This window comes from Globicephala melas, chromosome 15 (genome assembly GCF_963455315.2).
Source record: "Globicephala melas chromosome 15, mGloMel1.2, whole genome shotgun sequence".
NCBI lineage: Eukaryota > Metazoa > Chordata > Mammalia > Artiodactyla > Delphinidae > Globicephala > Globicephala melas.
In genome coordinates this window covers 72,321,203-72,553,762 of record NC_083328.1, presented here as the reverse complement: position 1 = coordinate 72,553,762, position 232,560 = coordinate 72,321,203, and the positions used below count along the sequence as shown (strand labels likewise).

At 46.1% G+C, this 232,560-nt stretch overlaps 5 protein-coding genes and 3 pseudogenes across 11 annotated transcripts; 7 read left to right on the top strand and 1 right to left on the bottom strand.

Moving 5' to 3' along the window:
- The first annotated feature begins 376 nt into the window (after nt 1-376).
- Nucleotides 377-1,780, top strand: LOC115848223 (protein FAM161A pseudogene; annotated as a pseudogene).
- Nucleotides 1,781-38,938: 37,158 nt separating this feature from the next.
- Nucleotides 38,939-54,041, bottom strand: SLC2A10 (solute carrier family 2 member 10). Of its 2 annotated transcripts, XM_030848734.2 has the most exons (5): nt 53,953-54,041; nt 46,749-48,032; nt 46,191-46,313; nt 44,715-44,850; nt 38,939-41,098 (listed from the first exon to the last, which is right to left on the bottom strand). In XM_030848734.2, the coding sequence occupies exons 1-5, from the start codon at nt 53,954-53,956 to the stop codon at nt 41,020-41,022; spliced, it is 1,626 nt and encodes a 541-aa protein (XP_030704594.1). In that variant the 5' UTR covers nt 53,957-54,041; the 3' UTR covers nt 38,939-41,019. The 2 variants fall into 2 exon arrangements, with proteins under 2 accessions (XP_030704594.1, XP_030704590.1); XM_030848730.2 differs by lacking the exon at nt 53,953-54,041 and having other exon boundaries at nt 46,749-48,833.
- Nucleotides 54,042-59,376: 5,335 nt separating this feature from the next.
- On the top strand, nt 59,377-63,032 carry TP53RK (TP53 regulating kinase). The gene is made up of 2 exons (XM_030848826.2): nt 59,377-59,710; nt 61,301-63,032. The coding sequence occupies exons 1-2, from the start codon at nt 59,428-59,430 to the stop codon at nt 61,777-61,779; spliced, it is 762 nt and encodes a 253-aa protein (XP_030704686.1). The 5' UTR covers nt 59,377-59,427; the 3' UTR covers nt 61,780-63,032.
- On the top strand, nt 62,147-155,445 carry SLC13A3 (solute carrier family 13 member 3). Of its 4 annotated transcripts, XM_060284007.1 has the most exons (14): nt 62,245-62,282; nt 70,735-70,830; nt 109,376-109,641; nt 112,317-112,477; nt 120,208-120,274; nt 122,992-123,177; nt 125,387-125,512; nt 130,014-130,109; nt 131,085-131,189; nt 135,530-135,627; nt 140,822-140,934; nt 149,329-149,490; nt 151,998-152,135; nt 153,373-155,445. In XM_060284007.1, exons 3-14 carry the CDS (start codon nt 109,406-109,408, stop codon nt 153,598-153,600), a joined length of 1,716 nt encoding a protein of 571 aa, XP_060139990.1. In that variant the 5' UTR covers nt 62,245-62,282; nt 70,735-70,830; nt 109,376-109,405; the 3' UTR covers nt 153,601-155,445. The 4 variants fall into 4 exon arrangements, with proteins under 4 accessions (XP_060139991.1, XP_060139990.1, XP_060139992.1 ...); XM_060284008.1 differs by lacking the exon at nt 109,376-109,641 and having other exon boundaries at nt 62,147-62,282; XM_060284009.1 differs by lacking the exons at nt 62,245-62,282; nt 70,735-70,830 and adding an exon at nt 80,355-80,513.
- A 5,250-nt stretch (nt 155,446-160,695) lies between these two features.
- OCSTAMP (osteoclast stimulatory transmembrane protein) lies at nt 160,696-166,353 on the top strand. The gene is made up of 3 exons (XM_030848806.2): nt 160,696-160,739; nt 163,434-164,436; nt 165,539-166,353. The coding sequence occupies exons 1-3, from the start codon at nt 160,696-160,698 to the stop codon at nt 165,899-165,901; spliced, it is 1,410 nt and encodes a 469-aa protein (XP_030704666.2). The 3' UTR covers nt 165,902-166,353.
- A 7,686-nt stretch (nt 166,354-174,039) lies between these two features.
- Nucleotides 174,040-183,035, top strand: LOC138842332 (zinc finger protein 334-like; annotated as a pseudogene).
- A 7,633-nt stretch (nt 183,036-190,668) lies between these two features.
- Nucleotides 190,669-206,514, top strand: LOC132593469 (zinc finger protein 248). 3 transcript variants are annotated; one of them, XM_060284745.2, is made up of 6 exons: nt 190,669-190,828; nt 194,748-194,806; nt 196,689-196,745; nt 201,321-201,447; nt 201,702-201,797; nt 204,423-206,514. In XM_060284745.2, the coding sequence occupies exons 1-6, from the start codon at nt 190,816-190,818 to the stop codon at nt 206,195-206,197; spliced, it is 2,127 nt and encodes a 708-aa protein (XP_060140728.1). In that variant the 5' UTR covers nt 190,669-190,815; the 3' UTR covers nt 206,198-206,514. The 3 variants fall into 3 exon arrangements, with proteins under 3 accessions (XP_060140728.1, XP_069899725.1, XP_060140731.1); XM_070043624.1 differs by lacking the exon at nt 196,689-196,745 and having other exon boundaries at nt 204,423-206,513; XM_060284748.1 differs by lacking the exons at nt 190,669-190,828; nt 194,748-194,806 and adding an exon at nt 195,239-196,260 and having other exon boundaries at nt 196,708-196,745; nt 204,423-206,513.
- A 10,145-nt stretch (nt 206,515-216,659) lies between these two features.
- Nucleotides 216,660-218,231, top strand: LOC115848238 (methylsterol monooxygenase 1 pseudogene; annotated as a pseudogene).
- Nucleotides 218,232-232,560: the final 14,329 nt, after the last annotated feature.

Here is a 232,560-nt window from a genome sequence, read left to right as displayed (position 1 = left end):
TGCGGTAGTGACGGTTGCAGCCTCCTGTCCAGGGTTGTTGTGAGGCTTAACTAGGGCTCCGTGTTGTTAAGCTGAATGACTATTCCTGCCTTTGTTGTTGTTGAGCCCTCTCTAGTGGTCATCCTCTGGCAGCGAGGGGATGTGAGGAAGGACAACCAGAGCGCATGAGACATGCTCCCAGCTCTCAGGCCCTTTGTATCAGACACGCGGCATCACAGAGAGACGGTCACCTGCTCCTGACTCTAGGGACGTAGGGTGGGGGAGGGCAGGCATTGGGGCAGTCCAGGAGCGGCGTTGGGGGCGGTCAACTCTCCCAAGGTGCGAGTCTGATCTGATGGGTTATTTAAATATTTTTACATCAAGAAAGTATTAGCTAATGACCTATGCTAAGGAGCTCATCAACAACATGTGGACAAACTTCTCTGTTGAAGATTATACTCAGTTTGAAGATGCCGACTTGCCAGCACTTGAAAAAAAAAAAAAAGAAGCCAAAAGAATGGGTGCCAAAGATTACAGTACCTGAGCCTTTTCAAATGATGATTAGAGAGCAGAAGAAAAGAGAACATGAAATCTAAATCAGATATTGAAATGGCATGCAAACTGCTCAAAAAACAAGAAGAATCAGAGTGTAAGAAAAACTTCCGAGCCAACCCAGTTCCTGCGTTCGTGTTTCTCCCCCTTTATCATGATATAGTCAAGCAAAATGAAGAACGGAGGAGGTGTACGAAGGAGAAAAACGAAGAAGCTCTTTTGGCCTCGCAAAAGCCGTTTAAGTTTATTGCAAGGGAGGAACAGAAGCGAGCAATTTGGGAAAAGCAGCTGAAAGACTTTTTTAAGTCTAAAAAGAAAACAAACCGATTTAAAGCTAGACCTATACCTCGATCTACTTATGGTTCAACTATCAATGGCAAGTTAACAGAAGAAGAGCTCTGTAGAAACATTAGGACGCAGCAGAGAACCCAAGACTTTTTACAGAATTCATCCCCTCTGCCTTGTAGTCCAGCTCGCAGAAGTTATGCTACAAGGAAGCCCAAGTGTCCTGAACAGGCTGAAACGTCCAAGTGTAAACACAACGTTAGGTGCCAGGCTGCTGATTCCGAAGACCGTCCTGAGAGATATCAGAAACATCATTCAGAACAGAAGCGTCCAAAAGCCCTGACAGTCTGTGAACCATCTGACCTTCATGCAGCCTCACGTGCATCCACTAAAAGAGAGAAAATCTTGTCAGATATTGAAGCAGGTGAAGAAAATTTAAAAGAAACATATTGGCCTTATCTGTCTCCAAGGTGCAGGTCACCCGTAAGAAGTACAATTGCAAAGTCTGTGCCTTGTAGCTTCAACCCTCCCATGCCCACGATGTCCTCCAGGGGAAGAGAACAAGCCACAAGAAAGAGTGAAAAGGAAAGGATGAGAGACTACCGATGAGAACTAGAAGAAAGAGAAGAAAAATTTAAAAACAGGCTGCTGCCGTTTGAAAGAGTTGCTCAGAAAAATGCAAGAATGACAGCAGAAAAGCATTATTCTAACACCTTAAAAGCGCTAGGAATATCTGATGTTTGTTTCAGAGAAAGGCCAAAGCAGAAAAATATTTGAGTACTTCAGCAATCAAAAGATGAAAAGTTTCACTGAAGATAAAGAAAGCTTTAATGAAGAAGAAAAAATAGAAGAGAGAGAGAATGGGGAAGAAAATTATCTTGCTGATACCAACAGCCAAGATTCTTACAAGGAAACAGGTGAAGCTGATGAAGAGAGTGGAGAAGAGAACTGTGTTGATGAATAAAACTGAATCAGTCAGCAGGGTCTCCTCTCTGTGCCCCTGCTGTTGTTGGCAGCATCGGGGGTCAGGAGCTGCGCTTGTGGTGTTAAGGACATCTATGGGAATCCGTCTGATATGTGCAGGTCTCTTGAGCAAAGTCCTCATGTAGCCTGAAAAGGCCGAATCCAGCTGATGGGTGATTTGGTCAGTTGGAGTCAGGCTTTGTCTATTCAGTTTTTAAAATCACTACCTATGGTCTGTTTGCAACTTTGATCTTCTTTTTTTTTTTTTTTTTTTGCGGTATGTGGGCCTCTCACTATTGTGGCCTCTCCCGTTGCGGAGCACAGGCTCCAGACACACAGGCTCAGCGGCCATGGCTCACGGGCCCAGCCGCTCCGCGGCATGTGGGATCTTCCCGGACCGGGGCCTGAACCCGCGTCCCCTGCATCAGCAGGCGGACTCTCAACCACTGCACCACCAGGGAAGCCCCCTTACTTCTATTTTTAAAAGTGTTTGAGAATCACAGCTGTCACAAACTGATTAGGTATAAAAATATACATTATTTCATCATTTTGGGTGGAAAAAATTGCTTAGCATTGAGAGCAGAGGGGAGTATTGGCCTTTGGTGAATTGTTTGAAAAAAACGTTCTGGAAAGCATGAATCAATACATATTTTAAAATTGTAAAAAAAAAAAAAAAAAGGAATGTATTAGCACAGTGGTTGTTCAAGAAAGATTGACTGAGCACCTTGTGAGTGCCAGGCCCCGATCTAAGTGCTGGAGACAAAGCAGCGAACAAGACGCAGTCCCTGTGTGGCACGTACAGCCTAGCTCAGAGAGGAGACGTGGAAAAATAAGTGAATACACAGACAATGAAATACACCATCTAATAGCAGGTAGAGAAGTGCTATGAAAAAAAGATGAAACAATTTAAGAGATAGAAGAATGAGATGGGGAAGAGGCAGGCGTTCTACGCAGGACAGGGAAAGCATCGCTGGGGAATGACATCCATTCCCCATTTATGACATTTATTTATCCAAATAAAGCAAGCCAGCCTTGGAGCCGGTTAAGGAAAGGGCTCTCCAGGCGGTGGAACCAGCAGCTGCAAAGGCCTGGAGGCAGGGCGATCCCTGTCCCGTTGGAGGAACGGCAAGCAGACCGAGTGTCGCTGGAGCTCAGTGGGTGATGGGCAGTGTGGCAGGAAATGAGGCCTGGGAGAGAAAGAGTTGGGGCCAGCTCAGGTATTTAAATGGAAGAGTGAGTGAAGAGGTATTTAAATGGTGATTTTGAACAGTAATCTTTAAAATCATTACCAATAGAGCCATTTCTGGGGCCGCCTTTCCAACCCCCAGTATGGTGTCTTCCTTTCTGGGCTCTGATACTTCTCTCTGGCCCCCTCCATCCATAACTAGCCCCCTGCCCCTCACCCCCAGCTCCTTCCACAATTCTCTCTCCCACACTGGCTGGCTTTGGCAGAGACTCAGACCTCCAGCTCAGCCTGGTCAGCAGGAAGTCACCCTCGGCTCTGATTCTGAGTAGAATCCTAACCCCCGGGGCTGGGTATTTCCTTTGGTCGGATGAATAAACTCAAGAGAAGGGGGCTGTAGAGACCACTGAGGGAAGAGATCAACGGGGTCTTGTGAGCAGGGCAGGGTGAAGGAGTCCCCCAAACTTCTCCACCAGAAAGAAACTGGGGTGATAAAGATGCCTCTTTGGGTTCTAAATCCACCATGTCTCTTCCCCCAGGACCTTCCTCCCTCCTTCAGGTCACCGGGACCCCGAGGCCAGGGGACATCTGGAGTCCATTAGAATGGCATCAATCCCACACGGGGATGTTTTGACTGGACCCTTGGATGGATTTCTTGTACATTAACAGTGTTTATTTTCCAATAAAGATTCTGAAGTCAAGATTGCTGCCCTGGCCTCTTCTAAGGGGGGGAGAGGAGCCGGAAAGCCTGCCCTGCTGACCCAAGGGTCCTTGGGTCTTCCAATGAGGATGGTGGAAGCTTCGAGATGGGGTATATCACCTTGTAGGTGGTCAGAACCCAAGACTGAGCCCAACCCTCTCATGATACGTAGTCTCTGTTGTAGCTATTCAGCGGTGCCCCTGCAACACAAACAGTCACAGACAATACAGAAACCAATCAACAGGGCTGTGTGTCGATAAAACTTTATTTGTAAAAACAGAGGGGCCACAGTTTGCTGACCTCTGCCCTGTGGTATCCCTATGCTTCCCAAAAGATCTGGGGAACGGTATGTGATCAATAAGTATTTGTGATCAATAAATATTTGCTGATTTTGATGAATGATTCTTGCTGTTCAGGAGCTGTGAGACCTTGAGCAAGTCACTGCCTCTTTCTGAGTCTCCATTTCCTCATTTGTAGAACAAAGAGGTTGTACCAGGTGAGTTGTGATAGTCTATGAGAGTAAACCCATGGTATTTCTGCATTATTTTCTTATCTTAAAAAAGTGTCGTGTGTGTGCATGTTCTGCAGGGATTTATACATTTTCTTGGTGCCCTTCTTTGATCAACTTCCTATCACTATTTCTTTATCTAAAAGGTCTGGTCATAAATTACTGTGGGCCTCTGACCTTCACAGTTCACAAGGGGACAACTGAGCCACCTTCCTGGCCTCTGGTCTATCTTCCACAGCGATGTATTATCAGGACTTCTAGTCATAAGTGACAAAAACGTAAGTGACTGAAGCATAAAGAAAATTTATTGGCTCATGAAACTAAAAAGGCCATGTATAATATGGCTTCTAGCACATTCCAGCATGAAACTGTGAGGAGTCTGAGATCTCTACATTCAAACCTGGCCTTCCAGACATATTTGTCAAGGTAGGAGGAAAAAAAAAATGCTTAGCTTTGTTTATACCTTTTCCATATTAGGCATGGGGTATGTGGGCCTCCATTTATACTCTTGTCCTGGGGCCCACAGATGAGCTGAAACTGGATGAGCCGGCCCTTGGCCACTGAGGATGGCCCGAGAAAGGCTGCTCATGGCTCTGGCTGGGGGCCGGGCAGCAGGTGGCTTAGCAGCGCTCTCTAAAAAGGGACTCAAAAGAAAGTCTAAGTCTCGGGGTTATTGTGAGAAGCGAGTGAGATAACGTGTACAAGCGGGCTTTGAGAAATCCTATACAACGTCAGGAACTATTATTATTACTGGAAGTGATTAGAGGCGGACGTGGTTTCATCACCCTCCTGAGAGATGCTGCCTGAAACCCAGAGGATTCTGGGAAATGCCTGACCCAAGGTGAACAGAGAAGGGCTGTGTGCAGACGGGAGATAAAGCAATGGGCTTAATGTGGCGGGAAATCTTAGGAGCTCCGTAAATATTTAGCTTGCCAACCAGATGTCAGCAGAGCTCTACCTGTGCTAGAAAGTTCTGGAAAATGCACGCCGAGTGCCCTGGTATCTAGCCTGAACCTGTCAGAAAAGAAAGGGGTCTTCTCTTTGCTGTCCTGCTCCCCATCCCTGGGAAATCATGATCCAGATAAGAGGCTTGGAGCTGTGGGCAGAGGTATGTGGAGAATAGTGCAGACAGAGGAGACAGGACAGATAGAGGTGGAGGAGGGGGGAGGAGAAGAGGAGAGAAGAGGGTGGCCAGAGGGAGCAGAGTGGAGATTCCTAGAACTTTAGAGCTGGAAGGGAGTCCACAGATCCTGCCCAACCCCCCAGGAAGTGGATGCTCAGAGAGGTCAAGCAGCCTGCCCAAGGTCACACAGCTCAGCATTGGCCTCCGAAAAGAAAGTCACCAAGGGAGAGTGGTCTGTGGCTCGTGAGAGATGGGGGTGGTAAGAAGACCGCAAAACTACTCCAAACAGACCCCCAGCCGCAGGGTCAGCCAACCTGGGGGTTGGGGTGGAGTGGTAAGGAACGAGGGCAGGAGCTAACAATTACGAAGCACCTGGTCCGTGCCAACCTCCACGCTGGGCCCTTTTCTTATTGATGGAGCGCTGTCCTTCAATTATTCTTGGTCCACAAACTCAGGTAATTTTTTGCTTTTTTTTATTAAGCAACTTGCCTTTGGTCTCCAGAGAACTGCAGGGAAAGCCAAACTCAGTCCTTCTTGGTGCACCCATCCAAGTCCTGTGCAAATATCCTGTGGTCTGGGATAGCTTGAGTCATGGAAGGCCATTCTTACCCATCCACAGTCCCCTCCTGATGAGGCGTCCTGTTCCCATACGGTCCCTTCGGGATAGGAAGCTCCAACCACTCACGTGAAGGTTAAGGTAAGATTAGGGCCTAAATTCCCCAGGTGGACTTCGCAGCCATCAGCTCTGAGGGGCAGAGGTCAAGGGCACAGACTCTGGAGCCAGGTCACCTGGGTTCAAATCATAGCTCTACCACTTATTAGCTGTGCAAACTTGGCAACTGGCTTAACCTCTCTGTGCCTCTCTATGAAATAGAGATAAAAAGTTATGGTGAGGGCTTCTCTGGTGGCGCAGTGGTTGAGAGTCCGCCTGCCAATGAAAACAAAAAAAAAAGGTTATGGTGAGCAGTGAATGTGAATGAGTGAAACCATTTAAGGTACTTAAGATAAGGCCTGGCATAGAGTATGCACTCAGTAAATGGCAGCTCGTACTAGCAAATGCCCCTTTTCTCTTTCTTTTGCCTTGGCCTCAGAGGACTCTGTTCTCTCTCCTCATCCTCTGGGGTACTTAGCAATGGGCGGTCCCACTGGGCTGATATGGATAAGAATACAGAGCCACTGGGAGGACCTCATGGCATGAGGCACGTGGAGGGTTTAGCATGGCACTCCATTTTCATATTTATTATGATCACCGTTGTGATTCTGGTAACCTCCACAGCGGCACTCAGAAGCACCTGCCCCAGTACAGGAGAAAGTGCACAGCAGAAGTGCAGGGGTAACTGGGTATATGACACTGAATGGCTGGTGCAGAGGAGGTGGAAGAGGGTAGGTAGGGAGGGGTGGGAGGCAGGGAAGCGGGTGGGGGAGGGTCTAACTCTCCTGGCCTCCCAGAGTCCGGCCCTGCCTTTGCCAGCTACTGGCCCTCCCTGAGGCCTTACCTCTTGCCAGACTGGACCCCCCAGCTGGCTTGCCTGGCCCCTGGTATCTCTCTGACCCTCTTCTCTCTACCCTCCCCTTGCACTGCTGCTTCTCACTTGATCAGATTGTCTATGACCTCGGCCAAAGCTCTCGAGTCAAACCAGATTCCAGGATCTGGTGTTATTACACCCATTTGACAGGTCAGGAAACCCAGGCCCACACGAGGGGCCATGATTTGTCCTGGATCCCACAGTGAGGCAGGGGCAGGATGCAGACTCCAGTCTCCCACATCCCAAGCCCACATTGCTTGCCCTTTCTGGCAAGAGAGGCTGCCTGGGTGTTGGGTGAATGCCCAGAGTCTAGACCAGTGGGCCTCACTGATGACATTGCCCTTCAGAGAACATCTGGCAATGTCCGGAGAGGTTTTGGTTGTCACACCTGGGGGACAGGGGCGCCCCTCCCCCTACAAAGAGTTATCCAGCCCCAAATGACTATAATGCCAAAGCTGAGAAACTCTGGTCTAGATTCACATGCAGCTTTGAACCTTGCACCCGTGATTTAACCCCAAGTTCCTCTAATGTAAAATGGTGATAATAACACCACCAAGCTTGTAGAATTTGGGGAGGGTTAAATGACCTAATGCATGTAATGAGCCAAACCTGGTGGTTGGTGGAAAGTGAGTTTACTCTAATAAATGGGGGTGCAGGGGTGGGGATGGAGGAACCGTGCAGCAGTGGGGTTGGCTCCTGACAGCGTCCCGTAAACTAAACTCCAGAACGTGCAAAGGAAGACCGCAATCTCCCAAACCAAACCCAAGGGGCACACTTGTGTCTAATAGAATTTTGAGTTCCTCCCCACCCCCTGCCGTCAGCATTTGAGAATTCGAGTGTTAATTTAAAAGGAGAAACTGCATTACCTGTTCACCACGCAGATCTGAACTTCCATTTTAATTTGCCTTCATTATCTCTCTTTCTTATTAAGAACAGTAAATCTGTTTTGTGTTTTCATTATTCCATTAGCTGGAGGAAGCTCATCAGTAATGTGGGGGAACTGCCAACATAAATAGCACAATTTTCATGCAGGCGAGGCAATAATTGACTTAAATCGCTATTCTGTGGAGGCTGCAGCTCACAATTAGAGAAAGCGGCATGATTTAAAAACGAGTTACAATTGATTGGATTTCAGGGGAAACCAGGTTTGGAATGTGTTAATTGCATTCCGCCTAAACACCAGGTCTAAATGAAGCAGCCAGAGATTTAGGGAAATAACAAAATCTTCTCTAGAAATGGCCCCAAATTGCTTAATAGCATAGAAAAGATCTGATTAAGATAGGAGGCTAATGGCCTGCTGTATTTCGGGGTGACGGGCTGAATTCTTACCTTAGAAACTGCTCCAGAGAAGAAGTAACATACATCAGTCTGTTGTATGGCCTGGCTGAGTTTGGGGAGCAGATATCAGTGGCATCTCCTTCCTGTTAGAACCTAAGTCTGACTATGTGCTACCTCTGCTCAAAGCCCACCAGTGGCTTTCATCTCATTCCAGGAAAAGCTTAGTCCTTACAATGGCATGCCAGAGTCTATGTGATCCGTCCTGTAAACTTGCTGACCTCCTCTCTCACCAGGGTGACCAAGGTCCTTCACTGGCCCCTGCCTATGTCTCTACTCTCATCTTGTCTCTTACTGTTTTTCCTCCCACTCAGCCACCCAGAATTACTGAAAGATCCCTGATGGTCCCATGCTCTGCTGTGCCCCAGAACCTTTGCCTATGTCGTCCCTGCCTCACTTACCTGGTTAATTCCTAAACTGTACGCAGAGCTTACTTGGTTCATGCCCCTCTTCTCCTTAAAGTTCCTAGAAATTCAGAGAAAAAGAATTAGTGGAAAACTTGTTTTATGTGATTAGCTACCCAAGCACCCCCCAGGTTACTGGACCTTTCCTCTCATCCCCTCTACATACAGAAATGGGAACAGACATGTTTATATACAATGATTCTGCTTCCTGGTCACAGCTGATTGGTCCAAAGGTGGCCTTGGATCCAAACTGGACTAATCAGAGTTCTTCCCTGGGAATTTGGAATGTGACCTAAGGATTTGGAATGTGACATAAGGATTTCAATCTCAGCCTGGATGCATTTTTATGTCTTTCTCTTTTGCACCCTCTTTTTCTTTCTTTATCCTTTTGCTTAATTTCCTCTTTATACATAATTTTACATGGGTTAGTGTGCAGTTTTTAGTACAGTGCTTGGTTCCCTTGTTCCTATTTCCTCCCACTTTCACCTGCATCACCCCTGTAACCAAACATGAGATTAACCCAGGTTAACACCTCTTAATGTATCATTTCAAAATACCCTGATTTGTCCTTATATTTTTATCTATGTTTATATTTATGTGATACATGCAAATATATGCAAGTGGTTGGGATTTTTTCCAACTATTCTTTGTTGTACAAAAATGGGATCTGCACACTCTTTTCTGCACCTTGTTCTTTTTCTCTTATTTAAGAATATCTCATAGAAATCTGTCCAGGTCAACTGATGAAGCTCTTCATTCTTGCAAATGGAGGCATGTTGGTCTGGTTTGAGGATACACCGTAAGGAATGGCTATTATTCTCTGAGTAGAAGCAGAGAAAGTGGATCTAAAGACAGAGAACGAAGCAGGGACTCAGAGAGAAACAGCAAGACAGATGCCTTCCGCGTCTGGGCTGGCATAGACCCGACCTGCCACGAGCCTTCAGATCCGGGAGACCCCACAGCTTCTTTATGAGAAAGTGGCCCTGTCTGGGTTTAAGCCAACTCAGTGGGTATCAATTGGTTGTAACAGAGTCTTAACTAATGCAGGTGAATTAGGCCTGATGCTTTATGACTATTTGGGGCTCGTTTGTTCCTTGGGTGGTGAGAGTGGGATTAGCCAACTCCTCAGTTAATGACATGTTATCATAATTGGTCCAGACCAGTCCCAGCCCTTGACTGACTTGTTCATTTCTGTGTCTATTCACTTTTAGTCCATCCTCCACTTTCACCTCCTACCACTGTCAGCTGTCAGCTGTGCTTTTGTCTTTTATTCTGTATTGATTGTGCCTAAACTATGCAAGCATTGCTTTGTGGGTATGAATTTTAAAATTATATATGTGGCATTATGGGATCGACTACTTTCCCTCTTTTCGTTCGTTTTGTTTTTCACCCCAGGCTCAGAACGCTGGATCAGTCATCCTCCTCAGCTCGTCACATTATCATCCTTGGTTATGCAAGGTCCAGGTCTTGTTCTAGAAATCCATTTAGTGCCTCTCATCTCCACCCTTTCCTCCCTTTAGCATGTTTGAATGTACCCTGTTTGTATGCGTGTTTTGGCAAAACATGTGTGATTGCTTCGTGTGCATCTATTTCCAACTTCTGTAAATGGCATTGCAGCGTGATTTTAGACCTCCCTGTGCTGTGTATGCACATCCGGGGCATTGTTTGTAACTGTCTCATCATCTTCCTTGGTGTGTATCTGGCATATTTTCCTTACTGTCAAAGAATAATTCAGAGACATTTAGTTAGTGAGTTGCCTGCTGTTTAATTCTCACATGAGGAAGACTCACATTCGTAGAGGGCTTCAAGGAACAAAGGCAAAAATGGAATTTGTAAGAGAGAGGAAAGAAAACAAACTGCAGGCAGACTGGAAACAGTGATTCTTGTTTATGAGAAAGAATCTCGCAAGAAACAGTGACTCTTGCTCTTGCAGGGGCAGTGAGACATGGATTATTATCTGGCATCTAGTGAAGGGGTTGGTTTGTTTTTCTTTTCTATTTTTTTTTCGCTGTGCCACACGGCATATGGGATCTTAGTTCCCCGACTAGGGATCGAACCCGTGCCCCCTGCAGTGGAAGCATGGAGTCTTAACCACTGGACCGCCAGGGAAGTCCCGAGGTCGGTTTGAAATTGTCATTGAGTTGTCAACTAGAGGAAGCAAAGAGCCATTTTGGCTGCTCATGGATTTTCTGAAAACCTGGAGAGTATGATTGTGGAGCACCTGTGACAGGCTGTCTCTGACCTCGAGCATCTTTCCATCAGCACCTCCGTCCTGTACGGCAGGGCGGCCACCATCCTCCCACAGTCACGGGGGAGGAACACTCAGGTCCCATCTCCTCAAGCCATGCCGACACATATATCCAAACATGTGTGTCCTGTACAAGAACCTCACTGGACTATGCATTCTCAATAGGTGTGATATTTCCCCATGGGGGCAAGAATTGATTCTTGGGGGGGCTGGAAAAATATAACTCTTTTAAAACTCTGTGCTAAAATATACATGGCACAAATTTACCATCTTAACCTTTTTTTTTTTTTTTGCAGTACGCGGGCCTCTCACTGCTGTGGCCTCTCCCGTTGTGGAGCACAGGCTCCGGACGCACAGGCTCAGCGGCCATGGCTCACGGGCGCAGCCGCTCCGTGGCATGTGGGATCTTCCCGGACCGGGGCACGAACCCGCGTCCCCTGCATCGGCAGGCAGACCCTCAACCACTGTGCCACCAGGGAAGCCCCCGTCTTAACCATTTTTAAGCATACAGTTCAGTGGCATTAAGTACATCACATTATTGCCCTACCATCACCACCATCTCCAGAACCCTCTTTATTTGGTAAAACTGAAACTGAATTCCCTGGTGGTCCAGTGGTTAGAACTCCGCACTTCCACTGCAAGGGGGCACGGGTTCGATCCCTGGTTGGGGAACAAAGATCCAGCAAGTTGCACGGCACAGCCAAAAACAACCAACAACCCTGGAACTCTATCCCATTAAACAATAACTCCCCAGCTGCTCCCTGGCACCTACGCTTCTACTTCCTGTCTCTATGAGTTTGACAGCTCTAGGTACCTCCCATAAATGGAATCATACAGCATTTGATTTTTTGTGACTGGTTTATTTCACTTAGCATAATGTCCTCGAGGTTCATCCGTGTTGTAGCCTGTGTCCGAATTCCCTTCCTCTTTAAGGCTGAGTAACATTCCATTGTAGGTCTAGACCACATTTTGTTTATCCATTCATCTGTCAATGGATGCTTAAAAGTCTTAACTCTTTTTATGTATAAAGCACAGCTATACCTACAGCACATAAACTCATATAGTATATATAGTATCCCTGTGGTATTAAAATTTCACGGGGGTGGGCACTTAGGAAAAATGCCCCAAAAGGCTCCTTAGGGAATAATAATGACTATTGACATTTGGACCAGATAATTCTCTGACGTGGATGACTGTCCTATGCATTGTAGGATGTTTAGCAGCGTCCCTGGCCTCTATCCATTAGATGCCAGTAGCAGCCCCCTGCCCACAATTATCAGAGCCAAAAACATCTCCAGACATTGCCACGTGTCCCCTAGGGTACAAGACTGTCCTGGTTGAGGATCCCTGCTCTGGGCTTTCGCCACGGGGCAGATTGCCCTGTCCGAGAGCATGTACACGCTTACGTTCTCGGAGTGCCGCCACGTGGCTCTCCGAGTGACCATCCTGCGGCCAGCAGAGCCGAGCATCGCTGTTGGGGAGAAAGCTTTGCAGAGGAGGCTGGCCAAGGCGTATGGTGGCCCCGAGGCTGGAGGGCAGAAGCCTCATCAAGTTGGGCACAAAAAGCCCGGACTTCTTGGCACAGAGTCCCTGTGGCCTCTGGGTCACCTTTCCCAGCCGTGTGACCAGGGCCGGCCAGGGCCCTCTTCCTGTTCCTGGGTGTCAGGCTCCAGAGTGCGCCTTGAATGGACAAAGCTCAGGTGTTTCCTTCTAACAATACCCGCCACTCCTCACCAGCCACTTTCTCACCCTTTCTGAGCACACCTGCCCTTCCACACCCCCAGGCCTTTGTAAATATACATTCATTCCTTTAACCAACAAGTATTTATTAAGCACCTCTTAGGTGCCAAGTACGGTGCTCAGCTCTGAGATATGATCGTGAATAAGACCGGCCAGCTCCCCACCCCAGCCCCACCCAAGAGATTTCAGAAGCCTGTCGGTGCTCGGAAGGCTGCACCCCATCCAACTTGGGCAGTCAGGGAAGGAATTCTAGAGAAGGGACGTTGAACCTGACATCTCTGGTGTGAGTCCAACCTGCTTCCACACCCTCTGAATAACGGCGACAATTATAACGACAATGGTGTCACCCTTGGTTGACTACTTACCATCTGCTGCCACTTCTTCTTCCACCTTCCAGTGGGTCCCTGCTCGCTGGAGGAGAAGCCAGGGTCCTTGGCGACTTCTAAAGTCGTGCGTCATCTGCCGCTGACCTCGAGTTTCTCCTAACTCATCTTCTAGCACTTTCTTTTCAGTCACTCTGCTCTTTCAAAAAATCACTTGCTGATCTTTCGAACACGTGAAGCATACTTCTGCTGCAGCGTCTCTGCACGTACGTTTCAGGTCGCCCCTTTCCTCACCTCCATCAGGTGAGGTGCTCAATCGTCACCTTCTTGTCATTCTATCCGCCATCATAATCCTTCTTGCCAATTCCTGTCTGGGAGCACTGCTTTCTGCTCAACCCTCTCTATCATATCCCATGTTTTATGTATTTATGTGTGTATCTTGTCTGTTGGTCTCTCCCTGTAGAGATTAGATTCCAGAAGAGCCGGGATTTACGGATCACGTTCCCTGATGTACTCCCAGCATTTGCCACAAAGCCTGGCACCTAGTAAGTGCTCACGAAATGTGTCTAATCGATGAATTGCATGTCCTCTTCACAAAAGCCCTAGGAGTTCAATCAATACTTCTTAAAATTTAACATGCATACAAATCACTTGGAGATCTTGTGAAAACAGAGATTCTGGATCGGTGGGTCTGGGCTGGGGTCCAAGGTCCTGCATTTCTTCAAACTCCCAGGCAGTGCTCTGCTGCTGGTCCTCTGCCACATTGTGAGCATCGAGGACTCAGCTACGATGACCGGCATCTATGCTACAGATGAGTAAAACCAGCTCAGAGAGGTTAATTACATCGCTAAAGGCGCCCAGCTTTGAGAGGTAGGCTGGGTTTGAAGTCTGTCTGACTCCCAGATGTTAATGGATCACCCTATCATACTGCAGACCCCAAGGTGGAAAAGTGTCCCCCAGGTGCTTTCAAAACTGAACTTTCCCTGAACACTGCACATGAGAATATTGTGGGTACCAACTCAGGACCAGCACGGTGAGGCCTGTCACGTGGTGTGACCCCCAGCCTGAACTGGGATACTTTGCTCTCTCTCCATGCTCTCTGTAAGCTCTCACTTGTGCTGGGATTTGGGGTGTGTGTGTGTGTGTGTGTGTTGGGAACCTTCCAGAGAACTCTCTTGGCTTATTGATCATGAAGGGAGCTCTCTGCAGGCCTAACCTTGCACTTGGTTGAGTGTAAGCTGGTAAACTTGATAAGCAAATTGGGGAGGAGGGGGGAACTTGCAGCATCATCTCATCAGAAGGTCAAGGGCCCTGATCTTCTCCCTTTTACTGGTTCCCAGAGCTCCATCGGAAACCCCGGAGAGGAAGGCAAAGGTGACCTCTAGTGCAGAGCCTTCTGATGCTTTCGTGCTGTCTAAACTCAATATCGTAGAGACTTTTCAATGAGACGCTCTCACATTCTCGCTCAGCTCTTACTGCCGGCTGATTCCCGAGGCCGCTGATTCCCAAATCTATCTAGCTTCACCCACGATCAAAGCACAGTCTCTCTCGTTCGGTCAGATCTGTACCACAGCCCGCCTCCTGCCCTGGGACCCACCCCAGCCGCGAACTCCTGGGCCATCACTGCTTTTCCATTCCCTCCAATATCGACGCCAGCCGAGCTCTCCCCCCAAACCCGAGAACAGGATCCTGGTTCTGGTTTCTCTCACGAGCAGGCCCGTGGTTAAAGGCAGGTGAAGTCTGGAAGATTTGAGAGGTCATAAACTCAATGCCTAACGGAGCCAGGCAGGTAATGTAAATAGCAAATGTGGGTTAGGTGGGAGGGTGGTCCTGGGAGAGCTCGGGTCAAGCTTCTAAAAAGGCAGCGGAGGCCAGAGCTCCACGTGAGGGGAAGCCCTGTGTGGCCAGATCTAAACTCCTGTGTGAACACATATTCACAGGAGCTCTCCCGATGTTTAAAGTTTGCAGGGGTCAAGTCAGCAGGCGTGACACCCAAGTTCAACCTACGAGGTCCACCAGTTTGCAGTCTGGGCTTAGAAAGCTGAGGATATGGAAGCTAAGAGAGATCTGTGTCAGTCAGGGTCTGAGGAAGAAATGGGGACATAATTAAAGAGGGTCCTTTGAAGGGAGGTTTCTATTATACAAAGCTGGGCAGGGTGGAGGGAAACCGGAAGGCATAGTGCCCCTGACATAGGGGTTCTCTTGTCACCCAAAGGCCTGGAGACATGAGGGGAAGAGAAGGGACGGGAACCTGGTTGGAGAGCCGTGTGCAGAGGCCACTTCCCAGGGCCATGACCTTGGGTAGGCGGAGGCAGAGTAGAGCTCCTGACCTCACTCTCACGTCTCCCTCCCATCCTGCTAAGCCTCCCTGTTGGCCAAATCCAACCGGATCCCACCCAGCTGTGGGAGCCCATTGGCAGAATCCATGCAGGTGGGCCTCTTGGGCAGAGAGTAGGGTGGACCAAGGTGACGTCATCTTAAGACCCCATGCCATGGTCACACCTGGCAATTACCATAGCCAAGGCCATGCCCTTTGACCAGAGGAATAGAGGCCTCTGTGTCAATGTCACCTCTCAGCATTTCTGTATCATTTAGGCTTGTGTTGCCAGCCTATTCTTGACCTTCAGATGCAGCCCATTCTGTGTCTTCCCAGCTGCCACCTTGGATCCTTTTGACCTGGACTCTGATTTTTAAGGTGCTACAGAAATAGAAATGAGCTTTGATGTCCAACATCCCGAGTTCAAACATTGGCTCTGCTGCTTACCAGCTGTGTGATGCTAAGTGAATCAGCCAGCTTCTCTGAGCCTCAATCTGACTTCTGTAATGATGCTAAGGGAAGAGAAGGAGCCCTTCCTTACTGGTCATTAAAGGCTTAGAGATGATGGTCAGATGGTACTAGTACAGTGCCTGCAACTTCACAGGAACTCAGTCAATTTAGATGCTATTATTTTTAACATTACTATTACTCCTCTTTATTTGCTCCAATGTATATCTTGGTTAATATCATCTCTCTGTGACCTATACTTCCACCTGGCTCCTCCCCAGTGCTCAGGTTGCCTTTCCTTCCAATTCACCCTGGGCTCCTTTCTCCCTGGAATGCCCTCCCAACTAGAGGGCATGGTTCCGAGCTGCAATCTCGAATCCCACTTCTAGGACAAAATCTTCTTTCTTGCAATTACTCACTTAGTCAGATTACTGACATCAATTCTCTCACTTGCAGAAATCTCCCTGATTTTGACCCAAGGAAAGAATCTGAAATCCAGCAAGAGTCTAGTACATGAAGCTGTTCATTTCTGTGTTATTCATCATTCTGAAAAATTAGAAACAACCGCAATGTACAGGCATATGGGATGGGCTGAGCAGGATACAGGATGAGGGCATATCTTGGTGGCAGACTATTTAGCCTTTAGAGGTAATATTCATGAAGAGTTTGTAATAACACAGAAAATGAATACAATATAATGAAGTGAAAAAGCATAATTTGAAATTGGAGTTGTATGTGAGGGAGCTGCATGTGCGCCCATTATATGCAAGTAAAGTCACCTATATTCTCTTAAAAAGGGGTCTCTTTCTGCTTTGCAAATAAGTTCATATGTATCTTATCTTTTTTAGATTCTACATATAAGCAATATCGTATGATATTTGTCTTTCTCTGTCTGACTTACTTCACTTAGTATGATAATCTCTAGGTCCATCCATGTTGCTGCAAATGGCATTATTTCATCCTTTTTTATGGCTGAGTAATATTCCATTGTATAAATACACCACACCTTCTTTATCCATTCATCTGTCAATGGACATTTAGGTTGCTTCCACGTCTTGGCTATTGTAATAGTGCTGCCATCAGCATTGGGGTGCATGTATCAGAAAGAGACTCACAGACATAGAAAACAAACTTTTGGTTACCAAGGGAAAGCGGGGGAGGGATAAACTAGGGGGTTGAGATTAACATATATACACTACTTCATATAAAATAACCAACGAGGACCTACTGTATAGCACAGGGAACTATATGCAATATTCTGTAATAACCTGGAAAGAATATGAAAAAGAGTATATATATACATATACACACACATATAGATAACTGAATCACTGTGTTGTATACCTGAAACTAACACAATACTCTAAATCAACTATACTTCAATAAATAAATAAATAAAAAGGAAAGAGAAAAAACTTATTTAAAGAGTGCAGGCAATTCCTCTAATTTAATGACAATTTGCCATTAACTGAGTGTGGAGTGAGAGGTGAAACTCTGGGGGGACAGCTTTCGGTCCCATTTCTCCTGAGAGCATCTCCCCCTGAATTAGCATCACAGTCTGGCAGCTCAAGATATGTAATTTCCAGGCAACATGCGTTTTAAAAGCAAGCCAGCTACTCCCTGTGTAGACAAAACCATTTGGGAGCAATTTAGCAGGTTTCATGGGCATTTCTGCAGTTTCTCTCCAGAGGCATTTTTCTTGATAACCTAACCCCTGTGTACAGGATGACTCCACTGCAGAAATGAAAACAAAAGCCAATATATACCAAAAAAATTTAAGCAAGTACACCAAAATACTATCAGTGGTTGACTATGAAGGAGAAGTGTGGGTGATTTTTTTCTACCTCCTTCTTTCATTCATTGACAAATATTTACTGAGCATCTACTGAGTGCCAGACCCTATTCCATGCACTGAAAAAAAAGCAGTGCATAAAAAATTGCAAAAATCCTTGATGGGTAGAGACAGTCAACGAACACCTAAGTTAAGTAAAATATAGAGCAGGTTGGGGCTTGGCACGTGCTTGGGAGAACCAAACAGAGCCAGACAGGGGGACAGGAAGTGCTAGGTTTGGGGTGGGGGGTTTGAATTCAGGTAGGGTGATGAGAAGCCTCATTGAGAAGGTGACCGCTGATGGGGAGGAGAGGAGGGAGTGAGGATATTTGGGGAAAGAAGGTTCCAGGTAGAAAGAGCAGCAAGTGCTCACATGTGTAAAAACCTGCCAGGGGCCAGTGGGACTGGAGCAGAGAGCATCAAAGCTCATTTCTTGGACCTTTGCACTTGCAGTTACCTCTGTGTGCGATGCCTTCTCCAACTGCCCTCCTCTGGCTTTCTCCTTCTCAGTCTTGAATTTCAAAAATCAACTGGCTTGCTGCACTTCCTATGTTCTCTCTAATGAGAGTATAGAACTTGTACCATGGAAATAAAAGCCCTTTATTATCTTTACAGGAAGTGAAAAAGAGAGAGGGAGGGAGAGAGGGAGGGAAGACACCTCTTTTCTGGCCCACGGACAGCTGATGGTTTTCTCTTCCTGATCAGTTCTGCATCTGCACAGTGGACCACTTGCCGCGAGACTTGAGCATCCCTTCGAGTCGGCCCTTCCCTGGGTTATCACGTGGTCAGTGTGGGAGATGCCTCCGGGCTCAGGACTGCGGGCTGCACCCCCTCCTTCTCTCAGCCCGTCTCCAGGAGGAGCAGCAGAGACGAATGTGAGCACCTCACACCCTCCAAGGGCACCTGGGGGTGATGCCAGCCCTGGGAAGAAATCACCAATAAAGATCTAAGGCGCTGGGCTTCCCTGGTGGCGTAGTGGTTGAGAGTCCACTTGCCGATGCAGGCGACACGGGTTCGTGCCCCGGTCCGGGAAGATCCCACATGCCGCGGAGCGGCTAGGCCCGTGAGCCATGGCCGCTGAGCCTGCGCATCCGGAGCCTGTGCTCCGCAACGGGAGAGGCCACAGCAGTGAGAGGCCCGCGAACCGCAAAAAAAAAAAAAAAAAAAGATCTAAGGTGCTGATAAAGGAGGGTTAATCCGTAAACTTCACCCGAAGGGAAGAAAAATTGTTTTCAATTACTGGTAGCAGAAAACAAAATAGTGGGAAATCACAAATGACAATCTTTTTAACGCAGCCCTGGGGCCACTTCCAGCTGACCCTGTGCATTATCCTGGCAGGGAAATTTTTTACTCTGCTGCTCCCTCCCGTGTCCTTAATAGCGTAAAATAAAAAGATTTTAGATAAGATTTCATTCTGTGAATCAGTTGGCAAACCACATGAGGCTTCCTGGGGCATTCTGGCCTCAACCTGATGGAAATTATTATTTTTTAAATGAGAAGATCGATACTGAATTGGATCCCATAGCAGAAAGCACGTACAAAGGATTTCATTTCAACTGGAAATCTCTGGCTTCTTCTGTGCTTTGCTTAACCCAGTACCGGCCAGTGTCTCAAGCAAAGGATGGGAAACAAAAGTCAAAATCCTTGTCATCGCTGCACAGCCAGGAAGTTCTGGCCTCTCACTAGTTTTCCACATTGGCCTCTGTTCTGTTCCTTAAACCGAACTAGGGCAACCCTTGGACCTTTGCACTTGCAGTTACCTCTGTGTGCGATGCTTTCACCAATTGCCCTCCTCTGGCTTTCTCCTTCTCAGTCTTGAATTTCAAAAATCTTCAACTTCAAAAATCACTTACTCAGGGAAGCTGGACTTAACCACAACCTTCTCCCATTGTTCACCCTCTCAGGTCCTTCATGATGTATCACCAACCATAATTACATTAAAATGTGTTAAATGTTTCTGCTACTTCTGCAGAGTCGGGGCACATAAATGTATAGCCATCCCTCAGTATCCTGGGTGGGCTGGGAGTGGGGGAGTGTGGATTTGGTTCCAGGACCCGCTGTGGATACCAAAATCCCCAGATGCTCAAGTCCCATAGTGAGCCCTCCAGATTCACGGTTTCGCATCCGCAGATTCAACCAACCTTGGATCCGGTATTAAGTTTGCTATCGGCGGTTGGTTGAATCTGCGAATGCGGAACCGTAGATACCGAGGGCTGACTGTATTAGTTAATTTCAGTCTCCACTTTAGTGGCGGCCGGTTGTTCTAATCAAGAATTTATTCTCCACAGGTGATCCTCTATCAAGGCATCAGAGACCACACTCCAGAGGCAATGACTTTGATCAATACCAGAGACTTTGCTAATTGACACCATGAATGTTAGACGTAAGCGGTCATGGGTGAAAGTCGTGGCTGATGATTAGCAAAGTGGATGTTAGAATGTGTGCTCTTCAGTGACTTCAGTGCTACTCAAGGTAAGCGGATTGGAGAAAATATTTTACAGTAGCTCCCTGAGCTTGTATGAACAGGGTTTAAGAATCCAGGGCTGTGCTGATACAATAGCTACGAGCCACACTGTGACTATTTCAGTTTCATTGCGAACTAACCGAAGTTTAAACAAAATCGAAAATTCAGTTCAGTTCAGTTACACCAGCTGAATTTCAAGTGCTCAGCCATGTGGCTGGGGACTAGTGTATTGGACAGCACAGAATAGAAGATTCCTTTGCTGCAGAGAGTACTATTGGACAGAGTTGATCTAGGGGGTGGTACCCTTTACCATCCTAAGTCTGATCCCTAAATGGCTTTGGTTCTGACCCCCATGGATGTTAGACAAACCTGCTGCTGGAATATTGTTGCCTTTGCCCCCGTGAGCCTTTTGTGCAAAGCATTTTCTGAGCCTCAAAAAGGACAAGGATCCGGCAGTCCATCAAGCTTCCAGACTGGCTTGTACGACTATTTTCTGCTGCCTGTTAATACACAATAATTTGTGTAAACTGGCTGTGGTCTGAGATTTACTTTTATCAAAACCTGGATGCCAGTTGCCAGCTGCTCCATTTATTCTTGTATTCATTCAGTAAAGATTTATTGAACATCTACTATGTGCCAGACACCTTTCTGGGTGTTGGAGACATGGCAGAGAACCATACAGTTAAGTCCTTGCTCTCATGCAGATTACATTTTTGGTACTGCAGGGGTGGTATAGACAACAAGGAAACCTACAAATGAATATCCTCTTGTCAGCTGGCGATAAGCATCTTGAAGACAGGCAGCCTGATGACGTAGGAGCTGGATTGCCAGGGCAGGGGTGGAGAGAGTATTTAGTGGAGCACACAGGACACTATAGCAAAATCGCTGTCCTTGATGCTGGATTTCCTCCACTTAAAAGCTCCCTGCTGTCCCCTGGACTCCCAGGCTCCCAGACATCCACTCTGGAAGGAAAGTGGAAGTTCCTTTCCCCTGAACTCTACCACTAACTTGCTGTTACCTTAGCAAGGTCACTGGCCCTCCTTGGGTCCCCCTGAGTTTCCCAGTCTGTAAATTGAAGGCGTTAGACCTGCTGACTTTCAAACTGTGAGCTGAGACCCATTGAATGAGTCACACGATCAAGTTGGGGGTTGTGACCATCATTTAAAAAAAGGAAATAGAAAATAGCGAGTGTGAATAGCAGAGCATGGAGAAGGATGAGTATAGTTTCCTATAACTTTCGTGTGCCCATGTGCTGGAGCAGGTACTGGGTCACCATGTAAATTTTAGCTCTTGTTGTGGGCCGCCGTCAAAGAATTTGGAAAGTTCTGCACTAGATCACCTCTCCTGGCCTTCTGATTCCAGCAGACTACGAATCCAGCGTTCTTAGCCCAGGGGACCAGAAAATTTAACAACATGCTCACGAGCAGAGTGGAAATTGAATCGGGGAGTGTGTTCTGAGCAGACATCGCCTACACTTTTATGACTCCCAATATGCAAAAATCACATTAAGGCTGCATTTAAAAACCAGGACTATTGCAGGAGGCTCAGTATTTCCTGGGGATCTGTTCCTGCACTTCCACCCACCACGGTCTGAAACTCTGAAATCCCTCTCTTGGGGGTCCAGCCTCTCAGCCTCCCTTCCTCCCATGCTTTCTCTCCAGATGAGTTCTTTCCATTGTCCTCATTCATTCATTCACTCACTCACACACTCATTTATTCGGCCACTGAACTCCTGTTTCTTGAGTGCTGCTACGGGCCACACACCGTTTTAGGTGCTGGCGATTCAGGTGGAGAACAGAACGATGAGATCCCATTCTCGTGGGGTTTATGGTTGGGTTTGGTGGCGGGTGTGGCCGGTGGAGGGTGAGACAGACAATAATCAGGACAGCAAATCAATGACGCCCTTCAGGAGCTATGATAGAAATCAACAAGATGATGGAGGCAAGGGTGACAGGAGGGGAGGGGAGGCCACTTCTGACAGGGTGACCAGGGAAGACCTCCTTAGGGAGATGATATTTGACTTGAGACTTGAATGACCAGACGGAGTCAGGGGAGAGGGACAGTGCAACAGAGAGAGGGGACACAGAGTGCAAAGGCCGTGAAGCAACCCCCACTTCTCCCACCTGGCTCCCTGACTTCCCGGTAGCTTTGTACCGACTTCATCTGCCTTTCTGCCTAGACTAGATCCATGGTGAGTCATTTGAAAGATGGAACTCAATGGCCCTGATCCCTCTCCATCCCACGGCCTTTGGGACTCTTAATATATGTTATCTTGTTAATCCTCTCAATGACCCTGGGAGGCAGCTCTTATTTATCCCCATTTTCCAGATGTAGAAACTGAGGCTCAGAGAAGACATTTGATTTGCCCAAGATTATACAGTTTATATGGTGGTGGAACTGGGGTGGAAGCCAATTCAGCCTGATTTAGAAGCCCATAGAATAGGTTTCAGCTGGAACCTAGTTGCTGGTTGACAAATCCTTAGTCTCCTCTTATTGAACCCCTGTGCCTGTTGGGTTTATCTCCTTTGCCTGTTCTGATCAATTCCTCGTGGTTGCTGGAAGCTCACTGTTGACAAGAAATGGGAAGCTGCCCCTGAGTGCAACATTCATTCACTCAAGAAAGATTGTTAGGCCCCTACTGTGTGCCAGACCCTGTTTTAAGCATTGAGTGTTCCCTGGCAAACAAAACAGTCCTCGTGGAGCTGGCATTCCAACGAAAAGACATAAACAATAAATTAAATTAATAGGGAAATCAAAATCTATGTTAGAAGGTAAGAAATGCAGCAAGCATGGAAAGGGGAATGCTTGTAGTTGTAGATAAAATAGTTAAACCCGATTCTTCCCATGGCCAGCTCCTCCTCAGCCTTTGAATCCCAGCTCAAGGATCACCTCCTCCAGAAAGCCTTCCTTGACTGCCTAACGTTGTCTGCTGCCTTCCCACACCATCTGCCTCCCCCAGTTTTATTTTCTTGCCCTTATCAGACACAATCTATGTATTTGTTTATCACGTGTGCTTACCCTCGTTAGAATGGAGACCCAGTGCCTAAGCTGTGCCTGGCACGTAGTATGCGCACAATAAAAATATGCGGAAGGAAGGGAAGAGCTCTCAGACGAGGAGGAAACAGAGGCTCAGAGAGATGTTGTGATTTGTGTGGTCATACAGCCAATAGGCAGAGGAGCCAACTCAGCTGTGAACTTCAAGCTGTCTCAGTGACTTGAGGACAGAGGCGCTAAGGCGCTCAGCCTGGTCTGGCACACACAGCGTCTCCAAAGTGCATGCTTGGACTCAGCCTAGACCTCGGGAGCCCAGCAGATCCCAGCGCGGGGCTCAGGCTGATGATTCAGCTGCCTGTAATCCCACTTCCCTGCGTCCAGAGAAATGGTTAAGCCCATTTGAGAAGGGCTTAATGGTCCTTGCTAATCAGCAAACCAAGGAGTCGGCCCTCCTGGCCTCAGCACTAGCGGGAGGCCCAGCCAACAGCACAGGGAACCGAGGCATCTCTGCAGACAGACTGGCTGGAGGGCCTGGAACATCACAGATGGCTGGGCTCTGCCCCAGAGCTTAGAGTTCACTGGGGCCCAAGAACTCACCTTGCCAACAGGGGCCCCGGTTGATGCTAAAGCTGCCGTCTCGGGACCTGACTTGGAGCAACACTGGCCTGGAGGATGGATGAATTGAGGCAGGGCCTGTTCCCGAGCACAGGGGAGAGAACCGGGCAGGCTCAGACAAGGCCCGGCCCGGATGCCTCGGCCATTTTGCTGGGTCCCTCCTCTCCCGGCACTTTCTTTTTCTTTACCGTGAACAGTACCAACTGCCCTCCAGGGCTGGGAACCACTCCCTCTGGGGCCACTTGGGTTCCTGCTGATTCAAGGGAGTTTGAGACACATAAGGCTGCTAAGAAGGTCTCGTGGAGGACAAGCATCCTTGGTGGCCCAGCAGAGCCTCGTTCCTCCACGGAGGTGCAGCTTCTAGCAGGCCGCTAGCCTGGAACTGTCTCTGGAGCTGGGCCCTTTCGCAGATGGTCGCCATCCTTGGAAGAAGAAGAGAGGTGGGTCATGGGAGACAGGGTCACATACGGTGGTTAAGTTGATCCTTAAGCCTAAAAGATAGAGTTCAAAGAATCCCGATGCTCACACTTCCTGGTTGTGTGACCTTAGGAAGGTTACTTTATCTCTATGAGCCTCAGTTTCCTCATCTGTAAAGAAAGGCAATAAGAGCTATTTTCTGTGTTAATCATCCTGTTATAATAAGAGCTATTTTCTGTGTTAATCATCCTGTTATAGAGCATCTACTCTGGGGCAGGCAGGGTGCTGGGCACACGGCACTGAGCGAGACAGACAAATATAGCTGCCCTTGAAATCCCACTTTCTAGTGGGAGAGAGGGCAATTTTTAAAAAGAATTAAAGTATAATATTACGATGTAAGGAGGAGAAAAATGCTATGAATGTGGGAAACACTAAAGGACAAACAGCCCATTTTCTTCAAGAGAAAAAAACAAGCACACACAAAAAAGAAGGGGGAACCTGTAGATTAAAAGATTTAAGGGGCAGATTAGCCATTCACAATATTTGTACTTTTTTGAATACTCCTTTGAACAAATAAACTGTAAAACTAATTTAGACTATCAGGAATATTTGAACACTGGATTTTTGGTGACACTACGGAATTATTCGTAATGTTTGAAGTCATGTTGATGGTCTCGAGGTGATATTTTTAAAAATTCTCATTTTGGTGATATTTACAAAATGTTTATGGGTGAAATGACATGATGTCTGTGGTTTGCTTCAAAATCACCCAGTGGGGTAGGTGAGGTGGGCCATCAATGAAGGCAGCTGGACCAGGAGTTGGGGCTCAGAGGTGGGTATGTGGGGTCGATCTTACTGTTCTCTCTACTTTGCTTGGGTTTATAAGAAAATGTTTACAGAGAAAGAAAAGTCCTGCTCTGGATAAAGCTGAGATCTGTCCTCTCCCCTGACCATGGTCGTCTCTTGCTGGGCGTCTGCAGCAGCCTTCTGGCTCGTCTCCTCCTGTCTCCACAAAGCTCCAAGGAAAAAACGTAAAGAGCACGTCACCGCTGTGCGAAGACCCCCAGAGACATCCCCCTGCTCTTAGAATGAAGCCGGGCCTCCCCTCTGCGGTCCCCCGGGGCTCCCCTGGTCTGGCTGCCGCCGGCTCTCTTCTCGCCAACGGGCCTCCAGCCCACTGCCCCTTCCCAGCCCGGTCTCCAAAGGTGCCAGGCGTGTTCCTGGCGGAAGCACTCATCTCACTGCTCCTTCTTCGCCAGCTGACTGCTTGTGGACATCCAGCTCAAGGTCCCATCCTCGGAGACGCCGTCCCCGGACATCACCCTGGTTGTTCCCCTCCCCCTCCCGCACTGCTCCGGATATGAAGGGACCCTGGGTATCGTCTATCTTCCCAGACCTTGGCCTCCATTCCCCCCACTGTGCACAACACAGCCTGGCACACAGTAGGCGCTTAAAACCCGATGGTTGAGTGGACGCCTACATCCACCCCAACGCCGCCACTCAGCGCCTACAGGTGGTGTGGGAGCTTGTTAGTGGAAAAACCTTCTGATATGACCTTAGGTGAAAATCCAGGCCACAGGATCATGCCTCTGGGGTGATTACACCTGTGTTGGAAAACTAACAAAACAAAACAAAAAACGTAAACAGCTTTGCTCGAGAAAAAGACAGAAGAAAGTACTCACTATTGAAATTTTAGCTGCTGCTGGAGGTGGGACTATGGATAGTTTAGATCTCTTTGTTCTTTTTTGTTTTGGCCGCATTTTCTTTAAGGCACGCCTATTTCCTTTATCAGGAAAAAGCTGTTAGTGGAGAGGCAGCAAAGGACCTCTTGCGCCCTCTGCTGCTCATCATTGGATACTGCCGTGCAGCTCGCGGGTTCTGCCCGAAGTGGCGCATTTGGGGGTGCTCCACCGAAGTTCGGAAGCAGGTAGAAGTGGATGAGAAGAGGGATCGTGACAGACTCGGCCATCCCCTGGGAATCTCTCCAAATTCCCTGGTGCCCTCACCGTCTGTGCAAGGTCCCCAGGACTCCACCCCCCACCTCTCACCCCTCCTTCAACCTGAATGAGCCCCTTCCTCCAATCTCCTCCACCTTCCATCCCCTGATGAGTCCAATGGCGGGAGGCACAGGAGGGTAGCAGGATCAGGCTTTCTGGGCTGAAATCTTGACGTGACCCGTCGTTCCTGTGTGTCACTGGACATATTAATTAACCGCTCTGGACCTCAGTCTCATCCATACAATGGGACAGTGATAAGTCAGGGTTTCTTGGCCTCAGCACTATGGACATTCTGGGCCAGATAATTCTCTCTTGCGGGCGCTGTCCTGTGCGCTGGAGGAAGTTTAGCAACATCCCTGGCCTCTACTCACTAGATGCCAGCGGCACCCCACCCCCTAGTCACAGCAACCCAAAGGGGTTCCAGATAGTAACAAATGTCTCCTGGGGCCACAGTTTCCCCTGGTTGAGAACCACTGCACTCTTGGTTTCTATTATTACACCCAACACCTTGCTACAGTTCTCTGCTGGTAGAAGGGGCTCAGAAAATACCAACATGAGTTACTAAAGAATAATTTGGGGATTATCTGCTCTAATAAGAAAAAGAGGGAAGAAAGCATCTAAGACTCCCTCCTCCCTGCCTGTATCCCCACCCACCCCAGCTGGCTGCTGCATGCATGCAAGGTGAGCTCACATTCCTGGTCCCCCAGAGATGTCCCCAGCCTGAGCCGGCCCCAGGCTGCAGAGGTGGGCTGGGCCTCCCAGACCCACTTCGCGCCGGGCCTGTTGTGCTTGGCGCCATCCGCGGGCCTCCACAGCAAGGAGAACGTATTCAATTAACCTAGAAAAACAATAGCAGAAAGGGTCAGAGTTATTGTGAAAAAGGAAAAGTGGTGAAAAGATTCTGGCGAACAGGTCCCCGGTGGGCGTGGGTGGATAAGAGAGGCCAAACAGCTTGACTAAACTGGGAGAGCCCTCAGAGGTGCGGAGGCATTGGTGTCCCCCTCCAGGGGACAGGGACAGCTAGGAAAACAAAGACTTGCTCCATTTCCTGGCCTGTGGGCCTCCCATCTTCGAGTGTGGAGGCAAGAAAAATACAGTGGGATCCAAGTCTCCCTGGGTTCCTCCCAGGCTGGAGCAGAGAAAGCCAGGAGATGGGCTCAGAGAGTGCTCGCAGGGTTGGGGGTCCCGCTAGGGGTCGGGGGAGTGGGATTCTTACCTCCGCAGTTCCTGGGGCGAGATCTTTCTTTTCTCAAAGCCTGGAACCAGAGATTCGAATAGAGGAGCGTTCTCACTGGAGCAGCCTCCTGCTGTGGGTGGAGGGGTGCAGGGACCCTGGCCCCAGGGAGGGTGGCCTCGGATGTTAACAATTAACAATGACTCTCAGGTCCTGAGTGCAGATTAAAGGGCCCGGCGCTGTGCCAAGTGCTTTACAAAATGATCCCATTCAATCCTCAAAACCCCTTGGTGTGATTGCCTCTAGTCATCCATTTATTCATTCGGCAAATATTGGTTGAGCACCTACTGTGTGCTGGGTTCTATGCTTGGAAGTAGAGATACAATAGTGAGAAGAAAACAGATGTAGGGATGCAGAGCACCTGTTTTGTCTCCCACACTGCTGGTGGGAATGCAAAATTGTGCAGCCACTCTGGGAAAAGTCTGATAGTCTCTTATAGCTAAACATACTCTTACCATACAGCCCAGCAATCCCACTCCTGGGAGTTGCACCTGAGAAATGAAAACCTATGTTCTTGCAAAAACCTGTACATGAACATTTGGAACAGCTTATTCATAATCACCCAAAACTGGAAACAACCCAAATGTCCCTCAGCTGGGGAATGGATAAATAAACTGGCATATCCTGACCTTTGGCCAGTCTGCAGCCTTCTGCTCTAGACTAAGAAATAGCTGAGACCAAAAGCAACTCACAATAGGGTGCTCTGAGCTTGTTAGAGATGCAGTTCTTGGGCTCTGCCAAGGAAGCATCTGGCATGTGCCCCACTCGCTTCACACAAGGCTTGTATCCTCACATGTACTTTTGGCTGCAAGTAACGTATCATCTAGAAGAGGTGTGAACTGTATTTTATAGAAAGTGTGCACGTAACAAGTAGTCCTGAATTAGATGGTCCCAAGTTCAGTTAATTCAGCCTCAGTATTGTCAGACAGGAGGATGGGGGCCCCTGCACTCCCCCTGGGCTTTTCCTTGTGGTCACAAGATGGCGGCCACAAATCCAGACATTCTATGTTCAAACGTAGGACAGATGAAGAGAAGGTTCTCAAGGGTCTCTCTCTTATCACACAGGAAAAACCTCTCCCAGAAGCCTCTGTGAGACGTGCACTTACATTTCATTGGCCAGAACCAGGGCATCTTCCCACCTATAAACCAATGGCTGGCAAAAGGGAATGATTTAGATCAATAACAATTGTCCCCCTGGGACTGGGGATAGAGCATCTCTCCCTTCAGCACACTGCCATCTGCTCTGTGCTGGAACAAAGTGGACGTTCGCTCAGCCAGGAAGAAGGGAGAACGACAGTCTGTCTGCTGCAGGTCCCAGCATCAGCGTTTATATGTGATCTTCATATAACGTTATACCCAAGTCACAGAGAAGTACTGCCAGAACTGATCCCAGAAGCGATCATAGAAAATCATCAAACTTGGGTCCCACTATCAGACCACGTGAATTACTGTTTTAAAATAAATCCCATCCTCTCTGTCTCTTCCCACTCCCGTTAGGTTGCTGTGTGTGTACACGCACGTTAGAGGCTTGAGTTTTAAAATCTAACCTTGTAACTTCAATTTTGGTAACTCCATTTCGGACTTTTTTCCTTTTCTTTCTCTTTTTTCTTTCTAATTTTTCACTATAGAGAGAACTAGTTCAGGCTTCTTTTGATCTCTGAGAGTCCCTGCTTGATCCTCTCAACAGCCCTGCAAGGGATTTACTGTCCCCATTGCACAGATGAGAACACTGAGGTCCAGGGGTAGGAAGAGCTCCCGTGTGCAGCTCCAGCTTCGTCTGCTCTCCTCCCCACCACCTACGGAGAATGGACTCTCACCCTGATTTCCATCAGGAAAGCGCTCAGGAAATGAGCCCTTATGTTCCATTGACAAGGCTGGTAGACTGGACCAAGATGGAGTCAAGAATCGCCCTTGTCACTTATAGGAGACCCCCAAGATGTTTTCCCACACCACGCCTGGTGGTCCAGTGGTTAAAGGGGGCGTGGGTTCAATTCCTGGTCGGGGAGCTATGATCCCACGTGCCACGCGGTGTGGCCAAAAAATAAAATAAAATAAAATTTAGAAAAAAATAAAATGGAAAAGCCAAGGGTGTGTGCATATGTGTATGTGTACACATATATTTTTTAAAAAACTTACAGCCTCCAAGGACTGTGGCTACAAAAACACTTCTTTAGTAGATGTCTGGCGCACCCTTGTGTGTCTCTATGGTGTAATAACATTGCAGGGTTTTCAAACAGTACATCTTTAAAAATAGTAACAACAATAATAATGGCTGATGTGCCGAGCAATGTATTAAGAAATTTAAACCCACCATCTCAGTTTTGACATAAAGTTCTTCGTTGGAATAAGTTTTTTTGGAGTAAGTTTTATATGACTATGATAAAAGGAAAAACTTCACACAATACACAAATGTAGACAGTGAAAAGTTATCTGCCTCTCACCCCCATCCTCCATGATGTGAAAAGTGCCCCCTAATGTCGGGCAGGGCACAACCTGCCCAGACTTGCACTGTGGCCCTGATATGGGTCTCTGTGCAAATGTATCTGTGGGATGAATTCTTAGACATAGAATTGCATGTGTATGCAGCTCTTTCCAGAGGCAATTTGCACCATTTTGAATCAGCACTGGCACGAGGTGCAGTGACAGACATTTTTCCTATTATTTCCTGCACTTGATAAACTATTACTGAGCACCTACTGGAGGCAAGGCATTGTGTTAAGTCCCATGAAAGATTCCAGGATGACTTGGACTCACTGAGTGACACGGGCATGATCTGAAGGCTATCCAAGCAGCAGAGAGGCTGCTGCCTACCCTGCCTTGCTGGCCTTGGTCAACTGCCCGGGGATTTCAAAGCCTGTGCCCTCCGGATCCAGAAGCTCATTTCTGAAATGTGATCCAATAAGCAGCCTCACAGAGCAGCCGGTGAAACCTGATGGGAAAGCACATGGGGTCAAGACCCAGCTCTGACATTCCAGTGTGTGACATCAGGCAAGTTTCATGTCCTTACTGACATTTGAATTTTCTTACCAAAAAAATATGGATAATAATACTTACCTTGGGTGAGGGAGGTGTCAGGGAAACCGAAGTCCTTCAGAAATATTTGTTGAATGAATGGACTGATGAGAATCTTGATGTGAGTTTTGCTAAGGAGACATTTAAGATGAGGTATGTCTCAGATTAAATGCTTAATCATTTCTCCTCCTGGAAGACAATTCCTCCTCTTTCTGTATCGGTCACGTCTCTTGACTGCAAGGGAAAGAAAAAATAACGTGAACCGGCTTAAAAGAACAAAAAGAAATTTACCAACTCACATATCTAAAAAGTTCATGGATGGGTCTGACTTCGGACATGAGATGCTCAAAAGATGTCATTAGGAATCTATTTCTCTCATCCTCACTATGCCAAATTCTGTCTTGGCCTCATCCTCAACCAGGCTCTCCTTGCTGGTAGCATGAAGGCAGAAACAGCTCTAGGCTTACCTCCTATTCCCTCAGAAATCCAGTTTAAAAAGAAAAGAAAAAAGTCTCTCTTACAGGATTTAAAAATTATTCCCAGTTTGCAGTATTGTTGGCTCTGATTGGCTTAAGCTTTGGTCACGTCCCCATTTTTCAACCAATCACTGTAGCCAGGAAGGTAGGGGATGGCATGCTCTCATTGGCCAGGCAGGAGATGGAATGGTCCCCAAGGAGATCATCCTCACGAGCCATCTATTGAGGGTGAGTAGAAGTGGACAGTGTCCAAACAACAGATGTCTGCTTCTGCTGCTGTATCCTTCACAAAAAATCTACTGGACTCTCTGCCTTCTTTGAGTGATACCGTCAAAAAGGGACAAGAGAATTAAAAGAAAATGTAGTTCTTTTCTGTATTGGAGTTGAGGCAGGCTGGAGAAAGCCACCAAAGCTTCAAGGCAGAGAGTGAGACGTGGAACCTTAATATCCAGGCAAGTGTTGAAGGGATAAATGAATGCAACGGGGTGTGAGAACGGGATGTGAGAAAGGGTCTCTTTCTGCTTCCAGTTTGGTGGAAGCCACAGAAGCCAAGGGTAAGCCAAGCGCCCACGGGCAGCACGTGTCCTCCCCTCCATCTTTGCAGGAATTGCAGAGGAGGTGGTCAAGACTGGTTTCCAGACCCTTCGCCCAGTCCCTACCCTGAGGAGGATGGAGAAGCTGACAGACAGAGAGGACTGGTTTTGGGGAGACGCTGCTTTGGAGAAAATGCTGTGGCATGTCCTTGCTGCCAGCACCCCAGCTCTGTGGTGGAAAAGAGGATGTACCAGCTCTTCACCCACAGCCAAGCCGGAGAGATGCGGGGGAACTACCTGGGGAGTCTGCTCCCGTCTCCTGGACAAACCAGTGCCAGACCCAGGCCTATAACAGTCTACAGGTTTCAGATGGTGGCCGCTCAGCCTCCGCAGGATGAGGGATTACTGCCACCTGCAACAGGAAGTGGCTCCGGAGTGGATCAAAGGTGTGAATTTCTTCCAGGGGACTGGTTCTGAGCCCCACAGAAGCAGCTGGTAATGGGATCGCTTGGGATTCTCAATGGCAGGCCCACCTGGAAAGGTGAGGGATCCAAGGGGAGGTGACAGACCACGGTGCCAAGGATCTGCGTCTGAGGAAGTGCATTCAGAGATCCCCAGTGGGGGAATGGCCGAGAACCCACGCACGCTCCCCAGTAAGAGAAGGAATCATCTGCAAATGCCCACTGAGTCCAGAAAGCATGATGCCGCGTCCTGACAGCGCCAGCCAAGTAAGGCCTTTCCTGCCTCTTATCTTTTCGGAGTCCAGTGACGGGGGATGGGGAGGTGAAGGAAGAGTCGGGGAGGGGAGAGATGTAATGTGAATGAAATTGGGAATTTTGACATTACTCGACTTTTTTTAGTAAATTTATCTATTTTTGTCTGTGTTGGGTCTTCGTGGCTGCGCGCGGGCTTTCTCTAGTTGCGGCCAGAGCGGGCCACTCTTCGTTGCGGTGCGCGGGCTTCTCATGTGGTGGAGCATGGGTTCTAGGCGCACGGGCTTCAGCAGGTGTGGCGCACGGGCTTAGTTACTCTGCGGCCTGTGAGATCTTCCCGGACCAGGGCTTGAACCTACGTCCCCTGCATTGGCAGGCGGATTCTTAACCACTGCACCACCAGGGAAACCCTGGACATTTTAATTACTGAATTTAGACTGTTGTTACACTTGGAAATGACTAAAAGACATTTCATTGTTCTCATCATATTGTTATTTATCATTATCTAAGAGTGAGCAGAAAAGCTGTGGGATCTGCCCAGGTAAAGAACCCTCCCACTAACAGTGCGCGGTTTAAGTGTGCGGTGGGAGGGGAAATAGAGTTGATGGTTGCACTGCTGACTTCCCCATTTTCAATGTACCTGAACGTGTCCGCCCCACAAGCAAGTTCAAAGAGACAGTGGTGGCAGGTGGGATCATTATATGGAATGAGGCTTCAGATCCGGTGTGAGAAAGGGTGACCCCGGAAGCCTGGAAATCTCAGGTGCTACCATGGGGTCACATTGTAAATGTCCTCAAAATATGAACCCACGGTGGCATTAGAGAAGTTAGTATGGCTATTGGTGCTTTAAATGCCCTTCAGATCTGAAGATATCAGTGAAGGGCAAAGAAGTGTTGATTTGGAGCAAAAATTTGCCAAGAGTTACCTGATCTGGTTCCAACTGTCAAGGATATAGTGAGAACTTATTTTGTGCCCAGCGTTGTGCCAGAAGCATTTCAGGGAGAAGGCAGTGAAAGCTGGCGTCCAAACGCAGTGGCACTGCCAAATTCTCCCACCTCGTGAGTTGACATCTGATTGAGAGATGACCTCAGAACGAGCTTTTTGGATTGTATCTCGGTAACCACCGACCCTGCCTGTCAAACCCAGAGACTTAGGATGGCATCGGACCCCAAATCTGGAAGAACTTAGCAACTTCACGGTGCCAGATCCAGGGAGAAAATATGCACACAGAGAAACCAGAAAAGCATAGGATGATGGGGAGAAAGAAAGAAAATGAAAACACTCTGTTTCCACTGGCAGAAATCAGTCTTTGCCAGGAAAACTGGAATGCTGACTTGGTACGCACATAATTCAATTTTCTACATGTTCAGAAGTAAAGAAAAAGCGAGACATTGGGAGAAATTGCTGATAAAATGTTTAACATTGGCAAAGGCAATATGTACATGAACTCAGCCCCATGTCAAATGCCTGATAATCTAAAAAGGTACATGCCACCACATTGACATACAGTATGATCTCAGTGATGTGAAAATACCTATCAAGATGTCTGTCTCCATTTTTAACTAGCTTGAGCTCTCATCATAGGCAAAAGGTTCGATGAACATATGCCAAAATATTGTTAGTTACTAGCAAGGCATGGGCAGTTTTTATTTTTGATCTCTAGATGTTTCAGTGCTTTGCGATTTTTCTAACGTAAAAAAATTTTTTTAATGATTTTTTTTAACCTAACTAGTCCCTTCATTATTGAAACAAGACACATGTACCCGAACTCACATGAATATACATAAAGCATAAAAGGTTGAAAACAGGGGGATACTCTCCTCTCCCAACACTCCCAAGCCCCACTTCCTTGAGATAACTACTGTTAAATTTTTTTTTCTTTTTTTTTTTTTTCTTTTACGTTGTTACCATGAAATATTTATACCAGGAATGAAAACCTGGATGGGCTGTGTAGCCAACTGCGGGTTCAAAGCCACATCTAAAGAGAATGGCTGCTGTTCTGTGCCACCTGGTGGCTGGACTTCAGAATGCAGGCCCATTGTGGCCAGATCTCTTTCAAGAAAAGGCAGAAGTATGGAGTTATATGTGAAACAACCCAAATTTCAAAAGTTGGCACTATCTCAAAAAATTTAAAAGCAATGTCTGGGCCAAATAGAGTACATGTGAGGACCAATTTTTAGAGCATTGAGGCCTCTGTTTTAAGAAATAAACATAGAGTGCTTTTCTTAAATTATTACCCCTAAACAATGTCTAGTGATGAGAGAGACGAGGAATTTTGTTCATCTGCATTCCCTCTGCTGCACCTTCTTCCTTTCATTTGCTTGTTTTTATTAGTATATTATGGCTTATATTATTATTCTATCAGTGACATTTATGACTTTATATATTATGCTCCATTAAAAAAATTGTATCAACTTTTTACAGCATCTATAATGTAAGGAGAAAAGCATTGTTCTTTAAGTCTCGGTGCTAAGAAACATCCTTTATTCTGTATCTGCAACATTCCAGGCACTTTACATTCACTTGTCCGTTCACTCCTTCATTCATTCAGTCCATTCATTCCTTCAGTAAATATTGAGTGTCTACTTATGTGCTGTTCTAGACACAGGAAATGCAGAGGTAAACAAAACAGGCAAAATGCCTTGCCTTTGTGGAACTTACATTCTTGCAGGGGACATGGATAATAAATTAACAAATAAGCGAGCTACACAGTCTGCTGGAGAGTGACAAGGGCCAAGGGGAAATAAGGAAGCAGGGAAGGGAGAATGCGAAGTGTCAGTGTGTGCGTGTACATGTATGTGTGCATGTGTGTATATGCGTGTGTGCATGTGTGCGTGCACATGTAAGAGTGGAATTTTAGCTGTGGTAGCCAGGGAAGGCCTTCCAGAGAAGACAGCTTTAGAATAACACATGGAAAGGAACTGGGCCGTACAAGTATCTGTTGTGGGCACATTCCTACCACAGGGCACAGGAAGAGCCGAGGACGGGAGTCCGAGTGTACATGTGTTAGAAGTGATTGAGAAAAGATGAGGTCTGAGAGGAAAGGGTGGGCACCCCACAGAGGGCCTGAGAGGTGGTGGTAAGTGCTCCACTGAGTAAGAGGGGGAATCACGGGGAGATCAGATCAGAAGAGTGACGTGGACTGACTTAGGTTTTTCTTTTTAATAAATTTATTTTATTTATTTACTTTTGGCTGTGCGGGTCTTCGTTGTTACGCGCGGGCTTTTCCTAGTTGCGGCGAGCGGGGGCTACCCTTCGTTGTGGTGCGTGGGCTTCTCACTGTGGTGGCTTTTCTTGTTGTGGAACACAGGCTCTAAGTGTGTGGGCTCAGTAGTTGTGGCACGCAGGCTCAGTAGTTGTGGCGCACGGGCTTAGTTGCTCCGCGGCATATGGGATCCTCCCGGACCGGGGCACGAACCCGTGTCCCCTGCATCGGCAGGTGGACTCTCAACCACTGCACCACCAGGGAAGCTCATCACCCATTTTTTAATTGGATTATTTGCTTTCTTGCTATAGAGTTGTTTGAGTTCTTTATATATTTTGGAGATTAACTCCTTATCAGATTTATGGTTTACAAATATTTTCTTCCATTCTGTAGGTTGTCTTTTCAACTTATTGAGTATTTCCTTTGCTGTGAAGAAGGAGCATTTGGAGGGTGAGTATGAGGTTCGAGTTCCTGGGTTCCAAGTGAAACCTGTTTGTCAGGCTCTCTGACCTTTCTGCCTACGTGAAGCAGGTGTGTACATTAATCCAGCATTAGTGTGACTAATCTACAAGACGGTGTTTGCAGGGATTGATTCTAAGGTTGGGATATGGGATCTAGATTGGACAAGAAGGAGAATGAAGCCCATGAGCTTCTTGACGGATTTTGGAAAAGCAAAATCCCTGGGGTCAGGGATCTGCATTTAGAGGTGAAAGATCTCAGTGAGGTCAGAGAATTATTGCCTTGGGGAGCATTCGCGTATTAGGAGAAAAGTTATTACGTGGTGACCAGGAAGTGGGATGTTTGATATAAAATATTAAGGGTGAGTAGTGTTTGAGGTTGACCATGTTCAGGACGGAGCAGGTAAAGTGCAGCAGGAGGCCGCTGGGATGGCAGGTACAGAGCCTGGCAGAGCTGTGCTGATGAGGGGTCATCCAAGCAGATGCGGGAGCTGGAGAGGAGAGGGTCAGTCATCAGCCTTGTAAGCCTTGGTTTCCTAACCTGCAAAGTAGGGGTGGAGATTTCCTTTCCAGGTCTGATGACCCATGACCTCAGGCACAGGCTGTGTTTGGTTTCACATCTCGTCCCATGAAAGGCCAGCCCCTTGGAAGCAGCAGGCAGATGCTAAGTGGGTGTACACAGCCTGCTCCTCTCCTGCAGGAACCCATCCCCCCATCCCTTCACTCCTCCTTGAAGGACACATGTTGTGGGGACCTCGCTGGTGTCTCACTGGTTCCAGGCTGACACTGCCAGCGCTCCTCTCCAGGAGGGTCTGATGTGAGAGTAACTGAGGCCTCCTGTCTCTTTCTTGGTGCTTATGACTTCCTTGATCATCTCACCGTAGCACTGCATTAACCAAAGACTGAGAAGCATATCGCCCATGGCACTGGAAATGACTTTAGATGGTTCACAAACATCATATAAATGTGCTGTATCACATCACTGTTCTTTCAATCCAGACACAATCTTAGGTCGGTGCTACACCTCTCTCACACTTGCTAAGCCCCCTTTTTCACCACAGAGGAGGCCTTAAGTTCAGAGCCCTCAGTAGATGACAGTATTTCGTAAGAATTCAGTGAAACTGGGTTTCTTTCTACTTCTGTTATTGTCATTCATTTATTTTTTGGTACTCACCAACATCACCAACAAAGGGTATTTGACAGCATTAAGTCTGATCGTGTCAGTCCACTGTTCAAAGTTCTGTGGTGGCTTCCTGGTATGCTTAGAAGAAAGTCTGAAATGCTTCTGTTTTCTGGAAGCTTTTCATGACCTGACCCCTGCTGACTTCCCCCTTGTCTTCTGCCATCACTCTACCCTCCACTCGCTCCTCCTTGGCATTCCTCCAAGATGGAATCTCAGTCTTACCTCAGGGCCTTTGCACATGTTGGGCCAGCTGCCCGGGATACTCTTGCCCCTGATCCTTCCATGGCTTCCTCTAGATCATATAGATCTGTGCTCAGGCGCCACCACCTCAAAGGGGTTCTCTCTGATAAGCATCACTAACTGACGCGCATCTCTCTCTCTGTTTTTCTCTCCTTCCTTCCTTCCCCCTCCCCCCTCCCCCCTCCCTCCTTTCCTTCTTTCCTCATTCCCTCCCTCCTTCCCTCCCATCTCTCTCCACCCACCCCATTTCTAGCTCTTGTTTCCAATCTGTCTCCCCCACTAACATGACCGCTCTTCGTCTTGTTCCCTGCTGTGCCCTCAGGGTCTAGAACAGTGTCCAGCACACAGCAGAAGCACAATAAATATGCATTTGAGTGAAAAAATAAATTAATATAGTTTCCTTTTAAAATCCGTCTATTTAAGTTGAAAAGCAAATCACTTTAGAGCGTTCAGTAAGTAGTCTGTGTAGTGCAATGTGAGAAACTACAGGAAGGTGCTAGGTGATGGGCACACACGTGAAACGCTCTGCATGAGAGTAGGATTTGGGAAAGGCTTCCCTGAAGTGATTCAGGGATTATCTGGGAGAAGGAGAGCTACCCAGTCCCCACCCTGCAGATCAACGAACAGATCACATCACTTTTCTGGTTGGTGCTCACAATTTCTGACCACCTAGTAGGTACCCTCAAATTGTAGATTTCTCTGATGCTCTTCCCCTTTCTGAACTGCCCTCACTGTTCTCCCCACCCAGGGCCAGATGCCCCTGGAGGCTGCTGGGGCACTTACTCAGCCATTTTTGAGCACCTGCGATGAGCCCAGCCCTGAACTAGTGATTGACAGGTATCATCTCTGTATAGTGAGTAGTATCATCCCCATTATACAGATGAGCAGTTACTCAAGTCACACACCTAGTTGTCCCAGGGTAATATGTTTGCGATTTCAACCATTTTCCCCTTCATGTCTCTTTCCCTTCATGTTCAGTAACACCCCTCCCACCTATTCAATTCAAGCTGCTTGGCTACTCGGCTACTTGGCTACTTGCTTTGCTCTGATTTAAGCTGGGATCCTCAAAAACCCAGAAGAAAAGAATATCTCACAGGACATCAAGGACGGAGGGACAAACTAAAGGCTGTGATTTAGCCACAGGTGTGTTGAGTTGAGCTTAAAAAATGATTTTTTCAATTAAGAATCAGTTGCCACTATTAAAAAATCAGGAAATTTTACACCAAAGTCTGAATTACTGGATTTTTTTTTTTTTTAATTCAGATGGTCAGGCCACAATGGGCTCACATTCCTTCATGGCAGGCACCAGCTGCACTTGAGTGTCAGTCATCCCTGACAGAGAGGCCTGTGTTCACCTGTTTCCACAGACCTCACTACTTCCTATTGTCTTACCACAGTGGACTTCACTCACCTACATCCCCCACCTGATCTATGAGTTTATGACCCTGAACAAAAAAGAGGAGAAACCACCCTAAGACCAGAAGAGCATTCTCCTAGGCTGATAGGAAAGGAGAACTGAGAAGGTTTGGGGATCCCTGGGTAGAGAATTAGATCTGAAGGGGCCAAAAGGACAGCTGTAAGCAGTGATGGGCTGGTAAATGTTTAATAACTGCTCTCCAGGGAAAAAATGTGTGTGTGTGTGTGTGTGTGTGTAAATTTTACTGGAATAAAGGATATGTTTGTTGCACAAAATTGACAATTTGGGCTTCCCTGGTGGCACAGTGCCTGGGAGTCCGCCTGCCGATGCAGGGGATGCGGGTTTGTGCCCCAGTCCGGGAAGATCCCACATGCCGCGGAGCGGCTGGGCCCGTGAGCCATGGCCACTGAGCCTGCGCGTCCAGAGCCTGTGCTCCACGACAGGAGAGGCCACAACAGTGAGAGGCCCGCGTACTGCAAAAAAAAAAAAAAAAAATTGAAAATTTACAAATAATAATACTTTATTGTAAATACTCTTTATTGTAAATGCCATCTAGCCAATTAATTCTCACAGAAATGTTTTTGTTGATTTTTCTGCCAACCTCTTGATTCCAAAGCCAACTGTCACTGCAATTTAGCCATGATTTAACAAAATTAGACCACGAAGAAATGCTTGACAACAATATGACTCAGCAAAGAAGTTGCTGACGTCACTGACGCATGAATGCAGTTCTGACATGAATGCTAGTTGAAATGTTTGTTCCTGTTAATGAATAAGACAAAAGTAAAACAACAAAGACTTGTGTCCAAACTCCTTCACCAGTGACATGAGTCACCTGTTGGCTGCACTGGATAATAATCCCCTCCATTTTTTGTGCCGTTCACAACGTATCAACTACAGGCAGAACACACTGTTAAGTTTAATTTACATTATTAACATTGTATCCATCACATTCTTAAGACTGGACAATCAACAAAACGACAAGTCAAGCCCTGATCTGTGGTGTTCCCCAGTCCCTGCGGTGCAAATGCACTCCCCGTGGGTCACTGAAGGCAGACCCGGCAAGGGACGGGCAGTGCCCTTACCCCACGTTCCTCATGCGAGACAATAGGTGTAAATTACCTTAAGAGCACAGATGAGAGCAAAATGGAGTAAAATAAGGAAGTGATGAGTTTTTAGTATGTATTGCCTCGGTTTTAATATAATTTATTTAAGTATAAATTTAAATAATTTAATTTTTTAGCAGCTGTGTTTAACAACGAGCTTGCAAAACTCCTGAAAATTTAACAATCAGCTCTCACAAGCCAGCACAAGCCGGCTCCAACACACCACTGGATCTAAGGGAAGTAGCTAGAAATGAGAGACAAGGACTCAGGGGAGGCCAGAGTCCTGTGGGAGAGGAGCTACTTGCTCAGTCTCCGTCTGACTCACCCCTTGGCGGGGGTGGAGGGGGTGGCCCTTTACAACATCCCAAAGGTGGGGACCTGGGTATTGAGGGTGAGCAGAAATCCCGTCCATCCTGACCAGCTGAATGGGACCAAATGAAGACCCTCCTGATGGGAGACAGAGGTTAAATACACCCCTGGGGGCATAGTCATACCCATTCTGTAGATGTGGAAACTGAGGCTTCAGGGAGTTGTTACTTATCCAGGGTCACTAGCTGCCGAGAGGTGGAGGCCACACCGACAACCAGGTTTGTTAGCTTCCGACCCACCTCCTTTCTGCAGAGTCCGCCAGCGCCATCCTGGAAACAGCTCCTGGAGCTCGTGACCTGCACTAGGACGGTCCTTGGATTTTAGTGCACACAACTCTGGAATTCTGTTCACCGTTCCCCTAATTAAAACCTATGTCCCTGAAAGAGATGACTAGCAACTTGAGAGCAGGACCCATGCTGAATATCTGTGGTATTGCCGGCACTTAGAATTCCAGCTCATTGGCATCAGAAGAGATCTTAAGAACCCCCTGGGTCAGAGCTCCCATTGCACATACAGGGAAAGCTGAGATCCCCAGTCCGACAGCAAGAACACCAGCAGCCTCAGGCCTTGAACTCAGGACTAGAGCTCCTACCAACCATCTGAGTTGCTGGTGAATGACAAATATTCCAGGTAAGAGAATCAGAGGGGTTGAACAAAACGAGATCTGAGAGCCAAAAAGCAGGCTTCCCCCTCCCCAGAAAGTCCCAACCAGATGGAAAAAGAGAGCAGAGAATATGGTATCCTCAGCTGGATTTAGGGGTGATTCCAGGAGAGACTTCCTGCCAGGGTGGTACCCTCGAGATCCTTTGTGAAAGCCCATAGAGCAACGAAGTCTCCATAAGATGTTCTCATCATAAGTTCATTACTGCAGAGATGCGCAGAGTCAGTGGGGAAACTGAGGCAGGAAGGCAGAGCCTCAGGAACCCTCAGAGCCTGAGACTCCACCTGAAGACTTCTGAGTTCTCAGATTTTCATCCCTTTTGCCCCAGCAAAACAGACCTCTTCCGGAGCAGGGGTGCCTCTTGAAGGACCAACTAGGACTTATGCTCTGGCACCCAGGCAAGCAGGAAGCTGAAGGCTGTCTGCTAAAGCCATGGTTCCAGCATTTTCCAGATGGACTCCTCAGCAGGCCGCAGAGACCTCAATTCGGCTGTACTGGATGCCAGCCGAGCTCTGCCTGTGGCCAAAGCTCAGGGCGAACCTGGAGAGCAGAGAGTAAGTGGCGTCAGAGGGTGACGGGGCCTGGTGGCCTTCCCCGGGGGGTGATGGGAGTGGACCATACCTGGGATCCCCATCCCATCCCCACCCCACTCCTACCTGACCCTCCCTGCTTCCTGCCTTAATGCGCATTTCCATCTTCTGGACCACCCAGCCGCTCCCCCCCCCACCATCTTCCTGTGTCCACCCACGCCTCCTACAGCCGGTTCTCCTAATCACAGGACTGACCTTTCTAAGCACGAAGACCAACTCCTGTCACTCCTGCTGAGAAGTGACGTCACTCACAGCCTCATGTCCAAGCCCCTCTCTGCAGCTGGCCTCTCCCGTGTCACCGCCCTCCAGTCCCATCTTCCCATTCCACCCCGGCCACATGGGTCTCCTTCTTGCTCTTCAAAACCCCCAGCTTGTTCCCACCTCGGGGCCTTTGCTCTGGCTGTTCCCTCTGCCTAGGACACTCTCTTCCAGCTCTTGGAAAAGATGGCTTTTTCTCATTATTCAGGTCTCAGCTCAATTGCCACCTCTTCGCAGAGGCCTTCGTTGAGCATCCTTTCATTCATTCACTAGAGCTAGAGTCACTGCTGGCCTGTCATGGGCCAAGCACTGTTCTAGGCCCTGGGAATAGACCAGTGAACATAACAGGTACACAAAAATGTCCTTCAATGTCATGAAGAGCTCACGATCAACTTGCGTCATTAACGTACCCATGGTACACTTGGACCCTAGCTGAAGAGATGGAAAGCTCCACACTGCCGCCAAATCCACTGTTCGCCCTCTGACAGTTAACCTGCCTTATTTTCCTCATGATATAAACCCCACTCTCATTTATCTTATTCCTGCATTTGGGTGTTCTGTAATCCATCTCTCCCCTTTGCATTAAAATGTAACTTCCTCCTCATTCCAGAGACACGGTGTCTCTTGGTCACAGGTCTGTCCCGTGAGCCTAGTACAGTGCCTGGCTCCTAGCTGGCACTTGGAAAATATTTGCTGAAAGTGAATGAATGGATTCCTGAGAACGCTCTTTTGGTGATCATATCACCCTGGGAACGGAAAGGTCTCTTCTGAACCCAAGTACCCTGATGTGAAAGGGAAAGGAACATGCTTATGGCACTCAGTGGCCACTGATGGCAAGGGCGTCTGAGCCCCTCGGTTACTGATGTCTCTCTAAAGGAGCAGAGGAAATAGACCGTTAAGCTGCAGGTCCCCATTTCCAACAAGCACATCTGCGGCATGAGGACACGAATAGAAGTAAACCCCACAGCAGCAGACGGTCGCTCCATCCAGCCTCCATCCTCTCGTCTCCTTGGGGATCTAGGTCTCCTCTGTTGCATGTGATCTTCGTAGGACTGTCAATAGAGGCGGCTTGCCCTATCCTGGCCAATTTGGGGGTTAGGGGGGTGGGCACATAAACCAGGCTTAGCCAATCAGACTTTCTCCTGGGGATGTGATTCTTGTAGGGAGCAACACAGCACTGAGAACAGTTGGTGCTGGAAGGAGGGTCCCATTAGTGCTTGCTTGCAAGATCTCTGGAGCTTCCCGTGTCCCCATGCTCCCCACGGGTGAGTTTCTTTCTCTCTCTGTGGCCTGTGATATCAGGGGCCCCCTGAACGGTAAGGGCTGGAGTGATGGCTCACCCAGCCAAAGTTGGCTCCGGACCCAGCCAAAGCCCCTAACTTCCTGTCTTTTCCTGAGGCTGGAGAAGATCCAGCCTGCTTTCCCCAAGGTCTGGCCCAGGCTCCTGAGTCCCCAGGTCCAGCTCAGTGTTCCCCTGAGCTGCAATTCCCTCCTGCCTCACCCTAAAGCTGGCTTCTGCCTGCCTTTCTGCCTCCTTAGCTTCTTATTCCAGAGGAGGGATCTGGAATCTTCTCCCAAGAAAGCTGGTATAGCAGAGATTCCAGGTGGCTCCTAGTATCTGTCCCTCCTTTATGTCTAGTAACAGCACCCTCGATGTTTAGGTGAGCACATGGCACCCAGATTAAAGACCATGTTTTTCAGCCGCCCCTGCAGGTGGATGTGGCCAAGTTCCATCCAAAGGGCTGTAGGTGGAAGTGACGTGTGGATCTTTTAGGTTGTGTGTCCTTCTCTTCCCCTTCCCTCTTTCAGGGAGGTGGTGGCCCCCATGGGCCATGCGGAAAAGTTTATACTGAAGAGAAGGCAGAGCAACAAGAGAGAAGGAGCCTGGGACCCTGGATGACCCCTTGAAGCACAGCTTCAACGCCAGCCCCGGACCCCCTATATTCAGCCTATTCCAAGCAGCCAAATCTGTCTCCTAACTAATATGGCTGGACTGCTGAGGGCCCCGCAGGTGTCATGCAACAAACTGGGAGTGTGCGACTGGCAGAGAACACTCTGGGCGGGGGTGGACCAGGTTTGAAGTTTTACATGGACTCGTTCTGCATCCCTTTGGGGGCCAGGTTGGGGCTTGGCAGGAAGCTGCAGGGAGGCAAGTTCCAACTCACCATTAGAATGATTTACCGTTTTAATTTGTTAGGGCCTCCCAGGAATAGAACGGGCAGTCAGACGCTGGTGACTCCCTTTACGACAACAGGCAACCTGGGGCACTTGCCAAGGATGCTTAGGACTATGGTGGTTTCAGGTCCCTTCTGACACCCCCCCCCCAGTACTCTTTATTTCAACAGCCCGAGGTCCCTGATGCTAAGGTTTTGAACCCCAGTCTAGGACCTACAGACCTTATGTGATCTAGCTCCTACCCACTTGGCCAATCTGATCTTCTCTCCTCCTCCCCTCCCTCCTTGCTCTCTCTGATCCAGCTACCCTGGCTTCCTTGTTGTTCCTTGCATATGCCAGATACACTCCCAACCTCAGAGTCTTTGCACCTGCTGCTCCCTCTACCTGGAAGCCTCGCCCTGCCTCATCTTTATGTGGCTGCCTCCTTCTCATTCACTTAAATGGTACCTACTCAGGGCATCCCTCTCTGACACCCACTCTGATTTAGCCACAACCCTGTGCCCCTCTGTCTCCCTCTCCACCAGCCAGACCCTCTCAATATATTTTGCTCAGTTTCCTTTTCTTCCAGCTACTCATCACTAACTGAAATGCTTTTGTTTCTGCATTCACTGGCTTATTTATTTTCTGTTCCCCTCCCCTACTAGAATGGAAGTTCCGTGAGGACAAGGACCTTCTCCATCTTATTTTCAGACACATTTCCTACGCCCCGAACACTGTGTGGCATATTAACACCCACTGAGTGAGTAGATTATGCTCAGAGTTCTTTGTGTGTGATTCAAAAGGCCGTGATTATAATATTTTGTTTCTCTGAGCTTCCATGACTCTAAGATTCTGTGGTTTTAGGATCTAACTATTCTAACCTCCTATGAGTCCATAACGGCATGATTTTTAAATTCCTATGAGCCGAGCTCAAAGTCAAATAAAACTCTGCTGTAGGAAGACACAAAACAACTCAGGGAAAAGAGTTCATGTTTGAAGACAGGACAAAACTCACTGTATCCAGGCAGTAAGAACACCAGGAAGAGAAGAAAAACACTCTTTTGCAAAGGGAAAGTGTAATGGCTAAAATCCTGAAGCAAAGTGCTCAGGGTTTGATGCCACTCTTCCCCCTAGGCTAGCCCTGGCCCCCTTACCATCTCTTCTGGAATTGCTGGTCTATCTCTGTCAACGACTGGCCTTTTGTTTCAGGGACAAATAAATAGATGAAGCCCAGGCCGAAGACAGCAGTCAGCCCGTAGAGCAGGAAGGTCCAGGACAAGCCAATGGCACCTGGGAAAAACGGGGTGGGAGTGTGGACAGGGCACAGCCTGGGCCAACTCCTCGAACACTGAAAATCAGTTCACCCAAAGCAGATCCTCTAGATGGTAGATTTGCAGTATGCCTAACACGCTGTGAGATAAAAGTATCTTAAAGCAGGAGTAGGACTGGTTGTCCCAGAGGCAGGCAAAGGGCCGGGGCCCAAATCCACCAACATCTTGGCCATACACTAACCAGAGGTGCACCCTTGGCCCCTGAAAATGTGCATGGAGGGAAAATGACATCCACCTCAGCAGCACGACAGCTGCGGGGGCAGCCTTGGCAAAGCTCAGCTCCGAAAAACCATCCTCAGAAACTCCATGAATCGGTTTTTCAATGAATCAAGCATTCGGCCAATTTGGCGTGTGACTGGTTTGCGAGAGAAGGCAGAAGCCTCGGCTCCACCCAGAAGGCTGTGGAGGCAGAAGCACTAATGACGTTTCAGACACCATTCTCACCTCCAACAGCCAGGGCCACACCGCCTCCGAGCAGCCACCCTTCACCAGCTTGACCTCCACTTAATCCTTATTCCAGCAGGGAGAGTGCTGGGCTGGGAGGAGGAAGACTGGGTTCTAGTCTTCTAACTAACTGCCTGGCCAGACTTGGGAAGGATGTATTTCCCAGTCTGTGAGATGGGGATGATAGGGATATGATACAGTTCTAATAAGCCCTCCCTCCATCCCTCCTCCCCTCTCTCCCTCCCTCCCTCCCTCCTCCCCTCTCTCCCTCCCTCCCTCCCTCCTCCCCCTCTCCCTCCCTCTGTCCCTCCTCCCCTCTCTCCCTCCTTCCCTCCCTCCGTCCCTCCTCCCCTCTCTCCCTCCCTCCCTCCCTCCTCCCCTCTCTCCCTCCCTCCCTCCCTCTTTCCCTCCCTTCCTTCCTTCCCTCCTTCCTCTCTCTTTCTCACTCATTCATCCCACATAAAGGGGATGCTTGAAGACTGAGGCACCAGGGAGAAGCTTGGATTCCCAGAGACTGTGTATGGGAGACAGGCATGGTGGGTGGGTTCTTCTGCCAGTATCTCTCACAGTCCCCCAGGGCTCCTCCTTTGAAGAGGAAACACTTGGGTGCAGGAAATGGGAAAACAACTAAACCCTAAGAACTGTGCCTTGGGGCCCTGCAGGGAAGGAGCCCCGCCCACTCTGGCCTCGATGACCCCTGGCCTTGGGTCAGAAGCATCTCAGAGACCCTTCCCTGGTGCTCTGGGGTTTTCTGTGACTTATACCTGGACGATATGGAGGCCCAGGCTCTGTCTGGAGGCAGTTGTTTCTGGATCTTAAAGGAACCGGGCCAAGGGATTAGGTCAGAGGACTCACCAATGAGGTCGAGGAAGGAGAGGCTGATGAAGAGGTTGGCGGCCCAGTTGAAGCTGTTGCAGAAGGCAAAGGCTCGCCCTCGGATCTCCACGGGGTAAACCTCGCTGAGGACAAGCCAGGTCACTAGGACAGGAGAGCAGGGAGGACTCTTAGGCTGCAGCTGGGTCTGCCCAGAAAACTGAGGGGTTTCCCGGGACATCAGACTTTCAGTGTCCTGGGCAAACCGGGATGGTTGGTCACCCTATTCATTAAATTCCTTTCCAGCTAAAACCCTTCCGAGTGAGCTATCCAGGGGCACATTCTGGTTTTATGAGGCCTGAAGCTTAGGGGCCTTTATTTGGGGCCTTTATAAGAAAGAAAATATTACAAACATAACTTAGGCCTCTGCCCTCGGAAGAAGTACCTTCAGAGAAGCAAGGAGCCCTGAAATCTGAGTTCATTGTTCTCGTGGTCAAGCCACCTCTAGACCCTCTGAGACCCTGACGGATTCGGTCCCCAGCCTTCCCGCTAGGAGAGGTAGAAGGCTCCAGAGTTACCTGCAAGAGAACTTCCACTTACCTGGTCCAAAGCTAAAGGAGAAGGCGCTCACAAACAGCATCATGCAGACCAGTGCGGTCCAGTGCAGCAGGGCATGCTCAGGGGCAGGAGAAGGGCGTGCAGCGGGCATGATGCTTAAGGCTGGCAGAGGAAGGGCAGTGGGGTCCCCAGCTCCCGGATGAGGCTTGGGTTTCTCAGAGGTTGACAAGACTGGCCGCCCTGGGCTCTGGTCGGTCATTGGCCGCAGAGGCGGAGCCAAGCCACTGGGCAGGCCAGAGTCTCCAGGGAAGCCTGACAGCCGAGTGGCATTGGGCACGGCCAGGCAACTTGGGCCTGAGTCCATGGGCACAGCAAAGCTGACAAGGCCTATGCCGCTGACCGACAGGGCCATGAGCGCACAGCCAGCGATTAACAGGGCCCTGCGGCCCACTCGGTCCACCAGCCCCATGGCGGTCAGGGTGGCTGCCACCTTCACGGCGCCAAGCCCCACGGAGGCCAGCACAGCCGAGGAGGCCCCACGGAAGCCGACTGAATGGAAGATGGTGGAGGCGTAGCACAGCACGTTGGGCTGCCCTGTTAGCTGCTGGCAAAGCACCAGCCCCAGCCCCACCATGGTCCGGCCTCTCATGTTATCCCTGGTCCTGAAGAGGTCCAGGAAGGAGTATCTTGGCCTCCCCAGGCCCAGCTTCGTGGCCTCGCCTCCCTGGAGGGGGATGAGGTCCCTGTGGGCTGCAGCATCAACTGTACCAGGGGGGAGGAGGAGGAGGCTGAGGGACTGCAGGAGAGCAGGCGCAGTGGCCCAGCCGAACATATGCCTCCAGCCCCAGAGGGCACCGGCCAGCACGTAGTTGAGTGCATAGGAGAGCAGGATGCCCACGGTGATGCCTGCCTCGTAGAGGGACACCAGCACTCCCCGCTGCCGTGGCCCAACCAGCTCTGACACGTAGATACAGCAGGCCATGGAGGAGAGGGAGATGGCAAAGCCAGCCACTGAGCGGCCCAGGACCAGCCAGGCCAGGGAGCTGGCCAGGCTCAGGCTCAGGCTGCCCGCCAACAGCACCAAGTTGCTCCCGAGGATGGCTTGCTTCCTGCCATAGCGGTCGATGAGGAAGCCCCCTACCAGGGAGGCAAGGAGAGCCCCCAGGAGCAGACTGCCCACCAGGAGCTCCTGTTCCGAGCAGCTTAGCCCAAAGTCAAGCTGAAGTGGCAGTAGGGCACCCGATATGACTGCCAGTTCATAGCCAAAGGTCAGGCCGCCCAGCAAAGACACAGAGGCACACAGTGCCAGGAAGAGTGAGGGTCGGCCTGGAAAACAAAAGTAACAGGGACAGAGTCCAGAATGTTTCCTGCCAGAGCGTCCACCCAACCTCCTCTCCCTCTGTCCACCCCTCCATCTCTCCATCTATTCGCTCATCCATTCATGTATCCTTCTACTACATCCATCCATCTATTCATGTATTCATCCATCCATCCATCATCTTTCAACCACTTCTTGCTTTGTCCGTCCATCCTTCCAACTGTCTAATCCATCCATTCACCCATTTATCCACGTACCCACGCATGCATGCATCCACCCATGCGTTCACTCCTTCCTTCATTCCATCCATCCATCTATTTATCCATTTATCCACATACCCACGCATGCATCCATCCATCCATTCATCCACTTCTTCCTTCATCCATTTCTCCCTCCATCCTTCCTTCTGTCCATCTACTTCACCCATTCATCCATCCATCCATCTACCCATCCACTTCTTTCTTCATCCATCCACTCCATTCATTCACCCGTCTATTTACTAATCAATCTATCCACCCAGCCCTTCATCATTCACTCCTCCATCCATCTGTCTACTCCATCCACCACATTTTCATCCATTCATTGGCCCATTTATCTTCCCCTTAATTCACCCAAACATCCATCCATTTTTTGATCCATCTATCCACCCATCTTTGTATTCCATCCCTTATTTACCCAGACACACACCCATCCATTCATGCATCCGTCCAATCATTCCAAAATTTATCTGGCATCTACAACACACCAGGCAGTGTTCTTGGGGCTGGCAATACAATGGTGTTTTCAAAGATCTGACATTCTAGTAGAAAAAGGCAAATGATAAATGAATTAATATATAATATAATTTCAGGTGATGATGGGTGTCGTTTAAAAAAAAAAAAAGGCAGAGAAGGGAATTCCCTGGCAGTCCAGTGTTTAAGACTCCACGCTCCCATTGCAAGGGGCCCGGGTTCGATCCCTGGTCAGGGAACTAGATCCCCCATACATGCTGCAACTAAGAGTTCGCCTGCCACAACTGAGGAGCCCCTGAGCTGCAACTAAGGAGCCCACATGCTACAACTAAGGAGGCGGTGAGCTGCAACTAAAGAGCCCTGGAGCCTCAACTAAGGAGCCCACCTGCCGCAACTAAGGAGCCCGTGTGCTACAACTAAGACCCGTGCAACCAAATAAATAAATATTAAAAAAATAAAACTACTTTCTGTGTATTCTTGGATTAAGTAAATGAAGAAATATATTAAGAATGATGGAAGCCACGTTTAAAAAAAGTAAAATAAAATGTGGCCAATGTGATTAAGGAACTGCGTTTTTAATTTATATTTAATTTTAATTAAGTGTGAAAATAGCCACATGTGGCCAGCAGCTACCATATTGGCAGAGCAGTTAAACGGGTTGCTCTTAATTTTTAATTCACGTACATAAACAAATATTTCTGGAAGCGTCAGGAGTAATCCAGATGTATCTGTCTCACCCATCCCCACCTGGACCTGACAAGAACATTCATAACATTATAGCCAGATTTATGCAGTGTTTGATCTGGACCAGGCACTGCTTTGAGAACTTTTAGTGTAATAGCTCATTTAATTCTCACCACAACTTTATGAGGTGGGCTTTTGTATTATTTATGAATGAGTAAACTGATCATCAGAGACTTGCCTAAGGTCAAGAGTAGTGAGTAGCTGTGTCTAGATTCAAAGCCAGGTGGTCCGGCTCCACAATCCCTGCCCCTAACCACTCCATTATTATACCTTGGCATAATAAGATTTCACCCTGTTCTCTTACTTCTGCCTCGCTCCATCTATGTTAGGCAATTTTTGTGCTGGGGGGAGGAGTTTCATGGGTAGAGGAATCACTCCCCACTTTCTGCTCACCTTTCTCCCCATCACCTCTGCCCCCCAGGGAATAGCCTCCTACCATTCCCTGGCTGGCCTTGCCCTTCCTCTTCATGACCATCAGTAAATACTCTGGGGAGATTATGCTGCCCAGGTCCTGCCCCTTCTTCACCTCCCTCTGCCCCACCTCCCTCGGTTTCTGGAGTTTACTGCCAGAAGGGAAGGTTCTTCCAGGCCATGTGAGGCAATCGAGTGAAAACACAGAATTCTCCTGCCATTTCCTGGGCTCTTCTTGAGGTGAATGGGAACCCAGCCAAAGGGCTCACAGGCAAAGCTGACTGTCCACGGGTTCTGCTGGAAAATGCAGCAGGACAGGTTCAGGTCACAGTGGTAAGAGCAGAACAGCAAAAATAAAAGTGAGATCAAACTGTAATAATAACAAGTGTCATTGATGGAGTATTTCCTCCCCGCAAAGACTTTAGGTGCCTTCTCTCAATTTATCTTCGTAACAACTCTAGGTGGTACTGCTACAATTATCCCCATTTGACAGATGGGAAAACGAAGGCTCAGGGTGTTCTCACAGCTGGGAAGCAACAGGATCAGAACTCAGACGCTGACCCATCTGATTCCCAAACCCATGCACTTAAGAGCTTTGCTGGATTGACTTCAAGCAAGAAGGGCCGATCAGAGATAGGTGGGGTGTGAGAGAGAGCAGGGGCGTAGGGGGCAGATGTGGAGGGGAAATAAAGTTCTCAGGAAAATCCCAAGTCACAAAGCATGGTGAAGTGCTACTGACCCATGGAGCTGTGAAGGACAGCCTCAGATGAGTCAGGGCCGCTAGAAAGATGGGGGAAGAGGATTCTCTTCCTTAAGCTTTCCAAAGCTCCCACCACGTGCTCCATTAAGTCCTAACTCCTTAGCATGACCTCCCAGGCCCTTCACGAGCTGGTGGCCCCAGCCCAACTCCTTGGTCACCTCTCCTCCCCACCCCTGTCCCCACCTCTCCAACACACCCTGCAAACACTGGTTCCCTGCACACACCGTAGATTTTCATGCCGCTCTGCCTCCGCATGTGCCTCCTCTCCCTCTCCTGCTCCACCCGTGTTTCCCAAATGCCCACTCATCCTCATCCCGGGGGGCCTCTGATAATACACGTCTGTTATTTGGCATGAGTCTCGCCGGCTCTGTGGGGAGCTGCCCTTCCCTGTCCCGTCTTCAACTCTGCCTCCGGATCGGGGGTAGAGATGACCTCCCTACTCCACCCCCACCATCCAGCTCCAGAGGTGTGTCCATGACCCAGATCTGATCAGCCAGCAGGTTCCCCGGCCTTGGACAGTGGTGAACGTCACGTGGCTGAACCTGAGCCAGTGAGAGCCAGTCCAGTCCAGGGTGTTTGCTTACTTGGGGTACTGAGCTGGTAGTTTACCTGCCTAGAGCAGGTGGGGGCCATCTCCCCTTGGGAGGGATTCCTGACAACCCTGCCTGAGCCCCTAGATCCAACCATGCCTGAAGCTGTGGACTTTTCAGTGACCAATAAATAACACCCCACCTTTTTTTTTTTTTTTTGGTTAAGCTACTTTGAGGGAATCTCTAATTCCTGTACGTCTTCCTCAACTTTCCAAGTCATATTTTTCACTTCCAACCAACTCTGCTCTCTCCTGCATTTGCTCACACCAAGTAATTGAATAAGTGATGTTTACCTTATTGAACTGAGCAGGATGGGGACGGAGACTTACTGTCTCTGTGCCTCCAGGGCTCCAGCCCCACCCTGACACCCAAGATGGGCTCAATAAAGCTTCTACTGAGTGAACAAATGACTGAGTCAGGGTCCAGGGCGGTATCTCCACGTCCCATTCCAGGACTGTGTCAGATACATTTGAACTTAATCTACTGCTCTAGAGCAGCTGGAGGAATCCTACGATAGCCCAAGTCAGACCACATCATTCTGCTCAGAGCCCTCCAAGGCTCCCACTTCACCCTGAAAAAAAGCCAATGTCCTGAGAGTGGCCTTCAAGGCCCTGTAGGACCTGCCTCCCTTCACTGGGCTCCAGCCACACCAGCCTCCTTCCGGTTCCGCCTCACTCCAAGCCTGTCTCATCTCAAGGCTTTTTATCAGGTGTCACCTCTGCCGGGAAAGCCCTTTCCCTCCATCTCAGAGGCCCCAATCCCCCTTCCCTCTGGTCTCTGCTCAAACGTTGCCTTCTTATGAGAACTTCCCCGGCCCTCTACTTAGAACTGCAAACTCCCGTGGCACCCAGCACTTCGTATTCCCTTCCCTACTTGTTTTTCTCCGTGGTACTTTTCATCATCTGAAATAACTATATGTTTTACATATTATTGGGCTCCCCAAGCAGAATGTCAGCCCCAAAGGAGCAGGAATTGTTTGTTTGTTCTCAGTTGTCTCCTGATGCTGGGGACAGTTCCTGGCATACAGTAGGCACTCAGTAAGTACTGGTTGAGTAAACAGATGACTGAATGAATGAATGAACTCAGGACACAGGGAATCCAGAGAGAAAGGATCTTGGCTTTTGAGCATCCTGGGGTGGGGGGGCCGTAGGGTCCAGAGCCTGGAAGGGAAGTAAATCCTGGCCTCCAAATTAGAGTGGCCTAGCCTGGATTTCGGAACCACTCTTCCTTTCTATGGGTTGTCTGTCTAAATATAGTATATGAAGCTGTCCCACACTGGAGGAAACCCCTCAGTTCTCGAAGCCTCTCACTGTGGCAGGCAGAGCTGCCCAGGGAGAGAATGAAGGGGCAGGCGAAGCGGAAAGAACCCAGGTTTTGGGTGCCCATATCACCAGCTGCAAGTCCCAGGGCACCCTCAGTTGGTGACACTAGAGCAGCATTTCAACCAGAGTCACAATGTATTGGGTCCCTCCCCCACCAGAGACCTGCCATGTCTACCCCTGAAACTCCAGGGAAACACCAGGTTTGAAACTGAACCGTGCAAATATGCTCACCCAGAAGGCTGGCTTCCAAATGTCCCAGCAACAGGTGATACTTACAGAGCAGCCACTATAGCCAACCTCACATCCTTTTCCAGAAGCCATACCTGTGTCAGCTGCCTTCATTCCTACAGCAACCCTGTAACACAGGCACTGGTACCATTCCCATTTTACAGATGAGGCAACTGAGTCACAGAGAGGTAAAGATGTTTGCCTATGGTTGTGACAGAGCACAGAGTGACAGAGCAGGCTCTGAACTCGGGCAGTCTGACTCCAGAATCCCAATGTTTCGTGTGATAAAAAAATAAAAGCTCATGTTAACTGACCATTTACCGTGGGCAAGTGGTATATGAAGTAATTAAGTTCATATTCTCATGTCATTCACATGGCTTCCCTGTGATAGGGTGTTTTATGGGGACCGTTTTGTAGATGAGGAAACTGAAGGTCAGAGAGCTTAACTACACTGTCCCAGGTCACGATGCACCTGGGAAGTGGGGGAAGGAGGGCTGGTACCCTGGTCTTTCTGACCCCAAAATCTATACACAGGGCCACTGAGTCCCCGAGCCCTAAACCAATGTCTGCCACGTAGTAGGTGGATGAATATTGACCCTTTGATGCTTCCGAATCCAGAGAGAAAAACAGAAACCTTAGTCCCCTGGAGCAACAAAGAAATTCCCTCCCCGCCTCCCCCCACCCCATCTCCCCTCTACTGAGTATCTGGAGAGTAGAGGTTTTGTCTGTTTTGTGTAGGCCAGCATCCCCGGGCCTAGAACGGTGCCTGGTGGGAAGCGCTCCGCGAGTGGATGAATAAATTTGCTCCCTTCGGAGCCTCCACTTCTTCATCTGCAGAATAGGAACAATTTCACTGGCCTGTTGGACGCTGTAAGGCTTAAAGCGGTCAGGAAAGGGTCTGGCCCCGAGTAAGCGCCCAGTATCAAGTAAGGAGCCCTCTCAGGTCACTTTTTTTCTGGGCAGAAAGGAGCATGGAAGGAAGTGGGCCCACGTCCCTTCCCAGCCACCAGCCAAGGCCTGCTGTCCCGGCTGCCACCCGAGTGGGCTGTATCTGGTCGGGGAGCTGCAGCTCAGGGCAAAGAGTGCGCGCGCAGGGATGGGGTCGCCGGCCTTCCCTGCCTGCAGCGCCGATCGCGACTTACCCATGCTGAGCAGGACTCCGAGGCGAGCTGGGGGCTCTGGGGACCCTGGCGCGCATCCCCCGGCCGAGTCCCCGCCTCCGCCGCCAAACTTTCCGGCCCGCCTCCAGCCTCCGTCCCTCCCTCCCCGCCTGCCCGCCGGCAGCGCAGCTGCCACGTCGGCCAGCCCTGGGCCCCTCTGCCTGGAGGCGGGACAGAGGTGCGCCCTGGACGTCCCCAGTCTGGCCCGGCCTGGCTGGCACCCCACCCACCGTCATCCCCACTGTGGGGAGGACCCCACAAGTTGTCTTTCCCTGTCCTCCCCGCGGGAAGGAGACTTCCCAATCACTGTGGTCCTCTAGTCCGGCCTCAGACTAGGCCACTAGTCTGGCCTCTTCAGCCAGCATGTGTACACACACACACTCATGCATCTACACTGACTCACACATACCCACTTCAGCCACTCACTCTCCCACATTCATCTTCCATTCACTGGACACTTAGGTTTGGACACGTCCCACCTGCGCTCAGGCAGGGTCCTAGGCCTGGAGGATGGGCTGGGAGAACCAGACAGATAATTAAGTTTGTTCCTCTGGAATTTACTTTCTGGTGGAGGAAGAAGAAAGATAAATAACCAAAGGAACCAGAGAAATACCAGCTAGTAGTGACAAAGGCCAAGCAGAGAATTAAGCTAGGATGCTGGGTTAGGCAAGCGCAGTGGCTGCTTTCGCTGGGGGTGGGCTTGGGAGGGGATCTCTGGGAAGGCTGCTCTGGGGAGGGGATATCTGAGCTGAGACCTCAGGCTCCAGACAGAAGGGAGAACAAAGGCAAAGGCCCTGCAGGAAGGAGCTTGGGGAGCATAAAAACAGAAATGAAGCCATAGTGTCTGGAGCACAGGGGTTGACAGGGAGGGTGGAGGGAGATGGGGCCCGAGGCAGGGGTTGGCAAAGCACAGACCATTTAAGTCCTTGGGAGGCCAGGGTTAGGATGGGATTTTATTCTAACTGACACAGAAATAATTGGGGAGTTCTAGCAGGTTATAGGGAGTAAGGGTGGAAACAGGGGACCACTTGGGAGGCTACTGCAAGGTGAGAGGTGAAGTTGATTTGGACTAAGGTGATAGCAGTGGGGCTGGAGAAAAGTTGGCAGATAGCAGATAGACTTGATAAGGGCTGACAGACTGAGAGAGGAGCAGTCTGGGGTGGGAAAGGAGATGTGAAGTTCTGTTTGGGCTGTGTGATGTTTAAGATGCTCATTAGGCATCCAAGTGGAAATAGATGAGCAGTTCCACGTAAGAGCCTGGAGTCCTGGAAAGGAACCAGGCTGGGGACACGCCCACTAATTCTCACCATCAGGCAAAAGCACAAATGCAGGCTCAGCACTCAGATGGTCAGAGGCTTCTCCGGCTTCTCACTGCGTGTTCACACGTAAACATGTGTGTTCACATGTAAACACTTTTGTTCACATGCGTCAGTAGCCACACCCTCACCCAGCAGGAATCGGGTGCCACTGACACAGACAAGCATCTCGGCAAAGAAGACAGCATCGACATGACCTTCCGAGCCAAGGGACCCGTGTACAGTTCTGAAAATAGTAATAGCTGGGGCAGTTGGAAAATATGGCTCCAAAATTCTTTGTTCCTTCCCTTGAAATCCGGGTGTGCTTGTAACTGCTTTGGCCGGTAGGTTGCACAGAGTGGCATCGTGTGATTTCTGAGGCTGGGTCACTGTGACACTGGACACAGACCTGGAGCTCTGAGCCTCTGAGAAGTCTGACTACTCTGAGCCTACCATGCTGTGAAGAAGCCCAAGGCACACAGAGAGGCCACGTGTGGATCCTCCTGTGATGGTCCTAGCCTTTGAGTCTTCCCAGCATGTGCTCCAGAGCCAGCCTTCAATGATTCTGGCTCCCAACCCTCAAGTCTGTCCAGCTAGGCCCCAGACGTGGTGGAGCAGAGACAAGCCATCCCTGTTGTTCCCAGTCTGGATTTCTGACCCACAGATTCCATGATTATAATAAAATGGTCGTTTTGAATTTGAAGTTTTGGAGTGAATTGTTATGCAGCAACGATAACCAGAAACAAGAGTTTAAACTATTGAGGGATAATTGATTTAAGCATCTTACGTGTATTTACAACTGCCTAATGAGTAGGGATTATTAAAATGTAGCCCCATTTTACGAGTGAGGCAAAGGGAAGTGAAGTAACTTGCTTGCATAATAAACAAATAAATAAAAGCAATAGGGCTGGGACTTCCCTGGAGGTCCAGTGGTTAAGACTTTGCCTTCCAGTGCAGAGGGTGAGGGTTTGATCCCTGGTCGGGGAGCTAAGATCCCACATGCCTTGTGGCCAAAAACCCAAAACATAAAACAGAAGCAATACAGTAACAAATTCAATAAAGACTTGAAAAATGGTCCACATCAAAAATAATCTTAAAAAAGAAATCAATAGTGCTTAAGGACACACACTAGCATACATCTGATCCGGAAGTCAAACTTATGGGGAAAACTGGGCTCTTATCCATCACACTCTACTGCCTTTCTGGCATGGAGAAGAGCCCAAGGAGGCCCCTTGGCCATTGCCATGTGACAATTCCTCCTTCATATGAGTATCTGGAATTGTCACCAGGAGACCTGGTACAGAAAGGCCTGGGCTGTTCCATTCCTGAGATAACCTATAGAAATCATATGATGAAAAAGGGCATGAAGTCGTTGATCTTTGATTTCTATGGCTTGCATTAAGTCAGGAAGATGTTTGCATGCCTGCTGTCAGGTTCTATCTCTCCTAGAGAATAGAGAATCCCTCTTCACTGGTTGTCCCAAATGAGAAAGGAAAAGTTCTAATTGGGCATTTTGGTAGGCATCTTCAAAAATGGCTTCCCTTGAGGGTAGGCAGGACCTAGTGACCCACTTCTAACAAATAGAATACAGAAAAAATGATGATTGTTATTCTAGAGATCAGGTTATAAAAGCGATTTCCATCTTGCTCACCCTCTCCTGATCTCTTCTTACTCACTCAGTCTGATGAAGCCACCTGTGTGCTGTGAGCTGCCCAGTGGAGAGTCCCACGTGGCAAGAATTGAGGGTGGCCTCCAAGCAATAGCCAGGAAGGAACTAAGGCCCTCATATTAACAGTCTGTGAGGAACTAAATCCTGCCACTAATCAAATAGTCATACAAACAAATAAAAAGGCAATGCAAAAGAGGAGAGATTCACAGGGGCACCAGGAATTTTCAAGGTTGTTTTTTTCCCTCCTATGAGAAGTCAGGGAGGGCTTCCCTGAGGAAGTGGCATTTGAGCTGAGAATGGAAGGATGCCTAGATTGGTCTAGGCAACAAAGAGAGGGAAGAGCACTTCTGACATGGGAAATAGCAGGTGCAAAGACCCCATGGCAGGAGGGAGCCTAGCAAGAATGAGACTGAGAGAAAGCAAACGTGTGCCCTGGGACTTGCAGAGGGGAGTTTGGTGGGAGATGAGTCTGAAAGAGGGACATAGGGCCTCATGCACGACCTCATGGATCTTTATCTGAAGCACAACAAGGAACCACTGAAAGGTTTTAAATAGGCTTCCTACCACAGAAGCCAGAACCAGTCTGACCATAGCAAGCCTGGGACTTGTAAATATGTTTGCACAGTGGATTTTCCAAGGAGGGTGTTGGAGGTCGGAAGGAACGAAAAGTACCCACCAAACTGAGAAGGTTTCTGGAGAATAAAAAACGAGGTAGGCAGCTGCATATAATCAATAGATCAGTTTATTATAGGGTAACTTACAGGGTAGGAACTGATGGACAGCAATCCACCCAGTGCATCTGCAGCTGCACTCTGAGCCTTCAAGGGGCCATTGGGACAACTTTATAGCTAACCTAGGGTATGGGGGCACATGCTTGGAAACAGGAAGTGTATTCCTAAGTCAAGATTTATGAATGGGTAACTAGTTCTGTAGGTACTAGGAGTACGTCAGCAAAGGTCTTCATCATTGTTTGGAGGCTAACGGAGCATAGAGGCCACCTGGACTTAAAGATCATTAAACAACATTTATTAACTACAAAGCCCTTGATGACAGAGAAAAGATTTACTATGCAGAACAGGCATAGGTAGGGTCAGTGGAAGGACAGCAGGAACTGTACGGACTCAAGATGGCATCAGTTATGCTAACAGCCATACAGAGGGGTTCAGACAGATTTGGTAACCGTGGAGATGATCATGTGGACACTAACAATTATGATAATGAAACTACAAACCTGGGAAACTGGGCACTATAAATAGAATTGTTTCTGGGTGAGCTTTAAATATGCTGGCTGATGAAAGGTGCTGGAAACCACATTATGTCAACACAAAGGGTCTGATGATGGAAAAGGTGACCTACCCTGTGCATGAATGAACGCAGGGACTGTGGAGCTGAGGGTTGGTGTCAGTCGTAGCAACCCTCAGACCCAAGGGCCTTTCTTCAATATTTCAAACAGGGTCTCAGTGATGGGGGAAGGAAAATGCACACGTGAAGTGTATGCAATCCACCAGGTACCCTCATGAGCAATATCTTATTTAATTTTAATAAGCTATTGCTAAAGTAAAACTAATTATCTTCTTTCTAAAGATGATGGATCTGAAACTCAGAGAAATAATGTTTGTTGCTGCATCACACAGTGTGACAGGCACTTGAGGCTGCCTCCACTATGTGTGAGAGTGAACACATATACATTAAAAAAAAAAAATCTGGGAAGAAACGTTATACAATAGTTGACGGGAGGGGCGCGGATTGATGACAGGGATAGGGGTTCTTCAATTTTTCTTGTGGACAAAACTGTGTATTGTAAGAATTTGTTATAGCCTGTATTAGGTTTGCAAATAAAATAAACAGTAAAAGTTTATTTGCTAATCACTCCCAGCTCGGCTTGGGTTCTGTCTCCTTTGAAAAACTCCGCAGCCTGATTATCCCCACCACCCTCTCTGACTCTCAATTACTATTATTATTTTTCTGTAAGATGGGCTTTCATCATTTAACTTTATTCCTCCTGAATGCACTCAATAAACACTAGTGTAAGCTGTTATTGGGGGGCAATTCAGGAGCCCAGGGACGAGGAGTTCCAAGAAGAGAACTCCTGGGGGTGCAGCTTTCCGGGATCCATAAAGACTCCTGAGGAGAGCAGATTCCGAAAAAGTTTTTCCTCGAGAAGCACCGAAGCTTTCCGAAAATAGCCGAAGAGCTGGGATGCAGGGGCCAACAAAGCCGACCGCGAGAGTCACCAAGGGCTTCCGGAAAGAGCCGAGGAGTGGAAAGAGCGGTTTACCGAGAGTTTACGGAGATAGCCGAAGAGCAGGGAGGCGGGGCCACTAGGCTTCGAAAAGAGCCGAAAGGTTGGGAGGAGGAACCAGTTCCACAAGGCGGAAGTGTCGGCGTTCGAGTGGCCGAAGAGCTCCGAGGATTTCCGGAGCTAGCCGAAGAAGCTCCGACAGTTTCCGGAGAGGGCCGAGGGTCTCCAAGCGGCTATGCCGAGGCGCAAACATGGCGGAGGTAGGTCGTGTTGACAGTGAGCTGAACGAGGGGCTGGCGCCCGCGGCCGAAGCACTGGTAGCGGCCCGGGAGCGGAGCAGACGCTTCTTAAGCGGCCTAGAGCTGGTGAAGCAGGGCGCCGAGGCGCGCGTGTTCCGCGGCCGCTTCCAGGGCCGCGCGGCCGTGGTGAAGTACCGCTTCCCCAAGGGCTACCGACACCCGGCGCTGGAGGCGCGGCTCGGCCGGCGACGGACGGTGCAGGAGGCCCGGGCGCTGCTCCGCTGTCGCCGCGCAGGTGAGGCGGCCCGGCTTGGGGGCGTGGGGGACGCGGGTAAGGGGCTCCCCTGCGCTGCGGGCCGCGATTTGCCTCAGTTTCTCTGTTTGTACCTTCTGCATGGCTTTCCGTTAAGAAATGTGATCCTTTTATCCTTCTTTTCGTTCATTAACTCTTCAGAAGCCGCTTGGCCTTGCAGCGACTAGCATTTGTCCCGGAGCCATTGGCGCCTGGTTCAGTTCTGGCTCTGCCACTCTTGCTCAGCGTTGCGCATGTCATTTAACTGCCCTGAACCTCGGTTTCCCCATTTGTACCGTCTCAATTTTCGATCGTTATCTTTTTTTCCTTTTAAGAAGCAGACGTAATTACAGGTACTTGCCCAGGAGCCAGGCTCTCTGGGTTCAAATACTCCGCTGCTTCATATATAGCCTTTCAGCAAAGTTATATAACCTCAGCCTCAGTTTCCTCACATGTAAAGGGAAGTCATTGTAGCTATATCCATCTCATAGGGATGTTGTGGCCATTAGACGAGATGTGTATGCCATGTATTATGTTTGAACATAGGACTGACTTGTGGCGCTCAGTAAACATTAGATTTCATTCAACTGTTTATTTTTTCATTAAAACATCATTGCACCATGACCGTAAACCTTGTCCTCAGATGAGAAACGTAGGCTCAGAGGAGTAACTTGCCCAAGCGACCCAGCCAGGCTCTCAGCCCATATCCCTCTGACCCAGAAACACTGGCTTTTCACTTTTACACTTCCTACCTTTGTTTCTGTCATTGGTATTTTTTAGGTGTCTGCTGTACTCCAAGACACTGTTAGGTGCAGGGAGATCTGGAGGAAATTCAGTAGCGGACAAGCAGATGCACCTCTGCCCTTGATCATATTTAACGACATTATTCACGTGTTCATATTTTCTATTTTCACCCTCTCCAAGATCTAAGTTCTGTTAAGCAGGGATCATGCCTGCTTTGTTTTCTGCTGTATCCCAACAGATTTGTCTCCAGTATCTAGAAGTGTCTTGAGGGTGATTGACATTCAATGAAGATTCATTGAATCTTCAAATTCAGAGAAGTCATTGAATTATTGGAAGTATTGATCGCATGTTATAGAAGCAGAAATGGCAGCTTAGAGAAATTAATGTGACTTTAAAGTTATACGGCTAATAAGGAAGGGAGCAGGGATTTAAACTTGTCCTTCCTCTCTATAAAGATGAATCTCTAAGCCGGCACATGGCTTGGCCTCCTGCTGGTGTCCTTGTCAGGTAGAAACGGCTCTGACTGGGCTGTGCTTACCCTTCTGGCTCTTTATTTTGTATTGTATTTTAGCGAATAAGTATGACAAATGAAGTCCAATCATAAAGGGTGGAAGGGAGGAGGGAGCTTTGGCTCTGCTCACCTTAGCTATGGGGTGGTCTTAGCACAGTCCTGCAGGGGAAACTTCCAGAGAAGTTAAGCTCTACCATTCTGCAGCATTCCTAAATCTTTTTCCCGAAATACGCAGATACACACTGTAAAAAACTGGCTCAGTCTTTGAAAATTAAGCTTACTATTTAAAAAAAAAAAAGAAGTATCTAATTCAATGACCCCTTATGTCTTGGTTGCAGGAATATGTGCCCCGGTTGTCTTTTTTGTGGACCATGCTTCCAACTGCTTATTCATGGAAGAAATTGAAGGCTCAGTGACTGTTCGAGATTATATCGAATCCACCATGGAGACTGAAAAATCTCCCCAAAGTCTCTTTGGCTTAGCCAAGGCAATCGGACAGGTTTTGGCTCGAATGCACGATGAAGACGTCATTCATGGTGATCTCACCACGTCCAACATGCTCCTGAAACCTCCCCTGGAACAGCTGAACATCGTGCTCATAGACTTTGGGCTGAGTTTCATTTCAGCACTTCCGGAAGATAAGGGAGTTGACCTGTACGTGCTAGAGAAAGCCTTCCTTAGTACCCATCCCAACACCGAGACTGTGTTTGAAGCCTTTCTGAAGAGCTACTCCGCTGCCTCCAAAAAGGCCAGGCCAGTGCTTAAAAAATTAGATGAGGTGCGCCTGAGAGGGAGAAAGAGGTCCATGGTGGGGTAGAAGAATTCTGTGACGACCACAGACGGTTAAGCTGTTCACAGTAACTTTGAAGGAATGCTCTGAATATGAGATTCGACCTAAATAAAGGTGGTGGGATATTTTTAGGTGCCGTCTGTGATCATGCTTCTTAGGCATTGTCATCTGCGGTTGACTGTTCTCAAGAGCTTACTCTGTACATAAGACATGTCTGGCAGAACTGGGCATTCAGAATAAATCTCAGGCTTTCTCTGCAATTGTGCCGTGTACACCTCAGATCAAGGGCATGGCGTTACAAAACAGTGAACCACATACTGAGAACCTTATTCTGTTTTCAGTCCTGGTGAGGCAAGGACAGTCTCAGTTGGTGACAGTATGTCTTTATCAGCCCTCTAACCCAGCCTTTTTTGTTGTTGTGTTCATGACAGACTCCTCTTTGAAACCAGTACAGTGGGTTACAACCAGCATTTTAAGAAAGAAATGGAATCAGAGATTAGAAAATATCAGAGCACATTACATGTAGTATTGTAAGTATTGTTTTATGAAACTTGTTTGAAATGTGTATATAGACAATGGTATGTACTAGGTTTTGATGTAAAATACAGTTCTTTTTGAGGGTCATGGTAAAAAAAAATGATGAAAAATGCCGCTTAACTCCAATTTCTCCTTTTTAAAAAAAGCAGGCTCATAGCTTTCAGGCAACTGAAATTTATGTATTTCTGTACAAGACTTTTTTTTTTTTTTTTTTTGCGGTACGCGGGCCTCTCACTGTTGCGGCCTCTCCCATTGCGGAGCACAGGCTCCGGATGCGCAGGCTCAGTGGCCACGGCTCATGGGCCCAGCCACTCCGTGGCATGTGGGATCTTCCCAGACCGGGCTCAAACCCGTGTCCCCTGCATCAGCAGGTGGACTCTTAACCACTACGCCACCAGGGAAGCCCCTGTACAAGACTTTTTATTTTTGTTGCTCTGTGTTTTTATGGCTGTCTTCTAATTAAGAAGTGATTGGTATAAATTTCCTTTTAATTTCTATAGGTAAAAAAGCCGGTTTATATCAAAGACAGTAAGTAGATTGAGCAAAGATAGTGAAGTAGCTTGGAAATGACTGAAGTTTGATAAAACCTGGTTTAAGAGAAGGTGCAGGAAAACTGTATTAAGATGCAAAGTACCGCGAATTAGCTCACACTTATCCTTGCCCAGTTTCTTCCCCCAAAGAATTTGTGTGTGTGTTGGGAGGGAGGTGGGTATAATAAAACACTTTCTTCCTGTAAGCTCTAACTAGCAAGTCAATATTTTGAGTGTGGGCACTGTACTGGGTACCAGGTGCAATGATGAGCAAGATGGACAAGCATGTTCTCATGGAGTGAACATTCTGGAGCAACTTGGACTGTGTCAGTTTTGTTCACCACAGTTATCACTCTGCACACGGCAGATGCCCAGGAATGAAAGAAAACTTCCCTTTCTGGGTAGTGGTGACTGGTTGAGAGAACTGACATCATTGTTTGGTTACTACACGTCAGGCATTGAATCTAAAACAACGCTAAATTAGGTATTGTCACCATTCGATAGAGAAACGGGCTCAGAAGGGGGGGAGCTTGTCCAAGATGTCACAGGTAGCAAGGAGTACTTTTCCCTGGCTCCAAAGCCCGTATGCTCTCCACTGATCCTTTAGGAAATGAGATGCATTTCAATATATGACACATATTATTATAATATGTGTTGGCATTATGTTACACTATTTTCAAATAATTCCAAGGCCACAGGAGCTGGCCATAATTTTTTTCAATGAATATTCTCAACGTGGCTGAGGGCTTATTCCCCAGTTTCCTCATATACTGTACAGCTAATATGGCTAATCTCTACCTCGTGGGGAGAATGGTTGAGCCACGCGTGCAGCTGTTAAGTCAGCGGATACCTAGCGCTCGCTGTGTGCCAGGCACTGGAGATACAGAGGGGACACGAATGTCTCTGGAAACAAACTGAGTCCCTAAGACAATTTCAGACAGTGATGAGGGCTGTAAAGCAGCGGCCCCCAACCTTTCTGCCGCCAGGGACCGGTTTCGTGGAAGACAGTTTTACCCGGGGGTTGGGGATGCTGGTTGAGGCGGTCCTGCCAGCGATGGGGAGGAATGGGGGGTAGCAGATGAAGCTTCGCTCGCTCGCCCGCCGCTTACCTCCTGCTGTGTGGCCCGGTTCCTAGCAGGCTACGGACCGGTACTTGGTCCTGATCCGAGGCCCGGGGGTCGGGGACCCCTGCTGTAAAGGATGCTGAGATTCTGAGTGACCTCGAGTGGAGGGAGAGGGAGGAGTGGTCAGGGAAAGCCTCGATGAGGTGACCTTGGGAGTAAGACGTGACGGAGAACCAGGAGATGGGGTGTGGGACTCCAGGTACCGAGTTGGTGAAGGAGGAGCATCCCTGAGGGACAGCAAGGCTGGTGGGGCTGGTTTGCCACCAAGCAAGGAGGAGGAGCAGGAAGTGAGATCGGAGAGGTGGGTAAGTGCTGGGTCACGCAGGGCCGAGTAACAAGGCTGGGTTTTTATTCTTAATGCAGCTCAGGAGGTTTTAAACCAGGAACATCTGATGTACATTGTGAAAGGATGACATTGGTAGAAAAAAAAAAACTGCAAGGGGCCAGAGTGGAGGCAAGAAAACAGTGAGAAGGTTAGCCTGTGATGAGGATAGACCAGGTGGAGGTGTCGGCAAGCATGCCGCAAGCCATGTGGCGGTCACCGGGGTATGTGACACGGTGGCCAGCGGCTGTGGGAGTGGCGGCAGCAGCAGCAGGGAAGCAAAAATGACCTCTGCAGGCATTAAGAGGGAGAGGGAGACGCCGGAGGCTGGAGACACTTCACACGTGTTCCCAGCAGGAGTATTTCCTGTCTTCATACTCAGCCTGTGGCCAGGGCAGGGAAATAAGGATTAACAAGCCTTCCTAGGGGAGCAGTGGATTCTTCTCCTAGTTCAGTGTCTCACAGAGGGCTAAGGAACCCTCTGCAATCCCAGATCCCTCAAAGTCCACAGGGGACAGACAGCCTGTGCTTTGCACCGATGAGCCAATGGCACCAGCAGCAGCATGTGAATTCCCACCGGTTATAACAAGGGTTATAACGGATGAGGAAACACTCTTAGCAGTGAGAAGTAGGACGTCCTAGGGTCACAATAAGTGACAGAGCTGGCATTCAAGCCCACATTTTTAACAACAGTTTATTGAGCAGTCACTAAGTTCTTTGTGTGCATTAACCCATCTTACAGAGGAGACAACTGAGGCACGGAGAAATTCAGTCTTGCCCAAGGTAACACTGCTAATGAATGGCAGAGCCAGGGAAATGTGATGTGGCATAGATGTGTCCAACACTGAAAAGGACACAGGCCCACATCTCCTGGGAAATTGTGGCCAGTCCACTGGCCACAGAATGCAGTTACCCAAGCCTGGCCTACTGAGTGCCCCGTATAGGCGTGCTCTTATTAAATGATCTGAGCTGGCCGAGAGGAGATGGGACCACCTGCGCTCATGAGGCACGTGGGCTGTAATCTCTGCCATAACTGAGGACGTTAGCCTGAATCCTGATCCTGGTTCCAATACAATCTTATTTACAAAAACAGGCAGCTGGTTTGTGGGCCACACTTTGATGTTTTAAAATATTACATTAACATATTGGTCTCAGTTAACTGAGTTTTAGGGGCCCCCTTAAGTTTGTGCCCTAGGCAGGTGCTTCTCTTGCCTTGCCAGAGCCCTGACCCTGCCATCACCAACTGACAGAGCCCCTGACAGTGAGTGCCCACGTCCTTACAAGGGCCTGCCCCAACCCTCTTTCTGGAACTGGGTATCTCCTCTTTTGTCTTGAATTCAGGGCCCTGCAACTCCAAAGGACTGAATTCCCCTTTCCCCGAACCCGGTGGAGTGGCTCTCCTTCGCCACCAGAGGTCGCAAGTTACCGTCATTCTCTGTGCAAAGAAGTCAAAAAGAAACTTCCCTCCCCTTCCATCCTCTTTCACTTCCTTCTCTCCTCCCCTCCTCTTCCTCCTCTGTCCTCCTCCCCTCTGCCTCCCTTGTTCTCTTTCCTCTCCTTCCCTCTCCTCTTGCTGTCTCCCTCCCTCCCTCCCTCCCTCTCTCCCTCTCTCCCTTGAACTTGTTCATTTATTCACTCAACACCTTAGCTGAGTGTCCAGATGTGGTGGGCACCATGCTTATCACTCAGGATCCTGGTGAGCAAGACAGACCACACGTGGGGACGTCTAGTTCCCTCCTGCCTTGATTTTGTCATGCGTTCTCTCACTCACTTGCTCACTCACTAGGCATTTAGCAAGCGTGTTGGCTGTGTCCAGCTCAGTGCCAGATCCCGAAGAAGCTACAGTGACGAGGAAGTCCCCCTACCACCATCCCAGTGCCGCTGCAATCAATGGTTTCCCCACTGCTCCCTGTCCCCCCCCCGCCCTGCCCCACTTCTGCCCTGGACCCCCCTGCATCCTTCCTCAGCAGCCAGAGACACCCTTGTAAAGCCAGAGGATGCCACTTCCCTCTTCAGAAGTGTGACGGCTTCCATCCCATGTCTCCTTGCTCACCAGCTGCATGGCTTGGGACCCCCTCACTGTACCTCTGAGCCACAGTGTCCTCATCTGTAAAATGGACTAACAGTGGTGTCTACCTCGTGGAGCTGCTGTGAGCACTCTGCTGGGTCGGAATTCCCAGGAAGCACACTCAGCGATGCAGTTTAGCATGTAGGATGTTTATTAAGGTGTCAGCCTCCAGAGAAGGGAAGGGAGAGAAGGAAGCAAGGGAGAGCGGGGGCAGAAGTGGGGCTGAGAGGCAGACCCAACAACAGCCTCAGCCAGCTTCCCCGCCGGGTGAAGGGGGGTGTCTGCAGCTACAGTGGCCCTGCAGAGATGTCCCAAGTTGGGCAGAGATGGCCAGGCCTTCATAATCTCACATCACCCAGACATGAGCGGGCCACCCCTGGAAGGGTGTGGGCTTGGATGAGGCCACTCTGCTTGTGACTCGATTCCTGAAGGGGAGACAGATGAAGGCTGCCTGCTGACTACATCTGCATCTGGGGCAAGCGGTCCTTCCTTGTAGAGGAACTGGGTCTCACATCAACGCCCCCATAAGCATTAATGAAATAATGTACGTAGAGCCCTACTGCAGTGCTTGGCACATGGCAACAATTAGCTGTTGTTGTTATTATTATATAATTTACATTGCTACTATTTTTAGAGACCAACAAACAGGCAATTATAATACAGCATCATTTGCTTCACTTTATAAGCCAAGAATACACAGGTGCACATTGCCTGGCCCCAACCCTAATCTATCTGAATCAAAAGGTCTCAGGCTGGGCTGAGAATTTTCATTTCTAACAAGTTCCCAGGTGATGCTGAGGCTGCTGTTCTGAGACCACTGCCCTAAGGGAAATCAAGGTGTTTCACGGGAAGATCAGGAAATGGATGCTGGTAGGGCAGAAAGAATAGTTCTTTGCTCTACCCCTTTTACAGAAGAGGAAGCTGAGGCTCACAGATGCTAAGCACCTTGCCTAGAGTCATCAGCCTGTATGGTAGAGACTGTGCTAGACATTGTCTGTTGCCTACTAAAAGCCAGCCCCCTTGTTGCTTTTGGACAGAGCCTGGATTTGTCCAGGTATTTATTAGGTGCAGATGACTTTATCTCAGAGAAGCCCAGATTGGTCCCTGATATAGGGGTGGGCATGTGACCTTTTTCTGGCCAGTAAGATACAAGAGAAACTTGCAAAGTTTGCTTTTGGGGAAGATTTTGCTTCTTACAGAAGGTGAGAGAATTCCAATCCAAGAGCATGGGATATCTTTCTGACCCCCTCTTCTCACTTTGGGCCAGCCACACGGTTCTTCCAATAGGCAGTCATGCTCCCATCTCAGGGCCATTGTACTTGCTGTTCCCTTTGCCTGTCACACTGTTCCTCACACATCCTCACATGGCTACCGCCTTCACTTCCTTCAATTCTCTGTCAAACACCACTTTGTCTTCCATGAGCACCCTGTATAGAAGCTAACACCCCCAGCCTCAGCCCTCCCCATCACCTCCCCAGCTTTGTCTCCATCCCATTCACAAGCACCTACTACCATTTATATTCACTTGCTCATTTGCTTCTTGTATGCTCTGGGGGGCAGAGGGTCCTGTTTGCTGCACTGTCTCAGCCCTTGTTTCTCTATTGGTGCCTGGAAGGTAGTGGGTGCTCAGTAAACATTTACTGAATTGAGTTGGATTCCCTTATACAAGCCCAGCCTGCTTGTTGGAAAAAAAACCAAGGAGCTACGTGAGCCTTCCTCCCCTATGCCAAACACACACACACACACACACACACACACACACACACACACACACACACACACACACACACACACACACACACACACACACACTACCCACAGTCTTCCCTGCTGGAGGCAAAGCAGAGTAGGGTCCTGGCCTGCAGCTTGGAACAAAAAACAGTCAGAAGCCTGGGGGTTTGGTGCCGATCAAAGGCCTCCTGATGTTTGTAAACCTTTGCTCTCTGCCCGGGATAGAGGGGGTTAGGGGATGGCCCAGAATCCAGAGTTAGTTGTAGCTCCAGGCCAGGGGAGTCCGGGCCCTGCCCCTTTCCCCGTAGAGAGGGAAGGCCCTGAGAGGTCAAGTTGCTTGACTCCCTCCCTCCAGGGTATCTCAAGGGGTGACTTATCCCCTCCCCAGCCTCAGCCCACCTGCTGAGACTTGCTTCAAAGCCAGTATTGCTCTTGGAGCCGTAGAGGCCTTGACCAAGATGTCACGCTGAAAGATGCTGACCGTGGTACGGGGCTCAGTGAAGGGAGTGGGGGAGGCACTGAGAGTCCCTTCCGTGCAGGTGAAGTGGAAACTGGTGCCCATACTCTCCCCTCAGGCCCTCTCCCCTCTCCCTGCTTTATGTTCCTTCATAGCACTAAGCACCGTGTGATGTGCTATATATGTCACTCATGCATCTCGTTACAGAGCTGCCAAAATAAAACCTCTATGAGAGCAGAGGCTTTTGCTTCATTCGATCACTGCCAGAGCCCCAGCGCCCAGAAAGATGCCTGGTACATAGTATGGGCTCAATTCATATTTGTTGAACGAATGATATGCATGATTCTGGTCGATGTTCATAGTAATAAAATACACTTTATTTAAAGCATGTTCAACTATTCAATAGTTGATTGAACCCCTGCTATGTCCCAGGCACTGGGACTGTAGCACAGTACAATCTGGACTCCTTATTCTCATGGGGCTTCATCTAGGAGGGAATAATTTCAAATGGTGAGTCATGCTGTGAAGGAACAACTGAGGGGATTTTATACAGAGGGAGTGTTGTAGAGTTGAGGAAGGCTACGTTTCATTAAATTAGGTAGTCACGGAGGCCCTTCTGAGGAGGTGACATCTGAATTGAGACCTGAGTGAGGAGAAGGAACCAGCCACTATGAAGGGATGGTGGGGAAGGAGTGGGGAGGAGAGATCCAGGCAGAGGGAGCAGTCAGTGCAAGAACTTGGCATGTTCAAGGAGCAGGAAGAAGGTCACAAAGAGGGTGGCACCCAGTGGTTGAGGGGAAGGCAGGTGGGACATGGTGTTGAAGTATTAGGCAGGATTCAGTCATTCATGTAAGTGACCAGCACAGTGCTTGGCACATAGCAAGCCCCTTAGTAACTGAGCTGATGTGTATAATTAGTGTGCGTGTACACACACACACACACACACACACACACTTTACAGAGGTTGTAATTTGCATATTAAAAAGGGGGGTAGTGGGCTTCCCTGGTGGCGCAGTGGTTGAGAGTCCACCTGCCGATGCAGGGGACATGGGTTCATGCCCTGGTCCGGGAAGATCCCACATGCCGCGGAGCAGCTGGGCCCGTGAGCCATGGCCGCTGAGCCTGTGCGTCCGGAGCCCGTGCTCCGCAACGGGAGAGGCCACAACAGTGAGAGGCCTGCGTACCATCTGTCCAATGGGCATACCAATGGGAATGAAAATAAATGGTAGTCAAACCATCCTCTGACTGTGGAAGTTCTTTAAGAATTCCCTCCCCTGACACACACAAAAGATAAAACACACCAAAAAAAGGAAAAGAAAGAATTCCCTCCCACACTCTACTTTCTTTTCAGTGGAAAGGGGGGAAGAAACAAAGGCAGGGAGCTAATTAGTGGGTCCAGCCTTGGAGCCCCCTTGTCCCCTGTAGAGTTCTAAGTCATCCAGCTAGAGGCCTCATGTCTGCACTCTCCTTCCTATAAGAAGCTCTTCTCCAGGTGAGAAAAGTAATAGTGGTGGTAACATTTACCTATTGCTGTGTGACAAACTGCTCCAAAACATAATGGCATAAAACAACCATTTATTGTGTTTGCAGATTATGTGGGTCAGAACTTTGGACAGGGCAACCCAGGGGTGTCGTGTTTTTTTTTTTTTTTAACCGAGGAATGTCTTTGATCTACCACATCTGGGGCCTTAGTTGAAAGGCAAAGGGCTGGAATTATCTGAAGGCTCGTTCACTCATATGCCAGTTAGTTATTGCTAGTGGCTTCTTGGGTTTCTCTCCATGTGGTTTTACTGCCTGGTTTAGTTTGAACTCCAGATATGACAGCTGGGTTTCAAGGGCGAGAGTCTCAAAGAGTGCGGGAACCAGGCAGAAGCTGTACCCACTTTATGGCTCAACCTTGGAAATCACATCGCATCCATTCTGCCATGTTCTGTTGGTTGGTGCATCACAAGCCCCCACCCACTTTCCAGAGGTGGGGACATAGACCCCCAACTCTCAGTGCAAAGTGTTAATCACATTGTAAGAGGAGCATATGGGATGCACACATAGGATGGAAGATATATATTGGTGCTGTCCTTGGAAAATCTGCCACAAGCAGAATAACAATGGCCAATTGTTGCACACTTACTGTATGCAAGTGCTGTGCTCTACGCTCGCCTGTTAATCCTCCCAACCTCCCTATGAGTTACATACAATTTTTGTTCTCATTTCAGATAAGGAAACTGAGGCCCAATGGGTTGCATAACAAGCAAGTGGCAGCCAGAATTTGAGTGTTGCTTCATGCAGTGCGGTGTGACAGGCTCAATAAGGTAATGAAAATGGATTATGATAAGGATTAAATAAATTAATACATGTAAAGTGCTGCAAAGAGTGCCTCACACATAGTTAAGTGCAGTATATGTGCTTGCTATTATTAATGCTATCATTATTATTATTACTACATTTGAGTCACCAGATTGAAACCTCTGCTCTAATAGAAGATATTTGTACTCTGAATCTCTCAGCTGGTTCCAGAAACAGGGAGCCAGTCCAGGGGCGCTGGGTGCAATATACCCTGGTCCCAGTTGCCTCCGGGCTTTGGGGAATGGACTTGAGTTTCTATGATGTCAGCTGGTCCAAATCCCCAGGACTCGTTTTTCCGGTTTGGAGCACCCCATCCTCCCACACCCAGGCCTCACATGTCCAAAGTGCTCTCTGCAGGGCCTCGCTGACCATCCCAGGCTGTCTGACACTAACCTGGCTAGAACCTTTGATGAAGCCGACTATTGGGCTGGCTCAAGGTCAGGTCTCCAACTTGAAAGGACATGGGAGAGGGTTTCATCACAGCCTGCAAAGGGTCCATTGGGAAATAACTTGCCCTAGGGGTTTACGGGAATCATGGCAGCATGACCTGGATAGGAAGTGAGCACTGCATCTCTTCCAGGGCCTTTCTCTTGCCATCTCTTGGTTTCCCAAATTTCAGATCTTTGCATCCAATTTTTGGAATTTTGCCATAACCATGCACTTCCCATACTAAGAGTTACTTAGTGTTTTTCTTTGAGTTGCTTCACATGGTAAACTTCAATAGATTTAACTTAAAATGAGGATTGTTTTAAAATCATGGGCTTTAGTTTAAAAGAAAGAAAGAAAGAAAGAAATCACTTGTCCTAAGTCAAAAGTAATTAGAAGAATGAATAAAATAAAAAGAAACCAGTGCTGTCCAGTCGCAGCAAGATGTCAAAGTCTCTGGCCTTGAAATCTTCTTTGGCTGTTACAAAGAGAGTTACCAAGTGATGAGATATTAAAGGGACACTAACACCCAGCCGAGACCCTCTCCGTGGTGTAATGAAGAGTTAAGGAAAATTGACACAGGGAATAACTTTCACTCTGTGGGATTAAATGTTATTTAAATACCGTCTAGTACAACATAAAATGATCTGTGTTTCCTTACGGGTCTGCCTCTCAGGTGTTGAGAAACATTCCACCATCTAATTCGGTCTCAATGACAGCTCCTTTCTGTCCCTCCCTCAGAGATCTGAAGACATGTCCACAGAAAAACCTGCACACAAATGTTCATAGCAGCGTTACCATAATAGCCCCAAAGTGGAAACAACTCAAATATCCATCAAGTGACACATGGATAAATAAAATGTGGTATATTTATACAATGGAACATTATTTGGCCATAAAAATGAGAGAAGTACTTACACATGCTACAGTGTGGGTGAACCTTGAACAAAATCATGCTAAGTGAAAGAAGCCAGACACAAAGGACCACGTATTGTATGATTCCATTTATACAAAATGTCCAGAATAGGCAAATCTAGAGAGACAGAAAGTAGATCAGTGGTTATCTAGGGCTTTGGAGGTTGGGGGGAGATTGGGCGTTGGTTGAGACTGTTAATGGGTGTGGGGTTTCTTTCTAGGATGATGAAAGATTTCTATAATCGATTATAGTAATGGCTGCACAACTTTGTGAGTATACTAAAAACTCTGGACCTCTTGGCTTTAAATGGATGAATTGTATGCTATGTCAGTTATATCTAAGTAAATCTGTTACTAACATAATGAAAGCAGCATCTGTCACTCTGCTTAAATCCCTGCAGTGGCTGCCCTTGTCATTCAGGGTAAAATGCAGAATCCTTACTCAGCCTTTCAAGATCCTGTGTCTTCTAGTCGCTGGCTGCCCTTCTGATCACACCTCTGTACCCAGTTCCTTGATGACTCTAAGCCAGGTCTTGCTTGCTCTTGCCTCAGAGCCATTGCACTTGACTTTTCGTTCCTCTTGGAATGCTTCCTTCACATACTCAGAGGGTCCACTCGCCCACTTTCCTTGGGTCTCTGCTTAGCTTAAGGCTCTTAGTCACCTAGTCATCCAGGGCTTCCCTGACCACCTTATCTGAAATGGTACCCCCGCCCCCCATCACAAGCCATCTCCCTCTCCTGCCTCATTTTCCTCCGTAGCACTTGTCATCTTCTCATCTTTATGCCATAATACATTTTACTCATTTGTTTATCATTTGTCTCCTCCAACTCCATCCCCCGCCAACTAAATGAAAGTTCCAGGTAGGCAGAGATTTTAAATTTTTGGTCTTATTCATGATTGTATTCATAGCCTGGTATATAGTTGCTATGCAGTCAATATTTATTGAATAAAAGGAATAATGAAAGGTATGTATGATTAGCCCCAAGTTGACTGGTGCGGAAAACCAAGTCTGGTGTTTAAATAGTCATTTAGTAAACATTGACAGAGCACCTACCACAGACCACGCCCAGGCCCTGGAGATATTAAGTGGCAAAATTTTGGTAGAACTCAGGAGGGCCATGAGAACCGGACTGAAGTCTCTAGATATGAAGTTGTAGAAGCCAACTCAGATTTTGCATCAGGGAAATGATTCCACCAGAATCTGACAAAAGATGGATTAGCTTTTAGGGGTGTGGGGAGTTGGAAAGCAGTGGAGTTGTTCCAAAAGTGGCTCTCAACCCCAGCTGCACATTAGAATCTGCTGGGGGCTCTTAAAAATCCTGATGTTCAGACCACATCCCAGACAATTAAATCAGACTCTCTAAGGGCAGTGCCTGGGCGTCAGCATTTTTAAAGCTTCCCAGGTGATTCCAAGTGCAGCCAGGGTTGAGAACCACTGTGTTAGATGGTTAGAGGAGTGTTGATGACCCTTGTTATCTGATGGTACTGAGTATTAGGAAACAGCTTCTTGAGTGCATACGCTCAAATTGTTGACAACTCTCAAATTTTTGAGGGGATGAGGTGTTATTTTACTTTAATGTTCACCGTAAAAGTCATATTTCTCGTATCTAATAAACACATCTAATGAAACATATCTAATAAAACATATACTCTGAGTCATTACTATGTCGTGGTTAGGCATGGGGACTCTGGAGCTAGACTACTGGGATTTGAATCCTCCTTAATAGCTGTGTGTCCTTGGATAAGCTACTCAAGCTCTCTGTACCTCAGTTTCCTCCTCTGCAAAATGGGAATATATTAGCATCTACTGCATAAGGTCATTTTTGTGTTCAGTGAGTTAAATCATATAAAGCTCTTAGAACAGGGCCTGGCACAGAGTAAGTACTCAGTGAATGTTGGCTGTTATTATTCATTAATAAGTAAGGTATGAAGACAACATTCCTTGAGCATTTGACATAGATCACTAATTTGATTAAATTCTCTTGAACAGTATAAACTGCAATTATACATTTTAGTAAATCTGATTCTTTTGAATGGTTCAAGCATATTAAACAGTAGACCAGGGACTTCCTTGGTGGTACAGGGGAATGCAGGGGACGTGTGTTCAATCCCTGGTAGGGGAACTAAGATCCCACGTGCCGCGGGGCAACTAAGCCCGCGTGCCACAACTATTGAGCTCATGTGCCTCAACTATTGAGCTCATGTGCCTCAACTATTGAGCTCACATGCCTCAATGAGAGAGCCCGAGTGCCGCAAACTACAGAGCTCATGCGCCCTGGAGCCCGCGTGCCACAACTAGAGAGAGAAAACCCGCATGCCACAACTAGAGAGAAGTCCGCGCACTGCAACTAGAGAGAAGCCCGAGCAGACCGTGAGCCATGACGCAAAGATCCCGCGTGCCTCAACAAAGATCCCGTGTGCTGCGACTAAGACCCGACACAGCCAAAAAAAAAATAAGGAAAATAAATAAATTAAATAAATAAATATATATATATAAAAACTAGTAGACCAAGTATATACAGATTCATTGTGGATGAAACTCATGCATACTCTTACACCAAGACAGGTTACAACAGTGCTGACCCCATGGAATTTAGTTTATTTCTTATTCATATTTTTAGAAAATCATAGTTTTAAAAAATTTATAGATAGAACTATAGAAATTACATAATCTGAACACCAGAGAGAAAATAGACTGAAAAAATGAACAGAGCCTCAAGAATCTGTGGGATTATAACAAATGGTCTAACATTTGTGTCATTGGAGTTCTGAAAAGAGAGGAAAAAGAGGAAGGAGCATAAAAGTATTCAAAGAAATAATGGCTGAAAACTTCTCAAATTTGGCAAAAGAATAAATGTACGGACTCAAGAGGCTGAATTAACTCCAAACAAGATAACTAAAAGAAACTACACCAAGGCATATAGTCAAACTTCTGAAAACTAAAGACAAAGAAAAACACCTTGCAAGCAGTGAGAGAGAAATGACATCTTACCTCTAAAGGAAAAGCAATTCAAATTACAGTGAATTTCTCACCAAAATTCATGAAGTCCAGAAAAAAGTGGCATAACGTTTGTCAAGTGCTGAAAGAAGAAACTGTCAACTCAGAATCCTATATCCAGTGAAAATATCCTTTAGGAACAAAGGGGAAGTCAAGACCTTCTCAGATGAAGAAAACCTAAGAGAGTTTGTTGCCATTGGACCTACTCTAAAAGAATGACTAAAGGAAGTTCTCTAAACCAAAAGGAAATGATAAAGGAATATTTGAATATCAGGAAGGAAGAAAGAACATAGCAAGCAAAAATATAGGTAACTGCAATAAACTGTTTTCCTCTTGGGTTTTCTAAATTATGTTTAATGGTTGAGGCCAAAATTATGACATTGTCTGATGTGGTTCTAAATGTATAAGGAGGAAATACAAGATAATAATACTATAACAGGTAAAGTAAAGGGACATAAAGGGAGATAAGGTATCTATACTTTACTGAAATTGGTACCAGTAGACTGTGCTGAGTTATGTACATACAATGTAGTAACTAGGATAAGCACTAAAAAAATCCATACTAATAAATGCACTCAAAATCACTATGTAAAAATCAAAATGGAATTCTAAAAAATGTTCAAGTAATCCACAGGAAAGCAGGAAAAATAAAACAGAGAAATAAGAGAGATAGAGAATAGATAGAGAACATATAGAAAACAGAATGGCAGATTTAAGCCCTAATATATCAACAATTATGTTAAATGTAAATGGTCTAAAAACACTAATTAAAAGACAGAGCCTAGCAGAGTGGAGTTTTTAAAAGCATGACCCAACTGTATGCTGTCTGTAAGAAACTCACTTCAAATATAGGGCTTCCCTGGTGGCGCAGTGGTTGAGAGTCTGCCTGCTGATGCAGGGGACACAGGTTCGTGCACTGGTCAGGGAAGATCCCACATGCCACGGAGCGGCTGGGCCCGTGAGCCATGGCCGCTGAGCCTGTGCGTCCAGAGCCTGTGCTCTGCAACAGGAGAGGCCACAACAGTGAGAGGCCCGCGTACCACAAAAAAAAAAAAAATGATATATGCATATTGAAAGTAAAAGGATAAAAAAATATATATGGTAAACGGTAGTCAAAAGAAATCATAAGTGTCTATATTAATATCAAAGAAGGTAGACTTCAGAACAAAGAAAGTTCCCAGAGACATAGAGGGACATTATATAATAATGAAGGAGTCAATACACTAAAAAATTTAGCAATCTTAAATGTGTATATGCCAAGCAACAGAGCTACAAAATATGTGAAGCAAAAACTGATAGAACTGAAAAGAGAAATAGACAAATCTACATTTATAGAGACTTCAACACCCTTGACTCAATAATTGATAGAATAAGTAAATAGAGAATCAGCAAGGCTATAGAAGAACTTGACAATACCATCAAACAACAGAATCTAGTTGACGTTTATAGAACAGTCCCCCCAGCAACAGCAAAATACACATTCTTTCAAGTGACTATAGAACATATAGAAAGATAGTTATGCTGGACTGTAATACAAACCTCAAGAAAGTTAAAAGAATTGAAATTATACAAGGTTATGGTTCTTTGACCATAGTGGAATCAAATTAAAAATCAATAACAGAAAGATCATAGGAAAATCTCCAAACACTTAGAAACTAAACACCTCACTTCTAAATAATCCACGGGTCAAAGAAGACATCTCAAGGGGAAATAAAAAATACATTGAACTGAATGATAATTAAAATACACCACATAAGATTTGTGAGACACAGCTAAACCAGTGCAGAGAGGGGGAATTTTTATCATTAAATGTATACATTTGAAAAGGTGAAAAAGGTCTCAAATCAATAATCTAAGCTCCCACTTCAATGTCCTAGAAAAAGAAGAGTAGAAAAAAAGAAAAAAGAAAGAGAAGCATGGAAAAAAGAAAGATAGGCCTAGAAATCAATGAAATTGAAAACAGAAAAACAACCTCCAAGCATTGGTTCTTTGAAAAGAGGATTAAATTTAAAAATCTCTAGTAAGACTGACAAAAAGAGAGAGAAAAGATGCAAGTTACCAAATGAATGAATCAGGAATGGATGAATGAATCAAGGATATCACTATAGAACCTGCAGACATCAAAAGTGAGTACTAGAAACTCTACATGCAAACATTTAACAATTCAGATGAAACAGACCAACTCCTCAGAAAATAAAAACTACCACAATGTACTCAATATGAAGTAGATAATTCAAATAGCCCTATAACTATTAAGAAAATTAAATATAAAATTTTGCAAAAAATAAAAAAATCTATAGGCCTAGATGGTTTCACTGGGAAATAATACCAAACACCTAAACAAGAATTAACACCAATTCCATGCAGTCTCTTCCAGAAAATAGAAGAGAAGGGAACAATTCCCAATTCATTTATGAGGCTGGTATTATCCAGATACCAAAACCAGACAAAGGCAATAAAAAAAGAAAAACTACAGACAATATCCCTCATGATTATAGATGTAAAAATCTTTAATAAAATATTAGCAAATAGAATTCAACAAAATATAAAAATAATTATACATCATGATCAAGTGGCATATTCCCCAGGGATACAAAGCTGGTTCACTACTTGAATACCAATCACTGTAATCCATCATATTAATAGGCTAAAGAAGAAAAATAATTTGATCATATTAATTGATGCCCCCTCCCAAAACATTTGATAAAATTCAACACTCATCCATGATAAGAACTCTCAGAAAAATAAAAATAGATGGGAACTTTCTCAATTTGAAAAGGAGCATTTACAAAACACCTACAGCTAACATTATAGTTAATAGTGAAAGACTGAATGCTTTCTCCCTGAGATTGTGAATCATGTAAGAATGTCCTTTCTCAAACTCTTATTCAACCATAGTGCCTGAAGTTCTAGCCAGTGCAGTAAGGCAAGAAAAGTAAATACAAGACATACAGATCTGAAAGGAAGAAATAAACCAGTTCTTATTTGTAGATGACATGATTGTCTATATAGAAGTCTGAAGGATTTGAGAAAAAAAAAAACCTCCCAGAACTAATTAATGAATTGAGCAAGATTTTAGGATATAAGATAAACATACAAAATTCAATTTTATTTCTATATATTAGCAGTGAATATATGGATCCTGAAAAAAATAGAATACCATTTACATTGCTCAAAAATGTAGTACTTATGTGCAAATCTAACAAAACATGTATAGGACTTTTAGGCTGAAAATTATAAAATGCTGATCAAAGAAATCAAAGAAGATCTAAATAAATGGAGAGACATACCACGTTCATGGATTAGAAGAGCCAACAGAGTAAAGATGTCAATTATCTCCAAATCGATATGCAGGTTTAATTTTTGTAGATATAGATAATATTCTAAGAATTTACATAGAAATGCAAAGAAACCAGAATATCTGAATCAATTTTGAAAAAGAAGGATAAAGTGGGAGGAATCACTGTCCCTATTTTCAGGACTTATTATACAGTTACAGTCATTAAGACAGTGTGGTATTGGTAGAGGGATAGACAATTAGATCAATGGAACAGAATAGGGAAACCAGAAACAGATCCACCAAATATGCCCAATTGATTTTTGACAGAAGTGCAAAAGCAATTCAATGGAATAAAGATAACTTCTTAAACAAGTGAAGCTGCAGCAATTGGTAGGCAAATTGATAGGCAAAAAAAAAGAACCTCAATCTAAGCCTCATACCTGATATAAAAATTAACTCATGGACTTAAATATAAACATAAAACTATAAACTATCAAACTTCTAGAAAAAAATGTGAGAAAAATCTTCAGGATCTAGGGCTGTGCAAAGACTTTGACACCAAAAGCGTGATCCAAAAAAGGGAAAATTTGATAAATTTGACTCCACCAAAATTACAAATGTTTGCTCTTTGAAAAGTCTGTTAAGAGGATGAAAAGCCAAGCTATAGACTGGGAGAAAATTTTTGCAGACAACGTATTTGTCAAAGGACTGGTATCTAGACTGTATAAAGTACTCTCAAAACTCAACAGCAGAAAAAACGGTCCACTGAGAAAATGGGCAAACAACAGGAGGAAATAATTTCCCCCAAAGAGGATATACAGATGGCAAAGAAGCACGTGAAAAGATGTTAAACATCATTAGCCGTTAAGAAAATGCAGATTAAAACCACAGTGAGGGCTTCCCTGGTGGCACAGTGGTTGGGAGTCCACCTGCGGATGCAGGGGACGTGGGTTCATGCCCCAGTCCGGGAGGATCCTGCATGCCGCGGAGCGGCTGGGCCCGTGGGTCATGGCCGCTGGGCCTGCGCGTCCAGAGCCTGTGCTCCGCAGCGGGAGAGGCCACAACAGTGAGAGGCCCGAGCACCGCAAAAAAACCAAAACCAAAAACAAAAAACCACAGTGAGATACCTCTACACCCCTATCAGAATGGCTAAAATAAAAAATACCACCCCAGTGCTGGCAAGGACGTGGGGAAACTGGCTCACTCATACGTGGCTAACAGAAACGTAAAACAGTGCTAACACTGGAAAATTGCATGGCGGTTTCTTCAAAAACCAAGGGTGCAACTACCATACAATCCAGGATTGTACTCCTGTGCATTTATCCAAGAGGAACAAAAAGACTCCTCGGGGCTCCAACCCACAGATGACTGACCCACCGTGGGAGAAAATAAGAAAAACGATCTCAACAGCAATAGCTGCTAAGAGACCTCTTGTCTAGCAGAGACCATCACTGGCATCGCCCCCACTGTGTGGTTGAGAAAACTGAGGCTCAGAGGCAGTTGTCAAGGCCACGCAGCTAGTATGTGGCAGAGCCAGTACCTGAACCCCTTATTACTAGTAAGTGATTTAATCTTCCAGTTGTTATGGCCCTTTTCACGGGAGAGTAAGGAAGGGTTCGGCCAGTTGCCCCAGGCCACATAGCTGGAAAGTCAGGAGGTTTAAACCGGAGGCTACTCTGCCTTCTGGGCTGGAGTCCTGTTCCTTAGTTCTAGGGTCGAACTTTTCCTAACTTTCCCGGGTCTCTTTCGCCCAGTCCCAGGGGAGCAGGCACCACCCTTTTCCTCCGGGAGGCGCAGGGAGAGGGCGGGCCCCCAAGCGCAGTCCCCTCCCCAAACCCTCCCCCAGGCTATAAGCCGGAGCCGGGGGGCCAGGCGCGGGCAGTCCCGGACTGGCCCGCTCCGCGGGGCGATCGCGCAGATGGCGGCGCTGGCGACAGTGGCTAAGAAGGTGTGGAGCGCGCGGCGGCTGCTGGTGCTGCTGTTCACGCCGCTCGCGCTGCTGCCGGTGGTCTTCGCCCTCCCGCCCAAGGTAACGCCTCCTTTGCCTGTGGGCCCCCCGTTCCGCGCCCTGGGCGGCCGTGCAACAGGCAGGACTCTCTCCTCCCGAGCCTCTGAGGCGGAACACCGCTGAGGTCCCAGTCTAGACAGATTTCACCAGACCCCCTCGACCGTCCCCCCTTTACCCTGCCTTGGCCTGCTGTGAACACCTCTTGCCGCAGTTCCCCTTTTCTAGCTGCTCCTTGGAGCCTGGGTCCCACCTAGCCTTCTGGATCTTCTCACTTCTACAGGCATGATTTCTTTTTATTGAGCTCTAACTATGTGCTTGGCGCTGTGTTGCACATTTCACTTGATAATCACAAGGAACACTTGATGAATGCCAAGCTGTGTAACCTGGGGCAAGTCATTTAACCTCTCTGAACTTCAGTTTACTCATTTGTAAACATAGGGGAAACGATAGTGCCAATCCACTTGGTTGTGGTGAATATTAAATGAGGCAAGCTATGTAAATCTCTTAGAACTGAGCCTGATACACAGTCAGTGCCTAAGAACGCACAGGCTGGTCTTATTTCCACGCACCTCATATGATGGGGACGGCCAAGATTTAGTAAACGCTTGCCGGGAGCAAGGTGCAGTGCTAAAATTTGCTTTATGTGCATCATCTTATTTAATCCAGACTGAAAGTGCCCCTCAGAGGGGGAGGATCATTTGCCCCATTTTCCAGAGGAGAAAACTGAGGCTCGGAGAGAAGTGACTTGCTTACAGTCACACAGCAAACAGCTGAGTGGGATTCAATCCCTGGCTTATCAGAATCCAGAACATGACCTGTTTCTAGACTCTCAAAGAAAGTAATCCCTAGAAGATCAAAGGCTGCAGACTGAGGCCAGGAGTGTCATGATAAAAGTCACCACCAATGGGAGCTGGAAGGAGATGGTACTGCAGGTCCCTGTTGGGTCCCTCACCTCTGCTCAGCCCATTTGCAGCATCGTGGGAGGGCACTAGGCTCATTAGACAAGGCTTCTACCTCCAGGAAGTTGTTTCACTATCCCTCAATGAGATAGTAAATGTTCATAAAAGTAAAAGTAAAGAGAGTGTGTAACTTAGTGGCGGATTACCCAGCACCACCAGCAGAGACCAGGGGAGCTGGGAGAGGTGTTCAGAGAGGGATGCCTGGAGGAAGGAGCCCTCCTTGGGCCCAGGGGGTGAGGAAGTGATACGAAGGAGATGGTGTCAGGAGATCCAGGGCAAGTTCTTTGGTGTGGAATTATCCAAGCAATTAGACTTTCTTGACATGCAAGAGAAAAACAATAAATCCTGGTGTAAGGATTAGGTTGCTTATTCAAAAACTAGCCCACCCCAGACCACTCGCTGACTTCAGGACCTTGGACCAATCTCCTTTCTTCTTCGGGTCTCCCTTTCTTTGTCTATAAAATGGAGCGATCTCCATGCTAGCTTCTGAGATTTGACGCGAGGGGCTGAGTAAGGAAGTTGCCTCGCTGTGTGAAGCATCACCCGTGGAAGGCTGGATGGGTCTGGGAGGTCCCAGGCGGAGCTCTGGGGAAGAAGTGATGAAACACAGAGTCTCTCTCCTCAGCAGGGGGTTCTGAAAGCTTCTCTCCGCTCTGCCCTCTAGCAAGATTTGTGAACCCAGGGGCAGGTCCAAGTGTTACGGGGCCTGAAGCATGTACTATTTAAGGGGCTCTCTTTAAGAAAAAGCATACAGATTTACAGATACAAAATTCAGTACAGGGTTTGGGAGTGGCTCTGAAGCTTAAACTTCATTAGCTTCACAGAGAATCCACTTCCATATGGTCCCCAGTGTGCACAGGTAACAGCGAGTGCCTGACCCTCTGCGATGGTGGTGAGCATAATAAATAAAGTGTTTCACTGACTGCTTCGCTCTTCTCATGTGCCAGGCTCCATGCTAAGAGCTTCTCAGGCCTTGTCCTATATAATGTCCACATAATCGGGGAGGCAGCTGCTGTTAGCACCCCTATAGTACAGGTGAGGAAATGGAAGCTCAGCAGGGTTAGGTGACTTGCCCAAGGCCACACAGCCAGTACAAAGCCAGAATGCAGTGTCTGTACTTCTAACAGCTGCATTTTATACTCTTTCTTTCGTTATAATTGACTAAGAACCTCTCCTGTTTCCCTACAGATCCCTGGTGGGTACTCTTGGTGTGGCCCTAGATGTCACTACCTTTTAAAGTGGCTGATAAGCCAGGGCCTCCTCCCAGGAGGCAGGTCTGACTTCTTGGGAGATCTTATTAGCCTCCCTCAAAATCTCTGTCGGCACACTCAAAGCCCCCTCCTCCGTGTAATATGCATGTATTTATCATATTATATTATTATTCTATCCTTGGATATTAATAACTGACATGTCTCTTAATGTACAGTGTGAATAAAAGCATCCTTAGAGAATAATGAACAGAGAAAATCACTGTTTTTATTGATCTGTGACATACATTTAAAGCAAACAGAGTGGGTGTGCTCTGCACACATAGTTTCAAGACAATTCCCGTAATCGTAACCAGTTTTAATCCCGTGATAACCTCCCCAAACAAAGGCTGGCAGTCTAAAAAAACATTGCGCTTTCTGTGCAAATGAAGCTTCAAGGCAAGTGTCCTCCGTGTCTACCCCACCCCCAACATCAGCGTGCTGCTTCTAAGCCGCTCTCACCTGGAAGCTCTGGAGCCACCAATGCCGGGCATAGGGTACACCTGGGTTCCCAAAAACTTTTGCAAAATTGTAGGTATCGGGAAAGAAGTTTGAGATCCTTGGCACTGATCATTTGCCCCTTGCTGGGTTCTGTTTTTCCAGCTTCATAAGGTCTACAGGCCATTGCTGCTCTGATGTTCTAGAAGTCTGTGTGATCGAAAGGGTTGGTTCTCGTACACCTGTCCCCTGGCGACTGGTGAGGGAGGCTGCAGGGAGGCTGGGGTTAATCTGAAGGGTAGAGCCAAGGGGTGGGGATGGCAGGGGATGGGAACAATTCTTACATTATGTCCTCCTGGCTTGGAACCCTGTCAGCAGGGGTGAAAAGGAGTGGGATGCCCTTCTGGAATGCAGTGGCTGCAATTCCAGGGCCACTGGGGATCATGGCTCTTGCCACAAAGAGTGCCAGAGACTAAGGAAGTCAGGACACTGCCGGAGGGACCACCTCAGAGTTTTCCAGGAATGGGCATCTTGGGAGGTGGATATTAGAGGACTGGCCTTGGGCAGCTGGAGGGGATGGATGAGACTATTAAATCAGGCTTGCAAATCTGCACCAGTCCCTTGTGTTTGCAGAGAAATCTTGCCTCCTTTCTCTTCCTACACCCACTGAAAGCAAATTTAGCTGGACTGACCATCTGGCCAAGATGAGTTCTTACAGTGGGTACTCACAGGTGACTCTTTCTAAGGATGCTTTGAGGAGGAGGAGTTTGGGGGAGGGGGTGCTCTGGGCAGGACTGCTGCAGAGTGTTCTACAGGCTGTGCACTGCACAAGGAGACCTGAGGAGGCAAAATGAGACTGAACCAACCTGCACTCCACATGCTGAGCTGTGTACTCTGGTGCAGTGCTGGGTCCACCTGAGGAAGAGCCCCTTTTCCCAGTTTGCACAAAGTCTGGCTAGCAGCACACTTGTTCTGGGGCGGTAGTACATCTGTGAAGTCAGAGGCCCACTTTTTTTTGCATATGCTTAATTCTTGGGTGGGGGAAATTCAGGTGGGTGGCCAGGAAAATGGTTATTTCATTCCCAGTTTTGAGTCTTTGGAATCAGAACTGGATTCTCATTCCACATCATTGCTCAGTGACCTTGGGCAAGTCATTTGGCTTCTCTGGGCCTCAGTTTCTTCATTGATACCATGCCCATAACATCACCTTCCTCCCTGGTTATTATTTGGGCCCAATGAAATCGTATATTATACTTGCACCATAACTTCTTACTCTTTTATTCAACACTCAAGATATTTTTAACTCTCCTATTTTGCAGATGAGGAAACGAGACTCAAGTAAGATGATCAAAATAGCATGGGCCTTGGAGCTGGGAAGACCTGGGTTTGGGTCTTGGTTCTGAAACTGTGAGTCAGGGAGCTTGGGTTGGAGATTTCACATTTCTGACCCTCGGTTTCCTCACTTGTGAAGTGGGGAGAACTCACGTGCTTCCCATAGGGCTACTATGGGACTTAATTAAGAGAAGATACAGAAATTGTCCAGTGCCGTGTCAAACGTGGTGGGAGTTTATAATACTAATAATTGATAAAAATTTTTTCTATTTGCCCCACACTGTTTTACATGCCTTTCACATTTTAGTTCATTTACTCTTCACATCAGCCTTAAGAAGTGGGAATAATGATTATCCCCATTTTTACAGATGAGGAAAGTGAGGCCCAGAGAAGGAAGGAAGTTGCCTGAAGCCTCACAGTGAGCTGTGAGCGGCAGGGCGGGGATGAGTGCCTCCATCTCCCTCTTCTTGTCCAGTGATTTCCCCCATCTCAGGCTCCCAGTCATCACTGTTTTATTCTACCGACATTTCAATTAATCTCTGAAGCCTAACTTCTAGATTAGGGATGCGGGGAAGCAGAGGTCAAGCTCCCTTATTTCCGTTCAGATTATAGTAAGCCCTCAAGAAGGGATAGGAACAGCTAATATTTATTGATCACTTACTAGAAGCTCAGGCCCCCTCTCTCCCTCTGCACCAGCCACACTGGCCTTCTTGGTGTTCCTTAAATATCCCAAGATTGCTCTCATCCCAGGGCCTTTGCACTTACTGTTCCCTCTGTCTGAACTGCTCTTCCCCCCAGGTGTCTGCAAGCCTTTCTCCCTCACTTCATTCATCTTAGTTCAGAGATGAACCTCCTCAAAGGCCTTCCCTGGCCACCCTGTCTAACATAGAATACAAAAAATCCTTTACACTTTCTTCTCTGCCTTATCTTACTTCATGGTCTTCATCACTATCTGCCAATATATTATGTATTTAAGGAACGGACAAGTCAGAGTAAGCAGACTTAGGACTGGCTAGTTCAAATAATTTCAGTGGGCTTTGGGACATAGAGACTGTCCCTAGTTGTTTGGTCGCTGGCCCTGGATGATTACAGCAGGCGAATTGTGGCCTGGAGTGAGAGAGCCCAATAAAGGAGGTGGTTGGGGGTGTGGGCTCTGGATTGGCTGGTTTACATTTGAAAAACTGATGCACAGGTGAGTTGTTTATTATCTCTAGGAATTAGCTAGCCCTGGGAGAGGCAGACACTCCAGGTATAGCAAGGTCCCAAGATGCCAGAGCATCAAATTCAGAAACTTGCAGACGTGGTTGTTACGATCTCCCATACTCCTCTTCTCTCACTATGGTCCAACCTCATAGGCCTTCTTTTGGTTCTTTAAACCTGCCAAGCTTGTTGCTGCCTCACGGCCTTTGCACTTGCTGTTCTCTGCCTGGGATGCTCTTGCCCCTGATCTTCCACAGCTGGATCTGTCTGGTCATTTGGGTCTTAGCTCCAAAGGCACCTCCTTGGAGGAGGTGCCTTTTCTCAAGAACACTTACTCTCCTTTTCTCAAGAACACTTACTCTCCTCACCGCACCTTTTCTCAAGAACACTTACTCTCCTCACCGTACAAAGCACTCTCTTAAACAGCTTCCTATTTTTTTTCTTTCATGGCATTCATCCCAATCTGAAGTGTTCATCATCTGTTCACTGTCTGCCTCCACCACTAGGCTGTTAGTGATGTAAGGGCAAGACCCGTGTCTGTCTTGTTCCCTGCAGCATCCCCAGTGCCTAGGACAGTGTCTCACACATAGTAGGTACTCGGTAAACAAGTGAATGAATGAATTTGCATTTGAGCTCAGGTATCTCTGATTTAGAAGACATGCACTTTCTAAAACCCCAGACTGCTACTCATTTGTGGAAGGTTTGAGCTGGAATCGGTGTTTCCAGCCCTTTCGTTTTTCAGTTGGGAAGACTGAGGCCCAGAGGGCACATGGAGGGACTTTCCCAGCCCCTCCCAGCCAGGTGGTCCCAGAACCCTCATCTGTTCCCCATCCATGCTCTCCTGCCAGGTTTCACCCGTTGCCCACACAGACCCCTTGGCCTCGGAAACGCTCCTCTGAGGTCCAGCCAACTTTCCACTTTCCCGGAGCTCCTGCCAGGTGTGTAAACAGGCCAGTGCGATTCCTGGTGATGCGGCGGGGAGCAAGATTGTGTTTCCTGACCTAACTCGGCAGGACAATGCCCTCTGGACTGATGAGCAGGATTTCAGACACCCTCAGACCTTGAAGACACAAAGTCAGCATCCTAGCTAGGCTGGACCTGGCCAGGGCCTGGAACAAGTGACACACGTGTGCCCAAACTGCTCTCTCCAGCGGAGATGCACTAGGGATGAGAGAGATACACAAGGCCACGCCATCTCTGGCAAGCCTCCATTTCCTCATCTCAAAAATGGGCATAATGAAACCCACCTGCTTGGAAGACTTGACAGTGCCTGACATAGTAGGTACTTGATAAAGAATTGCAGCTCTTTCTATTATCTGCAAAATAGGGGTACCAGGCTCTCAGCTCTATGTACTTGTCCCTGAAATTCATAGGGGGAGGGGCAGCCAATGGGAAGGAGCCTGTGCTGGGTCGGGGCCGGAGGAAGGCAGGAGGACTGATACACAGGACAGAACAGTGATCCCCAGTCCGATGAAGACATTGGAAAAGGTCTGGTGAGGCCAGCATGCCCCTCCTGGCCAGCCCAGTGGTCCCCCTGTCCAGTTCCTTTTGCTCTACTCTCCTGTGGGGTCCTCTCTCAGTCTGGGCTGAGAGAGGGATTTGATTTCAGCTGTATTAAGCTCTCTTACAGGAATGTGCTGGTCCCTGGGAGGCTCAGGAAGTGAATTCAAGTTTGTTGATGTCCTGGGCCACATGCCTTATTCATACTCTCTCCTCTGTCCCCCAAGAGGCCTCCAAGAGCCATAGTCAACACCTCTCTAGCACTTATGAAGTGCCAGGCACGGTTCAAAGCACTCAAGATATGCCTGCTAGCCGTTTATGCTCGCCCTGGCTCTGGCTTAGGTGCTGCTGTTATCCACGTTCATAGATGAGGAAACCGGGTCACAGAACGGTTCAGTCACTTGCCCAAGCTCCCACGTTTTGGATGTGGCAGAGCTGGGATTCCGACTCTGGCATTCAAGCCCCAGAGTCTGTGCTTTTAGTTGCTGTGTGACGCAAGGGTGATGGACCCATTTTACAAATGAGAAGGCTGAGGCTCAGAGAGGTGAAGTCACCTGCCACCTCACGGCCATTGAATGAGTAGTGAGGCTGCCAGTCGAGCCTACGCCTGCCTTGTTGAAAGCCCACACTCCTTCATGGTTCAGTGGAGGCAACGGGGAAAGGAGTGATTGTGCTGGGTGCGGTGGGGGACATTAAGAAAGGCTTCCCAGAGGAGAGACCTGTCACTCTGACACTGGGGCGGGAGTTTGGAGGTCTCAGAGGGACCTGAAGATAGGAACTAATGTGGCTGGTCAAACATGATAGGTAGGAGCTTGGATTCAAATCCTGGCTTTTTAATATGCTGTGTGACCTTGGGCCAGTTACTTAACTTCTCTGTGCTCAGTGTCCTCATCTGTGAATGGGTATGATAATAATTAATGATGCTTGTAAAGGGCTCAACAGATGTTGCCTGCCTTCATGCATAAATCACTGCCTGTGTCCTGGGCTCTGGGAAATCCTTTAAATCAGGGTTCTTAAGCATTTTGCTCCCCAGGAGACATTTGGCAGTGCCTGGAGACATTTTTGATGGTCTCAGCTGGAAGGAGCTGCTACCGGCATCTAGGGATGCTGCTAAACATCCTACAGTACACAGGATGGTCCCCACAACAAAGAATTCTCGGGCCGCAAATGTTAGTGGTGCTGAGGTTGAGAACCTCTGCCTTCAATGCGTTAGTTCGTTTCATCCCCCAGCAGGCTGTGAGGCAGGCACAGTCAAGTCCAGTTTTCTGTCAGGGACACTGTGTCCCAGAGAGGGGAAGTGCTTGCCTGTGGACACACAGCCTGGCCACAGAAGGCCTCCCAGGGTGGAGGGGATTTGGAAATGGAGGGTGTTCCAGGCAAGACAAAACACCCCCTGGCCCTCCAGCCCCGTTCCGGGCTCTGCTGCATGGAGCTGACCCGTTCCCTCTGCCCTCTGGGCTGTCAGCGGGCGGGAACAGCCTCCTTTCCCTTGGTTGGGAGAAATAACAAGAGAGGCCCTTGTTTGCTGCCACCCACAGCCCGGATTGTCCCCTCGATTTCACATGCCGCTTGCACCTTACTCTCATGACAATCCACTTCGCTGGCTGGCTTGGGAGGCCTGGAGAGTGGGAAAAGGAAGGGAAAGTCTTCCTGCTCCTTTTAGCCATTTCCTGCCCCTGTCTGGAGCCCCCTTGGATTTCTCTGGAAAGGGCTGGGACTCAGCAAAACTTCTCCTGGTACTTGAGCAGGGCGTTTTACAGCACAGAGTCCAAAAAACAGAAGTGTAGGCAGTTTCCTGAGACATGAGTCCTGGGAACGTGGTCTGCTGTGCCGACATCTGGGACTAGAATGTGGGGTCTCCAGGCCTGGGGGAGCTGGCAGAGGCCTGATGCAGGGCCCTGCCCACGACCCAGCTCCCACCTCTTGTTGGGGAAACTGAGGCTGTCCTGAGAGGCTCTTCCTACCTCCACTAAACTGGCCATCTACCTGGGAGGCCTGGCTTCCTTTCCTGCTCCTGATCTTCTATGGGATCTGGACCTCCTTCAGACCTTGGCTTTCCTCCTCTGGACAAGGGGTCTGCCCAGAATCACTGGGCTGGTTTGTCCCCCAGAATCACTTTCTGAGGGGGAGGGGGCAAGATCATGAGAGTATGAACTCTAGCACCAGATTTCCTGGACTCCAGGACAACCACTGCGCCACCAGGGAAGCCCTCCCTTGCCATTCTTATTCTTGCCCTGAAGCCCAGAGCCCCAAAGGCCTAAGAAGTGAGGGATTGTGGGCAGTGGAGGGTCATTGTCAAGAACGGCTTGGAAACTCCACAGGTCAGGCCTTAACAGCAGGGGTCAGCTTTCCCATCCCCCACTGCATCAGCTCCCAGGATGTCTGGGGCAGGGCCAGCTGGACCAGAGTGGAGGTGGGATGATGGTAAACGGTAGAGAATTGAAAATGTCGTGGGCAGGGAAGACCTCAGGGCCCAGGAGAAGTTAGGCTAAGTGGTGGGCACACAGGATGCAGCCTCAGATGATCCAGGCTGGATCCCTGCCAAGAACTTGCTCTGTGGGGGGAAGCAAGACACTTCCCTTGCCAGCCTCAGTTTCCTCATCTGTCTCATGCACCCGCTTGCCTCATGGGGCTGTGGGGAGGAGCCAGGGAAACCAAGCACTTTGTACACAGTGAAGTACCCTGCAAATAGTAAAGTACAATTAGGGATCCTGCCCATCTTGTTCACTAATATACCCCTAGCACTAGGCAAACAGGGTGCTTAATAAGTATGCCCAGAATGAATACGGAATCAAAACAATATTTCTTTAGTGTTTCCTGTGTGCCAGACACTGTCCATAAGTGATTATTACATTGAGTTTAAAAGTATTAATTGAGCACCTGCTACATGCCAGCTACTATTCTAGAGGAACATGGCAATGAACCAAATAGTCACAAATCCTTATACTTAAGGAGCTGACATTTTAGAGGGGTAAACATTAAAAACAAACAAACAAAAGCAAGCAGATAAGTAAGATCTATAGTATGTCAGATGTTGATAAGTGCTGTGGAGAGTAAAATCAGAGAAGGCAGGGAGCCTGGAATGGGGCTAAGTGCAATTTTAGAGTCGGGAAGATTTCGAGAAGGGAACATTTGAACAAATACCTGAGGGAGATGACATTGGAGCAAAGACTTGAAGGAGGTGAAGGAAGGAGCCCTGAGTGCATATAGAGGAAGAGCATTCCAGGTGAGGGGACAGCAAGTCAAAGGTCCTGAGGTGGGAGCATGGAGAGTGTTCAAGAAATATCAAATGGTCTTCCTGGGTCCTCGTGACAGCCCTTCCAGGAGACTGACCCCTGAACCCCTGAACATAGGGAAGCTAAGTTGAAGATCTTAGATGGGATTTAAAGGCAGATCCCACCATAATGCCTTCAGGCTGGATTTTACTTCAAGCAGAGAAAGGCTTCCTTCCCACACCAGGCCTCCAAAGGTGTGGGACAGGCTGTCAGGAGTGGCGAGAGGTGGAGAAGCCCTGAGCGGGCTTTAAGCACACCCGCCACCCATGTTGGGAACTGAAGGGCCCTTTGCATAGATGGGGAGACTGAGGCCCACAGAGAAGAAGAAGCTGCCCTCCAAGGTCACACAGTCAGTTGGCCTCTTTTTCAGAAGAACATGTTCTGTCCTCCTCTGGCAGAGCCAGGCCGCTGGGGACTCCAGGGTCCCATGCAGCTGCCACCCTGCCCCCAGCTGCCTGTCTGGCTCATGAATGATTAGCGAGGCCTGGGCAGCAGTGGGGTGTGAGCTGCTCCAGGAACGCTTTTAATGAATGGCTCGAAGAACTTTACCTTGTGACAACACCTGCTAGTAAGTCCAGGGGTCTAACACAGTCCGTTCCAGAGGAAAGGGTAGGAGGATAGAGTGGCTGCCTCAGAGGTCTCCGGGGACAAGTCACCCCCTCCACTTTCTCCTCTTTCCCCCATTGAGTCTTGAGCCCAGATAGACACAGGTGGCTCCTAACTGCTTTCTCAGAAGAGAGGGTAGGAGGGAGCCCTGCCTGGAAATCAGAGACTAGACCTCTGCGCTGTCTCATCTATTTCCCTCTGGGTCACCCTGGGCTAGTTTCAGTCTTAACCCTCCATGCCTGTCTCCTCCTCCAGAAGGTGGGCACTAAGATCAGCCGGGCTTATCCTCAAGACTGAACAGATCCAGAGAGGATGGGAAAGGGCCTGTAAAGTGCTTTGCTGTGGAATATCTGTCCTTCCATTTCCAGAAACTACCAGAGTGTGGGAGGAGCAAAAGTCACAATAAGTGTAAAAGGCTTAGCTCAGCACCTGTACCTGGTGAGTCTCAGTAAATGCTGGCTGTTACCATCACTACTGTTACTCTCCTCGCTGAGCCCAGGACCAGGGCCCAGGGGATCAGGACCACGGCCCTGAGCTCGGACCACTATGCGGAAATCACGGCTTCATCCTTTGCTAGAGATGCACACGTGGATGAAGAAGTTGCTGGACCTCTGTGTGCCTCCAGTTTCTCATTTCTAAACAGGTTGTGAGACGAGCAGGTGAGCTAGCGCAGGCGAGGCTTGGCGCCTGGTCATAGTAAGCCCTCAATGAACGGTGGCTTTACTATTCTCACCTGTCATTCACACTGAGGCAGTGTGAACTTGGGCCAGTCACTCAAGCTCTCTGAGCCAAACGGAACAGCGGTCGTAGCTGCCTCGTGGGGCTGTGGGTAGAGTTGAATGAGGGAATCCACGCACCGTGCCTGGCACATAGTAAGTGCTCAGTGTGGGCAGCCGTCCTGAATAACAGTGCTGCTGTCTGAGCCCATGAGGGACAGCTGCTCGGGAGACCGCGGAGAGAGCTGCTGCCAGCGTTGCGGGGCTTCCAAAGAACGGCCACATCCATCCATGCTCTCTTTGATCTCCTTCCCAGCTCTCTCAGGATGGCGTAATAAGCATCCTGGTTTACGGATGAGGACGCAGAGGCTCAAAAAGGCCACCGGTCCTTCCAAAGCTTGAAGCTTGTAGGTGGTAGACCAGGATTTGCACCGGCAACTCTGTGACTCCTAGTGGCCGTGCACCCAGAGCCTCAGCTGGCCTTACTTAACTCCCTTTTTGCAAGTGGAGGCTCATGCCTCAGTGCCTCTTGGCCTCAGCGGAGAGGGTTTCTCCTGGGTTGTCTCGTCTTGCTGGGTCCTTTGCCTGGGCCTGCTGTGTGTGCTCCAAACTCCTTTCCTTTTGGGGTCAATATCTACCTAGCATCATTGCCTTCATCCCCACATGGCAGACTGGAAGTGCTTTAGGGATCACTGAGATGAAACTCCTGATATGAAGAGGGCAAGAAATGTGCAAAAGTAACAGATTCCATCAGTAGGAGGTAACATTTTATATATATTCCTTACTCTACCAGCACTCTGCTCGCAGCACTCAACCTACATTCACTTTATTTAATCCCCATAGCAATAACTCTATGAGGTTGAAATTCTTATCATCATTATCATCATCCCCATTTTACAGATGAGAAAACTGAGGCACAGAGTTAAGTCACTTTTCTAGGAAGCGGTAGAGGCAGGATTCAAGCCCAGGCACCCTGGCACTGAAAGCCAAGCTCGTGACTCAGGCTCCTCTGCTTCTTGGCATCAGGTCCTGATTTCAGCCCCCGTCTCCTAGCTCCCTGTCCACTGCTCTTTCTGCTGATCCCAACAGCTCCAGCTTCTCGGGAACTGGTCATCTTCCAGGTGCTGTACCACTGTGACTCTGAGATGCCATCGTTCCTGGATTATCTGTGAGCAAACAGCTCCGAGCCTGCCCAAGGCCACTCACACCAGTCATGGATGCCTGAGCCACCGTGTTTCAAGCCCTGAGTGGCCCCAGGGGTTTTGACCACTGTGTAGGCCCAGCCTTGGGCTGGGGGTGATGAGGGGATACTGAGAGGTTTAAGGCATGGCTTTGGCCTTTCTAGAGTTCAATGTTCAGGGCTTCCCACAGCCCTGGCCCTGGACACTCCTGGGGAATGGGCCTCTAGTGGGCAGCAGGAGGGCACCACTGTGGGCAGCTGGCCCTGGTCCTGCTCCCTGAAGGGCCTGGCATGGAGCCTCCAGTGCCTGCTGAGAGCCTGGTCACAGCCCAGTGCCTTGACAAAACCTCAACCCAGCAGGGAGATGGGGCACAGGAGGGAAGGTGGTGGTGGATGCAGTTTCCGGACAGCTCCTGCCCTGGGCTCAGAGAACACACCATTTCTCTTTCTTTCTTTTCCTGAGTGAGGGGGGCAGACTTAGGGGCAATGGGGGAAGGTTGCCGTGTGTCTGCCTGGAAATCATTCCCCAGCTCAAAAGTTAACCGCCTGACACGGCACTTTCTTCTTTCTCCCCTGCCACCTCTGCGTGTTTTGCCTGCAGACTTTAATCCCCGTGGTTATGGATTGGCTGAGCCTGAGAAGCTGGGATTTCTTTGGTGGGGGGATTATAAAGCTTCCTGTAAGAAATGTCTGGATTGGGTTGGCATGAATCAGGCTGGTCAGGGACTAAGGGGACCCCTGGCCCAATTCTTGCTCCCAACCAGGGTCAGGACTAGGGAGGGCCAGGCGAGGCACCCTGGGAACAAAGTTTAAGGAGGGACTCACTGTCAGGGTCATGCACCTGCCTTACCCTGGTCCCAGCCCAGCTCCCAGCTCCTGCTGTCTGATAAACCTCAGGGCGCAATGGTCTTTCCATGAAACAAGATAAAACAAGTCCTTACTTCCGACTTGCTGTGTGACCTCAGGCAAGCCACTTTCCTTCTCTGGGCAGTCATTGTATTAGGGGTTAAATTAGACCAGGGTTTCTCAGCCTCAGCACTGGTGACATTGATCCTTCTGGGAACAAATGATTTTCTGTTGTGGGGCACTGTAGGATGTTTAGTAGCATCCCTTGCCTCTACCCACTAGATGCCACTAGCATCATCCCCTCCAATCACCCAAAAATGTCCCTTTGTCTCCTGGAGGTCAAAATCATCCCTATTGAGAACCACTAGATTAAGTAATCTCAGGTTCATTCTGGCTCTGATATTTTAGGATTTATTTAAAGATTTAAGAACAATGTATTTGAAGCTCAGCATTTAAGGAATTAAACTTGTATTATTAAGAATAAAGTAACATTAATATATGATTTTTAATAATTATTACAACGTAACAATAGGTCATATTTGTTGAGCATTCCCACGTGTCCATCACTGGGTCAGTGGTTATGTTATATGAAATAAATCACTCTACGAGGTAAGTACTATTATTATGTGCCTACAGCACACAGGGAGACTGAGGGTGAGGGCAGTTAAATAACTAGGTCACACAGCTAGAGTGTGGAAGGATTGAGTTTATAGCTCAGGATTGTCTGATTCCAAAGCCCATACTGTTTCTACAGTGCATGTTTATTGAAGGAAGATTAGAAAATACAGATAAATAAAAGGAAATATAGTACATTCTGATGACAAAATCATTAGGTGGAAGGCACTTCTGGTTTAAGTTGCTGGAGTCCAGACTTTTCTATTCCATTCACCTTTCTGAAGCAGTCTGAAAACAGCAACAAAAAGCAACAAATGGAGAAGAAAATGCCATCTCTGATGAAAGAAGGGCAGACCACAATCCCACCCTTGGTTTGTGAAGACGAGCCGACAATGGTGGTGGGATTTGGACCAAATTGCAGGAGGGAACCAAGAGCTTCTGCAGCCCCTGGGCAGGAGGCAGAATTCTCCAGAAGTATTTTTCAACTTTATGAGCCCTTCCTAATCCCAGCAAAGCCTGAAGCATGCACACGGGAAGGGAGAGTCGCTGAAATGCATGTGACAGTTCAGAGTTCAGATGAACTGGATGAAGAGGCTCGAAGACCATTGGTAAGAAGCAGGATGTTAAAGTGGCAGGTGAGAGAAGGATGGATAACGATCAACCATATGGTTGTGAGGGTTCTAATTTTCTCTCTCAGTAAGTCGAAGAGACTTACTCAAGGAGATACTGAAGAACTGTGACATTCTTGGGTCTTTACACTTAATCTCCACACTAAGTCTATTGCTTAGAGTAGAGATATATTTCAGGGCAGTGGTGGTGAGAAAGGGTTCTGAGATAATCCACAGGGCTACTGCATAGACACCTGCTGCCCCAGCTTCCTCCTAGCCCCTCTCCCCACACTTTCTTTTAACAAAGAACTGTGATAAGTAGCCAGCATGGGACCTACAAAAAGACTGTGTGAGAAATAAGAAGAAAGGGAACATCAAATGAATAGTAGACAAAGAATAAATACTGGAAGAGTTGTGTAATGAAGAGAAACTACTGAACAGACATTTCTCTGTGAAATACACAAAAAATTAAAGAAATGATGGCTTTCCTAAAATAAATCTCAAGATGAGAAATAAAAGGGTCAAAGAAGGGCTTCCCCGGTGGCACAGTGGTTGAGAGTCCGCCTGCCGATGCAGGGGCATGGGTTCGTGCCCCGGTCCAGGAAGATCCCACATGCCGCGGAGCGGCTAGGCCCGTGAGCCATGGCCGCTGAGCCTGCGTGTCCGGAGCCTGTGCTCCGCGACGGGAGAGGTCACAACAGTGAGAGGCCCTCATACCGCAAAAAAAAAAAAGGGTCAAAGAAGAGATAATAAAAAGTAGACGGAGATGAAAAAAGCAGTCTTCTGGAAGTGGAGGGAGGAGAAAAGTGAAGCCACTCTATTATAAAAGCTCTTTTAGAAACAGCAAAATGGAAAATATTAAAAACATAATCAAGGACATGTTACACAGGCTAAAGAAGATTGAACAAAATGAAGTGGGAAAGAAAGAGTAAGAAAGGATGAAAGAAAAATGATCAATGGGGGGACAAAGGAAATCCAACTTCTGCATAATTGGTATTGCTGAAGAAGAAAGAAAAAGAAATCAAACAAGTAAAACAGAAAACAATATTGGAATCTTTAATAGTAGAAAACGTCTCTGAAACCAAACAAACTTAAAACATATGCAAATTTTCTGTCTCCTAGAAAAAACTTATACTCATCGACACTGAGCTATATCATGGTAACATGAATGAACTTGAGGATTCAACCAAAAAATCTTATGGCTATCCAGGCAAAAATATGATGAGCTGTAAGAGGGAAGAAATCAGGCTGGCCTCAAATTTCTGCACAGTGAAATATCTCCTAATTCTCAGAAAAAGAAAGCAAAACCCCAGAATTTTACAGATATATTAACTGTGTATTCAGGGAACATCTACTTTAAAAAAATACATATTTATTGTTGAAATTTGGAAAAGCAGAGCATATAATGAACACATTTATTCATAATCTCACTCCTAAAATAGTCTGCCTTTCAAGTACATATTTCAAAATGCTTTCACGTGCATTCATTCTCATGGGATCCTCTGTGACGTAGACATCGCAAAATTATTATTTCCAATTTGCAGATGAATGAACTCAGTGACTTGACACAAGAATTCAGTGGCCAAACCACTACACCCAGACTTCCTGGCCCTCAGTCCCAAATTCTCTAGAGTAGCTCTGTCCAACAGAACTTTCTGTGGTGATGGGGATGTTCTAGATCTGCTCCATTGAGAAAGGTAGACACTAGTCTCACATAGCTGTGGGACACTTGAAATGTGACTCGTGTGACCGAGAAACTGGAATTCTAAATATCATTTAACTTGAATTAATTCAAACTTACATAGCCACAGGTGGCCCGAAGCTACTATATTTGGACAGCCCAGCTCTAGAGATTTCCTTGGCATTCTTTTCCCTTCTGAAAAAGAAAGCTGACCACTTTCCATTTCAGCCATCTCCCAAGCACATCCACATCAAGTTCTTCCAAATCCTGGCCTCTGGGATCAATCAGCCTTCATAGTGAGGACAAGCCTTCTGGCTTCTGGCCCCTGTCTTCTTGGGCTGCAGTCTCCTTCGGGCTTGTCCACCCCTGGAGGTTTTAGCTGAGTCACTCCAGCTTCTGCCGGCAGAGGGGACAGGCTGGGGATGTGAGAGATGTTTCACCTGGAGCCACGACTCCGTCTACCCTGGGCCACCTCAGCGAGATTCCCCTTCCTGAAGCTGAGCCTCTGGACAGAACAAAGTGGCAGACTGCTGACTCTTGAGATGACCCAGAAAGTGAGCCTGCAAGATCAGACACTTTCCCCCACCTCTGGACTCCAGAAGTTAAAATTCAAAGGAACAGGGTCTCGGGATCATGTGACTCTAGCCTTCTACCCTCCTTCTACCCTAATCTGCCTTTGAAGGATCAAAGGAAGATTCCATTCTGCAGACACGCAGACTGACTCTCCCTGTGTCCATGTGGCTGCTCTGAGTTCACCAAACAGGGGGCCCAGAGGTGGAGGTGGGTCAGACGTGCTGTGCACTGGAGTAAAATCATGGATTCACTGGACCCCACTCCCTGATCCACTATTTGGACCGGGAGCCATGAGATCTTCTCTTGTGCTCTGTGTGGTCCTGAAGAGATCACTCCTCCTGTGACCTCAGTTTCTGTACCTGTAAAATGGGGATTTTAAGACGGAGCAGGGATTTTTCACAGAGCATCCTGATTCCTAGTAATCTGTGAACAACTTGACATTAGATTCCAAGTTGTGTATGTGTGAGCCCTTTTCTGGGATTTTCCACTAATTAAAACCACTTAGATGAGAGGTCATAAAGTGGTGACCATGGGTCTGATGCATTTTGCAGATGTGTTTTTTGGCCCACACTTTCCTTTTAATAGGCAAATCATTTAAAATGGTGAGATTTCAAATAAAAGCACAATTTCAAGCTTCTCTTGGAAAAACAGGAGCTCTGGCATCATGGGCCCCACGTTTCCCCATGGCAACAGTCAGGAGCTGAGCAGCAGTTGCTGTTTCCAAGGGGCCTATGTTCCCCACTTCACCACAGTCCCCACTCCTCCCTATTGCACCCACGACACTAAAGCCCAATGCCAGCTGTAATTTATCATTAAACTTGGGCATTTTTTTCCCTGCTAAAAGGATGGTTTTCTGTACCCACAACACTGTCAGAATTGCAAATCAGACTTGAGAAAACAAGGTGATATTTCTTATGCCAGCCCACTTCGTTCATGAAATTGTCCCTTGCATTTGAGTTTGTGATGCCTGATTTAGAGTACTTAATCATTCATTTACCAAATGTCCATCGAGGCCCTGAAGATAGAGGTGAACAAACACAGACAAGGGCCCTGTTTGTGTGGAGCTTACAGTCTGGTGGGAAGAGAGCCAATGATAAGTGAACAAACAAGAAATACTTCGGCCATTGGTAAGTGCTTGACAAGAAGGCTGGATGGTGGAGATCAGACCACAGACAATAGCGTGGTCTGTGAAGAGGAGACCTTTGAGATGAGGCCAAACAACAAGAAGGAGTGAGCTGGGCAGAGATCAAGGGGCCAGAGATCAAGGAGTGAGGGCCAGGCGGGCCAGGCAGAGGAGACAGCAGGTGCAAAGACCTGGAGGTGGGAACGGGCTTGGCCCGCTGGATCTCTGAGAGCCCACCGCTTACTGTCCACAGGCCAGCTCTCTGGTCCCTGCCTCCATGCCTCCTGGGAGACTTCTGCTCTCCGGAAGCCAGTTTTTGTCCCTGAGGCCCGCCGGGGTGGAGGGGTGGGGGTGAGGGGCAGTAGTACTTATTAATTCCTCACCAGATGTCTGGCATCCAGATGGCAGTTCTGAATCCAGTTTGCCCACAGGAAGCTCAGCTGGGGCAGGGAAGCTATTTGGGGTCACCTCGGCCCTGCTGCAATCCCTAACCAGCAAGGTAATGAAACACTCTTGACCCACTCACTGCCCAAGCCCCGTGTGGGCCAAGAATCGACTTCCCAGCTCTTGCCATTTCCCTCACATCACCTCCCTGGCTGACACATGCTGTATCTGGAATCATTCCTCCACAAAGGATTGATGTTGACATCCCGGCAAGAGCACCCAGAGAGCGAGGAGGGAACAGGAGGGAGCGAGAGAAACAGAGAGAGAAAAGAGGGGAAAGAGGGAAAGGGAGAATGCATGCCTGGGACTCAAGGCCTTTGAAAGGCAACACTTGCAGCCAGAATTTACCAGCACTTCTCCCCCTCCCCCCCATTCTATAATGTGCAGAATTAATACATTGCACTAAAGAACTGGCAGGATGTCACCCCTGAAGCAGAAGTCCTTGAATATTTACAGCAGCTTTATTCATAATAATGCCAAAATGGAAACACTCCACTTTCCACCAGCAAGAAGATGTACAAAGAAAGAGTGGTATATTTACAGGATGAACTACTATGCAGTAGTAAAAAAGAATTAACTGCTGATACATGCAACTTCATGGATGAATCCACAGGCATTATACTGAGCAGAAAATACAAAAGTACATCATTTCATTTAAGTAAAGTCCAAGAACAGGAGAAACCAATCTCTAGCAATGGAAAGCACAGCAGTGTTTTGGAGGAGGTGTGAGGATTGACCTGAAAGGGGCTAAGGGGAACTTTCTGGGGGATGGAAATATTCTATACCTTTTTTTTAAACTATAGTTGATTTACAATGTTCTGTTAGTTTCTGGTGTACAGCAAAGTGATTCAGTTATACATATATACATATATATATTCTTTCTCAGGTTCTTTTCCATTATAGTTTATTATAAGATATTGAATATAGTTCCCTGGGCTATGCAGTAGGTCCTCTATTTTATATATGGTAAGTTGTATCTGCTAATCCCAAACTGCTAATTTATCCCCACAACCTTTCTCCTTTGATAAGTTTGTTTTCTATGTCTGTGAGTCTGTTTCTGTTTTGTAACTAAGTTCATTTGTATCATTTTTTTAGATTCCACATATAAGTGATATCATATATTTGTCTTTCTCTATCTGACTTACTTCGTATAGTATAATAATCTGTACATCCATTCATGTTGCTGCATATGGCATTATTTCATTCTTTTTTGTGGCTGAGTAATATTCCTTTGTATGTGTATTTCTTTATTGGAAATGTTCTATGTCTTGATTGGGATGGTGGTTGTGTGGGTACATACATTTGTTGAAATGCAAACTGTACACTTACAATGGACACATTTTATTGTACGTAAACTATAGCTCATAAAGCTAATTTTTTTTAAAGTCATGTTTATTTTTCTCTCCAGCTATTGCTCTAAAATGTATTCAGTAGGGGACATTCTTCCCCTATAATCTGGACTAAAACTCCTGCAGACCATGACCTTCCCCATCACTCTTGAGAAGTAATTAAAATCCTCCAGTTACTTGAATATACAAACATGATCTCTATTCCGCAAGTCAATGTTCAGTTCCAGGCAAGGATCGAAATGTGGAACTTGGTTCAAAGAAGTCTTTTTCCCTCCCCTACCTGGGTGCTCCACGGGCTGGGAGCCACTGAGAGAGAGATCCTTCTCTCCCGGACTCCCCCTTAAGTTTTTCCTCTTCCTCGTGTTCTAGAGCGAGGTCTCTGACATCCAGTGTGAGAGAAGCCAGAAGGGCAGGAGGCGCCTGGGGAGCAAGTGAGTGCTTGCTGGCTCCTCTGTTCAGCTGGCTTCCCCCACTGGGGGCCTGGTACGTCCTCTGACACATTGTCTTGCGAGCATCGCAGGAGGTGGGGGAGTAGAGCGTCCCCACTCCAGAAACACTTTCCTTGTGGGATACATTTTATCTGATAGGCTGTGCCCTTCCAGTGCCTGGTTTTCCATTGGTTTGCTGTGTATGAAAACCAATGGGGTTTGGGGGGGTCCTAGATAGAAGCAGACTTCTTAGGATTTAAAGTGGCCCTGGTGACCCACCTCTGGTCCTCAAGGGACACTCGGAATTTTCCTCCTCACATCTTTGGAGTATTTGTCCAGCTAGGGTTGCCAGATAAAATACAGGGTGCCCAGTTCACTTTGAGTTTCAGATGAACAGTGAATATTTTTTTTAGTATAAGTATGTCCCAAATGTTACATGGGTTATACTTATGCTAAAAAATTCATTCATTGCTGTTCATCCAGATGCTGATTGGACATTTGGAAGTAACCTGCTTAACTTCTCCCCACCTCCTACTTCTGTACTGACGTAATGCTAAGTGGAGGCCCGGGAACCTGCCTGTTTTATCCAGTAGGCTGCCCTTGTGACCTTGGCCAGGTTACTTAATCACTCTGTGTATTAGTTTCCTTATCTGTTAAATGGAGATAATCACGGGACCTACTTCATAAGGCTGTTGTGACAATCACAACTAAACTGAGATAACGCAGGGACAGTAGTTGGAATGGTGTCCGGCACATAGTACATTCTCAGTAAATGTTGGGTCTTAGTAGTCTTATTGTGGTTGTGGTTGCTATCCTATGAAGAGAGGGAGGACTATAGCTTCCAGTTAGATTATTTTCTAGAGAAAAGGAGCCAAAATGGAAAGAAGGATGAGGCTCCTGGATGGGAGAATTGGGAGGGGACATGCTGATTATTAAAAGCATGCCCTTTGGAGGCAGTGGGGGCCCAGACGAGAGGCGATGGAGGGATGTAGATGGCAAGGCCAGGCTTGAGAGGGTTTCTTTTGGTCTAGGAATGCGAGAGATTCCAGGGACGCTAGAGAGTTAGAGGCTGCAGGAATGTGGCAAGGGCACCCATGGATCATGCGGAGATGCAGAGTGGTACGGAGTGCAAACTCTGTAGTCAGATCGCCTTGGGTTCAAATCCTGGCTCTGCCTCAGCATCCTCGGGCAGGTTACCTGACTTACCCTCTTTGCCTCAGTTGTCCCATCGCTAAAATGGAGACAATAATATCTGCCTCCAAGCGTGGCTGTGGAACGGAATGAGTTAATGCATGTAAATTACTAGGAAAAGAACCTGGCCAGTTGTAAGCACTTGTTCATTAACTCTCATTATACTCGGAGCCCTTTAAATGTTTAGGGGAAGAGAGTTTAAAGATTAGAATTTCTGTTTAGATATGCAGTTCATGAGCAGCAACACTACCCTGGGACCGAATTACCTGGGTCATAGCTTTACATGCATGACTAAATCGATGTCATTTATAATCTCCTCTGAAAAATAATAGGACCTCTCATTAAATGAATTAATACATGTAAAATACCTGGAACTTAATAAGTACTCAAAACACGTTGGTGGTTTTGGTTGTCATTGTTATCATAATTATTCTCCTACATGGTGATGTGAGGCAGGATAGAAAAGGCAGCTCTGAACAGAGCTTCTTAGGGTTCGGATTTACCAGGTGGCTTTTCATGCCACTGACCGCGACCATTATAATATTCTCTTTTCTTTTCTTTTCTTTTCATGCCCTTGTAAGGATAACTCAGGTAGCAGGGTTACCGTGGCCTCACAAAATGAATTGGGAAATGCTCCTCTTTTCTCTGTTCTCTGGAAGGGTTTGTGTAAGATGGGTATTACTTAGTCCTTAAATGTTTAGTAGAATTACCATGGAGGTCAGCAGGGCTTAGAGGGGTTTTTTTGTTGTTGTTTTTTTGAGGGGAGTTTTTAAATGATTGATTCTCTTTAATAGACAATGAAATATTCAGTTTTTCTTTTTCTGATAGTTGAATAAGTTATATTTTTCAAGAAGTTTGTCTGTTTCCTCTGAGTTATCAAATTTATTGGTATAAAGTAGTCCATACTATCCATTTAGTATCCTTTCAAAGCTGGAAGATTAGATTGGTTCATGAGGGCGGGGTGGGGGGGCCCATGATGGAATTATAGCCCTTATAAGAAGAGAGCTTGTCTCTGCATGCCTGGCACCAAGGAAGGACCACGTGGGGACATAAGGAAAAGACAGCCACCTGTAAGCCAGGAAGAGAGCTCTCCGCACAACCCAAATCTGCTGACACCTGGATCTTAGATCCTCCAGTCTCCAGAACTGTGAGAAATAAATGTCTGCCGTTGAAGCCACCCAGTCTCTGGTATTTGCTTGTAGCAACCTGAGCTGATTAAGACAGACATATATTCTTCAAACTGTCAGGTGGTGCATAAAACAGGATAGTTGTGTCTTCCAAAGCCAGCAGCAAGTTTCCAACTTTGACAGCAAATAATTGTATATGTTTAAACAATGGATGCATTATGGAGCATGATACCACACATGGGTTGAAGAATGTCGAGTTTGCACCAGAATGTGACCCAGATTCCTTGGGGGCTTTGCATGGATGTTCTTCTGCCTGGAGGCCCACAGAGTGACTGGAGCCCATGTACTGGCTCACGAGACCTAATGGTTACATTTTCATGAATTTTGCTAGCTAGTTGTTAAACATAGATACTATTTAAAATGAAATTTTATTAATTGGGGTTTAAAAATTATATCAAAACAAAGGTAATAGATAGTCAAAACTCATCACTTCCTAATTGTTTTACTATTATCTGTGGCCTTGAGGTTATTTACATCTACTGTTATTTACATCTACATGTGCGGAGGAAGTACTGTGGAGTGTTGTGATACAGTCCATCTCTTTCCAACACGGTGCTCAGTGATGTAACTTGGTGGCTTGAAATCAGCCACGTGGGCATATTTACACCATAGAAATCAGTAAACACTACAAATCGGGGCTTAGCTCATTGTTTGGTTGCTTGTCTAGACTTAAGAAGGTAATGGGAAAAGTTAGTAATACAGATCACACTTAAAATGTGTTGTCTATAGCTGTAATATTGTGACTAGCACAAAAAATGGGGAACTATTCTTCTGGTATTTGAAAACCATCATTTGATTCAGTAAAGAAGACACACCATTGGTGAGCAAGTGGCGTCCTGACATGTTCCTTCATTGTGTCTGTTTTGTCTTAATTAATGTAAATTAAAACATAACCGACATTCATAGGGGAACTAAACTCAGTGGTCAATGACATGAGTGGCTTCTTAGCTGAACTGAATAATAATCAAGAACTTTTACACACACACACAAACATATACACCCACAGTTTTTTCAGAGAGCCAGTTGTTAAACATTTACCAGCACACCACTTGAGGGATATTTGGTGGGTAGAGTCTGATAAGGTCATTTGAGTTTGAGGAGAACTAGCCATGGAGAATGGTCCTATGATTGGCACTGTCAGATCTCCTGGTAAAAGTGCCATGACTATGTCTCAGTCATTTTCGTAGTCTCAACTCCCAGTCTGGTGCTCAGCACGTGGTCAGGAATAATGTTTGCTGAATGGATGATAGTGAACATGTTGTGAGCACTGTCTGAGTTGCAGAAGCACGTATTAGTTATTCAATAAATATTTTGGGTTCCTACTATGTGCCAGGCACTGTTCTTGGCTTCAGGGACACAATCCCTGCCCTCCTAGAGCTTACATTCTAGTGGAAGAGAAAACCAGTAAAGTACAAACTCTGCTTTCAGGTTAATTTTATGTCACCTTGACTAGGCTAAGAGATGCCTAGTTAGTTGGTGAAACATTATTTCTTAGTGTATCTGTGAGGATGTCTCTGGAAGAGATTGCGTTTAAATCAGTAGACTGAGACCTGCCCTCACCAATGTGTTGGGCATCATCCAATCAGCTGAGGACTTGAATAGAACAGAAGGGTGGAGGGAGGGCAAATTCCCTTCTGGTCTATCTGAGCCATCCATCTTCTCCTGCCCTCGGACATCGGTGCTTCCGGTTCTTGGGCTTTTGGACTCAGATTGGAACCTACACCAGCAGTCCCCTGCTTCTCAGGGCTTTGACCCTGGACTGAATTACACCACCAGCTCTCCTGGTTCTCCTGCTCGCAGATGGAAAATCATGAGACTTCCTGGCCTCCATAACTGTGGGAGCCAAATCCTATCACAAATCTCCTCTTACATGTATCTAGATATGTCCTATCCATTCTCTTTCTCTGGGGGACACTGACTAATACAGGTGGCAGCAATTGGTTATATGAAGAAAAATGAAGCAGGATAAGGGGATGGAGACAAGTGGTATCACGCTTCTGCCACACAAGGAGCCAGGACATGGCCTTCTACTTAAAACCTGGCTCCATCTCTAGGAAGCTGTGTGTCTTCAGAGTAGTCACTTGACCTCTCTGAGCTATGAAAACTGTCTCTAGCTGATGTTCGGGTCCATTTGTGGACTCACAGGTTCCAAGCCCTAAGAAGACCTTGTTGGCCACATTTGCTTTTTTGTGGCCTGAACCTTTGGATCCATTGGCTTCCAGGGTGGTCCCTGAAACTCCCCTGGCAGAACGTGGGCATTCCAGAAGCTTCTGTAAATGGGGTGCTGTTTATTGTGCTGCCACTTTCCTGCATCTTTGTTTGCTGTACTAGGAGTACCTGGGTTGGGTCTGCCCCTTTGTTTGCCTCTGTGGAACCCTGGAACGATGCCTTTTGGCTCCAAGCACCCATTGAGACAAAGAGGTCCTTTTCTATAACAGATGCAGCGCAGGATCTCAGCTGCCTGGGAAACCCCAGTTTGAGGTTCTAGAAACATGCCTGACACCTATCTGTTGCCTCTCTGGTCTCAGTGTTCATATCCATAAAGCAGGGGGCTTGGCGATGGTCTGACCGTCCTCCATTGAATTCCTGGATCAGGGAGGTATTAGGTTTGCCAGGGTAGGTGGGAGGGAGGGAGTGAACAGGGGGCCCAGTAGGGAGCTCCTCATCCCACTTCTCCCAGAAAAACTCCTTTTAACTAAATTTTACTCTCAAGGTTTGTCTGTTTCATATTGTGATTCAATATACAATTTTGCTTGGACAAAGGGCTGGAAGTTATAAATACTTATAAATCTGTGATTATCTAAGATCTCTCATCCCTGATATGTAGGAATCTGCCTGGTATAGGAACCAAAAAGATGTTAGGAAATCAAAACTTAGGCAATTTTTAGTCGTGGTATTTGATTCCATATTATTGCTTTTGCTTTTGATCTTTAAAATGTGTGTCCAATAGTCTGACCTCTTAAAATATTCGTTTCAAGCGGTTTTGATTTGTTTTACAATTATTCTTCCCTGACCCCAACAACTCAAAACTGTGAGAACTAATAAATGAAGTCAGCAAAGTAGCAGGCTACAAAGTCAACACACAAAAATCAGTTGCATTTCTATACAATCTAAAAAGGAAATTAAGAAAATAATTCATTTACAATAGCATCAAAAAGGATAAGATACTTAGGAATTAACCAAGGAGGTGAAAGACATGTACAATGAAAACTACAAAACATGGCTGAAAGAAATGAAAGACATAAATACAGATCTTCCTCAACTTGCAATGGGGTTATATCCCAATAAACACATTGTAAATTAAAAATATCGTAAGTCAAAAATGCATTTGATACACCTAACCTACTCAACATCATAGTTTAGCCTAGCCTACCTTAAATGTGCTCACTTACATTAGCCTACAGTTGGGCAAAAATCATCTAACACAAAGCCTATTTTATAATAAAGTGTTGAATATCTCATGTAATTTATTGAATGCTGTACTGAAAGTGAAGAGCGGAATGGTTGCCTGGGTGCAGAATGCTTATAAGTACATCGGTTGTTTACCCTCATGATGGTGTGGTTGGCTGGGAGCTGGGGCTCGCTGCCACTGCCCAGCATCAGGAGAGAGGATCAGACTGCATATTGCTAGCCTGGAAAAAGATCAAACTTCAAAATTCTACTGAATGCATATCACTTTTGCACCATCATAAAGTTTAAAAAATTGTTAAGTTGAACCATCAGAAATAGGGGACTGACTGTAAGTGGAAACATATCTTGTGTTCATGGGTTGGACAACTTAATATTGTTAAGATATCAATACTACCCAAAGTGATCTAAAGAGTCAGTGCAATCCCTATCAAAACCCCAGTGGTTTTTTGTGTGGAAATAGAAAACCCATCCTACAATTCATGTGGAATCTCAAGGGACCCCAAATAGCCAAAACAATCTTGAAAAACAACAAAGCTGGAAGACTCAGAAGTTTTCCTGATTTCAAAACTTACTACAAAGCTGCAGTAATCAGAACAGTGTGGTACTGGCAAAAAGACAGATATAAACCAATGGAACAGAATAGAAAGCCCAGAAATAAACCCTCACGTGTATGGTCAAATGATTTTTGGAGAGGGTCCCAAGACCATTCAATGGGGAAAGGACAATCTTTTCACCAAATTGTGCTGGGAAAACTGGATATTCATACGCAAAAGAATGAAGTTAGACCTTTATCTAACATCGCATACAAAAATGAACTCAAAATGTGCTCATGATCTAAACATAAGACCTAAAACTATAAAAATCTAAGAAGAAAACATAAGACAAAAACTTCAGGACATTGGATTTGGCAATGATTTCTTGGATATGACACCAAAGGCACAGGCAACAAAAGAAAAAATAGACAAATGGGAAAAGAGGATTTGTTTTACAAAAATTCCCACTGCAAGAGACTTTTTGTAGGTCTGTAAATTGCATGAGAGAATGTAAACACTGGTACAAAAGCTAAGGCACTTGGGAAATGGAAATTCTCCTATGTTGGGCTTGTTAAGCAGAGTCTCAGGATGTGTTTTCAAGGTTTGGAAATGGATGTAGGTGTGTCTTACAGTCTTCCCTCTCTCAGTAAGGGACAACCTCATTCTTCCATTGAGGCCAACGACTAGAATTACCCTGGGCTTCTCTCTTTGCCTTACACATCATAACAGATCCTTGGCAAAGCTATCTTAGAAATAGATCCAGAATTTGACGACTTCTCATTACCTCCACTGCTCCCATCAGACCCTAGCTGCCAGTATCTGTTGCTTGGATTATTGCCAAAGCCATCTCATTGGTCTCCCTGGACCATTGGACCTTGCCCCTTTAGATGGATTAACTAATTGTAGTGTCTGCACATAGTTTGATGCCTGTCCTGTGTAGCTGAGGATATGTTCTATTAGGATGGTGCTTGTTAGGATGGAATTCAGTTCAGTGTGCTGTGGACCCTGAATAAAGTCAACAAAACCTACTATGAGTAAGAAGTAAGAAGAATAAATGGCACCAGACAGCACCAAATCCAAGAAATAGTCTGTCCATGCAAGATCATTGCCTTGAGAGAATATAAGAAAGCAAGGTCAGGGCAGTAGGCAGTTTTATTTAAATAGTGACTATGGGAATAATAAGACACTATTTGTTATGGATCCTGTGGGACACTGATGTATCAGAAGATGTTACCATTACTGCGCTCTTGTTTCATCAGCAGGTGAATAGTTTCACAAGTTTTGACAAATGTACAAACCCATGCAACCACCACCCCAATCGAGGTCTAGAACATTTCTGTCACCCCAGTAGTTTCCTTTGTGCTTCTTTGCAGCTCCCCCCGCCCCCGCAAAACACAAACATCCCAACCCCAGCCTTGGCAACCACAGATCCGTTTTGTTTTGAATCTTTGAAATTGCATTGTCAACCTGAATGCATAGATTCTAGCATTCAGCTGATAGCAGCTGTGGGGTACTTGGTTAAGAGAGCTGGCTCTGGAGGTAGACTGTCTTGTTTGCACAACCATTGCCTCGCTACTGACCTCCTGGAATCTCAGTTTCCCAATCCACCAAATGGTCATAATAATTATACGTACTTCACTGGGATTTTGTGATGAATAAACAATAGCAGGTACCTACTAGCCCAATAAATATCAGTAATTATTATTACTATTTATAGTGTGGGTACCAAGTGTTGGATGTTGTGCTAAATGCCACGTATGGATGCGGCAGTTGCTACTGGTGCTCTGTCCACATCCCTGTTGGCGGTTACCGTTCTGCACATGCCAATAGCTTCTTGCAGAACCCTGGATGCTCTGCATGAACTTGTTAATTTGGCTGCTGCACAGGGCAGGTCGAAGTGCTGGAGAGTTAACGCTCCCATGAGCAGCCCTCCACCAGTGATGAGCAAGAGCTGGCAGATAAATAGCAGCTTCCTTGCCTCCCAGGGGGACTGCTCTGAGGCACGATCTCCACTGTCTTCTAGGGTCCCCATCAAGATTGAGCCCCAGCTGCCCTCCGTAGTAACCTTCTTGTTAATACACTGTCTTGGCGTCCTTCTCTGTTTCACTTCCTCACCGCCCTTCCAGAACTTACTGAGATTCCCTGTCGAGCAAACTACTTTTCCCTCTCATGCTCATCTCAGGGTCTACTTCTTAGACAATGGGGTATTTCATTTTATCGTCAAACTATAAAATGGACAGATATAGCTTCCCCATTTTATAGTTGAGCAAAATGAGGCTCAGATAGGTGACACCACCGGCTCAAAGTCTGAGCCTTGGGCACTTACCCTCTCCACTGCCTCCCCGAGGAATGGGCCCTGATGGGCCCTGCTCCAGGACCTCTTCTCCCTCTGCCACCCAAAGCTCTGCTGACCCTCCTGGGCCTGCATCTCCCCCCTGCAGGAAGGTCGCTGCCTGTTCGTCATCCTGCTCATGGCGGTGTACTGGTGCACAGAGGCCCTGCCCCTCTCGGTGACGGCCTTGCTGCCCATCATCCTCTTCCCCTTCTTGGGCATCCTGCCCTCCAACAAGGTCTGCGCCCAGTACTTCCTGGACACCAACTTCCTCTTCCTCAGCGGTCTGATCATGGCCAGCGCCATCGAGGAGTGGAACCTGCACCGGAGAATTGCCCTCAAGGTCCTGATGCTCACTGGGGTCCAGCCGGCCAGGTAAGGCCAGGTAATGGGTCCAGCCCAGAGGTGGCGAGGCAGAGGGACCACATCTCTCGGAGCCTAAACCCACTCTTCCTGCTCTGGTCATCCAGGGCAACAAACTCATCATGTCCCACCATCCACTTGTTTATTCATTTCTCAAATATTTAGTGAGTGCCAGACACAGTGCTAGGCCCTTGGGCAGTTCTCGAAAGTATGTAAGAATCACATGGGAATCAGTTGAAATGCTGATTCCCAGACCTCACCCCCAGGGATTCCTGTCCAGTAGTTCTAGAGGGGGCCATATTAGCAGTTTGACTCACTACTTGGGGCTGAATCCCACCTTTCCTGCTCTGGGAGGTGACTTAGGCTCTCTTTGCCTGTAAAATGATGATACAGTAGCTTGGACCTGCACAGTAAATGCTGGCTGTTATCATCCTGGTTTTCTATTTACCAGCCAAGGTGACATGGTGGGTGTGGAGTGGATGGAAAGATGGCCTTGGAGAGGCAGGGAGGTAGGGTCCATTCCTAAGGGCCTTGGGCCCCCTAGCTAGGATTCCAACTTTTATTTTAAGATGATTGAATGGCCTTTAAAATAAGGTCATTGTTGTTCTTTTAATCTTTTTTTTTTGCAATTTGTTGAATCTTAAGGATTCCTTCCCAGTAATGTTTTTAAATTCATAAAGCACAACACATAGGATTTAAAACAACAACCACAACAATTACAGCAAAATGCACTTATCCAAACAATTTTTTAAAACCACACAAATTTGTGATAGAATACTATATGTACTTCTTATTAACACAATAAATGATGAGATCTAGCAACAGCCTCATAACTGTAGTTTTGAGGCAGTTCTGAGTGTCAATGATATTCCAAGATGTCTCAACTATTATAATGTGATATGGAAGTGTCTGTGATCTTTACTGGTAACCAACAACCCTTCTAACAGAGAAAAAAATTTTTTAATTAATTAATTTATTTATTTTTGGCTGCATTGGATCTTCGTTGCTGCACGCGGGCTTTCTCTAGTTGTGGCGAGCGGGGGCTACTCTTCGTTGTGGTGTGCGGGCTTCTCACTGTGGTGGCTTCTCTTGTTGTGGAGCACAGGCTCTAGGCGCGCGGGCTTCAGTAGTTGTGGCATGCGGGCTCAGTAGTTGTGGCTCATGGGCTCTAGAGTACAGGCTCAGTAGTTGTGGCTCACGGGCTTAGTTGCTCCTCAACATGTGGGATCTTCCTGGACCAGGGCTCAAACCCGTGTCCCCTGCATTGGCAGGTGGATTCTTAACCACTGCACCACCAGGGAAGTCCTCCCCTTCTAATAATACTGAACTTTTTTGCCTATGTTTATCACTGAAGGAAATATTTAATTTCTATTAGATGTTAGTAAAATAGAGGTATATTTTCCCCTATCATGTTCATTCTGAATTATATCTATGGCCCCCCTGGTTATCAATCTCTGCTTTAAAGAATTCTAAGCTGGGGAGTGACATGACCAGATTTGCATTTTTTAAAAAATTCCTCTTGGCTGCCATGAGGGGATCAGATGAAGGTGAGAAGACGGATGCAGCCCAGGTAAGAGACTGTTCTGGGGATCCAGACGAGAGATGGTGCCACCTTGGACTAGGGTGGTGGCAGTGGAGATGGGCTGAATGGATAGGTTTGAGAGCTCTTTTTGTGGTGGGGATGGGGGTGGCGATGAGGGAGAAGGAGGTTCTGAATAACTCATGGTTTTCTAGCGTTTGCTCTGGGCCAGGCATTCTGCTAGGCTCTGTAGCTGTTTCCTCATGGAGGAACTGTCAGTCCTATGGGAGAGATTCCATCTATAGAACTGATCCCAACACAGAACAGAATTTAATACCTAAGGGACACATGGTGCAATATGAGCCCACATGAGAGATATAGGGTGACTTCTTGGAGGAGGTTACATTTGGCCTTGAAGAATGGATGAGGCTGCTGTCAAACATGTTTTAAAGTTACAACAATGAAAACGGTATGACACTAGCTCAGAAATAGATTTTTAAAACACAGAATAAATAATCTGGAAGAAATTGAAATCCGTGGGAAAGGGAAGGATTCAAGAAGTGGTGGGTGTTGGAATAATTTGTGTATTCTTTAGGAAAAAATTCTACTTAGATCCGACTTTGTTCTATACAACTAAATAAATTCCAGGTGGATTAAGAGTTCAATGTAAAGAAAAGCAAATCACTAAACTTAGATTCCTGTTGGTGGGAGGGACCAAGCAATGGCAGGCAGGCAGGACATCAAGGCGTGTTTGGGAGCTGGCGAGAAACTCAGCAGAGCCTGAGCAGGGGTGCCTGGGAGGAGTGGGAAGGGAAGGGGGAGAGAGGAGGCTGGGAAGGCCACTTAGGGTGAAACAGTGGAGAGTCTTGGTGCCAAACCAAGACACCTTTATTCTGCAACGGGAGCTATCCAGGATTTGTGGGCAAAGGAGAGAAAATGTCAGGGTTGGTGTGTCTTTAGAACTAATTTACCTTGGGCACCTGAGGTCAGTTCACTTACATACACTGAGTCAGTTTCCTTAGATCTAGAATAAGCGTGGTGAATGGATTTGGTTCCCACTTGGTCACTAGCTTGTCCTCTCTGGGCCTTAACTTTCCATGTGTAAACAAGTGGGATACAAAGCAGAGGCCCCAGTTCTAGATCGGCCTCTGACTCCCTCTGTTCCCAGGCTCATCCTAGGGATGATGGTGACCACGTCCTTTCTGTCCATGTGGCTGAGCAACACGGCCTCCACTGCCATGATGCTGCCCATCGCCAGCGCCATCCTGAAGAGTCTCTTTGGCCAGGAGGTTCGTAAAGACCTCAGCTGGGAGAGTGAAGAGAAAGCAGGTGAGTCTGTGGGAAGGGACTGGGAGGAACTCCACCAAGGTGGAAGAGTGAGAGTGGGGACATCCAGAGGGTGTTGGGGAAGGCCAAGGGAATGCACTTATTGAGCACCTACTACGTGCCAAGTTTAATAATAGTAACTGAGAATTCACTAAGTCAAACCATGGTACCTTTTTTAAAAATTTACATTTATTGAGCATTTACTGTGTACTAAGCAATGAGTTAAACACTTTACATACATTAACTCCTTGGCCTCTCAAAACAGCCTCATGAAGTAGGTACTATGCAACTTGAAACAATGATGAGATTTATTTCAATGAGATTGGCAAAAATAAGAAAGCTGGATAGTGCCCAGTGTTGGCAGGAATGGGAGCCATTGGAACTCTGTGCGCTGCTAGACAGTGTGGACAGTCAGCCTTTCTTAAGGGCATTCTACTATTTGATCAAATTAAGAGTGCGTATACCCTGGAACCCAGAAGTTTGGCCCTGAATGCAAGTGCTAAAGGCATTCTGACACGGGTTCATGAGGAGACACATGTGACCATGTTTAGTGCAGCATTCCCTGTGGTATGCTGGTTAGGGTTCAGGTTTGGGTTAGGTTTAGGGTTGTGGTATGGCCACCATCGCCAGTAAAGGAGGAGATTGAGTGTGGTGGGTGCACGTCACCGAGCACTATGCTGCTTTTAGGAACAAAGAATTAGAGGGACATATAGTTATAGAAATAAATCTCATAAAACCTAGTTGTGATTGGAAAAGCCAGAAGGAGATATAGAACACAATATCGTTATGTAAATTAAAAACACTCACAAAAGACAAAACGTTTGCAAGAACATAAACAAAGGAAAAGCTACACATTAAACGCATCCCAGTGGTTGCTCTGGGAAGGATGGGATTGGGAAATGGGGATAAAAGGGACCAAATTAATAAATAAAACAAAAAGAGTGGCCTTGTGCAACACATAGTGAGAATGTGCCATGAAATGAGGGATTGGATTCACTTAAATCTCTGAAACTGTGTTCTAAAGAAAACAAAACACAAGTAGCTGCCATGTTTTTAAGTGACTAAATGAGAGCTCAGAGAGGGGAACTGACTTCTCCAGGTCACACAGCGAGCAAATGGTAGAGCCCAACTTTGCACCCAGGCAGTCTGGCTGCAGAGCCCACTCTCTTCCGCATGAAATCAGCTGCATCAGTGAGAATTCTTTTGGCTGCAGGTAAAAGGATGCCTGTCTGCCAGTGACTTAAAGAACAAGGGTTTATTTTCCTCAAATGTCAAAAAGTCAGAGAAGGGCAGTTCCAGGGTCATTTCAGAGGCACAAGGATGTCAGGGCTGTTCACTGGTATCTCTGTGATTCCCTTGGTCTTTCCCTAGTGGTTGCAAAATGGCTGCCACATCCTGAGTCTTGGGGCTGCCAGCTGCCCCCACTTTACCTACTTTATACCCTGAGCTTCCAAGTAACAATCACCGATGTTAGTACTGAGTACTTACTTTTATGCAAGGTCTCATCTAAGGGCCTTACATCTGAATGACATGGAGCTAGCTTTGACCTCATTTAGAGCAATGGAAATGGAGGAAGAAATTTAAAAAGTGGTTAAAGTAGTCCCCAAGGTCACATAATTCCAAAACAGCAGCTCTGGTGTTTTGAATCCAGGTTGGTTGACTTTAGCGCCTGTACTCTTAACCTCTGTTGTTCTGCCTCCCATAGAAGATGTTTTTTCTAAGAGTTTAGTGGCAAAAAAAAAAAGAAAAAAAGGTATGAAAGCCAGTTCCCTCATTATATGAATAAGATGAAAAACCTGAGACTCGAGAAGGGGAAGGGACTTGCCCAAGGTCACACACAGCGTCATGCGAAATCCAGAGTCTTTCCCCTTATGCTGCAGGATGTCAGGAGGCAGGAGACCCTGGGAGGCTGGGGCAGACCTCTGCTTTCATAGGCGGCGGGATCAGAGATCGGGGATTAGTTAATGATCAGCCCCAAGACCTAAAACGGGTAATTCCAGTGCAAAGACAGATGTTCTCTTTCATCCAGTTTCTGTGCTCTGCCCTGGTGGCAAGAGGTAAGGACAGGAGTGGAGGGAGTGGAGACTCTGTTTATGGGCCAGGATAGGGGCGAGGAGGCTCCTGGAGGCTTTCCTGGAGGCTTTAAGTCCCTGAGGGACACCCAGAGCAACAACTATAAGGATGATGTGAGCTACCATTTCCTGAAGACCCACCCTATGCCAGACACTGTGCTAAACTTTTCATACCCATTAGCTGATTTAATCTTCATAACAGTACTATGAAGTAGATGACACCCATATTACAGACGAAGAGACTGAGGGTCAGAGAGGCAAAATGCTTTGCCCAAAGCAACATGGTGAGTTAGTTGCTGAGCTTTGTCTGAATCTGGAATCTGTGCTTACAAGCCAGAACAAGATAGAGCCTGGGGCAGGACGGGGCTCGCTGGACAACACCCTAGGGATCCTCAGCCTTGGAGGGCAGCCCTGCTGCTTCTCTTCAGTTCTTTTACACACTCTGCTCCTTGCACTGCCTGGGGGACCAGGGCCACATGGGTGGTGGCTTCTCCTTCTACATGCATGTTCTCATTAGATCCTCCACTTCAGCCCTTCAAGGGTGGCCCTGGCATCATGCCTATTTTACAGAGGAGGAAACTGATGCACAGAGTGGTGAAGTATTTGCCCAAAGTCCCTCAGCCAGTAAGGGGCCCATTTGGCTTTTGAATCTAAACTCTTCCACTCTCCCCCCTCCTTTTTTCTGCCCAGAGAAGGCTAGGCTGCCACCCGTGCCTTTCCTTTAGGAATGCCCAAGACGCTCTCATTCCAGAAGCAGTCTTGTCAGCTGAGTTAAGCATTGTCCTCCTCTTGCCTCTTCATTCATGAGGCTGCGAGAGGGGGCCTCTTCCTGAGGCTCTTCTCTCATCTATAAAATGAGGACAAAACCACCCATTTCGTACATATCGTTGTCAGGCTCACATGAGAAATGAGAGCCTGGCACATAGACATGGTTAATACGTGGCAGTGATACTATTGCTATTATATAAAAACCAGTATAAGAGTTCCAGGAATTGGAAAGAGTGGGTAATAAGACCCTACAGCTTGATTCAGGTTGAAGTTTCCTATGACTGCTAGTTGAGAAGGATTTATTACCCGTCTCCTCCGTGGACTCCAGGTTCCATGGGAGCTTGTGTCGGTCTTTCTCATTGCTGTGAACTATAGTATTGTTCACCTAGAACACTGTTTGGCACGTAGTAGATAATCAATAAGTGTGTGAAATAAATAAATAAATAAACAAACCAGTTACTGAACTGTTCTATGCCTGTTTCCTCATATATAAAATGGGGATATTAATCCTTACCACCCAGGTAGTTGTGGGCACTAAGTAAATTAATGGATGTAAAACTGCCTATCCTGGGGACCTTTGACTTCCCCTGGGGTGCTATTTACCTAATCTGATACAAGAACTCTTTCCTGAGAGCCTTCTGTGTGCCAAACTTCAAGAACATTTCAGTCATACCAGGGAGGTTCAATTAGAGTTAGCTGTTCCAGGTCAGAGCCAGGTGGGTGCCTTTGGAGGTGGGGTGAGATTCAAGGGGTGGGGAATCAGTAGTCCTGGGAACAAGCCGACTCTGCCATTTACCCAGTGGGTCATCTTTATCCCACGCTTCCCCCGTGTCTCTGGGCCTCAGTTTCCCGAGGTGTAAAGAGGAAGGTAATAACCCCTGCCCAGCTCTCCCAGTCTGTTCTGAGGCTGCCGTAAGATGACAAATGTGAAAGTTCTCAGCTCCCCCACCCGATATAAACTCAGGGATTGTTATTATTTGAATAAGATCTTACGTAAACACCGAGCTCCTAACCAGCCTGCGATTTCTGGACCCAGGGAAGTCAGAACCTTTGGAGACTTTGGCCTGTTTTCGTGTGGTCACTTGGGTCAGTGTGGTCACAGGAGATACAGGGATGACCCGGGATAAATGGTTAAGAGTAGCTGAGCTGCTAGGGGCTGAGTAGCACCTTGGTTTTCCAAGTTTTTTTCAACTTCATCTTCATTGGTTTTATCATCATCATTAGAAAAAAATAATGCTTGGTATCAAATTTTTTCACATTACTAATTTGCATAAAGAAAAAGTGAAACTCCTTCCTAATTTTAATTACTACAGATAATTACTGTTCATAGCCATGTGCGTATGAATAGCTTCCTCTGCCTCGTCTATAGCATGTACAGTTTTGTATCAGGGCTCTCCAACTCCGATGCTGGCAGCAACCAGCTTCCATGGCTGAGGACTGTGGCAAACTGGGGAGCACTCACCCCCTCCAAGGTCATGGGCAGCCACTGGAGGCTTCAGTTCCCCATCTCTAACTTCAGGGGAGCCTTCTCAACCCTGCCTGCCCCAAAGAATGACCTACAGAGCTTTTAAAAATACTGAGTCCCCAGAGCCTCTAAACCAGAACCTCCAGGGTGGGACCTGGGCATTCTCAGCAAATTCTAATGTTCATCCAGGGCTGAGGAAGGTGGCCTATTGTTATACCCGAGATGCTGGTGAGCTCTGTGGACATCTGATGCTCCGTGACAGTCATTCCCAACCCGGGTGAGAAGGGTACAGAGAGAGCTAGAGATGGGTGGGGGGTAGGGAGTCACTGGGTTAGGGTTCTTCCTGTCTGGCCATCCCCTGGGGAGCGACTTTGCCCACCAGCATCAGTGTCCTATTAACAGTCCTTCACTTCCTGCTTCAGTGCCCCGGCCTCCGGCCCCGTGCATTGCATGTGGACGTGTGTTCCCATCACGGGAGCCCTGAAGCCCTTGTCCCCACGGCCCAGGGTGAGCTGATCTGAATTTAGCCTTCCGACCCCTGCTGGTGGGTCAGCCTCAGGCACAGTAAAAATGGCCCAGTCAGCCACCATGGAATGCTGCTCCCTCGTGGGACCAGCAGGAAAAGAACAGCCCAGAATGGAGAAGGGAAGGGACTTCCCCAAGCCCCCTGGTGAGACAGAGAAAGAACTGAAGCTGGAGTCTAGACCCTTCCACCCAGTCCACGTGGCCAAAGCCCCCCAGGAATACATCTGTAGTTAAACAGGTTGAGTTTGTTATCGTTGCTGCAGTGAGGGAGAACACACACCACGGGCGACTACAGTCAACTCAGAGGGTGCTAGAAAGCACCTCTCATAGGATTTGGGCTTTGGTTGGGTCATTTTGGATGGGGATGGGGGCTAAGAAAGTAGGGTTTGCTCTAGATTGGGTGCTGTCAGAGACTGGTGACGATTCTGTGATTAGGCAAGAAGTAACCATTTATTTAGCAAGAGAATTGGAAGCTTGATATTTTGTGGGTGGCAAGTGGCTTTGCACTTAAACGAGATTATGAGGTGTCCTTGCTCTGGCTCATTTTATCAGTCTCAGAGTGACTTTGTCTGAAGTCGGTGATGTGTGAGATTGTTTAGGTCCAACAAGAGAACGATGTGTCTTTCGTATCTGGGTCAGACAAGTTCCAGACTTCAGGGACCACTCTTTTATTCTTTCTTGGTAGTAACCCACATTTTCTAAATCCCCACTAGTGCTCAGATTCCTGTTAAATTTTTAAAATCAGGGGCTGGCAAACTTGGGCCCACTAAATCTAGCCTGCTGCCTGTTTTTCATGCAGCCTGTGAGCTAAGCATAGTTTTAATGTTTTTAAATGGTTGGATAAATCCAAAGAAGAAGAAGATTTTGTGACATGTGAAGATTATATGAAATTCGGTTTCAGTATCCAAAAATAAATGTTTAGTCACACTAGTCATTTCTGTATTGTCTACGGCTGCTTTCATGATATCATGGCAGATTTGAGTGGTTACAACAGAGATCATATGGCTTTTCATATTTACTACTGGCCTTTTACAGAATAAGTTTGCTAATCCCTGCTTTAAATGACGTTTTAGTTGTTCAGGTTGCTATGACAAAAATACCAGAGACTGGTATTTATTTCTCCCAGTTCTAGAGTCTGCAAAGTACAAGATCAAGGCGTCAGCAGATCCGGTGTCTGTTGAGGGCCTTTTTCTGGTTTGTAGACAGCCATCTTCTCACTGTGTCCTCACATGGGGAAAAGGCAAGGGAGCTCTGTGGGGTCTCTTTTATAAGGGCACTAATCCCATTCATGAGGGCTCCTCCCTTATGACCTAATCACCTCTCCAAAACTCCACCTGTTAATACCATCACATTAGGGATTAGGTTTCAACATATGAATTTTGGGGGTGATGAAAACATTCTGTCTCTAGCAAATAAGTCAACTCTAATCCTCTTGATAACCCTAGGGGAATTATTACTTCCATTTTATGAATTAAAGATGTTCAAGGAGATCAAGGGATTTATCTAAGCCAGAGTTTCTTAACTTTGGCACTATTTGACATTTTAGGTAGGATAATTCTTTCTTGTGGGGGCTGACTTACGTCCTGTAAGATGTTTAGCAGCATCCCTGACCTCTGACTACTAGATACCAGTAGCACCCCAACTCCCCCCATCCCAGTTGCAACAACCAAAAATGTCTCTAGACATTGTCCAATATCCCCTGGAGGCCGAATCGACCCCAGGTGGGAACCACACTGATCTAAGGTCGCAGAGCCAGTGATGGAGCTAGGACTTGAACCCTGAACCCATGTGTTCAGCTACCAGTCACACTTCCAATGCCCTGGGATGGATTCTTTTGCGCTTGGTGATGGTTTCAGCTGCCGAAACTTTTAATCCCTTCAGTTGTCTCCACGACACTCCAAGGCTCCTCCGGGGAGACTGGCCTATCAAGCAAGGGCTTCTTTAAAAACGAAGTCAGATCCTGTCCTGACTCTCCTCTGCTCAAACACTCCCCTGGCTCCACTCCCATCTGGCTCAGAGGAGAAGCTAAAGTCCTTACTGTGAGCCCCAAGACCTCTGTGTGATCCACACCACTTCCTGCCGCCTCACTCCTGCCACTTCTCCCACCTCTCCTCCTCCTTCATGCCCCTCCAGCCCCACTGATCTCCTTCCTGCTTCCCAACACACCAGACACACTCTCACTTCAGGCCTTTGCACTTGCTGTTCCTGTTGCCCCCACCCCTCTTCCCACAACTCTTCAGATGATTGGCTCCTTTTTATCCTGAGGTCTCAGCTCAAGTGCCATCAGCTCATATGTCTGCTCTGTTGACCTGATCACAATAGTCCCCCTGCTCCTCCTCCCCACGCTGCAGTCACTTTCCATCACATTGCCCAGTTTCATCTCCTCTGTCACTTTCATCACAACTGGAAGTTTTCTTTATTTGGTTATTGTCTGTCTCCCTTTCTAGAATATAACTTTCATGGGAGCAAGGACACTGTCCTGTATTATTCACTGTGTACCCCAAGCTCATAGTCAATAGTACACAGTAGGTGCTCAATAAATGCTTTTTGAAGGTATGGCAGACTGGGGTCACCCATCCCATTGCTGACCCATTACCACTCAGAGCTAGTCTTTCCCAAACATCCCTTTGACAATGACAGCTCAGGTTAGCCTAGGCTTGAGTTATGGGTTGTCAAGCAGCCTTGCAGTGAACTCCCTGCCCACGGGCCTGAAGACCTCTCCAAAAAGGGATGGGTGGGACAGGAGGATGGAATTTTGAGTATCTTTTTTTTTTTTTTTTTTTGGATCCAATGACTAGTATAGGTCAGGACCTGAGGAAGCACTCTGATTGACTGCACAAGAATGGGACACTCCTGTCCCATTTACTACATCACACTAAAGACATCGTGTTCTTTCCTCCTAGCTGCTGTGCGGAAAAACGGCCTGCATACTGTGCCCACGGAGATGCAATTTATTGCCGGCACAGAAGAGTGAGTTCCTGGTGAAATTCACAGAGGAGCCAGTGCTTGATCCAAGGAGATGATGAACAAGAATTCAACGCTCCAAGCAATCCTCCGCCTACCCCCCAGTTTTTCTCCAAATGACCTAATGCCCGAGTTTCCACCATTTATAGCTTTGGCTCCAGGCTCCTTGAAAAAAGCAAATGTGGGAAGGGCAGGGGAGCACATTAAATCCCTAAAGGTCTTCTGAGGTGCAGGGTCTAGAAGGAGGGACCAGAAGAACAGGAGGCACAAGCCACACGACAGTCGTGGAGGAGAGGGTGTACCAGGCCAAGCGGCTCCAAAGACAAAAATATCCTGAGACACCCTTTGCACTTGTGTGACTTGAGAAGTATCTTGACACTGACAGCACATTTAGTCTTTGGTGTCTTTTGTATATGGCAGTGTGGATAAGATCTGGGTGCTTAGAACCAGGCAGACCTGGCTTTGAAGCCTGGCTTTGCCGCTTACCGGCTCTGTGATTTGGACAAGTCACTTAACCTCTCTGAACCTCAGTTAGTTTCATTTACCAACTGGACATGATATCAGAACCCACCTTATAGGGCTGTTTTGATATTAAATGAGAACATGTAGCTAAAGCAGGTTTCTGGGCCTTCCATGTACGGATGGTAATGCTTGTTGTTAATGGCATTGTTATCTCGATTTAATGATGATGAAACAAACAGCAGGAAGTAAAGTGACTTGCTCAAGGCATTGCTGGGCATCGGTCAGGTCTGTTTCATTCATTCAACAAATTTTATAGAGAGCTTACGATGAGCCAGGTACTGTCAGGGATACAGCAACAAACAGAAAAAAAAACCCTGCCCTTGCGGAGAAACAAATACACAGTAAAATCCATAGTGTGTCAGAAGGTTGGTGAGTGCTATGCAGGAGAACAAAGCAGGAAAGCAGGCTAGGGATGGGGTTGGGGTAAAGGGCACTTTACCCCAACTTTTTAAATGTGTGGTCAGGGAAGGCCTCACTGAGGAAGTCATTCTTGAGCAAACGGCTGTGGGAGGTGAAGGATCTGTGGGAACAGGGTTCTCAGCAGAAGGACCAGCAGGTGCAAAAGTCCTGAGAGTTCAAAGCAGCCAGGAAGCCAGTGTGGCTGGACCTGGGGGTCAGAGAGATTGCTTGTGTGGCAGGATGATAATGGTAGGGGGCAGAGCATGTGGGACCTCATCGGCCATTGAGGTAGCTTTGACTTTGAATGAGATGGGAGCTGGTGGAGGGTTCTAGCAGAGGAGGGACCTGATTTTACCTGAGTTTATCTTATCCCATGGCCTGCGCTCCTTCCTGGCACCTTGTTTGGGGGCTTTGAGTCCAGCTTTGAGATATGGGTTCTATAGTTGGCCCAGCTACTCACTACCATGCAACCTGGGAACCACCTGCCCATGCAGAGCTTGTACTGAGTCTTTTGGAAAAGAGCTGATCCCCACTTTCTGGAACTCCGTGTCCACTGGATGCAGTCCCCAGCCCCACTCCGGGCCTCCGTTTCCCATCCAAACGAGGGAGGGAGTGAACGAGACGAGCGTGAGGGCCCTTCCCCTCTCTCATTCTCCTGTGAGGCTCAGTCTGGTTGGGGCCCCAGGTCTGAGGGAGGCCACAGATTCCTGACCAGGCCTCTCACCCTGAAAAGTCAGGCCAAGGCATCTGTCTCCAGCTGCTTCCAGCCGTTGTCTTCCTTTCAGACCCAGATCACATCCCCACTGCCCTCTGGGGAAGGGGCCCCTCATGTTAGTAATTAAGGCCTGAAGATATTTGAACTATCTTTCATTCTTTAAAAGAAATTGATTTGTTACGCAGGGACAATTCTTAGTTTTATTCGCTTATAAACATTTTATAATTGCACAAGTAAAAAGAAAAAAAACTCTTAAACAAAAAGAAAAATGTGCTCAGTATCTCACTCCCGAAGATAGATTAGAACAGTTAAGTAAATACGATTCTAGACTGTTTCTTGATCTCTCTATATATACATAAGTGCATTTCTGTATTTAAAAAAATTGATCACGCTACATATGCCACTTTATAACGCATCATCTCACTTAATGGAGTGCAGTGGACATCTTTTCACCTCAATAAATTTGTGTCAACATCATTATCTTTTAACCATATAATTAACAATTCTTAATTTTATTTTTTCCCCAAACTCCTCAACTATACCAGGAAAATAACCCAGATAGTACAAATAAAAACTAAACGAGGGAAAAAATCCATAATTCCGTCCCCAAGAAAGGCACCAAAACAACTTTGTGTATACCATTCTAGACTTTTATTAATATTCATATATTCATGAAATATGTACATATTTTTAAAATAAAAAACTAAGTAGTGCTGTTTCCTACCTTTTCACTTTATATAATGGACATCTTCCATTTTAATAAACACCCATCTACATCACCATTTTTAATAGCTGCGTTGGTATTCCATCCAGAAAGAGGATCATCTTTTTTAGCCAATCCCTTTTTGATGGATGTTTAGGTTGTTTTCCATTTAAATTATATTTAATACCAATTATTACTTTAGGACAACTTCTTAGAGTAGAACACTTAAGCTGAAGGGTTGCACATTTTTAGAGGTTTTTGGAGCCTGTGCCAATTGCCTTCTGGAAAGTTCACTTAGCTCTCCCGTCCTGGGCAGTGTGTTTCCCCATAAGGCCAGGAATTCTGAGTGTCTTCTGAATGGCTTCTCTTTGGATTTGTTTAAAGCAAAGACTGTCCTGAGGAGGCGGAGGCTCCAACGGATCTGCAGGCTAACTCTAAGAAGGAGGAGGAATATCGCAGGAACATCTGGAAGGGCTTCCTCATCTCCATCCCCTACTCGGCCAGCATCGGGGGCACCGCCACCCTCACGGGCACGGCCCCCAACCTCATCCTGCTTGGCCAGCTCAAGAGGTAAAAGCCAGCGCCCCACCCACTCCCCAGCACTGGGGTTTCTTTTCCTTCTATTCTTCTCCTCCTCCTTCATCCAACATTCAGGGGTGCCTGTTGAATGTCTTCTATTGGCCAGGCTCCGGGGACCCAGCGATGCACAAACCCCAGCAAAGTCCTTACTCTGGGGCACTTCCATTCTGGTGGGAGAGACAAGCAATACAGGAAAAAGCGAAGGAATATATAATATGTTGGTGTGACAAGTTATGAAATAAAGCAGGATAATGGAGTAGAGGTGACAGGAGTGATGCTGTTTTATGTAGGTTGGTCATGGTTGTGTGATCTCTCTGATATGGTGACATTTGAGCAGAGACCTAGAAGTGAGGGGATGAACTCTGTGGACACAGGAGGGAAGAGCAACCCAGACAGAGGCAATAGCTTGTACAAAGGTGGGACTGTCCTGGGGAACAGCACAAAGCCCAGCCAGGCTGGGGTTCAGAAGGGGATAAGGTAAGAAGAGGCCAGACTAAGGCAACAACTGTAAGGACGCGGCTCTTCCTAAAAGTGAGATGGGGAGTCAGAGGAGAGCTGAGAGCCGAGGGGTGACACGATATGACATCTCCTTCTAAAACCAACCCCAGTGGGAGGTGTTGGTGTGTGGCTGTGATGTGCCGTGAGAAGCTTTGCAACCAGCCACACGGGCCAGCAGTGGAGCGGATTCTGCCAAGAAGTGAAATCTCCCCATCGCTGAAACTGTTCGAGCAGAGGCTGGGTGGCCGTCTGTCAGGGCATGAGAATCAGAGAAGGATTCGACAAGGTGGCTTGTCGTTGATTCCATTATTCCAAACCTCTTAGTCTGAAGATTTAAAAACTCCTTAGAATCCTTCAAGATTCTAAGTATTTTCAGATTCCAGGATTCTGAGAGGTGGGGTTTCTAAGATTTCATTGCAGTGGAGATGCATTTAATCTATGATTGTAAGTATTTGACAAACAAACAGCAACAAAACTATTTGATATTCAACATGGCCACACGTGCTGGCCAGCTTCTTTATCTGGTATTCAACCAAAGAATCAAGGACTTACTGGGATGATGGAGGGAAAGCTGGTTCGGTTGGTCTTCCTGAGAGCGGGCTTGGTGTACATAAATCAGTACTATACTTGCGGGTAGTCAAAGTTATTTTCATGAGAAAACTTAAGTACGCCCATGTCTTACCTCATGAACCAATTTTAAAACCTTAACCCTGCACCATATTCTCAGGTTCTCAAATCCTTTGATTTTAAGAGTATGATGAAAAACAGTGATTCTCAGCCATGGGTGCATTTAGAGTCTCCAGGGAAGGTGAAAAAAATATGCTTGGATCTCAGTTGCAGAGATCCTGATTCAGGAGGTAGCAGTATTTCCCCAATTGATTTCAGCCCACTGCAAACCTTCGGTGTCTTTTCGTCTCCATTCTTTGAGCAAGACTTGGCTGTGAGACTGGAAAACCAGAAGCCGAGATGGCCCTGCTTCAGATGTAGGGACGATCCGGGCTGACCCTTTAGTCTCCTCCCTTAGCAGGAAGTGCCGGCAAAGGGGCAGTTGACTGGGAGGACAAAGCAGAGTCTTGGGTATTAGTTCTTGCTGGAGCACATCCCCAGGGCTGGACAGGAGAGACGTGGACTCTGGGGGCCTCAGGGGCTGGTCCTGAGTTGGGGGTTGGGGAGAATGGGAGGGCATTTGCTATCAGAGGGTTTTTAGGCTGCCTGTCTGCTCTGATGTGAGCAAGCCTTTGTTCCGACTTGAAAAGAAATTAGGGGGAAAATGCTGGAGCTGTAAGTAAAAGTATCAAACATGAAGGATTTTGAGTAAAGTGCACGCAAACTACATGCAGATCATATACAACATTTAATTGCACAAGCTAGGACCTCCTGGTCAGGAAGGAGGGTATTTGAAAGGAATATGGGGTTAATATGGGGTTCTGAATCCCCATCGGGGAACCTGGGGAGACAGGGAAATGGCTGCCCTGAATGTTCTCCTTGGCCTTTGCTCCCCAAATACATTTTATGAGTTTATTCTGATCATGCACGATATAGACACATTATAGAACACTCAGAAAATACAGAAAAAAATTTGAACGATGTTCAATCCCACTGTTAATATTTAGCATACTTCCTTTAGTTTTCGTCTGTAAGTATATGTGCATCCACTGGCGTGGCTGACCTCGGCGGGCTCTCACCTCCCTCTTTTCTCCAGTTTCTTCCCACAGTGCGACGTGGTGAATTTCGGCTCCTGGTTCGTCTTCGCCTTCCCTCTTATGCTGATGTTCCTGTTGGTGGGCTGGCTCTGGATCTCCTTCCTGTATGGAGGGATAACCCTGAGGTACCCTGGTGTTTCACCTGAGCTTTGCGGCGGGATGAACCGTGCTCAGTAGCGAGTGGCCGTCCTAAGTCGTTACAGTTTCATGTCAGATGTGGCGCCTGTAGTCCTCCTCGCCTCCCAGGGATGTGGGGATTACAGGTGCTGTGGGAACTCGCCTGCTAAGCCCAGGCCCTCAGTGAATGTCGCTCACCATCAATAATTACTAACAGTGTTGTTACTTAAGTAAGGTACACACTCATATCAGAGGAGCAGGTGTGTAGCGTTTCCCATTTCACAGGACCTCAGTACAGGAGAGAGTCTGGGGGGTCATGAGGACAAGGTATCAAATAACATTGACTCAGACAGTGAGAAAAATATTCCTTTATCGACTCATGTAGAATCGATCTGCTTATGCTGGGGAGAAAGTCTCAGTAGGGTGAGGAAAAACTTTAACTCTCTAACCTTTCCAAATTAGCCTTTTAAAAAAGAAAGAACAAGCCTCAGGCCCAGAGACTAAAGGCAGCAGTGGTATCTAGCCATTTTGCTTTGCTTTCATGTCTTTATTTTTGTGAGTACTCTTTTTTTTTTTTTTTTTTTTTGCGGTACACGGGCCTCTCACTGTTGTGGCCTCTCCCGTTGCGGAGCACAGGCTCCAGACACGCAGGCTCAGCGGCCATGGCTCACGGGCCCAGCCGCTCCGCGGCATGAGGGATCTTCCTGGACCGGGGCACGAACCCGTGTCCCCCGCATCGGCAGTCGGACTCTCAACCACTGCGCCACCAGGGAAGCCCTGTGGGTACTTTCTATGTATGACAAGTGATTCTTGTTTTCTACGTATGGGAGCGATAGAAAGTTTTCCATTTAAATACATTTCTCTAATTAAAATGCTGAGTCTAGTTGGAGGAAAATGTTAAGGAAACACGAGCCCCGTGGTGTGTGGCTATACGAACGTTTGTGAAAGTAGGTTATGAATGCCTGGAGTTTGGGGAATACTAAAATAGGAGCTGCAGCTCAGGGCTGGGGTAGCAGGCATGTCATAAAGTCATTCTCTGATTCAGTCCCGTCACCTCTCTGGGCCTTAATTTTTCTCATCTGTACAATGGGACCAGTAAGAGCTACTCTGGATCAAAGAGATGTGAAAACACCTTGAGAATAGAAAGGCTCTGATCGTGGTGTTCCTTGATCCCTCAGAGCAGAAACTCAGGGTTCAAAGCCCAGCTTAGCCTAGAGAAGCAAGCCCAGACATTGGACTCAGATAAACCAGAGTTCACATCATGGTTCTGCATGACCTTGAGCAACTCTGTCACCTCCCTGAGCCTTTGGTTCTTTAATTTCTTCACTTGTAGATGGGGGATAATAACGAGCTACGCCTAAAATAAAGTCTAAATGAGGGAGAGTGCGAAAACTGCCCAGTGCTGAGCCTGAAACAGAGCCCCTTTCTCCTGTCTGCCTGTTCCTTGGACATCGCAATACTTGGTCTCGGAGGAGGCTGTGATGAAGGAAATGCAGGTGGAGGGAAGCCCAGTGAGAGAGGTGTTTCTGGGTGGGTAGCAGGAAAGGTTCCGGCTAATCCCATGACACCAGCTTCCTTCAGCAAGTATCCACCGAGCATCTGCTACATGCCTGACGCTGTCACACAGGTGCTGAGGATGCAGCCCCTGGGCAAGACTGAGGCACTCCTGCCCTTGGGGAGCTTGCAGTCTAGGTCGGGGGAGACAGACAGTGAACAACTAATCAAAGCAGAAATACCGGTCATGGTTAGTGCTGGGAGGGAAATGGATGGTGAGATCTGATGGTGCGCGCTAGAGGGCTCTCACCTTACTGGGAGGGCAGGAGAGCTTCCTTGGGCAAGTGCGTTTGGAGCAGGAATAGGAAGAGTGAATAGATTAACTCAGTAAAGGGGAGAAGGAGATAGGGGTGACGAAGAGCACTCCGGGCAGATAGAGCAATGAGTGCAAAGGCCCCCAGGCCAGAGGTAGCAAGGGGTCTTCTGCAAATGAAAAAAGGTTAAAGGGACTGAGTTCAGGGTGTGAGGGAGATTTGTGGGCGATGAGGCAAAATGATCAACTGGGCATGATTTTACCTCCCCCCACCTCACCCCAACCCAGGGACTTTTGGCAACGTCTGGAGACATTTTGCTTGTCACAGCCAAGGAAGTACTCCTGGGGTCCGTGGGGTAGAGGCCAGAGGTGCTGCGAAACATTCTACAACATACAAGTCAACCCCCTACACCTCACAACAAAGAATGATCCTGCCCCAATATTGTCAAGAGCTCCAAGACTGAGAAACCCTGGGTTAGATCACTGAGGGCCTTGTGGGACATGGATCTTCACAAAAAAGAACCGTTGTGAGTTTTTTAGAAAGCATTTATTTTTTTAATTTGGATAAGCAACACATACACACGGTTCAAAAATCAAAAACAGTACAAAGAGGTATGCAGTGAGAATTCTTCCCAACTATGCCTTCGATTACCCAGTCACCCAATACATCCCTCCCAAACAGGTATCCACTTTTATTGGTTTCTCGGGTAATCTTCCAGAGTTTCCATAAGCAAATACAAGCAGATACTATATATTTTCTGGTGACTGGTCTCCCTGACAGATACCATTTTGTATAGTAACAGGTATTTTTGTAAGGTAGATTTCCATAGGAGGGAGTTCTTTTTTTTTTTTTTAATTTATTTATTTATTTATTTTTGGCTGCATTGGGTCTTTGTTGCTGAGCGCGGGCTTTCCTCTAGTTGCGTCGACCAGGGGCCACTCTTCGTTGCGGTGCGCGGGCTTCTCATTGGGGTGGCTTCTCTTGTTGCGGAGCACGGGCTCTAGGTGTGTGAGCTTCAGTAGTTGTGGCACGCGGGTTCAGTAGTTGTGGCTCACGGGCTCTAGAGCGCAGGCTCAGTAGTTGTGGCGCACAGGCTTAGCTGCTCCGCGGCTTGTGGGATCTTCCCGGACCAAGGCTCAAACCCGTGTCCCCTGCATTGGCAGGCGGATTCTCAACCACTGCGCCACCAGGGAAGCCCCATAGGAGGGATTTCTGGCTCAGAGAATAAACACTTTATTTTAATAGATATTGTCCAGTCGTTCTCCATAGGAATTGCACTAATTTGTTCCCCCATTTACAATGTATGAGAGTGTCTGTTTCCATGCAGCAAAGTGGATTTTTGCCAATCTGATAAGAGAAAAATAATTTGCGTTTATTTTAGAAGCAATTTTGAGAAACTTTTCATATTGAGGAGCAATATGAAAACTTTTCATATATTCATGGGAGACCCTGGTATTTCCTTTCCTGTGAATTGTTAAACTGTGTGTTTATATCTTTTGTACATTTAAAAAATTGATTGTTGGTCTTGGTTTTATTGATTTCGAGTACTCTTTCTATATTGAAAGATTAGTGCTTATTTTGAGTATGAGTTGCAAATATTTTTTCCTGATTTTTTACTTTGATTATAGTGCTTTCTTCCATGCAGAAATTTTTAGAAACATTTTATGTAGATGAATTTATCAATCTTTTCTTATGTGTCTTCTGAATTTTCAATTACAGTTAGAAAGGTCTTTCCATTATAGGAGTTATAAAAGAATAATCCCATGTTTTCTTCTAGTATTTTAATATTTTTTATGTTTAAATTTTTTATCTATTTGGAGCTTATCCTTAGGGTGCAGTGTAAGGATCCAACCTTGGGGTACAGGTTTGGATCCAACTTTTTTCTTTTGTTCCAGATGGCCATCCAGTTGTCCTGATACCATTTACTGACACACAAACGTTTTTAATTTTAATGAAGTCAATTTATCTATTTTTGGTTGCTTGTGCTTTTCGTATCACGTCTAAGAAATATTTGCCTAATCTGAAGCCATGAAAATTTACCCTTATGTTTTCTTCGAAAAAATGCTACAGGTCTAGCTCTTCTTCTATTTAGGTCTTTGATCCATTTTGAGTTAAATTTTGTATGTGGTATGAGATAGGAGTCCATGCTCATCTTTTTGCATATGGCTATCCAGTTGTCTTAACACCATTTGTTGAAAGACTATTCTTTCCCCATTGAATGGTGTTGGTACCCTTATCAAAAATCAATTGACCGTAGAAATGTGGGTTTATTTCTGGACTCTCAGTTCGATTCCATTGATCTGTATGTCTAACATCAATGACTGAATAGGTCATCTTTTCTACACCAAGCTGGGATACCAACTTTATCATAGATTGAATCCCCATTTATGGTTTTGTCTATTTCTGGACTTTCTATTTTATTTCCTTGGTTTATCTGTTTATTCATGAGTCTGTTTGACCCCCTAAAGGATTTTAAGCCTGGGAGCCATATGATCAGTTTCACATTTTTAGAAGACTATCCAGGCTATAGGTGGGCAGAACAGATTTTAGAAAGGGAACATAGAGGCAGGCCGACCACTCAGCAGGCTGTTGCAGAGTCTCCAAAGCAGAGATAGTGAGACCTGGCCAGATGGTGGTGGGGTAGATGAGACGCCAGTTAGACTGCAGTGGCCACTCCTAACCTCCCCACTTTCTGTTTCAGGGGCTGGAGGAAGAAGAAATCTGAGATCAGAAGTGATGCAGAAAGTAGGGCTCGAGCCATGATTCAGGAGGAATTCCAGAACCTGGGGCCCATCAAGTACGTGGCACAGGGGTTCTCAGGGTGGGGAGAGAGCCAGGTACTAGACTTTCAAGACAGCTACCTCTTGACTTAATCCCTGACCCCCTTGGAGACTGAGTCCCAAGGGGATTTCAGGACCAACGGCCTGGGAGCCTAGAGATGGAGGGTAGGGAGATGACTTACACAGTCAGCTCTTGCCCTGTCGCTGGGGTAGATACCCTGAGGACCAGTAAGCCTCTCAGGTTGAACTTGGAGGGGGAACCTGTCACCTTTCCGCCTAATGCACACTTTCCTTCCTGGTTCATGGAATACCGGATGCTGCCTTGGGTGGCTTCCAGAAGCTTGTTTCGCTCATATTTCTAACGTAGTGAAAATAACTAAGAGTTAGCAGGCCTTCACACAAGGTCTGACTCTGCCACTAATTTTTTGTGTAGCCTTGGGCAAGGCACTAACCCTCTCTGGGCCCTGCTCCCTGATCTGTGAAATGGGCACATTGGGTAGATATTTGCTGCAACATTTAGGGATTCTCTCTTTCTTCCTCTGTCTACCGCTCTCTCCATGTCTGTCCCTCTCTGTGTCTGTCCCCCTCTGTATGTATGACTGTTCCTCTCTCTTTGCCTACCTCTCTGTTTCTGTCAGTTTCCTTTCTCTCTGCTTTTCCGACTCTGTCTCTGTTTCACTTCTTTCTCTCTCTGGATTGTCCCTAGGACTATGGGAAATTCCCAGCGGGAGTGATATGAATGGTTTGTGGGGAGGGGTGCCTGATGCTCAGGAAGGATCCTAGGGCAGCATGGGAGCCCCAGGAAAGGAATCACTTACACCTGGGACACCACTCCCCTCACTCTCGGGACCACCTGGGGAGTGAACTACTTCCAGCTTTCAGAGGTAGGGCCTGGCCCAGTCACACCCAGTGGGCCCCTGCCTGAGGGCTTCCTGTGCTGTGGTCCAGCCACAGCCCACAGTCACAATGGTGTCTGCATCTCTGTGCCACAGGTTTGCCGAACAGGCCGTGTTCATCCTTTTCTGCATATTCGCCATCCTCCTCTTCTCCCGGGACCCGAAGTTCATCCCTGGCTGGGCCAGCCTCTTCACCCCTGGGTGAGACTCTGGGGACCCATGGGATGGAGTCCAACAGGGAAGACTCGGGGCTGGGCCGCCGGAGCTGAGGAGGCAGTGTAGCTGGGGAGAACTGGGCTAGGTTTCCACCTCTCTTCCCATGTAATTATTAACAGTCCTTCTTTTGCCCTCAAAAGAGTTTAGGTTTGGATGATAAAACATTTAGTGTCTCCTGTGTTAAGAGCTTTGCCTTTGGAATCAGACAGAACTGGGTTCGAATGCCAGCTCCGCCACTTACAAACTGTGCAACCCTGAACACGTCATTCATTCATTCATTCACTCAAACAACTTTTATCGAGCACCTATGTTTTGTTAAACATTATGCCAGCAGCTGGGGACAGAGATAAAAACAAATAGACAACAAAATAACTGCAAATTGTAATGAGTGCTGTGAAAGAAGGAGTGAGAGGGTTATACTCTCAAAGAATGGACTGGGGGGCATTGACTTTGGATAGGTTCTGGAAAGAACCAAAGTTTAGGAAGAGTAAAAATTAGAGACACACTGGGAATATCTACTAAAAGCCTGAGGTGGAAATCAACATTTGAAGAACTGAAAGAAGCCCAGTGTAACCAGAGCCTGGTGGGAGGGAGGAAAATTGGCAGACATGTGACTGGAAGGGCAGGTGAGGACCAGACCATGAAGGGTCTTGTTGGATATGCTAAGAGTTTTGGTCTTGTTTTTTTTTTTTTAATGGGAGATCAGTAGCAAGCTATTGGAGGGTTTTAAGGTACTTAATCTCTCTCTGCCTCAGCGTTCTCATCTGTAAAATGGTATTGTAAATAGTCCAATTCTCATTGAATTGTTCTAAGGAGCAGTGAGTTAATACATGTCAAGTGATTAGACTGGCACCTAGAAAGAGCTCAATCACATGTTAGCTGTATTTATTAGGGAATGGATAGTGGGGGCAAAATATAGGTAGGGAGAACAGTTAGGAGCTATAGCACCACCTAGATGACCCCAGCGGTCGTCAAACCAAGGCTCATGGACCAAATCTTGTCCACCGCTTGTTTTTGAATTTTTTTTAACGTTTTTAAGTGGCTAGGGGAAACATTTTGTGGCACATGAACATTATATGAAATTCAAATTTCAGTATCTACAAATAAAGTTTTATTGGAACACAGCCACACCTATTCATTTACGTATTGTCTGTGGCTGTTTTCATATGGTGTGCCCTTTATAGGAGATGTTTACTGAACCCTGGTTGAGGATGAAAGCTTCGATGGCTTGAATGAAAGTGGGGGCAATGGAGATGGAGCAGACAAGATATATTTCAAAGTTGGAAATGATAGGACTTGCTACTGGGTGGGATTTGGGGGCATGAGGGAAAAGAGTACCTGCATAGGTGGGTAGTTGGAGAATAACATTTCTTTAGGGGGTTGGGGGCGGCTTATCAACAATTCCATTTTGCAGTTGTTTTAGACGTGTCAAGTCTAGAATGCCTTTCAAATACTGCAAAGGGTAGTTGGATGCGCAAGCCTGAAGCTCAGAGGAGTCAGGTTGAAGATATAAATCCGGGGGTCACCATATAAATTTCCAATTTAAATCCCTAGGAATTGATGGGCTCAGCCAGGGAAAGCATATAGGAGCGTAGAGAAGACTCTGAGGAACCCCAACGTTTAGGAGCTGGGTAGAGAAAGATCCCATTAGAGAAAATGGAGAAGAAGCAGTCCGCGAGGTAGGGGGAAAACACTGGAGCAACGGACTAGCGCAGGTCAAGAGAGGGCAGTGTTTAAGGAAAGAGTGAGTGGGCAAATGTGTCAAATTCTGGTGTGAGTTAGAACACGATTAGATGGAAGATACGTCCTCTGGATTTGGTGAGCTCTGATGATTTTGATCGGCAGCATCCAATAGAGATGTTATGTGAACCACAAATGTGATTTTAAATTTTTTAGTAGTCACATAAAAAAGTAAAAAAAACCCAAACAGATGAAATTAATTTGAATAATGTATTTTATTTAACACTATATCATTTCAATATGTAATCCATATAATAAATTATTGTTGAGCTATTTTACATCATTTTTTCCACACTAAATCTTCAAAATCTGATGTGTGCTTTACACTTGCCACATTTAGTCTTGTCACATTTCAAGTGTCCAATAGACACATGCGGCTCATGGTGACCATACTGGATAGAGCAGCCCTACACACTTCACCCTCTGAGCCTCACACTCCCCCCACCCCTGGTAAAATGGGGGATACACGTTCCAATTTCATGAGGGTTCTTAAGAGGAAGAAACAATATAATATCATGGAGCCAAAAGAAGTGGCTCTTATTACCATTCTTTTATTTTTCCAAAATGTAGGTACTTTGGGTTTTTTTTCAAATGAAATCTGGTGTTATAAACATTCCAACAATAGTGAAAGTCACTTAGAACCTCAGTCTGCAGTTCTGATGTATGTCTTTTTTCTGACTTAAAAAATGCCTGTCTGGGAACTGTTCTACATCGTGATCGCATTGGTGGTTATAGGACCGTATACATTAGTCAAAACTCATTGAACTATATCCTTAAAATGAGTGCATTTTATGGCATGTTAATTATACCTCGATACAACTAATTTTAAAACACATGCAAACTCACTAAAAAGAAGCCTAGCAAACACAAGAATTTTTTAAACAGAAATGTGATTACAGTAAACATAGTATTTGTTGTTTTTTTTAACTTTTTATTGTATATTGGAGTAGAGTTGATTAACAATGTTGTGATAGTTTCAGGTGTACAGCAAAGTGATTCAGTTATACATATACATGAAACATAGTATTTGTGATCCGCTTTTTTCTTTGTTGTTTAGTTACAAAATTATGCTCATTATAAAAAACTCAAACAATGCTAAATTGAAAAAGTAAAAGTTAGTTTTCCTTCATTCCCCAGAGATTATCACAATTAACAGTTTGGTGTATAACATTTCAGATACACACACACAACCCATATTAATATATACACACATACATATATGTTTACATATAACAAAAAATTGGAAAATACAATAATACGATCATAGACAACCTGCTATTTCTGACCCACTTCATTCTTTTTAAACAGTGCATTGTAGTCTATAGAATGGGCGCATCTTAATTTAACCAATTAAATCCTTTTTGGATCGTGTCCAATACTGCAGATAAAAACTTGCTTTTTTTTTTAATTTACAAGGTAACTTGGTTGTATTTCCATGTCAAATGTAACAATTGATAATATCTTCTATCCTTTTTTTGAACAGCTGAGGGGTATTTCATTATATATATTGTAATACACAGTGTATTTAAACATGCCCCTACTAAAAATCCTCCATTTTTTTCTAATCTTATCAATAAGGAACATCCCGGTACATAATCTGTGTACAAGAGCCCAATTATTTCCTGAGGATAAATTCCTAGAGGTACAGCGCTGGATTAAGGGGTATTCACATGTAAAGTTTTGAAATGTATTGCCAGCATGTGTTTCTCAACATCCTCATTAGATATTATCACCCTCTTCACGTTTTGCCTGTCTGTTAGCATGTGTTTTGATCTGTATTTCTCTATTACAGTGATATTGACCATCTTTTCCAGTTTCTTGGCTGTTTGAATACTTAGTCCCAAATATGTGGGCTGAAAGCCCTTTTGTTGGCACTTGGCTCTGTGCCTCATTGAACTTGGAGCCAGATATATCTGAGTTCAAGGCCATCTCCTCTACAGACTATGGTCTGGCCCTGAGCAAGTTGCTATTGCTCTTTGAGCCTCAGATTCCTCATCTGAAATGGAAGATGCCTGCCCTCAAGGGCTGTTTCTGAGACTTCTGTGGGCATAACGTCTCCATAGGACATGTTGTGGATCCTTGGAAGGTGGTAGTGAGGTTTTGAGGGGCTATGAGGTGGGCTCCATCTGAGCTCTGCTGGTGTGAATGGGCTGCCTCTCCATGTACTAAGCTGCCCAGCCCAGGAGGAATGCAAGCAGGAGCTGAACAAATACATACAGGACTGTTACAGGAGCCCCGGTTATGGTGACGCATGGGGGTACCAGAGACCCCAACCTTCTGTGGCTCTCAGATTCTCCCCTCTTTGATCAAGTCCCTCTTCCTAGGGTCCTTGAAGTGGGAGGATAAACATTTGTTTGGCTCAAGCAGAGTCTAAATGCCCCAGGGAGCAGTGGATAAAGAGCTTCTGCATCTGTGGGTGGTTGCATCCCTGCTGATTGCAGTGCAGAACAGAATCCGGTGGCCGCCGACAGTGTTCCCTTCACGGTGGGCCTAATTCCCTTCGACAGATCCTCATTTGCAAATCTGCCAAACCTTGGCCTGCTGAGATGCCCAGGGTCACATGCTCTGGGGCCTTGTCATTGTAGGTTTATTTCTGATGCTGTCACTGGCGTGTCCATTGTCACCGTCTTGTTCTTCTTCCCGTCCCAAAAGCCATCTCTCAAGTGGTGGTTTGACTTTAAAGGTAAGGTGGGCAAGGCTGGGGTGTCCGTGGCCTGGAGCGTGGTAATCAGTGGCCTGAAGGTGGACTGACAGCCCTATTGTACCAATCACGTGGTGCTGCTTCTTCCCTTGCCCTGTCTGAGCATTTACCACGTCTGGGTACTCAGTGCTGCCAGAGGTGACAGTCCAGGGCAGGGATTAGCAATTATAGGCCATGGGCCAAATCCAGCTGGCTGGCTGTGCTTATACCGCCTGTGAGCTAAGAATAATGGCTTTCACATTCTTAAAATGGTTGAAAAGAATCAAAAGAAAAATATTTCATGACTCGTGTGAACGTGGCATGCAATTCAAATTTGTGTCCACAAACAAAATGTTTTTAATTTCTTCAATAAGAGGTTTGCAGACATCTATTAATATTTTCTTTAGTCATATAAGTACCTATACAGTAGCCTCGACTTTGCCCAGAAAAACTCTGGGCCCAAAGCAGGAGTTGCAAGTCAGTTGCCTAAGGGCCCGGAGATGAAAACCTCAAGCTGGGTTTAAATGGATAGCAAGTGGTGGGGGAACTGAGGCAAAACTGGCTATAGGCATTCAAATTCAGCCTCAGGGAATCACTGAGCCCTCCACACCAACCTGCCTGTAGGCTGGCCTTCAGGTCACCAATCTGTGACCCCACCGGAATTCCAGCCGGTGTCTGCAGAAGAAGGTGCCAACGCCTGCCACCTGTGACAGAGGCTGTGACTGGCCCATCTCCATCTGGGGTAGTGGGATGAGCTCTGGACCAGGAGTCAGGAACTAGGAGGTCATAATCCAACTATCTTCTATTGTTGGAAAACAATAGCGTATTACACAGGACAGCTCCGGTTTCCAGGAGGAGTGGGGTTTTGTGTGTGTGCAGTGCGGCGTACAGACCAGTAGGGAGCCGATTTCCCAGGGGCGCACAGACTGTAGCAGAGCTGGACCTCGAGGAGGCTTAGGCTGTGGCCCCTGAGGCTCTGCCACTGAACGGGATTCAGTTTTTCTCTTCCTCTCTGCTTCTCTGTCTGTGGCCAGCGAGCTTTCCTCACCATCCACTCTCGGTATCATTTCTTGGTCTGTTCAGAGTTTCTACTGCTTCTGAGTTGTGGCATCTCGGTGGCTTTTTCTTCATCCGAGTTCCCGCTTCATTGTAACTGCTGTTCCCTTGTGGGGTAGTGCCCTTTCCCTCACAGTACCTAATCCCACTGCTCCGGCTACTTCCTGCCTCCTGTTTCTGTCTCTCGAAGCATGGAGTCCCACACACCTTCTGCTTCCTCGTAGCAGCTACTCTCTTAAAGGCTTTGCTCCGTCTCCGGGTGTGTCTGCTCCCTCCAGCCACTGCCCCCTCACAGTACCTTTTTCCTCACACGTTCTGCTTCCTCGGAACTCAGCCCGCTCACGGCCTCCATATCACCCGGCCCTCTCTCTCTGTCCGCTCTCGCATCTTCAGTTATCACTTCTCTTCACCGAGTTGTCTCTCTACTTCCTACTGATGCTTCTGAGTCAGAAACTGCTTGGTCCAGCTTGTTCTTATAAAAGCAGATCTCTTCCTACTGTGTCACCTCGTGGCCTCATAGTTTCCTGGCCAGCCTGTGGCCTGGCTGCTCTAGATCAGGTGCCCAGCCATGGTTCTGTCACCTGTGGGTGGGCTCATAAGGCCCAGAGCTTCATCTCAGCTGGGACTGTGGGGAGGGCACTATGGCGTACATGTGCGGAATCCCAGCTCTGTTACGAATTTGCTGGGTGACCTTGAGAAAGTTCCTATACCCTCTGGGCCTTGCTTTCCCAGTTAGGAAGTGAGTGGGGCCCTTAGTCACTTTTCACCCCTGGCTTTAGCAGTTCTCTAGGACATGTCCAAACGCAAACGCCACATAACATTTTTGTGTGCCGCTGATTGGATGCAGGAGAATGTGTTTGGTGAAACTTGGCCCTCCCTGTCCATCTCTCCTTTCACATTTTTGAAACAGAGGACAGTTTCTGTATTACAAGGAAAACAGCAGCAGAGGATGATGGTAATTGGCAAGACCTTCAGTGTCAGAGCCTGGTGGGATCTGTGGAAAACAGCCAAGCCAACGTCCAAATAAAGGGAGCAGCTGTTACTCAGTCTCCCTGACTGTCCCCGTGTAGGAAGCACGACTAGTTTTGCCAGATTTGCTGATTTTTTAAGAGAAGCAAAGAATCTGGAATTTATGAAATCTCCCTGATTTTAAACTTTGGCAGCTAACACTGGAAAACGAATACTATGTGGGCCCATCCAGTAGTGTTAAAACACATCTCTAGGTTGGATCCGGCCCATGGAGTGTAGCATCCTGCCTCAGCTGAGGATTCTTTAAACTGGAGTTTTCAGTGTTGCCCAGTGGGTGGGGAGAGGGAATTCCACCCACACTGCCCATCCTTCGGCAACCAGTGGGCCCGTGCAGACTTGGCCGAAATGATGCTTTCTAGTACTCAACACCCATGTCTTACAGGCAGCCTTAGAGAGTGGTCAGTCAGTTTCCATGGAGAGAAAGTGACTTGATCAAGGTCACACAGCTAGTTAAAAAGAGACAGGAGGTGGAACCCAGACATCCAAGCCAACCTTGATTTTCTTATCTTACCCACTGTCTTCCATTCTTCTATGGATCTGAGTTGCACTTGCAACTCCCTTTATGGTCACTCAGCAAGTATTGATGCCCTGCCTACTATGTGCCAGGCACTGTGCTTGTGGTTGACGATGATGATGATGACGACGATGTTGATGATGGTGATGACGATGTTGATGATGATGACGATGTTGTTGATGATGACAACGATGTTGATGATGATGACGATGTTGATGATGATGATGACGATGTTGTTGATGATGACGATGTTGATGATGATGACGATGTTGTTGATGATGACGACAATGTTGATGATGATGACGATGTTGTTGATGATGATGATGACGATGTTGTTGATGATGATGACAATGATGTGGATGGTGATGTGGACGGTGAGGAGGAGGAAGAGGAGGTGGAGGGTGTCGTTGAGGAGGAGGAAGATGGCCACCATGTGGATGATGACAGCTTCCATTTCCTCTTTGCCCCAAAAGCTCTTCCTCCAGATATCTCCAGAGAAGCCTTCTCTGACTACACCATCTATTAAAAGCACCCCTCCTTTGTCACTCTGTCCCTTTCCTGTATTTTCTTTTTCTTCATAGCACATACAGTGTCCCAACATTATACATTTATTGATTTATCACCTGCCTCACTTATTGGAATATAAGTTTTCCAGTGGGCGGGGTTTTCTCTGTTTTCACCACTCCCATATCCGCAGTGTCTAGAAGAGTGCTTGACACATGGTAGGTCCCCAATATACACTTGTTAAATAAATGACCGAGGACGTGCTCTGGGCCACATCCTGGGCTGAGCCCTTTGCATACATGGGCCCGTGTCATCTTCCCAGCTGGTCTCTGAGAAGGTACTGCTGCTCCCTTTCGCAGATAAGGACACTGAGCCTCAGAGAGGCAGAGCCACTAGCCCAAGTCATATAGCCGAACGGCAGAGCCAGGATTGAATTCTTTCTAGTTCAACCTCAAAGCCTGTGCCTTCAGCTCCTGCTCTAGAAGGCAGCTGGCATAACGTGGAAGTGAGAAATTTAGACAGTTAGAGGCTGCACGTATGAGAAATAGTGGCAAGGGCATGGTTGGATGGGAAAATAATAAAGGCAATAACAGCTAACGTTAATTGCAGTGAGCAGTCTTATAAGCACTCACCACTTAACTCACTTCACCTGCATTATATTAAACTCATCTCAGGGCCTTCTGCCTCCCCTGTCCGGCCCTGAAAAGTGAGTCACTTTACTTTTTCAGACCTTGGCTGTCTCTTTAATGAAATGCTATTTTATTGCCTGAAGGCAGAGGGCTGGGCCTCCTGACATCTCCAGCTGCCTCTTCTAGTTCTGGGCTTAAATCATACATTGTGTTTGGCCCAAGAATCCCCTGGCGGTGTGTGACGTCAGAACCGCCTAGGTACACCCAAGGGCTGCAAATTATCTAGGGGAGGGCCTTTATTAAGTAGCTTTGATTGTCTTTATTATCCAATTATTAACTTTTGTTTTAGAAAACCACGGTGTACAATTTTGAAAAACACTGAAAAGGGGAAACAAAATATCAATGGGTACTAAACCAGGAACTGTCCTGACAGAGGGCGAACTGCTGTGAATGGGCCAGACCCATCCTCCTCCAGAGAGGCCGCTGGCAGCCCGCGGTGAAGAGTGCCAGTTCAGGAGTGCTTATTCGGCACCAGGCACTGGGCTGTGTGAGTTGAATATATTATTCGACAAGTACTTATGGAGTGACTTCCAGGTGTCAGTCAGGGACACTGGGATACGGCTGCAAACTCACCAGAAACGTCCCTCCACTCACAGCTCCCTCGTTGCTTCATCAGTGCCCACGAGAACCCCCAGGTACGATTATTGTGTCGGGTACTGGCTGAGGATATGGGGGCTTAGAGGCAAGGTCACGTTTCAAGGGCACACAGGGAGCCAGGGTCCAGGAGGATGCTCTCAATGCAGGGATGACAAACTATAGCCCGTGGGCCAAATCGGGCTGCCACCCACTCTGTCAATAGAATTTCATGGAAACACTGCCGCACCCACGTGTCCGTTTTGTCTGTGGCGCTTTCATGCTACCGTGGCAGCCTTGCTGCAACAAGGCCTGCAAAGCCTAAATTAGTCACTCTCCAACTCGCTACGGAAGACATTTGCCGACCCCTTGTTCTAACTCCTGCAGACGTGGCTGCTTCTGAAGAAATACAAATCATCCTGTACTCCCGTGGACCAAACATTCCCTTGGTTTCTATTCTCCTGCATTTCCTTCCTCTTTTTTCCCTCCCTGTACACCTTCAGTTACAAAGAGGGCCTTTTCTCTTGTAAATGAGAGTGAAAATAGTACTTACCCAGAGGGGCTTGTCACGAGATTTAAAGGACGTTCTGCGTGTGGACTGCCCAGTTCCAGAAGATTCTCAAGCTGCATTCTGAGTAGAGCAGACGCCCCAAATCAGATGCTGGAGCCAGATTGTGGCTTCCTGGAGACCCCTGAGTGTCCCCACCAAGATGGGGCTGCTGGGGCCGGTATCTCCTCCTCCGGCTGACTGTCCTGAATGTGTGTTGGGTCCCCTCCCTGCCCGGAGGGGAAGGGTGTCCCCTCCCAGGCTAAGTGTCTTCTCTCTGCCCAGCTCCCAACACAGAGACAGAGCCCTTGTTGACGTGGAAGAAGGCTCAGGACACGGTGCCCTGGAACATCATCCTTCTCCTGGGAGGGGGCTTCGCCATGGCCAAAGGCTGTGAGGTAAGAGCAGCAGGCAGGCTGCAGCCTGGGGAGGTGAGTGCCGGTCCCGGGGCAGCCGCAGGTGCAAGAGCAGAGGCAGCAGACTACACGGGCCCCGCGGGCACCACAGATTCCCCATCTGCCACATGAGGGTCATCGTAGTTGACACCTCACAGCTCCCTGCTGTGCCTGGCGCTGCCCAGAAAGAGAGAGAAAAGGTACGATGTAGAATCTCAAGGAGCTTGCAATGAGCATTACACTAGTACTACTACTAATATGACTAGAGGGTCCTGTGGGCACAGAGGAGTCACACCCTAGCAGGCTCACCCTGTACCAGGCACTGTCCAACGTGCTTTACACATATCTCATTTAAACTTCCCAGCAAGCCTATGAGATAGATGCCATCGTTATCCTCATTCTATAGATTAGGAAACTGAGGCACAGGGAGGTAAAGTAACTTGCCTGAAGCCACACAGCTATGTACTCAGGATAAGAATCCAGGTAGTTTGGCTCTAGAGCCTATGCTCTTGACCGCTATGTTAGGTGTTGTGAATATTAATTACTTGGTGTTACTATTAATGTTATTCTAGCGGGCTCTGTGAGCACAGGGGCAGAGCCGGGACTAGACTGAGGGGAGTGAGGCACTGACAGAGCAGAATTTCCGGAGGCACGCAGTCTCAGCACAGCCAGCCCTGCTCAGAGGAAGTGCAGCTTCAGTGTCCAACATGTGTCATAACATATTATCTCATTGAATCCTCACACTGGCTCTCAGGGTTGGGGAATATTTATTTATTTTTATTTTTGGCCGTGTTGGGTCTTCGTTGCTGCACGCAGGCTTTCTCTAGTTGCAGCGAGCGGGGGCTACTCTTTGTTGCGGTGCGCAGGCTTCTCATCGCGGTGGCTTCTCTTGTTGTGGAGCACGGGATCTAGGTGCGTGGGCTCAGTAGTTGTGGCTCATGGGCTCTAGAGCGCAGGCTCAGTAGTTGTGGCACACAGGCTTAGTTGCTCTGCAGCATGTGGGATCTTCCCGGACCAGGGCTCGAACCCATGTCCCCTGCACTGGCAGGCGGATTCTTAACCACTGCGCCACCAGGGAAGTCCCGGGAATATTTTTATACCCATTTTCCAGGTAGAAAAACCGAGGCCTGGAAAAATGAAGCAGTTCTCTTAAGGTCATACAGTTGCCCTCTGCTTAAGGGGTGGGGTTCGAACTCCAGTCCATCTGATTTCAGAGTCCAGCCTCCTAACGGCTCTGTCTTGAGAACTTCCCAAGTGCCAGGCACCTCAGGAAGCACTTTGCAAATACTGACTCTGTTAATCTTCAAAGACACAGTTGAAGTAGATACTGTTGCTGTCCTCATTTCCAAGATGAGGAAATGGAGGCAACTCGAGGCTAAACAAGTTGCTTACTTTTGTGCAGCCAGAAGGCAGAGCTGGGATTTGAACCCACAGCTCATGAAGCTGGGCCCCACCCCACCCCCCTAAATTTCTCCATGTAAGCCGAGGTATGAGAGGCCACAGCCAGTTAAGGGTCAAATGGGAAATTAAGGTAAAGGAAACCTGAAATGACTTCTCAAATTGCTTACTTTTTAAAATTCGGTTTTGTGTTTGCACGGCAGAAATAGAGACACAGATGTAGAGGACAAACGTATGGCCACCAAGGGGGTAAAGTGGGGTGGGAGGGTGAGAGTGGTGGGATGAATTGGGAGATTGGGATTGACATATATACACTAATATGTATAAAATAGATAACTAATAAGAACCTGCTGTATAAAATAAATTCAAAAAAAAAGGAAAATTCAGTTTTTTTAAAAATTTATTTTATTGAAATAAAGTTGATTTACAATGCTGTGTTAGTTTCTGCTGTACAGCAAATTGATTGTTTTATATATATATACACATTCATTTTCAAATTCTTTCCATTATGGTTTATTACTGGATATTGAATATAGTTCCTTATGCTATACAGTAGGACCTTGTTGTTTATCCATTCTCTATATAATAATTTGCATCTTCTAATCCTAACCTCCCAATCCATCCTTCCACCACCCCTCTCCCCCTTGGCAACAAGTCTGTTCTCTATGTCTGTGAGTCTGTTTCTGTTTTGTAAATAAGTTCCTTGTGTGTCATATTTTAGATTCCAAATATAAGTGATACCATACGATATTTGTCTTTCTCTTTCTGACTTCCTTCACTTAGCATGATAATCTCTAGGTCCATCCATGTTGCTGCAAATGGCATTATAAAATTCAGTTTTAATTATCAGTTTCAAATAGTGTTACGGAAACCCAGGCTTGGGATCTGAGTACTTGGATTCAAATCCGAGCTATCCTACTCCTTGCTGGGGCCCTTTAGGCAAGTTCCTTAACTCCTCTGGGCACCAGTTTTCTCAGCTATGAATGGGCTTGAAGTTCTTACTCTATGGGGTTGTTGGGAGTAATTAAAGAAGAGAGTAAATGAAGGGATACACCGCTAATAGGAGCCAAGAGCTCCCTGTGTGTTCTCTCGAAACACTCACTCCATGGTGATTGCGGGTTCAGCTTCCAGGAGGCTGACTCTGAGGCGGGGATTAGTGAGCAGGCATTAGGCTGTGCCCTGTGAAAGGGAGGGAAGGAAGCAGGAGAGGTGGGGAGACTCCGCCCCAGGAGTGGTATAACCTCGGGCAGGACAACTTCCGGTCTGAGCCGGTCCTTCAGGGGCTGACAGTGAAGGCCGTCTGCTGCCTGCACTCCCTGCGCTGGGACAAAAGGCCTTCAGAGCCCCGAGAGCGGAACCATCACGCTATGGACCCCACACCAAGGCCACACTGAAGGGGGACCGGGGGGCACATCCAGCTTCTCTACATAGCTACTCTTTTATGTGAAATGTGTTTTTATTTTGTTCATTTTTTTCAATAAATGACACATACAAAGGTACAGACTTCAAAAGGAACAAAAAGATGGATGAACAAAAGTACTGTTTTTGTCTCCATTTTAGGAATCCTGAGGACCAGAGAGGTTAAGTGACTCATGCTAGGGAACACAGCTCATAGGTAACAGAGCTGGGCTTTGAACTTGCATCTGTCTGACTCTTCTCACTATTCTCACTATTGCCTCCTACTGGGGATGTATCAGGGAAGGCTTCTGGGAGGAAGTGGCATGTTAGCCATGGCCTTGAGGAGGCCATGCAATGCAATGGTAGAAAGCATGGGTGGTGGACCCAGACCATCTGGGTTGGAGTCAATCTTTCACCTCTGAGCTGTGTGCCTCCATTTCCTAAATCTGTAAAATGGGCATAATAATGGTGCCCATCTCATAGAGTTGTTACACTTATTAAGTGAATTAATACATGTGGAGAACTTAGAACATAGCCAGACATGGTTGTTTATTATGATTAGATATTATGGAAAAGGGGAGGTTCTTGCCCTGAGCAACTCGGTGGAAATGATGCCATTTATCGAGATGATATGAACCTCGCCTCACGCTGAGCCTGACCTGCACCCCAAAGGCTTCTCCAAGCTCAGGGAGTGGTGGACAAAGACTGGCTCTCAGTGGGCCTGGCTGCAGGACCGCTGAGCATGCCGGGAGGCCAGTCTGGCTCCTGGCCCAGCCTTGGGCAGCTGGCCGCGGTTTCTATTCCAAAAGGACTTTGTGTGACAGCTGCTCCCTCCCCCAACCCCTGCTCGTACCATCCCCCCCACAGGCGGCCTGCTGCAGGAGGGACCAGAGTGCTCAGGGCATGTCCTGCTTCCTAGCCCTGCCCAGTGCCCTCGCCAGGTCACAGCCAGGCCTCCTGGGGCTTAGAGGCCTTTGCACTGGGACTGGACTCCCACCTGCTGGTTCTGAAGGGCTGGAAGCAGATCCCAGTGCTTGCTCTGAGCTTGACCACTTGATGTCCTCACTGCAGGTTTCTCCTGCTGCAAAACTGCCCATATAATTAGACTCTAGTCTGATGGCTTGACTTGGCCTACACACGACAGCCCCTGCCTACCTTCCTGATGTCAGCTCTTACCTCTATCCCCTCGTGGGCTCCCCTCCAGTCCCATTGGCCCCTTAAAGTTCCTCAACCACACGACTCATTTGCACCCCAGGACCTTTGCATCTGCTTTCTCTCTGCCAAATGCTCTTGCCTGAGATCTCTGTGTCCTTACCCTCAGGTCTCGGCTCCAAGGTCACGTCCTCAGAGAGACCATCCCTGACCACCCTGTCTAAAGCAGCATCCGCCCTTCACAGTCACTCTCCCTCTTATCACCCCACTTATTTCCTTTACACCATACCTACCCCCAAGTTATCCTGTTCATTTGTTTGTTTATTGGCATCTCTGTTACTAGAATGTAAGCTCCACAAGGACAGGGACCATACCTGTCTTATCCCTTGCTGTTCTAAGCATCTAGAAAAGTCCTAGTACATAACATGACCGTGTAATAAATATTTGTTGGACAAGACCTACAATATGGGCTGTTTTGAGGACTGATGACATGATGGATGGCAAGTACCTAGCAGAGGGCTGACACAGACCAGGTGTTAAAACCAGCAGCCTATGTCAACCTCACCACTTTCCTTGTTATTATAATTTTACTGTCTCATAAAAAAAGGTCTTATTCTGACACCTTCACTTATATCTCTTTTAATCTCTACCCACAATAAACTTATCTACAAATATATTCAGTGATACAAGCTTGGTATTAAATCAGAGTGGAACAGACCCTATAGGCAAGTAGAAACGTGTATTCTCCTGAATCCCTCATTTCCTGCTGGAGAGTTATCTTATTATTATTGTTGTTGCTGTTGTTGTTATTTTATTGACAAGGTAGACTGATGAAGTAAGAGCCAGATCCTGGGCTCAAAATTCCAAACTTAATTGACTTATCTGGGCAAATCACAACCTCTTTGTGCCTCAGTTTCTTCAACCATAAAATACAGATAATTATACTACTTACTTCATGGAGTTGTTTCGAAGATTAATAAGTTAACGTTAACAAAATACTTAGAAGAGTGCCCAGCACAGAGTGAGCACTATATTAAGTGTTTGTTAAGTTAAATAAATAATAATAAGCTCTATTCAGTACTTACTGTATAGAGGAATCGTTTCTACCTGTACTCATTTAAGCCTCACCACAACCCCTTGAAGAAATCAAGGAACAGAGATGTTCATTAATTTGCCCAATGCCACACAGCTTGTAAGTATTACAGTGGTTTGAATGTTCACACACGTGCGTAAAGTCTTCCTCCTTTCCTTTAATCAAATTGACTGGCTCTCTCTACCTAAGAATTCTTATACAGAGTTTTACACACACAGCTGAGCCTATTGTGTTTTATGAGGATTTTAAAGAGATTTTCAAGGGTTTTCTATTGAGATTTCAACTTTTTAAAAAAGAATTATTTATTATTTATTTATGGCTGCGTTGGGTCTTCATGGCTGCGTTGGGTCTTCATTGCTGTGCGCGGGCTTTCTCTAGTCGCAGCGAGCGGGGGCTACTACTCTTCGTTGCGGTGCGCGGGCTTCTCATTGCGGTGGCTTCCCTTGTTGCAGAGCCGGGCTCTAGGCGCACGGGCTCAGTAGTCGTGGCTCACAGGCTCTAGATCGCAGGCTCAGTAGTTGTGGCTGGCGGCTCTAGAGCGCATGCTCAGTAGTTGTGGCACACGGACTTAAGTTGCTCCGCGGCATGTGGGATCTTCCCGGACCAGTGATCGAACCCGTGTCCCCTGCATTGGCAGGCGGATTCTTATCCACTGCGCCACCAGGGAAATCCCAGAGATTTTAACTTTAAACATTCCACTTGTACCATAACACCCTCCTGTAAGATCTGACCCTACTATATGTCAGAGAGATCAGGGAGAGAGGACCTCCTGGAACTGGGAAAGGAGGAGGAAGAGGGGGCAGCTCAGCCTCTCCCTCCCATCCTGCGATGTGGCCTCAGGTACCTCTTGGCAACTGTGGGGGCTATAAGGAGCACAGTTTGACAACCACAGCCTGGGGCAATTTCTGAGTGTTCCGCCACCTCTGACATCTCGTGACTTGATGCCACTAATGGCAGCTGGCATGTTTTGGGCACTTGCCCGGTGCCCAAGCACTTTTCTAAGTGCTTTACAGATTAGCTCCTTTTATCCCAACAATAACCCTCTGGGACAGGGACTGGTACATCTCAGTTTACAGAAAAGGAAGTGAGGCACAGAGAGGTTAAGTTACTTGCCCAGGATGACACAGCTAGAATGGATTAAGGTGGGGGGACAAACTTAATCTGATTCCAGAGCCCTTGTCCTCACCCCCTGGGCATGCTGCCTCTGACCTTGCCTGTTGTTGGTCCTGGAGTCCCTGGGAAAACCATGTGGCTGTGTGTTTCCAAGGAAACAGAGCTTCTGATTCGAAGGGAATGGGAAAGGGCAGGTGAAGCCCGTTCGAGTCCCCTTGAGAGCAGCTGGGGGGGGTCTCCTCTCTCTGGAAGCTGCCAGGCCTCCCTCCGGCTACGGAAGCTGAGCCAGGGCCCTGAGTGGCTGCTGGGACGCTGGCTGGAAGCCTGGCACCCAGAGGCCCGGCTACAGGGAAGCTCTTGGCTTCTCATTCATCCAATTCATTAATATTCCCTCTCTCCAGCCGCTCTCCATTTAATTGCACACACGCTGTCGGTCTCTTTGCCAGAGCTGTGGCCTCTGGGAAAAACTAGTGGACCCATTTTTCCCTGCAGTGTTCCCTGGGCCAGAGGAGGGGCTGGGGCTCGACTCTGCCATATACTATAATTTCTAAGCTATCAAACAGTGCAGATATGAAAGAAGCACCTTAATTTTATAAGGTCTCTTCTAGGGAAAACTAGCATGTATTATTCATTCCTTGAAGGTAACTTTTAAGTCATATCGTAGCGACAGATGTATTATTTTATTTATGTAAAAACAGAATACTGCATTCTAGAATCCACTATGAAAGCTTAATTTCTGGAATAAGCAGCAAATTTTCTATTAAATACAAAAGAGCATAAATTGTCTCCGATAAACCGGAGTTTGTTGGTACCAAAAGATACTGCGTAGACATACAAGTGTATGTCTACCATAAAAGGGCTATGGTAGACATACACTTGATTCTAAATGTTAGGGGTCTAATCCAACTCTGCCCTTGATCAGCTCCTAAGCCTACAGCTTTGTTATCTTTGTTAAGAAAACGACCTACAGGCAGCGCCCTTGCAGCTTTAATGAGATATTACTGCATGGCACCACCAGGGGGCAGCATCGAGCACAATTTTACATCAGTTTTTCCTCTTTGGGGTTTTAATGAAGGTGCATTGGATTCCGGGTTGTTAAGGATACATTTGAAGTGGTGAGGACAGAGGTGGGGGAGAGTATCATTATTAAATACTCGTAAGTACAGTAATGCCTGGAGAACTCAGCAGAGAGAGAGCTCGGAGGTAATTCTGCAGCGTTGGTGGCAGGTGTAGTCTGGAGCCAGGGAGGAGACAATCGAACTTGTCTTTTTTCTGTCCTGGAGGGCAGTGGTCCGCTCTGGGCACTGCCCTTCATTAAGAGGTGCAGTGACAGTCTGGTGTATCCAGTGGAGGGTGCCCAGTGACAAGGAACTTTGCAGGAGAATGTTAGTTTACTGACGTACGTGGCCCTGAGTGCAAAATACATCTTAGTCACTTTTTGGGGACCTAGAGCAAATCACAGAAACTTTGCCAAGTTAGGGTTCCTTCTCTGTAACACAGGGAGGAATGCTTACCTTGCTGGATGGTTGGGAAGAGTCAGGGAGGTAATGCAGGCAGGTGCCTGACACCCTGTAAAGCCTCAATGATGGTGATTCTTATGATAAGGAATAATGTGTTAATAATGTTAGTGTTTGTGGTACCATCATTGTAATACTCATTATAAATATCCTTATTATTGATAATCCTATTCATTGTGTTGTATTTGATATATATCTGACACGTTTCCTATTATATATGATATATATAATATCTTGTATATATTATATATTTGGTATGTATTAATACATAAAATTATAAAATTAATATTGAATATTTTGTATAAATGTGTTAATATTTTTGTAATTAGCAACCATCACTGGAGGAATGAGAAGATTTAGCATGCAGGGTCCAGTTCCCCTCTCCCACTCAAGTTTAGGGGGTCCCACAACCAAATGGATTATTCGGAGAACCAGATGGATTATTTGAGGATCCAGGGGTTTGGGCCCTGGGCCTGTAGAGTATGGAGTACAGAGCAGCTCAGGAAGCAGAGAAGCTGGCTGAAGTCCAGGCTGGAATATGTGACCTTGAGCAGGTGACTTACCCTCTCTGAACCTCAGTCAACCCGTATATGAAAGGGTGTAATTGCCATCGCTGTGGCCAACCCTAACCCTCCCGCCTTGGCCCAGGCTCGGCGGTGGGGGGGGGGGGCAGCTGTTGGAGGGCGGGGGGGGTGAAGAGGTGTCCTTGCTTCCTCCCCTCTGCAGGAGTCGGGGCTATCCGCATGGATTGGTGGGCAGCTGCACCCCCTGGAGAAGGTGCCACCAGCGCTGGCCGTGCTGCTCATCACTGTGGTTGTCGCCTTCTTCACAGAGTTTGCCAGCAACACGGCCACTATCATCATCTTTCTGCCTGTCCTGGCGGAGCTGGTGAGGGTCCATATAGGGTCCTGGGGCGAGAGGGAAACACCTCTCCCCAACACACGTTCAGAAATCTCTTTCTCGCTCCTGGGAACTCCACCAGGAGCCACAGCTGGTCATTGCTCTCGTCCAAAATGCATGATAGCGTCAGAACCATGATATATATTTTTTAAAACAATACTGTTTTTTTCTTTAAGAACTGCATAAACAGAGTAAATATTTTCCAAATGCACCAAATTCCCTCCTGTGGGAAATTCCCTCCTGTGGGAAAAGTAACCCTTGGTGACATGGAGAGTTTTCTAGGAAAATAGGAATTGCCAAATATGGATGAAGAAGAAGTAGAAAATCTGAGTGGACAGATAACCTTAGGAGAAATTCTAATGGTAGGCAAAGCTCTAGCCTCCCTCTAAAGCAGGGTTTCTCAGCACTATTGACATTTTGGGCCAGAGAATTCTGTTATGTGAAGCCGTCCTGTGAATTGTAGGACGTTTAGCAGCATCCCTGTTCTCTACGTACTGGATACCAAAGGCATCCCCCCTAAATTGTGACAATCCAGAATGTCTCTAGACATTGCCACATGTCTCCTGGGGAGGCAAAATTATCCCCGGTTGAGAATCACTGCTCTACAGATCACTAGCCCCAGAGGGATGTCTGAGGTGAGAGCTAGCAAACCTTCAAGGAACAGATAGTCCCCACTTACTCCCAGTGTTCCAGAGCACAGAAAGATCGAGAAAGCTGTGCAATCAAGGTACAAGGTTAGCAAAACCCTGACACCAAAAACAGAAGGAGAGCAAAGGAAAAGAAAGTTATAACTCAATGTCGCATGTAAACAAGGATGCGAGTAACAAAATGGATCCAAGGTCATATGAATTCTACTAGAAATTTCAAAACTGATTAACAGACACTATCAGTATAGTTTTATATTTAAGTAGACTAAAGAAGACCAAACCATATGATTATCTCGATATAGACCAAAGTGATCAGATTAAATCGATGTTGCAAGTATATGCTTTGTATGCAAACAGTGATGTGCCAGGCACACTCTCTGAATCACTTTTTGCTTTTTATTTGTTTATTTATGCATCAATTTATAATGGATATCACACTGTATTAGCACACACAGATACACTTTACTCTTTCTCAATGACTAGAGAATATTCCATTATGAATCCATAGTTGCTGATTTTATTTAAGCCATCTTCTACTGATGAACACAGAGGTTGTTTCCAGCCTCTATTTCCCAGCAATGCTGCCTTGGCCTCTCCTTGTCTGAGCACCTTTTTATACGTAGATACATCTAGATCTCCAGAACTGAGATCCCTGGGTGAAAGAGCACGTGCATTTACAATTTTGTAAGAGATGGACAAATTGCCCTCCCAAGTGTGGGCGTGCCATTTCCACCCCCACCAGCAGTGTGGGGTAGGGGTCCCCGTAGCCCTGCTAAGTGTGATTGGATTTAATCACACCCTTCCCCAGGATCTGATGGATCGGGCAATTGAGAGAGATGGGGGTGCTCTGGGAGGGAGGAGGGAGAGCAGACCCAGTCAGGTCTGCAGGGGCAGCTTTTGCTGAAGAAGATACTAGTGAATGATTTATTCTTCTAAACGTTGCTTATCATCAAAATCAAAACATTTTACATGCAAGGGGGTGATCTTAGTGCTTTTTGAGAAAATGTATATGCTTTGGTTCACAAAAATTCCCTAGAGGGGCCAAAAAATCCTTACCTTAAAATAAAATGCTGGCGAAGTGATCACCATGAGTTACAGGTGGACGTGTCATTCGGGGGAGGTGCTGAACCGGTGGTCTGCTAACTGAGGCCAACCCCCAGACACCTTTGATCCACACGGTCTTAGAAATCTGGAAATGAGTGCCGACGGTGCTACCGTGAGCTCTCTTTATCTCTGAAATCCAGTGAGGCCCCAACAAAAGGTACCCAGAGGCCAGCTGTTTGGATCGTTAGGCTGAGAGAAGGACCAGGCAGGGGACTTGAGGTTTTTTAGAGCCGTGATTCTCCAGATGTGGTCTCTGGACCAGAAGCATCAGCATCACCTGGGGGCTCGTTAGAAATGCAAATTCTTGGGGCCCCCTCTGCCCTAGACCTGCTGACCCAGCAACTCTGCAAGAGGTGGTGCGAGCGCTCTGGGGTTTAACAAGCCCTCCAGGTGATTCTGATACGCACTCCAGTTGGAAGAGGGAGTGTTCTAGAATAGTCTCCCCAGCCCATCCTCCCCGATGAACCTGCATGTGCTTGGAATGTCGCTAACCTAGGAATGTTCTCTCCATATCTCCCTCGGTCTGGTTCTCTTCTTGTCTGTCTGTCTCTATGTCTGCCTGTGTGTCCGTTCTGGCCGCATTTCTCTCTGTGTGTCTTTAAATCCATCTTCCCGTTTGTTTCTCTCGTTCTCTCTCACTCGCCAATCTCTCTCCATGCATCTCTGTGTCTCCACCTGTCTCCATCTCCCGTGTGGCTTCTCTGTGTTTCTCGGCCTCGGTCTGTCCCGCCCCCGCTGGCCCAGGCCATCCGTCTGAGGGTGCACCCCCTGTATCTGATGATCCCCGGCACAGTCGGCTGCTCCTATGCCTTCATGCTTCCAGTCTCGACGCCCCCCAACTCAATCGCCTTCGCCTCTGGACACTTGCTGGTCAAAGACATGGTGAGTCTGGGCACTTTCTAGCAGAGGTCCAGGGAGGTGGGTGGACACCAGGGGTGGGCAAGGCAGCAAGGCAGGAAGGACCTGTGCTTCCCCCAACATCCCGCAATTTCTGAATAGGTCCTTCCGAGTGGGACCAGAAATATACCTTTTAGCAAACACTCTGAGATGATTCTTATGCTTAGTCAACTTCAGGAAGCGCTGCCTCGGCGACTACTTTCCAAAGTTTGCTTCAGAGACTAGGGGCTTCGCCTCTCTCTGGGCAGTGCCCTGTCTTCTGACTTGTTTGGCCAAGCGCTCTGTGCCCGGTGGCGGCGTCTCTAGGAGAGGAGGAGTGGACCACACCTGGGACTTAGGGCCGGGCCTCGGTGCCCAGCCTGCTGGAGAGGAGACAGAGGCCGAGGGTCGTGGCAGTGGCGGGGGACCTCCAGCTTTCAGCAGGGCCCCCCGCCAAGGCTCCCCTGCTGAACTGGCTCCTGCCCCCTCCTCCACCTGCTTCCTGCTGCCCTTCCCCCTCCACTGGCTGCCTGGGGTGTCTGCACCGTGGGTGCTCAGGGACCTAAGCTTCGGGGTCCTAAGCTGGTGCAACTGAAATGGGGGAATCTGCTTAACCAGTCCTCAACCCACGCAGGCTCTCCAGGCACAGAGTTCCCCCAGGACAGATGGAGACAGTGAGAGGCAGAAAGAGATCACAGAGCAAAGAGACAGCAGGGACCCAGGCAGACAGACGTTCATCCACTGTGGGTTCATTCACTGCACAGCTATTTGCTGAGCACATTCCATGTTCTGGGCAGGGGGCTGAGCAGTGTAGGGGAGACACAGGCTTGCCTCTAAGGAGGTTGCCTTCTATGGGGGAGACAGTAAATGAAAAGCAGAGGGTATGTTTACTGATCAAAGCAGATTATTTTTAGGTTGTGTGATCCTGGGTGAGCCCAATTCTCTGAGCCTCATTTTCCTCTTCTGTAAAATGGGAATAATGATGATGATGATAACAGCCCTCACAGGGTTGCTTTCAGGGTAAATTACATAGCTCTGTGACAACTGCATGGCACAGTGCCTGGCACCTAGAAACCACTCAGTGAATGGGGACATTTTCAGCTCCTTGAGGGTCAGCCTAAGGCGTGTAAAGACGGAAGGGTCTTGGGTATCGGCCAACCTGGGTTTGTGTCTGGCCCCATCACTTCCCAGCTGTGCAGTCTTGGGTGAAGGGCTTTCTGACTCTGAGCCTGGGCTTTTCCAGCTGTATAATGGGCCTCGAGCAGACCCCCCCTCACCCTGGGCTCCATTGCAGGCGCGGACGGGACTCCTGATGAACGTGATGGGCGTCCTGCTGCTCAGCTTGGCCATGAATACTTGGGCACAGACCATCTTCCAGCTGGGCACCTTCCCGGACTGGGCCAACATCCACCTAAGCAATGTCACAGCACTGCCATCCACCTTGGCCAATGACACATTTCAGACCCTCTGAGTCCCCCTCAGGTACTCTCTTCGGGCTGGGCTCTCATCTGCTGCCAGGACCCTACAGGATGATCAAGCAATTCTTCTCTGTGATCCAGTACGCAGCAAGCGAGGGTGCGTTCCAGTGGTCCACTTGGGTCCACAGTCTCGTTTTCTAGGATACCTTCTCCTCTGTCATGCAGTTCAGGGTGCAGCTACCTCCCAGATCTGCTGCCTGAGCAACAAGCTCCTTTATCTCTGAGCTGTTCTGTGGTTAGGATGCAAGAAAGCCCAATTTCAGCAACAAGAAGCAAATCTGGAATGGCGTTTGTCTTGAATAGGTAGGGTGGGAAGCACAGCTAGCATCCCTCACTGACTACACGAGTTACCATCTGGAGAGACCATCTTGCCTTTAGAGATCACCTTCCTTCAAGAGACTCTGGGGCTGCTGTGTCCCAGTCCAGCTGTTCCAGCAGTTCACAGCTGGTGTGCGCTCTGCTTGGTGGGGGCCAATTCTCTGCCAGTTATTCAAATATCACCCCTGCTGATACCCAGCAGCCAGGGGTATTTTCAATCCCTGGATACAGGGGGAGGGACAGATGACATCCTGAGGACATGGAGATCGTGCAAAGCCTCCTTGCTGCTTCTCCGGGCTCCCGAGCGCACAAGAGGAGTTCTAGACCTTTCTACCCAAGCTTATTAGGATTTTCCTGTTCAGTCTGATTCAGTGTGGCCACAGTTCCAGGGTCAGGCCAAGTCTGGGCCATGCCCTCTCACAGGTGACCCATGGCCCCTCCAGCCAGGCCCCTTCCGCACGTGGCCCACAGGGGCCTTCGTGACTGCAGGCTTCTTCCTCTTCCAGGAGCTGGTCTTTACCTCCCTGCCCCGACCCGAAGCGGTAAGCATGTTTGATTAGCAAAGGCCACATTTTCAGGGGTGAGAGAAAAGTCAAAAGATAAATTGGGGCCTTGTAAGAGGTCAAATGTCTCAGGCAGGGAAACACCATAATCCTCTTCTACAGACGAGGACAACTTAAGACTTCCCCTGAGCCAGTGGCTGGTGGGGCCTGTCCTAGAGGATCTGATCCCTCCTTGCTTCAAGTAGGAACATCTCGAAAAGGCACCGGCTGAGGGGCCCAGAAAGCTCACCTCCCCGACTTCCTATGCCTCTGAGGGATGAGGTTCCCCAAGCAGCTCGGGCTGGGAAGCAGCACCCAGGGACTGAACTTGTTCTTGAAACAGCACAAGTGAGTCATGGATATTCCCCTGGGAGCAGTGGGGAGGAGGGAGAATGGGCTCCCTTTCCTTCCCGTGGGGTTACTTCAATATTTAGGCACAGTTACAGCCCTATTGGATGGGGCAGTGGAGAAATTCATTCACAGAGAAACCCAAGGGGCTTATAACCGGATGAATGGTGATTTCAAATACTTCTGATTGAAAATTCTATAAAATAAAGAATGTTAATCAACCCTGGGCCTGGAGATTATTTGCCTTTGTGGCCATAAAAGAGCTTCAAAGCCCTAAGTTCTGGAACTGGGGGTTTCACAGAATTGACCTCCCTGACCTCACTTCCTTACTGCTCTCCCCTCTCCACTCTACTCCAGCCACATACTCAAACTCTCCTGCCTCTGGGCCTTTGCACATGCTGTTTCCGTTACCTAGAACACTTTGCTCCCAAATATATGCTTGTTTCTCACTTTATTCAGGTCTCTGCTCAAATGTCACCTCCCCAGAGAAGCTTCCCTGACCATCAAGTCTAAAATATCACCCTCATTACTTTTTATCCCCTTATCCTGCTATATTTTTCTCCTTAATATTTAGTCAGGACACTGTATTATTTACTTTCTTGTTTATTAACTTTCTCTCCCTCTAGAAAATAAACCTATGAGAATACAAACTTTATTTTGTTCAGTGTTGTAACTCCAGTTCCTAGAACAGTTTCTGGCACATAGTAGATGCTTAGTAAACATTTGATAAGTAAATCTATACTAGAATTTATGAGAAAGCAAACTCACTCTTCAATCTGGGGTCTGTTTGGCTCATTTCTTTATTCACTCATTCTTCCATTTATTCATTCAACAGTATTTATTTAGAATCTGTTACGTGCTAGTCCACTGTCCCCAGCCACATGGAAATTAGCCCTGGAGACAGGCAGTAGGCAGGTAAACAAATAGGTAAAGTGACTCTGGGTCATAACGTGGGCTAAGAAGAAAATGAAACTGGCCAATGTGAGAAACCTATGGCTATGTTAGCTATAAAGGCTGTGTTAGCCAGGGTGGTCAGGGAGGACTTCTCTGAGGAGGCAGCCCTGGGCTGAGACCAGTAGGAGTCAGCCATGTGCTCAAGGTGGTGTGGGAGGAAAGGAGATGGCAGGGGTGGTACAGAGTCATTAGAAGTTTACCAAGGACTCATCTGGAATACACAAGGAATACCCAGAAGCCAGAAGAGACAAAAACAAAACACTTACCTGAGGCTGCATAACAAATCACCCCAAAGTTCAGGGCCTTAAAACACAACACATTTCTGTACTTGGTCAGAGTTCTGCAGGCCTGGTTTTGTCTCTGCTGTACATGGTGTGGCTGGGGCCACTCAGCTGGGGGTTTAGCTGGCGCTGGAAAGTCCATGGTGGCTGTGGACCCTCCAGGGTCACGTGGCTCCTCCAGGAGTCCAGCCTGGACCTCTGTACGTGGCAGTGGGCTTCTCAGAAGGCAAAAGCAGAAGCTACAAGTCCCCTTAAGGCGTGGGCTTGGGAGTCCAAGAACGAATGTCAATTCTGCCACATTGTATTGGTCACATCACGTCACAGGGTTAGCCTGGTTCAAGGGGAGGGAAATAACTCCGCTCCTTAATGGGAGGAGTGCCATCCACATACAGGGCAGAAGATGGCTAGCCACCAACTTTGGAAGCCTTCCACCATAACACCCAAGAGAAAACGGGGTGAAAGTTACGAATATGCCGTCCTGAAAAGAGATATGTGAGTGGCCAGCGGGTTTATAAAGAGATGCTCAGACCACTTGTAATCAGGTAGGTGCAAGTTAGGCCACGGTTCGACAACATGCCAATCAGACTGACGAAAACTAGAAAAGTGGACAGTGAGTGATGGTGAAATGCGAGGACACAGAAACCCTTGTTTTCTGTTGGCGAGACAACTACTACCGTCAGCCTGGGAAGCAACTTGGTAGTAATTGGGGATTCATTGTCTGCGTTCCTATGGCCCATCCTGTTCTTGGGCTTATATCCCAGCAAAACTATCCCATGGGTCCCTAAGGAGACAATGTAGGAGGATATTCATGCCACAGTTGTCTGAGGTACCAAGGAGCTGGAGGCCACCAAGGTGACCATCACTGGGGAAGAGGGGCATTTAAATAAAACATGGAGGAAGCACACCGTGGAAACATGGCCACAAGCAGACGCGATGAAATGTGGAGTGATAGCATGGACACGGACAGACTCCGGCACAAACGTCAAAGAGAAGCGCAGGATCATGTGGGCAGAGGAATGGAAGCTGTGAGGGTAAATGGGGGGAAAAGGTGAGTAAAACTCACTCCTCGTTGAGCGAGGAGTTCAGTAAACCGCATTGGACAGCCAGCTCCACCCATAACATCTGTATGACCTTAAGCAGGCCCTTTACTGTTTGGACTTTGGTTTCCGCATCTGAGAGATGAGGGTCTAGTTACAAGGTGTGGGCAGGTGGTCACTTATGGAAACCACAAGAGAAAGCATAGACCCTGGTGGTGAGAGGAAGGGCTAGTCATGGAGAAGCACCTCTCAGCCCGGGGTCTGCAGGACAGCTGCTAACCTGGAGCTGGCAACTTTAGTCCAGGGACACATCCAGCCCTTGATGACTTCACAGGGAAGTAGCTGCCCTGGGTCTTCCTCCCCTCTCTCTCTCTCAGCTCTCCTGCAGGGGCTCCCCAATGGGGAAACACAGCTGTGTTGATGAGGATTCTCCAGAGAAACAGAACCAACAAGATGTGTACGTATGGAAAGAGTTGCAGTTCGAGCCCAAAGGCAGCCTGCTAGCAGAATTCCCTCTTGCTCAGGCGAAGTTGGCCTTTTGTTCTTTTCAGGCCTTCAACTGATTAAACGAGGCCCACCACGTTATGGAGAGCAATCTGCTTTATTAAAACTCCATTGATTTAAATGTAAATCTCATGTGGAAACACCCTCACAGAAAGATCCAGAATAATGTTTGATCAAATATCTGGATACCATGGCCCAACCAAATTGACACATAAAATTAACCGTCATACCAACAGAAGCCAGAATGTAAGGGAGTCCTTTGATGCAGCCAATCCAGGTCCTCCTTTATCATTTTTTTGTATTAATTACATGTTAAAAGGATAATATTTTGGATGCATTAGGTTGAATAAAATATTAAAATTATTTTCACTTTTTTAATGTGACCACTAGAAACTTAAAAACTTTCTATGTGACTCACATCATTTCTCTAAGAGAGCACTGCCTATCCGATAAGACTCTAGCCACCTCTCCACATTCTGAAGCCAACTGGACGATGGCAACATTCTACCCCCACAAGCTGTAAACTTCAATGACTCTAATATTCTATGGACCTCTGATTGTGATTCTAGAACTGAAGACTTACCACTTCCTCTTCATGTTCTGTCTTATGGCTCTGAATCCTCCACCCAGAATTCCGCTCAGCAAAGCTCATTCTATTTTTGATGATTCAGACACTCCTTCCGGATGTTGTGGGCTTAGGCTCAGGCCAGCCTTATATAGGCAGAAGTGACTGCCTGTATGTGCTGAGAAAAGCCAAAAATATCTTCTGCCCTTTCCCTCCCTATGCTCACATCCTCCCAGATCTTATGCATCCACTAGAGGCCCTGGGGAAATGACCAACATGTTCCTTAACCAATCAGCTCCCTTGTGCCAGTGCAGTAACTAAGCAAATGCCGGTGTTTTCCAGGACTTTTCCCTCCGACCAGCACAATGCCCTGAAGTTTCCTGTGTGATGGGACCCAGGCCACGGGATCTGGTCCAGTGGGCATCATAGAGGCCTGTAAGATCTGGTCTGAGAAGCCTGGGGCTCACTCAGGCCAAACTATCAGTCCAGGTTGGAAAGAGCTGGCCTGAAGCATTTATATATTGTTTACTGGGCACTGAACATACATTATCACATTGAATTCTCAACCCTAAGAAGCACGTACTAGTATTCTCCTCATTATAGCAGAGTACATCCAAGTTCAGAGAGGGACAGTGTCTTTCCCAAGGTCACACAGCACAGCAAGTGGCATAGCTGGCCTTTGAGTGAAGTCTGCCACCTCCACCCCAGGGACCCTGCAGATCAGAGGAACAGCTAGACTGCTCCCTGCATCAGTCCTACTGAGGCCTCTGTCAGAACTTGTAAACTGGTGGCCTTTATGCTGGCTTTGCCCCACAGACCTACCAAGATTGGCCTGCACAAGGGTCTTTCACTTTTTAAAAATACTGGCTTTTGAAACTTGGAGGCGTCTACATAAAATTGGGAATGACTGGCATCTTTGGAAAAACTGGCCACCCTGGTAATGTTGGGCCTCATTTTTGAGGGGCTTCAACCCCTAGCTGGAGCGGAGTGGAAGCTACCCTTTTCGAAGGGCCTCCACATGGCAGTTCACCGCTGTTTCCACCTGGCCCTCTGCTCCTTACCTTAGGTGGCCCCTGCAGGTGCCTGCATTTCCTGCTCTCCGTCTACTCTGTGTGCCCAGTTCTTTGCAGACTTGACAGTGGCCTGGCTTCCTAGAGCGGCTTGTGATCCAGGAAGGGTGTTAAGCCCTCTGAGGACTACAGGTGTCTCATCCAATTGTGTGACTATGAGAATGCCACTTCCCTTATCTGGGCCATGGAACACGCTCCTTCAGGCCTGAGCAAGTGACCCAGGCAATGTCCTTAGAAAGGAAACGACAGGGAGTCTGGAACACCGCCTAACTGTGCCCCCCGCCCCAGTCCATCCTGTAGGGTGGGGGGCTGGGCGCTCAGGAGAGGCCTCCTGGCGGAGGTGGTCCTGCTGGCAGTGATGGGGCACAGAGACACTGGAGTGTAGGGGGGAGGAGGGTCTGCTTTCCAGGAAGGGATTGGCTTTCAGAACAGCCCAGAAGTGTACCTGCAGGGCAGTGACTGCGGCAGAGCCCACAAACAGAGAATTCACATTCACTGAGTGCCTGCTCTTGGCAGTGCCAGACGCATCCCAAGAACCTTGTGAATTCTTCCCTCCCCACCAGTAGGGCCCAGTGGCTGACCAGTAAACTCTGGAGCAAGGATGCTGACTATAAATCGTGGCTCTACCTGTTACTACCTGAGCGGCTGGGTTAAGGGACTTAAGTCTCTGGATCTCAGTTTTCTGAACTAAAGAATGGAAATAACAGTCCTTGCCACAAAGGGTTGTTGGAAAAAAAAGATTCAGTGAACGCCAAGAGAAGCTATGTAGCAGAGTGCCTGATACTTAACAAGGGCTCGATAAATGTTAACTGTTCTTATCCTTACGCTCTTTTAAGAGGAGAAAACTGAGACAGAGAGGCAAGGTCACCTGCCCAAGGTCACACAGCTAGGGAGGGACGGAACTGTGATTGGAAGCCAGGTCCATGTTGGGATAAAGACAGGAAGGGAGCTGAGCGGGAGACCAGAGTCCCTGACGATTGGAAAGTCATAGCAGAGGTCCAATTGTCTCCTGTGGGTTTCCACCCCCTAAGAGTTAGAGATCACGCTCTTCTGGGGGCACATAACTATGCAAGGGGAAGGAACATGAAGCCGAGCTGAGTTCTAGCCCCAGCACTACCGCTAATGAGCTGTATGGCTTCTCTGAGCCTCAGTTTCTTCCTCTGTAAAATGGGACTAATTCTACCTTCCTGCTATCAGGATTAGAGACTTTGCTTGGAAAAGGCCTCTTCTCTCCTCCCACACCTTCCACTGGCTCCTGCCTGCCGGAAGAGGATGAGTCAGCTTGCCCACCCCCCTGGGAGGTGGGCCCAGGCAGGGCGGGACAAGGCCAGCAGAGGTACTTAAATCAGGGCAGAAAAGCAGAAGTGACAGTTCTGGTCACTTTTGGAGGACGGAATTCCCCCCACTTCCTCTCCACTTACCTTCGCTGCCTGAGCCCGCCTGCCCAGATCCACTGCTGTTCAGGGAGCATGAGGGCCCCCCAGGAGATAGCTGAGCATCTCGTCAGGACCGGGTAGGTCTGGGGACTTGGACACTGGGGGCCACAGGCAAGAAAACAGTCAGTGGTCAGGCCTGATGGGTATGAGCTAGGTCTCAGTCTCTGCCATTCCCTGGCTGTGTGACCTTGGGTAAATCCTCACCTCTTTGAGCCTCAGTTTCCCCATCTGCGAAATGGGAGTAATGATAATGTCTACGAGACTGTTGTGAGAATTGAATGAGAAAACGCATGCTCAGGGCTTGCCGTCATGCTCGGCTCAGAGTAAGCTCCCAACGAATGGCAGCAGGTTCCTTAGCATTTACAACATTCAGCACAGACCTTGGCACCCAATACGATTTAGAATTGGTTTTCCATTCCAATGTCATTCGAATTATTAGCTATCACTTTAACAGCGACCATGTTTCAAATATGAATTATACAGTAGAAGGGAGTTTAGTCCCAAATTAAAATGTCAGCGGGACTGGGAAGACCCTAATTCATCACCTCTAACCTCAAGTGGGTCCTCAATGCCGCCCAGCGTGTATATAACTTCCCGAGTTCATTTACTCTCCCACTTTCCTGGCCACCTATGTTATACCTTCTTCTTCGCCTTCAAATTTCCATCATCTCCTCTAGCATCCTCACCATCAGTGCTGATCTGCCTTCCTGCTACCCTGAACAAACAGAAGTAAACATGCTACAGTCCACAAATATTTACGGAGCACCCACTATACATCAGACACTATGCTAGGTCCTTGGTATTTATCAGTGATCAAAAGAGACCAAGTCCCTGCCCTGGTGGAATTGAGGCTCTAGTGACAGGTAATAGCTGACATGGTACTTCCTATGTGCCATGACCCTATGAGGTATCACTTTTATGCACCATTTTACAGATGAGAAAACTGAGGCACGAAGAGGTTAAGAAACTTGACCAAGGTCACACAGATGGTGAGTGATGAAGCAGGGATTTGAACCCAAGCAGTCTGGAGGTCACGCCCTTAACTATTGCTCTGTTCTGTGTATACTGGTTGATACCGATACATTAGTACGCACACCTTACCTGTCCATTCACCATCACCTGTAACCATTTCCTGTGCCTTCCCACCTGCTACTAAGGATGAACAGCCCCTGCTCCTTTCTAAGACCAGCCCCAGGTTTCATGCTCTCAATCTCACCCATGCCACTCACTGAAGAATGTCACACCAGCAAGCCTCCCCTTCATCAATGTCTCCCCTCTTGATTGGATCCCCCATCTGCAAACATGCTCAAGTTCCTCCATCCTAAAGGAACTTGGTTCCGTTTCCCATGTCAACTACTACAACATTTCTCTGCACCTTTACTGCAAAAATGACCTGAAACCGTTGTCTGCACTCGTGCCTCAATTTCTTCTCCATCCAGCCTCCCTTGGGTCCACTCTAGTGAACAAGCCACCCAGCTGCCCTGGTCCAGGTCACCAGTGACTTCCACGTGGCTAAATCCAATGGTCATTGCTCAGCTCTCATCCTTCTTGACCCACCAGCAGCACTTGACACGTTTGCTCACTCCCTTCTTGAAACATTTCATTGACTTGGCTTCCCAAGCTCCACAGTGCCTGGCTTCTTGGTCTCCTGGGCTGGTTCCTCCTCATCTCCCAACCCATGAACCCTGGAGTGCCACTAAGCTCTGTCTTCGGAGCTCTTTCCCTTCCGTCAGCACACGGTCTTAAGGAATCTCATCTACCCCATGACTTTAAATACCGTCTATCAATCCACAACTCCCAGCTTTATATCTCCAGCCTGCTCTCTCCTCTGAGTTCCAGATTGTTTCCAATCACACATTCAGCAACTCGCAGCTCAAATTTCTGACTGCCAGCTGAATTCTTCCTCTCCCCCCTCCCCCCAAACCTGTTTCAACCGCAGATTCCCCATCTCAGGAAACAACACCTCAGTGCTTTCAGCTGCTCAGACACAAAACCTCATTGTCATCCTGAACCCCCCTCTTTCTCTCACACTCACAACCAATCAGTCTGCCAATCGTGTTGGCTCTTCCAGCAAAACGTATCCAGAGCCCAACCTCTTCTTACTATTCCTCTGCTATCACTCTTCCATGGAAGCTCTATGAGGCCAGGAATTCTCCTCTGTTTTATCCATTCCTGTTTCTCCAATGGCTAGCACAGAGTAGTTGCTTAGTAAATATTTGTTGAATGAATAAATAAGAGTACAATAGAGGAGAAAAGTTCCTCAGAGATCAGCTGGTCCACTCTTCCCATCCTCTAAATTATAGAGGAGATACTGAGATCCATAAAGAAGGAGTGTCCAGGGTCACACTGAGCTGACCAAGACTATGAATTCAAGCGAAAAAGCATCTCTCCCCATTTCTCTCTCTCTCATCCTCTCTCTTTCATTTGTGCTTCTCTCTCCATGACTCTTTCATTCCCTTGCACCAGTTGCCCTCACAAGACACAAGCAGCCCAGGTATTCATCCTCTCATCCTCAGGAACTGCATGGAAACTAGTTCTTCCCTGACAACTCAGTGAGAATAATCCTGGGGAAGGCTCTGATTGGCTCAGCTTAGGTCATGTGGGTTTGGGGTGGGTTACTCTGATTGGCCCACCTAGGAGGAGTGCCCACCACTGTGGCTAAAGGGGTGGAGCCTGTTGGCAGTTGATGAGTTTGTAGGGCAGGGGCATTGGGCAGACACACAATGCCCCAACCCTCCTGATAGAGGCTCCCCCTATTTCCTTGTGTGCAGGTGGAGATTCTGGTACCTGGGGCTCCACAAGGCCCTTGCCCTGCTGCAGGCCGCCTGGGTTGTCTTCTCCCAGCCTGTCCCAGCCAGCTGTGGCCAGCTGCTGACCCAGCTCCTCCTGTGCGGTTCCCTGGCCATTGCTGCCGCGGGTCTGACCTACTATGGGCTGGTGTCCCTGCTACTTTATCCTCCAGGGCCCTCGGCCATGGTGGCCACTGTCTGTGGCTTCCTGGCCTTCCTGGGCCTGGGACTGGTGCCCCCCGCCCGCTGTCTGTTTGCACTCAGCGTGCCCACCCTGGGCACGGAGCAGGGCCGCCGCCTGCTCCTATCCTGGAGTACCGCCACCCTGGCCATTGTCGTGGTGCCCAACATCTTGGCCAACATGCACGCAGCTGGGCAGGTGCTGAGGTGTGTCACGGAGGGCTCCCTGGAGAGTCTGCTCAACACCACTCACCAGCTGCACAGAGCCTCCCAGGCTCTGGGCCCTGACGGCCAAGCAGGCAGCCAGGGCCTGACGCTCCAGGCCCAGGGCGATGGCTCCGCCTTCCGGCTCCACGTGTTCAGGGTCACTCAGCAGGTCCTGGAGGACTTCTCCGGCCTGGAGTCCTTGGCCCAGGTGGTGGCACTGGGGACCCAGCGGGCAGTCACAGGGCTCTTTATGCTGGGCCTCCTGGTGGATTCAGCCTGGTACCTCCATCGATACCTGACTGACCTGCAGTTTGATAACATCTATGCTACCTGGCAGCTGGCTCAGCAGCTGGCAGAGATCGGGGCCACGCACCTGGTGGCCTCCCCACCAGCCTGGCTGCTGTGGGCGGCCCGGCCAAGGCTGTCCCAGGGGGAGCTGCTGAGTTGTCTCCTAAGGCTGGGGCTGCTTACCCTGCTCCTGATGGCCACAGCTGTGACAGTGGCCGTGGACCACGTGGCCTTTCTCCTGGCGCAGGCAGCCGTGGGCTGGGCTCAGCAGCTTCCCGCTGTGCCCGTCACGCTCACCATCAAATATGATGTAAGTGCCGTGACAGGAAGGTGGGCACAGAGTCATTTCCTTGAGGGAGAGGATAGGGTTTGTTAAACCCTTGACTCAAAATTGAATTTTACTTGCCTTCGAGTCGTGGTGCTTGGATACGCTGTGGGATCCAGGGGCTTTGGCAGACGAACCATGTAATTCTCACGACAGCCTGAGGCAGTGGGTTCTGTTTTCACCCCTTATCGCAGGTGAAGATACTGATACCCAGAGATATTAAAATAATTTGCCCCCCAAGGCCACTCTTCACACGTCGCAGCATATCCCAGCCTCATTTTTCTCACTTGTACAAACTGGATCAATCCTCCTTACCCTACAAGGTTACTGTGAGTCTTAACATGTGGTAGTCTCTAGAAGTACCTAGGCGGCCCCATACCACATGGGAGATGTTTAATAAATAGTGACTATTATTAATAGCTCACATCTGTAGATAACAGACTGGAGGAAGCCTTGGGAACAGCCCACGGGCCAATCCTGCCAGCTTCCTGTTTTGTATTTTTTTTGCGGTACGCGGGCCTCTCACTGTTCTGGCCTCTCCCGTTGCGGAGTACAGGCTCCGGACGCGCAGGCCCAGCGGCCATGGCTCACGGGCCCAGCCGCTCTGCGGCATGTGGGATCCTCCCGGACCGGGGCACGAACCCATGTCCCCTGCATCGGCAGGCGGACTCTCAACCACTGTGCCACCAGGGAAGCCCAGGTTCCCGTCTTTTAAATGAAGCTGCTCATGGACTCATCCTCATAAAATTGTGCTTACTTGATGGACTAGAACATCTGAAGTTTCGCTACGGGCTCAGAAAAGAGTAAATGCCCTTAAGCATGAATTGGTTTTCTCTAAAGTGTTCCCTGCAAAGAGTAATAACAATATAAATAGCATTTGTATGGTGCTTTTCATTCCGTAAAAAGCCTGTTTCAGATTCCTGATCTCAGTTGACCCTCCTCAAAACGGTCAGATTTTGCACCCATTTTGCAGATGAGGACAGGGAAAGCTGGACCCGTCCAGACCCAAGAGCATCCAGATGTGGTGGGGGGCAGGGAACGGCTGGGGTGTCTCTCTGCTGACCTTGCCTTTTTCTCCTTTCTGAAGGCTGCATACACCATCCTGGGCTTCATCCCTTTCCTCTTCAACCAGCCGCCTCTGGAGAGCCCCTTCCTCTCTGCCCACAACTCCTTCCAGTGGGAGCTGCGCTTCATCGCCCCTGGCTGCCCGCTGCTGCCCCCTCGGCGCCCGCACACAGCCGCCCACCTGGCTGCAGGCGCCCTGCAGCTCGTCGCTTGCTCCACGGTCCTCCTGGAGACCTACGCCCGGCGCCTGAGGCACAGCATCGCTGCCTCCTTCTTCAAGACCCAGGAGGCAAGGAGGGTCCACCACCTTCATGCCCGGCTCCAGCGAAGATATGACAGGCACCGAGGCCAGCAGCTGGCCCCGGGCACTCCATACTGCTCCTGAAACCCGGGCCGGCAGCAAGCACCTAGAACGGCTAGACAGACCTGCTGGATACCTGGAAGGACAGAGAGCAATGGCGCCGAGAGGAAAGCACTTTGGAGTTGCCCAGACCTGAGTGGTGACCTTGGCCCTTCTGCTGCCTCCCCTGTGTGACCTTGGGTAGGTCGCTTCACCTCTCTGAGCCTTGGTTTCTATATCTGCATAAGGACTGCGTAACAACAATCAGTGTGACCTACTTTGCACACGGGAATGTGTTAAGGGCGGAATGAGATACTGGGCAGGAAAGGCCTGGATAAACAGAAAAGGACGACGCAAAGTGAAGACAGGGTTCCTCCGGCCGGTGCCAGGTGTCTGTCCAGGCTTCCGTCTGCATAGGCTGCTGTACCTGGTAGGTGGAGACTTTGCACCCTGACGGTGTCTAAACGCCCCTGGAGCTTATTTCTATGTCTCTGAATCTTCTGAACTTATTTATAGTCATTAAAATTTTCTTGATTTTATAAATAAATGTATTTATTAAATTCTAAATTAGATTGTTATTCCTTTGCTTCAAATTCCTTCAGGGTTTCCCCATCTAGGGTTGCCAGGTTTAGCAAATAAAAATACAGGCCACCTGGTTCAACTTGAATTTCAGATAAACAATGAATACGGGTTTGGTATAAGTATGTCCAGAGGCTACTTATACGAAACCCGTATTTGTTGTTTATCTGAAATTCAAATTGTTGGGTAATCGTATTTTTTGGCAACTCCATCCCTATCGAAGTTACAATAAAATCGCAACTCCATACCCTGTGGGCTTGGTATTCCCTGTTTTTCCCTCCAGGTCGTTCTCTGCCTTTCTCTCACCTGCTCTCTTTCCCAGGAGTCTGACATTTGTGGTTCTATCACCCTGGTTCCCTTGACCTCTGACTCCTGGTTGGGCTCAGCCAATGGGAGGCACCGGCAGGTGATTCAAAGTGGGAAGAGAGAACGAGGTCAGGCTGTTGATCCCTGCGGCCTTCTGGGCATTTATTTGGCAAAGGCCACGTTCCACGCTCTGGGTGACCTCGCTCCCACTGCTACGGTTCCCCCTGCGTTCCAGAGAGGTACAGCTTCCATCTACCAGGTACAGGTCTCTGGGGATGTCGTTATCATTCCCTTAACCAAGTCCCCGCCTCTATGCCTTCATTAAATTCTCTTTAGGGAATTCCCTGGCGGTCCAGTGGTTACGACTCCGTGCTTGCACTGCAGGGGTCACAGGTTCAATCCCTGGTCAGGGAACTAAGATCCTGCATGCTGTGAGACCAAAAGGAAAAAAAAAAACAAAACTCTCTGTAGTTATCCCTTTGAGAGCTCTTTCCTGGGTCACAAAACCTTGACTGAGCCAGCCTCTTCCTCCCTCCCTATGCCCTGGCCGCATGGACTTAAGCTCCTCAGAGGCTGGTTTGCACCTCGGGGCAATGCCTTTGCTATTCCCACATCCCGGAACACTCTTCCTTCAAGTCTCGGCATGGCTGACTTCTTTGCGTCACTTGGGCATTAGCTCAAATGTCACCTCCTCAGAGAAGCCTTCCCTGACTATTCTACCTAAAACTGTCCCATCCCACCTAGTTCTGCTCTATTACAGGAGTCAGCAAGCTCCAATCTGTGGGCCAAATCGGGCCTGTTTCCATGAATAGAGTTTTATTGGACCATTGCCACACCCATTAGTTTAAGGATTGTCTCTGACTTCTTTTGCTCTGATGGGAAATTTGAGTAGTTGAGACGTGGCCTAGAAAATCTGAAATATTTACTATCTGGCTCTTTAAATAAAATGTTTGCTGACCGCTGATCTATCATATTAAGTTGTTTTACCATCTTTATACGTACCCTTATCAATATCCTTCATTCCCTATGCATTTGTATGTTTAGCTGCCTTTTTTTTTTTGTTTATTTGCTGGTGTGTTTCATGTCATCCCCACAAACATGTAAATCCCATGCTATCTGTCTGGTCCTCCACAGTTTTCCTAGCATCTAAAGCAGAACCTGAGCAAGGGCTCAGGAACAATTAGTTGAATGGTCAGATATCTGGAGGTAGAATTGCGCTTTCTCTGGTCTGGGCTCCTTCCTGAAGATTCTGGGCTTGCAGAAGGGAATAGTCAGGCACTGGAAGCAGCCTGCATCAGGCCAAGTTTGTGGCCAAAGGGAAAGATACAAAGCACTAAGCAATACATCCCCTAGGGAGGGTGGGAGGGAGATGCAAGAGGGAGGGGATATGGAGATATGTGTATACGTATGGTTGATTCACTTTATTACACAGCAGAAGCTAACGCACCATTGTAGAGCAATCATACTCCAGTAAAGATGTTGAAAAAAAAAAAAAGGAAAGAAAAGAAATACATCCCCAGACAAGAGTTTCAACTTAAACAGCCAGTACATTTGAGAGAATCACATCAGGCCCCAGGAAGTGCATCAGCTTTGCCTCCTAAGGCCAGCTCCCTCGTACCACACATGTGGTAGACAGAATAATGCCCCCAAAAGCTGTCCATACCCTAATCCCCAGAACCTGTGAATATGCCACCTGACATGACCAAAGGGTTTTTGTGGATGTGATTAAGTCAAGGGTCTTGAGATGGGGAGATTATCCTGGGTTTTCTGGGGTGTGTGGGGAGGCAATATAATCACAATGGTCTTTATAAGAGGGAGGAAGGAAGGTCAGAGTCAAAAGGAGGGAATGTGATGACCAGAACAGAGGTTGGAGTGACGTCATTGTGAGGAAGGGGCCCTGAACCAAGGAATGTGGGCAGCCTGTCCTGAGCTGGCAATGTAGCAGAAAGATGGTCTGTGGATTCTCCGGGGCCAAACTCACGTCCCTCCTCTGCTCCCCTCCAAATTCTGGCTAGAGTGGACTGGGGGACCATGAATCCTGATTAATTATTGTAAAACCCTGAGTTGTTTTTTTTGTTGTTGCTTTCAACAATAGGGATGTAAAAAACAAAATAGGAGTTTACAATCTTTTCATCATTGCCCCTATACTTCTCAAAAAGTAAGCTTTCTTGCTCACTGGGTCAGCTTCTAGGGCTTTCTTCACGTGCAATCTGAGTAAGGGGTAGATAAGGAAGCAAAAAGAAATATGAAACTCTAAGTTGATCTAATTTAGAAAGAACTAATGTGGGCTGAATTGGGTGTCCTATCAGTCAGGGTTTTATTACAGATAAAAGAAATTTCTTTAGATATTTTAAGCCAGGAGATATTTAATACAGGGAATGAGTCCCTACAAACGTTTGGAAGCGCTGGAGGAGGGGACCTCCAGGAATGAGAGCCCAGAACTGTCTTAACCGGGGAGCTCAGCTCTGGGATAATCAGGAAGGTGAGAAACAGGAAGCACCATTCAGATAGCTGGCTCTCAGGATGCACTGTCTTAGCTGTGTCCATGGATGAGAAAGATGCCTCTATGACACCATCCAACTCAAACCTGGAATTCAGCACCAGGGGCCTTGGACAGCTCCCCAACCTTATGTTAAGAGAAGGTTTCTTCCTGGCCTTAAATTAATCTTCTAGGTCAGACTTGCACTGCAAACCCAGTCTTATTTTTCCAGCTGAGCACCTGCGTTTAAGTCACAGCTTTGCCACTTCCTGGTGGTGTGACACTGGGAAAGTTTTCTTCTTTGACTGTTCTGAGCCTTTATTTAATAAGTTCATTTAACAAATATTTATTGAGTTCCTATCATATACAAGGTACTTGTCTGGGTGTTGGGTATGTAGCTGTGATTCTTATGTAGTCTGCTTCTGTTAGGATAAGAAAGATAACAAATAAATATTCAAAGAAATATTCAAAGAAATCTATAAAATAATTTCAGAGTGGTAAGTGCTATGAAGAAAAGTAAAGGAGTTGTGGTTCACAGTAATTCAAGGGAAGTGACTTTAGGGTGGTTGAGGAAGGCATCTCTGAGGAGACAGATCCCAGTGGAGACCAGAAAGGATGATATGAAACCAGCCATGTGATGACCCAGTAGAAGAGGTTTCCACGTAAAGGGAACAGCGGGTACAAAGTTTCCAAGGCAGGAAGGAGCTTGCCACATCTATTAGCTTTCCAGGACTGCTGTAACAAATTCCCACACACTGAGTGGCCTAAAACAAAAGTTTATTGTCTTCATTTTGGGAGGCTATACGTCTGAAATCAAGGTGTCAGCAGAGCCCGCTCCCTCTGAAGGCTCACGGGAAGAATCTTTCCTTGCCTCTTCTTAGCTTCTTCCTTGGCTTGTAGTTGCATCACTTCAATCTCTGCCTCCGTCTTTACATGCCCTTCTTCCCTGTGAATGTCTCCTCTGTGTCTCCGTGTCTGAATCTCCCTCTCCTTTTTTCTTATAAAAATGTCATCCATTGGATTTAGGGCCACCTTAATCCATTATGACCTCATCTTAATTACATCTGCAAAGACCCAATTTCCAAATAAGGTGACATTCTGAGGTTCTGGTGGACATGAATTTGGGGAGGATACTATTCAACCTAGTATACCACGTAAGCCAAACAGAAAGATGGAAGCTATGGTTGAAGCATCATGAGTAAGAGGGAGAGGTAGAAAAGGGCCACATCACAGAGGGAATTCTAGGGCTTGTATAAAGTGTTTGGATTTGTTTTAAGTGAAAAAGGTTGCTGCTGAAGGGTATAAGCAGGGGAATGGTTTCTATTTTTTAAGGGATCCCTTGATGCTGTCTGTAGAGAGAGGAGCAAGAATGTAGCTGAGAGACCCGCTAGGAAACAATTACAGTTGCCCAAACAAAAGATTATGGATAAATGAAAGTGTTGGTAGAGAACATGGTGGTGAAATTTGGATTAATTTGAGGTACATTTTGGGGGTAGAATTGAAGAACTTGCCAAAGTATTGGATGTCAGTGGTGAGGGAGAGAGAGAGATAATAACTCCCAAATATTTGGTTTTAGCAACTGGGTGGATGTTTTAGCAACTGGTGGCTTTGCTAAGATAAGGAAGACTAGAAATGGATGAGGTAGGATATGGGAAATCAAAGAATTCCACTTTAGACATATTTAGTTCATTGCCAAGTACTATGCCTTGCTGCTGGCAACTGAACAGCTCGATTAGGCAGGAGAGAGAGAGCTGGCAGGCTTAGAGAAGTCCGGGAGCCACTTGCAATTAATATGGCTAAAAGGATTGCTCTGGACCACATTCAGGGAGGACTGCCACACCTGGAGCAGGGAGGAGGCATCCTGGACTTAACTGGCCTTTGCTACCTTAGAAAGAGCTGAGCAAGGGACAGCTGGGATTGGAGTGGGGGCAGGGTGCATAAAGTTGGGAGTATTGGGGTTCTGCTTCTGTTTGGTCCCTACTGTCTGCATGACATTGGAAATTATTCCTCTCTGGACCTAATTTCCTCATCTATAAAATGGGAATAATAATACCTGCCTAGATAGGGCTGTGAGAAATAGACATAATGAATGTAAGGCACCTGCCGTGGTGTTCGGCTCCAAGTAGGATGCTTTGCTATTGCTACTGATGAAGATCGCAGAGAACATTGCTGAGAGGTAGTATAGCATGGTGGGTAAGAGCATGGACTCCACAGTCAAGCTACTGGGCTCAAATTCTAGTACTCCGCCCCCTTACTAACCTATGTAACCTTGAGCATGTTATTTAACTGCTCTGGGACTCAGTTTCTTTGTCTGTAAAATGGGCATCTAATAATAGTTTCCCTATAGGATGTTGTAAGTATAGAATTAAATAATACTTGTGAAGCACACAGAGTATCACCAGGCAATACTAGGTGTTTCATATACATTAGTCATGATTTGTTACAAAGACTGACAATGGGGGGCAATAGGACCTTGGCTGGTGCCCCCCAAATACTCCCCTGCCAAGTTCCCTCTCATTAATTTTTTTGTCCATTTATCAGATCTGTAGGCAGAGCAAACTGCTCAGACACACAGAGAAGTGTGTATAACTGTAATTACCAATATATTCACCCCTTACTACAGCCAAGCACAGCTAAGCATTACATGGATTTTCCCCACATCAATCATGTGAGCCTCCCGAGGACACTCTGAGGTGGGTTCTCTCATTATTATTCCATTTCACAGATGAAGAAATAATTTTTAGAGAGCATAATTGATGGCTCGTCAGCAGTGAATAATTCCTCAGCATCTGCTATGTGCAGGCAGGAAGCTAGGCTCCCTGGAAAGCAGCCTTTATGCTTTTTATGAGGCTTAGTGCGGTCCCACCTTCAGGACGCTTCCTCTAGTGAAGAAACAAGTTTTTTCCTTCTTTCGACTACCATTAAGCACCTTTTCTGTAGCAGGAACAGAGCTAAAGATTCCTAACAGGTTTGTGCCCTGTGAGTGGCACAGTCTTAGAGATGGGAGAAACTCTTGTGGGAAGGTGGGGCACACCCTCCAAGAATTTACAGGTTTTCTTCAGGAGGAAAAAAAAAAAAACAACTGGGAAAAGTAAGCAGGAGAAAGTGAAAAGGTGACAAGGAGGACACAGGACCAACTCAAGTCTAGATGGGCAAATACTTTTCCTTCCCCACAGCTCTGGGCCTTGGTTCCCCATTTGTCAACAGTAGGGCTGAAGTCTCTGCCAGGGAAAACACGACAGGATCCCAGGATTGTGTTGGGAAGCCAGCGAGTCGCGGACTCCTCCGCCCTTGCCCAGTGGAGCCGCTCCTGTAGAGAAGGAAGGGAGGGAACGAAAGCCCAGGGCAAAGGCGCGCAGGCAGGGCGCCAGATCCCACTGCCCCTTTTAGGCATCCGTTCCCCAGCGCACCCTGCATCCTCTACCTGACCCCGTGTGCAAGCAGAATCAGACAAGTGGCATCAATGGAGAGGACAAGCCAAGTCCGGCAGAGGAGCCTGCCTGGGGTGGTCGTGAAAAGCAGAGAGAAGAAAAACGCTAGGGAGGCGAAGATCGGTCAGTACGCACCGCGCTTCATTGGATACCCGGATTTAGAGTCCTGAGCTTCGCGAACCTGGGGAGGGGAGGTAAGAGCTGAGAGCGCTCCAGCAGTCGCTCCTGTAGGAGGCGGCAGTCGGGTGCCCGGTCCACTGCTAGAGCGCGACCCCACAATCCAGAACGAGCCCCTACAGTAAACCCCACCCCGGCAATGATCGCGCCAACGCCGGCTACAAGTCGTCTTGGAAACGGAGCAGCACGAGCCTAATTCCTGATTCCTCGGAGTCCCCAGCGTCCGCGTAGTGAAATTGAGACCCTGCAGGGAGCTGAAGAAACCAGTTCAGCTGGAGACCAGCTGCGGGACCTGCAGCTTCCTGCACGGAGATTCGCCGAGGACACCTTCGCACCCGGGAGTAATTCCCTAACTCGCTGCTGCCTTAGGGGTACAGCACGGACAGGGGCGCATGGAGAAACCCACCAAGCACCCTGAGCGCGCGAGGCCTGGGCCCCATTCACCACCCTCCATTGGCTGTACGGGCCCTGTACCTTGACCCTGGTGCCCCTCGTGTGCGCCGTGCGTGTGGTGGGCAACGCCACGGTGGTCCTGGTGGTGGTCCGGAGCCGCCACATGGTCACACCCACCAACTGTTACCTGGTGAGTCTGGCCACCGCGGACCTGCTGGTGCTCCTGGCTGCTGAAGTGCCCACCGTGGCCGAGGCGGCATCCGCGCGGGTTTGGGTCTTCGACCACGCAGGCTGCCTGGGCATCACCTACGTGCAGTACGTGGGCATCAACGCGTCCAAGGTGGAGCGCTACCTCGCCATCTGCCGTCCTCTGAGCGCCCAGGTTCTGTCCACCGCGGCATGAACCAAGCGCACTGCAGCGCTGGTGTGGCTGGGCACCGGCGCCTACGCGCTTTGGCTCTTCCTGGTGGGCACGCGCGAGACCGCGTAAGCCGACGGCGTACAGGAGCAGTGCAGCTACCGCGTGTCACACTCTGTAGTCGCCCGTCTACTTCCTGGACTTTGCGCTCTTCTGCGCGCTGTCCCTGGGCCTGGCCACCGTGTCCTATGCACTCATAGCACGCGTCCTCTTCGTGGGGCCGCTGGTGACTGGGGACGATCGGGCTCTGTGCACCAGGGCGGCCCCGCTGGCCAAGGGCGCTTCTCCTCCCGCGGCAGGAGGGGTGACCTCAACTCCCGAAAGCAGGTAGGGACGTCCCTCCTCATTCGGACCCCTGTACTGAGCCAGCAGCAGATTGGTGGATGGAACCTTGGGCCCTCCTAGAGTCAAGCTCAAGTTCAAGTCCAGGTGGTGCCACTTACTCGGCTTGTTTTTGGCGACATCACTTCTGAGCGTTTCTGAGCCTCCATTGCCTCTCCTGTTGTATGAGGTAACGGCACAGAAATGGCATGATTCATTTAGAGTCAATGTCACAAACTAAACGCTAAATTCATCTTGGTTTGTTATTAAACTTCCTCAGTGAGTCCCTACACCGTAGCTGTTATTCTCTTTCTTCTACTGATGGGGAAAGTGAGGCTCAGAGAGGTGAAGTGACTTTCCCAAGACTATACTACGCCATCTGGCGCTAAAACTGCCCCAATGGACCGGGACAGTCTGAAAGCCCAAGAGGATGGGTTCTGGGGAGATGGAGAGAAATTCAGCATTTATTAAGCACTTACTGTGTTTCTGATTCTCTGATGGTTCCTGATAGTATCCCTATTTGGGAGGTTTCATACCTATTTTTATGGACAAGTATACAGGCTTAGAGGGGACAAGGGAGCGACAGAGGCGACACTGTAAGGGAACTGCGTGCAGGAACGCATGTGTCCAGGCTCCTCGTTCCCCCCCACCCCCATTCCAGCAGTGCAGCCTCCCAAGGGTTTTCTAAGAATGCAGGTGGGAGGAGCGCTCTCTGGGCCCAACTGGCCTTTATCTTCAGCCTTCCACCCCCAGCCTTCCTGGATATATACTATAGAAGGCTTTCTCACATTTAAAATGCTCATTGGGTATACTCCCCAGTGTGTGTTCTGATGCTGAGCAGGAAAAACAGTAGGAAGAATAAGGGACTATACACCTCTGGTGTTCCTAAGAGAAGTTTAGGAGAAAGATAAGGATTTGGGAATCATTAGCATTTTGGTGGACACCTCATAGTCTGTAATCTTCGCTTCTCATCTATAGTCTTCGGTGAAATTCATATGCACCTTTTCTTTTTGTATTAATGGTTCCTAGCAATCAACCAAGCTGAGTAAGGACGACAGAGGCTCCTCTAAGGAGCCCTCCGTTGTGGGCGGTGGCCGCGGTGTCTTATGGGGAATGTAGTCCGGAAAAGCTTCGACCGCCCTTTGGAAAACCTGGGAAGGACGGCCCGGCGGACTCTTCTGCGCATGTGGGGCCTCGGCTTTCTACGTGGGCGCGTCTGCTTGTTCTCTAGGCTTTTCCCGCGGCGGGTCCTGCAGCCTACGGGGCGCGGCGTTCCGTGGTCACCTGGGCCTGGTGAACTGGGAGCGAAGCGGGTGCACCCACAAGTTAAATGACTGGCGGGGAGCTCCGAGCCCTCGGGGGCTGGAGGGGAAGTGGCTGGGCGGAGCTGGCCTCGGTCCTCGGAGAGTGGATGCGCGCTCTCCCCGCATCCCTCTCCAGGGAGGCCCGGAGCCGGGTTTCCCATGGTCCCGGAGAAGGGGAGCGAGGGCCGGGCTCCTGACCTGCAGGCCTCATGGCGGGCGCTCCCTGCAGCCCTTCATTGCCTGAAGAAGGTGCTCTGTGGAGGTGCAAGGTTTGTACATCCAAATGGCTAAAATCTGATCCCCAAAGTTCCGCTGAGGCGCTTGGATCTGCAGCCTGCTGGGCTGGGTTGAAGAATACTGGAGGACGTTAGGGAAGGGAAGGAATATTTATAGAAACAAATACGGTAATCATTATATTAGTTACTTTATACTAAGCATTTATTAAAAGAAAGATGTGAGCTTCAGTTGAAGAGAATGGCCAGGGTGTAGATATGACTGGAAAAGATTTCAGGGGGCTGGCGCTGGGGGGTGTTGTCTGCAGCGCTGCATGAGGTTTTAAGAGCCTGATGTTTGTGTTCAGACCAGGTGCTGCCACAGAACAGCACTGCATCCCAGGGCATGTTATTTCATCCTGTTTTCTCATCTGTAAAATGAGCCTAGGAATAATATTTGCCCCATAGGGTTGTTCTGAAGTAAAAAGTAAGCCCAGAATATAATACACCCTCGACACGTATCCCTTGCGATCAGTGTTACAAAGATTTTTAGATATCTCCCTCAGTCCTCCCAACCAGGCTGTGAAGTCGGCATTACTGCCCCCTGTTGGAGCACATTTTAAAACCTCATTTACAGAGAGCTAAAGTGATTTATTCTCTGGTGACTGAGTTGATTTTAAAATGAAGTCTATTTTACTCCCAGTCTCATGATCTTTGTAATATGCATTCCCCTCTGCCTACACATTGGGTTTTTTCTGGCATGATGACTTGCCTTCTGTGTGCCCTAGAAAGCAGTTATACTGTGTATTTTGATAATCAAACCATTGGACCTATTTTTCTTAGGTCACAAGGCGTAATCGAGGCTTCTAGGCTCTTTCTGCCTCCTGCGGTATTGTCTCACTTCTCAGCAGCCTTGATTGGATTTTAGGAAAGGTCCAGCTCACCAGGCACTTGAACCTTGGGACCCCAAGTGCAGATTCCAGCTAATGGAAAAGTGACTGCTACGCCCAGGTGGAAACAAAACCATCCCAGTGAAGGAAAAAGCAGAAGGCGCCAAGGACAGAAATCACACCTGGAAGAACATGTTTCTGAAGTGAAATCTCTCCCTAGGATTTTAAGGCCAAGAGAGAATTCCTGAAAGGAGCATATTCAAGAGTTACTGGACCAGGGGCTTCCCTGCTGGCGCAGTGGTTGGGAGTCCGCCTGCCGATGCAGGGGATGCGGGTTTGTGCCCCCGTCCGGGAGGATCCCACATGCCGCAGAGCAGCTGGGCCCGTGAGCCATGGCCGCTGAGCCTGCGCGTCCGGAGCCTGTGCTCCGCAACAGGAGAGGCCACAACAGTGAGAGGCCCGCGTACCGCAAAAAAAAAAAAAAGTTACTGGACCAGAATTTTCCTCTCCAGGGTGAGCAGAATCTGGGTGATCATGCTATATTCAAAGACCATTGATTATTGTGACTCAGCAAAGCCTCGGTTCAACTTTCAGAAGAAAGATGTGAGTTGCAATGGAAGGGGAAGGGCAGGGTACAGATTTGTCAGGAAAAGACACTTCATTGGAGGATTGGTGAGGCTGTGAGTTGGAGGCAAGGGGTACCAGGCATAGCTAAGGAGATTACTTCCTAAACACATACTTGTCATTCCCTGCAATCTCCACTCTGTCTTTTTTTTTTTTTTTTTAAGATTTTATTTTCATTTATTTATTTATTTTTGGCTGCACCAGGTCTTAGTTACGGCATGCATGCAGGATCTAGTTCCCCGGGTAGGAATTGAACCTGGACCCCCCTGCATTGGGAGCGTGGAGTCTTCCACTGGCCCACTAGGGAAGTGCCCTCCACTCTCTGATTCTGAGTTGCTGGAACCACGGTTCTCACCTGCTCATGTCATTTCAACACACTTGATGCAGTCTGTGTCTGCCGCCACCACACTCATGAATCTGTTCTAGTAAATATTTTCAAATCTAGTGGGTATTTTCCAGTTCATGCTTTACTAAACTCTTTGTTGCATTTGACAGTTTGACCACACCTTCCTTGAAATGCATCAGTGAGAACGTCTGTGAAGCCACAGATAAAGATACACTTAGAGAGTTGTCACTTCCCCCCCATCCCATTCTACCCCATTCCTGTCGCCCCCATTCTTTCCAACTAGTCCCACCTGTCCCCTGAAGGTAACCAGTTTCTTTGGTTTCTGGTCTACCCTTTCTGTATTTCCTTTTGTACACATAAGCAGATACATGTGTATTTTCTTACATCCCCTTTCTTACATAAAAGGTAGCATACTATAGATACTCCTTCTCACTTACCAATACAGCCTGGGAATCACTCCATATTGGTCCATAGAGATCTTCCCCGTTATTTATGCCTTCTAATATTGCTTTTGGTCACCACTCTCTTCTGAGCTTCAGAACCAAATATCCAGCTGCCCACTGGACATCTCTACTTGTGTCCTTCACAGACTCGAGCATGGCATCTGAAACAGCAATGCATCAGTTTCCTATGCTCAATTCTTTTGTTTTGGTTTTGGCTTGTATTCCTAATCTCAGCATATGATGCTACCAAAATGATCTGGAACAAAATAATCTGCACATTATATCTCCCATGCACAACCGATTAGTGGCCAACTCCTCTGGCTCCTCATCATGGAGGATTGATTCCCTCCTTCCCACCCCTACCAGAGCTGCCTGTGGTCATGTCTAACCATGGCGTCCTAGTTCTCTTCCCCTCTAATCTGATCTTTAATCCATTTCCCATTTTTCTAGAGTTGGGGACAGCAGACATTTTCCGTAAAGGACCAGATAATAACTACTTTTGGCTTTGCCGGCCCTATGGTCTCTGTCAAATCAACTCAGCATAGCTGCTGTAGTGTGACAGCAGTATAGATAACGTGCAAACAAATGGGCATGGCCGAATTTGGGTCTTAGTGGGTTGGATTAGGCTCACAGGCTGTCGTGTGCAGACCCCTATGCTCTGGAGCATTGCTTCCAAAATGCAAGTTTGATCACAAATCTTAATAGTCCTCGCTGACAAATATCTCTGGATTTCCATGATCACAACAGTGGTCTCCAAAGTGGAGGATGGGGGCACCCCAGGGATCCACTGGGCTTCTGTTCACCTCAGATTAAACGTATTCTTTCAGAGGTTGGTTTCATTCAAGGACCTGACTGCGGACTTCACCCAGGAGGAGTGGCGGCACCTGGACCATGCTCAGAGGCTCCTGTAGAGGGATGTGATGCTGGAGAACAACCGCATCTCAGTGGGTAAGTACAGCTTCCCTGTGTAACTACCAAGAGATGTGTTTGCTCTGTGTTGCAAAAACATGTTGAATTTCATTATTTAGCCTTGAGTGTCAGGGGAGAGAGATGATTAAACCCTTTGAGGCAATGTTAGCCTTGTGCTTGGGCTCACTGCCCTCCCTCCACCCTTCCCCTGAATGTTCTAGCTCTAATGACCTGTTGCTGGACATCTTCATCACACAGCTTTTGAAGCTGTCTTTCTTCATCCTTCAAGTCCCCAAAGTCCAAAGGGCTTGGTCCAAGTTCTATATCATTTTAACAGAGTATCAACGTTAGCAAACCAGATGTGATCTTCAGACTGGAGCAAAGAGAAGAACCATGGACAGTAGAGGAATTCTCAAGTCAGAACTACTCAGGTGAGTGATAACTAAGCAGGTGGAAACCGGTGGAAATGAGAGTTCTGTGGTGGTTAGTGAGCGTAGTTGGCATCTTTGCAGTGTTCCTCAGGAATCTCTTTTTATAGGCCCCAGACCTTGGGAAGTAATTGAGGGCAAATGACTGTCATGCTATAGATACTTAAAAACATTGTCCCCGAATAAATGTACTTCTTTTTTTAAAAATTTTTATTTATTTGTTTGCTTGTTTATTTGTTGTTGGCTGTGTTGGGTCTTTGTTGCTGCGTGCGGGCTTTCTCTAGTTGTGGCGAGCGGGGGCTACTCTTGGTTACCACGCACGGGCTTCTCATTGCGGTGGCTTCTCTTGTTGTGGAGCACAGGCTCTAGGCACGTGGGCTTCAGTAGTTGTGGCACACGGGCTCAGTAGTTGTGGCTCGCAGGCTCTAGAGCACAGGCTCAGTAGCTGTGGCACATGGGCTTAGTTGCTCCGTGGCATGTGGCATCTTCCCGGAGTAGGGCTCGAACCCATGTCCCCTGCATTGGCAGACGGATTCTTAACCACTGCACCACCAAGGGAAGTCCTAAATGTACTTCTTTAATCGAAATTTATAAAGATTTTTGCTGCTAAGTTATCCATCCCTGGTATACAGACCTTCTTTTAGCGTACTCTTAACTTTAGTTCTGTGGCATTCTCTTTTGCCTACCTGACCCCACCTTCCTTTAACATAGACTTGCTGTATATTCAGACATTCATAGGTCAGTCTTAAAAAAATAAATCTTGCTTGATTTACACAATCTATTTGCAAATCTAGTTGCATTCCACGTTTCTCTCCATCCTTTAACTGAGAGACCAGTTTCACTCTCCACGCTCAGCCCCACTGCGGGGGGACTAGGGTGAGACAACCAAGGTGCCTCAGATACAAAACTTAAGAAGACACTCACTCTTGGGGTGGTGCAGGTGCCCTAGAGGTCACACCTACCTCACCCTACTTCCAGCCCTGCTCAGCCCACAATCTTTCTTTCTATTCTTTGCATTTGTGCAAATTCTGAAGTTCCCATGTCGCTGGCAAAATTTGAGACTCACCCCTTCCTCTGTGTCTCTTTGTAACTCTGACCATCTCTCTGAAGTCTGTTCTGCTGGTCTCACTGTCTCTGAGTGCTTCTTTGAGTCTCATCTGTCTTATTCAATACTGTGTCAGACACACTTGCAGTATACTTTGTGCTTACTGTTCCTTGTGACTGTTTTCCTTTTTCCATGGCAGAGGTACTCGTATTCTTTGCTACTTTCCTCTTCCTTTCATCCTGTTAAACAGGCTGGTGTGGGTGGGCTGGCTTTTTTTCTATTGTTTGTTTTTTTCTTTCCCCCAAATCAGTCGGAGATGTTTGTATTTGACATTTCCTTAATCCTGAAGAGCTGGGCCAGTCCAACAAGGCATTTGTAAGGAACTCTCATTTCATAGCAAGTGTGTCACGGATCACAAGTTATTATTAATGGTACTCCCTCCTAGAAGCTGATGATGCCTTAAAGGAGGACAAGGAAATCCAAGGCAAACATTTGAGGCAAATTGTATTCTTCTGCAATAAAACACTGATTACAGAGAGAGCTACTGTATTTGGGAAAACATTTAATCTGGGCATGAATATTGTTCCCTCAAGAAAAACACCCTACAGATATCCACGTGGAAACAATTTAAAAACTAATTCAGAAGTAATCGTTGCAAAGAAAAGCTACTTTAAAAAGGTTCCTGATGAATACAGTAGATGTGGGAAAACGCAACTCGTTTCTAAGCAAGAGAAAAGTCGTTCTGGAATGAAACAATACAAATATAATCCAGTTAGGAAAGCCAGAAGTCAAAATGAAGATTTGATTCTGCACCAGAACATTCAGGCTTTGAAGCGACCTTTTGGCTATGGAAAATGTGGGAAAACCACTTCAAGAGGGCAGTCCTCTTCACATAGAAGAGGATACATTCTGAAAGGAAACCAAGTTAATGTAATGAATGTAGGAAAACCTTTTCTAAGAAGTCCACCCTCATTGTACACAGAGATTTCATACAGGGGAGAAACCCTATGTTCGTAATGACTGTAGGAAAACTTTCCGTGTAAAGACGAACCTTACTCGACACCAAAGAATTCATACTGGAGGTCGACCCTATGAATGAAGCGAATGTGGAAAAACCTTCACTGACAAATTGGCCCTCGTTGTGCATCAGAAGATTCAGAGGGGAGAAATCCTATGAGTGTCATGAATGTGGGAAGACCTTTTTTGGGAAGTCAGCCCTCACTGAACATTTCAGGTCACACGCGGGAGAAACTTTACGAATGCAAAGAATGTGGGAACACCTTCAACAAGAATCTTACCTCGCTGTTCATCAGCAAACTCACAGAGGAGAGAAACCAAATGAATGTGGGAAAACCTTCTGTCATTCAGCCCTCAATGTGCATCAGAGATCTCACACAGGAGAGAAACCCTATGAATGCAGTCAGTGTGGAAAAAATTTGTGTACTAAAGCAGCCCTCACGGCACATTAGATAACTCATAGAGGAGAGAAATCTTACCTATGTAACAAATGTGGGAAATTTTTCTGCCATAAGTCAACACTCACTATACATCACAGAACTCACACTAGAGAGAAACGCAGTGTGTTTAATAAATGTGGTAGAACATTCACTGTGACGTCAAACCACAGTGAATATAAGAGAGTGCACACAAAGGGGAATCTTTATGAGTGCAACGGACGTGGACACGCCATCAACAAAAACTCACACATCAAGCATCAGAGAACTATATGGGAGAGACCATATGAATGTAGCGAGTATGGGAGAAGCTACTGCCGGAAGTCGGCCCTCACTCGCCATCAGAGGACACACACAGGAGAGAGACCCTATGAGTGTAATGAATGTGGGAAAACCTTCCACCAGAAGTTCTCCCTTGTTCAACACCAGCGAACTCACACTGGGTAGAAGCCGTATGAATGTGCTGAACGTGGGAAATCCTGCCATAAGTCAGCCTTCAGAGTACATCGGAGAATTCATATGGGAGAGAAACCCTAGGAATGTAACAAGTGTGGGGAAGCCTACCATCGGCTGTGGACTCTCACTGAACATCAGAAAATACACACAGGGAGAAACCCTATGAGTGTCACGGATGTGAGAAAACATTTTGCCACAAATCAAACTTCCTGCTACATCAGAAAACTCAAAAGGAATGAGCTCCGAGAAGGCGGTGATCAACAAAGGAACAAATCAAGTAATTTACACAATGCTAAAACTCTGTGGATAGGCATAGAGGAGTGAATTGTATAAACACAATTAATGTGAGAAAACTTTCAGCCATAAATCAAACCTCATTATCACATCAGAAAACTCACGCAGGAGAATAAAATAGAGTGTGTTTAATAAGTGTGTTGTAACATTCACTAGGCACCATGAAAACGTTCAACAATTCAAACATTATGCCACGTGTGCCTCCCTTTTAAAATAATGAAAGAGATGATGTTTAAGTTAATCTGTTCCTTTCCACATTGTTGTGTGACAGTATGTTTGAGGAGCTAACCTTATTTCATTCCACATCAAAACCAACTTTTCCTATGATAATTTAGTAGCTTATAATTTCCTAATTTATGGTGCTTTAAATTCTCAGATTGAACAGGTTGGGTTTTGTCTTCTAACTCTGTCTCCATAGCCTTCTAGTAATGGACCCAAATCCCTTCATCTGCAGAGGTGGTAATAAGGGGACTAACCGTGGTATTCCATCCTCCTGGTTCCACATCCTGCCTGCATGATGGAACCTCCATAAAAACCCCAACAGTATGGGGTTTGGAGCTTCCACGTGGAGGTGCTGGGAGAGTGGCTTCCCCAGGAGCTGCATGCCCCTTCCCACATACCTTGCCCTACGCATGTCTTCCATCTAAATGTTCACCTGTATCCTTTATCATATCCTTTTATAATAAACTGGTAAACAGCAAGTAAACTGTTCACCTGAGTTCTGTGAGTTGCTCTAGCAAGTTAATCAAACTCTAGGAGAGGGTCACGGGAACCTCTGATTTATAGCCAACCTGTCAGAAGCACAGGTGACAACCTGGACTTGGGATTTGAAGTTGGGGTTGAGGGGCAGTCTTGCGGGACTTGTACCCTTACCCTGTGGGATCTGACACTATCCCCAGGTGGGTATAGTCAGAAATGAGTTAAATTATAAGACACTCAACCAGTATCACAGAATTGCTTGGTGTGGGAGAAAACCCACACATCTGGTGTCACAAGTGTGAATGTGGTGGTAGTGTGGGATAAAGGAGAAACACAGGAGAACTGAGTTTTTCCTGCACACAGGGGTTAAGACTTCAGTGTATCTTTTGGAGTGACTCACATCAACCTACAACACCCTGTTGGATTCTGTCCTCAAACATGTGACAGTGGATTTAAATAAGGAATTAATTATTAAAAGCAAAAAAAGGAAGTTGTGCACACTATGTTAGTGTTTAGATGACATTTTAAGCCTCTATATAAGCATTTCTATCTTCTCTCTCCACTTATCATACCGACAACTCTATTATTTGCTTAAACAGTAGAAATATCTTATGTGTTTTAATATTAAAATCCGATAGGAAATTAAGATTTTTCAGCTGAAACTTGCCAATGAGAATGTCTTGAATGGCCTAACTTTTGCATAATGACTATCCTTTTATCCTTTTTATTTTCATATAATTAGAGACTTTTGGCTTATAATTAGTGATAGTTCCCAGGAAACATAGCAACAGATATAAAAAGAATATGTTAGACATTGCTTATTGGAATCTAGGCTTCTATTGAGTCTGGTGTTAGCAAATTTGGAATACTAGACTTTTCAGTACAAGCTGTTCTGTTCTATTAAGCTTCTTTCTTTTCTCCTTATAATACAGACTTTACAGTTAGGGGCCATGTTGGAAATTCTTAATGTTTTTAAGCACATAAAATAATTCCTGTTAAATTTGACTCTAAACCAGAATTTTAAGGACCAAAATTAGGAGTAATTGCCAAATTTTCCCCTCCTTATTCCAATAACCATTTTACATTTTTATAATTGTATTTATAACATTTATTTTGCACTCATTTTAAAACTTATTTCAGTTGCATTTTCAGCTCATATGTAACTTAACAGACACATTATAGTTTTATAGGTTATTTGCAAAAAGTGAACTTATGTACACACCTTTTCTTAGAGATAAAAAGCACACAAGGAACGATCTTGAGATGAGGGGCCACATCTGGGGATTACAACAATTTAGCTCTGTGGTAGCCACTATTATACTCTAATATCTGGGAAAGCAGAGGTCAGAAAGATGAGAAGATGACCCTCGAAGAAACAGTGTTGTCTTTCCATCACTTTCTATGGATTGAGGCCAGTCCTAAAGAGACTTGTTAGACTACGCCCATCCCACTTGGCCGAACAGGGTTAAGCTGCCACCAATGATTATGGGACCCAATTCAGGAAAGTGTAGATTTCTGACACAAGACCTGATTGTATCCAGCCTTACACACCAGTATTAGCATGCACTAGAAAACTTATGAGTTAGTCATCAGGGAATACAGGAAATCAACTTATTACAGATAACACTATGAGTCATAAATTCTCCAAGTCCTGAATCTAAGTCCTAGAATTGTTGCAATCTCTCCATCTCCTCTTCGTTCTCCAGATACATCCAAGAATTTGGGGACGCTGGGTGTCTCCGAGTTGTTTTCATTTAGAACAGGAGCAGAAACTGTCTTCTCACCACTGACCCACAAACTTTGGATTTCTCATGTCTACCCTCTTAACTCTTTATCCTTTAGTTTTTTAAATAGTGACCCACTTTTTGTTTTTCATTGTTCACTGGCAAAGTTTCTTCTTCTCTGAAGTTTTAATTCCAAAGAGATGGCTTTTGTTTTCCTTACTTACACGTAGGTTAGGGTTGCATCCTCTCCATACAAAAGTTTACACTTCTAGAGAGCTACCTCTATTAAAAATATGACTGTATTCACCCAGTGAAAATAGATTATGAACAAACAGCAAAACGAATCTGTTCTTTTTACTACACCCTTTGAGCTGCCTCTTAGCCTACTTCCCATCATAGGAACTGCCTTATTCAGTTTCACGTTTTGCTTGAGCATGTTTAACTATTTTTGCTCAAAGATTTGAGTCAATTATAATATAGAAAGTACATCTCTGATCACATCTTCCCGTTTCTTCAACATGTATTTAAATTTCTAAAGTATTCCATACAGGATGAATTCATGCAGAAGAATGGGCTTTGGTTAAAACCCTTTCCACATTGATCTCTTTGGTTTAGATTTTTGATTTCTAGTAAAAGGTAAGTGATTTCTAAGTGCCTTCCTGCATCTTCTATAGTCTTAGGGTTTCTTTTTATTATGAGTTTTCAGATATCAAGAAAGTTTATAGAGTTTAGACGGAAAGCTTTTCCACATTGATTACATATGAAGGGTTTCTCTCCAGTATGGATTTTCATATGCTTACTAAGGTTTGAACTATGGTTAAAAAGCTTTTGACACTCACTACATTTATAGGGTTTCTCTTTAGTGTGAATTTTTTTATGTCGGTTAAGATCAGAGTAATAGCGAAAGGTATTTTCACATCTGTCGCATGTAAAGGGCCTGTCTTCAGAATGAATTTTCTGGTGTTTAATAACATTTGACTGATGTTTAAAGGTTTTTTCACAAACATTACATTTGTAGGGTCTCTCTCCAGTATGAGTTCTTTGGTGTCGCGTTAGATCTGAGAAACGGACAAAGGTCTTTTTACAGTTATCACAGATGTAAAGTTTCTCCCCAGTGTGGATTTGTTGATGACGATTAAGATCTATGAGCTGGGTAAAGATCTTCTCACATTCATTACATGAAAAGGGCTTCTCTCCAGTATGAATTTTCTGATGTTTGTTAAGATTCGATTGGCTTTTAAAGGATTTTTCACAATCATTACATTTGTAGGGTCTCTCTCCAGTATGAACTCTTTGATGTAAGAGAAACTGAATATGGATTGAAGTCCTTTCTGCAGTGATTACATGTGTAATATTTCTTTCTAGTATGAGTTTTTTGGTGTTGAATTTTTTCTGAGAAACTGTGAAAGGTCCTTCCACAAAATGTACGGACAAAGAGTTTCTTTTGTGGAGGAATTCTTTGATGCTGAGTCAGATGTGATCTCTTGCCAGCATGAAATCTCTGATGTGTAATAAGGGATGAAAGAAACCTGAAGGCCCTCGGACACACATCACACTTGTGTGGTTTCAGTCCGCCGTGTGTGCTCTGTTGTTGAATAAACATTGAAGTCCTGTTAAAGGTTTTGCCACATTGGTTACATTCAAGGTGTTTATCCAGAATGTAAATTCTTTGGACCACTGTAAATGATGCGGGATGCCTAAAGTCCTTTGCATTTTCATCGTATCTGTGGGCTTTCTCTACCTTGTGAATTCGCTGGTGTTCAGTAAGTTGTGACCTATAGCTAAAAGCCATGCTGCAGTCACCACATTCATAACGCTGAACAAAAGTGGAAGGTTTTTATACTTTGCATGGTGAGAGCTTTGCCTGAAGGTATTCATAGATTCATAAAGGGCATGATAATTCACCAGTGATGGTTGACATGCTAATGGGAAGACAGTATGAGAAAAAGAAAATTAAATCCAGGCATCACAACAAATGAGATCACTAGTTAGTGGGGTAGCAGGGAGAGAAGGGTTCAGTGACTGAGGACTTTGGAGGGGTAGGAGGAGAAGTTGGAGTTTGTCAGGGGAAGAATGAGAGAGGAGTGTTCTCCAAGTACAAGGATAATTTAAGTGAGCAACGTGTATCCAGTGAAAAATTTCTTTCAACTTGAAATACTTAATATTTGTAACTGAAAAATGACTCGTTGAAATTGTAATCACCAAAACAGAACAATTTAAAGACTCTAAAAAGAGCCACATGAAATTCTAAGCAAGGATTAAAGTTTTATTTTCACTAAGGTCCTTTAAAATCTCTCTCTATAGATACAGCAATTTGTGACAGTGATTATACTTTAAATACTTTGAACAAAAGTGGGGATTTCTCTATGAGTAAATATTAACCTGGTTTATCAATTTTACTAATATTTAATATTTTACTTTATGACAGGGTTATTATTGATTGGGCCAGTGCTCTACTTGGATATTTGAGTTCTGTTTATTTTTGTTGTTGCCGAGAACACTAAGAACAATCATATATACACATCTTTTTTAATTTGTTGAAATGTATTCTAGGCATAGATTCTTAGAAATGAAAAGGAGTCCTATTTTTTTGTGTATACACACACCACACTCAAGTAAATTCTTATATTGCATGAGCACATCTTTACTTTCTAGTATCTTGATAACCCTAGACTCTATCAAACTTATGACCCCACAGTTTGACAAAAAGATAATTTCTAGCATTTATTTTTTTGGGTAATAAAGAAATCTAAATGAAAATGGGTTAATTGCTAGGAAAATTTTCTAATTAAAAAGGTTAATTAACAATGGAAAACTAGCATGTGTTTCTTTTACCCTCATCATTCTAGATCTTAAAATGCTACGGAAGTAATTAGAAAATGTATGGCTACAGAGGAATAGTTTAAAGATATACATGACTAAAAAAAAAAAAAGATATACATGACTAATACTGTCTAAAAGACATTGCAACATGAGATGAAATCAGGTGGTAATAAAAAAGAACAAAGTGAAAATTGATTTGAAGATATAATATTTAGATAAACCTAATAGTTCACATGTATAGAAAAATCGTATGGCCAAAGACCAAGTTATACAGAGACAACACAGTAACCTGGGAAACCTGGTTGGAGAACCCAGAGGAAAAAGGACTGAAGAAATGGAATATGTAACTCAAAAGGAACAGTCAGGATTAAAAGAGAAGTATCACCATCCATTAATATAAGTCCCGTAAGGGAAAAAAATGTGAGAAGATTTGCCAACTTCAAATGGCTTAATATATGGGCAACTGGAATCTCTGAAAGAGATGAGAAAGGGAGATGGAAGGACCAGAAAGAAAACTATTTAAAGAAATAATGGCCCCAAAATTTCCAAACACAATGAACACTATAAACTCACAGATCTAAGAGGCCCAGCAAAGTCAAGCCTAGGAAACTTGAAGAGAATCACAGCAAGGCATATCATAATCAAATTGCTCAAAGTCAGTAATAAAGAGAAAACTGTAAAATCAACCAGAGGGGGAAAAAATGCTGTGCATGAAGATAAGGATGACATTAGATTTCTCACTGGAATACTGCAAGCAAAAAAAAAAAAAAAAAAAAAAAAAAGAATCTGCCTGCCAATGCAGGGGACATGGGTTTGATCCCTGGTCCAGGAAGATCCCACATGCCACGGAGCAACTAAGCCCATGTGCCACAACTACTGAGCCTGTGCTATAGAGTCCACAAGCCACAACTACTGAGCCCATGTGCCACAGCTACTGAAACCCGTGAGCCTAGAGCCCGTGTTCCACAACAAGAGAAGCCACCACCATGAGAAGCCCGTGCACAGCAACGAAGACCCAATGCAGCCAAAAATAAATAAATTAATTAATTAATAATAAAAATAAATTTAAAGAAATAATTTTTTTAAATGAAAGTGAAAAAAATCAGACATACAAAATTTGGATTTAACCAAAGGAATAAAAAACACAATCATAACTACATGCTAAATATGTAAGTTTGTTTAATAATGATAAAGAGGTCAATTAATCAGGAGCATTGTTTATGCACCTACAGAGCTTCAAAATACATGATGCAAAAAGAACGTCAAAGAGAAATAAATTCACAATTATAGTTGGAAATTTCAATACCCCACTCTCAATAATTGATTCAAGAGGTAAGCACAATATCAAATATAGTTGAACACAACTATCAATTAGCTTCCACCTTAAAATCTTTTTTTTTTTTTTTTTTTTTTTTTTTGGCGGTACGCGGGTCTCTCACTGCTGTGGCCTCTCCTGTTGCGGAGCACAGGCTCCGGATGCGCAGGCTCAGCGGCCATGGCTCACGGGCCCAGCCGCTCCGCGGCATGTGGGATCTTCCCGGACCGGGGCACAAACCCGTGTCCCCTGCATTGGCAGGCGGACTCTCAACCACTGCGCCACCAGGGAAGCCCAGAGGCAGCTTTTTGAGTATTATGTTAATATTATTCATATTCATATCTAATAGGAAATACAGGTATTCTGATTTTTTTTAAAGTCCTGGCTTTTTTCCTAGGGTTTTTTTTTTTCTGTTCTTCCAGATGAAATTTAGATGTGTTCTGTAAAGTAAAATAAAATTAAAATTAAAGGAAGAAACCACATCACTCAACTTATTGAGATTTTGATTGGAATTTTGTTAAAGAATGTTGTCTCCCTATCTAGGAAGACAGTACATATCTCCGTTCACATTTTAATGTCACACAGTTAGAGTGTAATAGTTTCTTTTGTGTAAGTTCTGCCCAATTCTTGTTAACCTAGTCCTAGATACTGACTGCTACTGTGACTGGAACTTATTTCCTATTACTACTATTGGCATAAGAGAAACAATTGATATAAAAGTACGTTGACCTGCACATCATCTTAATCACGGAATCAAAGTTAATATTACCAAAAGTGGGACAAACTGACATCATGTGTGTGAAACTCATCTGGTGTAATTTACTGAGAAGAACATAACATCCATTATGTTATGCCAAGAAATGTATAACCTGAATTTAATTGTGGGGAAACAGTCAGACAAATCCAAATGAAGGAACACTTCAAAACAAGTCTGTCCTCTTCAAAGTTACCAATGTCGTAAAAGACAAAAAAGGCTGAGGAACTAGATGAAAGAGGTCTAAATGACATGACAACTGGATGTAAGGACTCTGAATCAGTTGCTAGATCAGAAAAAAAAATAGTTATAAAGGACATTATTGGTACAACGGGTGAAATTTGAATATGGTCTACATATTTGATAATAATAGTATATCAGTGTTCACTTTCTTGAATTTGATTTGTGGTGGTTATGTAAAAGGATGTTCTACTCTTAGAAAATATATGCTAATTTTAGGGGTGACAGTTCGTGTTTGAACTTACTCTCAAATGCTGAGGAAGATGAGAGAGAGGAATTGAGAGAATGCAAATGTGGCAAAATAATAACAATTGATGCTAAGTAAACATTTTACAGGTGTTCATTCGTAATGAATCATTCCTGCAACTTTTCTGTTAAGTTTGAAAATTTTCAAAATAAAAATGCAAAAAGAATAAGAAAATTATTAACCACTTGTTTAATGACAAGGTCAAAATAACACACCACTTTTAGGGTCCTATTTTAATAAAGGTATCACCTAACATGGTCATTTCTGGGAGAGGAGATTATGAGTACTCTCCTTTGATCAAATCTTCGTTAGATTTATGTGTATCTGCCGTTTTAGCCACAGTTTCGGTGTATTACTTTTGAAATCCAGTTTTGAGTGGAGGTGGACAAATTATCCAACTCACCAAGTAAAGCAGGAACTCTTCTGACATTCTCTAAGGAAGGGGACGCTGAGACTTATGGGAAACGGAGTCCCGAATTTGATGGATTACCGGGAGGAGAGCGCAGGGAACTGGCCCCTCACGGCTCCTTCTGCGCATGTGCATTTCTCCTCATTGTTCGCCCGCTCCCTGGTCTCCAGCTTCGCGCGGCAGATAATTCCGGAGCCTTCGGGTCTACGCGTTGCTCAGTGAGGGGTCCTGCACGAAGGATGTGCGCTACAGGTGAGAACCTAGTTTGGAGGGGTTTTTTTTGCTGAGCTTGAGGTAGGTTTTGTGCCCACACCTGGTGGAAGCAAAAACTTGCGCGAATCCCACGCAGGCTGAGACCCTATATAGCACTTGTTCCTGAGTCTGGTCTGCATTTGCCGCTAAAGAAAGCCAAGTGACAGAGCAGCTTGGCTACGGACCTACAGGTTCCACGAAGAGGCTAAGGGAGAAGCGCGGGTTACTAGGTCAGAACGAAGTGCGCTGAGAAAAAGCATCCTAATGGTAACGAGCTGTTTCCAGAAGCTCCTCGAATTTGCATGTGCCCTGGCCAACCATTCATTATCGAGTCAAATCCAGGACACCGGCGGGGGTGAGAATAAATTCTGATAACATTTATTATGTGCAGGCTGATTTAAGAGCCTGAATTTGAACTAAGACAAGTTCAAATTCTAGCCTGGCCACTGAGTCTCCATGGACAAAATGATGAGCCTCTAAGTCTCAGTTTCCCCATCTGCCAAAGGAAGTTATTCCAAAAACCTGTCTCAAAGTCGTTTTGAGGATTGAATTAAGAGAACCTGTAAACACTCAGCAGCGGTCCTGGCATTCACTAAGCACCCGGGAAATGTTAATTGCCTTTATCACTGTTGTTTTCATTAAGATCGTTATTGGTTCTCAAAGACCCCCTGGAAAGTCAGTATTACCCATCCCATTTTAACTGACAAGAAAACCAAGACTCTGGTGGGGAAGTCTCCAGGCCAGTAATTGAAGGAGCTGGGATTACAAACCTCAAACAGTTTTATTTCCAAATCCCATGCTGGGTTTTGTCTAGCAGCACATCCTTCACAGGACTAAGCAGAGTGGCCTGTCCCTAAGAGCCACAGGGAAGGACCTGGAGTGTACAGGGACTGAGTCTTTTCCAGAAGCTCTGGAGATTTTCTGGGAGTGGTTCTCAAAAAAGTATGTATCAGAAACAGCTGAAGGGCTTGTTAAAACCCAATAGCTCTGTTGGGCCTCACCCCCAGAGTTTCTGGTTCAGGAGGTTTGGGGAGGGGCCCAAGAATTTGCATTTCTATCAAGTTCCCAGGTGACACTGATGCAACTGGTTGGGGACCACTCTGTGAGAACTTCTATTGTAGAGGATGGTGAATTCATTGCAAGAGAGAGTTGGGACTGGGGCTGAAGATTCCAGTTGTTTGAATTTACCCTCCCCCCGCCCCAGCCAGGTACAAGTTTTCCCTGGATCACACAGCTCTTGTGAGGAAAGAAGGAGGGGGTACCAGGAGTAGGACTCTTACCTGGGAGATCCTCATGCTACCCGGACACGCTCACCACAGCTGCAGGGCAGAGATCCGAGAAACAAGCAGGTTCTCTATTTGCTTGCTTGGAAGCAATTCCTGATCCTTCTGCCCTGAGTAACACTACGACACCAGAGGTTGTGCAGAACCATTGGTCCGTGAGGTGTGGGCCAACTTTTCAAAGGGAGGGGGAATTGGGCTGAGGGTGATGGGCAGGAGGCAGGCTTCTCAGGAAGAGGAAATTCTGAGGACGGTTGATGAGGACATGTCTGGGAGGAGGGCTAGGGAGGCACTCTCTCCACTCCTCCCAGATGCCCTTAATTCTCCAGCCCCTCTTCCGGGATTTTGCACAGCCCTCAAGCCACGCCCACCATCATGAATTTAGAGATATGCCCCGCCCCCCATCCCTGACTTTATCCAGGTACAGGAAGAGTTTTCAGGAGTTCAATTGGGGGCCTGAGGAAGTAATTAGCGTGGGGTTAAATACAGGGTTTCTGGAGCCACACCGCCAGGGGTCAAAGCCCAGCTCTACAGCATTACTTTAACTTCTCAATTTCCTCATCTATAAAATGGGATAATAATAGTACCTACAGCTTGCTCTTTAAAAAAATTTTTTAATTGAATTGCTTTATTTAGTTTGTTAATCCTTGTTAGGATTCTTGTATCTAAGTTTATACGGGGAAACAAGTGGCTAATTTTTCTCCACTTACCCTAAACTGACACTGGCCTCAAGAGTACAGGAGCCATACAGATTGAATTGGGGAAGCTTATTTTTCTGTTTCTGGCATGTATTCTGTAGATTATTGTTTTTCTTGAAGATTTGGGGAAAATTGCTTACACAAATGGACTTGCAATTTTGTAGGTGTGTGTTAAATTTTTAATTTCTGCTTTGTTTTTTTCTATTATATTTTTTTTTATTGAAGTATAGTTGATTTACAGTGTTGTGTTAGTTTCAGGTGTACAACAGAGTGATTCAGTTATGCATATATATATTCTTTTTCAAATTCTTTTCCCATTATAGGTTATTATAAAATATTGAGTATAGTTCCCTGTGCTATACAGTAAGTCCTTATTGTTTATCTGTTTTATATACACTGGTGTGTAGATGTTATTCCCAGATTCCTCATCTTGCTCCATTTAAGGAATAAATGAGGTTAATATATGTAAAGGACTTAGAACAATGTCTGTTACATAGTAAGCACTATGCAAGTATTGTTGGTATCACTAATATTATTATACCCACATTCTTATAATCTAGCTTTGTATTATTCCTAAGTGGTGGAACCAAAAGGCGCGTCCAGGGCCTCTGCCTCCCCAGCCACTGTTCTGCCCACCGCATCTCAGTTAAGTCAAAACAAGTGTCTTAGTAAAACATCCTTTGAAGACACTGGAACCAAAGGAGAATAAATCCCTTTTAAAAAAAATAGACTTGTTAAAGCACCCCTATCCCTGTTGTCAGAAGTTCCTATTAATTCTTTAACTTCACGGAGTTAAAAATATCAGTAGAATTTCTGTCAGGTTTTGGTTGTTGCATCATTTTATACACTTTTTAAAATGGAAATATTCAAAACATACAACAGTAAAGAAAATAATATGACTGTATATACTTGTCACAGCTTCAGCAATTATCAACATATATATCCTCCCTGCCACTAACATGCACGCACGTACGCACACGTGCATACACTTTCCCCCTCCACCTTCTTCTACTGGATTATTATTTTTTTTAATTAATTAATTAATTTAATTTTTTTAGCTGCGTTGGGTCTTCATCCCTGCACACTGGCTTTCTCTAGTTGCAGTGAGCGGGGGCTACTCTTCGTTGCAGTGCGTGGGCTTCTCTTTGTGGTGGCTTCTCTCGTTGCGGAGCACAGGCTCTAGGCGCATGGGCTCAGTAGTTGTGGCTCGCAGGCTCTAGAGTGCAGGCTCGGTAGTTGTGGTGCACAGGCTTAGCTGCTCCGCGGCAGGTGGGATCTTCCCGGACCAGGGCGCGAACCCATGTCCCCTGTCTTGGCAGGTGGATTCTTAACCAGTATGCCACCAGGGAAGCCCTCTACTGGATTATTTTAATGTAAATCCCAGACATCAAAAACTTCAGAAATGTAACAGGTTTAATAATAACCAAAAGCACAGCATGGCATGCTTGCTATGCTATCTGGGTTTAACCAGGTCTTTCTTAGTTGGATTTTACCTTATTTTATATTTTATATATATTTATTTATATATATAAATATATATATTATATATTTATATATATTATATATATAAATATATATATTTATATATATATTTATATATATAATATATATATAAATATATTTATATTTTATATATATTTATTATTTTTTATATTTATATATTGTCTGCTATTAAATCAAAGAAGGCTATAAATTGTAAGAAACCAATAAGGAAAAAATATTTACTCTCCACCATGAAAAGCCTGCTTCTTTTAGCTCCCCCTGGTTATACCAGGGTTGCAAGAGTCCCCTCAGCATGCCTGCCCCTTCTGAAGGGTCAGAGACAATCTCCCACCATGTGACTGTCAGCTAATACGTGGGGATTTCTAGGCAAGTTGCTATAAGGACCTTCAAGGTTGATCATATTTCTCACAATTTCTTTGCTCCCTCCCTTTCCTTCAGCTCTGCCTTCACAGTTCTCTGAACTTTTCCAGGAGCAGGAGAAAATGAACACAACCCAGGTGAGTTGATTACTTATTACTCAGTATTTTTCAGTGACATCTAAGAGTTGCTTTGCGTTTTTAATAACTTTCTTGTCAATTGTCCTTCCTCATCTTTTCATTTCCCAACGTTTTCCTGTTTTATTTTACTTTCCTTCTTTCTTCTTCTACTGGTTTTGAAGGTCTACATTTTATTTTTATTCCATTATTACCTTTGATGTGTTTAACACATATGTGAACACATTTTTCTACCAACAGCAGGAACATTTTCATCTGTAGTTTCATCCAAATAAGATACACTCCTCCCTTACCTTGGGCTTTGTGGAAATGCACTAAATATTCTTTATTTCATTTTCTCTTTACATAATAATTATGTATTCTTAGAATTCTTTGTTAATCGTATCACATCTTCTAGCTACTTAAACAATAATTATTTCAATTCTAATATACATTTCCCGCTTATTTTTGCTGTCCCAAGTTTGAAGATAAAGTGACAGAATTATAATAGTTATAATATTACCTACAAATTAGGGCTGCTTATTATGCTCCAGTCACTCTTAAATTCCTTACCTGGATTAGCTCATGTAATTCTGACAACAGCATTAGGAGGTAGGCACTTTTATTATCCCCTTTTCACTGAAGTAAAAGTAAATAACTTCTCAAGAGCTTGTAACTGCAGTCATTCTAAGGATACATCATTAGAAATTTGGCCAGATGGAGACCTGGAGTCCAAGTCCACTGCAAACTTTCCACCCTTTGTTGGGAGTAAGTCATCATCTGCTTGTGTTCCAACCAGCCCAAGATCTCGGAATGGGAGATCTCTTAGGCCTAGGGTTGCCAAATAAGACATAGGACGTATAAAATAAAGTAAATCTTAGCTCCACGCACGCTTCCCTTTCATAGTCTGCAAGTCACCCACCCTCTCTGACTGTACCAAGAACCAGTTCCTGTAGCTCTGTCTGTCCACCACGATTTCCATATGGCATGCATTCTTTCCCAGATTCTGCTGAGTTTTGATAGAGGCCTCTGGAGCGGTCTACAGAATCACTATGTGGTTATACGCCTTCTGAGCCTGGGTATCCGAAAGAGCCTTTATTCTGCCCCACTCCACGAATGATCGACTGGTTATAGAATTTGGGGGTGAAATCCCTTTCCTTCAGAAGATTGTGGATGATCTGCGTTAGCTCCTAGTATCTGGGGAGACTGAGAAGTCGTGTGGCAGCTCGATTCTCGTTCCTTTGTAGTAACCGGTTTTATTTTTTCTTCTTGCGAGTTTTTCATTATCCTTGGGCTTCAGGTATTTCCGCAGGCAGTGTTGTCTGGCTGCCTGTCTTTTTTCAGAGTGCCTGCTTGGTAATTGGATGGATCCTATGGGGATGAAGACTGACTTGCTCTGGGACATTTTCGGTTCTTTCTGTGATTATTTCCTTCCCTCCACTCTCTTTGTTCCTGCCACCCAGAAATCCCATGAGATGGTCAGTGCCTCTCCCCAGTCGGCCCTCTGTGCTCCTTTACTTTCATCATTTCCATTTTTCCGTGTTTTTATTCTGTGCGTTGAGAGATTTGCTCATTTTTGTCATTTGGGTCATTTTGTTTCCAAGTCTTAAGAGTTTGGGGGGTTTTTTGTTGTCCTAAGTCAGCAAAAGCATATTTAATATCTGTATCCTTTTTCTGTGTTCATAGCCAACTTTTCTCCTTTTAGGGAAATAAGACTCTCGTTTATGATTTGCAGACACCAATGGGAATACTTAAAAATTATTCTCTTCAGTATCTTTACTTACATTTGTTTTCATAGTCTTCAGTCTTTTGGTCTTGGTACTTATCTTTCAGGCTGTTGCTTTTTACTGGCATTAAATTTGTTTAGCAGCCTTCAAATCTGTTATTCCTGCTTCTGCTTTCTCAGATCATTGTTTTCCCTCCAGCATCTGGACCCTTTGCTGTTTTCTGTATGAAGAGAAAGGTAAAGACCTCATTAGATCAATGTGGGCAGCCGATGTGTGATGCGCGACAAGTCTGTTTCCTTGGCAAGATTTTCCTCTGAACGAAAGGACTGACTTGGGGCCTCTTATACGGATTATTGGGTTCTGTGTACAGAACAGGCTTCACTTAGGCTCTCCAGAGAGGGACAAAGCTTGAGGGGACCCCCTTCCACCCGCCAAAGGGGGTAGTGCCTTACCTGATAGCAGAGCATGATAGTCTGTCTCCCCAGAGTTGCCTTAAAACAAAAGCTGTGACCGAATCAGGGGACTAAGCACAGTACCCTGCTCCTCTCTTTGGATGCAAAGTTCACGCAGACACCTAGAGGCAGTTCCTTGCTTTTTTTTTTTAATTTTACTTTATACTGGAGTAGAGTTGACTAACAATGTTGTGTTAGTTTCAGGTGTACAGCAAAGTGACTTAGTTATACATGTACATACATCTATTCTTTTTCAGATTCTTGTCCCATATAGGTTATTACAGTGTTGAGTAGAGTTCCCTGTGCTATACATCAAGTCCTTGTTGAAGTTCCTTGCTTTTTACAGGGAACGTTCTCCTGAGTGTTAACCCTCAGCCCACTCCTTCTGGGGGTCAGGAGTGTGGCAGCCCTTCCGTGACTCACGTTCACTGTTCTTCAGCCCAGAGCCCATCTCGGCTTCCAGCTGCAGCTGCTGCTGAGCTGGGAGGTCTCTCCGGGCTCTGAACAGAACTTGAGACTTTTGCACATTCTATGTTTGCATTAAGGGGTGAGCACAATGCCTCCAGTATCTGCCTCCTACTCTATATCTTCCAGAAACTTCCTCTGCTCTGAGAAGTATATTGGTGTTTTTATGACTCTCCCTGCTCTACTTTTGGAGGCAGAGGACGTTAGGTTGTGCAATCAAATCTTTTTCTCCTCCGTGAAGCATACCCTGAAAAAACTGAGATTTAACCCCCCTCTCCCTTTGTGACCTCACTCTACCTCGTACACACATTTTTTCATGGTTCCTGTAAGTTATTACTGCATGTCTATGTTCATGTAGAAAGTCCCATCATTCTGTAAACTCCTTAAAGACAGAACCAGTGTCACACATACACAATGGAATCCTACTCAGCCGTAAAAAAGAATGAAATCATGCCATTTGCATCAACATGGATGGACCTAGAGATTATCATACTAAATGAACTAAGTCAGAAAGAGAAAGACAAATACCATGTGATATCACTTATATGTGGAATCTAAAATATGACACAAATGAACTTATCTGCAAAACAGAAACAGACCCACAGACATAGAGAACAGACTTGTGGTTGCCAAAGGGACGGATTGGGAGTTCAGGGTTAGCAGATGCAAACTATTAATATATAGGATGGATAAACAACAAGGTCCTACTGTATAGAACAGGGAAGTATATTCAATATCCTGTGATAAACCATAATAGAAAAGAATGAAAAAGTATGTATATATATGTATAACTGAATCACTGTGCTGTACAGTAGAAATTAGCACAACATTGTAAATCAACTATACTTCAATAAAATAAATTAAAAAAACAAAAAACAGGACAAGTGTCTTACCTTAGCATCCTCTATGGCTAGGACAATTGTAGGCCTATAGAGGAACTCAAATTGTTTTATGAATCACCAACTAAAGATAGAGGCAGAGTATTTCTGGTATGATTTCTCTTTCTCCAACAAAATACAGGCAGACTTCATTTTATTGTACTTTGCTTTATTGAGTTTTGCAGATACTGCATTTTTTTTACAAATTGAAGGTTTGTGGCAACCCTGCATCAGGCAAATCTATTGGTGCCATTTTTTTTTTTTTTTTTTTTTTTTTTTTTGCGGTACGCGGTTCTCTCACTGTTGTGGCCTCTCCCGTTGCGGAGCACAGGCTCCGGATGCTCAGGCTTAGCGGCCATGGCTCACGGGCCTAGCCACTCCACGGCATGTGGGATCTTCCTGGACCAGGGCACGAACCCGTGTCCCCTGCATCGGCAGGTGGACTCTCAACCACTGCGCCTATTGGTGCCATTTTTACAACAGCATTTGCTCACTTCGTGTCTCTGTGTCACATTTTGGCAATTCTTGTAATATTTCAAACTTTTTCATTATTATTGTATTTGTTAGGGTGATCTGTGATCAGTGATCTTTGATGTTACTATTATAATTGTTTTGGGGCACCACGAACTTTGCCCATATAAGACGGCAAACTTAATCTATAAATGTTCTGTGTGTTCTGACTGCTTCACTGACCAGCTCTTCCCCCATCTCTCTCCCTCTCCTTAGACCCCCCTATCCCCTGAGATACAACACTATTGAAATTAGGCCACTTAATAGCCCTATGATGGCTTCTAAGTGTTCAAGTGAAAGGAACAGTTGAATGTTTCTCATTAAAAATCAAAAGCTAGAAATGATTAAGCTTAGCGAAGGAGGCATGTTGAAAGTTGAGACAGGCTGAAAGCTAGGCCTTTTGTGCGAAACAGTTAGCCAAGTTGTGAATGCAAAGGAAAAGTTCTTGAAGGAAATTAAAAGTGCTACTTCAGTGAACACGCAAATGATAAGAAAGCGAAACAGCCTTATTGCTGATACGGAGAAAGTTTTAGTGGTCTGGATAGAAGATCAAAGCAGCCACATTTCCTTAAGCCAAAGACTAATCTAGAGAAAGACCGTAACTCTCTTCAGTATTATGAAGACTGAGAGAGGTCAGGAAGCTGCTATCTAGGACTTTCATAGCTAGAGAGGAGAAGTCAATGCCTGGCTTCAAAGGACAGGCTGACTCTCTTGTTAGTGGCTAATGCAGCTGGTGACTTGAAGTTGAAGCCAATGCTCATTTACCATTCTGAAAATCCTAGGACCCTTAAGAATTATGCTAAATCTACTCTGCCTGGGCTCTATAAATGGAACAACAAAGCCTGGATGCCAGCACATCTGTTTATAACATGGTTTTCTGAATATTTTAATCCCACTGTTGAGACCCACTGCCCCCCCAAAAAAAGATTCCTTTCAAAATATTACTGCTCATTGACAATGCACCTGGTCACTCAGTAGCTATGATGGAGATGGACGATGACATTAATGTGGTTCTCATGCCTGCTAACACAACATGCATTGTGCAGCTCATGGAGCAAGGAGTAATTTCTTTAAGAAGTACACTTCATAAGGTGGTAACTGGGCTTCCCTGGTGGTGCAGTGGTTAAGAATCTGCCTGCCAATGCAGGGGACACAGGTTCAAGCCCTGTTCCAGAAAGATCCCACATGTCGCAGAGCAACTAATCCCGTGTGCCACAACTACTGAGCCTGCGCTCTAGAGCCCGTGAGCCACAACTGCTGAGCCCGCGTGCCACAACTACTGAAGCCTGCGTGCCTACAGCCCGTGCTCTGCAACAAGAGAAGCCACCACAATGAGAAGTCTGTCACCACAATGAAAGAGTACTCCCTGCTCGCTGCAACCAGAGAAAGCCCACGCACAGCAACAAAGACCCAAAGCAGCCAAAAATAAATAAATTAATTAATTAAGAAAATAAGGTGATAGCTGCTGTAGATGGGTATTCCTCTGATGGATCTGGGCAAAATAAATTGAAAACGTTTTGGAAAGCATTTACCATTCTAGATGCCATGAAGAACATTTGTGATTCATGGGAAGAAGTCAACATATCAACATTAACAAGAGTTTGGAAGAAGTTGATTCTAACCCCCAAGGATGACTTTGAGGAGTTCAAGACTTCAGTGGAGGAAGTAACTTCAGAGGTGGTGGAAATAGCAATAGGATTAAAATTAGAAGTGGTGCCTGAAGATGTGATTGAATTGCTGCCATCTCATGATAAAACTTTAGCAGATGAGGAGTTGCATCTTTTGGATGAGCAAAGAAAGTGGCTCCTTGAGATGGAATCTACTCCTGGGAAAGATGCTGCAAAGATTGTTGAAATGACAACAAAGGATTTAGAATATTACACATACTTAGTTGATAAAGCAGTGGCAGGGTTTAAGAGGATTGACTCCAATTTTGAAACAAGTCCTACTGTGGGTAAAATGCTATCAAACAACATTGCATGCTAAAGAGAAATCGTTCATGAAAGGAAGAATCAATCAATGTGGCAAAATTCATTGTTGTCTTATTTTAAGAAATTGCCATGGTCACCTCAGCTCTCAGCAGCCACCACCCTGATCAGCCACCAACATCACGGCTAGACCCTCCACCAGCAAAAAGATTACAACTTGCTGAAGGCTCGATTGTTAGCATTTTTTAAGCAATAAAGTGTTTTTAAATTAAGGCATGTACATTGCTTTTTTAGATATAATGCTATTGCACGCTTAGTAAATAGCATAAATATAATGTTTATATGCACTGAGAAACCCCCCAAAATTCGTGTGACTCAATTGCAGTAGTCTGGAACCAAACCTGCAATATCTCTGGGGTCTGCCTGTATAACATGATGGAAGGTATGTGGTAGACGACCTTTATAACATTTTCTGGGCAACTCTTTACAGTGAATACGGTAGGATCAGTACCCCCTACATATTTCCCGTGCCATCTGGTCTTGAGCACTGCAGACTGAGCAGCCTTGGGCTATTACAGGGATCGGTGTTGTTCGAGGATGTATCATTGGACTTCACCCAGAAGGAGTGGCAGTTGCTGGACCGTGCTCAGAGGCTCCTGTACAGGGATGTGATGCTGGAGAACTACGGGCACCTGGTGTCCCTGGGTAAGCCCAGCTTCCCGTGCAGCTCCCAACAGCATGCATTTCCTGTCTTAGGAACCAAGTCACTGTGGCGCATCATGCACATGAGGTTTTGGATTCAAAAACCTTTTAGGGAACTTGAAAGGATATTGTATTCTCACCTCCCTAGTGAAAGGGTCCCCATCATTCTACAGCTCCTAAAGCTTCTCCCTTCTGATTCTTCAAAGGGCTTGACTCCTAAGCAACTTTGCCAAGTCCCATGTCGTTTCCCACAACAGGTCACTGTGTTTCCAAACCTGAGCTGATACTCAAGTTGGAACAAGAAGAAGAACCGTGGATATTAAAGGGACAACTCCCAAGTGAGAGCCACCCAGGTGAGTTAATGCGGTCACCTGGAAGGCAGCCAGGGGAAACTGGATCCAAAGTGGCCAGTTCAGGGGGTAATATCTTTGAAATGGGTTTTAGGAATCTCTTTTAGAGGCTCCAGACTTTTAGGAGTGACTAAAGGCAGATGACGACCATACCTTAGATATTAAGCCTCCATATATCACTCTCATATATAAATGCTCTTTGTTTTCTGTTTGACTTTTATAGAGAGAGATTCGCTTGGTTTTTGTAGAATCCAGTTGCTGCCTTCCTCATCCTAGACCTTTATTTCTCTGTTTTTCTCTCTGTGCAATAATGGCTATCCTTTACTTTCCCTCCTGTGCCAAATGTTCTGTAAATATGCATTTGTTGATGGATCATTTGATTCAATAAATATTTACGAAGCACCAGCTATGCACCAGTCATGTTCTAAGTCACAGGAGATACAAAGCAAAGTCTCTGCTCCTGTCAGTAGATCCAAATAGCAGATCCATATGTAACATGTCTGGTAGTAATTGATACTCTGATAAATTAAAGTCAGATGAAGGGGATGGAGACCGACAGGGAGTCCTTTTTCAAAAGGAAGTCAGGGAAGGCCCCTTTGAGGAGGTGGACAGTTGAACAGGAGAGTAGAATGGAGTCTTGAATGAAGGGATGGAGTGAGCGACGGGTTATCTGAGAGATTCCAGATCAAGGAACAGCAGATGCCAAGACTGTGAGACAGGAGCATGCCTGGTGTAGTCAGAGAACAGCAGGGAAGTTGGTGGGACCGGAGAGGGTTCAGTGAGGAGAAAACAGCAGATGATATCAGAGAGTTAGCTAGAGGCAAAGTTTTATAGGCCTGGTAAGACTGAATTCTACTCTGAGTAAGATAGTAGGTAAGAGAAGAGGTCAGGGACTGCACCCTTGAGCATTACATTTGGAGGTCACGGAGACATAGGGCTCTAGCAAAAGAGACCAAGAAGGAGCACCCACTATGGTAGAGGGAGAATCAGGAGTCAGGGGTTTCCCAGGAGCCACGTGAAAAAAAGTGTTTTTTAGAAGGAAAGAGTGAATTCCCAATATGCAGATGCAAATGTAGTCAGCATCGCCCCTTTTTTCCCCCTGCAAATTATCCAAAGGCCACAAGGAAAAAAAATTTAATGTCAATTCCATTTTTCTTATAGGTTCGAGGCAGCTGAAATCCCAAACTTTAAAAAAAAGTGGAAAAACTGCCAAAAGCAATTAAAGTCAGGCTTGTTCACAGAAATAGAGAGAAAGTAACGTAGCTGTGGAAATAGAACATATTATGCAGACAGTATTTACTTGGCGATTTTACCACAAATGGAACTTAAAGTGTTGAGATGTTTTTTTAACAGTGGAATAGTAGCATTACTCTGAAGGATATCTAGGTTCTGAGTAGAGCTAAGGACATAATATGTGCTAAGTGAAGACCATGAGAGTGTATTTGTTGTTGGAAACACACAATTGATGGAATTAAATACCCTGGTCTGATAGGAGCTGACAATACTGTAGGCTTGTGGGATGATCAGTTGAACATGTGTTGTGAATTTAGGTATAAAAATCTAGTATAAAGTCTAAGTATGAAAATCCAATATCAGATTTTTCTTGCTAGCATATCGGCCTCTATTTGTTTTATCTGCTACAGAGAAGTCTTAAGTTTTTAAGCATATAACCAATGTTATTGCATAAAATGAAAATAGTAGAAGATAATAATAATCACTCATAGCCAAAAAATTTTAAGACAAAGATTAATAAAGGTCCTAAGACCAAGTCGAATAGCCAGGTGCTTGAGTTCTCACAAAAAAAGAGAAATCAGAGAGGAATAAAAAATGATGTGAAAGTAGAATTAAACAACAAGGTTTTACTGTATCGCACAGGGAACTATATTCAATATCTTGTATTAAACTATAATGGAAAAGAATCGAAAAAAGAATATAGGTATATACATATGTACATGCATAACCGAATCACTTTGCTGTACACCTAAAATTAACACAATATTGTAAATCAATTATACTTCAGTATTTTAAAAGTGAAATTAAAAATTAGTATTGTGACAGGGCACAGTCATTTGGTACAGTACGTCAGCAGATTGAAAGAGGGAAAAGTAGAGTTGTCAGTCAAGACAAATAACTATTGATTAGCTCTGATAGAATCAAATGATATGCAAACATGGCTTATCCTCTATCTTTGCCCTGACCCTTCCCTTGATCACCCTTTAGTCTTCCTTGTCTCCCTATTCAGTGTCCCTTATCTTTGCCCCATTCTTTTAATACCCTCCATCCTTGGATCACTTGTTTTCCTGACATCCTTTGGACTCACTTCACCACTCCTTGTGTTTTATTTCAAACTCTCCATCCATTTTGAGGTAATTTTTGTAACAAGCCGAAGCTTCTAGTATTAATTTTCAGCTTTCTCTCCCTTTTTCTACTGCAATATGTATTTTTGTTTTTGTTTTCATGTACCAACTAAAAGAGTAGGATAAATATGTGCTTAGAAGTTCTTTCATCCCAGGAGACTGTGTCTCAAACCTAAGAATTAACTTAACTTAGGGCATTTGTATACAAGCCTATTCCTTAAGAAATGTGTTAAGATTTATAATGTATGTTAATTTTTTATATTTCTATAAGTCCAAAGAACCAATAACATGGAAGAGATAAACCAAGAAAATGAAGACAAGTATTTGAGGCAAGGTTTATTCATCAACAACAAAACATTGACTGAGGATAGAAATAAGACCTTCAGAGAAACACTTAATATGACCACAAATCCAGTGCCCTCAAAAAAAATATCCCATCAATGTGACCCATTTGTAACAAACTTGAAAAGTGTTTTTGAATTAGTTATTAGTAATAGAAGCAGTGTGAGAAAAATATCTAATGATTTCAATGGATGTGGATTCCTTACTACTGTGAATGAGAAAACCCATACAGGGAACAAGCCCAGTGAAAATGATCAAAAGAGGAAATCCCACAGACAAATTGAGGACTTTATTCAGTGTCAGAAGAATTCAGCTTTGGAGCAATGTCTTGAATATAATCATTGTGAGAAAGCTTTTCACAGAAAAACAGTCTTTGTTGCATGTAAGAGAGCTCATACAAGAGAGAAACCCTCTGAAGGTAACAAATATGGACAAGCCTTCCTCCAAAAGTTAAAGCTTGGTGCTTGTCCAAGAACTCTTAAGGAAAGGAAACCACACGAATCCAGTAAAAATAGGAAATCCTCATGCTTGAAGTCAAAACGTGCACATCAGAGAGCTCACTGTGAATGTAACAAATTGGGGAAATCTTTTAGCGAGAAGTCGAACCTTACTCAACATCAGAGAATGCACACAGGAGGAAAACCTGATGAGTATAACAGAAGTGAGGAAGCCTTGCAGAAGTCATCCCACACTCAAAATGAACGAACTGATACAGAAGAGAAAATCTATGACTGTAACCAGTGTGGGAAATCCTTCCACAAAAAGCCACACCTGACTCAACATCTGAGAACTCACACAACGGAAAAACCCAGTAAGTGTAATGATAGTGAGAAAGCTGTGAAAAAGGAGTCCTGCCTCGCTCTAAAGCAGAGAATTAACACGAGCAAGAAAAGCTTTAAAGGTAGTAAGTGTGAGAAATCCTCCCACAAGACGTTGAAACTCAGTCAACATCAGAGAATGTGCTTGGGGGAACCAAATAATGAGTGTAGTGAAAGTGGGAGGGTCTTAAATAAGAAATCACACCTCACTCAAAATCAGAGGGCTCACAAAGGGAAGAAAACCTGTGACTGTAATAAATGTGGGGACAGCTTCCCTAAGAAAACAGACCTTTCTCAACATCAGAGTGTGCACACAGGAAAAAAGCCCTATGAATGTAGTGAATGTGGGAAGTCCTTTTTTGTAAAGTCCAACCTCACTGAGCATCAGAGAACTCACACAGGAGAAAAACCCTACAAATGTCGTGAATGTGGAAAATCCTTCTGTCAGAAGTCAGCCCTCACCGTACATCAGAGAACTCACACGGGAGAGAAACCCTATAAATGTAATGAATGTGGGAAAACCTTCTGTGTTAAGTCAAACCTTACTCAACATCAAAGGACCCACACAGGAGAGAAACCCTATAAGTGTAATGAATGCTGGAAATCTTTCTGCGTGAAATCCAACCTCATTGTACATCAGAGAACTCATACAGGAGAGAAACCCTACAGATGTCCCGAATGTGGGAAAACCTTCTATGAAAAGTCAGCCCTCACAAAACATCAGAGAATTCACACAGGGGAAAAACCCTATGAATGTAATGAATGTAGAAAAACCTTCAGCCAGAGGTCAGCCCTCACCAAACATCAAAGAAAAAAACATAAGAAGAAAACTCCCACCAACACTCTCCACGTGCAGAAGCCATCCTCTGCAGTTCATAGCCATTGAACATCAGCAAAATCATAGGACAGAACCGCTTAGATGTCAACACATGTAGGGAAGTCTTTATCAACAGGTTAGAGCTAATTGGAATTACAGAAGTAACATAGGAGCGAAATAGGAGCTCTCTATGTATGCTTTGATTGTGTGAAAGCTCTCAAGAACTATTCAAAAATATGGAGGGCAAATGTATTATTTTAAGGGATATGGATAAAAATGTTCTTGTGGGAAAATGTTCTTGTGGAAATAGAAGTCGTATTTCAGATGTGATACCAAACTTGTTACAAAAAAAGATAATAAAATATTCAGTTCTTAATAGAATGTGAAAGTGGAGCTTTTGTCGGGAATAAGTTAAGGTCATTGGCACAGCAGTGTTAAATATATATGTGAAGACCTTCTGAAGTATATGGATAGGTATATAGTGCATGAGTGTGTTATATAACATGAATTACGTGTATGTTGGATTTACATAGGGAACCCACCTCTCTCTGAATCTCAACAATACAGTATGTAAGTGAAAATTGAACAGTGACATAATGTGTGCCTCAACAATTGTACTTCTAGATACATACCCTAAAACAACTGGGCGTTCTATAAAGGGTGTTTGGAAATACTGGGGTGATTCGTTGTCACTATGACTGAGGGTGCTTCAGGCATTTAGTGTGTGGGAGGACCAAAGATACGCAATACCCTGCACCATGTCAGAGAAAGGACAGGAGAAGGGGCTCATCCAGGATGCCAGCAACTCCATCACAGGAAAACCTTGCCCTAAAGAAACTCTTGCACATCTGCACCAACAAACATGTACAAGAAGGTTCATTGCAACCTTTCAGGGTTTTGTAATGACAATTGAAAAAAAGAGAAAGTAGCAAATGTCCATTAACAATAGACTAGATGAATATTGGTATGTTTATACAATGGGAATAACATACACCAATGAAAATGAAGCTCAGTTATACACATCATGATTGTTATCTTAAAACAATAATGTTTAATAAAAAAGGAAAATATAAATACCATATTATTGCATTTATATAAAGTTCAAAAACAAAGAATTCAACAGTACACTGTTGAGGGATACATATATAAGCAGTAAAACTACAAAGGAAAGCCAGTGGCTGGTTAACAGAAAATCTAGGATAGCAGTTACATCTATGGAGGAAGGAGGGGCTTACAATTAGGGAGGAAGCTTTATATGGGAAATAGACCCACACAAATATGCCCAACTGGTTTTTTACAAAGGTGCAGAAGGAATTCAGTGGAGGAGAATAGACTTCAACAAATGGTGCTGGAGCAGTTGGACAGCTATAGGTGAATAAATAAATGAAACTCAACCTCCTGAGGAGGAAAGTATGGGCTTTGGATTCAGACAAACCTGACTTTGAATGCCAGCTTTACCACTTACCACTGTGTGGTTCTGGCTTTAATAACCTTTTCTCATAAGATTATTAAACCTTGCTGAGCCTCAAACCCAAGCCTAGAGCTCATCAATGACACGTTAGGGATGCTGGGGAAATAAAAGGTAAATGAATGGGCTACATTAAATTTACTAGGGTATGTTCCCAAAATGGCCAGCAGAGGGCTCTAGTCGCACATGAAAGACTCCACCACGTCTCTGCTCCGGCTGAAAGCGGTCTGCCTTCCAATCCCCACTCTCCTCATTTCAGCCACCCATTTTCATTAACCCACATTAATGCACAGTGCTGGGGAGACATTTTTCACAGTTACGTGTGTCACTGCGTTTCTGTCAAAAAAACATATCAGATAATTTAAATTATAATACTGCTTTTTTCCTTCCTGCTTTAGTTTTTTCTTAACGGAATAGACATGCATTCTCAACAGGGGCAATATTGCCCGCAAGGGGGTGAAAGTTTGTTCTTGAAGCCTGAAAAAATTCTTAGCTATTACAATGGTTTGTGGCCCTCAAAGGACCATATTACATAAATAGATACGCAGTATATCTGTGGTATTAAATTTTTATGGGGAGGACAATTAGGAAAAATAATATCTAAAAAGTCCCCTTGGAGGAGCTATAACTTAAAAAAATAAAGGTTGGGAAACACTGGAATAAGGGGAGATGAATGAAGAGAAGATGCCATCGTTGTACCACACCTGAAGTTAGGGACACGTAGCATAATTCTTTCTCCTATAATTTGGGGACTGCCATGGCAGTGTCCAACCTCAACAATTCCTAACTGGAGGTCTTGTCATTGTTCAGAATGTCCCTCTGCCCCTTTCTGACTCCTCTGAGAGACACCACTTTCAGTGATTCAAAAGGAGTCTCTCCTGGGAGGACTTCTTCAGAGATGCTGCATGCCCTCACCCTCCCACCGGAGTTGCCAAGATTGAGCAGAGGAGGGCCAGATGGCACAAGCAAGCTGAGTGAGTAAGCAACCCTGACCCCCATTTCATCCACCTGTTGCCTGCTCCTTGGCTTAAACCTATGGCTGAGGGAATTCCCTGGCTGTCCAGTGGCTAGGACTCCAAGCTTCCAGTGCTGGGGGCCCGGGTTCAATCCCTGGTGAGGGAACTAAGGTCCCACAAGCCACTTGGCACTGCCAAAAGAAAAAAAAACCTATGGCTGTATGCAGTGGGAAGTGGGTTCCTTATAACCAGTTGACAGAGGAGGAAGAAGCCTGAGCTTGGGATATGGAGGAGGTGCCCAATTTTGATGGTAGATGGACATATCCATCCATCATGGCCTCAAACTGAGAACAGCATAGTTACCAGGAAGGGCTCAGATCCCTTAGGAATGAGGGTTGAAGGTCACACCACCAGGTAAGCCACCATATCCAGCAGAGGTGCCAAGGGTGAGGGGAATCTAGAATTGACAGTAGAGATTAGAGCTTTTCTGAGCAGCTGCCCTAGCTCTGCGCGTACCTCTTGTTACACAAGGAAAAACAAATTTCTCATATGTTTAAACCACTGTGATTCAGGTTTCTGTTACACGCATTTCTGGCTGATACAGGATTCCTAACAGTAGCATATGCCTGGGTTTTGTTCTCTAATCCTATTTAGCACACCTTGCGTTTTAATAGGACAATTCAGTCCCTTTGAGATTACTGTAAAAATGGATATATTTTATTTTATTCCTTCCATTTTAATTCGAGCTTACTATTTATTTACTTTGTTATTTCTCTTCCTTTTTCTTGTTTTTCTGGCTTGATAATATGGCCATTTATTATCTGTTTTTCTTTTATTTTTTTTTAAGTATAATTTACATACAACAAATTACACACCTATTAAGTATACAGTTTAATGAGGGTTTTTTGTAGTTGTTTGGGGTTTCTTTGGCTGGGCCTCACAGCTTGTGGAATCTTAATTCCCCAACCAGGAATTGAATGCGGGCCCTTGGCAGTGAGAACGTGGAGTCCTAACCACTGGACAGCCAGGGAATTCCCTCTGTTTTTCTTTTAGATTTTGGTGTTCTATAGAGCTAGCAATTACCTTTTCTTTTTCATATTCAGAAAAAAAATACATAATCACAATTATATAATCTTCCATTATATGAAAAACACCCATCTATTTCTTCACATTAAGATGACCGATTGGGCTTCCCTGGTGGCGCAGTGGTTGAGAGTCCGCCTGCCGAGGCAGGGGACACGGGTTCGTGCCCCAGTCTGGGAAGACCCCACATGCCACGGAGCGGCTGGGCCCGTGAGCCATGGCCTCTGAGCCTGCGTGTCTGGAGCCTGTGCTCCGCAATGGGAGAGGCCACAACAGTGAGAGGCACGTGTAACGCAAAAAAAGAGAAAAAAAAAAGACCGATTGTAATTCTTTTACATCATGCTCCCCAAGCCCCAAAGAGATTTAAATGCTTTAATTTTTTCCTCTCCACCTGCCCCTCCCCAAGTACCAGGCTGAGATCCTTCAGTATTTATAGTCCCGTATTATTATTAGTCTTCCTTTAGGATTCCCTTTTCCCCTCAAAAGTCTGTAGATATTATTACATCATCATTTACTTCCAGTATCGCAGATGAGAAGTCCAATGCCAGCCTCACTGATTTTCATTGTAAGTTACTTATTTTCCCTCTCTGGAGGTTGGTAAGCTTTATATGTATACTTGGTGTTCGTTTTTTTTGGGGGGGGGTGGGGAGAAGCTCTGTTTGGAATTCAGTGACCCCTTAAAATCTTCTGATCAGGTCTTTGTTGGAAAAATTTCAGGGAAAATTTCCTCCATTGTTTTGTTTCGTTATTGCCTGCCTTCCACTTCTTCCATTTGATGAATTTCCATTTTTCCGATAATAATAATTCCAATATTGAATAATTCAAATAGGTATTTGGTTGCCTCCATCATCCCCCCAACCTCTCTGATTTCACCTCATCATTTCCATCTCTTTAAATTTTTGATATGTGTTTTATTTCTCCATTTGGTATTCCACATCCAGTTGCACCAGTAACCTTCCTCTCCTTTGATTCATCTCCTGAAATGTTTAGTCTGAATATGAGATTTTCCTTCGATCCAGAACATGAGTGTGTGTGTGTTTGTGCGTGTGCGCGCGCGCATGCGCGTCACACTGTATCTGTGGATCCTTCGGTGTCATTTTCATCGTCAGTTTCTGTTCAGATTACCTTCTCTCTTCTCCTGTAGGTTTGTATTGGCTGTTCTCTGTGATACACCAGTTCTCTCTCTTTCTCATTTCGAAGACCCCGCAGGTACATTGGTATTTTCCTTCGCTGACTCCCCGGGGTGCGTGTTCAGCTGCTGGGGACCTGCGGCAGGTCAGGCTCTTGAGTCATGGACCGCCCAGCAGTCTTTGCTCTTCTGGGTCAGCAGTGCTCCGGCTGGTGGGTCGCTGGTCCCAGAAGGACTCCCTCTGCTCCTTCGTCTCCTCATCTGGCATTTTCCCAGGGTAGAAAGGATTGAGCACACCGATTTACTCCCCCTCGGCTTTCTGAGCACTGGAGCAGTAAGGCTGAAGAGTACTCACAGGGGCAGGCACACAGCTCCCTCAGGAAGTTCTTGGATTTGCGTAAGTCAAGTGTTCCCAGATGTTACCTCTTTCCTTCTGACCGTCCCTACTGGGGCCTGGGCCTCTGGTGGCCCGGCTCTCACTGAACTCAGACTAGCCCCCAGAGATCACTAGATCTTGCTTCTACCCTAAAACCTCAAAAAATGCTGGCCTCAAAAACAAAAAAGCTGCTGGCCTCAAAAAATGTTCAGTAGCTGGTTTTAAATTGAAAGATGAGGGCAGCAAGGATGTATTCAAGCAACCGTTTACCCAGAATTCATAGGACACTTCCGTATACAGTAAGTCCCCTACATACGAACCTTCAAGTTGAGAACTTTCAAAGATGTGAACATGCGTTCCATCAGCATCAGGCGTGAGTGAAATTGCAGCTCACCTTCCTCAGTAACTCTTCTTGCCTGTTCACTTGATGCCAGCCCCTGTATGCCAGCTGTTGTGCTGTACTACTGTACTTTTCAAGGTACTGTACTGTAAGATTAAAAATGTTTTATTTTTGGGCTTCCCTGGTGGCGCAGTGGTTGAGAGTCCGCCTGCCGATGCAGGGGACACGGGTTCGTGCCCCTGTCCGGGAGGATCCCACATGCCGCGGAGCGGCTGGGCCCGTGAACCATGGCCGCTGAGCGTGCGCGTCCGGAGCCTGTGCTCCACAGCGGGAGAGGCCACAGCAGTGAGAGGCCCGCGTATCGCAAAAAAAAAAAAAAAGTTTTATTTTTTGTGTTTGTTTTTTATGTACTATTTGTGTGAAAAGTATTATAAACCTATTACATTACAGTGCTGTATAGCCAATTGTGTTAGCTGGGTATGTAAGCTAACTTTGCTGGACTTACAAACAAATTAGACTTATGAACTTGCTCTCAGAATGGAACTCATTCATATGTAGGGAACTTACTGTAGTCAAAAGGCAGAAATACTATAGGCCATTTCACAGACTATAATGCAATGAAACCAGAACACATCAACAAGAATAGCCAAAGAAAAAACAAAAACCTCACCACCACCAAGATCCCTATAGACATGAATATCCAAAATTCACTCTTTTAGCTACCATCAGGTTAGAGAGAAAATCAGAATAGAAATTATAAATTATTTTAATGAATAACAATGAGAACACAAAATATAAAAATCTTTGAAGTGTGACCAAACAAAAATTCAAAGGAAGAATTACAGATTTAAATAACTTTATTAGAAAAACAAATAAAAGATTTAAAATAATGAAGAGGTCCCAGGGAAAGATAGCAGATGGAATATTCAAGTCTAATTTTGGTCCCACTGAGACACCTATTAAAAATAGAGTAAAGGGATTTTATTTTCACCTTTATATTTTGTAAAATTTCAAATCCCCAGAAAAGGCAGAAGAATGCTACAATAAACATCTCTATACGAACCATTTAGATTCACCAATTGTTATGATTTTGCTGTATTTGCTTTATTTCTCTCTCTCTTTTTATACATATATACACATTTTTTTCTGAATCATTTGAAAATAAGTTACCAATATTGTGACCCTTCACTCATAAGCATGTATCACTTAAGAATAAGGGCAATCTACAAACTCAAATAAATAAATGTTTCTTCAAATACAGAATGTACATTTTTATACATACATGAGCATTTACTAAAATTTATCATCCACTTGGCTATAAGGAAAATCTTGAAAAATTCAATAAATTAGATATTTCATAGGCTATCATCTCTGCTCATCATTCAATAAAAATGAAGTAAATAGTTTTTAAAGTCACCAAAATATGCTAACTACATGGAAATTAAATCTAAGAAACACACTGTTTGGGAACACTTGAATCAAAGGAAAGAAAAATGAAATTACAAATTATCTAGAAAACGAAGAAATGGAGAATTCTTCATTGGAAAACTTACAGGAGATAGAAAAAAATTCAAAGGAAATTTTTTAGCCTTAAGTAACTTCATCACTAAATGGAAAGAACTTGATACTTTATGTGATTCGATTTAAGCATTGCTCAGATCCATAGCCACACCCTACACCGTACTCTTCTTCCACACCTGTCACCCCCTCACTCTCTCTGTCCCCAGGCACTGCCCTGCTTCAATGAACAGCTACCACCTTGAAAGACTGACTTATATCTTCCCTCTTAGAGAAGAAATGAGGGCATTTTGTTGTTGTATGTGCTCCATAGGTTACAAGAGGGTGAAAGCAGATCTGAAAGGTGCAATGGGTAGAATTGCTAGCCTTAGGTTATGCACCACCACAGATCTCTGTGGCATTCCCCCCTCAACCCCACTACTCACCAACCTCACCCCTAAATCATTTGCCTTGACTCCTAGATGGAGAGGCTCTACAGGGAACAGCAAGCTATTCCCTGGTCATTAAGCCAGGTCATGGCCTCTGCCATCGACTGCACTACAGGCTGAGGAGCCCCACAGTAGCACAGACAGAAAGGGAGAGACAGACCACTATATGCAGTGGCCAGATTGGTCCAGGAGGCTCTGGCTTCCCCAGAGGCCAGGTAATACTGCCTGGATGCATCAGGTTAATGCCCTGTGGGGCAGACTTTGAACCATAGGAGATGGGGGACAGGAAGGACCCAATGGATAAATTCTTCTCACCTTCTCCTCCTGAGGGATGCTCTAAGACAGAGGAGTTCATACAACCTCTCTGAGGATGTACTGTGAGCCCAAAGAATTAGCCACACTGGTTACAAAACTGTGAACCTCTCAGGAATGCAGCCTCTTACCTTTGCTCTCCTCCCTCCCTGCCTCACTTTTTCCTTCAACCTGGTTTCTGTTGTTCCACAAACCCAGTGAAGTGTTAGCATGTAAACTTTTGACACAGGCTCTATTTTCTGGGGAACCCAGGATAAGACAATAGTCTCCTTGAGAAATAGAAAAAGAACAAGAAAATAAGCTGAAAAAAAGTAAGAAGAGAGAAATCATTAAGATGGAAGATATTTTTTAAATAGTAAGAAAAAATAAATACCAAATCTCTTCTTGGAGGAAAACCATCCCAGTATACCAGTCAGGGTTCTATAGTGAGTTCTATATTGCAAAAGAAGCTGATCCTGATGATTCAGGAGCAAGCAAGTTGTTTAAATAGATATCGAGTAGCTCACTATGTCATTGTGAGGGCTGAAAAGCCAGACTGAAGGTTAAGCAATGCCCCAAACCATACCCAGTTCTGCCCGATGAGGAAACTGCTGCTGCTGTCACCACCCTCCTAAAGCCAGGACCTTGACCTTGAAACTACTGTTGGGACTGCACTGTCAAAGCTCATTGCCTGTGCCATCTGGACCCATGGAAATGGAAACTCCATGTAGAACCTGATTCCCCGTGTAGCTCACTTCCCATTCATTCCATGAAAGTCAAATACACACATCCTGATGGTGAGGGAGGCTGGGAATTTGAGTTCTGATGAATAATTTCTCCAAATATAAAAGAGCTATTCAAAAGATGATGGGAAGTGATGAATCAGATGTCTACGATAAGCAATAAAATAGATACATCTCTCAGGAGGCAGATAAAAGATAAGTGAAAGAGAACAAAAATATTTTAAAAATAGTTCTGGCATGACCGATGATCTGGAATAGTGCTGTGCAATGGGAATATAATGTAAGCTGTGTATGTAATTAAAATTTTTCTCTGGGACACATTAAAAAGTAAAAAAGAAATATATGAAGTTAATTTTAATACTTTATGTAATCCAATATATCCAAAATATTATGATTTCAACATGTAATCAATATAAAAGTTATTAAAGAGACATTTTTCATTCCTTTTTCTTATATCAAGTCTTGGAAATCCGGTGTATATTTTAAACTTACAGCCCATTTCAATTCAGACCAGTCACATTTCAAATAATGTAATTGTCACACGCAGCTAGTGGATAGTATAGCGGATAGTGTAGAGATTGAAGAAATAAAATCAGAACCCTATTTCATCGTTTAAACAAAAATAAATTCCAAATGAGTTAAAGACAAATCTAAAAAATCAAACCATTAAAATCTTAGAACACCTGTAACACTATACCTACTTAGCCCTCAATCAGATCTTGTGACCCATCTGCAATGCAGATGACAGATAAAGGGTTAATATCTATATATACAAAGAGCATCTGCAGATTAGTATCAGCATTAAACTGGCTAGACACTATCACTAGACTATTCATAGAAGAACAAATCCAAATGGTGAATAAACCTAAAAAGATGTTCAACTTCCCTAGGAGTCAGGGAAATGCAAATTACATAACAATGAGATATCACTTTACTCACATCACACTAGCAAATCAATCGGGAGCATGATAACATCTACTACAAGCTGGGAAGGGACTCTCTTCACCACATTCCAGTAGCGATGACCTTGTTGGAGAGCAATCTGGCAAAATGTATATCAAAGTAAAACAACTCCACATACTCTTTGACCCAGCAATCTCATGCCCGGGAATCCACCCCATTGAAATCAAAGCACCAGAATATATGTAGCTGTGGTTATTCACATCAACAATCAACATGATTGCAATAAAAACAAAGTGTATACTCAGAAGAATAGTTGAATACTTTGTGGTACATTTATATCATGACATGTCGCACAGCCATTAAAAAAGAATTTCTTAAACCTCTATCTAGTGACTTGAGGGAACTTCTATCTTTCATCTCTGCAAGATGCAGAGAAATGTACTATAAACTGCGGTTCGATTTCTGTAAGAGATACGGACAGAAATCTACATAGGTATATACATTTGCATCTGAGTTTATGAGCATGAAAAAATATAGAAGAATATAATACATCTGCTAGCAAGGCTACCTGGGAGGAGGAAAAGCAGATGGTACAGATGGAGAGACAAACAGGAAGGGAGGAAAGAAAATATGAGAATAGGAGAAAAGTGAGAAGGGGGGTTAAAAGGAAAAAACTATTATTTCAAATAAGGACAATTTTTGTAAAAGTTATCATGCGTGTGTGAACAGGGAAAACGTATCTCCATATAAATCTATTCTATACATCTTGTTAATCACGGTAACACCTTACTTGATTTTTTGACTACTCGTTCTGTGGATTTCTAACAGGTAAGTTAAAGTTTCTCACAAAACTGTGGATTTGTTGTTTTTTCTTGTAATTCTATCAGGTTTAGTATTATATATCTCAATTCTATGTTACTAGGCACATATAAGCACAAAGACTAAACTTATTTGTAGATTAAATATTTCATCAATATCTATTTTTGTCTTTTCAAATCATACTGATTATTTTTGCCTTGAAATCCATTTTGCCTAATGCTAAAATTGGTGCTTTCCCTTTGCTGACATTTGCCTGGAATACCTTTTTCCATCTCAGTATTTTCAGTTTTTCTATATTGCCCTGTTTTTGCTGTCTCTTATGAAACATCACACAGTTTGACTTTTTAAACTCAAGAGTCTTTGTCTTTTAACAGTGAATGTAATAGATTTACATTTATTATGGTTATTGATATATTTGCACATGTTCTACCAATTTACCATGGATTTTCTATTGCATATGCTGTTTTCATGCTTCTCTTTCACCCCTGCTTTTTGGTTAGTTGATAGCATTTTGTTTGTCCTCAATTAATTTTTCTTCTGATGACTTGGAAAATGTATATTCTGTTCCTATTATCTTTATATCTTTGACGCACATAGTTAAGCATATTCTTAATCAACATCTAGAGTTAATTAACATCTATATCTTCCCACTAAATAAAATGAGAATCTTAGCATGCTTTTACTTTTCTCTCCTACCTCCTTCCCAGATTTCATACCTCTCAACCCCATGTTATCATCTTAGCTTTTAGTTAATTATTATAAGTAAAGATATTTATTTAAACTTAAAAATAAACCTTTCCCAGCGGTGCGCAGAATTATAAGGATGTCTGCAGAGATTTGAAAAATGGCAACAAATGAAAGTATCAGCATCTTTAGTTCAGCATCCTTGGCTGTGGAGTCACTTTTACCTGAGAATCCTCTGCAGGAACCATTTAAAAATGCTTGGAACTACATGTTGAATAATTATACAAAGTTCCAGATGGCAACATGGGGATGCCTCATAGTGCATGAGGTCCTTTATTTCTTGTTCTGTTTACCTGCATTTTTGTTTCAATTTATACCTTACATGAAAAAGTACAAAATTCAAAAGGATAAAGCAGAAACGTGGGGAAATCAATGGAAATGTTTTAAAGCACTTCTCTTTAATCACTTTTGTATCCAGCTTCCTTTGATTCGTGGAACCTATTCTTTTACAGAGTATTTCAATACTCCTTATGATTGGCAAACAATGTCAAGATGGTACCTGCTTTTGGCAAGATGCTTTGGCTGTGCAGCGATTGAGGATACACGGCACTACTTCCTGCATAGGCTCTTACACCACAAAACACTATATAATCATATTCATAAAATTCATAAAAATTCATTAAAAAAATTCATCATGAGTTTCAGGCTCCATTTGGAATGGAAGCTGTATACGTACATCCTCTGGAAACCCTAATTCTTGGAACTGGATTTTTTCATTGGAATCATGCTTTTATGTGATCATGTTCTTCCTTGGGCCTGGGTGACCATTAGTTTGATAGAAACTGTTGATGTCCATAGTGGTTATGACATTCCTCTCAACCCTTTAAGTCTCATTCCTTTCTATGCTGGTTCTCAGCAGTCAGGATTTCCACCACATGAACTTCATTGGAAACTATGTTTCGACATTTACATGGTGGGATAGACTTTTTGGAACAGACTCTCAATTTACTGCCTACAATGAGAAGATGAAGGTTGAGAAAAAGACTGAATAAACATCTCACATAAACCTTCCTGAAGACACACGTTTCCTGAATTGAAGCTAGTAGCTAACATTGCTTCTGGGGAGTGGAAATAAACATGTCTTGGTTGCTAAGTGATAAAAAATACATTAACAACTTTTAATTATCTTCCTAGTGGGAACTTTTATATGTTTAAGTACAGTTTCTCTGAGGAAGCTTTAAAGGCCATGTTGCTAACCTCACAAAAAGGATTTAAGTAATGGAAGGAGTATTAATGTAGGTCTTTTCCCCAAGTTGTACTATAGGTCTGAAGCGGAAATTGGTCTTCAAACCTTTTATTTTATTTTATTTTATTTTATTTTTTAAATTTCCTTTTATTTATTTATTTTTGGCTGCATTGGGTCTTTGTTGCTGAGCGAGCGGGCTTTCTCTAGTTGCGGTGAGCGGGGTCTACTCTTCATTGTGGTGCGCGGGTTTCTCATTGTGGTGACTTCTCTTTGTTTTGGAGCATGGGCTCTAGGCGTGCGGGTTTCAATAGTTGTAACACATGGGCTCAGTAGTTGTGGCTCGCGGGCTCTAGAGCGCAGGCTCAGTAGTTGTGGTGCACAGGCTTAGTTGCTCCGTGGCATGTGGGATCTTCCCAGACCAGGGCTCGAACCCGTGTCCCCTGCACTGGCAGGCGGATTCTTAACCACTGTGCCACCAGGGAAGCCCTCTTCAAATCTTTTAAATATATAGTGGCCATTTCAAGAACTCTTAGTAGCATTGAACTTTAAACACTTCTTTGGAATTTGCTTAAAGATCAAATGCCATGGGTTGAACCACACCAATCTGTACAGTGTGAGGGAGTGCTAATGCTGAAACAGCCAGCACTGGGAATTTCTACTCTTATCTGGAGCTGGCCAGTTTGGGGTGATTCTCTTTCTTTGAGAAGTCCTTTTTGATTACAATGTACTACTCTTATCTATAAATTAAGGCATTTCTGAATTGATGAAAGACTATTTTAGTCTAAAAGTTTTCAGGTTACTTGAATTTTTTAAACACTGGGCTTTATTTCTGCTACGTACCCTTTCATTTTTGCACATCAAGTTTTCATTATACTTAAAGCTGTATCTTGAAACTTTGTGTACTGACTTGCTGTATTTGCACTTGGAGCTATTGAAACAAATGATTTTGTTTGATTAAATAAATAAACCTTTCTGGTTTCCTTGCTTACCTGTGCTTCTTATATCACACATTTTCTTCCTAAATTTATTTTCTCTTTGTTGGAGTATATCTTCTACACCAGTGGGCTCTCAACCAGAGGCTATCCTGCACCCCTTCCCAATGTAGGGGTGTTTTGTATTGTCATAGTGATTGAGGAGGAACGCTACTGGCATTTAGTAGACGGCAGTGAAAGACACTAAGCAACCTGCAGCGTGGGGATCCGTCTTACACGATGAACAATTGTTCCACCCAAAATGCCAGCAGGACCCTGTTGAGAAATGCCATTCTGTATGGACTGTGAGTTGCAAACTTTTTTAGTCTGCTTGTGTCTTAAAATGTCTTTATGATGCTCTTACGTTTGCTTGATAGCTTGGTTGGGTAAAGATTCCTAAATTCACAAGTATTTGGCCAGAGAAATTTGGAGATATCATTCTGTTGTTTTCTTGCTTACAAAGTTGCAAATGAGAAGGCTGATTATTGTATTCTCATTCCACCCTAGATAATTTTATTTCACTTCCTTTTTATCCTTGGTGTCCTGAAATTTCATCATGATGTAATTAGTTGTAGGCCTTTGACAGTCTTCTTATAAATTACAGGACACAATTCCTGTGAACTGTAGAGGACCTAAACTAGGTCCTCTCAATATAAGAGCTCATGTATTTAAGTTTTAAGAAAATGGCTTGAATTATTGCCTTGCTTCAGGGATTCTCTCCTTCCTTCACTTTCTTCTCTCATTCTGTAACTCACGTTAAGCAGACAGTGAACTTGTGCATCTCTTTCTTAATACTTTGTTCATACTTCCCATGTATTTCTTCTTTTGCACTGCATTTTGGGAGACTTCCTTAGCTTGATCTTCTGGTTTACTAACTAACTCTTCAAACTATTTTGCCCTTCAACCCATCTATTGAAATTTTTATTTTTAAAAGAATTATTAGTTTTATTTTAAAAAGAAAAAACTTTTTCATTTACAAAACTTTGGGGTGCTTTTGAAAAACATTGATGTGATAAGCTCTCTCATGTGACCAAGCTTTTCATGATACTTTTCCTATAGTCTGGTTCTATTTGCTTTCTTAACTCTGTTTCATCACCTGTTAACCAGGAATAATAATACCTACCACTCCATTTCATTGTGATGATTAGAGTTAACATAACACGATGCCTGGTATGTAGTGAGCTAAATACTTGTTGGATGAATATACAAAGCAGAATAATAAATGTAAAAAACCTGGCACATATATAGTAGGCCCTCATTAAATGGAAGCATGTTACCATTATTATTATTATCCCTGTTAGTATTTGCTGAGACAGTGGCATTCGAGGATTTTACATTCTTGGTTTCAACCAGGTGAGAACACCGCCACCTCTCCCACGCCCAGATCCACGACACGGACTGCTTTGTAACTTTGCCGAGGCACGAACTTGAACTACAAATTGGCAGGCTGGTGAGTGGGAGTGGGAATCTGCCCAGCATCTGTCTCCCAAAATGGCTTCTTATGTTTTTATTTAATATGTGAAGCCAGTTAACCCTCACCACCACCCTGAAAGGCAGATGTCATTATCCCCGTTTTATAGGATGATAAACCTGAAGAAATTCACAAGGCAGTGGTTTAGGCTTCTGCGCTCAGCAGTCAGACAGATGGGGTTCTTTCTGACTCAAGAAATGGATGCTCTGGGGCTTCCCTGGTGGCGCAGTGGTTGAGAGTCCGCCTGCCGATGCAGGGGACACGGGTTCGTGCCCCGGTCCGGGAAGATCCCACATGCCGCGGAGCGGCTGGGCCCGTGAGCCATGGCCGCTGAGCCTGCGCGTCTGGAGCCTGTGCTCCGCAACGGGAGAGGCCACAACAGTGAGAGGCCCGCGTACAGCAAAAAAAAAAAAAAAAGGGAAGACCAGGTCCTTTTCCTCTTCCAGGCTTGCAGCTCCTGTGAGTACTCCCCCTTCCCCTTAGCAGAGACTAGAAGGGGGCTGCTGGCAAAGCCGCAGTGCAGTTCTCAGAATCCCAGTGCCAGCACCGCAAAGCAGCGTGTGGAAAGGTGGGTTTCAGCTGAGAGACAATAGCTTGATAACTGAATAGGTGACATTCTATGCTCCGCGGCAGGTGGGATATTCCCGGACCGGGGCACGAACCCGCGTCCCCTGCATCGGCAGGCAGACTCTCAACCACTGCGCCACCAGGGAAGCCCTTCCCCATTTTAAAAAAAATTTATTTTATTTATTTATTTTTGGCCGCGTTGGGTCTTCGTTGCTGCGCGCGGGCTTTCTCTAGTTGTGGATGGTGGTGGCTACTCTAGTTGCGGAGCACGGGCTCTGGGCACGCGGGCTTCAGTAGTTGTGGCTCGCAGGCTCTAGAACGCAGGCTCAGTAGTTGCGGTGCACGGGCTTAGTTGCTCCGTGGCACGTGGGATCTTCCTGGACCAGGGCTTGAACCTGTGTCCCCTGCATTGGCAGACAGATTCTTAACCACTGCACCACCAGGGAAGCCCTCCCATCTTCTTTCGTGGGATTCCTTTGAGCATCACCCCAGCATCACTCATTGACCTTGGCAGTGGCCATTTCTTCCTGTGACACCAGTTGAATCCAGTTTGCAGGTTTTTAAACACTATCAGAAGGCTTCTTATGCCCCTGCAGACACCAGCACCTGCTGTGCAGCACCCCGTCGTCAAAGGTCTGCATCCCACACTCATAGCCCCTCCTCTGAGCTCAGACACCAGCACAAGCTGGCCAGGAACCCCTCCTCAGAGGTTTCTGAAACCACGTCTAAGTTTTAATAACGCCAATGTGTTTCCTTTGTTCCTTGAGCCTTAGAGGTGGTAGATGCTTCCTGCAGTCACTGCCTCTGTGACAACATCGAGTTCTTTTGATCCTTTTTTAGTTTTCTACTTAACAACTTTATACCTAGTTAATAATGCTTTATATTGATTGATCTCTTTTAAATAACTGGTGTGGTTTCTAACTCCTGACCAGATCGACCCTGACTCATACATAGCCTGGAAGGGGTAGACCATCCCCTAGGCCAAGATGTGACCGTACATCTAAATGAAGACATAAAATCTCCAATGGAAGTGGGTGAACTTCAGAAGAGGATTGGTCAGCCATTGAAGACTGGACCAGCGAGAGCCAGCAGCACAGACCCCAGCAGGACATCCTCAGCAGTGACAAGAGGACAAACCATCGTCATCCGTAGCCTGGATGACTGTAAGGAGCTCTGTTGGAGGATGAGACCACGACTCAGGATGGCGACCAGGTAGATTTAGTGCTTCCTTATGTACAGGAGCACATGGCTGCTCAGCATAGCCTCATGAGCAAAGCAAACGGTTAATCTTACATAGGTTTGGGGAAGAGTTTGCTTCGGGATTACATTGGTTCCAAAAGCGGGAGTGGGGTGATGCCAGCCTCAGAAGCATGTTCCTTTCAGTGAATCCACTGCAGATTAGCTGGTTTTCAAAGCACAGACTGTCACTGATTGGTTGGTTTCAGAGGCAGGATCAGTGACATGAGTTGCCCTTGACCTGTTAGACAGGTTTAAGACCAGTTCTCTTATTTATTTATTACTAGGACTATAGAAAAATCAGTCTTTTCCTAGGAGTGCACAGGCTTTTTAATATTCACATCCCATTTGGTCCTCCTGCTTCCATCTTTGAATCCTACCAGCCATTCTCAACACAATCTGATCACAGCACCCAAGAGATCTTTTTGCAAAACTCAAATTGGATCGTGTCATTCCCCTGCTTCCAACCCTCTCATGGATTCCTGTTGCACGTAGAACAAAACTGAAACTCTCCACAGCAGAGCTGACAAGACCTGCATTAGCTGGCTTCTCCCTGCCCTTCTCTTCCCTTTGTTTGATCTAACGACCCAGTTCAAGTCAGGATCTCTCCTACCTCCAGGTCCTCCCACATTGCTGGCGCTTCTGCCTGGAACACTCTCCCCTTCACCCTTCACCTGGAAAACTCCTATTCATCCATCAAGTCTCAATATAATCATCACCTCCTCAGAGAGGATCTCCATGACTGTGCAGTCCTTCTGCTTTAGTTGCTGAAATGTGGGGAAATGAGCCTAATCATTCTCCTATAACATTTATCCCTGTTTATAATAACACATTTTTAAATTAATTAATTAATTTAGTTAGTTATTTGCTTGTTTGTTTGCTGTCTATCTCCCCTGCAGGGCTATGAATGCTCTGAGGGCAGAGACTGTGTTTGTTTTGCTCACCACTATACAACCAGTGGCTGGCGTACACCAAGCACTCAGCAAATATTTGTGGAAAGAACAGATAAACTCTCAAGTAGGGGAGTCTTCCTACAATAAACAGGAGCCCCTCCACATGGTCTCCTCCCCTAGCCAGACCTCCACGGCCAGGCCCTCTAGCAAGATTAATTTTCTGGCCATGGCATGTGGGATCTTAGCTCCCTGACCAGGGATCAAAGCTGCGACCTCTGTAGTGGAAGCATGGAGTCTTAACCACTGAACCTCTAGGGAAGTCCCAAGAGTGGGTCTTCATTTCTTCTACCATGGCCACCTCAGCTTCTCAAGAAACAGGCACCTGCTCCAGACAAACCAGGCCAGTTCAGTAACACTCATGGAGGAGTTTAGGGAGCAAAGGAAGCATCGGCCAATACAGGAACCCTCACCCCACACCAAGGCTCTGATCTCTAGGGCTGGGCTTACAATTAGAGGGATGAAGACAAGGGATGATGAGTCAAAGGGGCCCTGGGTCAGCAAGGCTACCTCACTCTCCCCCCACACCCAACACACACACACACACACACACACACACACACACACACACACACACCACATCTGTTTGGTTAATAACAACCCCCAATGACTGAACGCCTACTCAGAGCTACAAGCAGAAACTTTACTTGGTTTTACCTCATATAACTCCCTCACCAGCCCCACGAATCAATTTCTAGTATTATCCCTATTTTACAGATGAGGATAATACATTTCAGAGAGGTCAAACAAACTGCCTGAGGACCCACGGTAAACATGGCAATACTCAGCCTGCATAGCCACAGCAATCGTCAAAGTAGTGAAATTCTCACGCATTATTAGCTGGTACATAGTAGACGCCTCAAACCCCTGAGCGTTTTCTCCACTCCCCCAGCAGCCCTGACCTCTCCTGCCACCTCTAACCCCTTCACCGCCCCACATTCCAGTAACTAAAGGGTTAAAGCAAAGCGGCCCTGGAAGGGGCAGAGAAACCCTCTAGGAATCTTCTCCAGCAGCTGTCTGTTCTGATCCGTCAGTAGTCATGCCTCACTGGCTGCTAAGTATTTCACATTATTATTTAGGATGCTCTGCTTCTGTTGTAACTAAGATCTTCCCGCTGGAGAATTAGATCCAGGGAGCCCAGCTTCGCGTTGGCCAGGGGCTCATCTCCGGTTTGGAGGGATGCAGTGGGCTGTAAGAGCAGTCCCCCGCCCCCTTCCCCGCCCCCGCTTGAGTCCAGAAAGCAGCAGATTCACCACCAAATCCTAGTATGCTTGCCATTTTCTAAGAAATTATTGAGCCATTGCTGTGTGTCCTCTCTCAGTGAAGCCATTTACAGGGTACTTGCCGGGGCGGGGGGTGGGCAGGGCGCTCCGGATCTAAAGAATGGCCATTTGGTGGTTTCCAGGGCATGGACGCCAAGGTTAGAGTCCACTTGTTCAAGCCCCAGATCTGCTACTTAAGAGCCATAGAGCAAATGACTTAACCTGTCTGTGCTTCAGTTTCCTTTTGTGAAAAATGGGAGTAATAATAATAATAATTCTGACTCCAGCGGGTTGGGGTGAAGGTTCAATTAAATGCAGTATGTAAAAGTCCCTAAGAGTAAATAAAATTAATGTAAAATCCTTGAAACAGTGCCTGTCCCTACCCTAATGCTATATTGGTAAGTGGTAGCTATTAGTTCTGTTTACTAGGTGTGCTAGCCATTTTGCAAATCTCACTGAATACACTGAATACGGTCCCCTGATGCCCTGCCGCAACACGCGCCCACGCGCGCGCACACACACGGAGATACGGATGCTGGTAGATGATTTCCTACGCCAGCAGAGGGCTCCGGGCTCACACAAGTGGCTGGAGCAGGTCCCTGCCGGGGCTGACAGCTGACAGCTCACCAAGGTCTCCACCTCCCACGCCCTGCTCCGCTTCCGCTCACACACATATAAGGTAAGCCCCCAGTTCCTGGAGGAACGATCTTCGCAAATTAAGTTATCGTCCGTTATGTGAACCCCCAACCTGCAAGAGCTGAAGCTAGACTTGCTGTCTGCCTCCTGCCCTTTGCTTCCCACTGAAAGAACCAAGTCACCATGACTTCTCTTAATGACGCTTTAGTCGCCTGGTTTAGCCTTTTTTCTTCTCTTTCTGAGGCAGAGAGATGTCTTAAGGGAGACAGCGCAATGTTGCAGGAGAGACCCAGGTCTTGAAATTAGAATTGGATTTTAATATTGGCTTCACCCCTCCACCAAATAACCCTGGGCAAATGGCTAACTCTCGGTGCCTCAGTTTCTTCATTTGTATAATAAAGGTAATAAGAGTATGTACCTCATAGGAATGTGAGGATCGAAGGAGATAAATCATGTAAAGACCTTAGCGCAAAGTCTCATATGTAATCCCGGCCTAACAAGTGTTTGACGAAAAGAGTGAAACGCCCAGGTGTATTGTTTTCAGTGATGAGTATAAAGAGAAGGTCATGTACTGTGAGGTAAGACTGACTTGGGTACAAAACAGGCTGTGTGCCAAGTTTCTTTGCATCTCTAAACCTCAGTCTTCCTCATCTGTAAAATGGGCACCCTGGGGCTTCCTTGGTGGTGCAGTAGCTAAGAATCCACCTGCCAATATAGGGGACACAGGTTCAATCCCTGGTCCGGGAAGATCCCACATGCTGTGGAGCAACTAAGCCCGTGTACCACAACTACTGAGCCTGCACTCTAGAGCCTGCGAGCCACAACTACTGAGGCTGTGTGCCACAACTACTGAAGCCCGTGTGCCTGGAACCCGTGCTCCGCAACAAGAGAAGCCACCACAATGAGAAGCCTGTGCACTGCAACGAAGAGTAGGCCCTGCTTGCCGCAACAAGAGAAAAGCCTGCACACTGCAACGAAGACCCAATGCAGCCAAAAATGAAATAAAAATCATAATAAATAAAAGGACACCCTAGAGCTCCATTGAAAATTGGCAGTTTGTATTTTTTTAATAAATTTATTTATGTATTTATTTTTGGCTGCATTGGGTCTTCGCTGCTGCACACGGGCTTTCTCTAGTTGCAGCAAGTGGACTACTCCTCATTGTGGTGCATGGGCTTCTCATTGCGGTGGCTTCTCTTGTTGCGGAGCACGGCCTCCAGGCACACGGGCTTCAGTAGTTGTGGCTCACGGGCTTAGTTGCTCCGCGGCATGTGGGATCTTCCTGCACCAGGGCTCGAACCTGTGTCCCCTGCACTGGCAGGCAGATTCTTAACCACTGTGCCACCAGGGAAGTCCCTAAATTTCGCAGTTTTAAATGAGATCATGTATGTAACAGTCCCCAACATAAGTCTTGGCACATAGTAGACCCATAATAAATATGGGTTCTATTTCTTTTAGCAGATAAATGTAGGTTTCGATTTTTATGAGCCACCATATCAGAAATCCTTCTGATATGGTGGCAGGAATTGTATTTCAACAATAATTGTTTGTGAGAAGGGACATGCTTAACTTATGAGTGTTTAGGAAGATTCAACCACAGCATGAGTCAAGTTCATAGAGACCAGTTATCCATGGTGTCTTTTTGTTTATTTGATGGTGCAATACATAAGATCTTGACCATGTACTGTGTACTAGATACGCTCTAGGTGCTGGGAATATAGCCAGGGACACGACTATCAGCATCCCTGCTGTCATGGAGTCTATAAGTAACGTGGAAGTCAGAAAACAAAGTAGTCATATGACATCAAGTGCAATAAAGGAGACTGGAGCAGGATAAGGAAACAGAGTGGGGTTGGAGGGGCTGGATCAGAGAAGATAGGATGGTCAGGGAAGACTTGCCTAAAGAGGTATTAGACCATGACCTATTGAATAAAGTGAAGAGTAAGCCATGTGATGATTGGGGAAACAGCATTCCAGGAGAGGGAACAGCAAGTGCAAAGGCACAGAGGTGGGAAGAAACTGTGTTCAAGGAATGGAAAATTAGAGCTGTAAGACTCAAGCAGAGTGAGCTATGGGAAATTAGAGCTGTAAGACTCAAGCAGAGTGAGCTACGGGAGCGTGGAAAGTAGTCAAGTGCCAGACCATCTGAAGTCTTTTAGATGATGGCGACAATATTGTCTAAGCCCCCCAGCACTCTAAAGATGGACCACAGTACGGCATAGGTGGATGCTGATAGGAATAACCAAGGCATCGATTTGTAGGGGAGAGGGGATGAAATACACCTGCACCTATAGGATTGCCCTTACAGAGGATCAGAGAAGGTGCATTTGTAACAGGAGGAGACGCAGAACACTCAGGCTCTGATGCAGGTAGATTGGTGGATTTGGAATGAGAAGATGAGATTGTTTTCTTCTTATTGTTTCTTTTCCCTTCTTTATTCTTTCCTTCTTTTCTTTTTTCTTTTTTTTTTTTGTCAGCGAGATAAGAAGGTCATCAGTTAAGAGTAAGGAGTTGAGGGCAGAAGAGAGAAGATTCGAGATAGCCTCTGGGTGAGTGAGAGTGAATTGGCTAGGGATTTCCCCATGATGGGGAGGACCCATTTGAGGGTCTGTATTTTCCTCTGGCCCCAGTTAATTGCTGAGCACAGGTGTGACATGTGGTGATTTAGGCTTAAGCAGAGTTGGGATTCTGCAGGTGAGTAGATGGAGAGAGAAGGGGGCACGGGAGTTGAGGGTGAACACAAGGGCATGATGATAGTGAAGAACAGGGTAAGGCGGTGAGCTGGGTAAGGGGGGAAGTGAGGCCACAAAGGGCAGGCTACACAAATGTGGAAGTCAAAGGATTGGAGAACTGGGAGAAGTATTTTGATATGCTCCAGTTTCAGATGTGGTTTTAGAGGAACTAAGAAAATACAATGAATAGTTACTGAAGGCCTGCTGTAATTATTAAAAGTACATACAATTTATTGAGCACTTATTATGTGCCTGGCACCCTGCTAGGTATTGGACATTTACTGTATCTCATTTAATTCTCATGACAATCCATCAGGGTTGGTACTGTTATTATCCCCATTGTACAGATGAGGAGACTGAGCCTCAGAGAGATCTAGTAACTTACCCAAGAACGCACAGCTGGTAAGTAACTGTATGGTTAGGCCATTCAGGATGGCTGTTTTCTTGCTCTCTCTACATCCCCTGCTCAACCAGGTCCTGCTTCACTCACATGACTATCCAATTCTCTTAATTATAGGGCTTAATTAGTCCCTGGTAACTGATGTGCCAATTCCCCCTATAAACAGTACCCTCCTTCTCCCCCAGGTTGCAAAGGGAGACTGCTGCCATGTCTTGCCCACCATCTACCACACACAGTGGGGTGTCACTCTGGAACCCTTTGTGTAAGAGACCCCTGCCCAATAAGCCACTGATGTCTCTGTCTCTGTCTCCGGACTCTTTCTTCGGTCTTAGGGGCCTGCGAAGAGCAGTCCAACAGTTACAAAGGGCTCTGTATACTTACAAGGCCGAGGGATCATAACTATTTTGCCACACCAGCTGCCATACACTGTGCTGGATTCGTATAATGATAACATTCAGCTTCAGGTACATCTCTTAGCTGATCTCAGCCTGAAAACAGGGCATCTGGCCTCAGTTGCCCAGGGGTAGCAGCTGGGAGTGGAGGTGGAGGGATCTGGAATTCTTGTCTTGTGTAGTAGTCTTGGTGGAGCTGTCAGTCTGGGCGCCTGCCTTCCTTAGCTAAGGGGAGGGCATGTTACCTGAGCTCAGCCACCGGACTCTTGCTCCAAGGACCCTGACTCTGATCAAAGAAAGGTCTGATCTGATGGGCTTCCCTGGTGGCGCAGTGGTTGAGAGTCCACCTGCCGATGCAGGGGACATGGGTTCGTGCCCCGGTCCGGGAGGATCCCACGTGCCGCAGAGCAGCTGTGCCCGTGAGTCATGGCTGCTGAGCCTGCGTGTCCGGAGCCTGTGCTCCACAACGGGAGAGGCCACAACAGTGAGAGGCCCGCGTACTGCAAAAAAAAAAAAAAAAAGGTCTGATCAAGAAAGGGGAGAAAAAACCCAATCCAAAAATGGGCAGAAGACCTAAATAGACATTTCTCCAAAGAAGATATACAGACTGTCAACAAACACATGAAAGAATGCTCAACACCATTAATCATGAGAGAAATGCAAATCAAAACTACAATGAGATATCCTCTCACACCAGTCAGAATGGTCATCATCAAAAAATCTAGAAACAATAAATGCTGGAGAGGGTGTGGAGAAAAGGGAACCCTCTTGCACTGTTGGTGGGAATGTAAATTGATACAGCCACTGTGGAGAACAGTATGGAGGTTCCTTAAAAAACTACAAATAGAACTACCATATGACCCAGCAATCCCACTACTGGGCATATACCCTGAGAAAACCATAATTCAAAAAGAGTCATGTACCAAAATGTTCATTGCAGCTCTATTTACAATAGCCCGGAGATGGAAACAACCTAAGTGTCCATCATCGGATGAATGGATAAAGATGGTGTGGCACGTATATACAATGGAATATTACTCAGCTATAAAAAGAAACGAAATTGAGCTATTTGTAATGAGGTGGATAGACCTAGAGTCTGTCACACAGAGTGAAGTAAGTCAGAAAGAGAAAGACAAATACCGTATGCTAACACATATATATGGAATTTAAGGGAAAAAAATGTCATGAAGAACCTAGGAGTAAGACAGGAATAAAGACACAGACCTACTAGAGAATGGACTTGAGGATATGGGGAGGGGGAAGGGTAAGCTGTGACAAAGCGAGAGAGAGGCATGGACATGTATACACTACCAAATGTAAGGTAGATAGCTAGTGGGAAGCAGCCGCATAGCACAGGGACATCAGCTCGGTGCTTTGTGACCGCCTGGAGGGGTGGGATAGGGAGGGTGGGAGGGAGGGAGACACAAGAGGGAAGAGATATGGGAACATATGTATATGTATAACTGATTCACTTTGTTATAAAGCAGAAACTAACACACCATTGTAAAGCAATTATACTCCAATAAAGATGTTAAAAAATAAAATAAAATAAAATAAAATAAAAAAGAAAGGGGAGAAAAGAATGGAACTAATGCATTTTGCTTACCTAAACGCCCAAAGCATCTCCAGCCTTTTCTAAGCCTAGTCCTCCAGCTTCCTGTCACCTCTGTGAATTAGCTACTAGCCTGCCAATATACTCCTTTTCTGCTAAAATTAGCCAGAGTTGGTTCCTGAAACTTGCAATTAAAGAACCTGCACTGGCAAATCAGGGGGGGAAAGAGACAAAGTATTGTAAAGCTAAAGTGAATGATTTATTCCTTGGATAAATGTGTACTGAGCAGGGCCAGGACTAGGGTGAAGCACGTGAGATACCCAGGGCACAAAATTTAAGGAAGCTTTCACTCAACCCCCTCTCCCCCCAAAATATCAGTGGCTTAAAGAACAAGGATTACTTCTCTTTCACATGAGAGTATGAAGCGATCTAGAATGTTCCAGGTCAGCAGGTAGCAATTCTGCTCCATTCAGGGACACTGGTACTTTCTATTTGGTGATCCTATCATCCCCTAGCACATTATCATCATCACAAGGCTGGGAGAAGGGGTTTTGGCGGACAGCTAGCAGACTCCACGGAAGTCATTGCCCACGTGGAGCCTATTTTCCAGCAGATTCTATTCTTAGTAATAAAAGGCTGCTGGGGAAACATACTCACAGACTAGAGAACGAACTTATGGTTACCAGGAGAGGTGGGGGGGAGAGTTAGAGAGTTTGGGATTGACATGTACACACTGCTATATTTAAAATAGATAACCAGCAAGGACCTATTGTATAGCACAGGGAATTCTGCTCAATATTATGTAACAACCTAAATGGGAAAAGAATTTGAAAAAGAATAGACACATGCATATGTATAACTGAATCACTTTGCTGTACACCTGAAACTAACACAACATTGTTAATGAACTATACTCCAATGTAAAATAAAAAGTTTTTAAAAAGTGATAAAAATATAAAAGGTTGCTTGGTATAAGCCCTTGGGGGTTCAGGGAGGGAGAGGTGTTTATGGGCTGCAGTAAACGGGGAAGGCATGAAGAAGTGGGAGAATGTTCCCGAAGAGAGGAATTACAGGAGTTACCCCTGGAGCCTGGGAAAGGTAAAATGAACTTGGCCTCTCATCTTGCAATGGGGCAGGAAAAAGATCTGCTAGACGAAGGTGGAATTCTCATGCCTTCTCACAACCCAGTTTTGTAGTCAGAAGATGAAATTGGAAATGAGGAAAGCTGGACCCGAGTTCTAGTTCCTGAGTTGACCTCAGGTATACTCCTTAACCTTGCGAAGCCTTTGATTTTCTTTTGTAAAATGACGAGGATGATAACATCATCAACAATGATAATTCGGGCTTCCCTGGTGGCACAGTGGAGAATCCGCCTGCTAATGCAGGGGACACGGGTTCGAGCCCTGGTCCAGGAAGATCCCACATTCCATGGAGCAGCTAAGCCTGCGCGCCACAACTGCTGAAGCCCGTGCTCCGCAGCAAGAGAAGCCACCACAATGAGAAGCCCGTGCACCACAACGAAGAAGAGTATCCCCTGCTCGCCGCAACTAGAGAAAGCCCGCGCGCAGTAACGAAGACCCATCGCCGCCAATAAATAAATTTATTTTTAAAAAACAACAATAATTCATTAATAATTAAAAAGAAGAGTATGAATAATAACAATGTTGCTGTGAGGATTCCACAAAGCAATGGTCTGTAAAAGGCTTTGGTAACCAAAGCACTGTAGACTGGGGGTGGGCAACTTACAGCCACAGGCCAACGCCTATTTATCTTGTAAATAAAGCTGCATTGGAACACAGTCACCCTCATGGGTTTACATTGTCTGTGGCTGCTTTCACACTACAACAGCACAGCTGAACAGTTTTGACAGAGACTGTATAGCGAAAAGCATTCACTATCTGGATATTTATGGAAAGTTTGCTGGTGACTTCTGCAAGGGCTGTAGTGATGTTAGCTATTACTAAGCCTCAACCTCCGTGAGCATCGTTGTATTCACCAGTAAAAGAGGACTAATAAATACCATCTTCAGTTCCAAGATGTTTTGAGGATCAAATGAAACAATATATGTAAAACTGCTTCTCAGATGCTTTGCAGACTGTGAAGTGCTATTTAAATGGCAGTCGTTATTTAGTGTCTTTGCTGAGTATCAGTTTCATTACTGAGTCTCTCCCTTGAGCATCTATAAAACGGACAACAAAATACCCACCCCTCGGGGTGGTTGTAAGGATCTGTGAGACAAAATGGTTAGAGCATAGACTTTAGAATCAAACAAGCACGGG

Excerpts from the sequence above, each read along its gene's own strand:
- SLC2A10 (XM_030848730.2), bottom strand. The coding sequence starts at position 48,129 with ATGGAGAGATGGAGGGGTGGACAGAGGGAGAGGAGGTTGGGTGGACGC. Across the intron at positions 46,314-46,748 it reads CTCCTTTAGCTTTGGACCAG|TGACCTGGCTTGTCCTCAGC; the intron begins GTAAGTGGAAGT and ends CTCCTGTCCTAG. Across the intron at positions 41,099-44,714 it reads CAGCAATTCCAGAAGAGATG|GTTCGCCCTGAGCTTTGGCC; the intron begins GTAAGGGGGCCA and ends TCTGCTCTCCAG.
- TP53RK (XM_030848826.2), top strand. The coding sequence starts at position 59,428 with ATGGCGGAGGTAGGTCGTGTTGACAGTGAGCTGAACGAGGGGCTGGCG. Across the intron at positions 59,711-61,300 it reads GCTCCGCTGTCGCCGCGCAG|GAATATGTGCCCCGGTTGTC; the intron begins GTGAGGCGGCCC and ends TCTTGGTTGCAG.
- SLC13A3 (XM_060284009.1), top strand. The coding sequence starts at position 80,403 with ATGGCGGCGCTGGCGACAGTGGCTAAGAAGGTGTGGAGCGCGCGGCGG. Across the intron at positions 123,178-125,386 it reads CTGCTTGGCCAGCTCAAGAG|TTTCTTCCCACAGTGCGACG; the intron begins GTAAAAGCCAGC and ends TCTTTTCTCCAG. Across the intron at positions 135,628-140,821 it reads GTGGTGGTTTGACTTTAAAG|CTCCCAACACAGAGACAGAG; the intron begins GTAAGGTGGGCA and ends CTCTCTGCCCAG.
- OCSTAMP (XM_030848806.2), top strand. The coding sequence starts at position 160,696 with ATGAGGGCCCCCCAGGAGATAGCTGAGCATCTCGTCAGGACCGG. Across the intron at positions 160,740-163,433 it reads GAGCATCTCGTCAGGACCGG|GTGGAGATTCTGGTACCTGG; the intron begins GTAGGTCTGGGG and ends CCTTGTGTGCAG. Across the intron at positions 164,437-165,538 it reads CGCTCACCATCAAATATGAT|GCTGCATACACCATCCTGGG; the intron begins GTAAGTGCCGTG and ends TCCTTTCTGAAG.
- LOC132593469 (XM_060284745.2), top strand. Across the intron at positions 194,807-196,688 it reads AGAAAATGAACACAACCCAG|ATCATTGTTTTCCCTCCAGC; the intron begins GTGAGTTGATTA and ends CTGCTTTCTCAG. Across the intron at positions 201,448-201,701 it reads CGGGCACCTGGTGTCCCTGG|GTCACTGTGTTTCCAAACCT; the intron begins GTAAGCCCAGCT and ends TTCCCACAACAG.